This window comes from Coregonus clupeaformis, chromosome 35, assembly GCF_020615455.1.
Source record: "Coregonus clupeaformis isolate EN_2021a chromosome 35, ASM2061545v1, whole genome shotgun sequence".
NCBI lineage: Eukaryota > Metazoa > Chordata > Actinopteri > Salmoniformes > Salmonidae > Coregonus > Coregonus clupeaformis.
This window is the reverse complement of record NC_059226.1, coordinates 32,684,965-32,929,964: the sequence shown is the minus strand read 5'-3', so window position 1 is coordinate 32,929,964 and position 245,000 is coordinate 32,684,965. Positions and strand designations below refer to the sequence as shown.

At 45.6% G+C, this 245,000-nt stretch overlaps 7 protein-coding genes and 1 long non-coding RNA gene across 8 annotated transcripts; 4 read left to right on the top strand and 4 right to left on the bottom strand.

The window, feature by feature from the left end:
• The first annotated feature begins 22,936 nt into the window (after positions 1–22,936).
• LOC121551494 (meteorin-like protein) lies at positions 22,937–38,165 on the top strand. Its single transcript, XM_041864187.2, has 4 exons — positions 22,937–23,303; positions 26,789–27,195; positions 36,739–36,798; positions 37,131–38,165. The coding sequence occupies exons 1-4, from the start codon at positions 23,206–23,208 to the stop codon at positions 37,454–37,456; spliced, it is 891 nt and encodes a 296-aa protein (XP_041720121.2). The 5' UTR covers positions 22,937–23,205; the 3' UTR covers positions 37,457–38,165.
• A 23,469-nt stretch (positions 38,166–61,634) lies between these two features.
• LOC121551492 (tubulin-specific chaperone D) lies at positions 61,635–128,758 on the bottom strand. Its single transcript, XM_041864185.2, has 39 exons — positions 128,658–128,758; positions 128,137–128,329; positions 127,881–127,931; positions 127,675–127,772; positions 125,418–125,519; positions 118,715–118,861; positions 118,543–118,598; positions 118,238–118,370; positions 114,899–114,944; positions 113,246–113,378; positions 112,894–113,036; positions 112,431–112,491; positions 112,062–112,136; positions 110,393–110,487; positions 102,232–102,388; positions 94,988–95,045; positions 94,461–94,490; positions 93,533–93,618; positions 91,690–91,770; positions 91,328–91,401; positions 90,784–90,901; positions 90,420–90,480; positions 88,447–88,469; positions 88,185–88,279; positions 86,956–87,032; positions 84,991–85,072; positions 84,711–84,829; positions 83,569–83,654; positions 80,809–80,949; positions 78,121–78,204; positions 77,303–77,461; positions 76,347–76,485; positions 67,541–67,662; positions 67,162–67,239; positions 66,752–66,841; positions 66,364–66,451; positions 65,987–66,096; positions 62,553–62,637; positions 61,635–62,083 (listed from the first exon to the last, which is right to left on the bottom strand). Exons 3-39 carry the CDS (start codon positions 127,924–127,926, stop codon positions 62,069–62,071), a joined length of 3,393 nt encoding a protein of 1,130 aa, XP_041720119.2. The 5' UTR covers positions 127,927–127,931; positions 128,137–128,329; positions 128,658–128,758; the 3' UTR covers positions 61,635–62,068.
• LOC121551493 (zinc finger protein 750) lies at positions 104,956–110,207 on the top strand. The gene is made up of 3 exons (XM_041864186.2): positions 104,956–105,103; positions 107,491–108,827; positions 109,007–110,207. The coding sequence occupies exons 2-3, from the start codon at positions 107,518–107,520 to the stop codon at positions 109,818–109,820; spliced, it is 2,124 nt and encodes a 707-aa protein (XP_041720120.2). The 5' UTR covers positions 104,956–105,103; positions 107,491–107,517; the 3' UTR covers positions 109,821–110,207.
• A 787-nt stretch (positions 128,759–129,545) lies between the features above and the next one.
• Positions 129,546–145,463, bottom strand: LOC121551490 (ketosamine-3-kinase). Its single transcript, XM_041864182.2, has 6 exons — positions 145,163–145,463; positions 144,476–144,627; positions 144,184–144,275; positions 143,971–144,044; positions 143,537–143,659; positions 129,546–130,388 (listed from the first exon to the last, which is right to left on the bottom strand). Exons 1-6 carry the CDS (start codon positions 145,301–145,303, stop codon positions 130,047–130,049), a joined length of 924 nt encoding a protein of 307 aa, XP_041720116.1. The 5' UTR covers positions 145,304–145,463; the 3' UTR covers positions 129,546–130,046.
• A 93-nt stretch (positions 145,464–145,556) lies between these two features.
• Positions 145,557–148,219, top strand: LOC121551491 (ADP-ribosylation factor-like protein 16). Its single transcript, XM_041864184.2, has 5 exons — positions 145,557–145,752; positions 146,155–146,213; positions 146,326–146,442; positions 147,019–147,134; positions 147,591–148,219. The coding sequence occupies exons 1-5, from the start codon at positions 145,692–145,694 to the stop codon at positions 147,751–147,753; spliced, it is 516 nt and encodes a 171-aa protein (XP_041720118.1). The 5' UTR covers positions 145,557–145,691; the 3' UTR covers positions 147,754–148,219.
• A 3,458-nt stretch (positions 148,220–151,677) lies between these two features.
• On the bottom strand, positions 151,678–185,790 carry LOC121551488 (epsin-3). Its single transcript, XM_045210710.1, has 13 exons — positions 185,619–185,790; positions 185,130–185,288; positions 184,798–184,881; positions 184,208–184,321; positions 181,560–181,737; positions 170,480–170,601; positions 168,072–168,161; positions 163,951–164,037; positions 162,635–162,829; positions 158,039–158,042; positions 157,827–158,000; positions 153,976–154,218; positions 151,678–153,706 (listed from the first exon to the last, which is right to left on the bottom strand). Exons 1-13 carry the CDS (start codon positions 185,685–185,687, stop codon positions 153,417–153,419), a joined length of 1,809 nt encoding a protein of 602 aa, XP_045066645.1. The 5' UTR covers positions 185,688–185,790; the 3' UTR covers positions 151,678–153,416.
• A 30,538-nt stretch (positions 185,791–216,328) lies between these two features.
• Positions 216,329–217,874, top strand: LOC121551398 (dexamethasone-induced Ras-related protein 1-like). The gene is made up of 2 exons (XM_041864028.2): positions 216,329–217,073; positions 217,268–217,874. Exons 1-2 carry the CDS (start codon positions 216,389–216,391, stop codon positions 217,792–217,794), a joined length of 1,212 nt encoding a protein of 403 aa, XP_041719962.2. The 5' UTR covers positions 216,329–216,388; the 3' UTR covers positions 217,795–217,874.
• A 17,957-nt stretch (positions 217,875–235,831) lies between these two features.
• On the bottom strand, positions 235,832–240,769 carry LOC121551484. Its single transcript, XR_005997070.2, has 3 exons — positions 240,371–240,769; positions 236,577–236,710; positions 235,832–235,869 (listed from the first exon to the last, which is right to left on the bottom strand). It is a non-coding gene; the product is annotated as an uncharacterized LOC121551484 (long non-coding RNA).
• Positions 240,770–245,000: the final 4,231 nt, after the last annotated feature.

Sequence of the window (245,000 nt, the reverse complement as noted above, 5' to 3'; positions counted from 1 at the left end):
ATTTTGTGAATTCTTGGTTGGTGAGCGGACCCCAGATCTCACAACCATAAAGGGCAATGGGTTCTATAACTGATTCAAGTATTTTTAGCCAGATCCTAATTGGTATGTCAAATTTTATGTTCCTTTTGATGGCATAGAAAGCCCTTCTTGCCTTGTCTTTCAGATCGTTCACAGCTTTGTGGAAGTTACCTGTGGCGCTGATGTTTAGGCCGAGGTATGTATAGTTTTTTTGTGTGCTCTAGGGCAACAGTGTCTAGATGGAATTTGTATTTGTGGTCCTGGCAACTGGACCTTTTTTGGAACACCATTATTTTTGTCTTACTGAGATTTACTGTCAGGGCCCAGGTCTGACAGAATCTGTGCAGAATATCTAGGTGCTGCTGTAGGCCCTCCTTGGTTGGTGACAGAAGCACCAGATCATCAGCAAACAGTAGCCATTTGACTTCAGATTGTAGTAGGGTGAGGCCGGGTGCTGCAGACTGTTCTAGTGCCCTCGCCAATTCGTTGATATATATATGTTGAAGAGGGTGGGGCTTAAATTGCATCCCTGTCTCACCCCATGGCCCTGTGGAAAGAAATGTGTGTGTTTTTTGCCAATTTTAACCGCACACTTGTTGTTTGTGTACATGGATTTTATAATGTTGTATGTTTTTCCCCCAACCCCACTTTCCATCAATTTTTATAGCAGACCCTCATGCCAAATTGAGTCAAAAGCTTTTTTGAAATCAACAAAGCATGAGAAGACTTTGCCTTTGTCAATTAGGGTGTGCAGGGTGAATAAGTGGTCTGTCGTACGGTAATTTGGTAAAAAGCCAATTTGACATTTGCTCAGTACATAGTTTTCACTGAGGAAATGAACTAGTCTGCTGTTAATGATAATGCAGAGGATTTTCCCAAGGTTGCTGTTGATGCATATCCCACGGTAGTTATTGTGGTCAAATTTGTCTCCACTTTTGTGGATTGGGGTGATCAGTCCTTGGTTCCAAATATTGGGGAAGATGCCAGAGCTAAGGATGATGTTAAAGAGTTTAAGTATAGCTAATTGAAATTTGTGGTCTGTATATTTTATCATTTCATTGAGGATACCATCAACACCACAGGCCTTTTTGGGTTGGAGGGTTTGTATTTTGTATTTTGTCCTGTAGTTCTCTCTCTCTCTCTCTCTCTCTCTCTCTCTCTCTCTCTCTCTCTCTCTCTCTCTGACCTCAGCAGAGATCCAGTAAGTCATAGACCTAACAGGTTATTTGATGATGACCTCAGCAGAGATCCAGTAAGTCACATACCTAACAGGTTATTTGTTTGTCACTTCTAAACCTCAGAAAGTAACTAACGTCACGGATGGTTCAGGTCCTGTCCTGGCACGTTATGTTGTAATTCTGTGGGACAACGGACGGAGGGAAGAGAGAGAGAGAGAGAGAGAGAGAGAGAGAGAGAGAGCGAGAGAGGAGAGAGAGAGAGAGAGAGAGAGAGAGAGAGAGAGAGAGAGGAGAGAGAGAGAGAGAGAGAGAGAGAGAGAGAGAGAGAGAGAGAGAGAGAGAGAGAGAGAGAGAGAGAGAGAGAGAGAGAGAGAGAGAGAGAGAGAGAGAGAGAGAGAGAGAGAGAGAGAGAGAGAGAGAGAGAGAGAATTTATTTTGCAAGGCTTTGGCGCTAAGCGTTGCCAAGCTCTGTAATGTAAGTTGTTGTTGAGACCTCATCAGATAGACAATCCTTTTACAGGATGCCAGGGAACAAAATGATATTGAAATGTGGCCGTTTTCTACCGAGGGCCGACTGTGTGTGTGTGTATGTGTATATGTGTGTGTGTATGTGTATGTGTGTGTGTCCAGCTCTCTGCTCCCTGTTAGAAACATAGCTAAAAGCCCCTAAATCTCAGAGGAATGTTTCCCTTAATATGACTGCTGAGTACGTCTTTCAGAATCTCCCTTTCAGTCCGTTTATTTTAGTGAGCTGCGTTTCCTTAAAACAAACACACACACACATCGGTTTCCTTACAACGTGGCTGCCAGCATCAGTTTTCTATGCTGGTTTGATAGTGTTGAAATAGCTGGAGAAGGAATCACATTTTCAGGAAGTGAGAAAATTGAATCAAGCACTAAGTAAATTAAATAAAGTACTACATTCAAATGTGATACTCTGTTCAGACTGTGGCTGAACTCTGACCGTAATAGAAAAATAGGTTGATTTCATCACTTCTTAACAGTTCTAAACACAGTTAGAGCAGATGGTCAACAGAGGAAGGTGAACTTGAGGGAAATAAGTGAATGCAACTCAATCAAAACAAAAGAAAAGCGTGGTTCTGAATGGAACAGGTATCACACTCACAAATGATCAGAGAGAAGAGCAATACAAAACTGAAAAACAGGAAAATCATTTATTTCAAATCATAATAGTGAAGTGAAAAATGAAGCGAATGTAAGAACATGTTGAAATCATCCTGATTGTGCAACTCTGTTCTGTTCTCAACTAGACTGCTGAGAGACAACATGTCCCTTGACAGAATAAATGGGCACCCTTTAGTGGTGTTATGGTTTGAATTGATTAACTGTGACTAACTGAGATTAACAGTGACTAACTGTGACTGACTGTGATTAACTGTGACTAACTGTGATTAACAGTGACTAACTGTGACTAACTGTGACTAACTGTGATTAACTGTGACTAACTGTGATTGACAGTGACTAACTGTGATTAACTGTGACTAAATGTGATTAACGGTGACTAACTGTGATTAACTGTGACTAACTGTGATTAATTGTGACCAACTGTGATTAATTGTGACTAACTGTGATTAACAGTGACTAACTGTGATTAACGGTGACTAACTGTGATTAAGAGTGACTAACTGTGATTAACGGTGACTAACTGTGATTAACTGTGACTAACTGTGATTAACTGTGACTAACTGTGATTAATTGTGACTAACTGTGATTAATTGTGACTTACTGTGATTAACTGTGACTAACTGTGATTAACTGTGACTAGCTGTGATTAACTGTGACTAACTGTGATTAACTGTGTCTAACTGTGATTAATGGTGACTAACTGTGATTAATGGTGACTAACTGTGATTAACGGTGACTAACTGTGATTAACTGTGACTAACTGTGATTAATTGTGACTAACTGTGAATAATTGTGACTAACTGTGATTAATTGTGACTAACTGTGATTAACTGTGACTAACTGTGATTAAAAGTTTGATGGAATCATTCTCATCATGTAGACTAACTATATGACTTTCCATGTTCTTCTCATCACTCTGTGAGTCTCTAGACACCTGTAGTACAGACGTCTATGACAGTCTCCCCTCACACCCTCTGTGTGTTGACTGACTGCAGTAGGTATCTCTAAACACCTGTAGTATAGAAGTCTATGACTGTCTCCCCTCAGACCATCTGTGTGTTGACTGACTGCTGTAGGTATCTCTAAACACCTGTAGTATAGAAGTATATGACAGACCCTGGTTACTACACCATGTAAAGGCATTAAACCCAGTGAACCATGAGAACCTCCTAATAAACTTGACATCTCCTCCATTGACCCCTATAATTCCCACGACCCCTACCTTTCACATGAACCTGTCACCTCTAGCACCAGGGCTGTCACCACTCACAGCTGTATACACACACACACACACACACACACACACACACACACACACACACACACACACACACACACACACACACACACACAGGTATCACCTTCAGAGTGAATGGATGACACCACCATCGGAACTGTGTGTTTCCGACGGCGAGCTCCCCTTACAGGGAGAATGAGACCTATTGAAAGGGTGCCATGAGATGTTAAAGACCCCTCTGTCTGCATCAGACTGACCGAAGCTCTGACAACCACAGTACTACTCTGGAGTATTTAGATGACAAACAGGAGCTCTAGAGTTTACACCAGGCAGGCTCAGGCTTTAGGATCTAAATTACTTTGCTGGTTGGCTCTCACAGTGAACCCAACGTTCTTATATAAAACTTTAGCAGAATGAGGATGGATTAAGACAATGGACCAACTGTTCTCCTCTCTCTCTATCTCTCTATCTCTCTCTCTCTCTGTCTCTGTCTCTCTCTCTCTCTCTCTCTCTCTCTCTCTCTCTCTCTCTCTCTCTCTCTCTCTCTCTCTCTCTCTCTCTGTCTCTGGCTGTCTCTTTCTCTCTCTCAATATATGAGTCATCTTAGTGTAGTTAAAAGGAAGGTGTTTGGTCTGCTGCTGCGAAATATAAATGCAACATGCAACTATTTCAATGATTTTACTGAGTTACAGTTCATAGAAGGAAATCAGTCAATTGAAATAAATAAATTAGGCCCTAATCTATGGATTTCACATGACTGGGCAGGCCCAGCCAATCAGAATGAGTTTTCCCCCACAAAAGGGCTTTTTTACAGACAGAAATACTTCTCAGTTGGCTGGTCTCAGACGATCCCGCAGGTGAAGAACCTTGATGTGGAGGTCCTGGGCTGGCGTAGTTAAACGTGGTGTGAGGCCGGTTGGATGTACTGCCAAATTCTCTGGCAACAGCTCTGGTGGACATTGCTGCAGTCAGCATGCCAATTGCACACTCCCTCAAAACTTGAGACATCTGCACTTTTAGAGTGGCCTTTTATTGTCCCCAGTACAAGGTGCACCTGTGTAATGGTCATGCTGTTTAATCATCTCAGGTGTCAGGTGGATGGATTATCTTGGCAAAGAATAAATGCTCACTAACAGGGATGTAAACAAATTTGTGTACATAATTCAAGAGAAATAAGCTTTTTGTGCATATGGAACATTTCTGGGATCTTTACGTGTTGCGTTTATGTTTTTGTCCAGTATACATACCGGTGTGTGTGTATATGTACTGTAATTGTTTATTTGTTTATTCTAAACACTGGAAATCTCTCAGGAAATCCAGAACACTGCAGGACTTGTTTGAACAGGTACCTCTTCATATCCTAGATCTCTGAGGTAGGAGAGAAATCTAAGACTTCCAAAGATAGAGAAGAACACAGTGACGTGGTTGTGGTCCATTGATTTATCTAGAAACTTCTGTCAGCGCCGGCATACCTGTATAGTATAACAACGTATGAACCAATCCCTGTCATGTATCTGTACAGTATCACAACGTATGAACCAATCCCTGTCATGTATCTGTACAGTATCACAACGTATGAACCAATCCCTGTCATGTATCTGTACAGTATCACAACGTATGAACCAATCCCTGTCATGTATCTGTACAGTATCACAACGTATGAACCAATCCCTGTCATGTAGATGATGGAATATTACATCCCCCTCAGGGTCTGGCCAGGGCCAGTGTGTGTGTGTGTGTGTGTGTATGTGTGTGTGTGGGTGTGTGTGTATGTGTGTGTGTGTGTGTGTGTGTGTGTGTGTGTATGTGTGTGTGTGTGATGTGTGTGTATGTGTGTGTGTGTGTGTGTATGTGTGTGTGTGTGTGTGTGTGTGTGTGGGTGTGTGTGTATGTGTGTGTGTGTGTGTGTGTGTATGTGTGTGTGTGTGATGTGTGTGTATGTGTGTGTGTGTGTGTATGTGTGTGTGTGTGTATGTGTGTGTGTGTATGTGTGTGTGTGTGTGTGTGTGTGTGTGTGTGTGTGTGTGTGTGTGTGTGTGTGTGTGTGTGTGTGTGTGTGTGTGTGTGTGTGTGTGTGTGTGTGTGTGTGTGTGTGTGTGTGTGTGTGTGTGTGTGTGTGTGTGTGTGTGTGCGTAAGGGTTCCTGAGGACTGGCTGATGAATGCGTCACTGATCGAACACAGACGATGTCCCCTGCAATGTTTACGCTTTATCAAAAAATATGTTTCTCCTTTTCCAGGAACTAAACACTGCAAAAGACTGAACACAGGGTGATGGCACAGTAGTTCAATTGAAATCTAGATGTTGGGGTAGATTGACCGTTGAATGTTTAAATGTTCTCATGGTTGTTTGAATGCGGAGATGATAATATGCCATTTAGCAGACACTTTTATCCAAAGCGACTTACAGTCATGTGCGCATACATTTTTACGTACGAACCCACTACCCTGGCGTTACAAGCGCCATGCTCTACCAATTGCGCTACAGAGGACCACATGAGAGATGAGAGAGAGTTTTAGTCTTGGAGGAACAGAGGAGGCCAGAACCACTGGCAGAAATGACGAGCTGATTCTCCTTCTGAGGGCCAGAGAACCCAGGGCTTGAGACAGAAGACACACTCACTTGAAACTTGTGAGAGACGCCAGCCAGCCAGAGAACCCACGGCTTGAGAGAGAAGGCAGCAAGACTCTTTGCCTCCCCCCTCCCCTCTCCTCCCTCCTCCCCCTTCCTCCCCCCTCCTCCCTCCTCCTCCCCCACCTCCCCTCCAACTCTCTGAGTCAGTCACGGCTGTCAGGCAGCATCAGAGGGTTTAATGGCTGAGGTCCATTGTGCCTAGCAGTCTCCTGGGCTGATCCAGCACATCACAGAATGAGTGTTCCAAACAAGGAAACTCTGATCCCCTAGTCCTGAAAGAAGCAGAGATGGAGGGAGGGAGGGAGGGAGGGAGGGAGGGAAGGAGAGATGGAGGGATAGAAGGAGGGATGCAGGACAGGCTAGTGTCTCCATAGGAAGGCATGGGAATCAGATCAACATGTCTAATCCTGGGAAGAGGAAGTATTCCCATCTAGTGGGTATGTGTGCCATTGGCGTTGAGTATTAGCCTTACTTCCACAACAACAACAACACTACTTGTGGAATTACAAGAGCAACACTGCACTCATTTTAAACGACTGTTATTTGCGCACCACTACTATATCCCAAACTACTTACACATCTATGTAGTACTAATCACTGTAAAACTGCAGTAACTCTCTATGTAGTATTAATCACTGTAAAACTGCAGTAACTCTCTATGTAGTACTAATCACTGTAAAGCTGCAGTAACTCTCTATGTAGTACTAATCACTGTAAAACTGCAGTAACTCTCTATGTAGTACTAATCACTGTAAAGCTGCAGTAACTCTCTATGTAGTACTAATCACTGTAAAACTGCAGTAACTCTCTATGTAGTACTAATCACTGTAAAACTGCAGTAACTCTCTATGTAGTATTAATCACTGTAAAACTGCAGTAACTCTCTATGTAGTACTAATCACTGTAAAGCTGCAGTAACTCTCTATGTAGTATTAATCACTGTAAAACTGCAGTAACTCTCTATGTAGTACTAATCACTGTAAAGCTGCAGTAACTCTCTATGTAGTACTAATCACTGTAAAGCTGCAGTAACTCTCTATGTAGTATTAATCACTGTAAAACTGCAGTAACTCTCTATGTAGTACTAATCACTGTAAAGCTGCAGTAACTATCTATGTAGTACTAATCACTGTAAAGCTGCAGTAACTCTCTATGTAGTACTAATCAATGTAAAGCTGCAGTAACTCTCAATGTAGTACTAATCACTGTAAAGCTGCAGTAACTCTCTATGTAGTACTAATCACTGTAAAGCTGCAGTAACTATCTATGTAGTACTAATCACTGTAAAGCTGCAGTAACTCTCTATGTAGTACTAATCAATGTAAAGCTGCAGTAACTATCTATGTAGTACTAATCACTGTAAAGCTGCAGTAACTCTATGTAGTACTAATCACTGTAAAGCTGCAGTAACTTGTCCATGCACCATGACGGGTGGTTGAATGACTGAACCCTAACTCTGCTAGCCTCAGTCCACCCCCACCTGGTTCTCCAGTCCTAAACCCTCTTATCCTGAAATCTGAAGGCAGATCACAGAGCAGTTGAATTCCCTTTTATTGCTCTGCTTTCTCTACGACCAAGTCCCCACCTGCTAGGGTGAGTGACCTGTCAGAGAGACCCTGGGAGACTTACAGCTATAGATCCTGTGGATATATACGGGCCGCTGGGAGTGTGTGTGAGATCAGGCCCGGTGTGAGGCACGGCAGCAGGAACAGCTTGAAGGCATTAAGGCCTGATGCAGTATGGACGTCTGCTAGTCACTCTTCTAGTGAGGCCTCCGCAACCTCCAACCTCTGACCTCTGACCTGCAACCGACACACACGTACAGTACATACATGATACAGTACATACATCACAAACACACGCACATATACACACACACACTGGCAAACTGACAGCATTTAAACACATTCAGTAAACAGATTTCATCATGGTTGGAACGAGAAGCTTGCTTTGTCTGGTCAGGATTGCATGGACTTCGGGGGAATTTCAGAGGGAGAGTATAACAGTTGCTGCATTCTCCAAATATGTCACTTTCCCCCCACATATCTTCTCACTGCTGGGCTGAGTGGATGCTTTACTACCACAGATAAAAACCATAGAGCACGGCCGATGTAGCCTGAGTACCAGTGTCTTTAGCTAACATTCCACTCCTTGCCACTCCTTGTCATTGACCAGTGTGTGTGTGTGTGTGTGTGTGCTGGAATGTACTGTATGCTAGATGCTAGTTACCGGTAGTTATAATTCCATCTGAGCAATGTCAGAACTATGACATGTTGTCATCACATGATAGGACTGAACAGTACAAGGTGTGAGGAGGGATACAATACCATATCTTCATTAGATAGGAGGGATATAATTCTATACCTTCATTAGAGATGCCTGGCACTTACAGCTTTTAAACATGCTGACCTTAACCATACCTTCATTACATAGGCCTGGCACTTACTCATATACCCTTTTGACATTATCCTGGCGAACTGGGTTTATAAAGCATCTCAGATTAGGAACGCTGATCTGGGATCAGGTCCCCCTAGTCCAGTCATTACAATGGAAAATGATAAACTGATCTAAAAGGCAAAAGATAAAAATACTAATAATAACAATAACAATCATCTAAAAGGCTAATAAAGGTCATCACTCCTACTCAGAGATGCTTGATACAGTAAATATGACCCCTGAACCCTGAACCGTACTGGCCCAGATAATATCTTTCACATTGTCTTTTTCTGCACAGTCCTAGCAACTAGAGTGGATGCATAAGCAGGTCAGCTCAGCTCAGTACTGTGAAAGGGTATTACACTGAACAAAAATATAAACACAAACTTGCAACAATTTCAAAGACTTTACTGTGTTACAGTTTTTTTTTAAGTAGGGGCGTGGATCAGAAAACCAGTCAGTATCTGGTGTGACCACCATTTGCCTCATGCAGCAGCACACATGGAGGTGGCTTATGGTAGAGAAATGAACATTCAATAATCTGGCAAAATCTCTGTTGGACATTCCTGCAGTCAGCATGCCAATTGCACACTCCCTCAAAACTTGAGACATTTGTGCACATTTTAGAGTGGCCTTTTATTGTCCCCAGCACAAGTTGCACCTGTGTAGTGATCATGCTGTTTAATCAGCTTCTTGATATGCCACAACTGTCAGGTGGATGGATTATCTTGGCAAAGGAGAAATGCTCACTAACAGGGATGTACACAAATTTGTGCAAAAAATTTGAGAGAAATACTTTTTTTTGCGTATGAAAAATGTCTGGGATCTTTACGTCAGCTCATGAAACATGGGACCAACACTTATATTTGTGTTCAGTGTAGATAGACAGACTGACAGTGTTCTTGTTTATTTAGAGGAATGTGATAAATGATGGTAGCAGCATTCTGACCAGCTGTTTCTTACAGACAGACTGACAGGCTGTGAGGTCATGGAGGAGAGCTGAGGTTGTTGACAGGTGGCCTGTCTGTCTCCCTGCCTCCCTGCCTCCCTGCCTCCCTCCCTGCCTCTTTCCCTCTCTCCCTCCCTCTCTCCCTCCCTCCCTCCCTGCCTCCCTCCCTCCCTCCCTCCTTCCCTCCCTGTGATATCAGTCTTGCTCTATCTTATGAGTGCATTCCAGAACACACACGCACGCAAGCACGCACGCACACTAACACACACACTATCTTCTATCTTCTGAGTGCATACCACAGAGTTATTGACATGCTTGAGGTTTCCAGTCTATCTATCAGAGATAAGACTTAATGAAACTATGGACTAACTCTGGAGATAGATCAGACTGTTAGGTGTTACAGGGCTTAGCCTCCAGCAATACACCTGTTGTTATTCATCAACATGGGGGGTTAGAGTAGAGTAGAGTAGAGTAGAGTAGAGTAGAGTAGAGTAGAGTAGAGTAGAGTAGAGTAGAGTAGAATAGAATATTGTGTATACAGTGTATCTGTTGTTTGTGGTCCTGGGGTTTTAGAAGAGAGAGACGGTGTAGAAAGTACAGGAAGATTCAACTCATAGATTGACATGTAAAATAATCCTCATCTCACTACTAGTCCTGATCTGGGTATTGCTAAATCAATATTGGCTCTCTGCAGATATACAGTGCCTTTGGAAAGTATTCACACCCCTTGACTTATTCCACATCCTGTTGTGTTACAGCCTGAATTCAAAATTGATTAAATATGTTTTTCTCAACCATCTACACACAATACCCCATAATGACAAAGTGAAAACACGTTTTTAGAAAATGTATACAAAATTAAATACAGAAATATCTCATTTACATACAGTGCCTTCGGAAAGTATTCAGACCTCTTGACTTTTTCCACATTTTCTTATGTTACAGCCTTATTCTAAAATGGATTAAATAAATAAAAATCCTCATCAATCTACACACAATACCCCATAATGACAAAGTGAAAACAAGTTGTTAGAAATGTAGGCACATTTATTACAAATAAAAAACAGAAATACCTTATTTACATAAGTATTCAGACCCTTTGCTTTGAGACTCGAAGTTGAGCTCAGGTGCATCCTGTTTCCATTGATCATACTTGAGATGTTTCTACAACTTGATTGGCGTCTACCTGTGGTAAATTAAATTGATTGGACATGATTTGGAAAGGCACACACCTGTCCATATAAGGTCCAACAGTTGACAGTGCATGTCAGAGCAAAAATCAAGCCATGAGCTCGAAGGAATTGTCCGTAGAGCTCCGAGACATGATTGTGTCGAGGCACAGATCTGGGGAAGGGTACGAAAAAGATTCTGCAGCATTGAAGGTCCCCAAGAACACAGTGGCCTCCATCATTCTTAAATGAAAGAGCTGGCCGCAAGGCCAAACTGAGCAGGTCAGGGAGGTGACCAAGAACCCGATGGTCACTCTGACAGAGCTTTAGAGTTCCTCTGTGGAGATGGGAGAACCTTCCAGAAGGACAACCATCTCTGCAACACTCCAACAAGCAGGCCTTTATGGTAGAGTGGCCAGACAGAAGCCACTCCTTAGTAAAAGGCGCATGACAGCCTGCTTGGAGTTTGCCAAAAGGCACCTGAAGACTCTCAGACCATGAGAAACAAGATTCTCTGGTCTGATGAAACCAAGATTGAACTCTTTGGCCGAACGCTAAGCATCACATCTGGAGAAAACCTGGCACATTCAGTATGGTGAAGCATGGTGGTGGCAGCATCATTTACATTTTAGTCATTTAGCAGACGCTCTTATCCAGAGCGACTTACAGGAAGATTTTTCACCTAGTCGGCTCGGGGATTAGAACCAGCGACCTATCGGTTACTGGCACAACGCTCTTAACCACTAAGCTACCTGCCGCCCCATCATGCTGTGGGGATGTTTTTCAGCGGCACGGACTGGGAGACTAGTCAGGATCGAGGGAAAGATGAACAGAGCAAAGTACAGAGAGATCCTTGATGAAAACCTGCTCCAGAGCGCTCAGGACCTCAGACTGGGGCGAAGGTTTACCTTCCAACAGGACAATGACCCTAAGCACACAGCCAAGACAACACAAGAGTTGCTTCGGGATAAGTCTCTGAATGTCCTTGAGTGGCCCAGCCAGAGCCCGGACTTGAACCCAATCGAACATCTCTGGAGAGACCTGAAAATAGCTGTGCAGCAACGCTCCCCATCCAATCTGACAGAGCTTGAGAGGATCTGCAGAGAAGAATGGGAGAAACTCCCCAAATACAGGTGTGCCAAAATGGTAGCGTCATATCCAAGAAGACTCGATGCTGTAATCACTGCCAAAGGTGCTTCAACAAAGTACTGAGTAAAGGGTCTGAATACTGATGTAAATGTGATATTTCAGGTTTTTATGTTTAATAAATTAGCAAACATTTCAAAAAAACGGTTTTTGCTTTGTCATTATGGGGTATTGTGTGTAGATTGATGAGGGGGGAAACTATTTAATCCATTTTAGAATAAGGCTGTAACCTAACAAAATGTGGAAAAAGTCAAGGGGTCTGAATACTTTCCGAATGCATTCACACCGGAGTCAATACTTTGGAAAACCACCTTTGGCAGCGATTACAGCTGTGAGTCTTTCTGGGTAAGTCTCTAAGCGCTTTCTACACCTGGATTGTGCAATATTTGCACATTATTATTTTCAAAATTCTTCAAGTTCTGTCAAAATGGTTGTTGATCATTGCTAGACAACCATTTTCAGGTCTTGCCATATATTTTCAAGTAGATGCCTGTTCTTAGCTCCATTCCATTTATTTTTTATCCTGAAAAACTCCCCAGTCCCAAGTCCTTAACAAAAACAAGCATACCCATAACATGATGCATCCATCCCTATGCTTGAAAATATGGAGCGTGGTACTCAGTAATGTGTTGTATTGGATTTGCCCCAAACATAACACTATGTATTCGGGACAAAAAGTAAATTGCTTTGCTACATGTTTTGCAGTATTACTTTAGTGCCTTGTTGCAAACAGGATATATTCTGTACAGACGTTCTTCTTTTCACTCTTTTAAAAAGTCACCATTGGCCTCATTGTGAAATCCCTGAGTGGTTTCCATCCTATCTGGCAGGAAGGACGCCTGTATCTTTGTAGTGACTGGGTTTGTTGATACATCCAAAGTGTAATTAATAACTTCACCATGCTCAAAGGGATATTCAATGTCAACTTTTATTTTTATTTTTTACCCATCTACCAATAGGTGCACTTCTTTGCGAGGCATTGGAAAACCTCCCTGGTCTTTGTGGTTGAATCTGTGTTTGAAATTCACTGCTCGACTGAGGGACCTTACAGATAATTGTATGTGTGGTGTACAGAGATTAGGTAGTCATTCAAAAAGCATATGAACCACTATTACTGCACACAGTGACTTATGCAACTAATTATGTGACTTGTTAAGCAAATATTTACTCCTGAACTTATCTAGGCTTGCCATAACAAAGGGTTTGAATAATGAAAGACATTTCAGCTTTTCATTTGTTATTAATTTGTAAAAATGTCTAAATACCTCATTCTATTTTGACATAATGGGGTATTGTGTGTAGGCCAGTGACAAAAAAAAAGCTGGATTTAATCCATTTTAAATTCAGGCTGTAACACAACAAAATGTGGAAAAAGTCAAGGGGTGTGAACACACACACACAGACACACACACACACACACACACAGACACACACACACACACACACACAGACACACACAGACACAGACACACACACACAGACACACAGACACACACAGACACAGACACACAGACACACAGACACACACAGACTCACACACACACACATACACACACACACACACAGACACAGACACAGACACACAGACACACACAGACACAGACACAGACACACACACACAGACACACAGACACACACAGACTCACACACACACACATACACACACACAGACACACACACAGACACACACAGACACACACACAGAGAGAAACACACAGACACACACACAAATGCAGACACACACACAGACACACACACAAACGCCTGTTTTCTAATTTCACAACATACAGTGAACGGTCCGGGAGAAACCAGAAAAGCTACTTCTTCTCATAACTTTGAGGTGTTTGAGGACAGGCGATGACAGAGCACACAACACAACACACAGTCACATCCTGCCAGCAGTGCTTTCTCAGCTTGGGGCTGACTGTGGGCACAGTTACTCCCTCACAGACTCACAGCAGGAGACAGACACATCATTCAGGACAATAACAGCTACTCTGAAATAACAACCTCTACACCTCTCCCCCTCTCTCTCTCTCCCCCTCTTCTCTCTCTCTCTCCCTCTCTCTCGCTTGCTTTATCTACCCCCCTCTCTCTCTCCCTCTCTCTCTCTCCCCCTCTCTCTCGCTCTCTTTATCTACCCCCTCTCTCTCTCTCTGTCCCCCTCTCTCTCTCTGTCCCTCTCGCTCGCTCTCTTTTTCTACCCCCCTCTCTCTCCCCCTCTCTCACCCCCTCTCTCTCTCCCCCCTCTCTTTCTCTTTCCTTCCTCTCTTTCCTCTGTCTCGCTCTCACACCTCCCCCAAACTGATCTGTTCCCCCTCTCCCCTCCCTCCCCCTCCTCACAGCTAGTCAGTACTACATTATCTTCCCCTGTCCTGTCCAGGCTACATCATTTTAATTTTTTAATTTATATATTTTTTTAACCTTTATTTAACTAGGCAAGTCAGTTAAGAACAAATTATTATTTACAATGATGGCCTACACCGGCAAAACCCGGACGACGCTGGGCCAATTGTGCGGGAGAGAGAGGGAAGGAGGGGTAGAGAGGGAAGGAGTGGGGAGAGAGAGGGAAGGAGGGGGAGAGAGAGAAGGAGGGGGAGAGAGGTAAGGAGGGGGAGAGAGAGGGAAGGAGGGGGAGAGAGAGGGAAGGAGGGGAGAGAGGGGGAAGAAGGGGGAGGGAAGGAGGAGAGAGAGGGAAGGAGGAGGAGAGAGGGAAGGAGGGGGAGATAGAGAGAAGGAGTGGGAGAGAGGGGGAAAGAGGGGGAGAGAGAAAGAAGGAGGGGGAGAGAGGGAAGGAGGGGGAGAGAGGGGGAAGGAGGGGGAGAGAGAGGGAAAGAGGGGGAGAGAGGGAAGGAGGGGGGAAGGAAGGAGGAGGAGAATGGGGCAAGAGAGAGTGAAAAACAAAAATCAAGAAGAATATTTACCAAATATGCCTCCCTTCTCATGTATACCTCATCACTACTCAATAGAAAGTCTGTGCTGCTCTGCCAAGTTTCAGTCTACAACCACCAACAGTTTTCTCTTTCTGTGCGTACTTATTCTTCTTGGTTTTTGTTTTTCACTCTCTCTTGCCCCATTCTCCTCCTCCTTCCCTCCCCCTCCTTCCCTCTCTCTCCCCCTCCTTCCCTCTCTCTCTCCCTTCCTTCCCTCTCTCTCCCCCTCATTCCCTCTCTCTCTCCCTTCCTTCCCTCTCTCTCCCTCTCCTTCCCTCTCTCCCCCTCCTTCCCCCTCTCTCCCTGCCTTCCCTCTCTCTCCCCCTCCTTCCCTCTCTCTCCTACTCCTTCCCTCCATCTCCTTCCCTCTCTCTCCCCCTCCTTCCCTCTCTCTCCCCTTCTTACCTCTCCCACTCCTTCTCTCTCTCCCCCTCATTCCCTCTCTCTCCCTCCTTCCCTCTCTCCCCCTCCTTCCCTCTCTCTCCCCCTCCTTCCCTCTCTCTCACTCCTTCCCTTTCTCTCCCCCTCTCCTTACCTCTCTCCCCCATCTCCTTCCCTCTCTCCCCCTCCTTCCCTCTCTCCCCCTCCTTCCCTCTCTCTCCCCTCCTTCCCTCTCCTTCCCTCACTCCCCCTCCTTCCCTCTCTCTCCCTTCCTTCCCTCTCCTTCTCTCTCTCTTCTTCTCCCTGATTGAGATATGTAACAGGTGAGGTTTAGGAGAAAACCTGCTTTCCTTTCAGCTGCAGTCAGTCAGTCAGTCAGTCAGTCAGTCAGTCAGTCAGTCACAGGGAAAAGAAAAAAACAAACACAGTGAACTGACTGGAGATAACACAACTGGAATAACAAGACAAGAGGAGGACGGTCCCACTTTAAACCAACTAACTACGGTCCCACTTTAAACCAACTAACTACTGTCCCACTTTAAACCAACTAACTACTGTCCCACTTTAAACCAACTAACTACTGTCCCACTTTAAACCAACTAACTACGGTCCCACTTTAAACCAACTAACTACTGTCCCACTTTAAACCAACTAACTACTGTCCCACTTTAAACCAACTAACTACTGTCCCACTTTAAACCAACTAACTACTGGCACACTTTAAAACAACTAGCTACTGGCACACTTTAAACCAACTAACTACTATCCCACTTTAAACCAACTAACTACTGTCCCACTTTAAAACAACTAACTACTATCCCACTTTAAACCAACTAACTACTATCCCACTTTAAACCAACTAACTACTGGCACACTTTAAAACAACTAGCTACTATCCCACTTTAAACCAACTAACTACTGTCCCACTTTAAAACAACAAACTACTGGCACACTTTAAAACAACTAACTACTATCCCACTTTAAACCAACTAACTACTATCCCACTTTAAAACAACTAGCTACTATACCACTAAACCAACTAACTACTGTCCCACTTTAAAACAACTAGCTACTATCCCACTTTAAACCAACTAACTACTGTCCCACTTTAAAACAACTAACTACTATCCCACTTTAAAACAACTAACTACTGGCACACTTTAAAACAACTAACTACTGGCACACTTTAAAACAACTAACTACTGGCACACTTTAAAACAACTAACTACTGGCACACTTTAAAACAACTAACTACTGTCCCACTTTAAAACAACTAACTACTATCCCACTTTTAAACAACTAACTACTATCCCACTTTAAAACAACTAACTACTGGCACACTTTAAAACAACTAACTACTGGCACACTTTAAAACAACTAACTACTATCCCACTTTAAACCAACTAACTACTGTCCCACTTTAAAACAACTAACTACTGTCCCACTTTAAAACAACTAACTACTATCCCACTTTAAAACAACTAACTACTGTCCCACTTTAAAACAACTAACTACTATCACACTTTAAACCAACTAACTACTGTCCCACTTTAAAACAACGAACTACTATCCCACTTTAAAACAACTAACTACAGTGGGGGGAAAATGTATTTAGTCAGCCACCAATTGTGCAAGTTCTCCCACTTAAAAAGATGAGAGAGGCCTGTAATTTTCATCATAGGTACACATCAACTATGACAGACAAATCGAGGAAAAAAAATCCAGAAAATCACATTGTATGATTTTTAATGAATTTATTTGCAAATTATGGTGGAAAATAAGTATTTGGTCACCTACAAACAAGCAAGATTTCTGGCTCTCACAGACCTGTAACTTCTTCTTTAAGAGGCTCCTCTGTCCTCCACTCGTTACCTGTATTAATGGCACCTGTTTGAACTTGTTATCAGTATAAAAGACACCTGTCCACAACCTCAAACAGTCACACTCCAAACTCCACTATGGCCAAGACCAAAGAGCTGTCAAAGGACACCAGAAACAAAATTGTAGACCTGCACCAGGCTGGGAAGACTGAATCTGCAATAGGTAAGCAGCTTGGTTTGAAGAAATCAACTGTGGGAGCAATTATTAGGAAATGGAAGACATACAAGACCACTGATAATCTCCCTCGATCTGGGGCTCCACGCAAGATCTCACCCCGTGGGGTCAAAATGATCACAAGAACGGTGAGCAAAAATCCCAGAACCACACGGGGGGACCTAGTGAAAGACCTGCAGAGAGCTGGGACCAAAGTAACAAAGCCTACCATCAGTAACATACTACGCCGCCAGGGACTCAAATCCTGCAGTGCAAGACGTGTCCCCCTGCTTAAGCCAGTACATGTCCAGGCCCGTCTGAAGTTTGCTAGAGTGCATTTGGATGATCCAGAAGAGGATTGGGAGAATGTCATATGGTCAGATGAACCCAAAATAGAACTTTTTGGTAAAAACTCAACTCGTCGTGTTTGGAGGACAAAGAATGCTGAGTTGCATCCAAAGAACACCATACCTACTGTGAAGCATGGGGGGTGGAAACATCATGCTTTGGGGCTGTTTTTCTGAAAAGGGACCAGGACGACTGATCCGTGTAAAGGAAAGAATGAATGGGGCCATGTATCGTGAGATTTTGAGTGAAAACCTCCTTCCATCAGCAAGGGCATTGAAGATGAAACGTGGCTGGGTCTTTCAGCATGACAATGATCCCAAACACACCGCCCGGGCAACGAAGGAGTGGCTTCGTAAGAAGCATTTCAAGGTCCTGGAGTGGCCTAGCCAGTCTCCAGATCTTAACCCCAGAGAAAATCTTTGGAGGGAGTTGAAAGTCCGTGTTGCCCAGCGACCGCCCCAAAACATCACTGCTCTAGAGGAGATCTGCATGGAGGAATGGGCCAAAATACCAGCAACAGTGTGTGAAAACCTTGTGAAGACTTACAGAAAACGTTTGACCTGTGTCATTGCCAACAAAGGGTATATAACAAAGTATTGAGAAACTTTTGTTATTGACCAAATACTTATTTTCCACTATAATTTGCAAATAAATTCATTAAAAATCCTACAATGTGATTTTCTGGAGAAAAAAAATCTCATTTTGTCTGTCATAGTTGACATGTACCTATGATGAAAATTACAGGCCTCTCTCATCTTTTTAAGTGGGAGAACTTGCACAATTGGTGGCTGACTAAATACTTCCCCCCCCCACTGTACTGTCCCACTTTAAAACAACTAACTACTGTCCCACTTTAAAACAACTAACTACTGTCCCACTTTAAAACAACTAAATTCTGTCCCACTTTAAAACAACAACAACTTTAAAAGTGTTTAGGTTGTGAAGCAGTTAGGCCTTATAAAAGATTTAGAGAGGAAGTCACAGGGAAAAATTGGCCACAGTTGTAAAATGTACGGTGGATTGGACAGATAATGGGTTGTAAGGGATTTATCTCTCTCTCTATCTATTTCTCTCTCTCTCCCTCTCCCTCTCTCCCTCCCTCTCTCTCCCTCTCTCTCTCTCTCTCTCTCTCTCTCTCTCTCTCTCTCTCTCTCTCTCTCTCCCTCTCCCTCTCTCCCTTCTCTCTCCCTCCCTCTCTCTCTCCCCCCCCCTCTCTCTCTCTCTCTCTCTCTCCCTCTCTCTCTCTCTCTCTCTCTCTCTCTCTCTCTCTCTCTCTCTCTCTCTCTCTCTCTCTCTCTCTATCTCTCTCTCTCTCCCATCTCTCTCTCTCTCTCTCTCTCTCTCAATTAAATTCAATGGGCTTTATTGGCATGGGAAACATATGTTTACAATGCCAAAGCAAGTGAAATAGATAATAAATAATAAATAAACAAAATAACAGTAAACTTTACACTCACAAAAGTTCCAAAAGAATAAAGACATTTCAAATGTCATATTATATATATATATACAGTGTTGTAACAATGTGCAAATAGTTAAAGTACAAATGGGAAAATAAATAAACATAAATATGGGTTGTGTTTACAATGGTGTTTGTTCTTCACTGGTTGCCCTTTTCTTGTGGCAACAGGTCACAAATATTGCTGCTGTGATGGGCACACTGTGGTATTTCACCCAGTAGATATGGGAATTTATCAAAATTGGGTTTGTTTTCGAATTCTTTGTGGGTCTGTGTAATCTGAGGAAAATATGTGTCTCTAATATGGTCATACATTTGGCAGGAGGTTAGGAAGTGCAGCTCAGTTTCCACCTCAATTTGTGGGCAGTGTGTTCATAGCCTGTCTTCTCTTGAGAGCAAGGTCTGCCTACGGCGGCCTTTCTCAATAGCAAGGCTATGCTCACTGAGTCTGTACATAGTCAAAGCTTTCCTTAAGTTTGGGTCAGTCACAGTGGTCAGGTATTCTGCCACTGTGTACTCTCTGTTTAGGGCCAAATAGCATTCTAGTTTGCTCCGTTTCTTTGTTAATTCTTTCCAATGTGTCAAGTAATTCTCTTTTTGTTTTCTCATGATTTGGTTGGGTCTAATTGTGTTGCTGTCCTGGGGCTCTGTCGGGTCTGTTTGTGTTTGTGAGCAGAGCCCCAGGACCAGCTTGCTTAGGGGACTCTTCTCTAGGTTAATCTCTCTGTAGGTGATGGCTTTGTTATGGAAGGTTTGGGAATCGCTTCCTTTTAGGTGGTTGTAGAACGGCTCTTTTCTGAATTTTGATAATAAGTAGGTATCGGCCTTATTCTGCTCTGCATGCATTATTTGGTGTTTTACATTGTACACAAGGGATGTTTTTGCAGAATTCAACATGCATATTCTCAATTTGGTGTTTGTCCCATTTTGTGAATTATTGGTTGGTGAGTGGACCCCATAACTCACAACCATAAAGGGCAATGGGTTCTATAACTGATTCAAGTATTTTTAGCCAGATCCTAATTGGTTTGTCGAATTGTATGTTCCTTTTGATGGCATCGTTCACAGCTTTGTGGAAGTTACCTGTGGCGCTGATGTTTAGGCCGAGGTATGTATAGTTTTTAGTGTGCTCTAGGGCAACGGTGTCTAGATGGAAATTGTATTTGTGGTCCTAGCAACTGGACCTTTTTTGGAACACCATTATTTTTGTCTTACTGAGATTTAATGTCAGGGCCCAGGTCTGACAGAATCTTTGCAAAAGATCTAGGTGCTGCTGTAGGCCCTCCTTAGTTGGGAACAGAAGCACCAGATCATCAGCAAACAGTAGCCATTTGACTTCAGATTGTAGTAGGGTGAGGCCGGGTGCTGCAGACCGTTCTAGTGCCCTCACCAAGTCGTTGATGTATATATATACAGTAGGGAGAACAAGTATTTGATACACTGCCAATTTTGCAGGTTTTCCTACTTACAAAGCATGTAGAGGTCTGTAATTTTTGTCATAGGTACAATTCAACTGTGAGAGATGGAATCTAAAACAAAAATCCAGAAAATCACATTGTATGATTTTTAAGTAATTAATTTGCATTTTATTGCATGACATAAGTATTTGATCACCTACCAACCAGTAAGAATTCCGGCTCACACAGACCTGTTAGTTTTTATTTAAGAAGCCCTCCTGTTCTCCACTCATTACCTGTATTAACTGCACCTGTTTGAACTCGTTACCTGTATAAAAAACACCTGTCCACACACTCAATCAAACAGACTCCAACCTCTCCACAATGGCCAAGACCAGTGAGCTGTGTAAGGACATCAGGGATAAAATTGTAGACCTGCACAAGGCTGGGATGGGCTACAGGACAATAGGCAAGCAGCTTGGTGAGAAGGCAACAACTGTTGGCGCAATTATTAGAAAATGGAAGAAATTCAAGATGACGGTCAATCACCCTCGGTCTGGGGCTCCATGCAAGATCTCACATTGTGGGGCATCAATGATCATGAGGAAGGTGAGGGATCAGCCCAGAACTACACGGCAGGACCTGGTCAATGACCTGAAGAGAGCTGGGACCACAGTCTCAAAGAAAACCATTAGTAACACACTACGCCGTCATGGATTAAAATCTTGCAGCGCACGCAAGGTCCCCCTGCTCAAGCCAGCGCATGTCCAGGCCCATCTGAAGTTTGCCAATGACCATCTGGATGATCCAGAGGAGGAATGGGAGAAGGTCATGTGGTCTGATGAGACAAAAATAGAGCTTTTTGGTCTAAACTCCACTCGCCGTGTTTGGAGGAAGAAGAAGGATGAGTACAACCCCAAGAACACCATCCCAACCATGAAGCATGGAGGTGGAAACATCATTCTTTGGGGATGCTTTTCTGCAAAGGGGACAGGACGACTGCACCGTATTGAGTTGAGGATGGATGGGGCCATGTATCGCGAGATCTTGGCCAACATCCTCCTTCCCTCAGTAAGAGCATTGAAGATGGGTCGTGGCTGGGTCTTCCAGCATGACAACAACCCGAAACACACAGCCAGGGCAACTAAGGAGTGGCTCCGTAAGTAGCATCTCAAGGTCCTGGAGTGGCCTAGCCAGTCTCCAGACCTGAACCCAATAGAAAATCTTTGGAGGGAGCTGAAAGTCTGTATTGCCCAGCGACAGCCCCGAAACCTGAAGGATCTGGAGAAGGTCTGTATGGAGGAGTGGGCCAAAATCTCTGCTGCAGTGTGTGCAAACATGGTCAAGACCTACAGGAAACGTATGATCTCTGTAATTGCAAACAAAGGTTTCTGTACCAAATATTAAGTTCTGCTTTTCTGATGTATCAAATACTTATGTCATGCAATAAAATGCTAATTAATTACTTAAAAATCATACAATGTGATTTTCTGGATTTTTGTTTTAGATTCCGTCTCTCACAGTTGAAGTGTACCTATGATAAAACATTACAGACCTCTACATGCTTGTAAGTAGGAAAACCTGCAAAATCGGCAGTGTATCAAATACTTGTTCTCCCCACTGTATGTCTGTCTCTCACTCTTTCACACATTCATAATAGTTGTTAAAGCCATACAGGTGTAGCAGTGGCTGTGGAGACAGGTGTCATTGTGGTGGGGTTGACTCTCAGACAGCGTGTCCCAACATGCATCATGGTTACATTACAACAGCTAGGGCCAGGTCAGTATGTCTAGGCAACATGCTAGCCAAGACCAATACAAATACTGTAATAGCATAGAGGACACACACACAGCGCACACACACACACGCACACACACGCACACACACATGTCCAAAGAAATCAGAGATGAAAAGTACTTGTCTCAAACAGTTTAGTTTCCGCTGTCTCAAACAGCTCTAGTTTCCCCTGTCTAACAGGTTTCTGTTTTTGTTTTTTTATATGATTGTGTGTGTGTGCGCGCGGGCGGGTGCGTGTGTGTGTGGGTAGTTCAGTGGAAAAACACACTCCTGTCTTGTTACAAAGAAAAACTTACCCAAGAGGACTATGTTTATGACAGCCTATCTAATGTAACGGACAATATAGTTGTACCCACATATGTCATCATAACAAATGACTGACAACAGATATCAAGGGGAATTGCAATGATGAGGGGGCACTTTTGGAAAGGAAAAGTTTGAGATAATGAACCACAGATCACTCAGTCAACTTACCCAACCTTTCAACTGTGGGTTAGTTAGTTCGACTGTAGACTTTCTAATGTATGATTTATAAGTTCCTAGTAAGTAGATACTAGCCCAGGTGAGATTTTGTAATTGTAGAAACATACTTCCAAGATCTAGCCGATAATGCATTGCGCACGCGTGCTGATCTGCTGGGTGAAGGGGAGTGACGTGGAGAAGAAATCAGAGCAAAGAAATTCACTCACTGAAGTTCCAGTAAAGGAATTCAAGCAGCCGCTGTCCGTTGTAGGCTACGATATAGTGGATGGTTCTAGGTGAAGTAGCGCTTTTTTAGTTGTTCTACTGGCCTTTACCGGAGAAAAAAAACAACACTCGACACTTTAACAAGCGAGCAGAACCGATGGGGACGTTATGTCGTTGGAGTTACGCGGGTGGATTTGGTTGTTTTAGTTGAGAAGAAGGAAAGTGTTGCGCTCGGAGCAACAGCGGTGGGATTAAACATGCTGACACCGATTTTGGCATACTTTCTATCGGTTCTCCTGCTGTGTCGGATAGCGTTCTCTCAATACTCCAGCGATCAGTGTAGTTGGAAGGGCAGGTGAGAGTTCTTCTTTATAACTTTATAACTTTCATTATTTCATGAACTGCTTGTTCATAATGGTCCAATTGAAAAGGAGCTGTGCAGACGCACTATTTGTAGGCTACCATTTAGATTTGAATGCTTAGTTTTTGGAAATTAAAGTTACAGAATGGTGAATGCGTCAGTGTTTTTATCCAAGGCCGACTGGTGAAGAGATTGTTACCATGTAATAAACTAAATAGAGAATGAGTTATCCATTCTCTTCTGAGAGGTGAATTGCAATATTGTTTCCCTCTCACTGAATGATCACCTTGAGTCAGGTCTGTGGAATGCTACTTCTGTCAAGGAAGCCAAGTGCAGAGGTGTATTTATTTTAATTTTATTTTCACAACTTAATGGTTTTGAGATTATTACATATTTTTGCTAATTATATTTTAAAGCATTAATAATCAACTGAAATTGACCCTTTTTGAATCCAAGCGTTCTAATTTGGAACACTTTTAGGAGCACGTTTAATTTCGATATATATTTCGATGTTCAAAATGGTAATGCATACATTGTTTAATGAATAAACACACTGATTAGAGGACATGATGGCCTAGTTAACCTACAGCAGTAAAAGTACAGTTTGAGGTGGCTCCTCACAACGTCAATAACAGGCTACCTTAGTAGTTTTCTACATCCTTTTGGTTCTTACTTCCTTACCTACACCTGTTATAACATGTATAGTCTGACTTTTTAGAAGCAGCACCATGGCTTAAATATTGATATAGTAAGAAGCTTTAGTACTTGACTGACACCTCTTGAAGTTTGACACTTCATTAATGCCTCTAATATGCTCAATGTAGGTATTCAATTACTGCTGATGATATGGTGATGTTACACAGGTAAAAACATTACTTTTCATCATCAATCATCTATTACAGACAATCTAGTGGGTGAAATTGGGTGAGTGTCCAATTGGGTGAGTGTCCAATTGGGTGAGCTGCAGTGCCAGGAAGAGAAAGTGGTAATGTTTCCTCTTCTAAGCCAGCCGAGGAGTAGTCTAACTAAGCAGTTACTCTGAGCCTGTACCAATGAATCTGTTGCTCGTTAGCTCTCCTTTTAGCTAATCTCTTCTAATTGCATGCAGACTAGAGACGGAGAGATGGTGGAGGAGGAGTTGAACTGAGTTAATTAAAGAGAATGTGGTGAGGAGTGGAGAGGCTGGTTGGGTTATGATTGACCAGCATGTGCTCTCCTCTGGTCCTCACATCAATGGGCCTTATTCATATTTCACCATTTCATTTTCATTTTTAAATTGGGTCATTCCTTCCAAAAACATCCTAACCACCAGCATGTTGCTGTTGGCATGGCATCCATATGGTAATAGAAGTCTGCTGCTAGTTTCCAGCCTATAGGCCTCTATAGCTTGGCTTTGCTACGAATGACAGACTTGGGTCCTAGTCTAGGACTTCAGATTATTTGCATTTTACATTTTAGTCATTTTAGCAGACGCTCTTATCCAGAGCGACTTACAGTTAGTGAGTGCATACATTTTTCATACTGGCCCCCCGTGGGAATCGAACCCACAACCCTGGCGTTGCAAGCGCCATGCTCTACCAACTGAGCTACACTGAGATGATGCGTTAAGTTCTGTGGCTGAATCCCAAATGGCACCCTATTCCCTACAGTGCCATTAGACCTCTGGTCAAAAGTAGTGCACTAAATAGGGAATAGGGTGCCATTTGGGACACTCGGCCTGTCAATGTGTGTATGGAGTGAGTGGTTTGGTGGTGCTGTCTGTCTGGCGCCAGGGGGGTCAGTTCTGTCCAGAGTGCTGCCCGGACATGTCTCTTCCAGTCCTTTTGTCCCGGCAGCAAGGGGAGGTTTGGGTGATTGACCTGCATTCTGCTCTTGCATTCAGCAGAGCCTCCTGGCAGCCTGGTTACTGTTGCTGTCGTTGGTTGTCTAAGTCGACTCCACTGTGTGTTCGCGGTGCAGCAGAAGCCTCTGTGAGGCTGTGTCCCAAATGGCATGTTATTCCCTATACAGTAGAATACCTTTGACCAGGGCCTATGGTGCTATATAGGGAATAGGGTGCAATTTGGGATGTAGCCTCTGTGAGTCTGTGTCCCTCTCCTGTTCATTCATCCACTTCTGTCTCTAGACTCTGTCTCCCCCTCCCCCTCTCCGACCCTGCCGCAGCCTGCCAGGCAGTCGGTAATGTGTTGCCAGAGCAGTGAGCCCAGAAGGAACGATGTGCCATAAGACGTGTGTGTTGGGGTTGAGGTCAGTTGAGCCGCGTGGAGGCAGGGCGGCTCGTGACTGGTCATGCTGTCGGCCGTGTGCAGCACGGAGCCGCAGGAGCCTTAACACTTTGTCTAAGGATATTAAACCACCGCCAGGCAACACACAGACACAGCTACACACACACACACACACACACACAGCTACACACACACACACACACACACACACACACACACACACACACACACACACACAGCTACACACACAGCTACACACACACACACACAGCTACACACACACAGCTACACACACACACACACACACACAGCTACACACACACACACACACAACTACACACACACACACAGCTACACACACACACAGCTACACACACACGCACACACAGCTAACACACACACACACACAGCTACACGCACACACACACACACACACACAGCTACACACACACACACACACACACACACACACACACACACACAGCTACACACACACACACACACACACACACAGCTCACACACACACACACACACACACAGCTACACACACACACACACACACACACAGCTACACACACAGACACACAGCTACACACACACACACAGCTACACACACACACACACACAGCTACACACATACACACACACACACACAGCTACACACACACACACACACACACAGCTACACACACACACACACACAGCTACACACACACACTTTGCCTATTTCCAATATAGTGCAGTATTTTTGACCAGACCCTGTATAGGGAATAAGGTTCCATTGAAACAGTCTTCTTCTTGGCACAGAGCTGCAGTCTGTAGTCTGCCTGTTGAGTATGATCAGAGGCAGAACTGACCCTCATGATCACGCGAAGCGCTGATATTTCTCTTTGAAGCGGCACTGTATTTCAGAAAAGGTTACCAGAAGAAAGCTGACATTTTCTGTTCTTGTGCCAAGTTATAGGCCTATTTTTTTGGAGGGGCTTGGTTCTTGGCTGGTGAACCACTGATTAGCTTATTCTCTGTTCATATTCATACAGACACTTTCATACTGTTGGACAGGCAGTCACAGACAATGGTTCATGGTTGGCATTTCTCACCCAAAACACCATGTTTTTCTCCAGACCAAATATATAATTATTTCTAATTCTTTCACACCTATCAAAAGTGTGTTAGGAGTGTGTCCATGACTCTGTCCATGATGTGTTGTTGACCTCCTCCACTTCCACACTGACCTTTCTCCCCCCTCCCAGTGGACTAACCCATGAGGGCCACACACGTGATGTGGAGCAGGTCTACCTGCGTTGTTCCCAGGGTTCCCTCGACTGGCTCTACCCTACAGGGGCCATCATCGTCAACCTGCGGCCCAACACCCAGTCCCCGGCAGCCGCCCGTCTCTCCGTCTGCATCAAGCCCTCCAGGGACTCCCACGGGGCTAACATCTACCTGGACCGGGCCGGGAAGCTGCGTCTGCTGCTGAGGGAGCAGGACCAGGCCCAGGGGAAGGTGACCTGCTTCAGCATCCAGGAAGGGGCTATGTTCATAGAGGCCATACCTCACAGAGACATCAGTAAGAGGATCACCTCGTTTCAGTATGAGCTGGTGACAGAGAGGACCGGAGGTGGAGCCTTGGCTGGGGTGGAGCCACATGCACTGTCCGGTAAGATACACTCCTATTGTTGTTGCTTTGGTCATTAAAGGGGAAGTTCAGCATGGCTAAAGTAAAGACAGTACAGTAAGGCTAAAACTGCTTCTCCAGTAGAAATTCCCGTTCACAATTGTAGGCGATGTCATGGTGACGTTGGCTATCAAAGCTCACGTCTAACGGTCGTTTCGCGCCGAACTGTGCATGTGCAGGCCGTCAAATCAAAGGCACTCTTTCCATATAAAGTTGTTTATGACAAATGAAAAGCGTGTCAGTTTGTCACTTTCACAACGTTAGAGTAATAACATTTACATTTACATCATTTCGCAGACGCTCTTATCCAGAGCAACTTACAAATTGGTGCATTCAACTTATGATAGCCAGTGGGACAACCACTTTATACTATTCCAGGTATTCCTTAAAGAGGAACATGTTCAACTATTTAAGACATTGTCTCGAATCTAGGTTGTGCCTTTTTAGATTTAGAGAAAATAAATAATTCTTCACCTCTCTCTTTGACTTCTCATACCCCAAACCCCGGCCTGGTCTGGTCGGTCTGTTTCACAAGCATGCCCGGAAGTCTTGCGATGTTGCGGCTCTGGGTTTAGAAACTCTGTGGCTAAAGTCAACTGAAGTTTGTAGTGGCTGATGACAGACAACTGAACCATAGATTATAGTTTCTCCTGGTCCATTACACTACATTCAAGGTGAGGAACCTTCTAACATACATTTGTAAAATCCTGAACTTCCCCCTTTTAATGCTAAAGTTAATGGCAGTGGTTAAATAGACTAATCCTAACAGTGGATTACAGACTCTACTGATTGGCCCAGAGACTACATTCAAGGAAAGGAACCATCTAACTAATGATGTCATTTTGGTGACATATCCCTTAAGTTTTGTGTCAGTGTCATGAGGCCTGAACAGTATCCTTACTGTTCCAGTTGAGTTATCCAGACTGAGATAGATCAGAGAAAGTCAACTGGGCATTCAGCTGACAGTTTTTTTTGATTGACTCACTATGAAGTAGTTTCCTTTGTCCTGGTGTCTGTAGTCATGATGTAGCTCTGTACTAAATGCAGCCATCTGCTGGTGAAAACGTCTCCGTTTGCAGATCTGTATTTATAAGAAAAAACTATTCCAAATTATTTTTGATATTCAATCTTCAGTTTATTTATCTTTCTACTGAAGAAAGTCTGAATCTCAGTGTTGTTTTTATAATATTATGTTACACTGACAATTCTATGTTGATATTTCACAGTTACCTTCCCACAAGTTAGTCTTATGAACTGGTGTACCCATGGGACTGAGTTGACTTGGGGAGTGTTTCATAACCAACCACTGCCTTTCCTACGGTACCCTGGTGTGTCTGTATGGAGGGCTACAGTGAAACGGAGAGGGCCTCACTCTAAAAACAGAGCCGTGTTTTCATCATGCTGTGTACCTGCCAAACCTGCATGACTCCTGGCTGTGAAGAGATCCAGACCAGAGACACTGTGTTTTTCTTCCACTAATAGGAGTAATAGGAGTTACATCTGTTTCTACCTCTTTCTGGGGTCACGTGTTCATATCCTGCATAATCAGCTGGCACAATGGTGAGATAGAGAGACTGATAAACAGTCAGGACCTAATGTAGGGGATCTAACATAGGGGTGTAATGGTTGTAGCTAGTGTAGTTAGCTCAGGTTGGGCTTAATGAAGGTGATCTAACATAGTGGTGTAATGGTTGTTTTGGCCAGGTTGTAGCTAGTGTAGTTGGCTCAGGTTGGGCTTAATGAAGGTGATCTAACATAGGGGTGTAATGGTTGTTTTGGCCAGGTTGTAGCTAGTGTAGTTGGCTCAGGTTGGGCTTAATGAAGGGGATCTAACATAGGGGTGTAATGGTTGTTTTGGCCAGGTTGTAGCTAGTGTAGTTGGCTCAGGTTGGGCTTAATGAAGGTGATCTAACATAGTGGTGTAATGGTTGTTTTGGCCAGGTTGTAGCTAGTGTAGTTAGCTCAGGTTGGGCTTAATGAAGGTGATCTAACATAGGGGTGTAATGGTTGTTTTGGCCAGGTTGTAGCTAGTGTAGTTGGCTCAGGTTGTGCTTAATGAAGGTGATCTAACATAGTGGTGTAATGGTTGTTTTGGCCAGGTTGTAGCTAGTGTAGTTGGCTCAGGTTGGGCTTAATGAAGGTGATCTAACATAGGGGTGTAATGGTTGTTTTGGCCAGGTTGTAGCTAGTGTAGTTAGCTCAGGTTGGGCTTAATGAAGGGGATCTAACATAGTGGTGTAATGGTTGTTTTGGCCAGGTTGTAGCTAGTGTAGTTGGCTCAGGTTGGGCTTAATGAAGGGGATCTAACATAGTGGTGTAATGGTTGTTTTGGCCAGGTTGTAGCTAGTGTAGTTGGCTCAGGTTGGGCTTAATGAAGGGGATCTAACATAGTGGTGTAATGGTTGTTTTGGCCAGGTTGTAGCTAGTGTAGTTGGCTCAGGTTGGGCTTAATGTAGTGCTGATGGGTCCAGGTTCTAATGTAGTAGTCTAAGGCTCAGGGTTGTTTTGACCGGCTTGGTTTCCTACGCTCTGTGCTTCTGTGGTATGAGCTTGTGGTGTGATGTGGCGCAGGTCCCTAGCCCAGGGGGAGAGGGGGGGAGGGAGGGGGCCCTGGGTCTTGTGTCGTTGACTCGGCAGCAGGGTCTAGAGGGCTTGGTGATCTGAGTGCACTTGTTTGGCTCTGTTCTCCCTCTCCCCCTCTCCATCTCCCTCTCCCTCTCCATCTCCCTGTCTGTTTTTCTCCACTTCTTTCTAGTTCTCTCTGTCAGACCTGCTGTGCTGGGATTGAGTTGCTCTCTCCTCCATCTCCCTGGAATGTATCTCACACCAGATGTTGAGAGAATACCTTTATTCCTCACTTTCTCTCTCTCTCTCTCTCTCTCTCTCTCTCTCTCTCTCTCTCTCTCTCTCTCTCTCTCTCTCTCTCTCTCTCTCTCTCTCTCTCTCTCTCGCTCTCTCTCGCTCTCTCTCGCTCTCTGTCTCCTCTCTCTCTCTCGCTCTCTGTCTCCTCTCTCTCGCTCTCTCTCTGTCCCCTCTCTCTCGCTCTCTCTCTTTGTCTCCTCTCTATCGCTCCGTCTCTCTCTCTCTCTCTCTCTCTCTCTCTCTCTCTCTCTCTCTCTCTCCTCTCTCTTTTCCTCCTCTCTCTGCCTCCTCTCTCTTTGCCTCCTCTCTCTCTGCCTCCTCTCTCTCTCTCTCTCTGCCTCCTCTCTCTGCCTCCTCTCTCTCTGCCTCTGCTCTCTCTCTCTCTCTCTCCCTGCCTCGCTCTCTCTCTCTCTCTCTGCCTCCGCTCTCTCTCTCTCTCTCTGCCTCTGCTCTCTCTCTCTCTCTTGCCTCCTCTCTCTCTGCCTCCTCTCTCTCTCTGCCTTCTCTCTCTCTCTCTGCCTCCTCTCTCTCTGCCTCCTCTCTCTCTCTCTCTCTCTCTCTCTCTCTCTCTCTCTCTCTCTCTCTCTCTCTCTCTCTCTCTCTCTCTCTTCCTCCTCTCTCTCTTTCCTACATCTATATTCCTCCCTCTGTCAACGCTTCTCTTTCATTCCTCTTCCCTTCATCTATCCGTCCTGTCTTCCCTCTCTTCCTCTGTCCTTCTGAAGTGGTTGTCATCAGAGAAGGGTGGTATTGCTGCGCTGCACTCCATTAGAGGGGAATGCATCTGGGACCAGATGTTGCAGCTGGGGACACCATCTCCCCCTTCTCTGTGGTTGTGATGGGAGCAGTGCAGTGTGTGTTTGGGTAGAGAAAGATGACTCCAACTCAGATCATGCCAGGCCATTCCTGTGGCAACGTTTCATGTCTGACATGTGAGCCCTGACCGGAGAGCGAGACCAGAGAGAGAGAGAGAGCGAGACCAGAGAGAGAGAGAGAGCGAGACCAGAGAGAGAGAGAGAGCGAGACCAGAAAGAGAGAGAGAGCGAGACCAGAGAGAGAGCGAGACCAGAGAGTGAGAGAGACCAGAGAGAGAGAGAGCTGAGACCAGAGAGAGCGAGACCAGAGAGAGCGAGACCAGAGAGAGCGAGACCAGAGAGACCAGAGAGAGAGAGACCAAAGACAGAGAGACCAGAGAGAGAGAGAGAGACCAGAGAGAGAGAGAGAGACCAGAGAGAGAGAGAGAGCGAGACCAGAAAGAGAGAGAGAGAGCGAGACCAGAAAGAGAGAGAGAGAGCGAGACCAGAGAGAGAGAGCGAGACCAGAGAGAGAGAGACCAGAGAGAGAGATAGAGGGAGGAGAGCAGCTAGCTGGAAAAACCGTGGCTGCCTCGCGAATAGCCCCCTATCCCCTATGGACCCTGGTCTAAAGTAGTGCACTATAAAGGGAATAGGGTACTGTTTGGGTTACAGCCTGTAGTACACCATGTCCTAAAGGTTCTCTGAAGCTATGGCGGCAGCCCCAACCCTCTCATCAAAGGCCCTGCTCCCTACTCGTTGCACTGGGGGCGAGGGGGTCGGTCATTCGTTCGGTCGGCTACTCTGATGTCACCCTCCTCTCCAGCTGTTCCTAAGCCCCTGAGCCTGTGGCTGGGTAACCCCTGACCCCTAACCTCTGACCTCTGTTGGTTGTGTGCAGCGCCATGTGTTTACAACACCAGCTGACCTGGGACTTGCACTCATCAACCCCTCCTCACCCTTCCCTCCTCACCCTCCCTTCACCCCTCCCCTCAACCCCTCCTCAACCCCTCCTCACCCTCCCCTCAATCCCTCCTCAACCCCTCCTCAACCCCTCCTCACCCTTCCCTCCTCACCCTCCCTTCACCCCCTCCCCTCAACCCCTCCTCAACCCCCCTCACCCTCCCCTCAATCCCTCCTCTACCCCTCCTCAACCCTCCTCAACCCCTCCTCAACCCCTCCTCACCCTCCCCTCAACCCCCCTCACCTCCCCTCAACCCCTCCTCACCCTCCCCTCAGCCCCCCTCACCCTCCCCTCAACCCCCTCAACCCCTCCTCAACCCCTCCTCAACCCCCCTCACCCTCCCCTCAACCCCTCCTCACCCTCCCCTCAGCCCCCCTCACCCTCCCCTCAACCCCTCCTCACCCCCCTCACTGACCTCACCATCGACTTCAGACAAACCTGTCTAAAAAGAATCCCCCCTGCCTGGAAACATGCCTAAGGGTCATGGTCTCCTCTGTAAGGATCAGCTTTAAAAAGCCGTCAGTTGTCTCTGAACAGGTCAGAGGTGACAGGGCAGGGCTGTAGAGATTGTGCTCTAGTCTCGGTAACACTAAGGTGCACTTTATATAGGGCTTTTAAGTACTTTAGAGACTGCTAATCATTAGTTTATATCTAGTATATAAAGTGCTTAATAAAATGTATAAACCCTTCATGTAAAGTGTTACCATGGTTATATCTGAATCTAACAGACATATCTGGTCATGTGAATCCTTGAATTAGAATGTCCTTAATATTATTTCACTGGACTGTTTGAATAGCCAGTCAGCCAGCCAGTCAGCCAGCCAGCCAGCCAGCCAGCCAGCCAGCCAGCCAGCCAGCCAGCATGCCAGCCAGCCAGCCAGCATGCCAGTCAGCCAGCCAGCCAGCCAGTCAGTATTGAGGATAACCGGACCACTAACCCATCATCTAAACCCTCCCTCTCTCTCTCCTTCTGTCCTCCTTGGTTAGTTATTCTGCTGTTAAAGACAACTACTGTTCAATAAGGTCTAATGAAGACTTTCTCTGTGGGGCTGACCCTCTAGCCACAGTGTTTAATAAGACCTAATGAAGACTTCCCCTGTCACTAGAGACTGCAGACTGGGCTGATTTAGAGACCTTTCCTCTGTCATAAAGACCTCACTAGAGACTGCAGACTGGGCTGATTTAGAGACCTTTCCTCTGTCATAAAGACCTCACTAGAGACTGCAGACTGGGCTGATTTAGAGACCTTTCCTCTGTCATAAAGACCTCACTAGAGACTGCAGACTGGGCTGATTTAGAGACCTTTCCTCTGTCATAAAGACCTCACTAGAGACTGCAGACTGGGCTGATTTAGAGACCTTTCCTCTGTCATAAAGACCTCACTAGAGACTGCAGACTGGGCTGATTTAGAGACCTTTCCTCTGTCATAAAGACCTCACTAGAGACTGCAGACTCCAGGAGGAGGGTAGAGGAGAGTGGCTGGGTGTATGTGACCTGTAGTATAGCCCTAAGACTGGGGGTTTCACTATATGGCCAGGGGCTGGGGGTTTCACTATATGGCCAGGGGCTGGGGGTTTCACTATATGACCAGGGACTGGGGGTTTCACTATATGGCCAGGGACTGGGGGTTTCACTATATGGCCAGGGACTGGGGGTTTCACTATATGGCCAGGGACTGGGGGTTTCACTATATGGCCAGGGACTGGGGGTTTCACTATATGGCCAGGGGCTGGGGGTTTCACTATATGACCAGGGGCTGGGGGTTTCACTATATGGCCAGGGACTGGGGGTTTCACTATATGACCAGGGGCTGGGGGTTTCATAACCATGTCAACATGAGGTCAAAACCAGGCGTATAACCATTTTTACATGAGGTCAAAACCAGGCGTATAACCATATTTACATGAGGTCAAAACCAGGCCTATAACCATGTTTACATGAGGTCAAAACCAGGCCTATAACCATGTTTACATGAGGTCAAAACCAGGCATATAACCATGTTTACATGAAGTCAAAACCAGGCCTATAACCATGTCAACATGAGGTCAAAACCAGGCCTATAACCATGTTTACATGAGGTCAAAACCAGGCGTATAACCATTTTTACATGAGGTCAAAACCAGGCGTATAACCATGTTTACATGAGGTCAAAACCAGGCGTATAACCATGTTTACATGAGGTCAAAACCAGGCGTATAACCATGTTTACATGAGGTCAAAACCAGGCCTATAACCATGTTTACATGAGGTCAAAACCAGGCCTATAACCATGTTTACATGAAGTCAAAACCAGGCCTATAACCATGTTTACATGAGGTCAAAACCTATAACCATGTCAACATGAGGTCAAAACCAGGCCTATAACCATGTTTACATGAGGTCAAAACCAGGCCTATAACCATGTTTACATGAAGTCAAAACCAGGCCTATAACCATGTTTACATGAGGTCAAAACCAGGCCTATAACCATGTCAACATGAGGTCAAAACCAGGCCTATAACCATGTTTACATGAGGTCAAAACCAGGCCTATAACCATGTTTACATGAGGTCAAAAATGGGCGTATAACCATGTTTACATGAGGTCAAAACCAGGCCTATACCCATATTTACATGAGGTCAAAACCAGGCCTATAACCATGTTTACATGAGGTCAAAACCAGGCCTATAACCATGTTTACATGAAGTCAAAACCAGGCCTATAACCATGTTTACATGAGGTCAAAACCAGGCCTATAACCATGTCAACATGAGGTCAAAATCAGGCCTATAACCATGTCAACATGAGGTCAAAACCAGGCCTATAACCATGTCAACATGAGGTCAAAACCAGGCCTATAACCATGTTTACATGAGGTCAAAACCAGGCGTATAACAATGTTTACATGAGGTCAAAACCAGGCCTATACCCATGTTTACATGAGGTCAAAACCAGGCCTATAACCATGTTTACATGAGGTCAAAACCAGGCCTATACCCATGTTTACATGAGGTCAAAACCAGGCCTATAACCATGTTTACATGAGGTCAAAACCAGGCGTATAACCATGTTTACATGAGGTCAAATCCAGGCCTATTTCCATGTTTACATGAGGTCAAAACCAGGCCTATAACCATGTTTACATGAGGTCAAAACCAGGCCTATAACCATGTCAAGATGAGGTCAAAACCAGGCCTATAACCATGTCAACATGAAGTCAAAACCAGGCCTATAACCATGTTTACATGAGGTCAAAACCAGGCCTATAACCATGTCAACATGAGGTAAAAACCAGGCCTATAACCATGTTTACATGAGGTCAAAACCAGGCCTATAACCATGTTTACATGAGGTCAAAGCCAGGCCTATACCCATGTTTACATGAGGTCAAAACCAGGCCTATAACCATGTTTACATGAGGTCAAAACCAGGCCTATAACCATGTTTACATTAGGTCAAAACCAGGCCTATAACCATGTTTACATGAGGTCAAAACCAGGCATATAACCATGTTTACATGAGGTCAAAACCAGGCGTATAACCATGTCAACATGAGGTCAAAACCAGGCCTATAACCATGTTTAAATGAGGTCAAAACCAGGCGTATAACCATTTTTACATGAGGTCAAAACCAGGCCTATAACCATGTTTACATGAGGTCAAAACCAGGCCTATAACCATGTTTACATGAGGTCAAAACCAGGCCTATAACCATGTTTACATGAAGTCAAAACCAGGCCTATAACCATGTTTACATGAGGTCAAAACCAGGCCTATAACCATGTCAACATGAGGTCAAAACCAGGCCTATAACCATGTTTACATGAGGTCAAAACCAGGCCTATAACCATGTTTACATTAAGTCAAAACCAGGCCTATAACCATGTTTACATGAGGTCAAAACCAGGCCTATAACCATGTTTACATGAGGTCAAAACCAGGCCTATAACCATGTTTACATGAAGTCAAAACTAGGCATATAACCATGTTTACATGAAGTCAAAACCAGGCCTATAGCGATGTCAACATGAGGTGAAAACCAGGCCTATAGCCATGTCAACATGAGGTCAAAACCAGGCCTATAGCCATGTGAACACGAGGTCACCATTGCAAACATAGTTACCTCTGTTCCCAGTGGGCCTCGTAGAAAGACACCATGTGCAGCCAGCCCAGGTCAGAGATGTAGCAGCTTTGCCTTGCCTCATCTGGAGTGTCAGGCAGGGTGTGTTGGGGGTGGTCTCTGTAGCCTCTGAGAGGTGCCTCCTGGGGCATCCACCTCCCCCATCCTCACCCTCACACCCCGTCCTCCCCTCACCTCCCCATCCTCTCCCTCACACCCCGTCCTCCCCTCACCTCCCCCATCCTCCACCTCACACCTGTCCTCCCCTCACCTTCCCCATCCTTCCTCTCACACCCCGTCCAACCCCCCGTCCAACCCCCGTCCAACCCCCCCTGCCACCCCATCCTCCCCGCACTTCCCCCACACATCCCCTCCCAGCACCAGGCCTGTTTAATGAGTAGCCCCTGTCCTGTACCTCAGGCCGACAGTCAGTCAGTCAGGACCAGGTCCGCTCTGTTTGGTGTAAAAGTCATAGTCCATGACAGGAGACTCCCGTCCTGCTGCCTGCCTGTTGGCCTGCCTGTTCTGCCTGGGCTGCTGGGTAAATAAGCATCCATCTGGGAGAGCTGAAATTAATTACAGCACATGCATCCCTACGGGCCACAGCCCACTTCCTGTGTGTGTGTGCAGCACGTGTCTTCAATGACCTGCTTTGTGACTGTTCTTTAAACAGTTGAAGTGCTAGAGTTGATAGGGTTGTCTGACCTTAAATAATGAAGGTCTCACTTTGATCCCTGGTAGAACTTTCTGTCTGTCTTTTGTCCAGTAGCTCATCTCTTCTCTCTCTCTCTCTTCTCTCTCCACAGCTCCCTGTCAGCCCTGCAGTGATGCTGAGGTGCTGTTAGCCGTCTGCACCAGCGACTTTGGTAAGAACTATTTAGAAACCCTTTATACATCCTTTTAGGTATAGTTATTAAAGGTACAATATGTCAAAATGTCCTGGTTGCTAACTGATCTACCGCTTATTTCACTTGCTTTCAATGAGAATGACAGATCTATAACTCACATTTATATGTGCATTTGGTTGGGTCGCCCACAAAGTTATACAATGGACCTTTAAATGTGAAGTGTTACTGTTGTGTTTATGGCATTGTTTGTATTTTACTGTTGTAGTATTTGTTCTACATTATACTGTATCAGTATACTGTACTGTAGTACTCTAACATCTATCAACACTCTCCTGTCTTCCTCTCTGTAGTGGGGAGAGGCACCATCCAGGGGGTGGAGGAGGAGGCGGAGCAGTTGTCGGTCACCGTGGCGATAAGCCGCCTGTACAGACAGAAGACTCAGGTGTTTGTGTCAGGGGGGGTGAGAGTGAGGAGGTGGACAGGCAGGGTGAGGATGCCCAGGCAGTGTGGGGTGAGGCCCGGCCCAGGGAAGGGGGATGGAGACTTCCTGTTCACGGGGAGCGTAAGGTTCGGGGAGGCCTGGATGGGGTGTGCCCCGAGATACAAGGACTTCCTCAGACTGTACCAGGAGGCAGAGCAGATTGGGACTAACCCCTGTCATGTGGACACAGACTGAGTGTCAGGGAGCTACCTGGTCTGGAAACACCACCAAACACAGACTGAGGGTCAGAGAGCTACCTGGCCACACCCACAACAACAGGCCTCTTCCTGAATGGACAGCAGACCCAGGTCTGAGCCTAATGTGGACACTAACTGAGAGGGGCGCAGACAGACAGATGGACAGACAGTCTGCCGCAGACACACAGATAACTTCTCCTACTGTCTTCCTGCTCTGGAGCTCCTGAATGTTACCAAGCAGCACTGTGACTGTTGGACCAATTTCTCAACGCCAACGTTGTTGTTGTTGTGGAATGTTCTAAGACTGTTCCATTGATGTTCTAAGACTGTTCCATTGGAATGTTCTAAGACTTCTATTCTCTGAGAAGTACATCAACTGTCAGATGATGTGAGGTTTCTAATGTAGCAGAACCTCTTTGGAACTAATGTGTATAAAATGTTGTGGATAAAATGTGCAAGATGAAGATTTCTGAAACGGAGGATCCAACTGCTTTGTGAAAAGCTTGATGTACAGTTTTGAAGATATTTCTTATGAAAGAAATGTATACATTTAAAGCCTGCTTTTTATTTGTGATTTATTTTGTTTTTTAAATGTAGAAGTGCAATTTACAGCCTTTATTATGTCCTCAGGCTGTTGAATTATAAAACCCTTTTTTTTCTTCTTTTTTTTAAAAATTAAAAGTTGTATTCCTTGGAACATCGCGTTGTGTGTTTGTGTGTGTGCGCACGTTTTGTGTGTGTGAAGTGAATATATATTTAAACAAACCAAATCACCAAGGACAAAACCAACCTAGAACGCCCACAGACAGACTTCAGTGTCCATGGCCATTTCCTATTGAAGACTTTCATTGTTCCTATTAGTAATATTTAGTCTCCTCACCTTGCAGGTTGGTGCAGAGTTCAATTTCTCCTCACAATGAAGGTCAGTGTCTTTTCATGAGGAGAGGTTAGATCACTGAGAAGTAGTAGACCCTGATCACGTTAGCGGCTGGATTCAATCTGTTTCGCTGAAGTTCAGCGTTAGTGTGATAGAAATTTAAACACAATGTTCCCGAGTTAGCGGAGACTGCATTCACGGTAAATGCTGCATATGTCGGCTCAGTAGGAAATTACCTTTAACCCCTAAAAGTCTAAGCCTTTGGGGGGTAGGATCATTTAGCTATTTGATTTTTGAAATGTAAGACCCCTTTAGGTATCCAAAAAATATATAGACAAATTATTTAATTTGGCCTTTACTGCTATAGCCCATAGAAACTAATTGAATAACACGTTCATAAATGGCAAACCAGACAGTCAAAAAATGTATCATGAGGAATACGATTTAAGGGTCTATATTTAAGCTACATCTAGGAAAGCACAGGATTTATTTTTATGTTTATTTCTACACATAGTTAAAGCTGCAATATGTGACCTTTTGGGCGACCTGACCAAATTCACATAAAAATGTAGTTATAGATCTGTCATTGTCATTGAAAGCACGTGTAAGAAGTACAGTGGGGGAAAAAAGCATTTAGTCAGCCACCAATTGTGCAAGTTCTCCCACTTAAAAAGATGAGAGAGGCCTGTAATTTTCATCATAGGTACACGTCAACTATGACAGACAAAATGAGAAAAAAATATCCAGAAAATCACATTGTAGGATTTCTAATGAATTTATTTGCAAATTATGGTGGAAAATAAGTATTTGGTCAATAACAAAAGTTTCTCAATACTTTGTTATATACCCTTTGTTGGCAATGACACAGGTCAAACGTTTTCTGTAAGTCTTCATAAGGTTTTCACACACTGTTGCTGGTATTTTGGCCCATTCCTCCATGCAGATCTCCTCTAGAGCAGTGATGTTTTGGGGCTGTCGCTGGGCAACACAGACTTTCAACTCCCTCCAAAGATTTTCTATGGGGTTGAGATCTGGAGACTGGCTAGGCCACTCCAGGACCTTGAAATGCTTCTTACGAAGCCACTCCTTCGTTGCCCGGGCGGTGTGTTTGGGATCATTGTCATGCTGAAAGACCCAGCCACGTTTCATCTTCAATGCCCTTGCTGATGGAAGGAGGTTTTCACTCAAAATCTCACGATACATGGCCCCAATCATTCTTTCCTTTACACGGATCAGTCGTCCTGGTCCCTTTTCAGAAAAACAGCCCCAAAGCATGATGTTTCCACCCCCATGCTTCACAGTAGGTATGGTGTTCTTTGGATGCAACTCAGCATTCTTTGTCCTCCAAACACGACGAGTTGAGTTTTTACCAAAAAGTTTTATTTTGGTTTCATCTGACCATATGACATTCTCCGAATCCTCTTCTGGATCATCCAAATGCACTCTAGCAAACTTCAGATGGGCCTGGACATGTACTGGCTTAAGCAGGGGGGACACGTCTGGCACTGCAGGATTTGAGTCCCTGGCGGCGTAGTGTGTTACTGATGGTAGGCTTTGTTACTTTGGTCCCAGCTCTCTGCAGGTCATTCACTTGGTCCCCCGTGTGGTTCTGGGATTTTTGCTCACCGTTCTTGTGATCATTTTGACCCCACGGGGTGAGATCTTGCGTGGAGCCCCAGATCGAGGGAGATTATCAGTGGTCTTGTATGTCTTCCATTTCCTAATAATTGCTCCCACAGTTGATTTCTTCAAACCAAGCTGCTTACCTATTGCAGATTTAGTCTTCCCAGCCTGGTGCAGGTCTACAATTTTGTTTCTGGTGTCCTTTGACAGCTCTTTGGTCTTGGCCATAGTGGAGTTTGGAGTGTGACTGTTTGAGGTTGTGGACAGGTGTCTTTTATACTGATAACAAGTTCAAACAGGTGCCATTAATACAGGTAACGAGTGGAGGACAGAGGAGCCTCTTAAAGAAGAAGTTACAGGTCTGTGAGAGCCAGAAATCTTGCTTGTTTGTAGGTGACCAAATACTTATTTTCCACCATAATTTGCAAATAAATTCATAAAAAATCCTACAATGTGATTTTCTGTATATTTTTTTCTCAATTTGTCTGTCATAGTTGACGTGTACCTATGTTGAAAATTACAGGCCTCTCTCATCTTTTTAAGTGGGAGAACTTGCACAATTGGTGGCTGACTAAATACTTTTCCCCCCCACTGTAGATATGTTCTATGTCGCTATTTCTATTTCTATGCTTCCCGTTCTTAAGTTTGTTTTCTGCCTGTTTTACTTTCGGTTTTGTACACCAGCTTCAAACAGCTGAAAATACAATATTTGGGGTTATGGAAATGATATTTCACAGCTGTTTGGATTGGACAATGATTCTCTACACTATACATGCAAGTTTTGTCACAAACTGAAATTAGGCGAACTATTAGAATTTTTGCAAACAGGAATTGACGGAATGATTTCTGTCTGCGTTGTGCGCCTTTAAAAAGGGGTTTAATGTTGGCACAAAACTACTTCCATTCATTTAACCGGTACCGGGTTACCTTCAGACGTAAATTGTTAAAAGTAGTCCTTGTGCATAGAGTTGTATGGTTTGTTGAACATTGAAAACAAAGATTTCTTGTTTGGCATACATTTGAAGTGAAAAATCTGAGTCTCAGCTCAATTCCGTTACCGTGGAATTAACCTTTAGATCAAGTCACTTACTGGCTAAAAGGCTCTTGTTGTGCCCCAAAGGAATGACTGAGGCCCCTTCCTGGACGCAAATGTTGTAAAGCAGCGATACGATATCTGGGAGATGCATTAAATGTCAAGGTGATTTTGTTATTTTTCCAGACTACTTAGTACAACTTTAGCCATGTGAACATGAGGTCACCATTGCAAACATAGTTACCTCTGTTCCCAGTGGGCCTCGTAGAAAGACACCATGTGCAGCCAGCCCAGGTCAGAGATGTAGCAGCTTTGCCTTGCCTCATCTGGAGTGTCAGGCAGGGTGTGTTGGGGGTGGTCTCTGTAGCATCTGAGAGGTGCCTCCTGGGGAAGCCACCTCTCCCATCCTCCCCCTCACACGCCGTCCTCCCCGCACCTCCCCCACACATCCCCTCCCAGCACCAGGCCTGTTTAATGGGTAGCCCCTGTCCTGTACCTCAGGCTGACAGTCAGGCAGTCAGTCAGGACCAGGTCCGCTCTGTTTGGTGTAAAAGTCATAGTCCATGACAGGAGACTCCCGTTCTGCTGCCTGCCTGTTGGCCTGCATGCATGGGCTGACTGTTATACTCCTGTTCTGCCTGCCTGCTGGGGCTGCTGGGTAAATAAACTACCATCTGGGAAACATGAAGTTAATTACAGCACATGCCTCCCTGCGGGCCACAGCCCACTTCCTGTATGTGTGTGTCGACCACGCGCCTGGTGCCTTCAATGACTGGCCTTGTGTGTGTCTGTTACTGAGGTAGTTGAAGCCGTAAAGTGGTAGAGAAAGTGCTAGAGTTGATAGCGAGTCTGTGACAGTAACTGTTGTATGACATAAAAGAGTAAAGGCATCCATTTTCACTCTTACTGGACATGGTATACTATAGCGGTCTGTCTTTCTTTTGGCCTGTGGCTCATCCCTTCTTCTCTCTCCACAGAGGGGTGCAGACAGACAGATGGACAGACAGTCTGCCGCAGACACACAGATAACTTCTCCTCCTACTGTCTTCCTGCTCTGGAGCTCCTGAATGTTGCCAAGCAGCACTGTGACTGTTGGACTAATTTCTCAACACCAACGTTGTTGTGGAATGTTCTAAGACTGTTCCGGAATGTTCTAAGACTGTTCCATTGACGTTCCATTGGAATGTTCTAAGACTGTTCTAGAATGTTATAAGACTGTTCCATTGGTGTTCTAAGACTGTTCCATTGGAATGTTCTTAGACTTCCATTCTCTGAGACGTACATCAACTGTCAGATGATGTGAGGTTTCTAATGTAGAAGACCCTCTTTGGAACTAATGTGTATAAAATGTGCAAGATGAGCATTTCTGAAACGGAGGATCCAACTGCTTTGTGAAATGCTTGATGTACAGTTTTGAAGATAGATGCTTCTTATGAAAGAAATGTATACATTTAAATTCTGCTTTTTTATTTTACTAAAAATATAGAAGTGCAAGGTATTATGTCCTTAGGCTGTTGAATTATAAAAAGGTTATGTATTTATTTTTCTCCAGTGATTAAAAGTTTTTATTCCCTTGGCCACCGTGTTTGTGTTGTGTGAAGTGACTATATTTACACAAACCAAATCACCAAGGACAAAACAAACCTAGAACGCCCACAGACAGACTTCAGTGTTCATGGCCACTTCCTATTGAAGACTTTCATTGTAACGCTTCAGTGGATACGGTTTGAAATGAGCCCCTAGATCTTCTAACTAACTGGTTATTTAGCTCCAGTCTTCTGGTTTGAACAGATGCCCCCCACCCCTCCCATATGAAACATTATCCCTATTTCCAGGTTTCATGTCAGACTGTGGCTGGGAGAGACTGGTCAGTCTGGGGGAGATTAATATCACTGGTTGGAATGAGAGAGAGAGAGAGCGAGAGAGAGAGAGAGAGCGAGAGCGAGAGCGAGAGCGAGAGCGAGAGAGAGAGAGAGAGAGAGAGAGAGAGAGAGAGAGAGAGAGAGAGAGAGAGAGAGAGAGAGAGAGAGAGAGAGAGTTGGGTGTATTATTTTCCTCTCCCCTGGTTCCTGTGGTGTTGGGGGTGGCGGTGTGTCAAGGTCAACGTGAAAGGCCTCTTTGTTTCAGCGAATAGCCCCAGTATGAGGACAGAGCAGTTGAGACTGACTGCACTGAATACACTTCTGTGAATTACTGGTCACTGGACAGGAGCACAGGAATCTGGAAATAGAGTTATAGCTTTGATTGGCATGTAGGGCTCATCCGCTGTTATCCCCAAAATACTCATATTTCCATTTTATTTTCCCCTCAAATTAAATACGAAGAGAGAGTCAAACACTATTTTCCTCTGAATTGTGTTCCACTGCCTACCACAGTAGATGCTGCTGCTAATGCTACCCTGAGAGCTGTGTCTGTTAAGACAACATCCAGAGGCCGCTAACGCTACCCTGCTGCTAACGCTACCATGAGAGCTGTGTCTGTTAAGACAACATCCAGAGGCCGCTAACGCTACCCTGCTGCTAACGCTACCCTGAGAGCTGTGTCTGTTAAGACAACATCCAGAGGCCGCTAACGCTACCCTGCTGCTAACGCTACCCTGAGAGCTGTGTCTGTTAAGACAACATCCAGAGGCCGCTAACGCTACCCTGCTGCTAACGCTATCCTGAGAGCTGTGTCTGTTAAGACAACATCCAGAGGCCGCTAACGCTACCCTGCTGCTAACGCTACCCTGAGAGCTGTGTCTGTTAAGACAACATCCAGAGGCCGCTAACGCTACCCTGCTGCTAACGCTACCCTGAGAGCTGTGTCTGTTAAGACAACATCCAGAGGCCGCTAACGCTACCCTGCTGCTAACGCTACCCTGAGAGCTGTGTCTGTTAAGACAACATCCAGAGGCCGCTAACGCTACCCTGCTGCTAACGCTACCCTGAGAGCTGTGTCTGTTAAGACAACATCCAGAGGCCGCTAACGCTACCCTGCTGCTAACGCTACCCTGAGAGCTGTGTCTGTTAAGACAACAGTCTTTTTGCCTATTTTCTCTCATGAAGGAAATGTACCTCGAATGTCTTTCAATAAGTCGACCCAAATAGACAATTGCTATTCCAGACAGCGCTGTGTGCTCAGTTGAATGTCTGAATTCCAGCTGAACGCCAGAGGCCCCAGAATCACTCACTGGGAAATGCAAACAGAGTTCCTATGGTTACACTGCTGCGCTGCAAACCTCTCTCTCTCTCCCTGCCTCTCTCTCTCTCTTTCCCCCTCTCTCCCCCTCTTACTCTCTCCCTGCCTCTCTCTCTCTCTGTCACTCACTCTCCCCCTCTCTGTCTCTCCTCTCTCAGTGTCTCTCTATTTCTTTGTCTCTCCCTCTCCCTCTCCCTCCCTCCCTCCCTCCCTCTCTCCTTGTGCTCCTGAGAGGGGAGAGCAGGAATAGAGGAAGAGAAGACAGGAGAGCTAACGGTTGGCTCTTCGCCGTTGACAATGTATTCTCCTGCACAGCTGTCTGTCCTGTCAGGCTTCCCAGGCCACCTTTCTCTTTGAGTGAGTGAGTGTGTGTGTGTGTGTGTGTCAAGGTGGGGTGAGCAGAGCAGCTGCTGGGTCCAGACGTATTCAGTCCTCAAGAGTTTTACTGGGCTTCTGAAGAGTGACGTAATTTCCTCCATAATGACCAGCTCACCTCAGCACAATGTTTAAATAGAACTTTGGGGTCTCTCTCTCCTGCAGTTTGTTAAGTAGGCTACTGTACATCTCCTTAATTTGGTGCAGTTTTTTTTACTGTATCTTTTGTACAGTACACTATTTTCCATACATTCTCGTACAACGCTTTGGCTGTCGGCTGAAGAATGAGTCAATAGTATTACAATTCATTGCTGAATAAGTACTGTAGGGTTTACAGTAAGCTTACTTCCTCACTGCAGCTCGACCTCACTGACCCACACAGACCATGATAATAATCATGACCTACAGGACAGACCACAGTGAATGAATACAGAGACTGTCTCTCTTACATAGGCTTCTCTGTGCTGCCCCTCTGATCTGAACCAGCCAGTAGGCGGGGCGGGGCAGGGGAGGGGGAGGGGCAGAGAACTACACAGTCACTTGGCAGCTAGAAGAAGGGCCAACCGAGAGAGAGAAAGAGCGAAAGAGCCAGAGGTCGCCTGGAGAGAGAGAGAGGAGAGGAGAAGAGAGGGAAGAGTTGAAGAGAGAAAACTAGTGAGTGAGTCTTCAGGGAGGTGGAGACATTTCTGCCTCTTTAGGGAAGTAGAGGCATCTGAGGAATGTGTTGACTTCACACATGCGTGCACCGCTTCCCTCCGACCTCCGACCCCTTCAGCCTCCCAGCCCTGATTAGTGTGTATCAATGGAGTTCCGTGTTGTGGCGTCTACTCTGCACGTGGCCCTCCCTGGCCCCAGCACAGAGAGATAGCCACCACACATACTGAACGGAGCCACAGCAGCACGGCCTGCCTACAGCTGCGCAGTAAAACCTTATTCTACTTCGGGACACAACACACTGCTCTCGTCGCCCACCCTCTCACACATCTAAACATTACCTCCGCCACTACTTTTACAGTCAACCCACATCAGTCCCACAGCACAGCCAGTGGTTTCATTTGGATTTAAACCTCTGCTTCAATATTTGATTAGCTTTTCTTTTTCTACACTAAATTAGGAGACATTGGAGATTTTCTCTAATTCCAGCCAACTAGAAATGCAATACTTGACAGCTAATTGTAGGAAATGTACAATTCTGCTACCTCTTGAAATACGTTGGAGGTTCACAGAATAGTTCCGCCTTGATTTGGAAGTACTATTTTCCTGTGTTCTTTTTTTAATATCATGATTTCTTTTGGAATGTGTTATTTGTGTTCACCACTTCGGTAATCAATAGACACTGACGTCCATATTAACAGGATACAGGGGGAGGGAGACCCAGAGAGTAATGGCCTAAACTCACCAAAGGCCAGCGTTGAGGAGGCGAGTGTGATTTATTTTAGAATGCATTGTTTTGTATTGTAATGACCCAACCGAAGCCGGGCGGCCGGGTTGTCTGCTTTGACGCCTCGCTCAGTTAGAACAAGTCTCTATTTTAGCGTGATATCGCTGCCGCTGTAGTCACACAAAACAATACAAATGCCATTATTCACTTTTTTGGGCAGCTCATTTGAATTGGAAGAAGAGGGTTGAGGCTTTACCATACATGCTAAATTAGACCAATTCATCCACTTATGGAAACACAACACCGCTATCAGCAAATATGATTGGAGATATTGACTATCCTGCTAGCAGTCACTGCTCTCTGCCTGTCCCGCCCTTTCCACCCGCCTGCTTCTGGTGAGCTTTTGGCTGTAGAGTAAGAGAGAGAGAGCCAGAGAGAGAGTCAGAGAGAGAGTCAGAGAGAGTCAGAGAGTCAGAGAGAGTCAGAGAGTCAGAGAGAGTCAGAAAGCCAGAGAGAGAGTCAGAGTTAGAGTCAGAGAGTCAGAGAGAGTCAGAAAGCCAGAGAGAGAGTCAGAGAGTCAGAGAGAGTCAGAGAGAGTCAGAAAGCCAGAGAGAGAGAGTCAGAGAGAGAGTCAGAGAGAGTCAGAGTTAGAGAGAGTCAGAGAGCCAAGGCGCCTCTCTAATCCCCAAGGGGACCGTGTGTCTACAGTGATGAAATACCTTGTAGCCTCCTCCTCCGTCACGCCCCACCCACACCTCCGCCCTCACTTCACCCTCCGCTGTAGGGTCACAGAGGTACAAAGGGACTGGGACCCTAGGTGTGTGTGTGTGAGGGAGTGTCACAGGGTCATACACGTACAGGGGGATTAGGGCCCTGTGTGTGTGTGTGTGTGTGTGTGTGTGTGTGTGTGTGTGTGTGTGTGTGTGTGTGTGTGGTAGGTGTCTCCTGCAGAATGTGGTATTGGGGCCATGCCACGGTCCTGTCTAGATACCAACTATCACAGCACTAGTCAGGGGATTGTAACTCCGCTCTACTCCACGTCTCAACTGTGGAACGGGGCGGTGTGTGTGTGTGTGTGTGTGTGTGTGTTGTAGGTGAGAGGCCCCTCTTGATCTGAATAATGGAATCAACCATTATTACTCTGGTTTTACTCTGGCTGACAGGTACTGTGTGTGTGTGTGTGTGTGTGTGTGTGTGTGTGTGTGTGTCAGGTACCGTTGGGGTCACGCTGCAGTCAAAACACTGGAACGGCCAAATTACACTGAACCCAAAGACTTCAAAGGGTGACACACACATTTGCCGGTAATACTTCAAAGAAATTGTCCCAGCCGTTATGCTAAATTATCCCTTTATTCAATCTGTTGACATCCATTGAACGTAACGTTATATTACCATTGAGCTCTGATTGTAGGCTACAGCTACCAGTAATATCTCAATCAATCAACTGTCATCCAGCTGTTGAGGTTGGCTTCCTTTATATTATCAATGGCTCCTGTCCTGTGACTGTCTGTCTATGAAAAGGGATTTGGTCTTGTGGTCTACAAGGTTGGCCCCTTCTCTTGTTTCCTCTTTCTCTCCTTCTCTCTCGCTTCTATCCCTCCCCCGTCTCCCTCCCCGTCTTCCCCCACCCCCTCTCTCTCCCCCTCCCTCTCTCTTCTCTCCCTCCCCCTCCCCCCTCACTCCCCCTTCCTCTCCCCCCCTCTCCCCTCCCCCACCCCCTCTCTTTTCTTATTCAGCCAGTGGGGGAAAAAGTATTTAGTCAGCCACCAATTGTGCAAGTTCTCCCACTTAAAAAGATGAGAGAGGCCTGTAATTTTCATCATAGGTACACGTCAACTATGACAGACAAATTGAGAATTTTTTTCCAGAAAATCACATTGTAGGATTTTTAATGAATTTATTTGCAAATTATGGTGGAAAATAAGTATTTGGTCAATAACAAAAGTTTCTCAATACTTTGTTATATACCCTTTGTTGGCAATGACACAGGTCAAATGTTTTCTGTAAGTCTTCACAAGGTTTTCACACACTGTTGCTGGTATTTTGGCCCATTCCTCCATGCAGATCTCCTCTAGAGCAGTGATGTTTTGGGGCTGTCGCTGGGCAACACGGACTTTCAACTCCCTCCAAAGATTTTCTATGGGGTTGAGATCTGGAGACTGGCTAGGCCACTCCAGGACCTTGAAATGCTTCTTACGAAGCCACTCCTTCGTTGCCCGGGCGGTGTGTTTGGGATCATTGTCATGCTGAAAGACCCAGCCACGTTTCATCTTCAATGCCCTTGCTGATGGAAGGAGGTTTTCACTCAAAATCTCATGATACATGGCCCCATTCATTCTTTCCTTTACACGGATCAGTCGTCCTGGTCCCTTTGAAGAAAAACAGCCCCAAAGCATGATGTTTCCACCCCCATGCTTCACAGTAGGTATGGTGTTCTTTGGATGCAACTCAGCATTCTTTGTCCTCCAAACACGACGAGTTGAGTTTTTACCAAAAAGTTATATTTTGGTTTCATCTGACCATATTACATTCTCCCAATCCTCTTCTGGATCATCCAAATGCACTCTAGCAAACTTCAGACGGGCCTGGACATGTACTGGCTTAAGCAGGGGGACACGTCTGGCACTGCAGGATTTGAGTCCCTGGCGGCGTAGTGTGTTACTGATGGTAGGCTTTGTTACTTTGGTCCCAGCTCTCTGCAGGTCATTCACTAGGTCCCCCCGTGTGGTTCTGGGATTTTTGCTCACCGTTCTTGTGATCATTTTGAAACAGTCACACTCCAAACTCCACTATGGCCAAGACCAAAGAGCTGTCAAAGGACACCAGAAACAAAATTGTAGACCTGCACCAGGCTGGGAAGACTGAATCTGCAATAGGTAAGCAGCTTGGTTTGAAGAAATCAACTGTGGGAGCAATTATTAGGAAATGGAAGACATACAAGACCACTGATAATCTCCCTCGATCTGGGGCTCCACGGAAGATCTCACCCCGTGGGGGTCAAAATGATCACAAGAACGGTGAGCAAAAATCCCAGAACCACACGGGGGGACCAAGTGAATGACCTGCAGAGAGCTGGGACCAAAGTAACAAAGCCTACCATCAGTAACACACTACGCCGCCAGGGACTCAAATCCTGCAGTGCCAGACGTGTCCCCCTGCTTAAGCCAGTACATGTCCAGGCCCATCTGAAGTTTGCTAGAGTGCATTTGGATGATCCAGAAGAGGATTGGGAGAATGTCATATGGTCAGATGAAACCAAAATAAAACTTTTTGGTAAAAACTCAACTCGTCGTGTTTGGAGGACAAAGAATGCTGAGTTGCATCCAAAGAACACCATACCTACTGTGAAGCATGGGGGTGGAAACATCATGCTTTGGGGCTGTTTTTCTGAAAGGGACCAGGACGACTGATCCGTGTAAAGGAAAGAATGAATGGGGCCATGTATCGTGAGATTTTGAGTGAAAACCTCCTTCCATCAGCAAGGGCATTGAAGATGAAACGTGGCTGGGTCTTTCAGCATGACAATGATCCCAAACACACCGCCCGGGCAACGAAGGAGTGGCTTCGTAAGAAGCATTTCAAGGTCCTGGAGCGGCCTAGCCAGTCTCCAGATCTCAACCCCAGAGAAAATCTTTGGAGGGAGTTGAAAGTCCGTGTTGCCCAGCGACAGCCCCAAAACATCACTGCTCTAGAGGAGATCTGTATGGAGGAATGGGCCAAAATACCAGCAACAGTGTGTGAAAACCTTGTGAAGACTTACAGAAAACGTTTGACCTGTGTCATTGCCAACAAAGGGTATATAACAAAGTATTGAGAAACTTTTGTTATTGACCAAATATTTATTTTCCACCATAATTTGCAAATAAATTCATTAAATCCTACAATGTGATTTTCTGGAGAAAAAAATTCTCAATTTGTCTGTCATAGTTGACGTGTACCTATGATGAAAATTACAGGCCTCTCTCATCTTTTTAAGTGGGAGAACTTGCACAATTGGTGGCTGACTAAATAATTTTTTTCCCTACTGTATTTAGTTTAAGACGGGTTATAAGTAGGTCTGTTGTAAAATCATTTGTTGGGTATGGTAGGCACTTGCCTTTGTCGGTAATTGCTGCAATATAGCCTGTTCAAAACTTTTGTGAAAGCTTAAACCAGTTTTGTTTGATTCTGTAGAGCCATTTACGTCTCCTTAAAAACAGCCTATAACAAATTACAAAAACACTTGCTTGTGTTTGATGCATATGCAAAACTTTAAAGCCATTATTTAAATGTTTTTTTTTAGGGTACTTTCCTGAAACAATAATTAACCACCTCATGGTTCAGCTGTCAGAGATTTGAGCACTACATTTGAGACATTTGAAACCCTACCTCTTTAAGGAATACCTGGAATAGTATAAAAGTAATCCTTCTACCCCCCCCTCCCCCCTCCCCTCCCATTAAAAAAAAGTGGTTATCCCACTGGCTATCATAAGTTGAATGCCCCAATTTGTAAGTCGCTCTGGATAAGAGCGTCTGCTAAATGACTAAAATGTAAATGTAAATGCATCAGGGCGTTGCACACAAAGGCTTAGGTGTCTACTGTATGACATTAATATTAAAAATACATAGCCTGTATAAAGGAAGAGAAGCTTAGGCCTAGCCCCAAAGAGAAAGAGAGAGAGAAAGAGATATCTTTATATCACATGGCTACTGCGTCTGCTATACAGATACAGACTTACAGGAGGTGGTTCATTCCTTCATTTTCAATCAGAATATTTTTGTATTAAAAAGGTAAGCATTATATTGTTAGATTATAGGAGTAACTCTGGTAGGCCTGAAACGTTCTTCCTCACCCTGTCGGAGTTAGTTGGAGCGCTGGTGCGTACGTTCATATCAGCCTGCAGTAGCTAAATCTTAATAATAGCCACACCAAACAAAAGTTCCTAAACTTTACTAGGGTAAAATCAAAAGTAAGTCAAGCCATTGTTTATAGTGAAAATATGAGCAGGCTATTATATTGTGGCAAACAAAGCAGCAGAGTTGGATTACAGTTAATTTGGCCAAAGAAAATGGCATCCCCAGTGGACATTGGAGGGGAGGGGGAGGGGCCATTCTTCACACTGACAGAGAAGAGAAGAATCCTGGTCCTTCTATAGCACTGCGTGTGTGTGTGTGTATTTGTGCGTGCGTGCATGGACGTGTTTAACTATTCTTGTGGGGACCAGAAGTCCAGTAGGGGGACCAGAAGTCCCCACAAGAATAGTAAACCAACAAAAATTTGACCAACTGGGGACATTTTGTTGGTACCCACAAGGTCAAATGCTATTTCTAGGGGGTTTAGAATTAGTGTTAGGGTTAGAATTACGTTAAGGGTTAGGGTTAGGAGCTAGGGTTAGGTTTAGGGTTAGGAGCTAGGGTTAGATTTAGGGATAGGGTTAGGTTTTTGGGTTAAGGTTAGGGTAAGAGTAAGGGTTAGGGTTAGGTTTAGGGTTAGGGAAAATAGGATTTGAATGGGACTGAATTGTGTGTCCCCACAAGGTTAGCTGTACAAGACTGTGTGTGTGTGTGTGTGTGTGTGTGTGCACACGTGCGTGCGTGTGTTTGAGAGTGTGTGTGTGTGTGTGTGTGTGTGTGTGTGAGTCTGCTATTGAAGGCTCTGTCTGGGTCCCCTACAGGACTAGTAACAGAGCTGTATGGCTCCAACAAGAGGAAGATGTCAGAATGTCAGGTCTGCAAATGGAACTTTTATTTACTCACCCCTTTCTTCCCCCGCCTTGTCCCCCTCCCCCACCCCTTGTCCCCCACCCCTTGTCCCACTGACATCCTTCATTTACTAGAATCTGCTGCAGTGCCATTTAGGCAGCAGCAGCTCCATGGCAACCGTAGGCCCTGTCAAAAAGGACAACAACTTTCTCATGATGTCACCATGGCTTTGTGATTGGTTGGTCTATTGTTCGTCGTCTGGGTCCTGGGGGACCATCTCAGCAATCTTCAGGTTTGGATGGATGGTGTGTCTGTCTTGAATTTCAGCCCGTACTCATTGCCATTCAGATTGGAGAGGTTCAGTAGAGGTTCAATGGAAGTAAACACAGTTTACCCTCCTTTTGAGGAAAAATGCATTAAAAAGAAGCGTTACTTTTTTCACGGCGACAGGCGATCAGAGTTGACCTATTTTTTTTTACCCCTACATGACTGAAATACACACGTTGAATATTAAAACTACTGGTCTAAAGGGTCTGATACAGAACTGGATCAGCACACTGCCTCTCCCTCCATTCATACCAGAAGCCTCTCTGTGATAGAGTTACAGTCTACAAAAGCGTCAGATTTCATCCAGTGGCCCTGTCATGAACCGTGTAAACCATGCACTCTGAGTTTTGGGCTGTGTATGGGTAGGAGTTTGGTTTCAAATTAATCCCACTCCTTCCAACTAGCCAGCTCAGTCTCCCCTGGCTGTTTTGATCCCTCCCCCACATCTCTCTCTTCCTGTATCTCTGTGTTTTGGTAACTTTCTCATACTCATCCTCAACACATTGACTGAGACAATACATGGTGGAAAAACGGAACTGAAAGTGACCAAATGAAAATGAAAATAACAATAGCTTTATATTATCAAAATGGGGTTTGAATGCTTGTGTTTGTGTGTGAGTTCAATACATCAATACATCCTATCATTCATCACAATCACAACCCTGTTGTTCACTCAGTGTCAGGGTAAGACCCTGGTTCGGGATCTGCTGTTTGCACAGTCCAATGAGCTTTGTGTCACCATGGGACGTCGTCATAGCAACCAGACTGACCCCCGCCGACCCCTGGCCCTATGTCACGACTTTCGGAAGAGAGAGGAGACGCAACCTGGATATAACCATATAAATACAGCCATTAGAGACAGAGGAGACGCAACCTGGATATAACCATATAAATACAGACATTAGAGACAGAGGAGACACAACCTGGATATAACCATATAAATACAGCCATTAGACAGAGGAGACACAACCTGGATATAACCATATAAATACAGCCATTAGACAGAGGAGACACAACCTGGATATAACCATATAAATACAGCCATTAGACAGAGGAGACACAACCTGGATATAACCATATAAATACAGCCATTAGAGACAGAGGAGACGCAACCTGGATATAACCATATAAATACAGCCATTAGACAGAGGAGACACAACCTGGATATAACCATATAAATACAGCCATTAGACAGAGGAGACGCAACCTGGATATAACCATATAAATACAGCCATTAGACAGAGGAGACACAACCTGGATATAACCATATAAATACAGCCATTAGACAGAGGAGACACAACCTGGATATAACCATATAAATACAGCCATTAGACAGAGGAGACACAACCTGGATATAACCATATAAATACAGCCATTAGACAGAGGAGACGCAACCTGGATATAACCATATAAATACAGCCATTAGAGACAGAGGAGACACAACCTGGATATAACCATATAAATACAGCCATTAGACAGAGGAGACACAACCTGGATATAACCATATAAATACAGCCATTAGAGACAGAGGAGACACAACCTGGATATAACCATATAAATACAGCCATTAGACAGAGGAGACGCAACCTGGATATAACCATATAAATACAGCCATTAGACAGAGGAGACACAACCTGGATATAACCATATAAATACAGCCATTAGACAGAGGAGACACAACCTGGATATAACCATATAAATACAGCCATTAGACAGAGGAGACACAACCTGGATATAACCATATAAATACAGCCATTAGACAGAGGAGACGCAACCTGGATATAACCATATAAATACAGCCATTAGACAGAGGAGACACAACCTGGATATAACCATATAAATACAGCCATTAGACAGAGGAGACACAACCTGGATATAACCATATAAATACAGCCATTAGACAGAGGAGACACAACCTGGATATAACCATATAAATACAGCCATTAGACAGAGGAGACACAACCTGGATATAACCATATAAATACAGCCATTAGACAGAGGACACACAACCTGGATATAACCATATAAATACAGCCATTAGAGACAGAGGAGACACAACCTGGATATAACCATATAAATACAGCCATTAGACAGAGGAGACGCAACCTGGATATAACCATATAAATACAGCCATTAGACAGAGGAGACACAACCTGGATATAACCATATAAATACAGCCATTAGACAGAGGAGACACAACCTGGATATAACCATATAAATACAGCCATTAGAGACAGAGGAGACACAACCTGGATATAACCATATAAATACAGCCATTAGACAGAGGAGACACAACCTGGATATAACCATATAAATACAGCCATTAGACAGAGGAGACACAACCTGGATATAACCATATAAATACAGCCATTAGACAGAGGAGACACAACCTGGATATAACCATATAAATACAGCCATTAGACAGAGGAGACACAACCTGGATATAACCATATAAATACAGCCATTAGACAGAGGAGACACAACCTGGATATAACCATATAAATACAGCCATTAGACAGAGGACACACAACCTGGATATAACCATATAAATACAGCCATTAGAGACAGAGGAGACACAACCTGGATATAACCATATAAATACAGCCATTAGACAGAGGAGACGCAACCTGGATATAACCATATAAATACAGCCATTAGACAGAGGAGACACAACCTGGATATAACCATATAAATACAGCCATTAGACAGAGGAGACACAACCTGGATATAACCATATAAATACAGCCATTAGAGACAGAGGAGACACAACCTGGATATAACCATATAAATACAGCCATTAGACAGAGGAGACACAACCTGGATATAACCATATAAATACAGCCATTAGACAGAGGAGACACAACCTGGATATAACCATATAAATACAGCCATTAGAGACAGAGGAGACACAACCTGGATATAACCATATAAATACAGCCATTAGACAGAGGAGACACAACCTGGATATAACCATATAAATACAGCCATTAGACAGAGGAGACACAACCTGGATATAACCATATAAATACAGCCATTAGAGACAGAGGAGACACAACCTGGATATAACCATATAAATACAGCCATTAGACAGAGGAGACACAACCTGGATATAACCATATAAATACAGCCATTAGACAGAGGAGACACAACCTGGATATAACCATATAAATACAGCCATTAGACAGAGGAGACACAACCTGGATATAACCATATAAATACAGCCATTAGACAGAGGAGACACAACCTGGATATAACCATATAAATACAGCCATTAGAGACAGAGGAGACACAACCTGGATATAACCATATAAATACAGCCATTAGACAGAGGAGACGCAACCTGTGAGGGGTGAGAAGGGGGGTGGCGAGGGGTGAGACGGGGGGGATTCTGGGATTTTATTTTATTTATTTTAGTCATTTTAGCAGACGCTCTTTTCCAGAGCGACTTACAGTTAGTGAGTGCATACATTTTTCATACTGGCCCCCCCGTGGGAATCGAACCCACAAACCTGGCGTTGCAAGCGCCATGCTCTACCAACTGAGCTACAGGAGGCCCCTGGGGTGAGAAGGGGGGATTGGGGGGCAGGGGTGAGACAAGGGCGACAAGGACATGCCCTCCTAGCCTTCAGGAGAAACAACACACGTCTCTGGGGCATTATGCTGACAACACACATCTCAAGAGTATTGTGGAACGCGACAATGACCATCAGCCTTGGTAGGATGAGAGAAGAGCGTGATGGATGGTGTGATTGGATGTGTGACGGGCATCTAAATGAAAGGAATAAAGGATGGGGTGATGGACGAGAAGGAAGTAGAGGAGAGAGGAGACTCGGGGTTTCACACGGGAGAGGACGTGACCTGCTAGCTCTGGGACGGGGGTGATAGATCCATTCAGAGGGGGTGCAGGGGTGAGGGAGGTGGAGGGAGGAGGATGTAATCCTCTTTGTTTCTCATTTTCGTGTTGCACTTTTATTAGTTGAACTAATTCTATCAGAGAAATGCTTTCTGCACTATGTAGGGAACACCATGTAGGGAACAGGGTGCCATTTGGGATGCAGACTTAGTATCATTACCTTAGTGAGTGAGAGACAGAAGGCCTGTGGGAGCTGCAGAACATACTGTTTGTCTTAAACACTGTTGCTTTATCTCTAATAGAAACCCCACAACACTACTGCCATCTCTAATAGAAACCCCACAACACTACTGCCATCTCTAATAGAAACCCCACAACACTACTGCCATCTCCAATAGAAACCCCACAACACTACTGCCATCTCTAATAGAAACCCCACAACACTACTGCCATCTCTAATAGAAACCCCACAACACTACTGCCATCTCCAATAGAAACCCCACAACACTACTGCCATCTCTAATAGAAACCCCACAACACTACTGCCATCTCTAATAGAAACCCCCACAACACTACTGCCATCTCTAATAGAAACCCCACAACACTACTGCCATCTCTAATAGAAACCCCACAACACTACTGCCATCTCTAATAGAAACCCCACAACACTACTGCCATCTCTAATAGAAACCCCACAACACTACTGCCATCTCCAATAGAAACCCCACAACACTACTGCCATCTCCAATAGAAACCCCACAACACTACTGCCATCTCTAATAGAAACCCCACAACACTACTGCCATCTCTAATAGAAACCCCACAACACTACTGCCATCTCTAATAGAAACCCCACAACACTACTGCCATCTCTAATAGAAACCCCACAACACTACTGCCATCTAATTCAGAATAAAGTCGGTGGAATTCAGGGGTCTCACACAAACCATCCTGACCCCTCCCTGCATAGTACACACACCCCAATATAAACACACTCACACAGACACCCTCTCACAGTCCACTCACACAGACACACCCTCTCACAGTCCACTCACACAGACACACCCTCTCACAGTCCACTCACACAGACACACCCTCTCACAGTCCACTCACACAGACACACCCTCTCACAGTCCACTCACACAGACACACCCTCTCACAGTCCACTCACACAGACACACCCTCTCACAGTCCACTCACAGACACCCTCTCACAGTCCACTCACACAGACACACCCTCTCACAGTCCACTCACACAGACACACCCTCTCACAGTCCACTCACACAGACACCCTCTCACAGTCCACTCACAGACACACACTCTGACAGTCCACTCACACAGACACCCTCTCACAGTCCACTCACACAGACACCCTCTCACAGTCCACTCACACAGACACCCTCTGACAGTCCACTCACACAGACACCCTCTCACAGTCCACTCACACAGACACCCTCTCACAGTCCACTCACACAGACACCCTCTCACAGTCCACTCACAGACACACACTCTGACAGTCCACTCACACAGACACCCTCTCACAGTCCACTCACACAGACACCCTCTGACAGTCCACTCACACAGACACCCTCTCACAGTCCACTCACACAGACACCCTCTCACAGTCCACTCACACAGACACCCTCTCACAGTCCACTCACAGACACACCCTCTCACAGTCCACTCACACAGACACCCTCTCACAGTCCACTCACACAGACACACCCTCTCACAGTCCACTCACACAGACACACCCTCTCACAGTCCACTCACACAGACACACCCTCTCACAGTCCACTCACACAGACACCCTCTCACAGTCCACTCACACAGACACACCCTCTCACAGTCCACTCACACAGACACACCCTCACAGTCCACTCACACAGACACCCTCTCACAGTCCACTCACACAGACACCCTCTCACAGTCCACTCACACAGACACACTCTGACAGTCCACTCACACAGACACCCTCTCACAGTCCACTCACACAGACACCCTCTGACAGTCCACTCACACAGACACCCTCTCACAGTCCACTCACAGACACCCTCTCACAGTCCACTCACACAGACACCCTCTCACAGTCCACTCACACAGACACACCCTCTCACAGTCCACTCACACAGACACCCTCTCACAGTCCACTCACAGACACCCTCTCACAGTCCACTCACACAGACACCCTCTCACAGTCCACTCACACAGACACACCCTCTCACAGTCCACTCACAGACACCCTCTCACAGTCCACTCACACAGACACCCTCTCACAGTCCACTCACAGACACCCTCTCACAGTCCACTCACACAGACACACCCTCTCACAGTCCACTCACAGACACCCTCTCACAGTCCACTCACACAGACACCCTCTCACAGTCCACTCACACAGACACCCTCTCACAGTCCACTCACACAGACACCCTCTCACAGTCCACTCACACAGACACCCTCTCACAGTCCACTCACACAGACACCCTCTCACAGTCCACTCACACAGACACCCTCTCACAGTCCACTCACAGACACCCTCTCACAGTCCACTCACACAGACACCCTCTCACAGTCCACTCACACAGACACCCTCTCACAGTCCACTCACAGACACCCTCTCACAGTCCACTCACACAGACACACCCTCTCACAGTCCACTCACAGACACCCTCTCACAGTCCACTCACACAGACACCCTCTCACAGTCCACTCACACAGACACCCTCTCACAGTCCACTCACACAGACACCCTCTCACAGTCCACTCACACAGACACCCTCTCACAGTCCACTCACAGACACCCTCTCACAGTCCACTCACACAGACACACCCTCTCACAGTCCACTCACACAGACACACACTCTCACAGTCCACTCACACAGACACCCTCTCACAGTCCACTCACAGACACCCTCTCACAGTCCACTCACACAGACACACCCTCTCACAGTCCACTCACACAGACACACACTCTCACAGTCCACTCACACAGACACCCTCTCACAGTCCACTCACAGACACCCTCTCACAGTCCACTCACACAGACACACCCTCTCACAGTCCACTCACACAGACACCCTCTCACAGTCCACTCACACAGACACCCTCTCACAGTCCACTCACACAGACACACTTGTCCGAGCCTAATTTGAATTCCTAACTGAGATGAAAGATATCAGACTGTCAAATAGCATGTCTTATAATGGTCTGAGTATGTTCATGTATAATGATTAGGGCTTACATAGTGTGTGGTTAGTGGTGGAAATAGTACCCAATTGTCATACTTGAGTAAAAGTAAAGATACCTTAATAGAAAATGACTCAACTAAAAGTGAAAGTCACCCAGTAAAATACAACTTGAGTAAAAGTCTAAAAATATTTGGTTTTAAATATACTTAAGTATGAAAAGTAAATGTAATTGCTATCCATGTATAACCATTAGGGTTTAGGCAGCAGCGTGTGTGTATGTGTGTGTTGTGGAACAGTAGTGTGTGTGTGTGTTGTGGAACAGTAGTGTGTGTGTGTGTGTGTGGTGGAACAGTAGTGTGTGTGTGTTGTGGAACAGTAGTGTGTGTGTGTGTGTGTGTGTGTGTGTGTGTTGTGGAACAGTAGTGTGTGTGTGTGTGTGTGTTGTGGAACAGTAGTGTGTGTGTGTGTGTGTGTGTTGTGGAACAGTAGTGTGTGTGTGTGTGTGTGTGTGTGTGTTGTGACAACAGTTAGTCAGAGGACAAGTGCTAGTGAACAGCTGAACAGTCAGCTGGTGAGAGAAAGGCTGAGCCCAGGGAAAGTAGAGCTGCACAGGAACACACACACACACACACACACACATACACACACACACACACACACACACACACACAGGCATCCATGTACACATGCACAAACACAAAGACCCACACAAATACACACACACACACACAGTGAAGGGGTGGACAACTTGTATAACAGATATGACTTCTAGCTGGGCTGTACCCACAGCTGACCAGGGTCCTTACCACTGGATATATTGTTATACTGAAGGCTTAAGGACGTTGACTTTCTACCAGGCATAGCCCCCGCTTGACACTACTCAGAGGGGCCAGAGGAAGGTCACAGGTCATCCCATCTAACCCCTGACCTCTACAGGCCAAGCAGAGAGGATGTAATTAACCAGGGCAAACAGGCATGGAACCCAAACTGACAATCAAAGACAAATGACTACTGCTTTAGTGGCTATCTGAGGGTAAACAACCCACTGGTTAAATGGTTAATGATTACATGTCATGAAGAGGAATGGAAGCAGGCTGGACAACTCAAATAGATGAGGCTTCAAGTAAATGCTCTACTGGGAGATGTGTTTATGGCTGAAAAGGACAGAGAGTGTTTTTTTGTTGTAACTCGACAAATCATGGCACACACTATAATTTTTAATATAACTTTTTTCCCTAAAACGCAAATACAAGTAATGAAATGAATGAAAATAAGATAAAACAATCACAATTTTCCAACCCTGAACATTCTGTTTATTGTATTATAATGTACAAGGACAGATAGCGTTCAAAGACACAACAACTACCAGCCTGTCACAACAAGTAGCTAAATACTAAACGACAAAACCACAGGCGATACAAGCTATGGACTGAATGAATGAAAGGCCCTTCCTCCCTCTTCTAAATTACTTTCAAACACTAAACAGAGCCTGATTTGTTGATGGAACTTGCATGGATAGATAACCTTGAAAGAAGCAACAAACTACCAGCCCGTCATAACAACTACCAGCCCGTCACAACAAACTACCAGTCTGTCACAACAACTACCAGCCTGTCACAACAACTACCAGCCTGTCACTACAACTACCAGCCTGTCACAACAACTACCAGCCTGTCACAACAACTACCAGCCTGTCACAACAACTACCAGCCTGTCAAAACAACTACCAGCCTGTCACAACAACTACCAGCCTGTCAAAACAACTACCAGCCTGTCACAACAACTACCAGCCTGTCATAACAACTACCAGCCTGTCAAAACAACTACCAGCCTGTCACAACAACTACCAGCCTGTCAAAACAACTACCAGCCTGTCACAACAACTACCAGCCCGTCACAACAACTACCAGCCCGTCACAACAACTACCAGCCCGTCACAACTACCAGCCTGTCACAACAACTACCAGCCTGTCACAACAACTACCAGCCTGTCACAACAACTACCAGCCTGTCACAACAACTACCAGCCCGTCAAAACAAGTAGCTGCTGTTGCGTTTGCTAGTGGGGCACATTACTATAAGCACATAGGGGAAACTCTTACACGTCTACAGCTGGCCATGCTCAAATTTGATGACATAAGGTCTAGATTTAATGGGTATTTAAGGGGTATTATCACTGCTCTACTATGGAATGTGTAGCATGTCAGAGAGAGAAGAGGCCACAGGGTGGGACAGACGGGAGGGGGGAGAAGAGATTCTCACTATCAAATGTGCTGACGGGCAAATTCCCTCTCACCCGGCTATCTCAGAAATGTAACGCTGCTGAAAGACTGTCTGTTTTTATTGGGATCTCCTCTCTCTCCTTCATTCCTCGTCCTATATTCCAGGTCTCCCTCCTCTCTCTCCTTCATTCCTCGTCCCATATTCCAGGTCTCCCTCTTCTCTCTCCTTCATTCCTGGTCCTATATTCGGGGTCACCCACCACCTGCCTTCCTCCCCTTACTAGGAGAAAACTGTTTTAGAAGCACTGAACTCATTATGAAAAGTGTGCAGGGCATTTTTCCTAAACATTGGTGACTATTGAGTTCGTCATGACAGGGTTTCTCAATCTTCTCCTCCCTAAAAAAATAGTAAATAAATTGGAAACGGGAAAATCATGATGGTGTTTGTTTGTTTATTGACAGATAGTGACTTGTTTCGTTTTTGTTCGTTTATAACTTTTTCAGTCCACATTCTCATTCAAAGACGTTCCACAACCAGACAGACAGACAGACAGACAGACAGACAGACAGAGACAGACAGACAGACAGAGAGACAGACAGAGAGACAGACAGACAGAGACAGAGACAGAGAGACAGACAGAGAGGAATGCTGAATCCCAAATCGACCCAGACTACTTTCCATTTTAATGACCATACCAGCATACCAGTTAGAATGTACTGTAGCAAAGTGTGTGGGTCTTGAAACATCACTGAAGACTGTGACCTTTTAGAAGTGCAGCTGTACTTAGTGATGTGTCACACAGAATGCCATCCTGAAGGATCCTGTGCTCCAGTTCTTTAGTTCCTGCTGAGAATAGTTTCCCCCAAGCCTACTGAACAGGACCCTACGGAAGAAAACAGGAAGAGTACAAAAAAGAAAAGCGAGAATAAAATACAATATTGAAGTTAATCAGATGTGTCAAGGAGCTAAAAGTGGATAACATTTGTTTTTTCTTTTCATAGACAGAAAACTAAATCAAGTCATTACTCTGATAAATAGTTGAAGGTCATATCTTTGAAAGGTTTTCTCTTATCGGAGCAGACCTCGTTTCCAGACTAATTACACAGTAAAGTGAATCAAGGTTTGGCAGGCAGAGGAAAGGCAGGCATCTGGGTCTAATAAGGAAAAGTCAACCTTACTAACAAACAGACAAAGCTCTTCAGATTACAACACTGATATGAATGGGCTACTACCCTGCAACAGCACCTGACTTATGGCATTAGACTAATCAAATATTCAATCATTTATTCATTCATCCAGCCACCCATGCAAAACACACCAATACTGTTGATTAGCAGTTTTCAAACGGTTACCTTGGAAACGAGCAGGGGCTTCTGTACTCCTAGCCAATCACAGAGCTGGTTTCTGTGGGTCCTCACCGTGGCAATGTTCTCCTCCCTAAAACCAGAGGACACAGAGAGGACAACATAATGTGAAGACGCCAGACTAACGCTACAGTAAAACTAACCCTACAGTTGGTCTAACCCTACAGGAAGACTAACCCTACAGGAAGACTAACCTTCAGTAAGACTAACCCTATAGGAAGACTAACCCTACAGTTGGTCTAACCCTACAGGAAGACTAACCCTACAGTTGGTCTAACCCTACAGGAAGACTAACCCTACAGGAAGACTAACCCTACAAGACTAACCCTACAGGAAGACTAACCTTCAGTAAGACTAACCCTACAGGAAGACTAACCTTCAGGAAGACTAACCCTACAGGAAGACTAACCCTACAGGAAGACTAACCCTACAGGAAGACTAACCCTACAGGAAAACTAACCTTCAGGAAGACTAACCCTACAGGAAGACTAACCCTACAGGAAGACTAACCCTACAGGAAGACTAACCCTTCAGTAAGACTAACCCTACAGGAAGACTAACCTTCAGTAAGACTAACCCTACAGGAAGACTAACCCTACAGGAAGACTAACCTTCAGTAAGACTAACCCTTCAGGAAGACTAACCCTACAGGAAGACTAACCCTACAGGAAGACTAACCTTCAGTAAGACTAACCCTACAGGAAGACTAACCCTACAGTAAGACTGACCCTACAGGAAGACTGACCCTACAGGAAGACTGACCCTACAGGAAGACTGACCCTACAGGAAGACTGACCCTACAGGAAGACTAACCCTACAGGAAGACTGACCCTACAGGAAGACTAACCCTACAGGAAGACTGACCCTACAGGAAGACTGACCCTACAGGAAGACTAACCCTACAGTAAGACTAACCCTACAGGAAGACTAACCCTACAGGAAGACTAACCCTACAGGAAGACTAACCCTACAGGAAGACTGACCCTACAGGAAGACTGGCCCTACAGTAAGACTAACCCTACAGTAGGACTAACCCTAGAGGAAGACTGACCCTACAGGAAGACTAACCCTACAGGAAGACTGACCCTACAGGAAGACTGACCCTACAGGAAGACTGACCCTACAGTAGGACTAACCCTACAGTGCAATGACTACTATAGAAAACACAGTGTGACCAATGACCAGTTACAGTGAGGGAAAAAAGTATTTGATCCCCTGCTGATTTTGTACGTTTGCCCACTGACAAAGACATGATCAGTCTATAATTTTAATGGTAGGTTTATTTGAACAGTGAGAGACAGAATAACAACAAAAAAATCCAGAAAAATGCATGTCAAAAATGTTATAAATTGATTTGCATTTTAATGAGGGAAATAAGTATTTGACCCCCTCTCAATCAGAAAGATTTCTGGCTCCCAGGTGTCTTTTATACAGTTAACAAGCTGAGATTAGGAGCACACTCTTAAAGGGAGTGCTCCTAATCTCAGTTTGTTACCTGTATAAAAGACACCTGTCCACAGAAGCAATCAATCAATCAGATTCCAAACTCTCCACCATGGCCAAGACCAAAGAGCTCTCCAAGGATGTCAGGTACAAGATTGTAGACCTACACAAGGCAGGAATGGGCTACAAGACCATCGCCAAGCAGCTTGGTGAGAAGGTGACAACAGTTGGTGCGATTATTCGCAAATGGAAGAAACACAAAATAACTGTCAATCTCCCTCGGCCTGGGGCTCCATGCAAGATCTCACCTCGTGGAGTTGCAATGATCATGAGAACGGTGAGGAATCAGCCCAGAACTACACGGGAGGATCTTGTCAATGATCTCAAGGCAGCTGGGTCCATAGTCATCAAGAAAACAATTGGTAACACACTACGCCGTGAAGGACTGAAATCCTGCAGCGCCCGCAAGGTCCACCTGCTCAAGAAAGCACATATACAGGCCCGTCTGAAGTGTGCCAATGAACATCTGAATGATTCAGAGGAGAACTGGGTGAAAGTGTTGTGGTCAGATGAGACCAAAATCGAGCTCTTTGCCATCAACTCAACTCGCCGTGTTTGGAGGAGGAGGAATGCTGCCTATGACCCCAAGAACACCATCCCCACCGTCAAACATGGAGGTGGAAACATTATGCTTTGGGGGTGTTTTTCTGCTAAGGGGACAGGACAACTTCACTGCATCAAAGGGACGATGGACGGGGCCATGTACCGTCAAACCTTGGGTAAGAACCTCCTTCCCTCAGCCAGGGCATTGAAAATGGGTCGTGGATGGGTATTCCAGCATGACAATGACCCAAAACACACGGCCAAGGCAACAAAGGAGTGGCTCAAGAAGAAGCACATTAAGGTCCTGGAGTGGCCTAGCCAGTCTCCAGACCTTAATCCCATAGAAAATCTGTGGAGGGAGCTGAAGGTTCGAGTTGCCAAACGTCAGCCTCGAAACCTTAATGACTTGGAGAAGATCTGCAAAGAGGAGTGGGACAAAATCCCTCCTGAGACGTGTGCAAACCTGGTGGCCAACTACAAGAAATGTCTGACCTCTGTGATTGCCAACAAGGGTTTTGCCACCAAGTACTAAGTCATGTTTTGCAGAGGGGTCAAATACTTATTTCTCTCATTAAAATGCAAATCAATTTATAACATTTTTGACATGCATTTTTCTGGATTTTTTTGTTGTTATCCTGTCTCTCACTGTTCAATACTTTTTTCACTCACTGTAGTAGAAAAGGGAAAAGCCTCATTCTCTAGAAATTGTCTTTAGCAGTTTAATAAATTAGCAGCAGGAGACAAAATAGTCCATCGCTCATTTCTTGTTAAAACCATTTCCAGTAAGTAAGGGGTTTTCCTTTACTAGTTCATGTCCTTAAAACCCCGCACCCAAAGACCTGTTACAAGGTCTGTCCTTAAAACCCTGCACCCAAAGACCTGTTACAAGGTCTGCCTTTAAAACCCTGCACCCAAAGACCTGTTACAAGGTCTGTCCTTAAAACCCTGCACCCAAAGACCTGTTACAAGGTCTGCCCTTAAAACCCTGCACCCAAAGACCTGTAACAGAGGTCTGCCCTTAAAACCCTGCACCCAAATACCTGTTACAAGGTCTGTCCTTAAAACCCTGCACCCAAATACCTGTTACAAGGTCTGCCCTTAAAACCCTGCACCCAAAGACCTGTTACAAGGTCTGCCCTTAAAACCCTGCACACAAAGACCTGTTACAAGGTCTGTCCTTAAAACCCTGCACCCAAATAGCTGTTACAAGGTCTGCCTTTAAAACCCTGCACCCAAAGACCTGTTACAAGGTCTGCCTTTAAAACCCTGCACTGTTAACTTCATGACTGGGAGTGTGCAAATGAAACACCGGGAGAAGGGTGGAAAATCGGAACGCAGCAATGGTCTACGCCAGTTCCTGTCTTGATTCCACTGACCAGTTGGTGTCACTCAGCGAGGTCATGACGTCATCCATCACGTCAGGGTCGATGACATCATCGTAGGTCAGCAGCATCTCGTACACTTGGCTGGCTGTGGTCTTCCTGATCTGTAGAGAGAGAGAGCATGTTACACCTGGTTGGCTGTGGGAGAGAGAGAGAGAGAGAGAGAGAGAGAGAGAGAGAGAGAGAGAGAGAGAGAGAGAGAGAAAGAAAGGAGAGAGAAAGAGAGAAAGAAAGAGAGAGAGAGAGAGAGAGAGAGAGAGAGAGAGAGAGAGAGAGAGAGAGAGAGAAAGAAAGCGAGAGAGGAGAGAGGAGAGAAAGAGAGAAAGAAAGGAGAGAGGAGAGAGAAAGAAAGAGAGAGAGCGCTAACTCACCACAGGGAAGGGGTGACAGAGAAGAAGCAGCAGCTGGAACAGAACCTTCTTACGGACCTCTCCCTGGAAGTGGATCAGACCACATAACCTACAGGAGGGGAGAGAGAGGGTTAGGGTGGGAGATCAAGGGGTAGAGTGTGTATATCAGTTTGTCTGTTATGAGTGAATGCGTTAACACTGTATTACAAGTGAGATGCAGTCCAGATGCATTTGGAGTATGAGTGATTGCTACAGTAATGTTAGAGGATCCTCAGGATCCTGTGTGTGTGTGTGTGTGTGTGTGTGTGTGTGTGTGTGTGTGAGTGAGTGAGTGAGTGAGTGAGTGAGTGAGTGAGTGAGTGAGTGAGTCACTGACGTTCCTGTGTGTGTTAAAATATACCCCACTCACACAGCGATAGCGGAGCGTAGCTTCTGAGTGTCCTTGGACTTTTTAATCTCTTCCTTACAGAGAGCCAACAGGTCCACACAGAACTGATGACTACAGAGAGAGAGAAAGAGAGAGAGAGAGAGAGTAGAGAGAGAAAGAGAGACAGAGAAAGAGAGAGGAGAGAGAGAGCGAGAGAGAGACAGAGAAAGGGAGAGAGAGACAGACAGAGGAAATAACAGATTAGCTTAGCTTCTATTCATTCAATCAGACACTATATGAAATTTCTTCATTTATTCTAGATATACAACACTATACATCTTCTATATATATCCTGTTTCTGCTGTTTCTGTGAGATAATAAAGTAGTATTGAGTCCTACCTAACAGGCATCAATAAAGCAACATTATATAACATGAACACTACTAGACTCACTCCTGGTCAGTAGTGAAGGTGTCAAAGCAGGCTCGAGCCAGCATCTGGTCCAGCATCTTCAGGAAGGGGACCGACACCCTACACAGACACACATTACCTTTAGCTTATCTTTATTTTACCAGGTTAGTTTCATTGAGATTGACACTAGGGAGACCGGGCCCAAAATAGAATAATGTGTAAAAATAATACATCGTTTTTTTTTAACTATCAATTTAAATCTCCTACGTATTGCATAAGTGGACTGTAAGAAATAAATAGATAGAAGAGTGTGTGCATGTGTACAAAGGGTGTGTATGTGTGTGTGTGTGCGTGCGTGCGTGCGCGCTTGTGCGTGCGTGCGTGTGCGTGCGCGTGTGCGTGCGTGTGTGTGCCTACCTACCTGTCATTTCTCAGGTTGTCTCTGAAGACGCGTAGCAGTGTGTCACTAAACTGTCCCAGAGCGGCTGTATCCTGCTGAATCAACATCAGGTGGTCAAACAGAGACTGGGACGAGAAACGAACCTGGAGACGGAGAGATAAGGAGAGAGGGAGAGGGGAGAGGGATGTAGAGAGGGAGGGACGGAAAAGGAGAGAGAGAGAGACAGGGGGAGAGAGAGAGGGGGGGAGATGTAGAGAGGGAAAGAGATTGAGGGAGGGAGGGAAAAGGAGAGAGAGGGAGACAGGGGGAGAGAGGGATGTAGAGAGGGAAAGAGATGGAGGGAGGGAGGGAGGGAGACAGGGGGAGAGAGAGAACCACATAACAATAAAACAATAAAATATTATATTACCGCTCCGTTTAAAATTGCGTAAGTCTAGATTGACAGTGTGAGAAGCCACATTGAGCAACATTAAGTCTAAACAGCTCATCGCTCTGTGTCCCAAATGGCACTGTAGCGCACTACTTTTGGCCAGAGTCCAGAGGGAATAGGGACACATGCTCTGATTTCGTGGTATCACTTCCCCTCACATAGTGATGACGTCATGAAACTGAGTGACAGTGAAGGCTATGAAAGCTGCTCATCGTTCACACAGCTACAACACAGCATCAAGACCCGCTGGAGACAGCAGAAGAAGAGAGGAATTCTGTCTTTCTTTTCTATATCGGCAGTTACAACAAGGTCTGTGGTGATGACATGATCTTTCAGGGGGTATGAGAGAAGAAGGGAGTTGGACTAAGCAGTGGGAGAGGGGGAGGGAGGAAGAGAGGAAGGGTAGTCTCACTAGAGATCGTTTATGTATAATACAGCAACACAAAATGTGAAACGGCAGTAAACAAGACTAGGAGGGTGAGAAAGAGTTTCCAGGGATCCAACAGGATGCTTCATCACTTTGGACTCTGTGTGTGAGAACCAACTCCAAATCAGCCTACGATCACAGTTCTGGCTACCTCAGCCTACGATCACAGTTCTGGCTACCTCAGAAGTGTGTGTGTGTCTCCAGACCAGTCCATCCAGATTATAGCAAGAGTCTACCAAGCCACAGGTCGAGAGAGAGAGAGAGAGAGAGAGAGAGAGAGAGAGAGAGAGAGAGAGAGAGAGAGAGAGAGAGAGAGAGATATAATATTAACAAATGCTATAGATGGAAGGAAAGTAGTGTTGAAACCTACCAAAAAACAATTAGGAAACAACAAATTCAATCCATTCTAGACAACTTCCTGGACAAAACGTTCCACTGTAATAGTGAAGGTGTAAACTTGGCAGTAGAAAACCTAAACAGTATATTTGACCTCTCAGCTTCCCTATCAAATCTAAAAATCTCTAACAGAAAACCAAAGAAAAGTAATAACAGTGATAAATGGTTTGATGAAGAATGCAAAAACCTAAGAAAGAAATTGAGAAACCTATCCAACCAAAAACATAGAGACCCAGAAAACCTGAGCCTTCACTATGGTGAATCACTAAAACAATACAGAAATACACTACGGAAAAAGAAGGAACAGCATGTCAGAAATCAGCTCAATGTAATTGAAGAATCCATAGACTCTAACCACTTCTGGGAAAATTGGAAAACACTAAACAAACAACAACACGAAGAGCTATCTATCCAAAACGGAGATGTATGGGTAAACCACTTCTCCAATCTTTTTGGCCCTATAACAGAGAACAAACAGCAAAAAAATATACATGATCAAATGCAAATCTTAGAATCAACTATTAAAGACTACCAGAACCCACTGGATTCTCCAATTACATTGAATGAACTACAGCATAAAATACAAACCCTCCAACCCAAAAAGTCCTGTGGTGTTGATGGTATCCTCAATGAAATGATAAAATATACAGACCACAAATTTCAATTAGCTATACTTAAACTCTTTAACATCATCCTTAGCTCTGGCATCTTCCCCAACATCTGGAACCAAGGACTGATCACCCCAATCCACAAAAGTGGAGACAAATTTGACACCAATAACTACCGTGGGATATGCGTCAACAGCAACCTTGGGAAAATCCTCTGCATTATCATTAACAGCAGACTAGTTCATTTCCTCAGTGAAAACAATGTACTGAGCAAATGTCAAATTGGCTTTTTACCAAATTACCGTACGACAGACCACGTATTCACCCTGCACACCCTAATTGACAAACAAACAAACCAAAACAAAGGCAAATTCTTCTCATGCTTTGTTGATTTCAAAAAAGCTTTTGACTCAATTTGGCATGAGGGTCTGCTATACAAATTGATGGAAAGTGGGGTTGGGGGAAAAACATACGACATTATAAAATCCATGTACACAAACAACAAGTGTGCGGTTAAAATTGGCAAAAAACACACACATTTCTTTCCACAGGGCCGTGGGGTGAGACAGGGATGCAGTTTAAGCCCCACCCTCTTCAACATATATATCAACGAATTGGCGAGGGCACTAGAACAGTCTGCAGCACCCGGCCTCACCCTACTAGAATCTGAAGTCAAATGTCTTCTGTTTGCTGACGATCTGGTGCTTCTGTCACCAACCAAGGAGGGCCTACAGCAGCACCTAGATCTTCTGCACAGATTCTGTCAGACCTGGGCCCTGACAGTAAATCTCAGTAAGACAAAAATAATGGTGTTCCAAAAAAGGTCCAGTTGCCAGGACCACAAATACAAATTCCATCTAGACACCGTTGCCCTAGAGCACACAAAAAACTATACATACCTCGGCCTAAACATCAGCGCCACAGGTAACTTCCACAAAGCTGTGAACGATCTGAGAGACAAGGCAAGAAGGGCCTTCTATGCCATCAAAAGGAACATAAAATTTGACATACCAATTAGGATTTGGCTAAAAATACTTGAATCAGTTATAGAACCCATTGCCCTTTATGGTTCTGAGGTCTGGGGTCCGCTCACCAACCAAGAATTCACAAAATGGGACAAACACCAAATTGAGACTCTGCATGCAGAATTCTGCAAAAACATCCTCTGTGTACAACGTAAAACACCAAATAATGCATGCAGAGCAGAATTAGGCCAATACCCGCTAATTATCAAAATCCAGAAAAAAAGCCGTTAAATTCTATAACCACTTAAAAGGAAGCGATTCCCAAACCTTCCATAACAAAGCCATCACCTACAGAGAGATGAACTTGGAGAAGAGTCCCCTAAGTAAGCTTGTCCTGGGGCTCTGTTCACAAACACAAACAGACCCCACACAGCCCCAGGACAACAACAACAACAACACAACTAGACCCAACCAAATCATGAGAAAACAAAAAGAGAATTACTTGACACATTGGAAAGAACAAACAAAAAAACAGAGCAAACTAGAATGCTATTTGGCCCTAAACAGAGAGTACACAGTGGCAGAATACTTGACCACTGTGACTGACCCAAACTTAAGGAAAGCTTTGACTATGTACAGACTCAGTGAGCATAGCCTTGCTATTGAGAAAGGCCGCCGTAGGCAGACCTGGCTCTCAAGAGAAGACAGGCTATGTGCACACTGCCCACAAAATGAGGTGGAAACTGAGCTGCACTTCCTAACCTCCTGCCAAATGTATGACCATATTAGAGACACATATTTCCCTCAGATTACAGCGATCCACAAAGAATTCGAAAACAAACCCAATTTTGATAAACTCCTTATCTACTGGGTGAAAAACCACAGTGTGCCATCACAGCTGCAAGATTTGTGACCTGTTGCCACAAGAAAAGGGCAACCAGTGAAGAACAAACACCATTGTAAATACAACCCATATTTATGTTTATTTATTTTCCCATTTGTACTTTAACTATTTGCACATTGTTACAACACTGTATATATACATAATATGACATTTGAAATGTCTTTATTCTTTTGAAACTTCTGAGTGTAATGTTTACTGTTAATATTTATTTCACTTTTGTTTACTATCTACTTCACTTGCTTTGGCAATGTTAACACACGTTTCCCATGCCAATAAAGCCCTTAAATTGAAATTGAATTGAGAGAGAGAGAGAGAGAGAGAGAGAGAGAGAGAGAGAGAGAGAGAGAGAGAGAGAGAGAGAGAGAGAGAGAGAGAGAGAGAGAAGGTGTGTGAGAGAGAGAGAGAGACAGTGAGAGAGAGAGAGAGAAAGAGAGACGGTGTGTGAGAGAGAGAGAGAGAGACGGTGAGAGAGAGAGAGAGAGAGAGAGAGAGAGAGAGAGAGAGAGGGCCAGGCCAGATCACCTCCCAGGGAATAGGTTTACAGGCATTGTTGGCAGATGACCGTAGCTTTACCACCCTCACTACACCTATTAAAACCATCACCTCATTGTTCTACATTACCTCCACAAACTGAGCTGGGTTAAAGATAAACCTAACCACCACAAATCATCGTCAGTGTTGAGCGTGTATCCCCACGGGCATTAGTCACACCAGCGGGGTTGGCTTTCACTAGCTGACTGTGGCTGGGGGGGAGAGAGACCAGGGATGTCCCAAATGGTATCCTGTTCACTTTATAAAGCACTACTTTCCACCCTCTATGGGCCCTGGACAACAATAGTACACTATGTAAGGAATAGGGTGCCATTTGGGATGCAGCCTGGGGCTGAGAGGGGAGAGGAACCAGGGTACTGGGTCTGGGAGGGGAGAGGAACCAGGGTACTGGGTCTGAGAGGGGAGAGGAACCAGGGTACTGGGTCTGAGAGGGGGGGTCTGAGAGGGGAGAGGAACCAGGGTACTGGGTCTGAGAGGGGAGAGGAACCAGGGTACTGGGGCTGAGAGGGGAGAGGAACCAGGGTACTGGGTCTGGGAGGGGAGAGGAACCAGGGTACTGTGTCTGAGAGGGGAGAGGAACCAGGGTACTGGGTCTGAGAGGGGAGAGGAACCAGGGTACTGGGGCTGAGAGGGGAGAGGAACCAGGGTATTGGAGGTTGGACCCCCAGTTTGAGAGCCCCTATCTGGGCCAGGACCATGCAGAGTGATGGGAACGGGCCAGGACCGTCGTGCAGAGTGATGGGAACGGGCCATGACCGTGCAGAGTGATGGGAACGGGCCAGGAGTGGTGGAGTATCAGTAGAGCAAAGCATCAGACACGCTTTATAAAAAACCTTTATTTCATTCATTCATTCATTCATCACACACACACACACACACACACACACACACACACACACACACACACACACACACACACACATTCCACCTTCATTCATCACACAACGCAGAGACGAATGGCTTAAGATGGGAAAGGACGTTTCCTTAAAGAAAAGAAAGACTACACCAGCCCTGCCAATAACACTAAAAACAGTTCCATTTGTTCTGGATGAGCTCCCATCTTTGTTTTGGGTTTTAGGTTCTTGTTTACAGGAACCAGGTGGATGTGGGCCAGAGGAGCGTCAAGCTGATGCCTGGTGCCTGAGAAACAGATCAGAGGAGAGGTACTGGATCCTCAGGGGTCTGATGAGCTCTAGCCCCCTCTGTCGGCCTACAGACACACACTGGAGAGAGGAGTTGTCAAACCACCGTTTCACAAAAGGTTCTTTTCCAGGGACAACATGACTTTCATTTGACTCACAAACATGCAGTCTTTGGACAGTGAGGTCTAGTAGTGTGTGGTAGTGGTACTGGGGCAGACAGTGAGGTCTAGTAGTGTGTGGTAGTGGTACTGGGGCAGACAGTGAGGTCTAGTAGTGTGTGGTAGTGGTACTGGGGCAGACAGTGAGGTCTAGTAGTGTGTGGTAGTGGTACTGGGGCAGACAGTGAGGTCTAGTAGTGTGTGGTAGTGGTACTGGGGTAGACAGTGAGGTCTAGTAGTGTGTGGTAGTGGTACTGGGGCAGACAGTGAGGTCTAGTAGTGTGTGGTAGTGGTACTGGGGCAGACAGTGAGGTCTAGTAGTGTGTGGTAGTGGTACTGGGGCAGACAGTGAGATACAGAGTACAGACGTGGTCCTCTGTAGCTCAGCTGGTAGAGCACGGCGCTTGTAACGCAAAGGTAGTGGGTTCGATCCCCGGGACCACCCATACACAAAAATGTATGCACGCATGACTGTAAGTCGCTTTGGATAAAAGCGTCTGCTAAATGGCATATTATTATTTATTATTATTATAGCTACAGACCAGTTGCGGTCAGTGCCGTTTAAGATGAGGGAGGACGATTTTTTTTTTTTTTTATGAGCATGGCCTTATTTCTATTACAGCATATTGGATGACTGTCATTCATGTTCCATTCACCCAGATAGGTTTAGGCTACTACATGATACTACAATTTTCCCTGTACCCATCATGAGGTTGCTACAACCTAGCCTATGAATGAAAGTTTACAATGTAGGTGCACAGGTCGAGAGAATTTTGAGTAATCAAGGTGGCAGACGGTGACACATTCAATACCACCTTGCACACTCTTGCCTGCATCTAGCTGATCTAGGGTGTAATCATTAGTCCAACAGTTGGAAACAAGAGTTTCTATTGGACAAATTCAGGTATGTTTATCTCCGTTTCGCTCTGTTTACGAAACATTTTAAAACAGAATCGGCGCAATGAACACACCCCTGATCACACGCAAATACAGTTATCTTTCATAGCAGCCACATAGAAACAGCTCCTTGTTTATATAATTCCTTCTCACATATACCTACTCGCTCTCCTCCTCTCCCCTCCTCTCACCTCCTCTCACCTCTCTCCTCCTCTCACCTCTCTCCTCCTCTCACCTCTCTCCTCCTCTCACCTCTCTCCTCATCTAACCTCTCTCCTCCTCTCACCTCTCTCCTCCTCTCACCTCTCTCCTCCTCTCACCTCTCTCCTCCTCTCACCTCTCTCCTCTCACCTCTCTCCTCATCTCACCTCTCTCCTCATCTCACCTCTCTCCTCATCTCACCTCTCTCCTCATCTCACCTCTCTCCTCATCTCACCTCTCTCCTCCTCTCTCACCTCCTCTCACCTCTCCTCCTCTCACCTCTCTCCTCCTCTCTCCCCTCTCACCTCTCTCCTCATCTCACCTCTCTCACCTCTCTCACCTCTCTCCTCCTCTCTCACCTCCTCTCCTCCTCTCACCTCTCTCCTCCTCTCTCCTCATCTCACCTCTCTCCTCCTCTCTCACCTCCTCTCACCTCTCCTCCTCTCACCTCTCTCCTCCTCTCTCCTCCTCTCACCTCTCTCCTCATCTCACCTCTCTCCTCCTCTCTCACCTCCTCTCCTCCTCTCACCTCTCTCCTCCTCTCTCCTCCTCTCACCTCTCTCCTCATCTCACCTCTCTCACCTCTCTCCCTCCTCCTCCTCTCACCTCCTCTCCTCCTCTCACCACCCCTCCTCCTCTCTCACCTCTCTCCTCCTCTCACCTCTCTCCTCCTCTCTCACCTCCTCTCACCTCCTCTCACCTCCCTCCTCCTCTCCCTCTCCCTCCCCCTCCTCATCTCACCTCTCCCTCCCTCACCTCTCTCCTCCTCTCTCCCTCCTCTCACCTCTCTCCTCCCTCTCACCTCTCTCCTCATCTCACCTCCTCCTCCTCTCACCTCCTCTCCCTCCTCTCACCCCTCTCCTCCTCTCTCCTCCTCCTCCCTCTCACCTCTCTCCTCCTCTCACCTCTCTCCTCCTCTCACCTCCTCTCACCTCCTCTCACCCCTCTCTCCTCCTCTCCACCTCTCTCCTCCTCTCACCTCTCTCCTCCTCTCTCTCTCTCCTCCTCTCACCTCTCTCCTCCTCTCACCTCTCACCTCTCACCTCTCCTCCTCTCACCTCTCTCCGCCTCTCACCTCTCTCCTCCTCCCCTTCACTTGTGGACTTCAGTGCACAACACATCAGCTGTCTGTGACCAGGCGAAAAAAACTTTCCAAGCCAAACCTTCATAACATGACCGCTAACCGCACACAGACTACATCGTTGTCACGTCATGGTCAACATAGCTACTAGAACTAACCTGTTAGTAAACCCGCTACAATCATGCAGTACAGTTAGCAGCAAGCACTTACACCGGCGGGCCCCGGTGGCAATAAATTAATAAAACCAAAAGCTTATCTTGACTTGGAAGAGTTCCAGTGTTGGATAGCCATAGCCAGCTAGCTAACATAGCATCCCTCTCTGTTTGAGCCGGGTGTTTGAGTAGGCTAAACTAGCTAGCTGCATTAGCTAGCTAAGTAAGTAAAAGTGAAAAAAATACAAAATATAGCTCTTTCTCTCTCACTCTTGCTTCTCCTACATTTTTTAATAAATAAATTTGTTCAAAACTGTTCAACTATTGTCTTTCTCTCTCTTTGAGTCAACTACTCACCACATTTTATGCACTGTAATGCTAGCTAGCTGTAGCTTATGCTTTCAGTACTAGATTAATTATCTGATCCTTTGATTGGGTGAACAACACGTCAGTTCATGCTGCAATAGCTCTGATAGGTTGGAGGACGTCCTCCGGAAGTTGTCATAATTACTGTGTAAGTATATGGAAGGGGGTGAGGACCATGAGCCTCCTAGGTTTTGTATTGAAGTCAATGTACCCAGAGGAGGACGGAAGCTAGCTGTCCTCCGGCTACACCATGGTGCTACCCTACAGAGTGCTGTTGAGGCTACTGTAGACCTTCTTTGCAAAATAGTGTGTTTTAATCAATTGGTGATTTAGTATAGTTTATCTAAAAAGGATAACTTTTTAAATGTTTCACTATTTTTATGAAATTCACTGAGGAGGTTGGTCCTCCCCTTCCTCCTCTGACGAGCCTCCACTGCTACAGACACATAGCTACAGACACAGCGCTACAGACACAGCGCTACAGACACAGCGGTACAGACACATAGCTACAGACACAGAGCTACAGACACAGCGCTACAGACACGTACCGTAGACTCAGTCAGTCCTCCTACAGACACGGTCAACCCCAGTAGTGTGTGGTACTGGTATTGGGGCAGTCTCAGCAGCTGGGTGATGTGGGGGAAGGCCTGAGACGGAGCATTCCAGTTCAGACTCTCTGCCCTTTCACTGAGAGAGAGAGAGAGAGAGAGAGAGAGAGAGAGAGAGAGAGAGAGAGAGAGAGAGAGAGAGAGAGAGAGAGAGAGAGAGAGAGAGAGAGAGAGAGAGAGAGAGAGAGAGAGAGAGAGAGAGAGAGAGAGAGAGAGAGAGAGAGAGAGAGAGAGAGAGAGAGAGAGAGAGAGAGAGAGACACACAAACACACAGGGTTAGGGTCAATTCAGCTTTTCAATTCAATAAGTGAATTAAAATTCAATTATTTCATTGAAATGTGCCCACTGTCTTGTGTGAGATGACCCTAAGCCATCCATAGATGGAGAACACATATCCAACACGCTTGTCATGAATGGATACATGGAATGGTCAAAGGCACTAACATCCAACACACTTGTCATGAATGGATACATGGAATGGTCAAAGGCACTAACATGGCGTCCAGTTGGACAAACTCTTAACGGCTCGGAGACGACTTATCCAACTCTTTCAGATCACTGAAGTCCCTACGGGAAGTTCAGGCTAGGGGTTGTTTCTGGACAGGGCCTTAGACTCACACAGCGAAGAGTAGAGTTCTCTGATCCCCTTCTAACAGCCTGAGGGGTTAGTTAGTGGTTACTTCTTATTAGCACCGACTGCTGATAGCTGTTTAATTTGCTTGCTGACTATGACTGTGACATGTGGTTGTCTCACCTAGCTATCTGATAACTACTCTATTGAGGGATAATGTGCTGACTGTGACATGTGGTTGTCTCACCTAGCTAGCTTAAGATGTAAGTCACTTTGGATAACAGCGTCTGCTAAATGACTCAAATGTAAATGTATTTAGACTCACGGAGGGAAGATGGCGAGCAGCTCCTCCCGGTGGGGGATGTGAGGTACTGCAGGGTTGTTACTATGGAGGAGCCTGACGAACACTGATCCAGCATGGGCTCTGTAGCGATCTATCTTCTCTGCTGACTGCTGGGCCAAGCTACACATCATACCATTCACCCTGAGGAGGAGAGGAGAGGAGGAGAGGAAAGAGGGAGGAGAGGAGGAGAGGAGATGAGAGGGGGGATGAGATGACAGGAGGAGAGGAGAGATGAGAGGAGAGGAGAGATGAGTAGAGGAGAGGAGAGAGGGATGAGAAGAGAGGAGGAGAGGAGAGAGGAGGAGAGGAGAGAGGGATGGGAAGAGAGGAGGAGAGGAGGAGAGGAGAGAGGAGGAGAGGATGAGAGGAGAAGAGAGGGATGAGAGGAGGAGAGGAGGAGAGGAGAGATGAGAGGGGGGATGAGATGAGAGGAGGAGAGGAGAGATGAGAGGAGAGATGAGTAGAGGAGAGGAGAGGAGAGAGGAGGAGAGGAGAGAGGGATGAGAAGAGAGGAGGAGAGAGGGATGAGAGGAGGAAAAGAAGTGGGAATGAATGAAGAGGGAATTAACGGATGAGAATGTAAAAAAGTGGTCAGGGAGGGAATGAATGAATGAAGAGCTACAGCTAAGACTCTTTAATTCCTACTATATAAAATAACATAAATGTCATAACACCTTTCTTACCTTCTATATAGCACGCTTATGAATGATTTGTGAAGCATCTATGAAGGCCTTATGAAGGTTTTATAAAGTTGTTAGTTTAAAGTGGTACAGCGTGATTGAGGAAGTTATTCTACTCACAGGTCTTGGGAGAGTAGTTGTGGAGCGGTGCCGACCACCAACAGAGTCACCTCCATCAGACTAGTCATGGCTGCCTCTCTCACCCTGGAGAGGAGGAGAAGAGAGATTCATACCTCAAACACACACACACCTGAAATGCCACTTGTCATGCCACCGCCCCCAGGGTCCTAAAAGCTAATATTCAAATCAGTTTGGTCATGTCCCGAGGGCAGCTTTAGTTTGTGTGATGTGGTAATGAAGATATCTACTCTAACGTCACGCCCTGAGAGAGGAGCCACAGTGTCTGTGTGTGCGAAGCGACAGTTCACAGGTGGAGACAGGTGGAGAGAATGCCGTAGAAGCGGTCCAGTTCATCGGACAGACAGACAGACAGACAGACAGACAGATTAGTTCATGTAATATTAAGGCAGGGAGTAAAGGTCATAGATCAGATTCATCATTCCCTTGAGGCAACTAGTTCAAACTAACAGTTACAGTGCCTTGCAAAAGTATTCATCCACCTTGGCGTTTTTCCTATATTGTTGCATTACAACCTGTAATTTAAATTGATTTTTATTTGGATTTCATGTAATGGATATACACAAAATAGTCCAAATTGGTGAAGTGAAATGAAAAAATTCAAAATAATAAATAACGGAAAAGTGGTGCGTGCATATGTATTCACCCCCTTTGCTATGAAGCCCCTAAATAAGATCTGGTGCAACCAATTACCTTCAGAAGTCACATAATTAGTTAAATAAAGTCCACCTGTGTGCAATCTAAGTGTCACAAGATCTGTCACATGTTCTCAGTATATATACACCTGTTCTGAAAGGCCCCAGAGTCTGCAACACCAATAAGCAAGGGGCACCACCAAGCAAGCGGCACCATGAAGACCAAGGAGCTCTCAAAACAGGTCAGGGACAAAGTTCTGGAGAAGTACAGATCAGGGTTGGGTTATAAAAAAATATCCGAAACTTTGAACATCCCACGGAGCACCATTAAATCCATTATTAAAAAATTGAAAGAATATGGCACCACAACAAACCTGCCAAGAGAAAGCCGCCCACCAAAACTCACGGACCAGGCAAGGAGGGCATTAATCAGAGAGGCAACAAAGAGACCAAAGATAACCCTGAAGGAGCTGCAAAGCTCCACAGCGGAGATTGGAGTATCTGTCCATAGGACCACTTTAAGCCGTACACTCCACAGAGCTGGGCTTTACGGAAGAGTGGCCAGAAAAAAGCCATTGCTTAAAGAAAAAAATAAGCAAACACGTTTGGTGTTCGCCAAAAGGCATGTGGGAGACTTCCCAAATATATGGAAGAAGGTACTATGGTCAGAGGAGACTAAAATTTAGCTTTTTGGCCATCAAGGAAAACGCTATGTCTGGCGCAAACCCAACACCTCTCATCACCCCGAGAACACCATCCCCATGGTGGTGGCATCATCCTGCTGTGGGGATGTTTTTCCATCGGCAGGGACTGGGAAACTGGTCAGAATTGAAGGAATGGATGGATGGCGCTAAATACAGGGAAATTCTTGAGGGAAACCTGTTTCAGTCTTCCAGAGATTTGAGACTGGGACGGGGGTTCACCTTCCAGCAGGACAATGACCCTAAGCATACTGCTAAAGCAACACTCGAGTGGTTTAAGGGGAAACATTTAAATGTCTTGGAATGGCCTAGTCAAAGCCCAGACCTCAATCCAATTGAGAATCTGTGGTATGACTTAAAGATTGCTGTACACCAGCGGAACCCATCCAACTTGAAGGAGCTGGAGCAGTTTTGCTTTGAAGAATGGGCAAAAATCCCAGTGGCTAGATGTGCCAAGCTTATAGAGACATACCCCAAGATACTTGCAGCTGTAATTGCTGCAAAAGGTGGCTCTACAAAGTCTAGACTTTGGGGGGGTGAATAGTTACGCACGCTCAAGTTCTGTTTTTTTTTTCTTATTTCTTGTTTGTTTCACAATAAAAAATATTTTGCATCTTCAAAGTGGCAGGCATGTTGTGTAAATCAAATGATACAAACCCCCCAAAAACCCATTTTAATTCCAGGTTGTAAGGCAACAAAATAGGAAAAATGCCAAGAGGGGTGAATACTTTCGCAAGCCACTGTAGTTCACATTGGGTGAGCAGCAGCATTGAAGGCCAGGCAACAGGCCTAACCTGGTTAATTCAAGGTTAAATCAATCAAAAACAGATATCATTGCCACAGGACTGTCCTGTTAGACAAAAATGTGATGATTCAATCTCTCCTTCCTCCCCTCTCTTCTCCACCTCACAGAGGAATGTGTCCCCACTGGAGAAGGGAGAGAGAAACAGAAAGATAGAACGACAGAGAGAAGGACAGCGAGAGAGTGAGAGTGAGACAGACAGAGAGAGAGAGAGACAGAGAGACAGACAGAGAGAGAGAGAGAGAGAGAGAGAGAGAGAGAGAGAGAGAGAGAGAGAGAGAGAGAGAGAGAGAGAGAGAGAGAGAGAGATAGAGAGAGATAGAGATAGAGAGAGAGAGATCAAACAACAAAGAGAAAGAGAGAAAGTCTGTCCCACGGTAGGGTCAGGTGACACGCCAGGTGACATTCCTGTCAGGTAAACTAACTAAGCATTGCCCGGGGCCACCAGGTGTGACACATGCCTGTAGGGCAGGGAGTGGAGTCCTGAAGGGGAGCAGGGGTAAACCAGGGGGAATGTGTATGTGTCACTCACCAGGACCCTACATCTCCTCTGCTGTCCAGTGTGTAGTCAGTCATACAGTCCAGCAGAACTCTGTAGACAGCTGACACGTTCCCCTCACACACCACAGAGTCAGAACTACCCTGGGCTGATACCCCCGCTGTCACACACACCCTGACAGAGACACAGATAGATAGAGGGGGTTAGGAGGGAAGAGAGAGAGAGAGAGAGAGAGAGAGAGAGAGAGAGAGAGAGAGAGAGAGAGAGAGAGAGAGAGAGAGAGAGAGAGAGAGAGAGAGAGAGAGAGAGAGAGAGAGAGAGAGAGAGAGAGAGAGAGAGAGAGAGAGAGAGAGAGAGAGTGAAAGAGCGAGCGAGAGAGAGTGAAAGAGAGAGAGAAAGTCTGAGTTCGATACATAGAAAGAAAAGAACAGTGAGTTAGAGAGGGAAGGGAAGATTCAGGAAAACAGACAGAGTTAGAGAGGGAGGAAGAAAGAGATAAAAGAGTGACACAGAGACACAGAGAGACAGAGAGACACAGAGACACAGAGACACACGGAGACACAGAGACACAGAGAGACACGGAGACACAGAGACACAGAGACACACGGAGACACAGAGACACACGGAGACACAGAGACACAGAGACACAGACTCAAAGAGAAACAGAAACACAGAGACACAGAGACAGAGAGACAGAGAGACACAGAGACATACAGAGACAAAGAGACAGAGACACACAGACACAAAGAGACACACAGAGACAAAGAGACACACAGAGACAAAGAGACAAAGAGACACACAGAGACAAAGAGACAGAGACACACAGACACACAGAGACAAAGAGACACAGAGACAAAGAGACAAAGAGACACACAGAGACAAAGAGACACACAGAGACACAGAAACAAAGAGACACACAGAGACACAGAAACAAAGAGACACACAGAGACAAAGAGACACACAGAGACAAAGAGACAAAGAGACACACAGAGACAAAGAGACACACAGAGACAAAGAGACACACAGAGACACAGAAACAAAGAGACACACAGAGACAAAGAGACACACAGAGACAAAGAGACACACAGAGACAAAGAGACACACAGAGACACAGAGACACACAGAGACACACAGAGACAAAGAGACACACAGAGACAAAGAGACAAAGAGACACACAGAGACAAAGAGACACACAGAGACAAAGAGACACACAGAGACACAGAAACAAAGAGACACACAGAGACAAAGAGACACACAGAGACAAAGAGACACACAGAGACAAAGAGACACACAGAGACACAGAGACAAAGAGACACACAGAGACACAGAGACAAAGAGACACAGAGACACACAGAGACACAGAAACAAAGAGACACACAGAGACACACAGAGACACAGAAACAAAGAGACACACAGAGACACAGAGACACAGAGACACAGAGACACAGAGACACAGAAACAAAGAGACACACAGAGACACAGAGACACAGAGACACACAGAGACACACAGAGACACAGAGACACACAGAGACACAGAGACACACAGAGACACAGAGACACAGAGACACACAGAGACACACAGAGACACACAGAGACACACAGAGACACACAGAGACACAGAGACACACAGACACAAAGAGACACATGATAGACAGGTCCTGCAGGTATGACCAGCTGGTTCTTTACTTCTGGATACAACCCTAATGCTACCGTTGACCTGTTACCCCAGAAGACAATCAACAAGACAGACAGGGAGGGAGTTAGGGAGGGAGACAGGGGGGGAGAAAGCAGGGAGACAGACAGGGAGATAGATGGGAACAGGAGAGGGAACAAGATATGCACTGTGTGTAAGACAGGCTGGAAGATGCCAAGAGATGAAGAGGGAGAGAGGGTCAGAGGGAGAGAGAGAGGGGTGGTGGAGAGAAGAGAGGCTGGGAGAGGTGAAGTGGAGGAGTGGACAGGTGGAGAGGTGAAGGGTAGAGGTGGAAGGGTGGAGGCATGGAGGAGTCAGGAGTGAAGAGGTGGAGTGGAGAAACGGAGAGGTGGAGTGGAGGAGTGGAGAGGTGAAAGAGGGGAGAGAAGAGGTGGAGGAGTACAGAGATGGAGGAGTGAAGAGGAAAGGTGGAGTATAGAGGTGGAGGAGTGGAGAGGAGAGGTGGAGGAGTATAGAGGTGAAGGAGTGGAGAGGTGAAGGAGTGGAGAGGTGAAGGAGTGGAGAGAAGAGGTGGAGGAGTACAGAGGTGGAGGAGTGGAGAGGAGAGGTGGAGGAGTATAGAGGTGGAGGAGTGGAGAGGTGAAGGAGTGGAGAGAAGAGGTGGAGGAGTACAGAGATGGAGGAGTGAAGAGGAAAGGTGGAGTATAGAGGTGGCGGAGTGGAGAGGAGAGGTGGAGGAGTGGAGAGAAGAGGTGGAGGAGTATTGAGGTGGAGGAGTGGAGAGGAGAGGTGGAGGAGTGGAGAGGAGAGGTGGAGGAGTACAGAGGTGGAGGAGTGGAGAGAAGAGGTGGAGGAGTGGAGAGGAGAGGTGGAGGAGTACAGAGGTGGAGGAGTGGAGAGAAGAGGTGGAGGAGTGGAGAGAAGAGGTGGAGGAGTATTGAGGTGGAGGAGTGGAGAAGAGAGGTGGAGGAGTATAGAGGTGGAGGAGATGAGAGGTGGAGGAGTATAGAGGTGGAGGAGTGGAGAGGTGGAGGAGATGAGAGGTGGAGGAGTGGAGAGGAGAGGTGGAGGAGTACAGAGGTGGAGGAGTGGAGTGGAGAGGAGAGGTGGAATGAGAGGAGAGGAGAGGACAGACTCACTGTGCCATGGCCTTGGCAGCATCTCTCCTGGCCTCAGTGAAGCATACCTCCCTCTGACTACAGCTCTGCTGAAGACCTGACAGGATCTGACACACACATGCACACACACACACACACACACACACATGCACACACACAGGTATCAAAGGTAGTCTGACATGAAGTGTGGTGCTGAAACTGACCTGAGGCACTGTGTAGAATGCAACTATAATAGAATATGGTCATAGTGAAAAGAGGCTGCTCACCCCAACATGTCAGCATAATCTATCAGTATAATACTGAATCAGGCTGTTGATGTGTTCCTGGTGTAGTGTTATTAACTAACAGATGTATAGTACCTGGTGTAGTGTTATTAACTAACAGATGTATAGTACCTGGTGTAGTGTTATTAACTAACAGATGTATAGTACCTGGTGTAGTGTTATTAACTAACAGATGTATAGTACCTGGTGTAGTGTTATTAACTCTAACAGATGTATAGTACCTGGTGTAGTGTTATTAACTAACAGATGTATAGTACCTGGTGTAGTGTTATTAACTAACAGATGTATAGTACCTGGTGTAGTGTTATTAACTCTAACAGATGTATAGTACCTGGTGTAGTGTTATTAACTAACAGATGTATAGTACCTGGTGTAGTGTTATTAACTAACAGATGTATAGTACCTGGTGTAGTGTTATTAACTCTAACAGATGTATAGTACCTGGTGTAGTGTTGTTAACTAACAGATGTATAGTACCTGGTGTAGTGTTATTAACTAACAGATGTATAGTACCTGGTGTAGTGTTATTAACTAACAGATGTATAGTACCTGGTGTAGTGTTATTAACTCTAACAGATGTATAGTACCTGGTGTAGTGTTATTAACTAACAGATGTATAGTACCTGGTGTAGTGTTATTAACTAACAGATGTATAGTACCTGGTGTAGTGTTATTAACTCTAACAGATGTATAGTACCTGGTGTAGTGTTATTAACTAACAGATGTATAGTACCTGGTGTAGTGTTATTAACTAACAGATGTATAGTACCTGGTGTAGTGTTATTAACTCTAACAGATGTATAGTACCTGGTGTAGTGTTATTAACTAACAGATGTATAGTACCTGGTGTAGTGTTATTAACTAACAGATGTATAGTACCTGGTGTAGTTTTCCATGGATCATGAACCTTGGTAGAGAACCCAGGGCCAGTGCACTGCCACACCGGGTCAATACCTGCGTACTCTTTAACCCTGCTATATACTGGGACACCAGGACCTCTACACACAGAGAACACACACACACACAGACGGACACACACACACACAGACGGACACACCGATTAGATCACAGGAGTTAGAGGAATCCAGAATGCTGTGTAAGGTATGGCTCATTTTTATGAAGCCTTCTAAATGGTACAGAGACCCCCCATGCTACCCACCCTGCATCTGGGGGTCAGCCATGCCTGGCTGCGGCTGGTAGTACTGCTCACACAGTGCTGCCAGGGCTGACACCGCTGCCTCCTACAGGGGGGGGGACCACATTACACACAAACCATTATACAGTGTGTAGCCTATGCCAACTTAATGTCATGAGAGTCCATAATAAAACGGTTGTATTTGTTGTGTTCGCTATGTACAGGGCCTTCGGAAAGTATTCAGACCCCTTGACTTTTTCCCACATTTTGTTACGTTACAGCCTTATTCTAAAATGGATTAAATAAATAAAAATCCTCAGCAATCTACACACAATACCCCATAATCACAAAGGAAAAACAGGTTTTTAGAATCTTTTGCCAATGTATTAAAACCTAAAAAACAGAAATACCTTATTTACATAAGTATTCAGACCATTTGCTATGAGACTCGAAATTGAGCTCAGGTGCATCCTGTTTCCATCGATCATCCTTGAGATGTTTCTACAACTTGATTGGAGTCCACCTGTGATAAATTCAATTGATTGGACATGATTTGGAAAGGCACACACCTGTCTATATAAGGTCCCGCAGTTGACAGTGCACGACAGAGCAAAAACCAAGCCATGAGGTCAAAGGAATTGTCTGCAGAGTTCCGAGACAGGATTGTGTTGAGGCACAAATCTGGTGAAGGGTACCAAAATAATTCTGCAGCATTGAAGGCCCCCAAGAACACAGTGGCCTCCATCCTTCTTAAATGGAAGAAGTTTGGAACCACCAAGACTCTTCCTAGAGCTGGCCACCCGGCCAAACTGAGCAATCGGGGGAGAAGGGCTTTCGTCAGGGAGGTGACCAAGAACCCGATGGTCACTCTGACAGACCTCCAGAGCTCCTCTGTGGAGATGGGAGAACCTTCCAGAAGGACAACCCTCTCTGCAGCACTCCACCAACCAGGCCTTTATGGTAGAGTGGCCAGACGGAAGCCACTCCTCAGTAAAAGGCACATGACAGCCCGCATGGAGTTTGCCAAAAGGCACCTAAAAGACTCTCAGACCATGAGAAACAAGATTCTCTGGTCTGATGAAACCAAGACTGAACTCTTTGGCCTGAATGCCAAGCGTCACGTCTGGAGGAAACCTGGCACCATCCCTACGGTGAAGCATGGTGGTGGCAGCATCATGCTGTGGGGATGTTTTTCAGTGGCAGGGACTGGGAGACTAGTCAGGATCGAGGGACAGATGAACGGAGCAAAGTACAGAGAGATCCTTGATGAAAACCTGCTCCAGAGCGCTCAGGACCTCAGACAGGGGCGAAGGTTCACCTTCCAACAGGACAACGACCCTAAGCACACAGCCAAGACAACACAGGAGTGGCGTCGGGACAAGTCTCTGAATGTCCTTGAGTGGCCCAGCCAGAGTCCGGACTTGAACCCGATCTAACATCTCTGGAGAGACCTGAAAATAACTGTGCAGCGATGCCCCCCATCCAACCTGACAGAGCTTGAGAGGATCTGCAGAGAAGAATGGGAGAAACTCCCTAAATACAGGTGTGCCAAGCTTGTAGCGTCATACCTAAGAAGATGAGGCTGCAATTGCTGCCAAAGGTGCTTCAACAAAGTATTGAGTAAAGGGTCTGAATACTTACGTAAATGTGATATTTCTGTTTTTTGCAAAGTTTACAAACATTTCTTTAACTGTTTTTGCTTTGTCATTATGGGTTATTGTGTGTAGATTTTAATACATTTTAGAATAAGGCTGTAACGTAACAAAACGTGGAAAATGTCAAGGGGTCTGAATACTTTTCGAAGGCACTGTACAATGTAAATCCCACAATAAAGGGATTTCACAATATGGTGTGTGTCTGTCTGTCTGTCTTAAGGTTTTGGTTTGGTTTAGGGGTTACGGAAAATAGGATTTAGAATGGGAATCAATTGTTTGGTCCTCACAAGAATAGTAAAACAAACGTGTGTGTGTGTAGAATGCTGAACTGTACCTTGATACCGTCCCTAGGTCCAGGTGAGATGAGGTGGAGGCTCTTCAAGGTGTCGTCTATCAGACACTGCCAGCCAGCTGAAACAGACAGGGTTTACTCTGTCATTACGTGTCAGTGGTTTGTACAGTACAGAGACACTGCCAGCCAGCTGAAACAGACAGGGTTTACTCTGTCATTACGTGTCAGTGGTTTGTACGGTACAGAGACACTGCCAGCCAGCTGAAACAGACAGGGTTTACTCTGTCATTACGTGTCAGTGGTTTGTACGGTACAGAGACACTGCCAGCCAGCTGAAACAGACAGGGTTTACTCTGTCATTACGTGTCAGTGGTTTGTACGGTACAGAGACACTGCCAGCCAGCTGAAACAGACAGGGTTTACTCTGTCATTACGTGTCAGTGGTTTGTACGGTACAGTACCTCCTGGCTCTAACGGTGGGGCGTGGCTTGTCCATTATTATACACCATCTGTTAATCATTAACAACCACAGCCCAGGTATAACCATGACAAACGATAAAACAAGTGGTTACTACTGTTAGCCACCTCTCTGTTAGCTATAGCCCAGGTATAACCCTTTTCCTGTTCCAACAAAACCTTCAGGAAGATAATAGCCAGTTTATTGATGCTATACGGTCCCTAATTACATACAACCACTGGTCGAATTCTTCTTGAGCGGATGGTCGGAACATAGTTCCGTGTGTGGTCCTCTGTAGCTCAGCTGGTAGAGCACGGCGCTTGTAACGCTAAGGTAGTGGGTTCGATCCCCGGGACCACCCATACACAAAAAACGAATAATGTATGCACGCATGACTGTAAGTCGCTTTGGATAAAAGCGTCTGCTAAATGGCATATTATTATTATTATTATTATAGTTATAAATAATTTGTACACTGCAAATTGACCGCAAGAATCCCAAATAGATATAGTATTTGACAAAAACAGAATAATTTCAAACCTTGATTACATTGGGATACGATCACATATGCCTCTATTTATGCGTGGGAATACTTGGGAACAGATTTCCCAAAAATGTAAATTACTTTGAGCTGTTTTTCTGGTGATTTTACAGTCTTTTATGTCCAACAACTCAAATGATTTGAAAAAATCTAATAAAATCTCTGAAAACACATAAAATCACCCGCAGGATGTATTTGACCACTATTGAGAAACCCTGCTAGATGGAGGAATCATTCAGATAAGGCCTGAATATCAACGATATGAAAACTCACTGATGACAGGGTCGTCCTTGAAAGGCATCTTGGAGAGGGACATCTTCTCAATGAGAGAACAGGCTGCAGGCCTCATCAGCTCACCACCAAAGCCCCTACACAGACAGGAGACAACAGCACACGTGTACACCCAAAAAAATGTTTTGCAGTTGCACAACATACTGGTCTGAAACCTTTAAAAGGGGCATTACATAATTTTTTTTTTTTTTTTATCAACTCCTGAAACAGTCCAAAACAGAATGAGGAAAATAACAGTGCTTACCTGTACTGCTTTCTGTCAAATAGCTGGAAGACGAAACAAACACATGATGAAAAGACTGGTGATGTACAACTTTAAAGACAACAACATGTACAGTGGGGAAAAAAAATATTTAGTCAGCCACCAATTGTGCAAGTTCTCCCACTTAAAAAGATGAGAGAGGCCTGTAATTTTCATCATAGGTACACGTCAACTATGACAGACAAAATGAGAAAATAAAATCCAGAAAATCACATTGTAGGATTTTTAATGAATTTATTTGCAAATTATGGTGGAAAATAAGTATTTGGTCAATAACAAAAGTTTCTCAATACTTTGTTATATACCCTTTGTTGGCAATGACACAGGTCAAACGTTTTCTGTATGTCTTCACAAGGTTTTCACACACTGTTGCTGGTATTTTGGCCCATTCCTCCATGCAGATCTCCTCTAGAGCAGTGATGTTTTGGGGCTGTCGCTGGGCAACACGGACTTTCAACTCCCTCCAAAGATTTTCTATGGGGTTGAGATCTGGAGACTAGCTAGGCCACTCCTTCTTACGAAGCCACTCCTTCGTTGCCCGGGCGGTGTGTTTGGGATCATTGTCATGCTGAAAGACCCAGCCACGTTTCATCTTCAATGCCCTTGCTGATGGAAGGAGGTTTTCACTCAAAATCTCATGATACATGGCCCCATTCATTCTTTCCTTTACACGGATCAGTCGTCCTGGTCCCTTTGCAGAAAAAACAGCCCCAAAGCATGATGTTTCCACCCCCATGCTTCACAGTAGGTATGGTGTTCTTTGGATGCAACTCAGCATTCTTTGTCCTCCAAACACGACGAGTTGAGTTTTTACCAAAAAGTTCTATTTTGGTTTCATCTGACCATATGACATTCTCCCAATCCTCTTCTGGATCATCCAAATGCACTCTAGCAAACTTCAGACGGGCCTGGACATGTACTGGCTTAAGCAGGGGACACGTCTGGCACTGCAGGATTTGAGTCCCTGGCGGCGTAGTGTGTTACTGATGGTAGGCTTTGTTACTTTGGTCCCAGCTCTCTGCAGGTCATTCACTAGGTCCCCCGTGTGGTTCTGGGATTTTTGCTCACCGTTCTTGTGATCATTTTGACCCCATGGGGTGAGATCTTGCGTGGAGCCCCAGATCGAGGGAGATTATCAGTGGTCTTGTATGTCTTCCATTTCCTAATAATTGCTCCCACAGTTGATTTCTTCAAACCAAGCTGCTTACCTATTGCAGATTCAGTCTTCCCAGCCTGGTGCAGGTCTACAATTTTGTTTCTGGTGTCCTTTGACAGCTCTTTGGTCTTGGCCATAGTGGAGTTTGGAGTGTGACTGTTTGAGGTTGTGGACAGGTGTCTTTTATACTGATAACAAGTTCAAACAGGTGCCATTAATACAGGTAACGAGTGGAGGACAGAGGAGCCTCTTAAAGAAGAAGTTACAGGTCTGTGAGAGCCAGAAATCTTGCTTGTTTGTAGGTGACCAAATACTTATTTTCCACCATCATTTGCAAATAAATTCATTAAAAATCCTACAATGTGATTTTCTGGAGAAAAAAAATCTCATTTTGTCTGTCATAGTTGACGTGTACCTTTGATGAAAATTACAGGCCTCTCTCATCTTTTTAAGTGGGAGAACTTGCACAATTGGTCGCTGACTAAATACTTTTTCCCCCCACTGTACCTATGTTGGTACAACTGACTCAGGTGAATGGTCAACACTTGAGACAACATACATGTGGGTGAAAAGACACCGGAGGAGAGAAAGAGGAAGAGAGTAGCAAGAGGGAGAGAGAAAGGGAGAGGGTAGTGAGAGAGAGAAAGGGAGAGGGTAGTGAGAGAGAGAAAGGGAGAGGGTAGTGAGAGAGAGAAAGGGAGAGGGTAGTGAGAGAGAGAGAGAGAGAGAGAGAGAGAGAGAGAGAGAGAGAGAGAGAGAGAGAGAGAGAGAGAGAGTAGCAAGAGAGAAGTGAACTAACCCTCTGGTGAATGCTCTTGTGTCCATCCACACAGTCTGAAGAGATGAGCTCCGTCACCGGTCTACAATCCAATGCAATTCAATTTTATTGTCCATATGTTCCAGCAAACAACAGAAATGTTAAATCCCCCCAGATAGCACATATCTCACACACAGTTGGGTCTACAATAGATAGAAACAGTCAATGACCTATGACCTTATAGAAGCCAAGGGCTTAAGTCAAATCAGGAAGTCAAATCACGGGTCGATATGCAAAACAAAAGCTGTCTTTGTGGATGGATTTATGACATAACAACGTTCATGTGGTTTTCCTATAAGTACGGCCAATAGTGTAATTGGCTGGTTGAGAGGTGAGGTTCCAGTACCTGTTGTTCTGATTGGCCAGATTGTAGAGGGCGTGGCTGATCTCAGCAGATGCCAGAATGGCGCCATGGCGACTGTGGAGATCAATGCCCAACGCTACGGGCAGCAGCTGAGGCATAACTAAAAATATAATTATCCAAATATAAAACGTAATTCTAACTCAATTATTGTGTGTCTTTTTCATACCTTGCAGGGACACCTGACAGAACATCAACAGGGCAGAGGTGTGGATGTGGTTAATATATTGGAATATAACCTGAATGATTTGTGGCCTGGCTGGTCTACCTGAAATGCCGCAGCCTCCGGCACACGTCTACGATGTCGCCATAGTGTCCAATCTAGCCTACTGCCCTTTGACCTCTCTCTGTGTGTTCCCTATGTGTTCAATCAAATACCATTCTAAATAAAAAATAAAATAAAATAACTTGACAGATGTAAGGACCCAGACACAACAACAGTGATTGCAGCTGAACGTCACCCAGTCCATTCCACAGTAAGACAACGATGTTAGAGCGGGTAGGGAACAGCATGAATGACATAGCTCACCTGTTGCGGCCATATAATCAGGTGCTTGAGGCGTAAGATTATGCAGAGCCTTTGTTGCTAGCTCACGGATCACCCTGCAACACAACAGAGAAACACGCGGAGGAGAATTTCACCTGCTTCAACACTAATAGGCTACATACAGTATGAATGCTTTAAATGGCAGCAGGCTGGCATACGGACATCCGACCTGGGCCAAACACATATGACAAATACTTCCAAATACTAACTTGAGGTGTACTTGATTTAGCTTCTGGGACTATTCCATTGGTTCCATGGTAGCGGGCAAACTAAATCAAGTACAGTATTTGAAAGTATTTGATTAAAGTCTAAAGGACATGGAGGAGGACAGGAAAGGCCCTTACCCGTCCCAGTGGTTGATCTTCATGGCTACCAAGTGGTCTATCATGGGCCTGGTGTATTCTGGGAAACTGGCGATGTATACACTGAAGAGAACGAGACAAGAGGTTATTACTATTTTACTACTACAGGTAATGTTGTTACTACTACTATTACTACTACTACTACTACTACTACTACTACTACTACTACTACTACTACTACTACTACTACAGGTAATGTTATAACATGGTGAACAACAGACGGCTTGTGGGGAAAACCACAATAAAGAGGCATTTGGTGCGACAACATAAATGTGTTCACTAACTAACTACAGTGCTGGACTCAGCTAACTACAGTGCTGGACTCAGCTAACTACAGTGCTGGACACAGCTAACCCTAACTACAGTGCTGGACACAGCTAACCCTAACTACAGTGCTGGACACAGCTAACTACAGTACTGGACACAGCTAACTACAGTGCTGGACACAGCTAACTACAGTACTGGACACAGCTAACTACAGTGCTGGACACAGCTAACTACAGTGCTGGACACAGCTAAACCTAACTACAGTGCTGGACACAGCTAACTACAGTACTGGACACAGCTAACTACAGTGTTGGACACAGCTAACTACAGTGCTGGACACAGCTAACTACAGTACTGGACACAGCTAACTACAGTGTTGGACACAGCTAACTACAGTGCTGGACACAGCTAACTACAGTGCTGGACACAGCTATTTGAAGGCTGCTTTACAACAACATTTAGCGTCACCCTACAGTACATATTCTCAGTTTATTTCCTCAACAACATCTTGGGCCTCAACAGTAATCTGCTGCTACAGTCAGAAGTGTAGTAGGTATACCCCGGGGCTACATTCTTTAACACGGTTTGCTCCGTGACGTGGGAGGAATGTTTACTCTGAAAGTACAGGTGGCGGTAGAAACGTCACTCATAGGGTTAGGATGGCGACGGTCCCATTCCACAGTGAGGCAGGGCTGCGTCTGAAATGGCTCCCTAGTGAACTACTTTTAAGAAGGGAGAATAGGACGCCATTTCAGAAGCAGTCAGTGACGCAGTCTTAGGGTACCTATGGTGACAGTCACATTCTACAGAGAGGCGGGGCTTTCACATTTCAGTGCCTCATTCCTGAGCTGTGCGTGAAGACGTAGTGTACATAGAAATGACTTTAGCGGTTTAAGTTCGCAAGTTAAAATGTGTTTCCATCGCGTTTTTCAACTCTACGGATGGTTTTGTCAACTTTGGTCTTGGCACGTGCGCTCCGGCCAACAGCTTGTAGATACAATGTGGGTAGGCTAGCCTACATTATTATGGATAACACCTAGATTATTATGTTTTGTCAAACGGCAGCCAAGCATTGAAGCATCGATCATGTCACCAGAATAAGACCCTCGATATTTATTGGGAATGAGCATTAAACTCATCACCGTGCACTTTACCCACCCTGTGAAGTTTATCATAACTTATTTTATATGTAGCCTAATAAACGGAATGCTTTTCCGAGTCGCAGTGGGAGGACCACACAGCATATCATCGCGGGACTCAAAGTTTACTTCCATATGATGGTTATTATATCAATATTTGCGCATAAAGGCGTTTCCACCACCATTTCTAACATAATACATTTTTACCAACACAAAAAGATCCCACCATGTTGAAGAAACAAATTGTCTGTCGATAAATATGAAATTGTACCGACGTGTCTCGTTTCCATCAGCCCGGTTGTGACTTTTATCACGCGTCAGGTAATTCATCCTCATGAAATGGTTGGAGGGAAACCTTAGGAGGCCCATTTTGGTTCAGGAGCTCCCCCAGAGGCAAAAGCTGAGTATCTTTAACTCACCTGATGGTCAGGTAGCAATTGTTCAGGTTCCCAACAGCAAAGTAGTCAGCTGCTACTACTATGTCAATACCGTAGGGGAACGTGCCCTGGAGAGAGAGGGATCAGATCTATGGTTTTACTTATGTACCAAGAGAACAGTGTTTCAGTGTGACCGGCTGGGTTCAAACCCAGGTCTCCTGTTAGCCCACTGAGCTAAAGCCTATGCATTAGACCAGGGAGCTAGCACAAATCTCCAGGTCTCAGGCAAAAACACCTCTGTGTCCATCAGTAAACCCATGGTGTACACTATCAGCCACAATGAATGATATGAACAGTTGAATGATATGAACAGTTGAATGATATGAACAGTTAAATGATATGAACAGTTGAACAATATGAAATCCCAATGGTAATCACATTTTGATAATTAGACACTAGATCTGATGCCCAGCTTGGTAAGTGCTGGCAGCACACAAAGCATATTAATCTATGCCTGTGGCCAAGTCAGTGTAGGCATCTCTTGATCAGCACATAATGTTGTTTTTCTGGCAGTTGTTGATCTGTTTAAAGGACTTTGATGACAGTCAGGACACATTACAGTTAGACCTGGATGGCAGGTGATCATTACAACCAGTTGTTGATCTGTTTAAAGGACTTTGGTGACATTCAGGACACGTTACAGTTAGACCTGGATGGTAGGTGATCATTACAACCAGTTGTTGATCTGTTTAAAGGACTTTGGTGACATTCAGGACACGTTACAGTTAGACCTGGATGGTAGGTGATCATTACAACCAGTTGTTGATCTGTTTAAAGAACTTTGGTGACAGTCAGGACATGTTACAGTTAGACCTGGATGGCAGGTGATCATTGCAACTCTAATTTACTGTGTATCATAGCGTTAGTCATGTAATAATAACTTATGGTTTTGGTAACTGGGTTCACAAACCTGTCTTCCCACATTCTCCTGGAAGGCAGCCTGGGAGAGAAGGGAGAACAACAGACAGTTAGAAGTTAGATTATAGTCAGTAGTGAGATCTGACAGAAATGACAGGGTTAGGGTCAATTCAGGCAATCCAGGAAGTTAATTAAAATTCAATTAATTAATAAATACAAAAAAATTGCCCATTATTTTAAATGATGGTTTTTAAATGTATTAATTGAATTTCAATGAATTCCCTGGATTTATTGAATTGAAAACTGAATTTATCTCAACCTTGATGCATGGTTTGAAACATGTACTAAAAAGAGAGAGAGAGAGAAAAAGAGGGAGACAGACAGAGAGAGAGAGAGAGAGAGAGAGAGAGAGACAGAGAGAGAGAGAGAGAGAGGGAGAGAGAGAGGGAGAGAGAGAGGGAGAGAGAGAGAGACAGAGAGAGCGAGAGAGAGCGAGAGAGAGAGAGAGAGTGAGAGAGAGAGAGAGAGAGAGAGAGAGAGAGAGGGAGGGAGAGAGAGAGAGAGAGAGAGGTCACTCACTGACGCAGCTCTACGACAGTTGATGTTTCGGTCAAAAACAGCAGTGATCACCAGAGCACTGAGAAGACAGACAGGGAGGGACACAAACTGATGGACAGGTAAACATCCACTGATACACAGGCAGGGAATGTACAGTTGAAGTCGGAAGTTTACATACACTTAGGTTGGAGTCATTCAAACTCATTTTTCAACCACTCCACAATTTCTTGTTAACAAACTATAGTTTTGGCAAGTCGGTTAGGACATCTACTTTGTGCATGACAAGTAATTTTTCCAACAATTGTTTACAGACAGATTATTTCACGTATAATTCACTGTATCACAATTCCAGGGGGTCAGAAGTTTACATACACTAAGTTGACTGTGCCTTTAAACAGCTTGGAAAATTCCAGAAAATGATTTCATGGCTTTAGAAGCTTCTGATAGGCTAATTGACATAATTTGAGTCAATTGGAGGTGTACCTGTGGATGTATTTCAAGGCCTACCCTCAAACTCAGTGCCTCTTTGCTTGATATCATGGGAAAATCATAAGAAATCAGCCAAGACCTCAGAAAAAAAATTGTAGACCTCCACAAGTCTGGTTCATCCTTGGGAGCAATTTCCAAATGCCTGAAGGGACCTCGTTCATCTGTACAAACAATAGTATGCAAGTATAAACACCATGGGACCACGCAGCTGTCATACCGCTCAGGAAGGAGACGCGTTCTGTCTCCTAGAGATGAACGTACTTTGGTACAAAAATGCAAATCAATCCCAGAACAACAGCAAAGGACCTTGTGAAGATGCTGGAGGAAACAGGTACAAAAGTATCTATATCCACAGTAAATGAGTCCTACATCGACAACACCTGAAAGGCCGCTCAGCAAGGAAGAAGCCACTGCTCCAAAACCGCCATAAAAAAGCCAGACTACGGTTTGCAACACCACATGGGGACGAAGATCGTACTTTTTGGAGAAATGTCCTCTGGTCTGATGAAACAAAAATAAAACTGTTTGGCCATAATGACCATCGATATGTTTGGAGGAAAAAGGGGGCCTTTCAAGCAGAAGTACACCATCCCAACCGTGAAGCACGGGGGTGGAAGCATCATGCTGCAGGAGGGACTGGTGCACTTCACAAAATAGATGGCATCATGAGGAAGGAAAATTATGTGGATATATTGAAGCAACATCTCAAGACATCAGTCAGGAAGTTAAAGCTTGGTCGCAAATGGGTCTCCCAAATGGACAATGACCCCAAGCATACTTCCAAAGTTGTGGCAAAATGGCTTAAGGACAACAAAGTCAAGGTATTGGAGTGGCCATCACAAAGCCCTGACCTCAATCCTATAGAACATTTGTGGGCAGAACTGAAAAAGCATGTGCGAGCAAGGAGGCCTACAAACCTGACTTAGTTACACGAGCTCTGTCAGGAGGAATGGGCCAAAATTCACCCAACTTATTGTGGGAAGCTTGTGGAAGGCTACCCAAAACGTTTGATCCAAGTTAAACAATTTAAAGGCAATGCTACCAAATACTAATTGAGTGTATGTAAACTTCTGACCCACTGGGAATGTGATGAAAGAAATAAAAGCTGAAATAAATCATTCTCTCTACTATTATTCTGTCATTTCACATTCTTAAAATAAAGTGGTGATCCTAACTGACCTAAGACAGGGAATTTTTACTAGGATTAAATGTCAGGAACTGTAGTCACTGACTCTGGGGGACCCTCCTGTAGTCACTGACTCTGGGGGACCCTCCTGTAGTCACTGACTCTGGGGGACCCTCCTGTAGTCACTGACCCTGGGGGACCCTCCTGTAGTCACTGACCCTGGGGGACCCTCCTGTAGTCACTGACCCTGGGGGACCCTCCTGTAGTCACTGACCCTGGGGGACACTCCTGTAGTCACTGACCCTGGGAGACCCTCCTGTAGTCACTGACCCTGGGGGACCCTCCTGTAGTCACTGACCCTGGGGGACCCTCCTGTAGTCACTGACCCTGGGTGACCCTCCTGTAGTCACTGACCCTGGGTTCCCCTCCTGTAGTCACTGACTCTGGGTTCCCCTCCTGTAGTCACTGACTCTGGGTTCCCCTCCTGTAGTCACTGACTCTGGGTTCCCCTCCTGTAGTCACTGACTCTGGGTTCCCCTCCTGTAGTCACTGACTCTGGGTGCCCCTCCTGTAGTCACTGACTCTGGGTGCCCCTCCTGTAGTCACTGACTCTGGGACGCTCCTGTAGTCACTGACTCTGGGTTCCCCTCCTGTAGTCACTGACTCTGGGTTCCCCTCCTGTAGTCACTGACTCTGGGACGCTCCTGTAGTCACTGATAGTGGTCTTTGATCAAACCGTTGACATCTCATCTCTTCTCTCTCTCCTTACAAATCATTCTACTATTTCTTTCCTCCTTCACAATCTCTTTCTGTCCTCCCTCTAAGTGTTATAGGAAGGTGTAGGTGTGTGAACTAGGCTGCTGAGGATAAGCAGTCCCTCTGACAGCCAGCCAGCCAGGCAGCCAACCAGGCAGCCAGCCAGCCAGCCAGCCAGCCAGCCAGGCAGCCAGCCAGGTAGGGAGGGAGAAACTGCCCCAGGCTCTGTTTGCTCTCCCACTGTTCTCTCTGTCCCTGGACACTAACCTGACTAACTCTGTTCTCTCTGTCCCTGGACACTAACCCTAACCTGACTAAGTCTGTTCTCTCTGTCCCTGGACACTAACCCTAACCTGACTACCTCTGTTCTCTCTGTCCCTGGACACTAACCCTAACCTGACTACCTCTGTTCTCTCTGTCCCTGGACACTAACCTGACTAACTCTGTTCTCTCTGTCCCTGGACACTAACCCTAACCTGACTAACTCTGTTCTCTCTGTCCCTGGACACTAACCCTAACCTGACTAACTCTGTTCTCTCTGTCCCTGGACACTAACCCTAACCTGACTAACTCTGTTCTCTCTGTCCCTGGACACTAACCCTAACCTGACTAACTCTGTTCTCTCTGTCCCTGGACACTAACCCTAACCTGACTAACTCTGTTCTCTCTGTCCCTGGACACTAACCTGACTAACTCTGTTCTCTCTGTCCCTGGACACTAACCCTAACCTGACTAACTCTGTTCTCTCTGTCCCTGGACACTAACCTGACTAACTCTGTTCTCTCTGTCCCTGGACACTAACCCTAACCTGACTAACTCTGTTCTCTCTGTCCCTGGACACTAACCTGACTACCTCTGTTCTCTCTGTCCCTGGACACTAACCTGACTAACTCTGTTCTCTCTGTCCCTGGACACTAACCCTAACCTGACTACCTCTGTTCTCTCTGTCCCTGGACACTAACCCTAACCTGACTACCTCTGTTCTCTCTGTCCCTGGACACTAACCTGACTAATTCTGTTCTCTCTGTCCCTGGACACTAACCTGACTAACTCTGTTCTCTCTGTCCCTGGACACTAACCCTAACCTGACTAACTCTGTTCTCTCTGTCCCTGGACACTAACCCTAACCTGACTAACTCTGTTCTCTCTGTCCCTGGACACTAACCTGACTAACTCTGTTCTCTCTGTCCCTGGACACTAACCCTAACCTGACTAACTCTGTTCTCTCTGTCCCTGGACACTAACCTGACTAACTCTGTTCTCTCTGTCCCTGGACACTAACCTGACTAACTCTGTTCTCTCTGTCCCTGGACACTAACCTGACTAACTCTGTTCTCTCTGTCCCTGGACACTAACCTGACTAACTCTGTTCTCTCTGTCCCTGGACACTAACCTGACTAACTCTGTTCTCTCTGTCCCTGGACACTAACCCTAACCTGACTAACTCTGTTCTCTCTGTCCCTGGACACTAACCCTAACCTGACTACCTCTGTTCTCTCTGTCCCTGGACACTAACCTGACTAACTCTGTTCTCTCTGTCCCTGGACACTAACCCTAACCTGACTAACTCTGTTCTCTCTGTCCCTGGACACTAACCCTAACCTGACTAACTCTGTTCTCTCTGTCCCTGGACACTAACCCTAACCTGACTAACTCTGTTCTCTCTGTCCCTGGACACTAACCTGACTAACCACTCTGGTTTCAGTGAGCAACAGTCCACGGACTGGGGGGGGAAAAGAAAGAAAGAGATAGTTATCTGAGGAGGAGAGTTCCCCGAGGACATCCTGCATCTTATCCTGAGTGACAGTGTCTAATAGTGACCAAGCACACCGTCTGTGTGCGTGCGTGCACACCCCTGTGCGTGCGTGACAACAAACAGTTGTGTTGCATGCAAACGGCACACTAAAGGAATAAAAATGTAATGAGGCCTTGATGAAATCAGGAGCAGGACCGAGCATGCCTGAGCCCTGCTACCAAACAGCCACCGAAACCAACCGCGCCAGGCGAAACCTGGCAGGGCTGGCTGCAGGGTTGGGAATGAACAGGAGGCTGGTGTGTGTAGGGGGGGGCGTTCAAACTGACACTGCAGAGCTGGTCTGCACAGTCACAGGGGCCCACAGGCCCACACACGTCCACGGAGGGAGGCAGGGAGGGAAAGAGGGAGGGAGGGAGGGAGGGAGGGAGGGAGGGAGGGAGGGAGGGAGGGGAGGGAGGAGCAGGGCATCTAAATTAATGTGAACTTCTCTGCAGACACAGGTAGGACAGGTGTGGAGTCATGCTAAGAGCTACACCTGAGACCTGAACCTTCACACACACAGAGATACCTGACTGACACCTGAGACCTGAACCTTCACACACAGAGATACCTGACTGACACCTGAGACCTGCACACACACAGAGATACCTGACTGACACCTGAGACCTGCACACACACAGAGATACCTGACTGACACCTGAGACCTGAACCTTCACACACAGAGATACCTGACTGACACCTGAGACCTGCACACACACAGAGATACCTGACTGACACCTGAGACCTGCACACACACAGAGATACCTGACTGACACCTGAGACCTGAACCTTCACACACAGAGATACCTGACTGACACCTGAGACCTGCACACACACAGAGATACCTGACTGACACCTAATATAATAATAATAATATAATAATAATAATATGCCATTTAGCAGACGCTTTTATCCAAAGCGACTTACAGTCATGCGTGCATACATTTTTGTGTATGGGTGGTCCCGGGGATCGAACCCACTACCTTGGCGTTACAAGCGCCGTGCTCTACCAGCTGAGCTACAGAGGACCACGGCACCTGAGACCTGCACACACACAGAGATACCTGACTGACACCTGAGACCTGAACCTTCACACACAGAGATACCTGACTGACACCTGATACCTGAACCTTCACACACAGAGATACCTGACTGACACCTGAGACCTGAACCCACACAGAGATACCTGACTGACACCTGAGACCTGAACCCACACAGAGATACCTGACTGACACCTGAGACCTGAACCCACACAGAGATACCTGACTGACACCTGAGACCTGAACCCACACAGAGATACCTGACTGACACCTGAGACCTGAACCCACACAGAGATACCTGACTGACACCTGAACCTTCACACACAGAGATACCTGACTGACACCTGAGACCTGAACCTGCACACACACAGAGATACCTGACTGACACCTGATACCTGAACCTGCACACACACAGAGATACCTGACTGACACCTGAGACCTGAACCTTCACACACAGAGATACCTGACAGACACCTGAGACCTGCACACACACAGAGATACCTGACTGACACCTGAGACCTGAACCTTCACAGACAGAGATACCTGACTGACACCTGAGACCTGAACCTTCACACAGAGATACCTGACAGACACCTGAGACCTGCACACACACAGAGATACCTGACTGACACCTGAGACCTGAACCTTCACACACAGAGATACCTGACAGACACCTGATACCTGAACCTGCACACACACAGAGATACCTGACTGACACCTGAGACCTGAACCCACACAGAGATACCTGACTGACACCTGAACCTTCACACACATAGATACCTGACTGACAACCAAGGCCCTCCACTCATCACTTCCTCCTCTCCTCTTCTCTCATCACTCTCTCCTCAGCATGGCAAGGAACACCCACTCATCCACAGTAACATTAACACAAGACCTTCAGTCAACTTTAAACCTTTCAGGGACAAAGGAGCGTCTGCCTGCCTGTCTGCCTGCCAGTGAAATACAATACGCCCGGACACCGCTCCAAACCAAACGAGTTAGACACGTAGTATGGCTTAGCAGCCAGAGAGAGATGGTTTCATCATGCTGAGGTGTGGATGAGGAGCAGGCAGAGACAGAGGCTTGTGGTAATGACCACAGTACATAAGATACTGCTGTTACTGGGAACTATGATTACGACCACAGTACATAAGATACTGTTGTTACTGGGAACTATGATAACGACCACAGTACGTAAGATACTGTTGTTACTGGGAACTATGATAACGACCACAGTACATAAGATACTGTTGTTACTGGGAACTATGATAACGACCACAGTACATAAGATACTGTTGTTACTGGGAACTATGATAACGACCACAGTACATAAGATACTGTTGTTACTGGGAACTATGATAACGACCACAGTACATAAGATAATGTTGTTACTGGGAACTATGATAACGACCACAGTACATACGATACTGTTGTTACTGGGAACTATGATAACGACCACAGTACGTAAGATACTGTTGTTACTGGGAACTATGATAACGACCACAGTACATAAGATACTGTTGTTACTGGGAACTATGATAACGACCACAGTACATAAGATACTGTTGTTACTGGGAACTATGATAACGACCACAGTACATAAGATACTGTTGTTACTGGGAACTATGATAACGACCACAGTACATAAGATACTGTTGTTACTGGGAACTGTGATAACGACCACAGTACATAAGATACTGTTGTTACTGGGAACTATGATAACGACCACAGTATATAAGATACTGTTGTTACTGGGAACTATGATAACGACCACATTACATACGACACTGTTGTTACTGGGAACTATGATAACGACCACAGTACACATGTTTATTATATTTGAAACATTCTGTCATCTAAAAGCCCATGTTTAACCTTCTCTACTAGGCCAGAATCCTACCTTGAGATGTGCAAGTTTAAACACAAATCTTCAATTGACATCAATTCATGAACTGAATTTCAATTCACTATCTGAATTGAGCGAATGAAAAAAGGAAATTGACCCTGAATCGGGGTCAGAGAGACAGAGGAGGACGATGAAGAAGTAGAGAAGTGTTACCAGGCGATCTGCGTGACGAAGGGCTTTAGCTCGGTGGGCTCGTAGGCCCTGGCAAACGCCCAGCAGACGTAGCAGGCTGCGTCCCGTACGTTAGAACCAACGCTACACGCTCCTCTCTTTTCATCATAGACCAGGGCCTTCAGGATCAGAGGCACCACTGGAGGGAGAGAGAGAGACAGGTTAGACAGAGAGAGAGAGAGAGCGAGAGAGAGAGAGAGAGAGAGAGAGAGGTTAGACAGAGGGAGAGATGAGAGAGAGAGAGAGAGAGAGAGAGAGACAGAGAGCGAGAGAGAGAGAGCGAGAGAAAGAGAGAGAGAGAGAGAGAGGTTAGACAGAGGGAGAGATGAGCGAGAGAGAGAGAGAGAGAGAGAGAGAGAGAGAGAGAGAGAAAGAGAGAGAGAGAGAGAGAGAGAGAGAGAGAGAGAGAGAGAGAGAGAGAGAGAGAGAGAGAGAGAGAGAGAGAGAGAGAGAGAGAGAGAGAGCGAGAGAGAGAGAGTGAGAGCGAGAGAGACAATGCTAACATTTATAAAGAGTTCAGAAGTAGTGTACAGGCAGTTCATTACAACTTAATATGTAGGTCATTAATAAAGTGATATAGTTGTATTTGTTGTGTTCGCTATGTACAGTGCCTTCGGAAAGTATTCAGACCCCTTGACTTTTTCCACATTTTGTTACGTTACAGCCTTATTCTAAAATGGATTTTTTCAATCTACCCGATAACGACAAAGCAAAAACTTTTAGCAAACGTATAAAAAAAAAAGAACTGAAATATAACATTTACATAAGTATTCAGACCCTTTACTCAGTACTTTGTTGAAGCACCTTTGGCAGCGATTACAGCCTCAAGTCTTCTTGGGTATGAAGCTACAAGCCTGGCACACCTGTATTTGGGGAGTTTGTCCCATTCTTCTCTGCAGATCCTCTCAAGCTCTGTCAGGTTGGATGGGGAGCGTCACTGCACAGCTATTTTCAGGTCTCTCCAGAGATGCTCGATCGGGTTCAAGTCCGGGCTCTGGCTGGGCCACTCAAGGACATTCAGAGACTTGTCCCGAACCCACCCCTGCGTTGTCTTGGCTGTGTGCTTAGGGTTGTTGTCCTGTTGGAAGCTGAACCTTCGCCCCTGTCTGAGGTCCTGAGCGCTCTGGAGCAGGTTTTCATCCAGGATCTCTCTGTACTTTACTCCGTTCATCTTTCCCTCAATCCTGACTAATCTCCTAGTCCCTTTCGCTGAAAAACGTTGGAGCTCTATCAGAGTGACCATCGGGTTCTTGGTCACCTCCCTGACCAAGGCCCTTCTCCCCCGATTGCTCAGTTTGGCCGGATGGCCAGCTCTAGGAAGAGTCTTGGTGGTTCCAAACTTCTTCCATTTAAGAATGATGGAGGTCACTGTGTTCTTGGGGACATTCAATGCTGCAGACATTTTTTGGTACCCTTCCCCAGATCTGTTTCTCAACACAATCCTGTCTCGGAACTCTACAGACAATTCCTTCGACCTCATGGCTTGGTTTTTGCTCTGACATGCACTGTCAACTGTGGGATCTTATATAGACAGGGGTGTACCTTTCCAAATCATGTCCAATCAATTGAATTTACTACAGGTGGACTCCAATCAAGTAGTAGAAACATCTCAAGGATGATCAATGGAAACAGGATGATAATAAGGTATTTCTGTTTTATATTTTTAATAAATTTGCAAAATATTCTAAAAACCTGTTTTTGCTTACGGCGTATTGTGTATAGATTGATGAGGGAAAATGTTAATTTAATCCATTTTAGAATAAGGCTGTAACGTAACAAAATGTGGAAAAAGTCAAGGGGTCTGAATACTTTCTGAATGCACTGTAGGCCTATAAAGAATTTAGCTAGTCTCGTTCTTTCTACAGCAGTATTCTCTCTAGAACGTTCCTTCAGTTTCCCAGTTGCAGCCTGCCTTTGCTATATGCCTGTGCACGAAATCAACAAAAGGTAGGTAGGCATAAAGTTTCAAATATATACTATAGTTACTGGCTGCTAAACTTATCAACACTAAATAGACACTTTTTAACTATGTCAATTCCAGACGTAACACAAGGTCGATTTATCCACTCACTAGCAGCTTCGAGTAGACACGACAAATATAGACATGCTTTCTAATTTGAAGCACACGACGCCGTCGACAGCGTTGACGCTCGCAGCCCGTCATTTCGCTACCGTGCATTTCTAATTCCAGCGTGTTCACGCGCGTTAAAAAAAAAACAACAACACTTTTGTTTGATTTGGGTTGACACTGAACATTATAAAGGCACAGGTAGAGCCAAACACCAGTGCCACTCCCAACAACACCCTTATTTGCCTGGATGCAAATGACCTTTTCATTATTGCCAATGTCTAACAACATCCTCGGAATGTTGTGGGAACTTCTGTTAAAACACTTCTCTCATGATTGCGTATTTAAGAGAAGTATATCTAAGCTTTGCTCTGTTGTGTTTCCCATGAAGAAGAGAGAGAGAGAGAGAGAGAGAGAGAGAGAGAGAGAGAGAGAGAGAGAGAGAGAGAGAGAGAGAGAGAGAGAGAGAGATGTTTTCTCCCATCATATAAATGGTGGCTCAGGGCCTGACTAATATTCAGCTAGGATGGATGTTGCCTGAGGGCCCGACTGTTGCAGTTGGAGGCCACGCCCACTCAGGGCCCTACTGTTACTGTTAGGATAAAGTAGGCTCTGCCCCCTAGGTAGCTAGTCCAAGGTAACAGGACAGGCAAGATCTCACAGACAGGAAGTCAGATCACCACTCACCACAGACCAAGCAGCAGAGAGCACACACACATTTGGGACTCGGGACACTACTGGAGAGATTTTTACAGAACTACTGGCTGGTCCTCACAAACAGAGCAGGTAAGACTACTTTCTCACTACCTAACTACGACGGGTTTAACCGGCCAAGGGAAACGGCAGTTGGTGAATGTGATCGGGCTCTTCAGATCACGACAAGCAGTTTTTTATTCCACATATCCAGCTTGAACGGTACCTTGTAACCTGCCTGTGGTTCAGTGTGTGCGGGTGTACATGTGAAGCTGAATCTACAGGTGTATTTGGGGTGAGGTGAGACTGTGCACCTGTTATGCCACCTGTTACCTGTCTTCTAATAACCTACTGCCTGCATGGTACTGACGGACGGACCCACAAACACGCCTGGCAATTAGCTCAACAGTCAACACTGGCTTGTTATGTCTGAGACAGAGGAAGTGGACTATAGGACGTGGAAATGATTAAAACATGTTGATGGTTTAGATTAACCAGATGTTCACTAAGAAAGAACACCTGGTAAGATATGGATGAGGGGGGGGGTTGAGTTGGGAAAGTTGGAAAACTATAAGAAAATGGAGTTGTTTCTGTGAGGGGCTTTGTATCTGGTAGAATATGAGTGTTGGCCATGTTCCAGATAATGAAAGCAAGATATTACAACTAAAAAGGTTTTCCAACCGATTTCTCTTCTTGAGAAGGGAGTGGCGTTCCGTTCTGCACCACACCTTCGCAGGAACCTGAGAGACGACTTCTTGCGACAGTGTGTGACGGAACAGTTCAGTCTCTTTAGGCGGAGCCCTGAACCGTGTGTGTGTGTGTGTGTGTCCTAAACCTGAAGACATGGCCTTAGGTGACAGCTCTTTCTCAAAGGAAAAAATCGGAATTGTTATTAATCCGTTAAACTGAGATGGTTCTCATTTGAATACCAGTTTCAATTTAGATGTGCATTAAAATGCCCTTTATTCTGGTGCATCTTAGTCAGTTTACTATGTGCAAACACACACACACACACACACACACACACACACACACACACACACACACAGTTTTCCCTGTACGTAAGCCCCTGACTCCTGAGTAACAGTCTCTCCAGGAAGACCATGCTGTCAGAAGGCCAGTCATACTCTCGCTACAAGGTTGATCTGGTGTGATGAGCTCCTCAGATAGCCTAGCTGCCTACCGTAATAGAGCTATGCCTACAGCCCCGTATCGGCTGCATCCTGCTGCACTGCAGGTGTAGTCATGGGAAACAGGTGCCTTTCGGTTCCCACGCCTTCAGGCAGGCAGCGGAGAGTTTAGTGAGAGTGAGAGGAGCATGTCGCTACACGCCCTCCAGGTCTGCTAAGCTTGGTGAGGTCTATGATGCAGGTCTGCTAGGCTGGGTGAGGTCTATGATTTTTTCTAGACTTAACCAGCCACCCACGACAGTGACGGGTCTATGTAGAGAGACTTAACCAGCCACCCATGACAGTGATAGGTCTATGTAGAGAGACGTAACCAGCCACCCACGACAGTGATGGGTCTATGGAAATAACATATAGGTGGTTTGCATACTGTGAAAGTTGGACAGTTGTTCCTTGTTCCAAACATAACATACAGAGCAACGGTTAGTGAAATAGGTTAACCTGAGTGCCTCTATACACACACAGGCATACCCTCACTACTATCTGTCCATCTGTCACAAGTTTGACTCAATTAATACTCCTACATTTCATACTAGGATGCTTGGCTTGATCCGTTTTGGACAGATCCAGGTGTGGATGTATATTTGTGGACTAGACTATATGTATCACGACTTTAGGGAGGCATCTTGTTTCTTTGGCCTGAGCAGATAAAGGACACAGCCAGAGGAGAGGAGAAGTCAGTGTAAACTAGCCTAACTACCCTCCTCCTCTCCTCTCCTCTCCTCTCCTCTCCTCTCCTCTCCTCTCTCTCCTCTCCTCTCCTCCCTCTCCTCTCCTCTCCTCTCCTCTCCCCTCCTCCCCTCCCCCTCCCCCCCCTCCCCCCCTCTCCCCCCCTCCCCTCCCCTCTCCTCCCTCCTCTCCCCCTCCCCTCCCCCCTCCTCCCCCTCCTCTCTCCCTCCCCTCTCCTCTCCTCTCCCTCCCCCCCCCTCTCCTCCCTCCTCTCCCTCTCCCCCCTCCCCCTCCCTCCCCCTCTCCTCCTCTCCTCCCTCCTCCTCCTCTCCTCTAGTTGAACCAGTTAAACTAGACTATTAGCTATGTTAATCCTACTTAGTAAACGCTGTGAGAATGTGGTGTTAACAAACTTCAACAAAAGGATAATTAACAAAAGGTCCTAAAATACTAATATACCCTGACATTTCCTTAAAGATCATTAATGATGTAAAGAAACCAAAGCGTTAAAACACATTTCATTGTACACATAATGACATGATGTAAAGAAAGCATTATAAATGCATGTCAACGTACAGCACAACTAATCCATCAATCTGTTATCTCCTCCTCTTGTCTTTCCAGTGAAACTGCACACACACCAGATCCAAAATGCTCACCGTTCAGGAGCGCAAGCCCAAGAGGCCTCACTACATCCCACGGCCCCCAGGCAAGCCCTACAAGTACCAGTGTTTCCAGTGCCCCTTCACCTGCAACGAGAAGTCTCACCTCTTCAACCACATGAAGTACAACCTGTGTAAGAACTCCATATCACTGGTGTCTCAGAAAGGGGGTCACACAGGGAGGCAGACCAAGACCCCTGGCCCTGCCAAGGACAAACTGTCATCTTTAACCCTGAAAGAGAACTCAGGCCCACTTCCTGTGAAGCGGGTCATGACCCCTGAGGGTCACAGAGGAGGAGTGGAGAACAGGAGAGAAGAGAAGGAGGAGAAAGAGGAGAGAGAGGAGGAGTGTGGGAGTCCAGTCAGAAAGGACATTCAGAGTGTGATCAAATCAGACACAAGGGAACTCAAAGAGGCCAAGACTTTGCCACGCCCGTCAGCCTTCTCCCAAGTCACACCCAATCGGGAGAACCCAGAGGGCGGGCTAATGTCGCCCAACAACCAATCAGAGGAACCGTCTCTGACTCCGCCCATGCCATCATTCCATAACCCCACCTTCCCCTGGGGCCCAATGGCCGCAGCCTCCATGCCGCTGAAGCCCCTCCCACCGCACATAATAACCGAGTACCCTCCCTACCCATTTCCCGATCACCACCCGGCCCTCCACCCCCTCTACCAGCCCTACTTCATCCCAGGGACACATCACCTTTCTGGGCCAAACTCCCAGACCTACCGGCCTACCTTCCTGGAGACCCCACAAAGACCTGTGATACCCCTGAACCCGGACCACTCCCACCCCTCTGACATCCCACCGTACCCCTACAGATACGGTCTCCACCTGCCCTATGGCCTGTACTGCCCCCCAGACCACCACCCCCACCACCCTATCCCAGGCTCCAGGTACCTTCCTCTGGATGTGTACGGCCCAGGACCAGGCCCCGGCCTGGGACCTAGGGACTATGACTTCTACCTCCACCCTAGGCTCCATGGTGAACCTCACAGTAGACCCACTGAGGAAGGGAACAGCCAGGGGGAGCAGAGCGGAGACAAGCCCATCAGACTAAGCCCCATGGAGGGGTGTTCTGCCTTGGGCTCCCCTGACAGACCCAGCCCTCCACACCCCTTCACCCAGAGAGACACTACTGAGGGTTCCGGATACACTGTCCTGGGGGAACCACAGCCTGTCAACCAATCAGGAGGACCAGAGCCAGCCTCTCAACCAATCAGAGTAGACGCGAGCAAAGAGGACGCACCACAGCGCTTGTTGATGCAAGTGGGGACGACGCACATGGAAAGAGGGTAAGCGATGATACAACATGCACAAGCATTCTCCTCACACACTGGTTCATTGTTCATTCAAATTCAAAGCTCTTTACCAGCCAAAACACCTAAAGCTCTAAATAGTCAATTCAACTGTATCATTGGATGTCTAAATCGTATCTGTCTAAGCATATTCCATGTCTTCCTTCCTCATTCAGGTCGGCAGCCGACAGCGCAGAGCCCTCCACCTCTGACGAAAGCAACGACTCCTCATCTGAACGAGATGAGGATGATGAGGCTGAAGATACTGAGGAAGATCTGATCCCCCTGAACCTCTCCAAAAAGGACCAGGAGTCTGACCTCCTCACCAGCAGGAGGAGCTGTCCTGAAACACGGCACACGGAGGAGGACCTGCCATTAAACCTCAGCCTTAGGGCCACACCAGGCAGACCAGATCACTGCTCCAAAATGGCCACCTCAGGAGGTTTTCAACAGGGCTCCAGTCCAGATCACTGCTCCAAAATGGCCGCCTTAATCGCAGTGGGTCTCAGTCAACAGGGCTCCAGCCCAGCTCCCACCCAAACAGACAAGGAGCCCAGTGACCAACAGAGACAGACTGCTGCCCTGGCTCTCTGCCAGCTGGCTAGCTCCTCCTCCTCCTCCTCCTCCTCCTCCTCCAGCCTCCGCTCTACTGCAGCAGACAGCCTGTCAGTACGTCCAACACCAACAGACTCTGGCAGCCATAGCTGCCCCTGTCCCCCAACAACCACAGCCCTCACCAGGGAGGTGAAACACACAACTTCAGGCCTCTCTAAGAAGGTCAAACAGGTACACACAGCCGAGGGCCAGGCTGAACAGTCTAGTGCCAAGGCTAGGGGGGTGAAGAGAGCTGCCAGGGGAGAGAGCCAGCTACCAGCCAGGAAAAACACCAAGCTTACAGCACCTCAGAAACAGAGACCGACTAAGAAGGCCAGGGTGGTGATGGAGACAGGAGAAGGGAGAGCACTGAGGAGGAGACCTCTCTGCTGCTGAACACTAAAGTGCCAGTTGAACCAATCCCCATTCACCTGGCACAGGCAGTCAACAGTGGCCCCCCAGTCTAGGACCAGGACGTAAAGGAGCTGTACAGTTGAACCTCTATGGACTCGTGTTTTAAACCAACATCTTGTGATGGTGTCTGTCGTAGGCTATAGGGACTGGGGAAACCCTGTCAAAAACCTTCTCACCTGCACTGACTTGGCCCAGGGTAGCCTTTTTATATCAACGTTAACCCTTTGCATTTGATCACAGAACGCTGTATATAACAAGGGTGGAACTATTTAAGTGACTATAATATGTTGTATACTACAGGGTGCATGGTGATGGGATAAGGTGTATATATGTAATACTGTCCTAAAAAAAAAGCTTTACTAAAATAAAATCTGTCCATATTTATCCATGGGTTGTTGTTCTGTCTGGCTGTTGTGACTGAGGGTCTATGGAGAAGGGAAGTGCAGTCTAGGGGTTGCTTTGCTGGTACAGAGGACATGTGTAGTAGTAGTTGATATACAAGAAGCTCCCGCACACTGCTCTAGCAAAGTATGTGCAGGGTTGTTGTTACGTACCGTCCGGGAGACGAGCGGGCACCAGCAGGCCTCTTCTCCCCAGCTCTGCCAGGGCCAAGCAGCCTCCATGCCACGCGTTGTCTGTCTCCTGGAAACTACAACAGAAACACACAAAGGATAACATTAGAGCTCCGCAAAACTGACCTGAGCTCCGCAAAACTGACCTGAGCTCCGCAAAACTGACCTTAAAGGTCATGAACAGTCAAAATCATGTTTTTCATGAAATTGGACGATATTTGGATGAAACCAGATCAAAATGTGATGACCAAAGTATGAAAAATGACTGTTGCTTCTACATTGATCAAGTTTTATCATAAAGTTACTGGTCCCCTCCCCCATGTCAAACACTTGGATTCTGGAGGTGGGATTATTAAGGCGATATCATCCCAACTCTCATTTTAATACACCAATGGTAACATGATATTCTCTTACCTAAATTAAATAAGTAGCGCCTTGTAACCAACATCAGAGAAGGCGTGTTTGCAGAGGGGCGTGGTTTATATAGCTAGATAGCTACTCTGCTGGTGCCAAGATGTGACTGTAGGGTGTCAGCAAATATAATTAAAAGGAAAGGTCGTTCAAAACTCTGATGCAGTTGTCATTTCAACACATCCGTCAGTGTTGCTGTGAACCGCATCACAAGAGACATGCCAAAACGAGAAATGTAGATATTTTTTTGTTACATCAGTAGCTAGCTTTCCATCAATTGGCAACAGATTTTCATGTGAATATTCTAGAATCCGCATAAAGAAAATATGTGCATTTTCCCACCAGTGGTATGTTTCCACCAAAAGGTCCTGTTGCGGATAGAAATCAGTGCGTAATGACATAGTGCACACAAAATGTACTTTTTCGCTTACGTTTTCATGTACCGAATAAAAATCAAAAAAAAGTTCATTGTGTTTACATCGCATTTTCAACTCTACCGATAGTTTTGTCTGGTCTTGGCACCTGCGCTCTGGCCAACAGCAAACACAGTGCAGGTAGGTTGGATAAGAGCGAGGAGATGTTTATTTGTCAAACAGCAGCCAAGCATCGATCATCACGTCACCAGAATAAGACCCTCCATATTTATTGGAAAGGAGCATTAAGCTCATCACCTTGTGAAGTTTATCATAACTTATTTCATCTGTAGCCTAATAAACTGCATGCTTTCCCGAGTGGTAGTGGGAGGACCACACACCATATCATATCATTGCGTGACTCCAAATTTACTTCGATATGATGGTTATTTTATCAATATTTGCGCATAAAGGCATTTCCACCGCCATTTCCTGCATAATTAATTTTACAGACAAAAAAAGAACCCACCATGTCGAACGAAGAAATTATCTGTCGCCGTTTAATAAAATGTCACCTAAACCTTTCGGTTTCCATCACAGCTGTCGTGATTTTCTTTTTGCTTGAGATGATTTTACTACAACACTGCATCCAAGTTTCTTGACATAGGCGTTTCAAACACCTGTCAGTCAAGGCAAGCTCATGAATATAAAGCTCCCCGCCCACTCAAAAGGCTATTTTACATGTGAATCAGAACGACTATTTCGGAGCTTTAATACCTTAACATATCTCTGTAAATTGTCTGATAGGATGTTCTCCCCAGTGGCACAGACAAACAGCATAACATAACACAGATGGAATGCAAAGCTGTAAATGCAGCAGTTGTTACCTGAAACACTCCAACACTGATCCAACCACATCGCCAGCCAGCTCCTTGGGGAGTCTCCCCGTCACCCTCCCAATACTGAGAAGACATGTTGGATCTTACCTTAGGTTTGTCTAAACAGGTGCCACATGAATAAGAGTAATTTATTATGTACTTCATCAACATGAGGGAGTGTTTCTGCCTATAGGCAGTTTTCTGGCTTTTAGGCGTTTTGTCTGTTCAGGTGCCACCCACATAAGAGTAATTTATTACGTACATCATCAACATGACAGACATTACTCAGTGCTCCTGCCTATAGGCATCATTCTACCTTCTGAAAGACCGACTATTAGTGTTTATCACTGTTAATAAAATGTGACAACGAGGTTCTACCCCTTAGCTGCAGACCAGCGGACGATGGTCTCCTTGTCTTTCAGCCCACCCAACAGCTGCTCTGTGAAATAAAAAAGACAGAGAGAGAGTCACTACCTGAATAGCTGTGACTGAACAGCATAACAGACCTGACGTGGGTCAAGTTCAGTAGGGCACACCCTAACAAAATGTTTTGCAACAGAACATGTCAATCTGTGTTGTTATTGGTCAAGCAGTTCAGGATGTTGCACTCCCTACTGAACATAAGATCATTAAAACCAATTAGACACAGAGACACAGAGAGAGAGACACAGAGAGAGAGAGAGAGAGAGAGAGAGAGAGAGAGAGAGAGAGAGAGAGAGAGAGAGAGAGAGAGAGAGAGAGAGAGAGAGAGAGAGAGAGAGAGAGAGAGAGAGAGAGAGAGAGAGAGAGAGAGAGAGAGAGAGAGAGAGAGAGAGAGAAAGAGAGAGTAATGCTGACTGACCGATGACGTTCTCCACCTCCTCAGGGATATCATAGTCCTCCTCCTGGCTCTGGGTCTCCATGTCTGGGCTAACAGCCTCTACAGTGGAGCCAGACTGGGACTGGGACAGGTTGGCTGCCAGGGAGCGACTACCTCTCTGGTACCTGAATGAGAAGCAAACACACAAAGTCTCCACACAGTGTTTCCTTTAGGAAATGTTCTACGGCAAAGGCTCCCAAATGAACATTTAGGGAGTGTGTGTGTCTCCTCCACTGCTTGAGGAAGGTGAGACACAGTCTCTGCATCAGCTTGACCCCTACCTCAGTGTGTGTGTGTGTGTGTGTGTGTGTGTGTGTGTGTGTGTGCGTCTCACCTCCACTTGGCCAGTCGCGGCTTGAGGAAGGTGAGACCCAGTCTCTGTATCAGCTTGACCCCCAGCTTCCTCAGCATAGCCTGGCTGCTCTCTGCCACATGACGCTGGTCCAGACACTGCAGCACCACCGGAGCTGGGGAACACACACACACACAGACACACAGACACACACAGACACACAGACACACAGACACACAGACATTAGTATCATGGTAACACTACACTGGTCCAGACACTGCAGCACCACCTGAGCTGGGGAACACACACACACACACACACAGACACACACACACACAGACACACACACACACACACACACAGACACACAGACACACAGACATTAGTATCATGGTAACACTACACTGGTCCAGACACTGCAGCATCACAGGTTAAGCCGGACATTCGATTTAGCTGTCCCAGACAAGTTCTTGAGATGGGAGACAAAGTCCTCATGCCGTTGCCTACTCGGGGCGTGTGGCCGTCACCGACGCTCGTTTAATGTGAGCGGGTCAGAGATGCAATCTGAGGGCTACCCATCTCGTCTTTGAGCCATCACAATATTTTTTTATAAAATCTCAAATGCTCTTGTAGTGTGAGATGTGCAACGACAACTTTTGAGAACGGTGATCAGCAATAGCCAATGAGAGCTGGCCAGAAAAGAAGCCAGTGAGATGACGACGTTGTTTCGCATGACCCAGAATGTGTAGACTCTGGAGCAGGAGCCATGACTACTATTAGCATGTGTTTGTACCTGCCTTTAAACCAAACCGTCAAATCGTTGCAGCTCTGAAGTTTACAAGCAATGTTATTCAATTCAAAAATGTTATTGGCTAGATATTTCAACTCTGTAGTTCAAGTGTGAATGTCTGACTGAAAACATTTATGAGGCTGCTTTGAGCCAGAGCTCCTTGTAGCTACGTTAACAATCACATCATTGTTATGGCGAGACAGCGTGGTATGGAGAATCCTCACGACCAAGTGACTCCCCGTCTGTGTCACATGGTTTAATGTGCTCACCACTACGTTGGCAAGACAAAACACTACAGGAAAGACGGTGGTTTAATGTGCTCACCACTACGTTGGCAAGACAAAACACTACAGGATAGACGGTGGTTTAATGTGCTCACCAATAAGTTGGCAAGACAAAACCCTACAGGAAAGACGGTGGTTTAATGTGCTCACCACTACGTTGGCAAGACAAAACACTACAGGAAAGACGGTGGTTTAATGTGCTCACCACTACGTTGGCAAGACAAAACACTACAGGAAAGACGGTGGTTTAATGTGCTCACCACTACGTTGGCAAGACAAAACCCTACAGGAAAGACGGTGGTTTAATGTGCTCACCACTACGTTGGCAAGACAAAACACTACAGGAAAGACGGTGGTTTAATGTGAGAGGCTCAGCGATTCAGACAGTGGTGAAGTGTACACCCAGCATTAGTATCTCACATCATCACCTACAGCCAGTATCACGACATGGTCACGTCAGTCAACATCAGAAGATCACCTACATTCAAGTTATTTAGCAGATGCTCTTATCCAGAATGGAGGGACAACAGGTACATTCAATTACAGGAGGTAAGACAACTTCTTATCACAATCTAAAGTCAAATTGCTGATCAAAAAGCAACTATTGAAGGACATTCTTACCATACTGGAGAAAGTCATCTCTCTTGCCATGCTTGAATAGCTGGGCCTAGAAGACAGGAGAGAGAGAGGTGAGACAGGAGAGAGAAAAGTGAGACAGGAGAGAGAGGAGAGAGGAGAGTCAGGAGAGAGAGGAGAGACAGGAGAGAGAGGTGAGACAGGAGAGAGAGGAGAGAGGAGAGTCAGGAGAGAGAGGTGAGACAGGAGAGAGAGGAGAGTCAGGAGAGAGAGGAGAGAGGAGAGTCAGGAGAGACAGGAGAGAGGAGAGTCAGGAGAGAGGAGAGTCAGGAGAGACAGGAGAGAGGAGAGACAGGAGAGAGGAGAGTCAGGAGAGAGAGGAGAGACAGGAGAGAGAAAAGTGAGACAGGAGAGAGAGGAGAGACAGGAGAGAGAGGAGAGACAGGAGAGAGAGGCGAGACAGGAGAGAGAGGAGAGACAGGAGAGAGAGAGGAGAGACAGGAGACAGGAGAGAGAGGAGAGACAGAAGAGAGATGAAAGACAGGAGAGACAGGAGAGAGAGGAGAGAGAGGAGAGACAGGAGAGAGAGGAGAGACAGGAGAGAGAGGAGAGTGAGGAGAGTGAGGAGAGACAGGAGAGAGGAGAGACAGGAGAGAGAAAAGTGAGACAGGAGAGAGAGGAGAGAGGAGAGAGATGAGAGACAGGAGAGACAGGAGATACAGGAGAGAGGAGAGACAGGCGAGACAGGAGAGAGGAGAGACAGGCGAGAGAGGAGAGACAGGAGAGAGAGGAGAGACAGGAGAGAGAGAGGAGAGACAGGAGAGACAGGAGAGAGAGGAGAGAGAGGCGAGACAGGAGAGAGGAGAGACAGGCGAGAGAGGAGAGACAGGAGAGAGAGGAGAGAGAGGAGAGACAGGAGAGAGGAGAGACAGGAGAGACAGGAGAGAGAGGAGAGACAGGAGAGAGAGGAGAGACAGGAGAGACAGGAGAGAGAGGAGAGACAGGAGAGAGGAGAGACAGGAGAGAGAGGAGAGACAGGAGAGAGAGGCGAGACAGGAGAGAGAGGAGAGACAGGAGAGAGGAGAGACAGGAGAGAGAGGAGAGACAGGAGAGAGGAGAGAGAGGAGAGACAGAAGAGAGATGAAAGACAGGAGAGACAGGAGAGAGAGGAGAGAGAGGAGAGACAGGAGAGAGAGGAGAGACAGGAGAGAGAGGAGAGTGAGGAGAGTGAGGAGAGACAGGAGAGACAGGAGAGAGAAAAGTGAGACAGGAGAGAGAGGAGAGAGGAGAGAGATGAGAGACAGGAGAGACAGGAGATACAGGAGAGAGGAGAGACAGGCGAGACAGGAGAGAGGAAAGACAGGCGAGAGAGGAGAGACAGGAGAGAGAGGAGAGACAGGAGAGAGGAGAGAGAGGAGAGACAGGAGAGACAGGAGAGAGAGGAGAGAGAGGCGAGACAGGAGAGAGGAGAGACAGGCGAGAGAGGAGAGACAGGAGAGAGAGGAGAGAGAGGAGAGACAGGAGAGACAGGAGAGAGGAGAGAGAGGAGAGACAGGAGAGAGAGGAGAGATAGGAGAGACAGGAGAGAGAGGAGAGACAGGAGAGAGGAGAGACAGGAGAGACAGGAGAGAGAGGAGAGACAGGAGAGAGAGGAGAGACAGGAGAGAGGAGAGAGAGGAGAGACAGGAGAGAGGAGAGACAGGAGAGAGAAAAGTGAGACAGGAGAGAGAGGAGAGAGGAGAGAGATGAGAGACAGGAGAGACAGGAGATACAGGAGAGAGGAGAGACAGGCGAGACAGGAGAGAGGAAAGACAGGCGAGAGAGGAGAGACAGGAGAGAGAGGAGAGACAGGAGAGAGGAGAGAGAGGAGAGACAGGAGAGACAGGAGAGAGAGGAGAGAGAGGCGAGACAGGAGAGAGGAGAGACAGGCGAGAGAGGAGAGACAGGAGAGAGAGGAGAGAGAGGAGAGACAGGAGAGAGGAGAGACAGGAGAGAGAGGAGAGATAGGAGAGACAGGAGAGAGAGGAGAGACAGGAGAGAGGAGAGACAGGAGAGAGAGGAGAGACAGGAGAGAGAGGCGAGACAGGAGAGAGAGGAGAGACAGGAGAGAGGAGAGACAGGAGAGAGAGGAGAGAGAGGAGAGACAGGAGAGACAGGAGAGAGGAGAGACAGGAGAGAGATGAGAGACAGGAGAGAGGAGAGACAGGAGAGAGAGGAGAGACAGGAGAGAGAGGCGAGACAGGAGAGAGATGAGAGACAGGAGAGAGAGATGAGAGAAAGGAGAGACAGGAGAGAGGACAGAGAGGAGAGAGGGAGGAGAGACAGGGCAACAACATCAATATTGTGGAGGATATCAAAATAATACATTTTCCTTTAAAGTTGTGAAATTCCAACACCTGTTTTGTTCATAATGTTGTGCCTCCTGCCCTTTTAAGGGTTCGATCAACATGTTGTTTGGGGTTAAAGCACCACAAACCTCTACCTTCTCCATGTCTTTACATTGTAGCAGCAAGGACTTACATTGGCATTGAAAGTAACCAATAAAAGGTTCATCTTAACCACTCTTCTAATAACACTCTCTGTCTCTTTCTCCATTTCTCAGTGGCTCTTTTGAAGTTTTGCTGCATGGCGAAATTCAAAATGCAACTCTGCAAAACAAAAAGTTTACCAGAGCCAGTTTAAGCCCCTTTGGGCCGTCAGAACACACAGAGAAAGTTTTAAACGCTCTGAGTGCCACATAGAGACAAGCCGGTTTCCCCTCCCAGTCATATTACAGAAGCACAGAGAGAAGGAGAAACGGTTTGAAAACAGGTAGCGCCAGTTTCAACGCCAATAATATGACTTTTACACACTGCTCGCTTGAGGGATGCATTAAATTAGCATTTTAGACTAACTGACACAACACAAGAGTTAACCTGAAAAAATGGACTAATCCACTGTTTAATCAAGGAGGTTGGTGACGGCACAACTACAGGACAGGAAGAGATGAAAGAGAAAGACAAGCTGGAAGAGCGTGAGGGACTGGGGGTTAGTTAGTTAGGCCACAGCACCTCTATAGACTACTACACTGATCCTAGTTCTGTTTGTGCTGTATAGCCAACCCCTAGGGGTCTGGGATACCAGCTCCTAAAACAGGTCTGGGACCAGTCATCAAACACTCACAACAGGTGCAGCACTATACACCTGCCAAACCTGCCAAACCCACAAGAGCTATGATCTCCCACAAACATACATGTATGCTCTTGTAAACTAGGCCTTCACGCTGATCACTGCAATCCACACTCACATGCACTCACGGACAGACGAACTGTGTGTGTGTGTGTGTGTGTGTGTGTGTGTGTGTGTGTTTGTGTGTTTGTGTGTGTGTTTGTGTGTGTGTCGTACCAGAGACTGCAGGGCCCCGTCCAGAATCACAGTACCTCCCATGGTCTGGTCACTGGCCTGAGAGATGGTGGTCAGACTCCAGTCCAGGAAGTCTCCTAGTCGCTTCAGCTTCACATCAGGACGCGTCACAAACCTGCAAACACAGGCAGTTAGATGACAACACGCTAGGACCACTCTGTAAACTGTGTGTGGCCGAGGTATGAACCTAGGCATCTTCAAGTACAAGTACGCCCTCTTCTGGCTAGAACATGAAATGCAACACAAATGTTGCTTTTTGGTTTTAAACAATAAGGTTGAACACTCACTTTGATACCAACACAGAGGCAGCATCCCTGGACTTATCACTGACCATCAGGTAAGACTGGAAATAACAACAGAGAAATGGTTAGCTACAAACTAAATACATCATACATGGACTGGACCTGGGAGAACACGGCAGAACATTGCCCACCGGCAGGAGAGGCTGGAATTAGTTACCTTGGCGACAGCCAGGATGCGGTCCATGATTGGCTCTCTGGCCTGGCCGGGGTCAGAGGTCAGGTGACCGTCAAGACGGGAGAGGTCAAAGGGTATCAGACAGGTCATAGACAGCCACAGCAGCAACATGTAGCGGTTCTCCCAGGTCTAACACAAGGGGCAGAGGAAGGGTTAAAGGTCAAAACGGTATCAGACAGGTCATGGACAGCCACAGCACCAACATGTAATGGTCTCCCAGGTCTGGCAGGAAGGGGCAAGGAGAGAAACATTTGAATTTACTTTATTGAATCCTAGAGGGGAAATTGGCTGTGAGGGTAGGCAACAACACAGCTGCCACGCTGACCCTCAACATAGGGGGCCCCTCAGGGGTGTGTGCTTAGTCCCCTCCTGTGCTCCTTGTTCATCCACAACTGCGTGGCCACGCACGACTCCAACACCATCATTAAGTTTGCCCACGACACAACGGTGGTAGGCCTGATCACCGATGACGATGAAACAGCCTATATGGAAGAGGTCAGAGATCTGGCAGTGTGGTGCCAGAACAACAACCTCTCCCTCAGCAAGACAAAGGAGCTGATTGTGGACTACAGGAAACAGAGGGCCGAGCACAACCCCATTCACATCGACGGGTCTGTAGTGGAGCGTGTCGAGAGCTTCAACTTCCTCGGTGTCCACATCAATAAGGATCTATCGTGGTCCAAACATACCAACACAGTTGTGAAGAGGGCATGACAACGCCTCCTCCCCCTCAGGAGGTTGAAAATATCCTCAAAAAGTCCTACAGCTGCACCATTGAGAGCATCTTGACTGGCTGCATCACCGCCTGTTATGGCAACTGCTCGGCATCAGACCGCAAGGCGCTACAGAGGGTAGTGCGTACGGCCCAGTACATCACTGGGCCGCGGTGTCAGAGGAAGGCCCGAAAAATTGTCAAAGACTCCAGCCACCCAAGTCATAGACTGTTCTCTCTGCTACCGCACGGTAAGCGGTAACAATTCACTAAGTTTGGAACCAATAGGACCCTGAATATTTTCTACCCCCAAGCCATAATACTGCTAAATAGTTAACCAATAGCTACCCGGACTATCTGCATTGACCCTTTTTTGACTTATCACATACGCTGCTGCTACTGTTTATATGTACAGTCGTGGTCAAAAGTTTTGAGAATGACACAAGTATTGGTCTTTACAAAGTTCGCTGCTTTACTGTTATGAGATACTTTTGTCAGATGTTACTATGGTATACTGAAGTATAATCACAAGCATTCCATAAGTGTCAAAGGTTTTTATTGACAATTGCATTAAGTTTATGCAAAGAGTCAATATTTGCAGTGTTGACCCTTCTTTCTCAAGACTTCTGCAATCCGCCCTGGCATGCTGTCAATTAACTTCTAGGCCACATCCTGACTGATGGCAGCCCATTCTTGCATAATCAATGCTTGGAATTTGTCCGAATTTGTGGGTTTTTGTTTGTCCACCCGCCTCTTGAGGATCGACCACAAGTTCTCAATGGGATTAAGGTCTGGGGAGTTTCCTGGCCATGGACCCAACATTTTGATATTCTGTTCCCCGAGCCACTTAGTTATCACTTTTGCCTTATGGCAAGGTGCTCCATCATGCTGAAAAAGGCATTGGTCGTCACCAAACTGTTCTTGAATGGTTGGGAGAAGTTGCTCTCGGAGGATGTGTTGGTACCATTCTTTATTCATGGCTGTGTTTTTAGGCAAAATTGTGAGTGAGCCCAGTCCCTTGGCTGAGAAGCAACCCCACACATGAATGGTCTCAGGATGCTTTACTGTTGGCATGACACAGGACTGATGGTAGCGCTCACCTTGTCTTCTCCGGACAAGGTGTTTTCCGGATGCCCCAAACAATCGGAAAGGGGATTCATCAGAGAAAATGACTTTACCCCAGTCCTCAGCTGTGCAATCCCTGTACCTTTTGCAGAATATCAGTCTGTCCCTGATGTTTTTCCTAGAGAGAAGTGGCTTCTTTGTTGCCCTTCTTGACACCAGGCCATCCTCCAAAAGTCTTCGCCTCACTGTGCGTGCAGATGCACTCACACCTGCCTGCTGCCATTCCTGAGCAAGCTCTGCACTGGTGGTGCCCCGATCCCGCAGCTGAATCAACTTTAGGAGACGGTCCTGGCGCTTGCTGGACTTTCTTGGGCGCCCTGACGCCTTCTTCACAACAATTGAACCTCTCTCCTTGAAGTTCTTGATGATCCGATAAATGGTTGATTTAGGTGCAATCTTACTAGCAGCAATATCCTTCCCTGTGAAGCCCTTTTTGTGCAAAGCAATGATGACGGCACGTGTTTCCTTGCAGGTAACCATGGTTAACAGAGGAAGAACAATGATTTCAAGCACCACCCTCCTTTTAATGCTTCCAGTCTGTTATTCTAACTCAATCAGCATGACAGAGTGATCTCCAGCCTTGTCCTCGTCAACACTCTCACCTGTGTTAACGAGATAATCACTGGCATGATGGCAGCTGGTGCTTTTGTGGCAGGGCTGTAATGCAGTGGAAATGTTTTTTGGGATTATGTTCACTTTCATGGCAAAGAGGGACTTTGCAATTAATTGCAATTCATCTGATCACTCTTAATGACATTCTGGAGTATATGCAAATTGCCATCATCAAAACTGAGGCAGCAGACTTTGTGAAAATTAGTATTTGTGTCATTGTCAAAACTTTTGACCACGACTGTAGATATCTACCTCAACTACCTCATACCCCTGCACATCGACTCAGTACTGGTACCCCGTGTATAAAGCCAAGTTATCGTTTCTCTCTCTGCATTGTTGACCCATCAGTAAGCATTTCACTGTTAGTCTACACCTGTTGTTTACCAAGCATGTGACGAATACTATTTGATTTGTATCCATAACAAGATACAGACAGGGCCAACACAAAGACAAACATTAGCTTCTACACATACGATACATTAAACTTGGAAGTAAACAGTTTCAAGTTAGCTAAATCACTACAGGCCTAATCTAAGCAACAAGAGGGTAAAAGCAATGGATACTCTGCTTATGAATGTGCAATGTAATGATTATAAATGCATACTTTATAAAAAGGTACCCCTTCAAGTAAAGCGAAGTTTTTTAAATTATATGAGAAAAAAAATATTCAATTTCATTTGGAACGGCACGCCAGACAAAATTAAAAGGGCCTATTTATATAATGAATATGAATTCGGAGGACAGAAATTATTAAATATTAAAGCATTAGACCTATCACTAAAAGCTTCAGTCATACAAAAGTTATACTTAAATCCGAACTGGTTCTCAAGCAAATTAGTAAGATTGTCTCACCCAATGTTCAAGAATGGCCTTTATCCCTTTATTCAGATTACAACCTCTCACATTAAGTTATTTGAAAAGGAAATAATCTCCCAAATATCACTATTTCTAAAACAAGCCATAGAAAGTTGGTTGCAATTTCAATTTAATCCTCCAGAAACGACATATGGTTAAATTCAAATATACTAATAGTCAAAAAACCTTTATTTTTTGACAGAATGTTTAAGAAAGGTATAATCTTCGTAAATGATATCATCGGTAGGACTGGTGGAGTTATGTCGCACATGCAGCTAACAAAAACATATGGAAATGTCTGCTCTACCCAAAATTACAACCAAATAATTGCAGCCTTACCGCAAAAGTGGAAGAGGAAAGTGGAAGGGGGAGAAAGTAAGGATCTTGTCTGTCGGCCTTGCATTAAAGAACATAATTAGTTAAGAAAAACTGTGATAAATAAAAAAGTATATCAGTTTCACTTAAGGACCAAAGGATTGACAGCCGTCCCATATAGATTGCAAAATAGTTGGGAAGAGATTTTTGACGTACCGATCCCATGGCATAGTGTTTATGAACTGACACGTAAAACGACACCGGATTCAAAAATTAGAATCTTTCAATTTAAATTATTATATAAAATTCTTGCTACCAATAGAATGTTATTTATATGGGGGATACAATCTTCCCAGCTCTGCAGATTTTGCTGTGAAGAGACAGAATCATTAGATCATTTGTTTTGGTTCTGTCCATTTGTAGCTTGTTTTTGGACACAGGTCCAGGAATGGCTAAAGGATTGCAATATTTACCTGGAGCTAACCTTGCAGATAGCATTACTGGGTGATCTGAAAAGTCATAGTCAATCGATCAATAATATAATAATACTTTTAGCAAAAATGTTTATTTTTAATTCACAATCTGTAGAAGCAATGAGAATAGAAAGGTTCAAAACTTTTGTAAAACATCACAGTACGGTTGAAATATATATGGCAAATAGAAATCCTATATGGATTTTGTTAAGAGATAGATGGGAGGTATTGAATGGAGTTGAAGGATGGGACTAATAACAAATAACAACAAATAATAACAAGATAACTAATAATGTAAGCATACTGTGTCCATAATAATAATAATAATAATATGCCATTTAGCAGACGCTTTTATCCAAAGCGACATACAGTCATGCGTGCATACATTTTTGTGTATGGGTGGTCCCGGGGATCAAACCCACTACCCTGGCGTTACAAGCGCCGTGCTCTACCAGCTGAGCTACAGAGGACCATAATAAGTATATACAGTGGGGGAAAAAAGTATTTAGTCAGCCACCAATTGTGCAAGTTCTCCCACTTAAAAAGATGAGAGAGGCCTGTAATTTTCATCATAGGTACACGTCAACTATGACAGACAAAATGAGAATATTTTTTCAAGAAAATCACATTGTAGGATTTTTAATGAATTTATTTGCAAAAAAAATGGTGGAAAATAAGTATTTGGTCAATAACAAAAGTTTCTCAATACTTTGTTATATACGCTTTGTTGGCAATGACACAGGTCAAACGTTTTCTGTAAGTGTTCACAAGGTTTTCACACACTGTTGCTGGTATTTTGGCCCATTCCTCCATGCAGATCTCCTCTAGAGCAGTGATGTTTTGGGGCTGTCGCTGGGCAACACAGACTTTCAACTCCCTCCAAAGATTTTTTATGGGGTTGAGATCTGGAGACTGGCTAGGCCACTCCAGGACCTTGAAATGCTTCTTACGAAGCCACTCCTTCGTTGCCCGGGCGGTGTGTTTGGGATCATTGTCATGCTGAAAGACCCAGCCACGTTTCATCTTCAATGCCCTTGCTGATGGAAGGAGGTTTTCACTCAAAATCTCACGATACATGGCCCCATTCATTCTTTCCTTTACACGGATCAGTCGTCCTGGTCCCTTTGCAGAAAAACAGCCCCAAAGCATGATGTTTCCACCCCATGCTTACAGTAGGTATGGTGTTCTTTGGATGCAACTCAGCATTCTTTGTCCTCCAAACACAACGAGTTGAGATTTTACCAAAAAGTTCTATTTTGGTTTCATCTGATCATATGACATTCTCCCAATCCTCTTCTGGATCATCCAAATGCACTCTAGCAAACTTCAGACGGGCCTGGAAATGTACTGGCTTAAGCAGGGGGACACGTCTGGCACTGCAGGATTTGAGTCCCTGGCGGCGTAGTGTGTTACTGATGGTAGGCTTTGTTACTTTGGTCCCAGCTCTCTGCAGGTCATTCACTAGGTCCCCCCTGTGTGGTTCTGGGATTTTTGCTCACCGTTCTTGTGATCATTTTGACCCCACGGGGTGAGATCTTGCGTGGAGCCCCAGATCGAGGAGAGATTATCAGTGGTCTTGTATGTCTTCCATTTCCTAATAATTGCTCCCACAGTTGATTTCTTCAAACCAAGCTGCTTACCTATTGCAGATTCAGTCTTCCCAGCCTGGTGCAGGTCTACAATTTTGTTTCTGGTGTCCTTTGACAGCTCTTTGGTCTTGGCCATAGTGGAGTTTGGAGTGTGACTGTTTGAGGTTGTGGACAGGTGTCTTTTATACTGATAACAAGTTCAAACAGGTGCCATTAATACAGGTAACGAGTGGAGGACAGAGGAGCCTCTTAAAGAAGAAGTTACAGGTCTGTGAGAGCCAGAAATCTTGCTTGTTTGTAGGTGACCAAATACTTATTTTCCACCATAATTTGCAAATAAATTCATAAAAAATCCTACAATGTGATTTTCTGGATTTTTTTTCCTCAATTTGTCTGTCATAGTTGACAATCACAGGCCTCTCATCTTTTTAAGTGGGAGAACTTGCACAATTGGTGGTTGACTAAATACTTTTTTTCCCCACTGTAGGTTGTATGTTGGGAGCTTTTGGGAAAGAGCACAGTTAGAAAGATATGGCATGTAGAAGCAAACCGGATGGACATCATGAAAATGATCGGAGAGGTTGAGAGTAGAAGTAGTTCAGGAGCAAAAACATATAAAATATAATTATTGTAAAATTGACTGTGTCCATAAGGTGTAGATAGTAAGTATAGGCTGGAAGTAGAGGCCTGGGCATTGTTGTTCACTAATTTACCCCAAGTAGGGAAAGGATGGCAGGGTTGAAAAGTAATAAAGGGGAGTATATATATAAAAAAACATGGGGGATTGGAAGTGATGCAGACAATTACATTGATGGCAGTTACAATCTATCTGCAATATTAAGCTGATCTACCCACCAAAAAATAAAAAAAGAATTTAAAAAAGGGTTATCCTTCCATTGAGGTCTTGTAACATGAGAAATCAGGGGGTCTACATTAGCTACTGGGCTAGGAAGTGACAGACTCACCTTCCATTGAGGTCTTGTAATTAAGGAATTCAGGCTCACCTCTGGGTCTTTGGGGTCCTGTCGACACAGGAGGTCCAGGACTGGCTGGACATCAGCCACCTCATGGGGGAAGAGCTGCATGAAGATCTTATACCCTCTCACCTGGCCAAGACAAAAACACCAGGGAGTCTGGCTTGTCACAACTGCACAGGCTGAGAAAGCTGAGCTAGCACAATCCTTCTAACGCTAGTCTGAGACTGTAGGGTAAGACGCCACTGAATCAACACACACAACAGAACGCTTGGCTTCGTGAACTGAAATCTTGCTATCTGTGTGACCAACTGGATTCAAACCTGGGTGACACAATAGCGTTAAACCGCTGAGCTAAAGCCAAGACATTAGCTTGAAGAGCTAACGCGAGTCTATAGGTCTCAGTCAAGGTTACTCATCATAGGAGCGTGGTTCATCAAACCACCAACTTTACATCTGTCTGTAGTTACCTTGGAGATGATGTACAGTGCATTCGGAAATTATTCAGACCCCTTCCCTTTTCCCACATTTTATCACGTTACAGCCTTATTCTAAAATTGGTTAAATCAATTATTTTCCTCATCAATCTACACACAATACCACGTAATGACAAAGTGAAAACAGGTTTTTAGAATTTTTTGCAGATGTATTAAAAATAAAAAACAGAAATACCTTATTTACATAAATATTCAGACCCTTTGCTATGAGACTCAAAATTGAGCTCCGGTGCATCCTGTTTCCATTGATCATCCTTGAGATGTTTCTACAACTTGATTGGAGTCCACATGTGGTAAATTCAATTGATTGGAAATGATTTGGAAAGGCACACACCTGTCTATATAATGTCCCACAGTTGACAGTGCATGTCAGAGCAAAAACCAAGCCATGAGGTTGAAGGAATTGTCCGTAGAGCGCCGAGACAGGATTGTGTCGAGGCACAGATCTGGGGAAGGGTACCAAAACATTTCTGCAGCATTGAAGGTCCCCAAGAACACAGTGGCCTCCATCTTTCTTAAATGGAAGAAGTTTGGAATCACCAAGACTCTTCCTAGAGCTGGCCGCCCGGCCAAACTGAGCAATCGGGGGAGAAGGGCCTTGGTCAGGGAGGCGACCAAGAACTCAAATGGTCACTCTGACAGAGATCCAGAGTTCCTCTGTGGAGATGGGAGAACCTTCCAGAAGGACAACCATCTCTGCAACACTCCACCAATCAGGCCTTTATGGTAGAGCGGTCAGACTGAAGCCACTCCTCAGTAAAAGGCACATGACAACCCGTTTGGAGTTTGCCAAAATGCACCTAAAGGACTCTCAGACCATGAGAAATAAGATTCTCTGGTCTGATGAAACCAAGATTGAACTCTTTGGCCTGAATGCCAAGCATCACATTTGGAGGAAACCAGGCACCGCTCATCACCTGGCCAATACTATCCCTATGGTGAAGCATGGTGGTGGCAGCATCATGCTGTGGGGATGTTTTTCAGCGGCAGGGACTGTGAGACTAGTCAGGATCGAGGGAAAGATGAACGGCGCAAAGTACAGAGATCCATGATGAAAACCTGCTCTGACTGGGGCGAAAGTTCACCTTCCAACAGGACAATGACATTAAGCACACAGACAAGACAACACAGGAGTGGCTTCAGGACAAGTCTCTGAATTTCCTTGAGTGGCCCAGCCAGAGCCTGGACTTGAAGCCGATCGAACATCTCTGGAGAGACCTGAAAATAGCTGTGCAGCGACGCTCCCCATCCCACCTGATACAGCTTGAGCGGATCTGCAGAGAAGAATGGGAGAAACTCTCCAAATACAGTTGTGCCAAGCTTGTAGCGTCATACCCAAGAAGACTTGAGGCTGTAATCGCTGCCAAAGTTGCTTCAACAAAGTACTGAGTAAAGGGTCTGAATACTTATGTAAATGTAATATTTCATTATTTTATTTTGTATACATTTGCAAAATGTTCTAAAAACCTGTTTCGATTTAATCAATTTTAGAATAAGGCTGTAACGTAACAAAATGTGGAAAAAGTGAAAGGGTCTGAATACTTTCCGACTGCACTGTAGATGAATACATCTGTCTGTAGTTACCTTGGAGATGATGTAGCTGAATACCTCTGTCTGTAGTTACCCTGGAGATGTCTGTAGTTACCTTGGAGATGATGTAGCTGAAAACATCTGTCTGTAGTTACCTTGGAGATGTCTGTAGTTACCTTGGAGATGTCTGTAGTTACCTTGGAGATGTCTGTAGTTACCTTGGAGATGTCTGTAGTTACCTTGGAGATGTCTGTAGTTACCTTGGAGATTATGAAGAGGAATTTGAAGCCCAGGTGAACCAGTAGAGGAGGAGACTGTTCACTCCTGATGAGGTCCAACAGCAGGTTCAACATCCACTCTGTGATCACAGGAAAGAAACACTGTCATCATCATGCGATCATAACAAACGCACGTTTCACTAATGCAGAAGATCATGTGCTGTGCGTGTGTGTGTGTGTGTTGTTACCCAGATGTGGATCCAGAAGATGGGGCTGCTCTTGATAACGGTCCATTATCACTGTAGAAAAAAACAACTGGTCAACATAAAGTTGTTGACTTTTCTTTGACTGCTTATGATTGTGGTATGTATAGGTTCTGAATGTGTTATTACGACTTATGTCTGTAGTTAGTACAATCATTCAGGCCTAAAGCCCACAGACTGTTCAATGCAAGACTGGATCAAGCCACAACAACAGACTAAACATGTACAGTATGAATCTCACCGAGGAACCTCTCTATGGCTTACTCCAGTGTCACGATGTTCTCGTGAACCTCTGGTAGGTTGGAGATCAGGGATCGAATCTCAGTGCTCTCGGTAAAACCTCCCAAGACACTGGCTTTAGCGATCACCTCGGGCTCCCCGCCGCCGCCTCCATCCTCCCCGGAATCCATGTCGGTCTGGGCCATTGTACTTGCCTAGATTACCGGTATGACAGATTTGATACATTTCATGCACTTGGTTATATGTATGTCTACTGTCTAATGTTTAAACACATGTCTTCATAATAGCTAGCAAGTGTAGCTAGTTTGCCTTGTAGTTTTCATAGCTAGATGAGAACAGTGTGACGCCTAGCGTGGGCGTGTCAATGAATTGGTTCTATCCATGCCGATACTAGCCAATGATGCTAGCTAACTAGCTAGTGCTGTTGGTTGGCAAGTGGCAACATAAATCCAACAGAATTCGAGTGATCAGTGAACACACACAGCTCATACATTTGGTTATCGTAAGCTTATGAATGCATACCTGTAGTTATGAAAATTCTGTCCAGAAAATGAATTATTATAACTTCGGATGATGACGCTCACGCAGTTGCCGATGTCTGTTATCTTGTTGTGAAGTTTGCACGTTGCTCCACCCTACAGTACATTAAGCGAATGGGGACAAAAAGCGTTTCGTTAATGAGTGACGCGCCACACCAAAGAGGTTCATGCATCATGCATGTCTCTTCAATCTCTTGCATCAGACATATTCAGAGGTGGAAATATTATCTCACCTCATGTATATTATGAAAATTAAAATTAAAATACACTGAGTGTACAAAACATTAAGAACACCTGCTCTTTCCATGACATAGACTGACCAGGTGAATCCAGTTGAAAGCTATGATCCCTTATTGATGTCACTTGTTAAATCCACTTCAATCAGTGTAGATGAAGGGGAGTAGACAGGTTAAATAAGGAAGTTTAAGCCTTGAGACAATTGAAACATGGATTGTGTATGTGTGCCATTCAGAGGGTGAATGGGCAAGACAAAATATTTAAGTGCCTTTGAACAGGTTATGGCAATAGGTGCAAGGCACACCGGTTTGTGTGTGTCAAGAACTGCAACGATGCTGGGTTTTTCACACTCAACAGTTTCCCGTGTGTATCAAGCACAGGAGGCTGCTGAGGGGAGCACAGCTCATAATAATGGCTGAAACATCCCCGTGGAACACATTCGACCCCTTGTAGAGTCCATGCCCCGACGAATTGAGGCTGTTCTGAGGGCAAAGGGGGGTGAAACTTAATACTAGGAAGGTGTTCCTAATGTTTTGTACACTGTTGCCCTTTTTTAGGTTACTGTCCTTATTGAGGTATTCAACAACTTAGTTTAGTGTATATTGGCCAGGATACAGGAAGAACCAACACCAAAGAAGCAAGTAATGTACTTTATTTAGCATTGCATTATTAGTATTAACACAGCTTTTAACAAAGCTAATTATTACAACTCAAACAGATCATAACCTTGCTTGCTGCTATGTTTCTTATTTAAGCAAATGGATGTGCAATACTCTATGTTTAGTCTTACACTGTAGCATTAAAATCACACTTATGCTTTCAAACAGCTGTGGAATGTGAACTCAAAAATGATATATTTCTCAAGCATTTCAAGATAAATAGGAATATAGTATCTCTCTTCTATACCATAGCATCATTGTTTTCTTGTTTCTTTCTTTTTGAGTTAAAAGGTTTTCGAAAGAACTAATATTTTCACCCAAAAATGGATTTGTTCCCTTCTGGATGGAAGACTAAGCTGCAGTGTAATACTTTGTAAGGTCCTTCAAGCTGGTCAGTGTCGTTGGTGTGTTTATGTTACAGAGCATTATGGGTAGTGTAGTTGTACATCATGCTACTGTACAGCGATGATCAGTGGTCAGTATTTGACCAGATCCTTCATGATCCTCAGTGAGGACCCTCTGTATCCTCCACCAAAGTGATTCCAGTGGTTCAGATAGTGGAAGAGTTGGTACAGCTGATTCCTCTTATCAAACCCCGGGGCCTTGGGGATCTTGTTGTGGTACCCAGAGTAGAAGGAGTCACTGAAACCTCCGAACATCCCGGCGATGCCCAGCTCGTACTCAGCGTGGCCATAGAAGGAGGCGGGGTCGAAAATGACAGGGCCGTCGGAACACTCTGCCACGTTTCCCCCCCACAGGTCCCCGTGAAGCAGGGCGGGGAACACCTCGATGTCGGTAAATAGCTGAGGGATCTTCAGCTAAGGAGGGGAAAGGAGATATCAGACAGAAGATCAATCACCCATAAAGTTCTCTCAGATCTCAAAAAGTGCATAGGGGTAAGGGGTTGGTTTGGGATTGGGCATAGTAGAGAACCATGTTGAGCTGCTGCTGTAGTCTGTGTTGTTGTTTTAACAGTTACCTGTAGGGGTGATGATATTAATTAACAGTAATTTCGATCCGAATGTGCAAATTATCCAAACAGATACGCAAGGTAGATGGATTATTTTAAATATGTTAATGGGCCATAAACATATATGGCTCATTAACCTTTACGGACCAAATAATGATGATCCACACTTCTTTGCCAATATATATAATAAATTATCAACTCTTCAAAGCAATTCAAGACTCTTATTATGGTGGGAGATTATAATACCGTTTTAAATAGCTCAATGGACCGTAAAGGAAATCACACTACAAACAATCACCCTCATGCTCTTAAGGAAATTGTGAATGTCATGGATACATTAGAACTAGTAGATACAGTGAGCACCATAATTCAGTGACCATCTTTTTGTTATTTTGGTTCTGTACTCTAGCACTTTGAGTTTGAAAGGATACAATGACAATGAGGGTGAAGTGCAGACTGTCAGCTTTAATTTGAGGGTATTTTATACATATCGGATGAACCGTTTAGAAATTATAGAAGCTTTTGTACATGGTCCCCCCCCATTTTCGGGCATCAAAACACATTGGACAGTTTAACATAATGTAGAATAAAGTAATCATTGTTAATATTTGGTCGCATATCCTTTGCATGCAATGACTGCTTGAAGTCTGCGATGCATCGACATCACCAGACGCTGGGTATCTTCCCTGGTGATGCTCTGCCAGGCCTGTACTGCAGCCATCTTCAGTTCCTGCTTGTTTCTGGGACTTATTTCCTTCAGTCTCCTCTTCAGCATGTAAAATGCATGTTAAATTGGATTCAGATCCGGTGATTGACTCGGCCAGTCAAGGATTTTCCACTTTTTGGCCATCAAAAATCCCTTCGTTGCTCTAGCAGAATGTTTAGGGTCATTGTCTTGTTGCATGATGAAGTGCCGTCCAATGAGTGGAGGCATTTGGTTTTATCTGAGCAGATAAAATATTTCTGTAGACTTCAGAATTCATTGTTCTACTTCTGTCTGCAGTCACATCATCGATGAAGACAAGTGAGCCTGTTCCACTGGCAGCCATACAGGCCCAAGCCATAACACCCCCTCCACCATGTTTCACGGATGAGGTGGTATGCTTTGGATCATTGGGCATTTCTTTTTTTTTCTCCACACTTTCCTCTTTCCATCACTCTGGTACGTGTTAATCTTTGTCTCATCTGTCCACAATACTTTTTTCCAGAACTCTTGGGGCTCTTTTGGGTGCTTTTTAGCTTTTCTGTTCTTCAGGCTTATCAGGGGTTTGCATCTTGTAGTGTTACCCTCTGTAGTCCTGCTGGTGTAGTCTTCTACGTATGGTAGACTTTGACACGTCTACACCTGCATCCAGGAGAGTGTTTTGATCTGTTGGGCTGTTGTCAGGAGGGTTTTCTTCACCATAGAGAGTATTCTCCGGTCATCCACTACAGTGGTCTTCCTCGGTCTACCGGGTCTTTTTACATAATTGAGTTCACCGGTTGTTTTTTAAAATGATGAACCAAACTGTTGACTTGGGCATGGCCAGGGTTTCTGCAATGTTCCTGATTGATTGATTTTCATTTCTGAGCCTTATGACGGCCAGCTTCATTTGCATCGACACTGCTGTCTTCCTCATGTTGTCACACCCCAACAACAACCTCCAAAGGCAATAGCAAAGTCTAGAATCAATACTATTCATCAACAGCTCTCCTGCATTCACTAACGGCACAAATGAATACACCTGCATAACGACACACATCTGTGAAGCCAATTTAACAAATACTTGTAGTACCTTAAAATGGGGGGACCATGTACAAAAGGTGCTGTCATTTCTAAACGGTTCATCCGATATGTATGAAAATACCCTCAAATTAAAGCTGACAGTCTGCACTTCACCCTCATTGTCATTGTATCCTTTCAAACTCAAAGTGCTAGAGTACAGAACCAAAATAACAAAAAAATTGTCACTGTCCAATGAATTATGGTGCTCACTGTATATGGAGGCTTAAATATCCTGATCTAGTGAGATATTCATGGCAGAGACTCAATCAAGCTAGTCGTCTTGACTTCTTTCTTATGTCATTTTCGTTGGCACCAAAAGTTTAAAAAGTGTTGTTAGGGGATAGAATGCGGTCGGACCATCATTTAATTGGCATATACATTACTCTTACTGAATTTCCACGTGGGCGAGGATATTGGAAATTTAATCAAAGCCTATTGGATGATAACTTGTTTTTAACTAGGACAGAGGAATGTATAACTGATTTTTGGGACACCTTTGGGACACCTTTAAATGTGCCTTTAGAGGCCATGCAATTCAGTGCTCATCTCGAAAACAAAAGCAATTTAGGTCAAAAGAGTCCACACTAACAAAGGAAATAGAAGGTCTAACAGAACAGATAGATAGCAATAAAAACTGTAACATAGAGGCTCAGAATAAATTAGAGGAAAAACAAAAAGAAATGGAGAAACTTATTCAAGAAAGATCAAGTGTAATATATTATAAAAATAAAGCAAACTGGATAGAATATGGGGAAAAATGCACAAAATTATTTTTTAATCTTCAACATAGGAATGCTACCAAAAATAATTTATTGAAACTGGTTACAAATGACGGAGTCACCCATGATTCACCAAATTATATTTTGGAGGAGGAAGTAAAGTACTTTAAGCATATGTTTTCGTTTCAGTCGCCTCCATCTCCTCTAACTGAAGAAAATTGTAGAGATTTTTTTCCTATTGATAATGTAAAATTAACAGCCATGCAGAAAGACTCATGTGAAGGTGAAATTACAGAGGAGGAACTTCTGGATGCAATTAAAGACTTTAAGTCTGGGAAAACTCCAGGGTTGGATGGCATACCAGTCGAGGTATACCAAACCTTTTTTGATATACTCAGAGGACCGTTATTAGCATGTTTAAACCACTCCTATGTAAATGGTAGATTATCAGACACTCAAGAAGAAGGTCTGATTTCATTATTACTGAAACAGGATACAAGTGGAAAATATAAAGATCCAGTCCATTAAAAAAATTGGAGGCCCCTTACACTTCAGTGTTGTGATGCAAAAATTCTACCAAAATGTATAGCGCATAGAATTAAAAAGGTATTGTTTGACATTATTCATTCTAATCAAACAGGTTTTTTACATGGGCTATACATTGGAGATAATAAGGCAAGTACTGGATACAATAAAACACTATGAAAAAACTGGGAAACCAGGCCTACTATTCATAGCAGACTTCGAAAAGGCATTTGATAAAGTACGACTGGGGTTTATATATAAATGACTGGAGCATTTCAATATTGGACAATCTCTTATAAATTGGGTTAAAATCATGTATAGTAACCCTAGGTGTAAAATAGTAAATAATGGCTATTTCTCAGAAAGTTTTAAACTGTCAAGAGGAGTGAAACAAGGTTGTCCACTATCGGCATATCTATTTATTATTGCCATCGAGATGTTAGCTATTAAAATCAGATCCAACAATAATATCAAGGGATTAGAAATCCAGGCCTTAAAAACAAAGGTGTCATTGTATGCTGATGATTCATGTTTTCTTTTAAATCCACAACTTGAGTCCCTCCACAGCCTCATAGAGGATCTAGATACATTTTCTAACCTCTCTGGATTACAACCAAATTATGACAAATGTACTATATTACGTATTGGATCACTAAAAAATAAATTTTTACATTACCATGTAGTTTACCAATAAAATGGTCTGATGGTGATGTGGATATACTCGGAATACATATCCCAAATGAAATAAATGATCTCACTCCAATAAATGTTAATAGAAAGTTAGCAAAAATAGATAAGATATTGCTACCATGGAAAGGTAAATACCTGTCAATTTGTGGAAAAATCACCCTGATTAACTCTTTAGTATTATCCCAGTTTACCTATTTGCTTATGGTCTTGCCTACGCCTAGCAAACAGTTTTTTAAATTATATGAGAAAAAAATATTCAATTTCATTTGGAACGACAAGCCAGACAAAATTAAACGGGACTATTTATATAATGAATATGAATTCGGAGGACAGAAATGATTAAATATTAAAGCATTAGACCTATCACTAAAAGCTTCAGTCATACAAAAGTTATACTTAAATCCGAACTGGTTCTCTAGCAAATTAGTAAAATTGTCTCACCCAATGTTTAAGTATGGCCTTTTTCCCTTTATTCAGATTACAACCTCTCACATTAAGTTATTTGAAGAGGAAATAATCTCCCAAATATCACTATTTCTAAAACAAGCCATAGAAAGTTGGTTGCAATTTCAATTTAATCCTCCAGAAACGACAGAACAAATAATGCAACAAATATTGTGGTTAAACTCAAATATACTAATTTTTTTTGACAAAATGTTTAACAAAGGTATAATCTTCGTAAATGATATTATTGGTAGGACTGGTGGAGTTATGTCGCACATGCAGCTAACAAAAACATATGGAAATGTCTGCTCTACCCAAAATTACAACCAAATAATTGCAGCCTTCCCGCAAAAATGGAAAAGGAAAGTGGAAGGTGGAAAAAGAAAGGAACTTGTCCGTCGGCCTTGCATTAAAGAATATAATTGATTAAAGAAAATTGTGATAAATAAAAAAGTATACCAGTTTCATTTAAGGACCAAAGGATTGACAGCCGTCCCATATAGTTTACAAAATCTTCCCAGCTCTGCAGATTTTGCTGCGAAGAGACAGAATCATTAGATCATTTGTTTTGGTACTGTCCATTTTAGCTTGTTTTTGGACACAGGTCCAGGAATAGCTAAAGGATTGCAATATTTACCTGGAGCTAACCCTGCAGATAGCACTACTGGGTGATCTGAAAAGTCATAGTCAATCGATCAATAATATAATAATACTATATTCAATTTACGATCTGTAGAAACAATGAGAATAGAAAGGTTCAGAACTTTTGTAAAACATCACAGTTGAAAAATATATGGCAAATAGAAATCCAATATGGATGGTGTTACGTGATAGATGGGAGGTGTTGAATGGAGCTGAAGGATGGGACTAATAACAACAACTAATAACAACAAGACGACTAATGTAAAGCATGCTGTGTCCATAATAAGTATATAGGTTATACAGTGGGGAAAAAAAGTATTTAGTCAGCCACCAATTGTGCAAGTTCTCCCACTTAAAAAGATGAGAGAGGCCTGTAATTTTCATCATAGGTACACGTCAACTATGACAGACAAAATTAGAAAAGAAAATCCAGAAAATCATATTGTAGGATTTTTTATGAATTTATTTGCAAATTATGGTGGAAAATAAGTATTTGGTCAATAACAAAAGTTTCTCAATACTTTGTTATATACCCTTTGTTGGCAATGACACAGGTCAAACGTTTTCTGTAAGTCTTCACAAGGTTTTCACACACTGTTGCTGGTATTTTGGCCCATTCCTCCATGCAGATCTCCTCTAGAGCAGTGATGTTTTGGGGCTGTCGCTGGGCAACACGGACTTTCAACTCCCTCCAAAGATTTTCTATGGGGTTGAGATCTGGAGACTGGCTAGGCCACTCCAGGACCTTGAAATGCTTCTTACGAAGCCACTCCTTCGTTGCCCGGGCGGTGTGTTTGGGATCATTGTCATGCTGAAAGACCCAGCCACGTTTCATCTTCAATGCCCTTGCTGATGGAAGGAGGTTTTCACTCAAAATCTCACGATACATGGCCCCATTCATTCTTTCCTTTACACGGATCAGTCGTCCTGGTCCCTTTGCAGAAAAACAGCCCCAAAGCATGATGTTTCCACCCACATGCTTCACAGTAGGTATGGTGTTCTATGGATGCAACTCAGCATTCTTTGTCCTCCAAACACGACGAGTTGAGATTTTACCAAAAAGTTATATTTTGGTTTCATCTGACCATATGACATTCTCCCAATCCTCTTCTGGATCATCCAAATGCACTCTAGCAAACTTCAGACGGGCCTGGACATGTACTGGCTTAAGCAGGGGACACGTCTGGCACTGCAGGATTTGAGTCCCTGGCGGCGTAGTGTGTTACTGATGGTAGGCTTTGTTACTTTGGTCCCAGCTCTCTGCAGGTCATTCACTAGGTCCCCCGTGTGGTTCTGGGATTTTTGCTCACCGTTCTTGTGATCATTTTGACCCCACGGGGTGAGATCTTGCGTGGAGCCCCAGATCGAGGGAGATTATCAGTGGTCTTGTATGTCTTCCATTTCCTAATAATTCCTCCCACAGTTGATTTCTTCAAACCAAGCTGCTTACCTATTGCAGATTCAGTCTTCCCATCCTGGTGCAGGTCTACAATTTTGTTTCTGGTGTCCTTTGACAGCTCTTTGGTCTTGGCCATAGTGGAGTTTGGAGTGTGACTGTTTGAGGTTGTGGACAGGTGTCTTTTATACTGATAACAAGTTCAAACAGGTGCCATTAATACAGGTAATGAGTGGAGGACAGAGGAGCCTCTTAAAGAAGAAGTTACAGGTTTATGAGAGCCAGAAATCTTGCTTGTTTGTAGGTGACCAAATACTTATTTTCCACCATAATTTGCAAATAAATTCATTAAAAATCCTACAATGTGATTTTCTGGATTTTTTTTCCTCAATTTGTCTGTCATAGTTGACGTGTACCTATGATGAAAATTACAGGCCTCTGTCATCTTTTTAAGTGGGAGAACTTGCACAATTGGTGGCTGACTAAATACTTTTTCCCCCCACTGTAGGTTGAGAGCTTTTGTGAAAGAGCACAGTTAGAAAAATATGGCATATAGAAGCAAACCAGATGGACATCATGAAAATGATCGGAGGAAGTTCAGGAGTAAAAACAAACAAAATATAATTATTGTAGAATTTGACTGTGTCCATAAAATGTATATAGTATGTATGGGCTGGAAGTAGAGGCCTAAGCGTTGTTGTTCACTAGTTTACTCCAATTGGGGAAGGGGTGGTGGGGTTGGAAAGGACTCCTGAGTGGCGCAGTGGTCTAAGGCACTGCATCGCAGTGCTAGCTGTGCCACTAGAGATCCTGGTTCGCCGTGACCGGGAGACCCATGGGGCGGCGCACAATTGGCCCAGCGTCGTCCAGGGTAGGGATGTTGGTAGAGCAGGGTTGTGGGTTTGTTTCCCACGGGGGGCCAGTATGAAAAATATATAAATAATGTATACACTCACTAACTGTAAGTCGCTCTGGATAAGAGCGTCTGCTAAATGACTAAAAAATTTAAATAAAAAATAAAAAAGTAAAGTAATGAAGGGAAATATAATTTAAAAAAGGATGTGTGTGTGTATGGATGTATGTATATATGTATGTATGTATATGTGTGTGTGTGTGTGTGTGTATGTATGTGTATACAGTGAGGGAAAAAAGTATTTGATCCCCTGCTGATTTTGTACGTTTGCCCACTGACAAAGACATGATCAGTCTATGGTTTTAATGGTAGGTTTATTTGAACAGTGAGAGACAGAATAACAACAAAAACATCCAGGAAAAAGCATTTTAAAAATGTTATAAACTGATTTGCATTTTAATGAGGGAAATAAGTATTTGACCCCTCTGCAAAACATGACTTTGTACTTGGTGGCAAAACCCTTGTTGGCAATCACAGAGGTCAGACGTTTCTTGTAGTTGGCCACCAGGTTTGCACACATCTCAGAAGGGATTTTGTCCCACTCCTCTTTGCAGATCTTCTCCAAGTCATTAAAGGTTTCGAGCCTGACGTTTGGCAACTCGAACCTTCAGCTCCCTCCACAGATTTTCTATGGGATTAAGGTCTGGAGACTGGCTAGGCCACTCCAGGACCTTAATGTGCTTCTTCTTGAGCCACTCCTTTGTTGCCTTGGCCGTGTGTTTTGGGTCCTTGTCATGCTGGAATACCCATCCACGACCCATTTTCAATGCCCTGGCTGAGGGAAGAAGGTTTCTCACTCAAGATTTGACGGTACATGGCCCCGTCCATCGTCCCTTTGATGCGGTGAAGTTGTCTTGTCCCCTTAGCAGAAAAACACCCCCAAAGCATAATGTTTCCACCTCCATGTTTGACGGTGGGGATGGTGTTCTTGTGGTCATAGGCAGCATTCCTCCTCCTCCAAACACGGCGAGTTGAGTTGATGCCAAAGAGCTCGATTTTGGTCTCATCTGACCACAACACTTTCACCCAGTTCTCCTCTGAATCATTCAGATGTTCATTGGCAAACTTCAGACGGCCCTGTATATGTGCTTTCTTGAGCAGGGGGACCTTGCGGGCGTTGCAGGATTTCAGTCCTTCACGGCGTAGTGTGTTACCAATTGTTTTCTTGACAAGATCCTCCCGTGTAGTTCTGGGCTGATTCCTCACCGTTCTCATGATCATTGCAACTCCACGAGGGGAGATCTTGCATGGAGCCCCAGGCCGAGGGAGATTGACAGTTATTTTGTGTTTCTTCCATTTGAGAATAATCGCACCAACTGTTGTCACCTTCTCACCAAGCTGATTGGTCTTGTAGCCCATTCCAGCCTTGTGTAGGTCTACAATCTTGTCCCTGACATCCTTGGAGAGCTCTTTGGCCTTGGCCATGGTGGAGAGTTTGGAATCTGATTGATTGTGGACAGGTGTCTTTTATACAGGTAACAAACTGAGATTAGGAGCACTCCCTTTAAGAGTGTGCTCCTAATCTCAGCTCGTTACCTGTATAAAAGATACCTTGGAGCCAGAAATCTTTCTGATTGAGAGGGGGTCAAATATTTATTTCCCTCATTCAAATGTAAATCAATTTATAACAAATTTTGACATGCGTTTTTCTGGATTTTATTGTTGTTATTCTGTCTCCCACCGTTCAAATAAACGTACCATTAAAATTATAGACTGATCATTTCTTTGTCAGTGGGCAAATGTACAAAATCAGCAGGGGATCAAATACTTTTTTCCCTCACTGTATGTGTATGTGTATACAGTGGGGAAAAAAAGTATTTAGTCAGCCACCAATTGTGCAAGTTCTCCCACTTAAAAAGATGAGAGAGGCCTGTAATTTTCATCATAGGTACACGTCAACTATGACAGACAAAATGAGAAGAAAAAAATCCAGAAAATCACATTGTAGGACTTTTAATGAATTTACTTGCAAATTATGGTGGAAAATAAGTATTTGGTCAAAAACAAAAGTTTCTCAATACTTTGTTATATACCCTTTGTTGGCAATGACACAGGTCAAATGTTTTCTGTAAGTCTTCACAAGGTTTTCACACACTGTTGCTGGTATTTTGGCCCATTCCTCCATGCAGATCTCCTCTAGAGCAGTGATGTTTTGGGGCTGTCGCTGGGCAACACAGACTTTCAACTCCCTCCAAAGATGTTCTATGGGGTTGAGATCTGGAGATTGGGTAGGCCACTCCAGGACCTTGAAATGCTTCTTACGAAGCCACTCCTTCGTTGCCCGGGCGGTGTGTTTGGGATCATTGTCATGCTGAAAGACCCAGCCACGTTTCATCTTCAATGCCCTTGCTGATGGAAGGAGGTTATAACTCCAAATCTCTTGATACATGGCCCCATTCATTATTTCCTTTACACGGATCAGTCGTCCTGGTCCCTTTGCAGAAAAACATCCCCAAAGCATGATGTTTCCACCCCCATGCTTCACAGTAGGTATGGTATTCTTTGGATGCAACTCAGCATTCTTTGTCCTCCAAACACGACGAGTTGAGTTTTTACCAAAAAGTTATATTTTGGTTTCATCTGACCATATGACATTCTCCCAATCCTCTTCTGGATCATCCAAATGCACTCTAGCAAACTTCAGATGGGCCTGGACATGTACTGGCTTAAGCAGGGGGACACGTCTGGCACTGCAGGATTTGAGTCCCTGGCGGAGTAGTGTGTTACTGATGGTAGGCTTTGTTACTTTGGTCCCAGCTCTCTGCAGGTCATTCACTAGGTCCCCCTGTGTGGTTCTGGGATTTTTGGTCACCGTTCTTGTGATCATTTTGACCCCACGGGGTGACATCTTGCGTGGAGCCCCAGATCGAGGGAGATTATCAGATGTCTTGTATGTCTTCCATTTCCTAATAATTTCTCCCACAGTTGATTTCTTCAAACCAAGCTGCTTACCTATTACAGATTCAGTCTTCCCAGCCTGGTGCAGGTCTACAATTTTGTTTCTAGTGTCCTTTGACAGCTCTTTGGTCTTGGCCATAGTGGAGTTTGGAGTGTGACTGTTTGAGGTTGTGGACAGGTGTCTTTTTATACTGATAACAAGTTCAAACAGGTGCCATTAATACAGGTAACTAGTGGAGGACAGAGAAGCCTCTTAAAGAAGAAGTTACAGGTCTGTGAGAGCCAGAAATCTTGCTTGTTTGTAGGTGACCAAATACTTATTTTCCACCATAATTTGCAAATAAATTCATTAAAAATCCTACAATGTGATTTTCTGGATTTTCTTTCCTCAATTTGTCTGTCATAGTTGACGTGTACCTATGATGAAAATTACAGGCCTCTCTCATCTTTTTAAGTGGGAGAACTTGCACAATTGGTGGCTGACTAAATACTTTTTTCCCCCACTGTATCTATATATACAGTGGGGAGAACAAGTATCTGATACACTGCCGATTTTGCAGGTTTCCCTACTTACAAAGCATGTAGAGGTCTGTAATTTTTATCATAGGTACACTTCAATTGTGAGAGACGGAATCTAAAACAAAAATCCAGAAAATCACATTGTATGATTTTTAAGTAATTAATTAGCATTTTATTGCATGACATAAGTATTTGATACATCAGAAAAGCAGAACTTAATATTTGGTACAGAAACCTTTGTTTACAATTACAGAGATCATACGTTTCCTGTAGGTCTTGACCAGGTTTGCACACACTGCAGCAGGGATTTTGGCCCACTCCTCCATACAGACCTTCTCCAGATCCTTCAGGTTTCGGGGCTGTCGCTGGGCAATACGGACTTTCAGCTCCCTCCAAAGATTTTCAATTGGGTTCAGGTCTGGAGACTGGCTAGGCCACTCCAGGACCTTGAGATGCTTCTTACGGAGCCACTCCTTAGTTGCCCTGGCTGAGTGTTTCGGGTCGTTGTCATGCTGGAAGACCCAGCCACGACCCATCTTCAATGCTCTTACTGAGGGAAGGAGGTTGTTGGCCAAGATCTCGCGATACATGGCCCCATCCATCCTCCCCTCAATACGGTGCAGTCGTCCTGTCCCCTTTGCAGAAAAGCATCCCCAAAGAATGATGTTTCTACCTCCATGCTTCACGGTTGGGATAGTGTTTTTGGGATTGTACTCATCCTTCTTCTTCCTCCAAACACCAAAAAGACCAAAAAGGTTTAGACCAAAAAGCTCTATTTTTGTCTCATCAGACCACATGACCTTCTCCCATTCCTCCTCTGGATCATCCAGATGGTCATTGGCAAACTTCAGATGGGCCTGGACATGCGCTGGCTTGAGCAGGGGGACCTTGCGTGCGCTGCAGGATTTTAATCCATGACGGCGTAATGTGTTACTAATGGTTTTCTTTGAGACTGTGGTCCCAGCTCTCTTCAGATCATTGACCAGGTCCTGCCGTGTAGTTCTGGGCTGATCCCTTACCTTCCTCATGATCATTGATGCCCCACAAGGTGAGATCTTGCATGGAGCCCCAGACCGAGGGTGATTGACTGTCATCTTGAACTTCTTCCATTTTTAATAATTGCGCCAACAGTTGTTGCCTTCTCACCAAGCTGCTTGCCTATTGTCCTGTAGCCCATCCCAGCCTTGTGCAGGTCTACAATTATATCCCTGATGTCCTTACACAGCTCTCTGGTCTTGGGCATTGTGGAGAGATTGGAGTCTGTTTGATTGAGTGTGTGGACAGGTGTCTTTTATACAGGTAACGAGTTCAAACAGGTGCAGTTAATACAGGTAATGAGTGGAGAACAGGAGGGCTTCTTAAAGAAAAACTAACAGGTCTGTGAGAGCCGGAATTCTTACTGGTTGGTAGGTGATCAAATACTTACAGTGTGAAAAAAGTATTTAGTCAGCCACCAATTGTGCAAGTTCTCCCACTTAAAAAGACGAGAGAGGCCTGTAATTTTCATCATAGGTACACGTCAACTATGACAGACAAATTGAGAAGAAAAAAAATCCAGAAAATCACATTATTATTTTTTTTGAGCAGTGTATATTTGCGAGAGAAAAAAACATATGGGGGATTGGAAGTGATGCAGACAAGTACATTGATGGAAGTTACAATCTATCTGAAATATTAAAGCTGATCTACCCCCTAAAAAAAAAAAAAAAACAGTTACCTGTAGCTGGGACCACTGTTCCCTGTAGTTACCTGGCTATATAGATACCTGTGGCTGGGAACATAGTTCCCTGTAGTTACCTAGTTATACAGTTACCTGTAGCTCGGACCATAGTTCCCTGTAGTTACCTAGTTATACAGTTACCTGTAGCTGGGACCATAGTTCCCTGTAGTTACCTAGTTATACAGTTACCTGTAGCTGGGGCAATGGTTCCCTGTAGTTACCTAGTTATACAGTTACCTTTAGCTGGGACCATAGTTCCCTGTAGTTACCTAGTTATACAGTTACCTGTAGCTGGGACCATAGTTCCCTGTAGTTACCTAGTTATACAGTTACCTGTAGCTGGGACCATAGTTCCCTGTAGTTACCTAGTTATACAGTTACCTGTAGCTGGGACCACTGTTCCCTGTAGTTACCTAGCTATATAGATACCTGTGGCTGGGACCATAGTTCCCTGTTGTTACCTAGTTATACAGTTACCTGTAGCTGGGACCATAGTTCCCTGTAGTTACCTAGTTATACAGTTACCTGTAGCTGGGACCACTGTTCCCTGTAGTTACCTAGCTATATAGATACCTGTGGCTGGGACCATAGTTCCCTGTAGTTACCTAGTTATACAGTTACCTGTAGCTGGGACCATAGTTCCCTGTAGTTACCTAGTTATACAGTTACCTGTAGCTGGGACCATAGTTCCATGTAGTTACCTAGTTATACAGTTACCTGTAGCTGGGACCATAGTTCCCTGTAGTTACCTAGCTATATAGATACCTGTAGCTGGGACCATAGTTCCCTGGCCTCCCTGTCTCCATAAGACGTCTCCACCATGTTGAGTTGGTGCTGTAGTCTGTGCTGGGAGTAGAATGTTACCCAGTCACTCTGCCACTCGTTCTCCTGATGAGAGAGAGACAAAGAGAGGTTAGAAAGTGGAACACAGATAAATGTCATTCAAAAATTGGCAGGTTTTCTCATCCAGTTTGTCTTTTAAATCCCATGTTGAAGGCACAGTGATGCCGAAACGTTGGTGGTTTACCCAATAAATTACTGGGAGCTTGTATATTGAGTGTGCGACTCTGTTTATTTATTTGTACAGCATACAGTTTAAATCCCATGTTACCACATATTCCAGTCTCGTATTCACTTGTGGGAAAGGTGGAAATCTAGTTGTCTCCCAATATCAGACAATCTGTTGCATAATAGCTCACCTGAGGGAGGTATCCACAGCATGTGGGGACATGGAACCCAAACTGGTCAATGACAGGAACATCAGGTCCTTTTCCTGTTTACATTTAATAGAGTGGTGAGTGAAGGCATGGAGTAGTCTGATGTTGTATACGTGAGAAAGCTTGACTTTTAAACTGTACGAATTGTTTTACCCAAAAAAATAGATCAGTCAATCAATGGACTAGGTGAGTTACCAACTGTCTGCTGTTCCTTATTCTGTCTGTCCCTGTGTCTCTGGTTGTGTAGGTGCAGATCAGCCAGAAGCTCTCCCAGCTGCTTAGAGTGCCTGGGGGAATCAATCAGACAATCATTAACACACTCAATCATCACAATAAAGTCTGACATAGCACTAATACTTTACTAATGCATACAGAAGAAGAAGAAGAAGAAGAAGAAGAAGAAGAAGAAGAAGAAGAAGAAGAAGAAGAAGAAGAAGAAGAAAGATCAAAGACGTGTATTATACAGTATATGAGGAGATTCTCTTACCTGCTGAGACCCCTCATGTCAACATGTTCCATGACGAACACAGCCCCTCCTGTATCCAGCTCTATCACCTTGACAGGCTTGGGGACCTTCACTGTGTCTGTCATGACGATGGCTTCCAAGCTAGCCAGCTCCCCATCAAACATACGCTTCGCCTGGGGAACGAGGATAGGAGACGTGAGGATCATCATGAGATTGACCAAGGAATTATACCATACCTTGAGATAGTGGCACAGCCCTTTGTGATGAAATGTATTGTGCAGAAAAAGTGATTATGTATGTTTCTATGTACAATTGATCACTTGTTTACAAAACATGCAAAACTAGCTTCCCACGGAAGTAGTCTAGCAGCCTTCAGAGACGGCAGTTTATGACTTTTCAGAGGTCAGGATTAGGGCTGTCCCATCACATTAAAACATCCAGCTCTGTGCACAACAGTGCCCTGATTTTGCCATCACATGACTGGATGGCTCTATTGTGAATCCTAATCCTTTGCTCTCAGAGTGCTGGCTACTGTAATTCATTTGATACAGTGTGTAGCTAAATAGCTTGCAACAAAATAATGTTTGATATTTCTGACAAATTATCCTTATTAGGCTACTATTTTACAGTGCTAATCTATTTTGAGTGACTTCATATGTCAATGTAAAGGCATGCAGTATGGAATTGGTAATTAAGTAAATGAAGAACCTGACTCTTGTGGTTGATCTTGACAAACACTCTCCCGTGGTCAGTATCAAAGCTCTGTCCCTGGCTGATACAACCACCTCCAGAATGGCCAGTTGACTTCAGCATGGATGCTCCCAGCTCCTTCTTCAGCTGAGCTTCCATGGCTGTTCTCCAAGATGCTCTCCAAACGCTTGAAGAAGAACCTATTGCTGAACTTAGCTGCACACCACCGGGGTGGATTGTTTGACTCCCAAACTTCTTTAGGTTTGACTCCCACTCCCGTAGCTGTCTGTTTATGTTTTGACAACTGGGTGGAAGAAGGCGTGGCTTGTTTTCGAAGGAAAGGAAGTGATAAATGTTTTTGGTTCCGGGTCAGTCAGCAATGAAACGACTAATGAGAAACTGGATTTGTAATGATTGACTTCTTATTTGTGCAATCATAGTTGATCATATGAGCGTCGCCATGGTGTCAAAGGAAGCTGGAGAGGCTTGCTAGCTAACTAGTCTCGACAAGTTTGATACGGATGAAGTCTTTGTTGGATTTTACGAAATGTGTTTGCTGCTCGGTGCGACCGGTGTTGGAAAGACGCTGCTCTTGAAACGTTTACAGAATATCCTTTCAAACTAGCCAGCATTGAGATTGATGTAGCAAGCAAGCAAGATAATAAGCTAGCTAGTTAACGTTAGCAATTATGACCATGGCTGCATCTCAATAATGCTGGCATCCTTTCCTCGTATCCTCTTCTTCCTCTCCTTCATCTGCTTGGAATCTGATGACAGTGTTCCAATACACATCCACCATATTCTTCTTCTCACCTATCCTGTGTTTTAATATCAGTGCAAATGAAGGAGAGGAGACCGGAAGAGGGGGCCACTGTTGACTATTGAGAAGACGCAGCCCATGTCTCACTCCATCATGTATCTTCAGAGGACATTTCCATGCCATCCTGTCTCATAAATTACAACCGCTAACGTCACAGTGTCTATTTAATCACCCTTAACAGACGATTCACAGCTCAATTTGAGAGACGGGACAACTGATTTAGGGGAACCCCCTGTTACTCTACCTACGGTGAGTCCATTCAGTACTCACCACAGTGATTGTTGCGTCAGTCACCATTTGAGGGTGTCTTAAAACAGAAAATGAATATTCTAGACTACTATTATGTCTCCATCTATTACAGGTGGGCACCAACCTGACAGACCTGACTCTGAAGAGGAAGAGGGTGACCGTGAGAGAGCTGGGAGGCTGTATGGGACCTATCTGGCCCAGCTACTATACGGACTGCTCCTCTGTCATCGTGAGTCCAGAACCACATCCATACAGTGTATAAGTCGAGTTAATATATCTACTCTAAAGAAGAAGATGATGACAGGGGGGCAATCTGGTCCAGATACTACCTACACCGAATGCTCCTCTGTTATTGTCCATAGACATTTTATAAATTAAACCTTTTATGGATTCAGGTTTGTCCAATTGAGATCAAATCTCTTCAGCAAGAGAGCCCTGGTCCAAGATAGCAGTAGCATGAGAACCACCTCATGACTCCTATATAGGAAGACATTTCTCTCAATTTGGGAATAATTCATTGTAAGTGCTTGGAATGATCTCAATAATACTTTGTACACATAATACATTGATTGTGAAGTTTAATGCAAAAATAGTAAATATTTCTATATGATTAATAAGCAAAGCTCCTCTGATCAGAAATAGAGATCAACCAGAGGTTTGAATACGCTAATATCACTGCAATACATGGTAGACCATCAGCCCACTGAACTGGGAGATCATCTGTGCATTCTGCATAATTTCAGGCTTGTCGACTGCAGGCATGAATGATTTAAAATAAAATAATTGTTGTTTGTCCTCTATATAGTTCATGGTGGACTCTGCCAACACCACCCAGATCTCGTCCTCCTGTATCCAGCTCCTGTCTGTCCTCTCTGCTGAACCACTCCACACAGCCTCTGTCCTGGTTATCTTCAACAAGAGGTCTTGTAGTAACACAGACACTACACATTCTCTGGACAAGATCAGTGTATTTTATAGGTGAAACATTCAGAAAGTTCCAGATAGAAATGTAATGAATAGATGTGACATGATCCCCTATTTTCTACATGACAGACAATCAGGTTTATTCAGCACAATACAGTTCTATCTGAATGTTTTGCAACATTGCACCTTACTAGACAGACCCCTGGCTACGAAACAGACGTATCTAATTCCTCCCATTATACTCCCACTTTAAATGCTTTTTTCCCAAACAGACAGTTTCTCTCCCTCCCTGCAACGTTCCTGACTGATTCTCCACCCTTCTTCTCAGGATCTCTATTGTACCATGAGTCTAGTAGAGATTAGCTTTATTCACCTCCTTTGCATAAGTGATCAACAGTGCCTCTCCCTCGCTTTGCAAATGTCTAACCCTTTCTCCACCCGCCCTTCCTCCAGGGACCTCCCTTGTACCATGAGTCTCGTAGAGATGATGTCACTGTTCAGGATGGATGACATCATCGCCTCTGCCACCCAGCCAATCACAACCCTGGAACTGAGCGCTCGATCCGGCCAGGGGCTCCAGGAGGTGTTGGCCTGGCTGGACTCCACCCCTAACTGACTGACTGACTGACTGACTGATGTCATAGAAGCATCTTCCTTTCAGGAAGCAGTTCCTCATTACTGGTGCTTTCAAGACAACTGGGAAAAATACGAGGTCATATCATGACGTCAGTGATCTTCAGGTCGGAGCACTAGAAAGAGGCCCAAGTTCCCGAGTTGGAATTCTAAGTTGGATGACCGTTCAAAACGATTTTCTCAGTCGGAGCTCGTCCCCCCCCCAGTTTTCACACCAAGAATGATGCCGTCATTCACATGGCATCACGTCTTCTTGAGGAGGCGGGATATTAATGCTCTTACAGCTGGAACATCATCCCTGTATTTATTGCCAACACTCTGTATAGATACTGTATCTACCAGGAGTTGTTTTTCAAAGGCTGAGGGAGAACACTGTTATATCATTTGGTTCAAGAATTTCCAAACGGGGAAATGCATAATCATGTGTGGAGTAGTGTCCTCGATGTAGCCTAACTATACTGGAGTAGTGTCCTCGATGTAGCCTAACTATACTGGAGTAGTGTCCTCGATGTAGCCTAACTATACTGGAGTAGTGTCCTCGATGTAGCCTAACTATACTGGAGTAGTGTCCCTCGATGTAGCCTAACTATACTGGAGTAGTGTCCTCGATGTAGCCTAACTATACTGGAGTAGTGTCCTCGATGTAGCCTAACTATACTGGAGTAGTGTCCTCGATGTAGCCTAACTATACTGGAGTAGTGTCCTCGATGTAGCCTAACTATACTGGAGTAGTGTCCTCGATGTAGCCTAACTATACTGGAGTAGTGTCCTCGATGTAGCCTAACTATACTGGAGTAGTGTCCTCGATGTAGACTAACTATACTGGAGTAGTGTCCTCGATGTAGCCTAACTATACTGGAGTAGTGTCCTCGATGTAGCCTAACTATACTGGAGTAGTGTCCTCGATGTAGCCTAACTATACTGGAGTAGTGTCCTCGATGTAGCCTAACTATACTGGAGTAGTGTCCTCGATGTAGCCTAACTATACTGGAGTAGTGTCCTCGATGTAGACTAACTATACTGGAGTAGTGTCCTCGATGTAGCCTTACTATACTGGAGTAGTGTCCTCGATGTAGCCTAACTATACTGGAGTAGTGTCCTCGATGTAGACTAACTATACTGGAGTAGTGTCCTCGATGTAGCCTTACTATACTGGAGTAGTGTCCTCGATGTAGCCTAACTATACTGGAGTAGTGTCCTCGATGTAGCCTAACTATACTGGAGTAGTGTCCTCGATGTAGCCTAACTATACTGGAGTAGTGTCCTCGATGTAGACTAACTATACTGGAGTAGTGTCCTCGATGTAGACTAACTATACTGGAGTAGTGTCCTCGATGTAGACTAACTATACTGGAGTAGTGTCCTCGATGTAGCCTAACTATACTGGAGTAGTGTCCTCGATGTAGACTAACTATACTGGAGTAGTGTCCTCGATGTAGACTAACTATACTGGAGTAGTGTCCTCGATGTAGCCTTACTATACTGGAGTAGTGTCCTCGATGTAGCCTAACTATACTGGAGTAGTGTCCTCGATGTAGACTAACTATACTGGAGTAGTGTCCTCGATGTAGCCTTACTATACTGGAGTAGTGTCCTCGATGTAGCCTAACTATACTGGAGTAGTGTCCTCGATGTAGACTAACTATACTGGAGTAGTGTCCTCGATGTAGCCTAACTATACTGGAGTAGTGTCCTCGATGTAGCCTTACTATACTGGAGTAGTGTCCTCGATGTAGCCTAACTATACTGGAGTAGTGTCCTCGATGTAGCCTAACTATACTGGAGTAGTGTCCTCGATGTAGCCTAACTATACTGGAGTAGTGTCCTCGATGTAGCCTAACTATACTGGAGTAGTGTCCTCGATGTAGACTAACTATACTGGAGTAGTGTCCTCGATGTAGCCTAACTATACTGGAGTAGTGTCCTCGATGTAGCCTAACTATACTGGAGTAGTGTCCTCGATGTAGACTAACTATACTGGAGTAGTGTCCTCGATGTAGACTAACTATACTGGAGTAGTGTCCTCGATGTAGCCTTACTATACTGGAGTAGTGTCCTCGATGTAGCCTAACTATACTGGAGTAGTGTCCTCGATGTAGACTAACTATACTGGAGTAGTGTCCTCGATGTAGCCTTACTATACTGGAGTAGTGTCCTCGATGTAGCCTAACTATACTGGAGTAGTGTCCTCGATGTAGCCTAACTATACTGGAGTAGTGTCCTCGATGTAGCCTAACTATACTGGGAGTAGTGTCCTCGATGTAGCCTAACTATACTGGAGTAGTGTCCTCGATGTAGCCTAACTATACTGGAGTAGTGTCCTCGATGTAGCCTAACTATACTGGAGTAGTGTCCTCGATGTAGCCTAACTATACTGGAGTAGTGTCCTCGATGTAGCCTAACTATACTGGAGTAGTGTCCTCGATGTAGACTAACTATACTGGAGTAGTGTCCTCGATGTAGACTAACTATACTGGAGTAGTGTCCTCGATGTAGCCTAACTATACTGGAGTAGTGTCCTCGATGTAGACTAACTATACTGGAGTAGTGTCCTCGATGTAGCCTTACTATACTGGAGTAGTGTCCTCGATGTAGCCTATACTGGAGTAGTGTCCTCGATGTAGACTAACTATACTGGAGTAGTGTCCTCGATGTAGCCTAACTATACTGGAGTAGTGTCCTCGATGTAGACTAACTATACTGGAGTAGTGTCCTCGATGTAGCCTAACTATACTGGAGTAGTGTCCTCGATGTAGCCTAACTATACTGGAGTAGTGTCCTCGATGTAGCCTAACTATACTGGAGTAGTGTCCTCGATGTAGACTAACTATACTGGAGTAGTGTCCTCGATGTAGCCTTACTATACTGGAGTAGTGTCCTCGATGTAGCCTAACTATACTGGAGTAGTGTCCTCGATGTAGCCTAACTATACTGGAGTAGTGTCCTCGATGTAGCCTAACTATACTGGAGTAGTGTCCTCGATGTAGACTAACTATACTGGAGTAGTGTCCTCGATGTAGCCTTACTATACTGGAGTAGTGTCCTCGATGTAGCCTTACTATACTGGAGTAGTGTCCTCGATGTAGCCTTACTATACTGGAGTAGTGTCCTCGATGTAGCCTTACTATACTGGAGTAGTGTCCTCGATGTAGACTAACTATACTGGAGTAGTGTCCTCGATGTAGCCTTACTATACTGGAGTAGTGTCCTCGATGTAGCCTAACTATACTGGAGTAGTGTCCTCGATGTAGCCTTACTATACTGGAGTAGTGTCCTCGATGTAGCCTAACTATACTGGAGTAGTGTCCTCGATGTAGACTTACTATGCTGGAGTAGTGTCCTCGATGTAGCCTAACTATATACTGGAGTAGTGTCCTCGATGTAGGCTTACTATACTGGAGTAGTGTCCTCGTTGTAGCCTAACTATACTGGAGTAGTGTCCTCGATGTAGACTAACTATACTGGAGTAGTGTCCTCGATGTAGACTAACTATACTGGAGTAGTGTCCTCGATGTAGACTAACTATACTGGAGTAGTGTCCTCGATGTAGCCTAACTATACTGGAGTAGTGTCCTCGATGTAGCCTTACTATGCTGGATTCATTGATATGGGGAAATGATGGATGACAGTGGAAATACAGTAACTGTTATACAGATGTTTGGCCTCCAGGGGGCAGACAAACATGGTGTACAAAAGTCAACCCTTCAAAGATTGTGTTTTTCTAAGCATTCAATATGTAGAAACATTACATAATAAAATGTTTGATATTACAATCTAGGGCTAGGCCTATATATGCACAGTCATGTATTAACAGATGTAAACCGGTTGAATGGTATCAAAGCAACAAGTCAAGAAATATAATATTGATCATGAAATACAAGCTATAAAAGATGAATGAATGCCAATCCAAGGTGTTGTTATTAGTTAATTATACCCTTATATTTGATGATGACAATCAGTGTTTCACAAGCAATGAGAAGGAAAAAAAATAATGATTTCAATTCAACATTCTTCTAATATGTTGCCTTGCTCATAGGGTCGAATTCTAACTTCCACTGCAATTGAATTTCCACTTCTCCCATTGACATCAATGCAAAATTCAACTTGAAGCGAGAGCGTTAGGATTTACCCCTGTAGTGAATCCTGCAGTTATTCCGGTCCCTTGAAAAGCAGATTTCATTCAGTTATCCCCCAAAGGAATCCCACTCCAGTCCACTATAATGCAATCAAACTACATTAGAATCTTTCTCACCATCAACACTGTTCCATTCCAACAGAAAACCACCATTACACAATAACTCGCTCTGAGTGGGTCTTACTAGGCCTAATGCAACAAAAAGGAAACTTAAAACTGAGTGGTCATTATATGGATGTGGGTTGTCTGGCGTCTCATCACCGGTGTGGCATGTTCTCTGTCCATTCTCAGAAAGCAAGAGTTGCAGTCTGTGCTGGGAAACATACTGAACGTTTGCAGATAGAAATAGATTGAATAGAGCCGACACACTTCCCCTATTCTATCTGGCAGACAATCATATCTGTTCTATATGATACATTTCTATCTGAGCGTTCTGTAACGTTACATCCTCCTGAAAAGACTTGTCCGAGTTATCCCCTAGGGCATCATGGGAGACATAATAGGAGAGAAAGAGCCGACCAATGAAAGCAATCCAGAGAGCGGACCAACCAATCAGCATAGAGCAGTGCGGCGGAACAGTGGGCGTCCTGTCCCAGTGCATTGTGGTCCGTCGGTCGGAGAGATAAGCAGGCATATCTGGTGTACAATCAGTTCAGTGCTGGATCAGGAGTAACAGTGAGGAGCCAATCAAACTAAAGTATGCAGCAGAGTGGGCGGGGCATGTGACTAGATAGGAAGCAGTTGGAAAAGCAGTTAACTAACCTGGTCCCAGATCTGTTTGTGTTGTATAGCCAATGACCATAGTTGGAAAGAGGGCACGAACAGATCTGAGAATAGGTTAGTGCTTACATACTCACTCTGTAAAGTATTGCTAAGTACTTTAGCATCAATATGTCTTCACCCACTGCGCTTACTATAGCGAAGGATGAGCTTGAACATAGGCCTGTATGTACAGTATCTGTCATGAGTTAGGATCAGGTTACTATAGACCTAAACAAGTTCTGTTCTCTCTCTTTCTACCTCTCCTTCCTCCTCCATCCCTCCCTTCAGCAGAGAGGAACATCAAGACAGGTTGTGGTGAAAGCGTAGAGCAGATCCTAGCAGAGGCAGCAGTCTAAGGGTTACAGTCCTATAAAGCCCGTAGAAAAACAACAACAAAATAACAACTGAAGGGATTTGAGTTCAGTCTGAATTCCAGTTGTTGAGTCTTGAGGTTAGATTGACAGAATATAACCTGATAAGAGTTCTGTCTATCCCCTCTTTTACATCCAGCAGAGTTAGAAGGCAGACAGACCAACATGCATGTCGGCCGTGCGCAGCGGGTGGCGGTCCTATCAAATCTGACCGCAAAACATCCGCCGTCATTTTCCTATTAATTTCTCGACGATTCCCAAGCGTTGAATCGTCACCGCTCGTGGACACCCAAGCAGGTGATCTACTGCGCATGGCAGACATTGGTGTTGGTCCATCTTCCCTGTTACGGGGTTCTGTCCAGTTCAGCTAGACAGGCATCATAGGAAGGGGTTCTGACTGTGCTGGTCTCCCAGAGACGAGACGGAGGAGAGGGGTAGCAGGGGCTGTGGCAGCCCAGGTATGTCCAGGGCTCCCTGGGTGGGCTGGGTGAGGGAAGAGGGAAGGCTGGCCGGCTGGTGGCTGGAGGGCAGGGGCAGAGAAGCACTGTAGGGCAGGGAGGGAGGACCGGAGGGGGGGACGGGGGACGTGGAGCTGGGACGCATCTGATTCAGAGTGAGACGAGGCTGTTCACTCTGGAACGGGTTGAGGGGAGATGGAGCACTCAGACCTGGAGGGGGGGAGGAGATAGGGGAAGAGAGAGAGAGAGAGAGAGATAGAGAAAGTCAGTAGAAGCACTTTTAACCATTACACATTAAATGTTTCAATACTTTACCTGCACTTGATTATTAAGTTTGCCCAGTAAGCTACGATAGGATCAATGGAATAGTCCCAAAACAGCAAACTTCAAGCTGCAATTGCCCCAGATCTGAGTAAGTGACTGAGTAGCACTTTACTTGTAAATTGGATGGGGTACATGGTATGGTTGGCTGTGTTCACCTGAGAGGAAGGGGTTCTTGGTTTTGGCTGGGGGGTTGGCTGGTATCAGGCTGTCCAGATTGACCAGGGAGGCCCCTGTGGGCCCCAGGAAGGATTCAGGGGTCCGGCAGGTCCGAGGGCTGGGGACCCCCAGACTGTCCCCTAAACGAGACAGATCAAACAGCTCCGGGCTGCCCTCACCCTCACCACGACTGTTCAGGCTGAAATGACCTCCGTCCATCGCCTCGTCAAACAGGTCACCATCTAATGGAGAGTACATATATATGTTTAAATGTTCAAATATGTTTAGAAATGTATGCTTCTACCCGTACATACAGTGAGGGGAAAAAGTATTTGATCCCCTGCTGATTTTGTACGTTTGCCCACTGACAAAGACATAATCAGTCTATAATTTTAATGGTAGGTTTATTTGAACAGTGAGAGACAGAATAACAACAAAAAAATCCAGAAAAAACGCATGTCAAAAATATTATAAATTGATTTGCATTTTAATGAGGGAAATAAGTATTGATCCCTCTGCAAAACATGACTTAGTACTTGGTGGCAAAACCCTTGTTGGCAATCACAGAGGTCAGACATTTCTTGTAGCTGGCCACCAGGTTTGCACACATCTCAGGAGGGATTTTGTCCCACTCCTCTTTGCAGAGCTTCTCCAAGTCATTAAGGTTTTGAGGCTGATCCCTCCACAGATTTTCTATGGGATTAAGGTCTGGAGACTGGCTAGGCCACTCCAGGACCTTAATGTGCTTCTTCTTGAGCCACTCCTTTGTTGCCTTGGCCGTGTTTTGGGTCATTGTCATGCTGGAATACTCATCCACGACCCATTTTCAATGCCCTAGCTGAGGGAAGGAGGTTCTCACCCAAGATTTGACGGTACATGGCCCCGTCCATCATCCCTTTGATGCGGTGAAGTTGTCCTGTCCCCTTAGCAGAAAAACACCCCCAAAGCATAATGTTTCCACCTCCATGTTTGTCGGTGGGGATGGTGTTCTTGGTGTCATAGGCAGCATTCCTCCTCCTCCAAACACGGCGAGTTGAGTTGATGCCAAAGAGCTCGATTTTGGTCTCATCTGACCACAACACTTTCACCCAGTTCTCCTCTGAATCATTCAGATGTTAATTGGCAAACTTCAGACGGGCCTGTATATGTGCTTTCTTGAGCAGGGGGACCTTGCGGATTTCAGTCCATCACGGTGTAGTGTGTTACCAATTGTTTTCTTGATGACTATGGTCCCAGCTGCCTTGAGATCATTGACAAGATCCTCCCGTGTAGTTCTGGGCTGTTTCCTCACTGTTCTCATGATCATTGCAACTCCACGTGGTGAGATCTTGCATGGAGCCCCAGGCCGAGGGAGATTGACAGTTATTTTGTGTTTCTTCCATTTGCGAATAATCGCACCAACTGTTGTCACCTTCTCACCAAGCTGCTTGGCGATGGTCTTGTAGCCCATTCCAGCCTTGTGTAGGTCTACAATCTTGTCCCTGACATCCTTGGAGAGCTCTTTGGTCTTGGCCATGGTGGAGAGTTTGTAATCTGATTGATTGATTGCTTCTGTGGACAGGTGTCTTTTATACAGGTAACAAACTGAGATTAGGAGCACTCCCTTTAAGAGTGTGCTCCTAATCTCAGCTCGTTACCTGTATTAAAGACACCTGGGTGCCAGAAATCTTTCTGATTGAGAGGGGGTCAAATACTTATTTCCCTCATTAAAATGCAAATCAATGTATAACATTTTTGACATGCGTTTTTCTGGATTTTGTTGTTGTTATTCTGTCTCTCACTGTTCAAATAAACCTACCATTAAAATTATAGACTGATCATTTCTTTGTCAGTGGGCAAACATACAAAATCAGCAGGGGATCAAATACTTTTCTCCCTCACTGTATGTTACATGTTGTTACATGATACATAGAAATGTGTTAAACAAAAGGTAGCAGGTGTGTGTGTATGTGTCTCTGTGTGTGTGTGTGTGTCTCTGTGCGTGTGTGTGTCTCTGTGTGTGTGTGTGTCTCTGTGTGTGTGTGTCTGTGTGTGTGTGTGTGTGTGTGTGTCTCTGTGTGTGTGTCTCTGTGTGTGTGTCTCTGTGTCTCTGTGTGTTTGTCTCTGTGCGTGTGTCTCTGTGTGTGTGTCTCTGTGTGTGTCTCTGTGTCTCTGTGTGTTTGTCTCTGTGCGTGTGTCTCTGTGTGTGTGTCTCTGTGTGTGTGTCTCTGTGTGTGTCTCTGTGTCTCTGTGTGTTTGTCTCTGTGCGTGTGTCTCTGTGTGTGTGTCTCTGTGTGTGTGTCTCTGTGTGTGTCTCTGTGTCTCTGTGTGTTTGTCTCTGTGCGTGTGTCTCTGTGTGTGTCTCTGTGTGTGTGTCTCTGTGTGTCTCTGTGTCTCTGTGTGTTTGTCTCTGTGCGTGTGTCTCTGTGTGTGTCTCTGTGTCTCTGTGTGTTTGTCTCTGTGCGTGTGTCTCTGTGTGTGTGTCTCTGTGCGTGTGTCTCTGTGTGTGTGTCTCTGTGTGTGTCTCTGTGTCTCTGTGTGTTTGTCTCTGTGCGTGTGTCTCTGTGTGTGTGTCTCTGTGTGTGTGTCTCTGTGTGTGTGTCTCTGTGTGTGTCTCTGTGTCTCTGTGTCTCTGTCTCTGTGCGTGTGTCTCTGTGTGTGTGTCTCTGTGCGTGTGTCTCTGTGTGTGTGTCTCTGTGTGTGTCTCTGTGTCTCTGTGTGTTTGTCTCTGTGCGTGTGTCTCTGTGTGTGTGTCTCTGTGTGTTTGTCTCTGTGTGTGTGTCTCTGTGTGTGTGTCTCTGTGTGTGTGTCTCTGTGTGTGTGTCTCTGTGTGTTTGTCTCTGTGTGTGTCTCTGTGTGTGTGTCTCTGTGTGTGTGTCTCTGTGTGTTTGTCTCTGTGTGTGTCTCTGTGTGTGTGTCTCTGTGTGTGTGTCTCTGTGTGTGTGTCTCTGTGTGTGTGTCTCGTGTGTGTCTCTGTGTGTGTGTCTGTGTGTGTGTCTCTGTGTGTGTGTCTCTGTGTGTGTGTCTCTGTGTGTGTGTCTCTGTGTGTCTCTGTGCGTGTGTCTCTGTGCGTGTGTCTCTGTGCGTGTGTCTCTGTGTGTGTGTCTCTGTGTGTGTGTCTCTGTGTGTGTGTCTCTGTGTGTGTCTCTGTGTGTGTGTCTCTGTGTGTGTCTCTGTGTGTGTGTCTCTGTGTGTGTGTCTCTGTGTGTGTGTCTCTGTGTGTGTGTCTCTGTGTGTGTCTCTGTGTCTCTGTGTGTGTCTCTGTGTGTGTCTCTGTGTGTGTGTCTCTGTGTGTGTGTCTCTGTGTGTGTGTCTCTGTGTGTGTCTCTGTGTCTCTGTGTGTGTGTCTCTGTGTGTGTGTCTCTGTGTGTGTGTCTCTGTGCGTGTGTCTCTGTGTGTGTGTCTCTGTGTGTGTGTGTCTCTGTGCGTGTGTCTCTGTGCGTGTGTCTCTGTGTGTGTGTCTCTGTGTGTGTGTCTCTGTGTGTGTGTCTCTGTGTGTGTGTCTCTGTGTGTTTGTCTCTGTGTGTGTGTCTCTGTGTGTGTGTCTCTGTGTGTGTGTCTCTGTGTGTGTGTCTCTGTGTGTGTCTCTGTGTGTGTGTCTCTGTGTGTGTGTCTCTGTGTGTGTGTCTCTGTGTGTGTCTCTGTGTGTGTGTCTCTGTGTGTGTCTCTGTGCGTGTGTCTCTGTGTGTGTGTCTCTGTGTGTGTGTCTCTGTGTGTGTGTCTCTGTGTGTGTGTCTCTGTGTGTGTGTCTCTGTGTGTGTGTCTCTGTGTGTTTGTCTCTGTGTGTGTGTCTCTGTGTGTGTGTCTCTGTGTGTGTCTCTGTGTGTGTGTGTGCGTGTTTAGCCATAGGGAGCCACAGATAGCCAGTCACCTGTAGGGCTGCCAGTTCGAAGAGCAGCTGGGACAGAGAATGGGTCTGCTACCCCCGGGTTCTCCCAGGGGTCCGGAGGGGACCGGCTACGCTCCCAAAGAGGGGCGGAGCTACTGGAGGTGGGAGGAACCATCCAGGTAGACTCTATCACAGGGGGAGTGGAGCGAGCCTCCACTGCAGTAACAGGACAGGGTAAGGATTTACATTATTACACGTCTATAAGCAGATCATAAACATTCCATTAGAGTTACACAAAGCTTTATTAACATTGTTATTATTTGCAAACTGTTTCACAGTTTTCTTTTATATGAGGGTGTGTATTGGTAAGAGAATAACTACCAGAGCCTGGAACACATTATGTAATCAATTGATTTGGGCTATTGGCCTACAGTACAGTATGAGTGGTGAGCAGAGAGAGAGATAATGTTATTGGCCTACAGTACCGTATGAGTGGTGAGCAGAGAGAGAGATAATGTTATTGGCCTACAGTACCGTATGAGTGGTGAGCAGAGAGAGAGATAATGTTATTGGCCTACAGTACAGTATGAGTGGTGAGCAGAGAGAGAGATAATGTTATTGGCCTACAGTACCGTATGAGTGGTGAGCAGAGAGAGAGATAATGTTATTGGCCTACAGTACAGTATGAGTGGTGAGCAGAGAGAGATATAATGTTATTGGCCTACAGTACAGTATGAGTGGTGAGCAAAGAGAGAGATAATGTTATTGGCCTACAGTACAGTATGAGTGGTGAGCAGAGAGAGAGATAATGTTATTGGCCTACAGTACAGTATGAGTGGTGAGCAGAGAGAGAGATAATGTTATTGGCCTACAGTACAGTATGAGTGGTGAGCAGAGAGAGAGATAATGTTATTGGCCTACAGTACAGTATGAGTGGTGAGCAGAGAGAGAGATAATGTTATTGGCCTACAGTACAGTATGAGTGGTGAGCAGAGAGAGAGATAATGTTATTGACCTACAGTACAGTATGAGTGGTGAGCAGAGAGAGAGATAATGTTATTGGCCGACAGTACAGTATGAGAGGTGAGCAGAGAGAGAGATAATGTTATTGGCCTACAGTACAGTATGAGTGGTGAGCAGAGAGAGATATAATGTTATTGGCCTACAGTACAGTATGAGTGGTGAGCAGAGAGAGAGATAATGTTATTGGCCTACAGTACAGTATGAGTGGTGAGCAGAGAGAGAGATAATGTTATTGGCCTACAGTACAGTATGAGTGGTGAGCAGAGAGAGATATAATGTTATTGGCCTACAGTACAGTATGAGTGGTGAGCAGAGAGAGAGATAATGTTATTGGCCTACAGTACAGTATGAGTGGTGAGCAGAGAGAGAGATAATGTTATTGGCCTACAGTACAGTATGAGTGGTGAGCAGAGAGAGATATAATGTTATTGGCCTACAGTACAGTATGAGTGGTGAGCAGAGAGAGAGATAATGTTATTGGCCTACAGTACAGTATGAGTGGTGAGCAGAGAGAGAGATAATGTTATTGGCCTACAGTACAGTATGAGTGGTGAGCAGAGAGAGAGATAATGCTATTGGCCTACAGTACAGTATGAGTGGTGAGCAGAGAGAGAGATAATGTTATTGGCCTACAGTACAGTATGAGTGGTGAGCAGAGAGAGAGATAATGTTATTGGCCTACAGTACAGTATGAGTGGTGAGCAGAGAGAGAGATAATGTTATTGGCCTACAGTACAGTATGAGTGGTGAGCAGAGAGAGAGATAATGTTATTGGCCTACAGTACAGTATGAGTGGTGAGCAGAGAGAGAGATAATGCTGGAAGGCAGACAGTACAGTATGAGTGGTGAGCAGAGAGAGAGATAATGCTGGAAGGCAGACAGTACAGTATGAGTGGTGAGCAGAGAGAGAGATAATGCTGGAAGGCAGACAGTACAGTATGAGTGGTGAGCAGAGAGATAGCGAGAGAGAGATAATGCTGGGATAATGCTGGAGGGCAGACAGTAGACTGTAACTGTATTAATGAGTCAGTGCTGACTGAGGGCAGACAGTAGACTGTAACTGTATTAATGGGTCAGTGCTGACTGAGGACAGACAGTAGACTGTAACTGTATTAATGAGTCAGTGCTGACTGAGGACAGACAGTAGACTGTAACTGTATTAATGAGTCAGTGCTGACTGAGGACAGACAGTAGACTGTAACTGTATTAATGAGTCAGTGCTGACTGAGGACAGACAGTAGACTGTAACTGTATTAATGAGTCAGTGCTGACTGAGGGCAGACAGTAGACTGTAACTGTATTAATGAGTCAGTGCTGACTGAGGGCAGACAGTAGACTGTAACTGTATTAATGAGTCAGTGCTGACTGAGGGCATACAGTAGTCTGTAACTGTATTAATGAGTCAGTGCTGACTGAGGACAGACAGTAGACTGTAACTGTATTAATGAGTCAGTGCTGACTGAGGACAGACAGTAGACTGTAACTGTATTAATGAGTCAGTGCTGACTGAGGGCAGACAGTAGACTGTAACTGTATTAATGAGTCAGTGCTGACTGAGGGCAGACAGTAGACTGTAACTGTATTAATGAGTCAGTGCTGACTGAGGGCAGACAGTAGACTGTAACTGTATTAATGAGTCAGTGCTGACTGAGGGCAGACAGTAGACTGTAACTGTATTAATGAGTCAGTGCTGACTGAGGACAGACAGTAGACTGTAACTGTATTAATGAGTCAGTGCTGACTGAGGGCAGACAGTAGACTGTAACTGTATTAATGAGTCAGTGCTGACTGAGGACAGACAGTAGACTGTAACTGTATTAATGAGTCAGTGCTGACTGAGGACAGACAGTAGACTGTAACTGTATTAATGAGTCAGTGCTGACTGAGGGCAGACAGTAGACTGTAACTGTATTAATGAGTCAGTGCTGACTGAGGACAGACAGTAGACTGTAACTGTATTAATGAGTCAGTGCTGACTGAGGGCATACAGTAGTCTGTAACTGTATTAATGAGTCAGTGCTGACTGAGGGCAGACAGTAGACTGTAACTGTATTAATGAGTCAGTGCTGACTGAGGGCAGACAGTAGACTGTAACTGTATTAATGAGTCAGTGCTGACTGAGGGCATACAGTAGTCTGTAACTGTATTAATGAGTCAGTGCTGACTGAGGACAGACAGTAGACTGTAACTGTATTAATGAGTCAGTGCTGACTGAGGACAGACAGTAGACTGTAACTGTATTAATGAGTCAGTGCTGACTGAGGGCAGACAGTAGACTGTAACTGTATTAATGAGTCAGTGCTGACTGAGGACAGACAGTAGACTGTAACTGTATTAATGAGTCAGTGCTGACTGAGGACAGACAGTAGACTGTAACTGTATTAATGAGTCAGTGCTGACTGAGGGCAGACAGTAGATGTAACTGTATTAATGAGTCAGTGCTGACTGAGGGCAGACAGTAGACTGTAACTGTATTAATGAGTCAGTGCTGACTGAGGGCAGACAGTAGACTGTAACTGTATTAATGAGTCAGTGCTGACTGAGGACATAAAGTAGACTGTAACTGTATTAATGAGTCAGTGCTGACTGAGGGCAGACAGTAGACTGTAACTGTATTAATGAGTCAGTGCTGACTGAGGACAGACAGTAGACTGTAACTGTATTAATGAGTCAGTGCTGACTGAGGACAGACAGTAGACTGTAACTGTATTAATGAGTCAGTGCTGACTGAGGGCAGACAGTAGACTGTAACTGTATTAATGAGTCAGTGCTGACTGAGGACAGACAGTAGAATTGTAACTGTATTAATGAGTCAGTGCTGACTGAGGACAGACAGTAGAATTGTAACTGTATTAATGAGTCAGTGCTGACTGAGGACAGACAGTAGACTGTAACTGTATTAATGAGTCAGTGCTGACTGAGGACAGACAGTAGACTGTAACTGTATTAATGAGTCAGTGCTGACTGAGGGCAGACAGTAGACTGTAACTGTATTAATGAGTCAGTGCTGACTGAGGGCAGACAGTAGACTGTAACTGTATTAATGAGTCAGTGCTGACTGAGGACAGACAGTAGACTGTAACTGTATTAATGAGTCAGTGCTGACTGAGGACAGGAAGTGCAGTATAATGAGGATACAGTCCCAATTCACTCTATCCCTTCCCCCTGACCCTATCCCTTCTCCCTGGCCCTATCCCTTCCCCCTGGCCCTATCCCTTCCCCCTGGCCCTATCCCTTCCCCCTGGCCCTATCCCTTCCCCCTGGTCCTATCCTTTCCCCCTGGTCCTATCCCTTCCCCCTGGTCCTATCCCTTCCCCCTGACCCTATCCCTTCCCCCTGACCCTATCCCTTCCCCCTGGTCCTATCCCTTCCCCCTGGCCCTATCCCTTCCCCCTGGCCCTATCCCTTCCCCCTGGCCCTATCCCTTCCCCCTGGCCCTATCCCTTCCCCCTGGTCCTATCCTTTCCCCCTGGTCCTATCCCTTCCCCCTGGCCCTATCCCTTCCCCCTGACCCTATCCCTTCCCTCCCCTGGTCCTATCCTTTCCCCCCTGGTCCTATCCCTTACCCCCTGGTCCTATCCCTTCCCCCTGACCCTATCCCTTCCCCCTGGTCCTATCCTTTCCCCCTGGTCCTATCCCTTACCACTGGTCCTGTCCCTTCCCCTGGTCCTAACTACACTGTGTATACATATCCAGACCAATACATGTCTATGATCCAGACCCTTCAGATCGGAGGAAGGGGTAGGGCCAAGGTTGAAGGGTTAGGGAGTGAATTGGGACCGGCTGTTAAGAGTTAGAGCTCTTTAGAGGCTTGGAGCAGCTCTTACCCAGTGAGTCCCAGGGGTCGGAGGCTGCCCCAGCCCCAGGCAGGTGACCAGCCCCAGCAGCAGCCTGGGCCTGGGGGAGGGGGTGGTGGAGAGGGGTGCGGATGTTCCCCCTGGCAGGTCCCAGGGGTTGGCGCTAGAACTAGGAGGCACCTCAGACGACACAGCAAACACCTCCACCAGGTCCATCATGGCAGACTATCCACAGAGAAAGAAGAAACAGGTTCTAATCATTAAATAGGTAAGTCTTGTCGGAGTCAGAGCGGCCCATAGAGCAGGAGCCTGTGTCCTGTTTCTGTAGCGTGAGGCAGCGTGATGTACAAATACACCCCCTGGACAGGACGCTAGTCTGTTGCAGGGCCTTATAGTTATAGTCATAGGAGTTATAGGATAGGTGGATAGTCATAGGAGTTATAGGATAGGTGGATAGTCATAGGAGTTATAAGATAGTCATATGAGTTAGGATAGTCATAGGAGTTATAGGATAGGAGGATAGTCATATGAGTTATAGGATAGTCATAGGAGTTATAGGATAGTCGTAGGAGTTATAGGATAGGTGGATAGTTAGAGGATAGGTGGATAGTCATATGAGTTATAGGATAGTCATAGGAGAATAGTCAGGAGTTATAGGATAGTCATATGAGTTAGGATAGGTGGATAGTCATAGGAGTTATAGGATAGTCATAGGAGTTAGGATAGTCATAGGAGTTATAGGATAGTAGGATAGTCATGAGTTATAGGATAGTCATAGGAGTTATAGGATAGTCGTAGGAGTTATAGGATAGGAGGATAGTCATATGAGTTATAGGATAGTCATAGGAGTTATAGGATAGTCGTAGGAGTTATAGGATAGGTGGATAGTTAGAGGATAGGTGGATAGTCATATGAGTTATAGGATAGTCATAGGAGAATAGTCAGGAGTTATAGGATAGTCATATGAGTTAGGATAGGTGGATAGTCATAGGAGTTATAGGATAGTCATAGGCATTATAGGATAGGTGGATAGTCATAGGCGTTATAGGATAGGTGGATAGTCATAGGAGTTATAGGATAGTCATAGAAGTTATAGGATAGGTGGATAGTCATAGGCGTTATAGGATAGTCATAGCCGTTATAGGATAGGTGGATAGTCATAGGCGTTATAGGATAGGTGGATAGTCATAGGAGTTATAGGATAGTCATAGGAGTTATAGGATAGGTGGATAGTCATAGGCGTTATAGGATAGTCATAGGAGTTATAGGATAGTCATAGGCGTTATAGGATATACATTATATACTCTAGGTTACATAGAGTAGTACGGTGTGTTAACTGTTCCTACCCCAATTCCACCAGAGGCCGCCTCCCGTTTGCTCTCCTCCAGAGCTTTCTGGAGCAACGACTCGTCTCCTTGGCGACTCCGTTGCTCCTGGCAACACACACAGACGCTGTTAGGGCATGAAAGGGCTCGGAGACAAGCTCACTGATTCTAACACACACACCCACACTGGCTGGCTGGCTCCCAACTGGCACTCTATTTTGATATATACTGCACTATGGGACCAGGACCCATAGGGCACTACATAAGGAACAAATGTAGTGCTTTGACTCTGGTGAAAAGTAGTGCACTATATAGGGAATAGGCCTCTGGTCTAAAGTAGTGCACTATATAGGGTGCCATTTGGGACGTAGACAGTCTTTACACACAGTCACAGTACTAACTCAGAGAAACTGTCACAGTACTAACTCAGAGAAACAGTCACAGTACTAACTCAGAGAAACAGTCACAGTACTAACTCAGAGAAACAGTCACAGTACTAACTCAGAGAAACAGTCACAATAACAGAAATGCATGGTTAGACAACACAGACTACTGAACCACAGCAACAACACGTCTACAAACTGGACATGACATGCGAGTAGGAACGGCATCACTGATTCTCACATACTGACTCCATGTACTGACTCCATGCACTGACTTCATATACTGACTCACACATAGTCAGACATACACACAACACATGCATGGTCACACAACAACAACACATGTCTAGAAGCTGGACAATACATGTGAGAAGGAAAAGGCATCAGAGAGACAGACGGAGACAGAGAGTCTACTCCGGTCAGAGAGGAGAGCAGTCAAGCATGTCACTCAGTGAGTAACTGCTTCCATTGTGCCACCCTGGCAGAGAGAGAGAGAGAGAGAGAGAGAGAGAGAGAGAGAGAGAGAGAGAGAGAGAGAGAGAGAGAGAGAGAGAGAGAGAGAGAGAGAGAGAGAGAGAGAGAGAGAGAGAGAGAGAGAGAGAGAGAGAGAGAGAGAGAGAGAGAGAGAGAGAGAGAGAGAGAGAGAGAGAGAGAGAGAGAGAGAGAGAGAGAGAGAGAGAGAGAGAGAGAGAGAAAGCCAGTGGAGCAAGAGAAGCAGAGTGAGTTCCCAGTCTAGAGAAGCAGAGTGAGTTCCCAGTCTAGAGAAGCAGAGTGAGTTCCCAGTCTAGAGAAGCAGAGTGAGTTCCAAGTCTAGAGAAGCAGAGTGAGTTCCAAGTCTAGAGAAGCAGAGTGAGTTCCAAGTCTAGAGAAGCAGAGTGAGTTCCCAGTCTATTGAAGCAGAGTGAGTTCCCAGTCTATTGAAGCAGAGTGAGTTCCCAGTCTAGAGAAGCAGAGTGAGTTCCCAGTCTATTGAAGCAGAGTGAGTTCCCAGTCTAGAGAAGCAGAGTGAGTTCCCAGTCTATTGAAGCAGAGTGAGTTCCCAGTCTAGAGAAGCAGAGTGAGTTCCCAGTCTAGAGAAGCAGAGTGAGTTCCCAGTCTAGAGAAGCAGAGTGAGTTCCAAGTCTAGAGAAGCAGAGTGAGTTCCAAGTCTAGAGAAGCAGAGTGAGTTCCCAGTCTATTGAAGCAGAGTGAGTTCCCAGTCTAGAGAAGCAGAGTGAGTTCCCAGTCTAGAGAAGCAGAGTGAGTTCCCAGTCTAGAGAAGCAGAGTGAGTTCCCAGTCTAGAGAAGCAGAGTGAGTTCCCAGTCTATTGAAGCAGAGTGAGTTCCCAGTCTATTGAAGCAGAGTGAGTTCCCAGTCTAGAGAAGCAGAGTGAGTTCCCAGTCTATTGAAGCAGAGTGAGTTCCCAGTCTAGAGAAGCAGAGTGAGTTCCCAGTCTAGAGAAGCAGAGTGAGTTCCAAGTCTAGAGAAGCAGAGTGAGTTCCAAGTCTAGAGAAGCAGAGTGAGTTCCCAGTCTATTGAAGCAGAGTGAGTTCCCAGTCTAGAGAAGCAGAGTGAGTTCCCAGTCTAGAGAAGCAGAGTGAGTTCCCAGTCTATTGAAGCAGAGTGAGTTCCCAGTCTAGAGAAGCAGAGTGAGTTCCCAGTCTAGAGAAGCAGAGTGAGTTCCCAGTCTAGAGAAGCAGAGTGAGTTCCCAGTCTAGAGAAGCAGAGTGAGTTCCCAGTCTATTGAAGCAGAGTGAGTTCGCAGTCTAGAGAAGCAGAGTGAGTTCCAAGTCTAGAGAAGCAGAGTGAGTTCCAAGTCTAGAGAAGCAGAGTGAGTTCCAAGTCTAGAGAAGCAGAGTGAGTTCCCAGTCTATTGAAGCAGAGTGAGTTCCCAGTCTAGAGAAGCAGAGTTTGTTCCCAGTCTAGAGAAGCAGAGTGAGTTCCCAGTCTATTGAAGCAGAGTGAGTTCCCAGTCTAGAGAAGCAGAGTGAGTTCCCAGTCTAGAGAAGCAGAGTGAGTTCCCAGTCTAGAGAAGCAGAGTGAGTTCCCAGTCTAGAGAAGCAGAGTGAGTTCCCAGTCTAGAGAAGCAGAGTGAGTTCCAAGTCTAGAGAAGCAGAGTGAGTTCCAAGTCTAGAGAAGCAGAGTGAGTTCCCAGTCTATTGAAGCAGAGTGAGTTCCCAGTCTATTGAAGCAGAGTGAGTTCCCAGTCTAGAGAAGCAGAGTGAGTTCCCCAGTCTATTGAAGCAGAGTGAGTTCCCAGTCTAGAGAAGCAGAGTGAGTTCCCAGTCTATTGAAGCAGAGTGAGTTCCCAGTCTAGAGAAGCAGAGTGAGTTCCCAGTCTAGAGAAGCAGAGTGAGTTCCCAGTCTAGAGAAGCAGAGTGAGTTCCAAGTCTAGAGAAGCAGAGTGAGTTCCAAGTCTAGAGAAGCAGAGTGAGTTCCCAGTCTATTGAAGCAGAGTGAGTTCCCAGTCTAGAGAAGCAGAGTGAGTTCCCAGTCTAGAGAAGCAGAGTGAGTTCCCAGTCTAGAGAAGCAGAGTGAGTTCCCAGTCTAGAGAAGCAGAGTGAGTTCCCAGTCTATTGAAGCAGAGTGAGTTCCCAGTCTATTGAAGCAGAGTGAGTTCCCAGTCTAGAGAAGCAGAGTGAGTTCCCAGTCTATTGAAGCAGAGTGAGTTCCCAGTCTAGAGAAGCAGAGTGAGTTCCAAGTCTAGAGAAGCAGAGTGAGTTCCAAGTCTAGAGAAGCAGAGTGAGTTCCAAGTCTAGAGAAGCAGAGTGAGTTCCCAGTCTATTGAAGCAGAGTGAGTTCCCAGTCTAGAGAAGCAGAGTGAGTTCCCAGTCTAGAGAAGCAGAGTGAGTTCCCAGTCTATTGAAGCAGAGTGAGTTCCCAGTCTAGAGAAGCAGAGTGAGTTCCCAGTCTAGAGAAGCAGAGTGAGTTCCCAGTCTAGAGAAGCAGAGTGAGTTCCCAGTCTAGAGAAGCAGAGTGAGTTCCCAGTCTATTGAAGCAGAGTGAGTTCGCAGTCTAGAGAAGCAGAGTGAGTTCCAAGTCTAGAGAAGCAGAGTGAGTTCCAAGTCTAGAGAAGCAGAGTGAGTTCCAAGTCTAGAGAAGCAGAGTGAGTTCCCAGTCTATTGAAGCAGAGTGAGTTCCCAGTCTAGAGAAGCAGAGTTTGTTCCCAGTCTAGAGAAGCAGAGTGAGTTCCCAGTCTATTGAAGCAGAGTGAGTTCCCAGTCTAGAGAAGCAGAGTGAGTTCCCAGTCTAGAGAAGCAGAGTGAGTTCCCAGTCTAGAGAAGCAGAGTGAGTTCCCAGTCTAGAGAAGCAGAGTGAGTTCCCAGTCTAGAGAAGCAGAGTGAGTTCCCAGTCTAGAGAGTAAAACATTGAGGATGGGGGGATGAGCAGCCAGACAGGAGGAAGGAAGGAAAGAAAGAGAGGTGTTGAGCAGTGCTGAGCTGAAGGACCAGAAGGGGTTAGACACAAGACACAAAACACAGGGGCTTAGGGGGAGAGAACATGCTCCCCCATTCCCCTCTCAGTGGGCCAAACCTCATCCCTGTGTAGTGCACTACTTTGGACCTGAAACCTTTGTGGCTGGCCTGGTCAAGCAGTCTGACCGCTGCACTCACTCACTCACGTTTCTGTTTCACTACACCAGAATGTGAGCTGGCAGGGGGATCAGGCTGGTTCCACCAGGCCACTATCACGCAGTGCACTATCACGCAGTGCACTAGGTAGTGTGTAGGGTGCCATGTGGGTCTTGGCCAGTGACACCCAGGGCCAGGGGGCGCTACCTGCTGGTGCTCCTCTTTGCTCAGGCTCAGGGCGATCCGGAGCTGTGTCTCTTCATCCATATCCAAGGCAACCGGAGGAGGCGGGGCCGGCTAGAAGGGAGCCAAATGGGTATGTGGAGGAGGAGGGAAATACAGATCAGTCGTTGGTGGACAAATAAAAAAAACACACTTCCTAACAATGCCATGATATTCACATTGGTGCATTTCAAGGTTGTCTTTTAGGTTTTTTTTACAGACGCACCACGAATCTCAGAACAACGCTGTATCACACCATGTGGTTGCTGAGACCACCGTTGTTGATAAAAGACGACCTGGAACGCCACCGTTGTTGATAAAAGACTACCTGGAACGCCACCGTTGTTGATAAAAGACTACCTGGAACGCCACCGTTGTTGATAAAAGGCTACCTGGAACGCCACCATTGTTGATAAAAGACGGCCTGGAACGCCACCATTGTTGATAAAAGACTACCTGGAATGCCACCGTTGTTGATAAAAGACTACCTGGAACGCCACCGTTGTTGATAAAAGGCTACCTGGAACGCCACCATTGTTGATAAAAGACGGCCTGGAACGCCACCATTGTTGATAAAAGACGACCTGGAACGCCACCGTTGTTGATAAAAGACTACCTGGAACGCCACCGTTGTTGATAAAAGACGGCCTGGAACGCCACCATTGTTGATACATTGCACGGAAGGCAAGCCACTCTAGGACCTATAGAATTATGAGTGTTCACAGACAACCAATCAGGACAAAGGATGAAGTCTCTTTGCCCCTCCCCAAGATAGGGATTGGCGTGTACACCAGAAGGGGTCAGAGGGCGGGATCTCATACCATTGGTCTAAAGAGAGAGGGAGATGGTGCTATTGGTTAGTGGAAACAGAAGGATGAGCCTTATCCAATCTGTGACGAGGGAAAAGGTGCAGCACAACAAGCTGCTTGGCTGTTCAGGAACCAGGGTCAAAGTTCATTTACCCACAGGTCTAAGAGAGAGAGCGAGAGAGAGAGTGAGAGCTTGCTTCAGTATAGCAGCAGGAGGTAAAATGGTTTGGTTAGGTTTAGCATTGCAAAATTCAGGTAACTTTCCTGAAATTCCCTAGTTTCCTAGAAATCCCAGTTGAAGGATTCCCAGAATCAGGAGGGAATATAGAGGGAGAGAAACCTGGGAATTTTGGGAATGTTTCTGGATTTTTGCAATCCTAGTTAGGGTTGAGGATGCAGAGGCTAGAGGGAATGACTCCCTACATCTCAGCAGTACCTTCTGAGCTTCCTCCTCGCTGAGGCTCATAGCGATCTGGAGCTGGGTCTGTTCATCAATGTCCACCGGGGGAGCAGGCTGGAGTGTTAAAGGGGGGCATGTTATTAGTAGGACTAACTGCAGTCAAAACACTTCTGGTTTTTATTCTTTCTAACCAGGGATCAGGGACACCCGGTGAGTGGACTCTGGTCAATAAATGACATGAATTGATGAATTAACAGGTAGAAAAGAGAACCTGAAATAATTTGTCTCTCGACGGCCAGTAGTTGAACAGCGCTGTGTTAGGAGTTGGACTAACAACTGGAAATTCAGCTTTATAATGTTAGTCAATGATTAGTTAGTGTGTGTTTTACAAAAGGAGCTAAGAGTTTGTGTGTTTTATAAAAGGATCTAAGAGTTTTTGTGTGCGTTTTAGTCCCAGGCCTCAGTACAGTATGCAGTATGCACCATCTAACAATACAGTAATACAGAGACACAAAGGCCATTCAGTGCCATCAATACCAGGCTAGCTAACAGTGGATCAATACCAGGCTAGCTAACAGTGGATCAATACCAGGCTAGCTAACAGTGGACGAATGGCTCCATCTTGTCCAGTCAAGTCACTCATTCACTCAGCACAGCTGCCGGCGGATCATTCTCTGCAGCATCGCTCTCTGTAATTGGCCAGATCGGCGGCCAACTCTGAGTATCAGTGTCTTTGATTGGCCAGATCTGTGTTATAGATCGCATCACAAGGAGAGAGGGATGATATTGGTTTCTATTAAAGGCTCAGTGAAATGGATGACACTTAGAGGACAGAGAGAGAGGGAGAGAGAGACGGGGGGACGGGGGGGGAGCTCTGCAGGAGAGTGCGTATGAGTGGGAGGGAGGGGTTGAGCTCTGCAGGAGAGTGCGTATGAGTGGGAGGGAGGCAGCCACATTCACAACATTCTCACACTGCATTTAGTCAGAGTATCAGTGCCTCTTGTTCAGTGTGTGTGTGTGCGCGCGTACTGTGCAAGCGTGTGTGTGTGTATGCATACCCATGAGCGTGTGTGTGTGTGTGTGTGTGTGTGTGTGTGTGCATACCCATGAGGTGTGTGTGTGTGTGTGTGTGTGTGTGTGTGTGTGTGCATATGCATACCCATGAGCGTATGTGTGTGTATCACCTTTTCACTTTCCTCTCGGCTCATGGCCAGAGCCAGCTGCAGTTGTAGCTCCTCCTCCCCGCTGGTCTGGGGGCGGGCCTGCTCCATGTCTGATGCGGCACGGCGAGGGGAGGAAGAGGTGGCTGGGAGGAGGAAGAGGAGGACAGAGGGAGGGAGGAGAGAGAGAGAGAAAGCAGTCATTTTAGTCTGTGATTTTAAGAGCAGAGTTTTAGTAGAGGGAGCTGGCACTGGGTTTGCATGTTAAGTCAACCAGTGTGTGTTGTGTTATTCCAGCAGGGCTGTGCTGTGTTGGCATGGCATGCTCTGCCTTGGTCTGCAAGGCCGCGCCCCAAATGGCAACCTATTCTCTATATAGGGCTCTGGTCTAAAGTAGTGCACTATATAGGAAATAGGGTGCCATTTGGGACAAGCATAACTGCTGCTCTCTGCCTGCCTGCACTAGGAACAATGGTGGCTTGTGTGGAGCAGTGGAGGAGGTAGGGGAGAGGGGGAGAGGGGGAGGGGAGGTAGATGGGAGGAGGTAGAGGGGGAGGTAGAGGTAGAGGGGGAGGTAGAGGGGGTAAAGGAGGAGGTAGAGGAAGTAGAGGAGGAGGTAGAGGTAGAGGGGGTAGAGGAGGTTGAGGGAGTCTGTAGTGTGCCATTTCCCCAAATCCTCTGGGTCGGTTCCTAGACATGCCAGCAGGTTTAGGGGAGAGGAGGGCACACATACAAAGGTTTGGGGTGGGCGATAACTTGACTAAATTATCACGATAACGATAAATTGAAAGATACATTTATTAATGTGCACCACAGTTATTTTTTTAAAATATTACCCTTAAAACTAATACTACTACTTTAAATGTTGTAGCTATCAATTGTCCCATCAACAATCACGCATATTAGCAAACTTATTTAATTTTTAACTTTACCTTTCTCTAGGCTGTAAGGGAAGGGAAGGGGAGTGGGGGGGGCTGTGTAGGGAGACTTTACATTTACATTTTAGTCAGTTAGCAGATGCTCTTATCCAGAGCGACATACAGTTAGTGAGTGCATTATTTATTTTTTTCTTCCATACAGTACTCTATATACGTCCCAAATGGCACCCTATTCCCTACGTAGTGCACTACTTTTCACCAGAGCCCATATAAAGGCAATATGGTGTGATTTGGGACGTAGTCTCTCTCTGCTGAACCCCAATCACTTCCAGTACGCTGCCTCTCAATGTAGCCCGCCTGGGCTGGAATGTACTCTGGCTGGGCCGGCTGGGACCAGACCTGGGTTCAAATACTATTTCAAATCTTCTCAAATACTTTTAAGTGTTCGCTTTAGCCTGCCTGGGGTGCCAGATGGGTAGAGTCTGCACGGTTATTCTATGGTTCCATTAAGACAGACAAGCTCAATCAAGCACAGCCAAAGTATTTTTGAAATGATTTCAAATCGTATTTGAACCCAGGTCTGTCTGGGAAGGGACAGGAATGCCACAGTGCCAGGCCAACCCTCTGACCCCCACCAAACCACCCAGCCCCAGCACATCCATCAGGTCCGTCTAAACCCTCAACGACAGACAAGACAGGACAAGACAGGACAGGACAAGACAGGACAAGACAGGACAGACAGGACAGACAGACAGACTCAAAGATCATCAAGCCAGGACACACAGTATGTCCTCCGACCTCAACTGTCCTTCTGTAACGGTGTTGAAATGGGGCAGAAAACAGGCCAGAGTGTCAATCTGGATGTAGTCTGAATCATTTCACAGTAATTACAAGAAGCATTCTCCAAAGTATGAAGAATTATCAACCCTAGTAATTGTTTCACAGTGAGAAAATTGAATTGTATGATATTGTTTGTACTGTAATTGTATTTAAACAATATGAAATATTTGATCTAATTCCTGTCCGCTGTGGACTACTTTCCCCTGTCCCTGTTGTAACAACCATTCACCTGGACCGCTGGGACTGGTTCTGATCCATACAGTACTGTATGTGAGGAAAGGAGGAAACCTGGCACCATCCCTAAGGTGTCAAAGCTGTCATCAAGGCAAAGGGTGGCTATTTGAAGAATCACTTTTTTGGTTACTACATGATTCCATATGTGTTATTTTATAGTTTTGATGTCTTCACTATTATTCTACAATGTAGAAAATAGTAAAAATAAAGAAACATCCTTGAATGAGTAGGTGTGTCCAAACTTTTGACTATTTTGTTTAAACATAATTTTCAGGATGTAAAAAACTAAAGACTAAAACCAGATCTAAAATATGTAGAAAAGATAATGGACATATCATTTTTAAATAACAATCACCAAAAGAACAACTAGAAAGTCAGGGAGAATAACACATTTTACAAATGATGCATTCAGGAGTATATTTGTGATGGCATGGGGCCCCCAATGATTTTGTTATAATGTTTGAGTCACTCAGATAGCATAAGCCCCCACCACGCCCATGGCCACGTCTCCACCACGCCCATGGCCACGCCCCCACCACGCCCGTGGCCACGCCCCCACCACGCCCATGGCCAAGCTCCCACCACGTCCATGGCCACGCCCCAACCACACCCATGGCCAAGCCCCCACCACGCCCATGGCCACGCCCCAACCACGCCCATGGCCAAGCTCCCACCACGCCCATGGCCAAGCTCCCCACCACGCCCATGGCCACGCCCCCACAGCCACGCTCCCACCACGCCCATGGCCAAGCCCCCACCACGCCCATGGCCACGCCCCCACGGCCACGCTCCCACCACGCCCATGGCCAAGCCCCCACCACGCCCATGGCCACGCCCCCACCACGCCCATGGCCAAGCTCCCACCACGCCCATGGCCACGCCCCCACCACGCCCATGGCCACGCCCCCCACCACGCCCATGGCCAAGCTCCCACCACGCCCATGGCCACGCCCCCACCACGCCCATGGCCAAGCTCCCACCACGCCCATGGCCACGCTCCCACCACGCCCATGGCCAAGCTCCCACCACGCCCATGGCCACGCTCCCACCACGCCCATGGCCAAGCCCCCACCACGCCCATGGCCAAGCCCCCACCACGCCCATGGCCACGCCCCCACCACGCCCATGGCCAAGCTCCCACCACGCCCATGGCCAAGCTCCCACCACGCCCATGGCCAAGCTCCCACCACGCCCATGGCCAAGCTCCCACCACGCCCATGGCCAAGCCCCCACCACGCCCATGGCCAAGCTCCCACCACGCCCATGGCCAAGCTCCCACCACGCCCATGGCCACGCCCCCACAGCCACGCTCCCACCACGCCCATCACCTAAGCCCCATTTTGACACAGAAAAAACTCTGGTGTGTGTTCGTGCGTGTGTGTGTGTCTGTGGGAAAATCAAACATGCACAGACACCAGAAGTATAACGTTAACACAGTGTGACTAACTGAAACTATGCTCATGCTACATAGCTTCCCACACACCCTACACACACTATAGATACCAGATCACACACACCCTACACACACTATAGATACCAGATCACACACACCCTACACACACTATAGATACCAGATCACACACCCTACACACACTATAGATACCAGATCAAACACCCTACACACACTATAGATACCAGATCACACACCCTACACACACTATAGATACCAGATCACACACACCCTACACACACTATAGATACCAGATCACACACCCTACACACACTATATATACCAGATCACACACACCCTACACACACTATAGATACCAGATCACACACCCTACACACACTATAGATACCAGATCACACACCCTACACACACTATAGATACCAGATCACACACCCTACACACACTATAGATACCAGATCCACACACCCTACACACACTATAGATACCAGATCACACACCCTACACACACTATAGATACCAGATCACACACCCTACACTCACTATAGATACCAGATCACACACCCTACACACACTATAGATACCAGACCACACACACCCTACACACACTATAGATACCAGATCACACACCCTACACACACTATAGATACCAGATCACACACACCCTACACACACTATAGATACCAGATCACACACCCTACACACACTATAGATACCAGATCACACACCCTACACACACTATAGATACCAGATCACACACCCTACACACACTATAGATACCAGATCACACACCCTACACACACTATAGATACCAGATCACACACCCTACACACACTATAGATACCAGATCACACACACCCTACACACACTATAGATACCAGATCACACACCCTACACACACTATAGATACCAGACCACACACCCTACACACACTATAGATACCAGATCACACACATAACACACAGGCAACTGGCTGTGGTCTCAGTACAATACTACTGTCCTATCTAACAACTCCACCACATCCTACTGTATCAGAATCCTACTGTACTATCTAACAACTCCACCACATCCTACTGTATCATAATACTACTGTATTAACAACTCCACCACATCCTACTGTATCATAATACTACTGTATTAACAACTCCACCACATCCTACTGTATCATAATACTACTGTATTAACAACTGTATCATCCACCACATTCTACTGTATCATAATACTGCATCCTTCTATCTTACTACTGTGTCATGTTCCAATCGTAGTATTACTACAACACACTATCACATCGTATTACTACACACACCCTATTGTACCTTAACATATACAGTACCAGTCAAAAGTTTGGACACACCTACTCATTCCAGGGTTTTTATTTTTTTTGTCATATTTTCTACATTGTAGAAAACAATGAAATAACACATATGGAATCATGTAGTAACCAAAAAAGTGTTAAACAAATCAAAATATATTTTATATTTGAAATTCTTCAAATAGCCACCCTTTGCCTTGATGACAGCTTTGCACACTCTTGGCATTGTCTCAACCGGCTTCAACTGGAATGCTTTTCCAACAGTCTTGAAGGAGTTCCCACATATGCTAAGCACTTATTGGCTGCTTTTCCTTCACTCTGCGGTCCGACTCATCCCAGATCATCCATTCACCCACACCGCATCTTACAAAGACACGGCGGTTGGAACCAAAAATCTCCAATTTTGACTCCAGACCAAAGGACACATTTCCACCAGCCTAATGTCCATTGCTCGTGTTTCTTGGCCCAAGCAGGTCTCTTCTTCTTATTGGTGTCCTTTAGTAGTGGTTTCTTTGCAGCAATTCAAACATGAAGGCCTGATTCACACAGTCTCCTCTAAACAGTTGATGTTGAGATGTGTCTGTTACTTGAACTCTGTGAAGCATTTATTTGGGCTGAAATTTCTGAGGCTGGTAACACTAATTAACTTATCCTCTGCAGCAGAGGTAACTCTGGGTCTTCCATTCCTGTGGCGGTCCTCATGAGAGCCAGTTTCATCATAGCGCTTGATGGTTTTTGCAACTGCACTTTAAGAAACTTTAGAAGTTCTTGAAATGTTCCGTATTGACTGACCTTCATGTCTTAAAGTAATGATGGACTGTCATTTCTCTTTGCTTATTTGAGCCTATCTTGCCATAAAAGAAATTCCACAAATTAACTTTTAAGAAGGCACACCTGTTAATTGAAATGCATTCCAGGTGACTACCTCATGAAGCTGGTTGAGAGAATGACAAGAGTGTGCAAAGCTGTCATCAAGGTAAAGGGTGGCTATTTGAAGAATCTGAAATATAAAATATATTTTCATTTGTTTAACACTTTTTTGGTTACTACATGATTCCATACGTGTTATTCCATAGTTTCAATGTCTTCACTATTATTCTACAATGTAGAAAATAAAGTAAAACCCTTGAATGAGTAGGTGTGTCCAAACCTTTGACTGGTAGTGTACAATGTGTTCAACTCAAATACAATGTGGTCAACTCAAATTCAATGTGGTCAACTCAAATACAATGTGGTCAACTCAAATACAATGTGGTCAACTCAAATACAATGTGGTCAACCCAAATACAATGTGGTCAACCCAAATACAATGTGGTCAACTCAAATACAATGTGGTCAACTCAAATACAATGTGGTCAACTCAAATACAATGTGGTCAACTCAAATCGGTGGCCTTAGTCAAATTTTGATGGCTATAATATAATAAATGTAAAATCTAGAATGTGCTTGACACAAACCGTTCAAAAGGCACTTAAATATTTTGTCTTGCCCGTTCACCCTCTGAATGGCACACATACACAATCCATGTCTCAAGGCTTAAAAATCCTTCTTCAACCTGTCTCCTCCCCTTCATCTACACTGATTGGATTTAACAAGTTATATCAATAAGGGATCATAGCTTTCACCTGGATTCACCTGGTCAGTTTATGTCATTGAAATAGCAGGTGTCCTTAATGTTTTGTACACTCAGTGTATGTTTATTCTAATAATATGTTTTGTACTAATTTAATGAACAGGCAAACACAGCCACCATGCAGTGGTACTAAAACCCCCCGGGCCAGAGGTAGTGAGAGTCAGAGAGATGACCCACAGCTACCATGCAGTGATACTAAAACCCCCCGGGCCAGAGGTAGTGAGAGTCAGAGAGATGACCCACAGCCACCATGCAGTGATACTAAAACCCCCCAGGCCAGAGGTAGTGAGAGTCAGAGAGATGACCCACAGCCACCATGCAGTGATACTAAAACCCCCCAGGCCAGAGGTAGTGAGAGTCAGAGAGATGACCCACAGCTACCATGCAGTGGTACTAAAACCCCCCAGGCCAGAGGTAGTGAGAGTCAGAGAGAGGACCCACAGCTACCATGCAGTGGTACTAAAACCCCCCAGGCCAGAGGTAGTGAGAGTCAGAGAGATGACCCACAGCTACCATGCAGTGATACTAAAACCCCCCGGGCCAGAGGTAGTGAGAGTCAGAGAGATGACCCACAGCTACCATGCAGTGATACTAAAACCCCCCGGGCCAGAGGTAGTGAGAGTCAGAGAGATGACCCACAGCTACCATGCAGTGATACTAAAACCCCCCAGGCCAGAGGTAGTGAGAGTCAGAGAGATGACCCACAGCCACCATGCAGTGGTACTAAAACCCCCCGGGCCAGAGGTAGTGAGAGTCAGAGAGAGGGCCCCTGGGCTTTGTCGCATGTCTGCTGCCATCACCCTAGAACTGGAACAATTGCTGCTGACGCATAATACATGATCCCCAGTCCCAGCTAGCTAAACATGGCTACCACAGCACAACCATGTATACACAGAACCATGATGAGACAGGGGGAAAAGGTAGAGAGAGTGAGTGAGTGAGTGAGTGTGTGCGCGTCCCATTCTTTGTGGTTGCTGTTCAGCTGGAGTGAAAGAGAACAGGTGAATGGTAGGAATGCAGATATAGAGAGCATCTCACACACTTGGATAGCGTAACCAAAACTAACAAACACTTTATGTAGGAATGGGTTAATAACCAGGATGAGACAATAGACGGAGACATTGGTTGTTTCCCAAATGGTACTCTATTCCCTATACAGTGCACTACTTTTGACCAGAGCCCTATGGGAACAGAGTACCGTTTGGGACGTAGTCATTCATTGGGACCTGTCCAGGTCCTTATGTCCAGCTGCCTGTTTCATGGACCAACAGGACAATAGCCCCTAATTGAATAGGGCCTATGAGGGACAATGACCCAACGGTATACAACCATAGAAACAGAATCTCTTATGCCGTCATTGACATGAATGGAGAGGCCCGTTCTATAGATTATATTTCTATGAACACAACCAGCCATCTCTACAATGAATCTAGATACCGCTGACGTGACGTGCTATCTGTATCTCTGGAGCCCCGAGTAACTGAACGTTTAGTCCCTTTTTTCTGATGACACACACAGACACAGACACTGACTGACACGTTGATAAGATAAGAACAGGGAGTTCTTACTGAGCGTACGAATACGCCATCTATGTGTTCCAGAATCATCTACTATATGTCATGGTCACAAGATAAGAACAGGAGGAGCCAAAACATTCCACCCCAAATCCCCATGAGTAAGAAGGAAGAGGTTAGGGGTTGCTGCACGACAGGGGAGGTAGAGACAGAGATGCACTTTTTCCTCTACTGTGAGAAATACTCCCAAATAAGATCATCTTTTTTTTCCAAGAAAATATCTCAATCAATTCCCAACTTCTGTGCATTTACTAATCACATAAAGCTGGGAATTATTCTGGGTGAGGGAGAAACCACAAATATTACTGCCAGATATGTATATGATTGCCATAGCCTGAGGGACATCCCATGACCATTAATTCCCTATAGTATTGACATTGTATATAACTGACAGTAATACATAATGGAACCATCATCATGTACATGTTGTTATTTATTTATTAGACATTCTTTCTTTGTCTTTTTATAATCTTATTTTCATTTAATTACATTTATCAACCGAAGATTCCCCAATACAACAGCAGTAGTGTTGTACCTGTAAACATGATTATTATTATTACTGGAAATTAACTGGATTTCAATATCCTCATAGCATTGTATTTACTGAAAGGCTGTACCACTATAGCACTTTGGCAATATCTACAAATTGTATTTCGTGCCAATAAAGCAATCTGAATTTGGTTGGGCTTTAAACACACTAGGTTGTTTCCTGTCGGATAATACTAACATGGAGAATTTGATAGCAAACTCACTACGTACTGACTAGCTGTACCTTCGCAGCCAGTGCAGACCTGAGCAGAGCCAGACCACATCTCTCAACATGGATGCTCTGTGAAGAATGGAATGGAATGGCTAATCTTATCAAGGTTTTAGGCATTCAAGCCTTCATTACATTCTGGCTCCATTATGTATTCCAGTGCCTCTTCAATGCTTCAGGAACATGTTTGGCCTTTTAAAATGTGTCCCTGCTATCAATCAAACTGTAATATACTGTCACTGGTCGGCTACCACCCGGTATCTTAGTAACTGCTGCCCTATGTACATAGTAATTGAACACTGGCCACTTAAATAATGTATATTATTTCCCGAATGCACTGTGTATACAGTACCAGTCAAAAGTTTGGACACACCTACTCATTCAAGGGTTTTTCTTTATTTTGACAATTTTTTACATTGTAGAATAATAGTGAAGACATCGAAACTATGAAATAACACATATGCAATTCCTAACCAATCAGAGCGCTTAGAAATGCGCATCTGGACACTGCACCCGCCCACTCAGGTCAGAGTGTTATCGTTGTCGAAGGGAGAAGACACATGTTTCTGAGGACTTTTTATTGTCGACAGTAACACGAATGTCTGAATGTTGTGCGTGCATTGAAATGTAAGTTGCAGGGGATTTTACATGCTGTGTAACAATAGGTAATTAATTACCACTAATTACTTCATGTTACTTTGATAAATCTCAGCCATATGTCATAATATTCTTTAATGTTAGAGTTGCCAATACTGCTTTGCGTATTGTTTATCATATGTAGTATTATTCCGTACTGCCATACGTGTTATTGCATTGGTTGCACAAGTACTTTTGTAGAAGTGGTTTAATTGTTTTATTGATAAACATAGTATTTTGCATGCACACGCTATCACAGCGTTTTCCATAGTGGCCTTTATTAAGGTATTTTATTAGTGTATTGGAAACACACACTGTTCTGCGGGCAGGCCTGCTGGTTTTGACTAGAGTACAGCAGAAGTGACTTTTCGTAGCAGGTTAGGAGTACTTAGGCAGCAGGTTAGAAAAATTAACGTTGCAGTTTAGGAGAATTAATGCAGCAGGTTAAGAGAATGAATGTAGCAGGTTAGGAGAATTAACATAGCAGGTTAGGAGAATTAATGTAGCAGGTTAGGAGAATTAACGTAGCAGGTTAGGAGAATCAACGTAGCAGGTTAGGAGAATCAACATAGCAGGTTAGGAGAATTAATGCAGCAGGTTAGGAGAATTAACGTAGCGGGTTAGGAAAACTAATGTAGCAGGTTAGGAGAATTAACGTAGCAGGTTAGGAGAATTAAGGCAGCAGGTTAGGAAAATTAACTGAGCAGGTTAGGATAATTAACGTAGCAGGTTAGGAGAATCAATGTAGCAGGTTAGGAGAATTAACGTAGCAGGATAGGATAATTAACGTAGCAGGTTAGGAGAATTAACGTAGCAGGTTAAGGTTACTACAAGCTTCACTCCGTTGATCTACGTGTGTGCGCATGGGTGGAGTTGAATTTTTGGAGCAGCGGACACGTTTTGGTAACATGATATCCTCACTATTCACACGGGGGCAATAGCAAAGTGTTTTTATTTTTGTAATTTAATTTGTGAAAGCAAGGAAGAGTCGCCTTACATGCTAGTTGTAGCTAGCTGGCAGCTTGGCTAGCTGGCTTTAGCCTGGCTAAAAATATAGCAAGCTAGCTAGCCTTTTTAGCTTCCCACTTCTCCATGTGAAATAATCCGATTTATAATGACAAAATATGCCCAGGTAAATATTTGTATACTTGCCAGTGTAATCTAAAACATTATCCCAGTTTGATATGCCACTTGTGTATTAATTCCCATATCAGCTAAAAATAGAATGTCATCATGTTTTGGTCACAGAGAAAAAAGCACGTTTCTAGTTAGCTGGCTACAGCAGGTTCTACCATTTCACAATAGCCTGGAATCACTAGTTATTACTTCTAAACCAAATACCTTTTTGGGGTGGATTCATGTTGTTTGGTTTACTGTTTGAACAGTTGCTGACATTATATTTGGTTATCAATGAAAAATAGGCTACTTTGATGAATAGCCTATATATCCTATAGATCAGATCAAGGAACCAAGCGACAACACTGCCCCCACGGCTGCGGAAGGAATGATACGGCGAGTCTCAATTTTAAGGAAGTTAAAAACGTATGTCGAATGCCAGAGCGTATTACAAGGAGCTGCCCCTTTTGTGACGAAAAACGACGTTGCAACTCTGCATCTTGTGTCTCCGTAGACTGCGTAGTAAAGCTTTATGAGAATCAGGTTAAGGTTAGGAAAAGGGTTAGGGTTAGCTAAAATGCGAAAATCATCCTTGATGCGACTCGAACGTATCTATCCGCAATCAGGCCTGACCCTCAGAACAGCCTTCGTTTCCAATAACGCGATTCTGCGTGCGTGTGCGCGACAGCATATCCCAGTTGCGTGGTACTACTCACAATTGAAAGAGGAATTGGACTCCCTGGACCGGCTGAAGTCATCCCCGTAGAGAGCAGTCATGCTGGGCTGGCTGGTGCGGCGGCCTGGGTACGGTGGAGGCAGAGAGCCAGAGCCCATCCCTGACCCTGCGGCTGCTCCAGCCATCCTCTCCTTGGTCTTCTGGGCCAGGGTCCTCTCCTAGAGAAATAGATAGCTAGGTATTTAGATAGGTATTTTATTAATCACTGATGGGGACATTAGGGGCCGGTTTCCTGGACACAGATTAAGCCTAGTCCGGGACAAAAAAAAACAGATCAATGGAGAATCTCCATTTGTTTAAGTATAGGACTAGGCTTAATCTGTGTCTGGGAAGCCACCCCTTCATGTCAAACAGAAGTCTAGGACTAGGCTTAATCTGTGTCTGGGAAGCCACCCCTTCATGTCAAACAGAAGTCCAGGACTAGGCTTAATCTGTGTCTGGGAAGCCACCCCTTCATGTCAAACAGAAGTCTAGGACTAGGCTTAATCTGTGTCTGGGAAACCACCCCTTCATGTCAAACAGAAGTCCAGGACTAGGCTTAATCTGTGTCTGGGAAACCACCCCTTCATGTCAAACAGAAGTCCAGGACTAGGCTTAATCTGTGTCTGGGAAACCACCCCTTCATGTCAAACAGAAGTCCAGGACTAGGCTTAATCTGTGTCTGGGAAACCACCCCCTCATGTCAAACAGAAGTCCAGGACTAGGCTTAATCTGTGTCTGGGAAGCCACCCCTTCATGTCAAACAGAAGTCCAGGACTAGGCTTAATCTGTGTCTGGGAAACCACCCCTTCATGTCAAACAGAAGTCTAGGACTAGGCTTAATCTGTGTCTGGGAAACCACCCCTTCATGTCAAACAGAAGTCTAGGACTAGGCTTAATCTGTGTCTGGGAAACCACCCCCTCATGTCAAACAGAAGTCCAGGACTAGGCTTAATCTGTGTCTGGGAAGCCACCCCTTCATGTCAAACAGAAGCAGACATACAGTGGGGAGAACAAGTATTTGATACACTGCTGATTTTGCAGGTTTTCCTACTTACAAAGCATGTAGAGGTCTGTAATTTTTATCATAAGTACACTTCAACTGTGAGAGACGGAATCTAAAAATCCAGAAAATCACATTGTATGATTTTTAAGTTATTAATTTGCATTTTATTGCATGACATAAGTATTTGATACATCAGAAAAGCAGAACTTAATATTTGGTACAGAAACCTTTGTTTGCAATTACAGAGATCATACGTTTCCTGTAGGTCTTGACCAGATTTGCACACACTGCAGCAGGGATTTTGGCCCACTCCTCCATAAAGACCTTCTCCAGATCCTTCAGGTTTCGGGGCTGTCGCTGGGCAATACGGACTTTCAGCTCCCTCCAAAGATTTTCTATTGGGTTCAGGTCTGGAGACTGGCTAGGCCACTCCAGGACCTTGAGATGCTTCTTACGGAGCCACTCCTTAGTTGCCCTGGCTGTGTGTTTCGGGTCGTTGTCATGCTGGAAGACCCAGCCATGACCCATCTTCAATGCTCTTACTGAGGGAAGGAGGTTGTTGGCCAAGATCTCGCAATACATGGCCCCATCCATCCTCCCCTCAATACGGTGCAGTCGTCCTGTCCCCTTTGCAGAAAAGCATCCCGAAAGAATGATGTTTCCACCTCCATGCTTCACGGTTGGGATGGTGTTCTTGGGGTTGTACTCATCCTCCTTCTTCCTCCAAACACCGCGAGTGGTTTAGACCAAAAAGCTCAATTTTTGTCTCATCAGACCACATGACCTTCTCCCATTCCTCCTCTGGATCATCCAGATGGTCATTGGCAAACTTCAGACGGGCCTGGACATGCGCTGGCTTGAGCAGGGGGACCTTGCGTGCGCTGCAGGATTTTAATCCATGACGGCGTAGTGTGTTACTAATGGTTTTCTTTGAGACTGTGGTCCCAGCTCTCTTCAGGTCATTGACCAGGTCCTGCCGTGTAGTTCTGGGCTGATCCCTCACTTTCCTCATGATCATTGATGCCCCACGAGGTGAGATCTTGCATGGAGCCCCAGACCGAGGGTGATTGACCGTCATCTTGAACTTCCATTTTCTAATAATTGCGCCAACAGTTGTTGCCTTCTCACCAAGCTGCTTGCCTATTGTCCTGTAGCCCATCCCAGCCTTGTGCAGGTCTACAATTGTATCCCTGATGTCCTTACACAGCTCTCTGGTCTTGGCCATTGTGGAGAGGTTGGAGTCTGTTTGATTGAGTGTGTGGACAGGTGTCTTTTATACAGGTAATGAGTTTAAACAGGTGCACGTAATACAGGTAATGAGTGGAGAACAGGAGGGCTTCTTAAAGAAAAACTAACAGGTCTGTGAGAGCCGGAATTCTTACTGGTTGGTAGGTGATCAAATACTTATGTCATGCAATAAAATGCAAATGAATTACTTAAAAATCATACAATGTGATTTTCTGGATTTTTGTTTTAGATTCCGTCTCTCACAGTTGAAGTGTACCTATGATAAAAAATTACAGACCTCTACATGCTTTGTAAGTAGGAAAACCTGCAAAATCGGCAGTGTATCAAATACTTGTTCTCCCCACTGTACACACTGTACGAAACCAAACAAACAGAATACTGGTGCCATGTCATACCTGCTTCAGCCTCTCCTCATCCCTCATCAGGGCCACCATCTGCTTGGCCTTCTCCCTAACGTTGACCCCCTGATCCCTGCCATCTCGGTCTGTGAACTGGAAGTCCCGTAGGGTCTAGAGGAGGAAGAGGAGGAAGAGGAAGAGGAGGAAGAGGAAGAGGAGGAAGAAGATACTAACTCCTGAGTGGCGCAGTGGTCTAAGGCACTGCATCGCAGTGCTAACTGTGCCACTAGAGATCCTGGTTCGAATCCAGGCTCTGTCGCAGCCGGCCGCGACCGGGAGACTCATGGGCGGCGCACAATTGGCCCAGCGTCGTCCAGGGTAGGGGAGGGAATGGCCGGCAGGGATGTAGCTCAGTTGATAGAGCATGGCATTTGCAACGCCAGGGTTGTGGGTTCGATTCCCACGGGGGGCCAGTATAAAAAAATATGTATTCACTAACTGTAAGTCGCTCTGGATAAGAGCGTCTGCTAAATGACTAAAATGTAAAATGTAAAATATCATTTATTATACTTTTTTTGCAGATTGTTTTTTTGGTTTCAACCCAACCCCCTGAGAAACTGACTTGGGATTCGAACCGTCGATCTAACCTGTATGGTGTAGACGTTCTCCCTGCACTGCTGCGCCACGCGTTCCGAGCCCGTTTTGATCAGGTAGTCGAGTAGCGTCAGGGCCTAGTAATAAAATAATAATACACTTCACTTATACACATTTCAAACAGACACCGTTCAAATCTAACAGTAGATAAAAAGACAAAGCAAAGCGTTAAACAATAAAACCAGAATATGATGATTAAAATGTTTTACGAAATACACAGGAACAGGATATTTAAAGAATGAAGGAACACTAACAATTGTATGTAGTAAATATCATTGAGAAAACAGTTAGTTTCCGAAGCCAGGAAGAACAGGTGAATGTTGACCTTGTAGACGTGTCTCCAGTTCTTCCCGCTGTCATTGAGGCGTTTCCAGATCATGCCCATGACTTCAGTGAACGCAACCACGTTGAAGGTCAGGTCAGCGATCTCTGACATCAGAGAGGAGGGGGGACCCCACGGGTCGTTGGAGGTCGCCTCGCGGACCTTAAAATAATATTATTAATACATATTTAGTTTGATAAAATATCATTCAGGCTGATCTCATTTTGTCAGCTATGCGCCATTTAAAAAGTAATTTCCGAATGAGCCCGCCATATGCAGCGTTCACTGTGAATGCAGTCTCCGCAAACATTGCTTTTAAAAGCACCAACAAAAGCACGATGGATTTGAATCCCGGCCTAAGATCAAATATAAAGTAGAATATATAAGAATGATATATGATGGCGCGTTTCTCAGACCCAAAGAAGCTTTACAATATATACAGGTAACCATAAACATGTTAAACAGCAAAAAACAATGAGCACAACAACAAACCTTGATCTCTGCCTCTGAGTATTGGTTGACCATGTTCTTCACCTGGCGGCGGAGCGATGACGTCTGCATGGTGATTGGTCGGTGTTTCACAGGTGTTAAGTAGTGGGTAACGGAATCAAACAGTGGGCCCGCCCACTAGCGTTCTTCTCACAGGTAGAGTTAAGGAGGGATGGGGGGGTCAGTAGAGTTAAGGAGAGATGCAGGATGGAGGTGGGGGGGGAGGAGGAGGAGGTCTGTAGAGTTAAGGAGGGATGCAGGAGGGAGGTGGGGGGAGGTCAGTAGAGTTAAGGTGGGGATGAGATGAGATGTGAACCTCTATGCCCAGGGGGTGTGTTCCTAGTGAGGAAGAGAACATCACAGTTAGACTGACATACAGATGCACACTGTAATATCAGTGACCAGTAGACCAGGACTGTATCCCAAATGGCACCCTATTCCCTATATAGTGCACTACTTTAGACCAGGGCCTATAGGGTAGTAGTGGTGTACTCAGTAGTGCACTAGGGAATAGGGTGCGTTTTGGGACGTAGCCCAGTGAAACCAATAAACCAGCTGAAACGACAAGTTAATTCAGTTCATAACAAGAACTGATCAGTGATGACGCCAACTGAATTAACTTTTCATAAGGCAGGTACAGTGAGGGTGTAATGAATACTCGGACAGAGTGGTAAGATCCAATCGCAGAATAGCGATGCTTTATTAGAGTACAGACAAGGGAATAGCTAAATCGTGGTCGGGCGGGCTGTGGTCAAAACCGGGCCAGGCATAGACAGGCAGAGGTACCAATGGAGCGGGCTTAGTCGTAGTCGAGGGCACAGGCACAGGATCAGAGGACGGTAATCACTGGGGTAGATAAGCAGAGGATTAAGCAATTCGGGGAGTCAAACAACAAGGCACAGGTCGGATACACGGGTAATCAAAAACAACAAACTCTCTCTCTCTCTCTCTCTCTCTCTCTCTCTCGGAACAAAACGCTTAGCAAGTCACAATGGAACAATACCTCGCACCGACTGAACTTCTGAGCACACCTTATATCCTGCCCTAATTACGGACAGGTGTGCTCAGAACTCAGGTGAACCAGATCGAGTCTGATGACTCCCCCTCTCTGTAGATCGGGGAAGTGTCAGACTCTGTCTAGACCCAGCCAACCCCCGATCCCTTACAGAGGGAAAAAAGTATTTGATCCCCTGCTGATTTTGTACGTTTGCCCACTGACAAAGACATGATCAGTCTATAATTTTAATGGTAGGTTTATTTGAACAGTGAGAGACAGAATAACAACAAAAAAATCCAGAAAAACGCATGTCAAAAATGTTATTAATTGATTTGCATTTTAATGAGGGAAATAAGTATTTGACCCCTCTGCAAAACATGACTTAGTACTTGGTGGCAAAACCCTTGTTGGCAATCACAGAGGTCAGACATTTCTTGTAGTTGGTCACCAGGTTGGCACACATCTCAGGAGGGATTTTGTCCCACTCCTCTTTGCAGATCTTCTCCAAGTCATTAAGGTTTCGAGCCTGACGTTTGGCAACTCGAACCTTCAGCTCCCTCCACAGATTTTCTATGGGATTAAGGTCTGGAGACTGGCTAGGCCACTCCAGGACCTTAATGTGCTTCTTCTTGAGCCACTCCTTTGTTGCCTTGGCCGTGTGTTTTGGGTCATTGTCATGCTGGACCCATTTTCAATGCCCTGGCTGAGGGAAGGAGGTTCTCACCCAAGATTTGACGGTACATGGCCCCGTCCATCATCCCTTTGATGTGGAGAAGTCCCCTTAGCAGAAAACCACCCCCCCAAAGCATAATGTTTCCACCTCCATGTTTGACGCTGGGGATGGTGTTCTTGGGGTCATAGGCAGCATTCCTCCTCCTCCAAACATGGTGAGTTGAGTTGATGCCAAAGAGCTCGATTTTGGTCTCATCTGACCACAACACTTTCACCCAGTTCTCCTCTGAATCATTCAGATGTTCATTGGCAAACTTCAGACGGCCCTGTATATGTGCTTTCTTGAGCAGGGGGGCTTGCGGGCGTTGCAGGATTTCAGTCCTTCACGGCGTAGTGTGTTACCAATTGTTTTCTTGACAAGATCCTCCCGTGTAGTTCTGGGCTGATTCCTCACCGTTCTCATGATCATTGCAACTCCACGAGGGGAGATCTTGCATGGAGCCCCAGGCCGAGGGAGATTGACAGTTATTTTGTGTTTCTTCCATTTGCGAATAATCGCACCAACTGTTGTCACCTTCTCACCAAGCTGCTTGGCGATGGTCTTGTAGCCCATTCCAGCCTTGTGTAGGTCTACAATCTTGTCCCTGACATCCTTGGAGAGCTCTTTGGTCTTGGCCATGGTGGAGAGTTTGGAATCTGATTGATTGATTGCTTCTGTGGACAGGTGTCTTTTATACAGGTAACAAACTGAGATTAGGAGCACTCCCTTTTAGAGTGTGCTCCTAATCTCAGCTCGTTACCTGTATAAAAAACACCTGGGAGTCAGAAATCTTTCTGATTGAGAGGGGGTCAAATAATTATTTCCCTCATTAAAATGCAAATCAATTAATAACATTTTTGACATGCGTTTTTCTGGATTTGTTTGTTGTTATTCTGTCTCTCACTGTTCAAATAAACCTACCATTAAAATTATAGACTGATCATTTCTTTGTCAGTGGGCAAACGTACAAAATCAGCAGGGGATCAAATACTTTTTTCCCTCACTGTATACAAATAACCATGACCTTTGACTCACTCTGATAAACAACAGAGCACCATATACTGATACCTCTGGGTTAACAGAGCACCATATACTGATACCTCTGGGTTAACAGAGCACCATATACTGATACCTCTGGGTTAACAGAGCACCATATACTGATACATCTGGGTTAACAGAGCACCATATACTGTAGATAGTACTTATCTCTAAATCACCTAAACATGTCTATCTTAATCCACGTCTCTTTAAAAAAAAAAAACACGACCCCTCACCCCATTCATGTTATTACAGTAGGAGGAAACACCCCATTCATGTTATTACAGTAGCAGGAAAGCAGAACAACTGATCCCAGACCTGTATAGTGAAACACAACACCTGGGCTCAGTTTTCTCTGAAAAGAGAGAGCGAGAGAAGAGAGAGAGAGAGAGAGAGAGAGACATGGTGGCACCTGACCACACACAGAGAGCTGACTATAGACGCTCTTCCCTCCCGCTCTGTCCAGTCAGCCATTTCAGATTCATGAAGGACAAAAGGACGTTTATTTTTTTTACAGGAATAGAAAATATTAGTTTTGAGGAGGGGGACTAAACCGCAAGGACATAGCCCTTTATAGTGCACTACCTTTGACCAAAGCCTATAAGGGGATATATAGGGGATAGGGTGCAATTTGGGACGCATACCTAGAAAATAAAATCCTGTACACTGCCATTGCCAGTATCACTTGTTTATTAAGCTTACGGCCTTTGTTAAAGCTTTTGCTTTCATTTTGAGGGTGTAAAAAGAATCAGTTAGGGTCCAATCCCAAATTGCACCCTATTCCCTATATAGTGCACTACTTTTGACCAGAGCCCTATGGGCCAATGGCACCATATTCCCCATATAGTGCACTACTTTTGACCAGAAGGAAACAGGGTGCCATTTGGGATGAATCATAGGCACTTTCTCCTTTGAAAGTTGTGTTGTCACAACAGACAGGGAGGAGCCCACCCCCTGCTTGTTTTTCTGACAGGATTCCATCATCACCCTGAGGTGAGAGTTACCAAACAGCTATGGACAAACCTGTTACACTACTGTAATAGGAAAGCATAGGGCTCACCTGTATGCACACTCCAACACATCCCTGTCCCAGACCTGACGAAGATCCTTATCGGATAGAAACATTGTGAACTTATAAACATACATGTTGGAGCAATTCATTTTGCGGGAGCTACTTTACTAGTACAAGATTGTTTCAGCCCAGCAGCAGCCCATGAACAGTGATGTGACTTAAACTACATACACTCTGGTAAAAAATTATGCACTCTCTTCTGTGTCCAGTCTTTTAGAAGAAACAATGGGTATAGAAAAATATAACAACAAAACAGCCCTGGTATGGACTACAACAACCTACTTAATAATGTTACCACCATGCTGCAGGGCCCCGAGTCAGCCCAGACACCACTACAACAACCTACTTAATGTAACCACCATGCTGCAGGGCCCCGAGTCAGCCCAGACACCACTACAACAACCTACTTAATGTAACCACCATGCTGCAGGGCCCCGAGTCAGCCCAGACACCACTACAACAACCTACTTAATGTAACCACCATGCTGCAGGGCCCCGAGTCAGCCCAGACACCACTACAACAACCTACTTAATGTAACCACCATCCTGCAGGGCCCCGAGTCAGCCCAGACACCACTACAACAACCTACTTAATGTAACCACCATGCTGCAGGGTGCCGAGTCAGCCCAGACACCACTACAACAACCTACTTAATGTAACCACCATGCTGCAGGGCCCCGAGTCAGCCCAGACACCACTACAACAACCTACTTAATGTAACCACCATGCTGCAGGGCCCCGAGTCAGCCCAGACACCCCTACAACAACCTACTTAATGTAACCACCATGCTGCAGGGCCCTGAGTCAGCCCAGACACCACTACAACAACCTACTTAATAATGTAACCACCATGCTGCAGGGCCCCGAGTCAGCCCAGACACCACTACAACAACCTACTTAATGTAACCACCATGCTGCAGGGCCCCGAGTCAGCCCAGACACCACTACACCAAACTACTTAATGTTACCACCATGCTGCCAGGGCCCTGAGTCAGCCCAGATACCACTATACCAAACTACTTAATGTTACCACCATGCTGCCAGGGCCCTGAGTCAGCCCAGAAACCACTACACCAAACTACTTAATGTTACCACCATGCTGCCAGGGCCCTGAGTCAGCCCAGAAAACACTACACCAAACTACTTAATGTTACCACCATGCTGCCAGGGCCCTGAGTCAGCCCAGACACCACTACACCAAACTACTTAATGTAACCACCATGCTGCCAGGGCCCCGAGTCAGCCCAGACACCACTACACCAAACTACTTAATGTTACCACCATGCTGCCAGGGCCCCGAGTCAGCCCAGACACCACTACAACAACCTACTTAATGTAACCACCATGCTGCAGGGTCCCGAGTCAGCCCAGACACCACTACACCAAACTACTTAATGTTACCACCATGCTGCCAGGGCCCCGAGTCAGCCCAGACACCACTACAACAACCTACTTAATGTAACCACCATGCTGCAGGGCCCCGAGTCAGCCCAGACACCACTACACCAAACTACTTAACGTTACCACCATGCTGCCAGGGCCCTGAGTCAGTCCAGACACCACTACACCAAACTACTTAATGTTACCACCATGCTGCCAGGGCCCTGAGTCAGTCCAGACACCACTACACCAAACTACTTAATTTTACCACCATGCTGCCAGGGCCCTGAGTCAGCCCAGACACCACTACACCAAACTACTTAATGTTACCACCATGCTGCCAGGGCCCTGAGTCAGCCCAGAAAACACTACACCAAACTACTTAATGTTACCACCATGCTGCCAGTGTCCTGAGTCAGCCAAACTACTTAATGTTACCCCCATGCTGCCAGGGCCCTGAGTCAGCCCAGACACCACTACACCAAACTACTTAATGTTACCACCATGCTGCCAGGGCCCCGAGTCAGCCCAGACACCACTACACCAAACTACTTAATGTTACCACCATGCTGCCAGGGCCCTGAGTCAGCCCAGACACCACTACACCAAACGACTTAATGTTACCACCATGCTGCCAGGGCCCCGAGTCAGCCCAGACACCACTACAACAACCTACTTAATGTAACCACCATGCTGCAGGGCCCCGAGTCAGCCCAGACACCACTACACCAAACTACTTAATGTTACCACCATGCTGCCAGGGCCCCGAGTCAGCCCAGACACCACTACAACAACCTACTTAATGTAACCACCATGCTGCAGAGCCCCGAGTCAGCCCAGACACCACTACAACAACCTACTTAATGTAACCACCATGCTGCAGGGCCCCGAGTCAGCCCAGACACCACTACACCAAACTACTTAATGTTACCACCATGCTGCCAGGGCCCTGAGTCAGCCCAGACACCACTACACCAAGCTACTTAATGTTACCACCATGCTGCCAGGGCCCCGAGTCAGCCCAGACACCACTACACCAAACTACTTAATGTTACCACCATGCTGCCAGGGCCCGAGTCAGCCCAGACACCACTACACCAAAATACTTAATGTTACCACCATGCTGCCAGGGCCCTGAGTCAGCCCAGACACCACTACACCAAACTACTTAATGTTACCACCATGCTGCCAGGGCCCGAGTCAGCCCAGACACCACTACACCAAACTACTTAATGTTACCACCATGCTGCCAGGGCCCGAGTCAGCCCAGACACCACTATACCAAACTACTTAATGTTACCACCATGCTGCAAGGGCCCTGAGTCAGCCCAGACACCACTACACCAAGCTACTTAATGTTACCACCATGCTGCCAGGGCCCCGAGTCAGCCCAGACACCACTACACCAAACTACTTAATGTTACCACCATGCTGCCAGGGCCCCGAGTCAGCCCAGACACCACTACACCAAAATACTTAATGTTACCACCATGCTGCCAGGGCCCCAGTCAGCCCAGACACCACTACACCAAACTACTTAATGTTACCACCATGCTGCCAGGGCCCCGAGTCAGCCCAGACACCACTACACCAAACTACTTAATGTTACCACCATGCTGCCAGGGCCCCGAGTCAACCCAGACACCACTACACCAAACTACTTAATGTTACCACCATGCTGCCAGGGCCCGGAGTCAGCCAAAACACCACTACACCAAACTACTTAATGTTACCACCATGCTGCCAGGGCCTTGAGTCAGCCAAACTACTTAATGTTACCACCATGCTGCCAGGGCCCTGAGTCAGCCAAAACACCACTACACCAAACGACTTAATGTTACCACCATGCTGCCAGGGCCCTGAGTCAGCCAAAACACCACTACACCAAACTACTTAATGTTACCACCATGCTGCAGGGCCCTGAGTCAGCCCAGACACCACTACACCAAGCTACTTAATGTTACCACCATGCTGCCAGGGCCCCGAGTCAGCCCAGACACCACTACACCAAACTACTTAATGTTACCACCATGCTGCCAGGGCCCCGAGTCAGCCCAGACACCACTACACCAAAATACTTAATGTTACCACCATGCTGCCAGGGCCCTGAGTCAGCCCAGACACCACTACACCAAACTACTTAATGTTACCACCATGCTGCCAGGGCCCGAGTCAGCCCAGACACCACTACACCAAACTACTTAATGTTACCACCATGCTGCCAGGGCCCGAGTCAGCCCAGACACCACTATACCAAACTACTTAATGTTACCACCATGCTGCAAGGGCCCTGAGTCAGCCCAGACACCACTACACCAAGCTACTTAATGTTACCACCATGCTGCCAGGGCCCCGAGTCAGCCCAGACACCACTACACCAAACTACTTAATGTTACCACCATGCTGCCAGGGCCCCGAGTCAGCCCAGACACCACTACACCAAAATACTTAATGTTACCACCATGCTGCCAGGGCCCCGAGTCAGCCCAGACACCACTACACCAAACTACTTAATGTTACCACCATGCTGCCAGGGCCCCGAGTCAACCCAGACACCACTACACCAAACTACTTAATGTTACCACCATGCTGCCAGGGCCCTGAGTCAACCCAGACACCACTACACCAAAATACTTAATGTTACCACCATGCTGCCAGGGCCCGGAGTCAGCCAAAACACCACTACACCAAACTACTTAATGTTACCACCATGCTGCCAGGGCCTTGAGTCAGCCAAACTACTTAATGTTACCACCATGCTGCCAGGGCCCTGAGTCAGCCAAAACACCACTACACCAAACGACTTAATGTTACCACCATGCTGCCAGGGCCCTGAGTCAGCCAAAACACCACTACACCAAACTACTTAATGTTACCACCATGCTGCAGGGCCCTGAGTCAGCCCAGACACCACTACACCAAGCTACTTAATGTTACCACCATGCTGCCAGGGCCCCGAGTCAGCCCAGACACCACTACACCAAACTACTTAATGTTACCACCATGCTGCCAGGGCCCCGAGTCAGCCCAGACACCACTACACCAAAATACTTAATGTTACCACCATGCTGCCAGGGCCCCGAGTCAGCCCAGACACCACTACACCAAAATACTTAATGTTACCACCATGCTGCCAGGGCCCCGAGTCAGCCCAGACACCACTACACCAAACTACTTAATGTTACCACCATGCTGCCAGGGCCCCGAGTCAGCCCAGACACCACTACACCAAAATACTTAATGTTACCACCATGCTGCCAGGGCCCCGAGTCAGTCCAGACACCACTACACCAAACTACTTAATGTTACCACCATGCTGCCAGGGCCCCGAGTCAGCCCAGACACCACTACACCAAACTACTTAATGTTACCACCATGCTGGCAGGGCCCTGAGTCAGCCCAGACACCACTACACCAAACTACTTAATGTTACCCCCATGCTGCCAGGGCCCTGAGTCAGCCAAAACACCACTACACCAAACGACTTAATGTTACCACCATGCTGCCAGGGCCCTGAGTCTTCCCAGACACCACTACACCAAACTACTTAATGTTACCACCATGCTGCCAGGGCCCTGAGTCATCCCAGACACCACTCCACCAAACTACTTAATGTTACCACCATGCTGCCAGGGCCCCGAGTCAGTCCAGACACCACTACACCAAACTACTTAATGTTACCACCATGCTGCCAGGGCCCCGAGTCAGCCAAAACATCACCATCACGCCAGTAACTTTCCTCTCATAATTCAGCCGTACCTATTAAACAAAGCGTTGTGGAGCAAACACACTGAGGATCAAGCCTCTAACTCAGGATCAAGCCTCTAACTCAGGATCAAGCCTCTAACTCAGGATCAAGCCTCTAACTCAGGATCAAGCCTCTAACTCAGGATCAAGCCTCTAACCTAGTCAGAAGTTGGCCTGGTTGTAGGTCTCCATGTCTGAAACTTCTAGAGGCTTTAGGATTGAAGGCTGGTGGATGGTGAATGGTACACTATATATACAAAAGTATGTGGACACCCGTTGCTGACAGGTGTATAAAATCGAGCCCACCGCCATGCATTCTCCATAGACAAACATTGGCAGTAGAATGACTTTCAACATGACACCGTCATAGGATGCCACCTTTCCAACAAGTCAGTTTGTCAAATTTCTGCCCTGCTAGAGCTGCCCCGGTCAATTCTAAGTGCTGTTATTGTGAAGTGGAAACGTCTAGGAGCAAAACACAGCTCAGCTGCGAAGTGGTAGGCCACACAAGCTCACAGAACGGGACCGCCGAGTGCTGAAGCACATAGCGCATAAAAAATGTCTGTCCTCGGTTGCAACACTCACTACCGAGTTCCAAACTGCCTCCGGAAGCAACGTCAGCACAATAACTGTTTATCGGGAGCTTCATGAAATGGGTTTCCATGGCCGAGCAGCCGCACACAAGCCTAAGGTCACCATGCGCAATGCCAAGCGTCGGCTATGGTGGTGTAAAGCCCGCCGCCATTGGACTCTGTAGCAGTGGAAACGCGTTCTCTGGAATTATGAATCACGCTTCACCATCTGGCAGTCCGACGGACGAATCTGGTTTTGGCGGATGCCAGGAGAACACTACCTGCCCCAATGCATAGTGCCAACTGTAAGAAGGAATAATGGTCTGGGGCTGTTTTTCATGGTTCGGGCTAGGCCCCTTTAGTTCCAGTGAAGGGAAATCTTCTACAGCATACAATGACATTCTAGATGATTCTGTGCTTCCAACTTTGTGGCAACAGTTTGGGGAAGGCCCTTTCCTGTTTCAGCATGACAATGCCCCCGTGCACAAAGCGAGGTCCATGCTGAAAAGGTTTGTTGAGATCGATGTGGAAGAACTTGACTGGGCTGCACAGAGCCCTGACCTCAACCCCATCAAAAACCTTTGGGATGAATTGGAACGCCGACTGCGAGCCAGACCTAATCGCCCAACATCAGTGCCCGACCTCACTAATGCTCGTGGCTGAATGGAAGCAAGTCCCCGCAGCAATATTCCAACATCTAGTGGAAAGCCTTCCCAGAAGAGTGGAGGCTGTTATAGCAGCAAAGAGGGGACCAACTCCATGATTGTGGAATGAGATGACCAACATACTTTTGGTCATGTAGTGTAGATGGTGTCTTTTAGAATTGGTGCTATTGACTTGTATTGATCCAGCTGAAGCCCTCTTGAATGTATTGATCCAGCTGAAGCCCTCTTGAATGTATTGATCCAGTTGAAGCCCTCTTGAATGTATTGATCCTGCTGAAGCCCTCTCAAATGTATTGCTAATGTGATTTAAAAATCTGGTACCATTACCAAAGTACCAGGGAAAAGTAGTGCTTCACTGCAAGACCTGGTTTGACAAGACTGGTATATAGATTATAGATATGTTCTACTAATAAACCCCTTATAAACCCCTTATAAAGTACACTTCCATGTAAAAATCTTGTAACCCAGAACCAAATTCTCATATGAACGCTGGCCTCCGGCCTGCTAACTTTACGAATGTTGGGAGAGTTCACAGGTAACTAACTAAAATAAGAACGTGACTCAGTAGGTCTACCTAGCCTCCATTGCTGTGGTATAGGGCCATATGGCTGTAACAGTAACATCAGTGTCATAGTCCTGGATGGAAATAGACTGGTGACTGATGAAAACAGCCAGCCATGGATGCTTCCTGTAGGGTCAGATGACCACTACCACTATCTCCAATGGTCCTTTCACATACAGTCCAGAAACAATCTCTAGAACCTACCTCTTGGCTTATATAAGAGGCCAAAGGTGTTTGATGGGGTTGAGGTCAGGGCTCTGTGCAGCCCAGTCAAGTTCTTCCACACCAATCTCTACAATCTACCTCTTGGCCTCTTATATAAGCTAGGTGGAACCTTCGCCATAGGATTTACACAGAAATAAGACAAAAAGCTGCAACACTCAGGCTAGGTCCTAGCTGCAGCACTCAGGCTAGCTAGGCCTCTGTTTTCTATCTAAATTAGGAATGGGTTGTATTTCCTTTCGCTTTCCTCACTCCATCCATAATGCAGGCTTGAGGATTGAACTACGCTTCTGTCTACCCTATATCCACCTTGTCATGCCTACAGGGTACCATCGCCTTCTCTCATTCAGTCAATGGGTCAATGAGAAGCAGTGGGCAGTAGACAGCTCACATCACACACACACACACACACACACACTTCATTCATACTCACAGACAAACAGGGCTGGTCTGACAAACCAACAACTGCAGATTGCCCATTTAACAGCTATCTTCTAAGAGGACCTAATGATTCCCTCATACAACTGAGAGACCATGACCTAGCCCTTGATGAAACATAACTCCAACCCTGCATGAGCACAAGTAGAATAAAAGTTATAAACGATGTATGACTAAGCATGAAAACGTGTTACATGCCTATTCTTTGATGTAGGATCAAAAACCTGCAAGTATATACAGCACTGGTGGGTCGGGACCTGTAAATCCATGGGTGTGACACAGGTAGGCCTACATTTGTTTATGTAATGCAGGTGGGATCATGGTTTCATTTGAATGTTAAAAACCGTAGAAAGAGGCCCACAAATAATTTCTGACAATAGTCCATCTCTGGATTGATTTCAGAATTGGCTCCATTGTAAAGAATGTTCAGACACCTTGCTGTAGTTTGTTACATTGTAACGAATGAGTAGGTCTATCGGCCATATGCCAAAGTAACCGCCTACAATAGCCTTCATGACTTAACATCATAGGTGTGTCAGATTTAAGCAATTGGGGATAGTTTTCTTGTTCATTTCCTGGTATCCTTACTGTTGACAAGTGTCTGCCCAACCTAGCACCTGGGTCTACCGTTTTAACAAGCTTCTAACTATATCCTAGATGCTTCGCAAGCTATTTATTTTTTTATTAATGGCCCTTGTCCAAGGTATCAGTTTCGCCCTCCGAGTTTAGGTATAAACTGGGGCGAATGAACCCACATCATGCAGCACATTGCGTCAGATGGGACAGAGTAGGGCCCGGTTTCCCAAAACAGCAGAACAGAGCAGCGAGCCCAGCCAGGCAGGCACAGAGCATAACAGTGACTCAGCTATTGGTGCTAACAGTTAAAGATTAAACCGACCCAACAAACTGCTGAAACAAACCGAAAATCACGTCTACTAAACAACCGGACAGTTTCCCGAAACCCCTTTCCTACTTACCTCTTGCATCGCGCGTCATTGGCTTCCCAACTTCGGGACCCTTTCAAAAGAAATACCTCCTCTCTTTAACATGTTTCCGAGCTCCTGTTTCGAATGAAAAATAAACTCGTTTAAAAGGGTACTAAAAGCCACAAACGAAAAAGGATCTCCAGAGCAGTTCACGATTATGTCCGGAAGGAATGTTCCGAATATTATTGTTTTCGGTGCAGGTGTCTTTGAAATTCTATCTGGTGTCCGGTAGAAAAGTTTATTGTGTGTGCATGAGACTGAACACACAAACACACGAGCGCCGTGCTCGAAGATGGCAAAGAAACCCCCCTGAGCACACACGGTAAAATTGCACGACCGAGGGAGAGAGAGAGAGGGAGAGGTGGGGGGGGCCATGGGTAGGGGAGGGAATGGCCGGCAGGGATGTAGCTCAGTTGGTAGAGCATGGCGTTTGCAACGCCAGGGTTGTGGGTTCGATTCCCACGGGGGGCCAGAATGAAAAATAAAAATGTATGCACTCACTTAACTTTAAGTCGCTCTGGATAAGAGCGTCTGTTAAATGACAAAAATGTAACGTAATAAAACATTTACAGTAAAGTTACACACAGTAAAGTTCCAAAAGAATAAAGACATTTCAAATGTCATATTATGTCTATATACAGTGTTGGAATGATGTGCAAATAGTTAAAGTACAAAAGGGAAAATAAATAAACATAAATATAAGTTGTATTTACAATGGTGTTCTTCACTGTGTCTCTAACATGGTCATACATTTGGCAGGAGGTTAGGAAGTGCAGCTCAGTTTCCACCTCATTTTGTGGGCATTGTGCACATAGCCCGTCTTCTCTTGAGAGCCAGGTCTGCCTTCGGCGGCCTTTCTCAATAGCAAGGCTATGCTCACTGAGTCTTTACATAGTCCACGTCTAGACTTTGGGGGGGTGAATAGTTATGCACGCTCAAGTTTTCTGATTTTTTTGTCTTATTTCTTGTTTGTTTCACAATAAAACACATTTTGAATCTTCAAAGTGGTAGGCATGTTGTGTAAATCAAATGATACAAACCCCCCAAAAATCAATTTTAATTCCAGGTTGTAAGGCAACAAAATAGGAAAAATGCCAAGGGGGGTGAATACTTTCGCAAGCCACTGTATGTATATGTTTTTGCTGTTTTGGTCTTTGTTATAGAGCCAAAAAGATTGGAGGAGTGGTTCATCCATTCATCTCCATTTTGGATAGATCATTCTTCATTTTGTTGTTTGTTTTCCAGTTTTCCCAGATGTGGTTAGAGTCTATGGATTCTTCAATTAAATTGAGCTGAATTCTGACGTGCTGTTCCTTCTTTTTCCGTAGGATATTTCTGTATTGTTTTAGTGATTCACCATAGTGAAGGCGTAGGCTCAGGTTTTCTGGGTCTCTATGTTTTTGGTTGGATAGGTTTCTCAATTTCTTTCTTAGGTTATTGCATTCTTCATCAAACCATTTGTCATTGTTGTTACTTTTCTTCGGTTTTTCTTTTTGATTTGATAGGGAAGCTGAGAGGTCAAATATACTGTTTAGGTTTTCTACTGCCAAGTTTACACCTTCACTATTACAGTGATACATTTTGTCCAGGAAATTGTCTAGAAGGGATTGAATTTGTTGTTGCCTAATAGTTTTTTGGTAGATTTCCACACTACTTTCCTTCCATCTATAGCGTCTCTTAATATTATTCAGCTCCTTTGGCTTTAATGCCTCATGATTGAGCATAGCTCTGTTCAAGTAGAGTGTGATTTTGCTGTGATCTGATAGGGGTGTCAGTGGACTGGCTGTGAACGCTCTAAGAGACTCTGGTTTGAGGTCAGTGATAAAGTAGTCTACAGTACTACTGCCAAGAGATGAGCTATAGGTGTATCTACGGTAGGAGTCCCCTGGAAGCCTACCATTGACTATGTACATACCCAGCATCCGACAGAGCTGCAGGAGTTGTGAACCGTTTTTGTTGGTTATGTTGTCTAGGGGGGCATATAAAGGGGACAACAGATACAACTCCTGGTCTGTTTGATGAGTACTTTAACAAATGGTCCCTCCTTTCTCATCACACAGATATACTGGTATGTTACTGCATTGTTTATTGTTGGATGAGATTTATATGGAGAGTCAGTGTCTATGACAAATTATAGAGAGATAGATGGAGAGTCAGTGTCTATGACAGATTATAGAGAGATAGACGGAGAGTCAATATCTATGACAGATTATAGAGAAATAGATGGAGAGTCAGTATCTATGACAGATTATAGAGAGATAGATGGAGAGTCAGTGTCTATGACAGATTATAGAGAGATAGATGGAGATTCAGTGTCTATGACAGATTATAGAGAGATACATTTTTCATTTACATTTTAGTCATTTAGCAGACGCTCTTATCCAGAGCGACTTACAGGAGCAATTAGGGTTAAGTGCCTTGCTTAAGGGCACAGCGACAGATTTTTCACCTAGTCGGCTCGGGGATTAGAACCAGCAACCTTTCGGTTACTGGCACAACGCTCTTACCCACTAAGCTACCTGCCGCCCCGGATGGAGAGTCAGTGTCTATGACAGATTATAGAGAGATAATAATAATAATATGCCATTTAGCAGACGCTTTTATCCAAAGCGACTTACAGTCATGCGTGCATACATTTTTGTGTATGGGTGGTCCCGGGGATCGAACCCACTACCTTGGCGTTACAAGCGCCGTGCTCTACCAGCTGAGCTACAGAGGACCACAGATAGATGGAGAGTCAGTATCTATGACAGATTATAGAGAGATAGATGGAGATTTAGTGTCTATGACAGATTATAGAGAGATAGATGGAGAGTCAGTATCTATGACAGATTATAGAGAGATAGATGGAGATTTAGTGTCTATGACAGATTATAGAGAGATAGATGGAGATTTAGTGTCTATGACAGATTATAGAGAGATAGATGGAGAGTCAGTGTCTATGACAGATTATAGAGAGATTTTTCTTGGTTTACTATTCTTGTGGGGACTTCTGGTCCCCACGAGTATAGTTAAACACGTCCACACAGACACACAGACACACACACACACACACACAGACACACAGACTAACACACTCCTCTCTCTTGACTTGTCTCCACTAATGGGATGTTGTGTGATGTCACTTCCTTATGCATAATACAATGCAAGCCTCTCCTCTGAATCTGTTTCTCTCTCAGAGGAAATAAGTAAACATTCTCTTCTGTTTGTGTGTGTGTGTGTGTGTGTGTGTGTACTTTTGTGTGAGAGTAGGTTACACATATGTTTGTAACGCACACACACACACAGACACACACACAACAACAACATCAACAACAACTACCCCCACACACACACACACATCATAATAATAATGCAGAGATGAACCTGTACCCAACAGTAACCAATCAAAGTGAAAGAGCATTCCTGCACAGGTCGACTTAGAAAGCTGCTGATCATGTGACTGACTCCATGGTTACAGACAGGAATCAGGATATTCAGGAAATACCTGCTCCCTCCGCCTTTTTTAAGGACAAACATTCCACTCACAGAGACCGTGTCCCGTAGGAATAGTATTAGAGAGGTGGTGAAGGTGTGTGTTGTGAGCAGTCTAGGGTGGTTGGACAGCGTCCGCTTCACTTCAGTGAATGTCAGTTCCTCTCTATGTGTAATGGATCCTTCTTTTCAGGGGGCGTAGAGCACTTGTTGGTTCTGCAATTTCACACTGTTTTTTAATTTACATTTACATTTTAGTCATTTAGCAGACGCTATTATCCAGAGCGACTTACAGTTAGTGAATACACATATATATTTCTTTTATACTGGCCCCCCGTGGGAATCGAACCCACAACCCTGGCGTTGCAAACACCATGCTCCATCAACTGAGCTACATCCCTGCCGGCCATTCCCTCCCCTACCCTGGACGACGCTGGGCCAATTGTGCGCCGCCCATGAGTCTCCCGGTCGCGGCCGGCTGCGACAGAGCCTGGATTCGAACCAGGTTCTCTAGTGGCACAGTTAGCACTGCGATGCAGTGCCTTAGACCACTGCGCCACTCAGGAGTACCCTTAATTCACATCACAGTCAGTCATCTACTAAAAGGTTGATGAGCAGTACCCTTCACTGTGTCTCAAATGGCACCCTATTCCCTATATAGTACACTACTTTTGACCAGAGCCCTATGGGCCAATGGCACCCTATTCCCTATATAGTGCACTACTTTTGACCAGAGCCCTATGGGCCAATGGCACCCTATTCCCTATATAGTGCACTACTTTTGACCAGAGCCCTATGGGCCAATGGCACCTATTCCCTATATAGTGCACTACTTTTGACCAGAGCCCTATGGGCCAATGGCACCCTATTCCCTATATAGTGCACTACTTTTGACCAGAGCCCTATGGGCCAATGGCACCCTATTCCCTATATGGCTGCCTACTTTTGACCGAGCCCTATGGGCCAATGGCCCTACTCCTATATGGCCTGCACTACTCTTTTGACCCGATCCCTATGGGCCAATGGCCTCTATTCCCCTATATGGCTGCACTACTCTTTGACTCGATCCCTATCAGCCATGGCCCCCTATTCCCTCTATGTGTGGCCTCCTTTTGCCGAGCCTTATAAGAATAGAGTGCCATTTGGGGACACAGTATCCCCTGTCTCATGTGTTCTCTCTAGGCCTCCATCCCTCTCTGTCTGGCCTCCATCCCTCTCTGTCTGGCCTCCATCCCTCTCTGTCTGGCCTCCATCCCTCTCTGTCTGGCCTCCATCCCTCTCTGTCTGGCCTCCATCCCTCTCTGTCTGGCCTCCATCCCTCTCTGTCTGGCCTCCATCCCTCTCTGTCTGGCCTCCATCCCTCTCTGTCTGGCCTCCATCCCTCTCTGTCTGGCCTCCATCCCTCTCTGTCTGGCCTCCATCCCTCTCTGTCTGGCCTCCATCCCTCTCTGTCTGGCCTCCATCCCTCTCTGTCTGGCCTCCATCCCTCTCTGTCTGGCCTCCATCCCTCTCTGTCTGGCCTCCATCCCTCTCTGTCTGGCCTCCATCCCTCTCTGTCTGGCCTCCATCCCTCTCTGTCTGGCCTCCATCCCTCTCTGTCTGGCCTCCATCCCTCTCTGTCTGGCCTCCATCCCTCTCTGTCTGGCCTCCATCCCTCTCTGTCTGGCCTCCATCCCTCTCTGTCTGGCCTCCATCCCTCTCTGTCTGGCCTCCATCCCTCTCTGTCTGGCCTCCATCCCTCTCTGTCTGGCCGCCAACAAGGCCTGTCTTTATACCTCCTGAAAACAGACTCCTGTCTTTATACCTCCTGAAAACAGACTCCTGTCTTTATACCTCCTGAAAACAGACTCCTGTCTTTATTCCTCCTGAAAACAGACTCCTGTCTTTATACCTCCTGAAAACAGACTCCTGTCTTTATACCTCCTGAAAACAGACTCCTGTCTTTATACCTCCTGAAAACAGACTCCTGTCTTTATTCCTCCTGAAAACAGACTCCTGTCTTTATTCCTCCTGAAAACAGACTCCTGTCTTTATACCTCCTGAAAACAGACTCCTGTCTTTATTCCCCCTTAAAGACAGACTCCTGTCTTTATTCCCCCTTGAAGACAGACTCCTGTCTTTATTCCCCCTTGAAGACAGACTCCTGTCTTTATTCCCCCTTGAAGACAGACTCCTGTCTTTATTCCCCCTTGAAGACAGACTCCTGTCTTTATTCCCCCTTAAAGACAGACTCCTGTCTTTATTCCCCCTTGAAGACAGACTCCTGTCTTTATTCCCCCTTGAAGACAGACTCCTGTCTTTATTCCCCCTTGAAGACAGACTCCTGTCTTTATTCCCCCTTGAAGACAGACTCCCTAGCAGTCTTTGTGCCCAAACAAAGAAAGGCCTGCTGATGTCACTGCAGAGGGGGGCGGAGATGGAGTGGAGGGGGGGACAGCAGAGTTTGAGAGAAAAGTGGGGGTGGGACAGCAGCAGAGGGGGGGGCGGGGGAGGACAAGAGGAGGACAGCAGAGGGGGTGGGGTGGGGCGGGGGAGGACAAGAGGAGGACAGCAGAGGGGGTGGGGTGGGGCGGGGGAGGACAAGAGGAGGACAGCAGAGGGGGTGGGGCGGGGGCGGGGAGGACAAGAGGAGGACAGCAGAGGGGGTGGGGTGGGGCGGGGAGGACAAGAGGAGACAGAAGGGGTGGGGTGGGGCGGGGGGAGGACAAGAGGAGGACAGCAGGCTAGTGACGCCACAAGGGAATGACGGGAACTTGTGAAGTCAGATTCAACAACTACCATGGTCTCTATACAAAGCCCTTAGTCGACTAACAACTACCATGGTCTCTATACAAAGCCCTTAGTCTACTAACAACTACCATGGTCTCTATACAAAGCCCTTAGTCTGTCAACAACTACCATGGTCTCTATACAAAGCCCTTAGTCTGTCAACAACTACCATGGTCTCTATACAAAGCCCTTAGTCTGTCAACAACTACCATGGTCTCTATACAAAGCCCTTAGTCTGTCAACAACTACCATGGTCTCTATACAAAGCCCTTAGTCTGTCAACAACTACCATGGTCTCTATACAAAGCCCTTAGTCTGTCAACAACTACCATGGTCTCTCTACAAAGCCCTTAGTCTGTCAACAACTACCATGGTCTCTATACAAAGCCCTTAGTCTACTAACAACTACCGGGGTCTCTATACAAAGCCCTTAGTCTGATTCAACAACTACCATGGTCTCTATACAAAGCCCTTAGTCTACTAACAACTACCATGGTCTCTATACAAAACCCTTAGTCTACTAACAACTACCATGGTCTCTATACAAAGCCCTTAGTCTGTCAACAACTACCATGATCTCTATACAAAGCCCTTAGTCTACTAACAACTACCGTGGTCTCTATACAAAGCCCTTAGTCTGTCAACAACTACCATGGTCTCTATACAAAGCCCTTAGTCTGTCAACAACTACCATGGTCTCTATACAAAGCCCTTAGTCTGTCAACAACTACCATGGTCTATCTACAAAGCCCTTAGTCTACTAACAACTACCATGGTCTATCTACAAAGCCCTTAGTCTGTCAACAACTACCATGGTCTCTATACAAAGCCCTTAGTCTGTCAACAACTACCATGGTCTCTATACAAAGCCCTTAGTCTGTCAACAACTACCATGGTCTCTATACAAAGCCCTTAGTCTGTCAACAACTACCATGGTCTATCTACAAAGCCCTTAGTCTGTCAACAACTACCATGGTCTCTATACAAAGCCCTTAGTCTACTAACAACTACCGTGGTCTCTATACAAAGCCCTTAGTCTGTCAACAACTACCATGGTCTCTATACAAAGCCCTTAGTCTGTCAACAACTACCATGGTCTCTATACAAAGCCCTTAGTCTGTCAACAACTACCATGGTCTATCTACAAAGCCCTTAGTCTACTAACAACTACCATGGTCTCTATACAAAGCCCTTAGTCTACTAACAACTACCATGGTCTCTATACAAAGCCCTTAGTCTACTAACAACTACCATGGTCTATCTACAAAGCCCTTAGTCTACTAACAACTACCATGGTCTCTATACAAAGCCCTTAGTCTGTCAACAACTACCATGGTCTATCTACAAAGCCCGTAGTCTACTAACAACTACCATGGTCTCTATACAAAGCCCTTAGTCTGTCAACAACTACCATGGTCTCTATACAAAGCCCTTAGTCTACTAACAACTACCATGGTCTCTATACAAAGCCCCTAGTCTGTCTACAACTACCATGGTCTCTCTACAAAGCCTTTAGTCTATTAACAACTACCATGGTCTCTATACAAAGCCCTTAGTCTACTGACAACTACCATGGTCTCTATACAAAGCCCTTAGTCTACTAACAACTACCATGGTCTCTATACAAAGCCCTTAGTCTGTCAACAACTACCATGTTCTTTATACAAAACCTTTAGTCTACTAACAACTACCATGATCTCTATACAAAGCCCTTAGTCTACTAACAACTACCATGGTCTCTCTACAAAGCCCTTAGTCTGTCAACAACTACCATGGTCTCTATACAAAGCCCCTAGTCTGTCTACAACTACCATGGTCTCTCTACAAAGCCTTTAGTCTATTAACAACTACCATGGTCTCTATACAAAGCCCTTAGTCTACTGACAACTACCATGGTCTCTATACAAAGCCCTTAGTCTACTAACAACTACCATGGTCTCTATACAAAGCCCTTAGTCTGTCAACAACTACCATGTTCTTTATACAAAACCTTTAGTCTACTAACAACTACCATGATCTCTATACAAAGCCCTTAGTCTACTAACAACTACCATGGTCTCTCTACAAAGCCCTTAGTCTGTCAACAACTACCATGGTCTCTATACAAAGCCCTTAGTCTGTCAACAACTACCATGGTCTCTATACAAAGCCCTTAGTCTGTCAACAACTACCATGGTCTCTATACAAAGCCCTTAGTCTACTAACAACTACCATGGTCTCTATACAAAGCCCTTAGTCTGTCAACAACTACCATGGTCTCTATACAAAACCTTTAGTCTACTAACAACTACCATGGTCTCTATACAAAACCCTTAGTCTACTAACAACTACCATGGTCTCTATACAAAGCCCTTAGTCTGTCAACAACTACCATGGTCTCTATACAAAGCCCTTAGTCTACTAACAACTACCGTGGTCTCTATACAAAACCCTTAGTCTGTCAACAACTACCATGGTCTCTATACAAAGCCCTTAGTCTGTCAACAACTACCATGGTCTCTATACAAAGCCCTTAGTCTGTCAACAACTACCATGGTCTATCTACAAAGCCCTTAGTCTACTAACAACTACCATGGTCTCTATACAAAGCCCTTAGTCTACTAACAACTACCATGGTCTCTATACAAAGCCCTTAGTCTGTCAACAACTACCATGGTCTCTATACAAAGCCCTTAGTCTACTAACAACTACCGTGGTCTCTATACAAAGCCCTTAGTCTGTCAACAACTACCATGGTCTCTATACAAAGCCCTTAGTCTGTCAACAACTACCATGGTCTCTATACAAAGCCCTTAGTCTGTCAACAACTACCATGGTCTATCTACAAAGCCCTTAGTCTACTAACAACTACCATGGTCTCTATACAAAGCCCTTAGTCTACTAACAACTACCATGGTCTCTATATAAAGCCCTTAGTCTACTAACAACTACCATGGTCTATCTACAAAGCCCTTAGTCTACTAACAACTACCATGGTCTCTATACAAAGCCCTTAGTCTGTCAACAACTACCATGGTCTATCTACAAAGCCCGTAGTCTACTAACAACTACCATGGTCTCTATACAAAGCCCTTAGTCTGTCAACAACTACCATGGTCTCTATACAAAGCCCTTAGTCTACTAACAACTACCATGGTCTCTATACAAAGCCCCTAGTCTGTCTACAACTACCGTGGTCTCTATACAAAGCCCTTAGTCTACTAACAACTACCATGGTCTCTATACAAAGCCCTTAGTCTGTCAACAACTACCATGTTCTCTATACAAAACCTTTAGTCTACTAACAACTACCATGATCTCTATACAAAGCCCTTAGTCTACTAACAACTACCATGGTCTCTCTACAAAGCCTTTAGTCTATTAACAACTACCATGGTCTCTATACAAAGTCCTTAGTCTACTAACAACTACCGTGGTCTATCTACAAAGCCCTTAGTCTGTCAACAACTACCATGTTCTCTATACAAAACCTTTAGTCTACTAACAACTACCATGATCTCTATACAAAGCCCTTAGTCTACTAACAACTACCATGGTCTCTATACAAAGCCCTTAGTCTGTCAACAACTACCATGGTCTCTATACAAAGCCCTTAGTCTACTAACAACTACCATGGTCTCTATACAAAGCCCTAAGTCTACTAACAACTACCATGGTCTCTATACAAAGCCCTTAGTCTGTCAACAACTACCATGTTCTCTATAAAAAACCTTTAGTCTACTAACAACTACCATGATCTCTATACAAAGCCCTTAGTCTACTAACAACTACCATGGTCTCTCTACAAAGCCCTTAGTCTGTCAACAACTACCATGGTCTCTATACAAAGCCCTTAGTCTGTCAACAACTACCATGGTCTCTATACAAAGCCCTTAGTCTGTCAACAACTACCATGGTCTCTATACAAAGCCCTTAGTCTACTAACAACTACCATGGTCTCTATACAAAGCCCTTAGTCTGTCAACAACTACCATGGTCTCTATACAAAGCCCTTAGTCTACTAACAACTACCGTGGTCTCTATACAAAACCCTTAGTCTGTCAACAACTACCATGGTCTCTATACAAAGCCCTTAGTCTGTCAACAACTACCATGGTCTCTATACAAAGCCCTTAGTCTGTCAACAACTACCATGGTCTATCTACAAAGCCCTTAGTCTACTAACAACTACCGTGGTTTCTATACAAAGCCCTTAGTCTACTAACAACTACCATGGTCTCTATACAAAACCCTTAGTCTACTAACAACTACCATGGTCTCTCTACAAAGCCCTTAGTCTACTAACAACTACCATGGTCTCTATACAAAGCCCTTAGTCTACTAACAACTACCATGGTCTCTATACAAAGCCCTTAGTCTGTCAACAACTACCATGGTCTATCTACAAAGCCCGTAGTCTACTAACAACTACCATGGTCTCTATACAAAGCCCTTAGTCTGTCAACAACTACCATGGTCTATCTACAAAGCCCTTAGTCTGTCAACAACTACCATGGTCTCTATACAAAGCCCTTAGTCTGTCAACAACTACCATGGTCTCTATACAAAGCCCTTAGTCTGTCAACAACTACCATGGTCTCTATACAAAGCCCTTAGTCTGTCAACAACTACCATGGTCTATCTACAAAGCCCTTAGTCTACTAACAACTACCATGGTCTCTATACAAAGCCCTTAGTCTACTAACAACTATACATGTTGACTCCAATGCTTCCCACAGTTGTGTCAAGTTGGCTGGATGTCCTTTGGGTGGTGGACCATTCTTGAAACACACTGGAAACTGTTGAGCGTGAAAAATCCAGCAGCGTTGAAGTTCTTGACACAAACCGGTGCGCCTGGCACCTACTACCATACCCCGTTCAAAGGCACTTACATTTATTGTATTGCCCATTCACCCTCTGAATGGCACACACACACAATCCATGTCTCAATTGTCTCCAGGCTTAAACATCATTCTTTAACCTGTCCCGTCCCCTTCATCTACACTTATTGAAGTGGATTTAACAAGTGACATCAATAAGGGATCATAGCTTTCACCTGGATTTATCTGGTCAGTCTATGTCATGGAAAGAGCGGGTTTCTTAATATTTTGTATACTCAGTGTAAGGGTGAAATCGACGATGTCGTCATCTCTGCTGCCCTCATGTGGTTGTGCTTCAACAGTGTCTCTGCTCTTTTCTAAGGTAGTTTCATCAGAATGTCTTATCAAGTAGGGACTGCAAACAGGAAAAAGTATACATCACAAATGACGCAGGTTGGCCTATATTCTATATTGTCATGAATCTTGCCCTGGAGGCAGCTCTGCAGAGTGGTCCCTAGCTGGCACAGCCACAAACTCATAAAATCTGATTTTGTACCTAACCTTAACCACACTGCTAACCCTAATGTCTGACCCTAACCTTAAATTAAGACCAAAAACCTCATGAGTTTTCATGAATTTTTACGATATAGACAATTTTGACTTTGCAGCTGGCCTTTCTTGTGGAAATTTGCTCAGTTCTGCCTCCAGGGAAATATTCATGACAATAAACGTCAACATGCACAAATGACACCCTATTCCCTACGTAGTGCACTACTTTTGATCTGGGCCCATAGTGCTCTGGTCAAAAGTAGTGCACTATATAGGAAATATTGTGCCATTTGGGACACATATCAAATCTCTTGACCAGACTATCCTACTGTCTGATTCCTCTCTTTACACCACAGACCATGTGCCTCAGTGAGTTTGAAATGTCACAGAATATCTACTGAATGTATTTTAAACTGTTTCCCCCCCAAAATTGTAAAGTGGTTTTCCCACTGGCTATAGGGTGAACGCACCAATTGGTGAGTCGCTCTGGATAAGAGCGTCTGCTAAATGACGTAAATGTGCCCTTGAGCAAGGCACTTAACCCTAATTGCTCCTGTAAGTCGCTCTGGATAAGAGCGTCTGCTAAATGACTAAAATGTAAATGTAAAATGTATGTTTCCATAGGCCTGTGTGTGTGGCAAATACCTCAAGGTAATGGATTTTATGCACAAGTATACCCTGTATATCTGTAAAAAAAAAAAAAATAAAAAAATAATAGCCGTTATCTACTTAACGTTTTAAAAACAGTTTATTACAGATTTCACTTTTAGGAGAAGGGTTCTGGGCTTTTGTCAAGCCCTTTAGACTCTTCAGTAGGCGACAGAACGTTGAAGTGGTGATAGAATGCAGCCTTGAGTTCCGAGATGTAGCAACCAGAGAGCTGTTTCCATGGCAACGCGGATCTACCTTCGCTTTCCTCCATCAGGAGCACACTCAGTCCCATCACTCTGTTGTGTGTGCACGTCCCAAATGGTACTCCATTCCCTATACAGTCCACTACTTTTGAGCAGAGCCCTATAGGGCCTTGGCCAAAATAAGTGCACTACATAGGGAAAAAGGGTGCCATTTCGGACGTATCCAGTGTAGCTGTGTGGAGAAAATAAATCTTATGTGCTGTGTACTTGTTCAAGACCGTGGCCTTGATTAGAATAAAAGAGATGAGGTGGAAAGATGGAGAAATGGAGAGATGGGGCGATGGGGAGATGGTGTTAGGAGTGGGTAGTTATTTTTTTATGTGTTGTTGCGTCTGTTCTGTTAATGAGTGTCACTCTGTCTCCACTCCAATATCTGGTTTTCACTTCATGTGAAACTGCAAGGCACTCTCTGTACCTCACGATCTGTAATCCAGAAAACTTCAACAGTCAATCCTACTCCATAGGGCTGGTTTCACCATACCCAGACTCTCCATTGATATAAAGCCTATTCCTGAACTAAAATAAACTTTTCAATAGAGAGTCTCAGTTGGTTTTTCATTGATATGTCAAAGTGTTTGATAGTGTAAGAGTAAGGTCCAGCACACTGGCCCAGAATGCTCTCTGTTTTAACCTAGGTCCAGTATTTCACATCTTCTGGTATCAGACAGTATGGTATCTGGCCCAGAATGCTCTCTGTTTTAACCTAGGTCCAGTATTTCACATCTTCTGGTATCAGACAGTATGGGATCTGGCCCAGAATGTTCTCTGCTTTAACCTAGGTCCAGTATTTCACATCTTCTGGTATCAGACAGTATAGTATCTGGAACATATTCTGAACAGACTCAGTACCCAACAAGTAACAATACTGATATTCTGTTCCTGTAGGCCTGTTTGTCCATTTGGAGGAGTAATATCATGTGATGTCGTGTGGAGGAGTAATATCATGTGATGTCGTGTGGAGGAGTAATATCATGTGATGTCGTGTGGAGGAGTAATATCATGTGATGTCGTGTGGAGGAGTAATATCATGTGATGTCGTGTGGAGGAGTAATATCATGTGATGTCATGTGGAGGAGTAATATCATGAGATGTCGTGTGGAGGAGTAATATCATGTGATGTCGTGTGGAGGAGTAATATCATGTGATGTCGTGTGGAGGAGTAATATCATGTGATGTCGTGTGGAGGAGTAATATCATGTGATGTCGTGTGGAGGAGTAATATCATGTGATGTCGTGTGGAGGAGTAATGTCGTGTGGAGGAGTAATATCATGTGATGTCGTGTGGAGGAGTAATATCATGTGATGTCGTGTGGAGGAGTAATATCATGTGATGTCGTGTGGAGGAGTAATATCATGTGATGTCGTGTGGAGGAGTAATATCATGTGATGTCATGTGGAGGAGTAATATCATGTGATGTCATGTGGAGGAGTAATATCATGTGATGTCGTGTGGAGGAGTAATATCATGTGATGTCGTGTGGAGGAGTAATATCATGTGATGTCGTGTGGAGGAGTAATATCATGTGATGTCGTGTGGAGGAGTAATATCATGTGATGTCGTGTGGAGGAGTAATATCATGTGATGTCGTGTGTCCTCTCTGCTTTACATGTGATGATGATGATGGTGATGATGGTGATGATGATGATGATGGTGATGATGATGGTGATGATGACGGTGATGATGATGGTGATGATGATGGTGATGATGGTGATGATGATGATGACGGTGATGATGACGGTGTTGATGATGGTGATGATGATGGTGATGATGGTGATGATGATGGTGATGATGATGGTGATGATGATGATGACGGTAGTGATGACGGTGATGATGATGGTGATGATGATGGTGATGGTGATGGTGATGATGATGATGATGATGGTGATGATGATGATGACGGTGATGATGACGTGATGATGATGGTGATGATGATGGTGATGATGCATCCTTCTCTGTCATATGTTGATTTTCCCACAGATGACAGGCACAGCAGGTGCCACGGTCAAAGTGTTTCCCCCTGGACATACAGGCACAGCAGGTGCCACGGTCAAAGTGTTTCCCCCTGGACATACAGGCGCAACAGGTGTCACGATCAAAGTGTTCCCACTAGACCCACTGTCACAATGATGTAGACAGAGAGAGAGAGAGAGAGAGAGAGAAAGCATTTCTGACAAATAAAAACAGATTGATGGATAGGACAGGGACAGCAAATTAAATGATAGATCTGTTGTTGTGCGTTCTGTTTTTCTCAGGGCATTGTAGGTCACTGCGAAATCACATTACTGTTTTTCATTTACGATTACTAGTTTGATGATTCATCGCTGGTGGTATTGCCTTAAACTACCTTGCAAGTGTAGGCATATCTTTCAAATTCAACCCACTGGCTGGTTCTGAACCATCATCATTAAATATGAAGTAAGAACAGGATGTGCCCGTTCTTCTTCTCTCTGAAAGTGAGATGGTATCAGCGTCCCAAATGGCACCCTATTCCCTATGTAGTGCACTACCACTGGTCAAGAGTAGTGCACGGAGTAGGACACAGGGTTCCATTTGGGATGCAAGCCAGTATGACACAATCAAATATGATCCAGTTTATTACCTCAGTTCTAAAGAGAGGGACTGCATCAGTATTTTTTTGTGATTCAAAGCAGCACTTGAGGGTGCTAATGAATATTTAAAGTTGTGTTCCAAATAGAACCCTATTCCCAGCCCTATAGGCCCTGGTCAAAAGTAGAGCACTATATAGGAAATAGGGTGGCATTTGGGACGCAACGGAAGTCTATCCACAGGAGGGATGAGGTAAGTAGCCTTAGAGGCAACAAAAAAAAACGGAACGTGTCATGCTGCAGAAAGCAGTAAAACTGTTGAGCCGAAAGGTAAATAACATCAGCCACAGGAAATAGACCAACCTGTTGTTTTCCTGCTGCGTGGGACACTGATCCTGGCACTACACAGGAAATCATTTTTAGATCATTATTTCACGTTGCAAACAGTGTGATGCTTTTGAATTTCACGCTTCAATTTCGCTCCCATTATTATCCACACTAACCCTAACCCGTTGCATCATGGAAATGCTGTGATGCTTTTGAAAAGTCTAGTTTGATTAAATTTTTTATAACACATCATCGGGGAAAAAAAACGTAATCTCTTTTTATAGCACACAAATTAGCCAACCTGGTCACAAAGAGGAACCATTAGGAAACCAATTAGTGACCACAAACAGATAACAATTATCTCAATTACTGCAGTGCACCATACAGGATAAACATTATGTCTGTTACTGCACGTCACCATACAGGATAAACACTATGTCTGTTACTGCACGTCACCATACAGGATAAACACTATGTCTGTTACTGCACGTCACCATACAGGAGAAACACTATGTCTGTTACTGCACGTCACCATAAAGGAGAAACACTATGTCTGTTACTGCACGTCACCATAAAGGAGAAACACTATGTCTGTTACTGCACGTCACCATACAGGAGAAACACTATGTCTGTTACTGCACGTCACCATAAAGGAGAAACACTATGCCTGTTACTGCACGTCACCATACAGGAGAAACACTATGTCTGTTACTGCAGGTCACCATACAGGAGAAACACTATGTCTGTTACTGCACGTCACCATACAGGAGAAACACTATGTCTGTTACTGCAGGTCACCATACAGGAGAAACACTATGTCTGTTACTGCACGTCACCATACAGGATAAACACTATGTCTGTTACTGCACGTAACCATACAGGATAAACAATATGTCTGTTAATGCAGGTCACCATACAGGATAAACACTATGTCTGTTACTGCAGGTCACCATACAGGAGAAACACTATGTATGTTACTGCAGGTCACCATACAGGATAAACACTATGTCTGTTACTGCACGTCACCATACAGGAGAAACACTATGTCTGTTACTGCACGTCACCATACAGGATAAACACTATGTCTGTTACTGCAGGTCACCATACAGGAGAAACACTATGTCTGTTAATGCAGGTCACCATACAGGATAAACACTATGTCTGTTACTGCAGGTCACCATACAGGAGAAACACTATGTCTGTTACTGCAGGTCACCATACAGGAGAAACACTATGTCTGTTACTGCAGGTCACCATACAGGATAAACACTATGTCTGTTACTGCAGGTCACCATACAGGAGAAACACTATGTCTGTTACTGCACGTCACCATACAGGATAAACACTATGTCTGTTACTGCAGGTCACCATACAGGAGAAACACTATGTCTGTTAATGCAGGTCACCATACAGGATAAACACTATGTCTGTTACTGCAGGTCACCATACAGGAGAAACACTATGTCTGTTACTGCACGTCACCATACAGGAGAAACACTATGTCTGTTACTGCACGTCACCATACAGGATAAACACTATGTCTGTTACTGCACGTAACCATACAGGAGAAACACTATGTCTGTTACTGCAGGTCACCATACAGGAGAAACACTATGTCTGTTACTGCACGTCACCATACAGGAGAAACACTATGTCTGTTACTGCACGTCACCATACAGGATAAACACTATGTCTGTTACTGCAGGTCACCATACAGGAGAAACACTATGTCTGTTACTGCAGGTCACCATACAGGAGAAACACTATGTCTGTTACTGCAGGTCACCATACAGGAGAAACACTATGCCTGTTACTGCACGTCACCATACAGGATAAACACTATGTCTGTTACTGCACGTAACCATACAGGAGAAACACTATGTCTGTTACTGCAGGTCACCATACAGGATAAACACTATGTCTGTTACTGCACGTCACCATACAGGATAAACACTATGTCTGTTACTGCACGTCACCATACAGGAGAAACACTATGTCTGTTACTGCACGTCACCATACAGGAGAAACACTATGTCTGTTACTGCACGTCACCATACAGGAGAAACACTATGTCTGTTACTGCAGGTCACCATACAGGAGAAACACTATGTCTGTTACTGCAGGTCACCATACAGGAGAAACACTATGTCTGTTACTGCAGGTCACCATACAGGAGAAACACTATGTCTGTTACTGCAGGTCACCATACAGGATAAACACTATGTCTGTTACTGCAGGTCACCATACAGGAGAAACACTATGTCTGTTACTGCAGGTCACCATACAGGGAGAAACACTATGTCTGTTACTGCAGGTCACCATACAGGAGAAACACTATGTCTGTTACTGCAGGTCACCATACAGGAGAAACACTATGTCTGTTACTGCAGGTCACCATACAGGAGAAACACTATGCCTGTTACTGCACGTCACCATACAGGAGAAACACTATGTCTGTTACTGCAGGTCACCATACAGGAGAAACACTATGTCTGTTACTGCAGGTCACCATACAGGATAAACACTATGTATGTTACTGCAGGTCACCATACAGGAGAAACACTATGTCTGTTACTGCACGTCACCATACAGGAGAAACACTATGTCTGTTACTGCAGGTCACCATACAGGAGAAACACTATGTCTGTTACTGCAGGTCACCATACAGGAGAAACACTATGCCTGTTACTGCACGTCACCATACAGGATAAACACTATGTCTGTTACTGCACGTCACCATACAGGATAAACACTATGCCTGTTACTGCAGGTCACCATACAGGAGAAACACTATGTCAGTTATTTCTATGGTACCACTATACAAGGAGCGGAGTGTTGATGCGGTGTGAGGATTCTATCTAATGACGTAGCAACCAATCTGTCCGTCCAGACACTATAAATACCCGCGCCGACGCTCCTCTCTGCACACTCCAACGCTCCACTGCAACACAACACATGGTGAAGCAACAAGTGTAACAGAACTGTAACAACAGACATTCCGGATGATCCCCGTGCCTGGAAGGAACATGGAGGTGAACACAACAGAGAAAGTAGTCTACCTTTCCGTTGATGGCACCGCCGACACGTTCAGCTCTTGTGCCACTGCCGGGCATCCACAGACCCAGCTCAACATGGACGATAATGTTGAACAACAAACGATTTCCAACCAGCTTCCCAATGTTAAAGTCACAGGTGTCAACTGTCCATCACCTACAATCATGCAATACAAAAAGGTCTCAAACATGACCAAGGCGAGTAAAGGGATATTTAAAACGGTCACTGAGCACTGGAGACACACGGACAAGAAGACGAGGGTGGTCCGGTCTTCCAGCACGGGGACCACTCGCGCTACATCCTCGGAAAGGTTCCCCAAAAGAAGATCCTTCGACCCGCTAGCGACGTTGAAGCTCCCGGACCAGACTCCATGCACCGCGCCACTGGAGGAGATGCGCCTCACCAAGCCCCGTAACTGCCGGCGTGTTGTAGTACTCGGCGCGCCCAGAGTGGGCAAGACGAACATTCTCAGGCGGTTCCTGCGCGACGGGTTCGAGGAACAGTACGAGCCGACGGCAGAAGACTTCCACAGGAAGTTGTACCAGATCCGAGGAGAAACCTATCAGATTGATATCCTGGACGCAGCGAAGGAGAGAGACTTCCCCGCTAGACGGAGGCTGTCCATACTGACAGGTGTGTAGGTGATGAGTGTATAGGCTATTGACTTTGTATAGATCTAATGCATTGAGTTGGACAATGAAAAGTGTTTTGTGTACATTGCATTTTCCTTTGCATAGCCTTGATCTAATACATTGAGTTGGAAAATTGATGTGGGTGTTTTTTTGCATTTAATCTAATCACTAAATCTGTACTCTTCCCTCCAACAGGTGACATATTTCTCCTGGTGTTCAGTGTGGGTGACAGAGACTCCTTCAAAGAGGTGTACACACTGCGCAAAGAGATAATAGCAGCCAAGACCAAGCTGATGAAGCTCAAAGAGAATGCCCGGGTTCCCATAGTGATATGCGGCAACAAAGTGGATTTAGAGGCGGAGAGGGTCATCGGCCGTCCGGAGATGTTCCAAGCTCTAGGAGAGGACACGGCGCTCTTCGAGACATCAGCCAAAGACAGTACCAGTCTAGAAGAGATGTTCGAAGCCCTCGTCAAGCTAGGCGGTCTCCCTACCGAGACGCGTCCGTCGCAGCACTGCGAGATCTCCATCCGTACCTACCAGGCGCTGAGCACCAGCAGAAGCCGTTGCGGCAGACGTGGCCGTGCGTTGGTTCCAAACGCGCCATGCGGTGCGGTGTACCCACTGGCCCGCCGCCCCAGCTTTAACAGCGACCTACAGCGGGTAATGGGCCCCAGCCCCACTAAACGGAGCAAACCCATAGAGAAGTGTCAAATTCAATGAATTGAGGGACTTCTCAGTACAAGAAACATATTGTAGTATTACAATATATAATCATTATGTCAAGAGTTATACTCTGCTTTAGGCAACTGGCTGGACCAGTTGAGCCAACTATGTAAATGTTGATTTTCTTTGTGTACTGTGAAATAAAACATATATATATGATCATATTGATATGAGTTGTGTTGTGATATTTTAGTTAGCCTATCATTTTACACTTTAGTCTATTTGCAGACGCCCAGAGCGACATTCAACTGAGTTAGCAGGAAAAAACAACTATCAAAGACAATTTTACACAAGTAATTGATATCAAACAATTTACTCTGTAAAGGAATTGGTTAAATATATTCCATTTAGCAGACGCTTTTATCCAAAGCGACTTATAGTCATGCGTGCATACATTTAACTTATCGAACCCACTACCCTGGCGTTGCAAGCGCCATGCTCTATCAACTGAGCTACAAAGCTTCATATCAAATACGTAGGATTACCATTTCTGGCCAGATTCAGAGGGAAAGTATGTGGGTGGTAAAAGCCTGCCGGGTGCTATGTTCTATAACATCTCTCCGGTGGACACGTCAGTTCTCTACTTTCTGTTAGAAGCTCAAGGCAATGCTTTGAGTGTGGAGCATTTCCGAGTGAATGCAATGCGCGCCGCCCACCCACACAATCCAGAGCTTTCTATTGCAATGAAAGGCTCTTAATGACGTCAATGAATCGTGCTCAATTAACCATAGAATTTACAGAATTACGCATAGCCATAGTATCAGCACGGAAGTGGGAGTTCTTTTATAGGTCGGCTTAATTATAAATGCCAGGGTTATTAAGTTGATTACCAAATATTGAAATCAACAGGCCTACAGTATTTCCATGGGGAAATGTGAATGTGATATTATCCATCCTCTCCGTTTCAGCACCATGGACAGGACGTAGCAACACGTGAGTTCATAAATGAGTAGTTCCAAGGGAAACATGAAATATCAACCGTCACGAAACACTCATTAAATACTTGTGAGTACTGCAGTTCCAATGTAGAGACGAAAGTATCCCTTGTGACAGACAAACTGCATATAATTCCTTTTGGGGAAAGTACACAAAACCATTAATTCTGAGAGACAGAGACAGAGACAGAGAGAGAGAGAGAGAGAACAACAACAACGCCCTGCAGACATAGGCTACATCCATGGCAAGACATATTTCAGAAGACATATTATTCTAAAACAGGATTCTATTAATTTATTTTATTTTATGATAGAGCTTACAGTCCTGCCCTTGTCTAAAGCAAAGGTTCACCACATTGAATTTCCTTTAATTATAAAAAACGAATAAAAATAGACTGTTTATCAAAAGATCAATTGTAGTCATTGAGCAGATGCTCTTATCCAGAGCAGCTCACAGTAAGTGCATTATATTTTAAAATATGGTGAGACAACCACATATCACAGTCAAATATACAGGATAGGAACATAACATTCCAGCTAAACAATGGATATACTGTATAGTGTTTAGCATAAAACACTTTTTAATATACATCTAAAATCTATGAATAAAAAAAAATCTGAGAACAATAATATTTTACACACATGAAGGTACCCACCCATAAGCAATAATTTCTGATGAAAAAACACAAACGGCTATAGTGTTTTGGAAATTAACTCTTCAATTATCTAGGCAATTAAAAGGCTGTGGTTCAATACTATTCTTCATATAGAATGTATCATTCTATGAGTCTGCTTGGTACATCGGGTCATAGATCCACGTCAATGAACCACTCACTTGTATTCATTGGGTCCTTGTCAACAGCCTCCAGATTTGACTGCACGTGCAGATGTTCCACATTGTTGAAATGCAAAAACTCAGCAGCACCTTGTAGGAGTGGTGAACATTACCCAGCACTGTCAGTGCTGGTAAACATCCACTCACATTACTGCTAATCATTCATACAAATATCTCTGAAGAACAGAGCAGCAAAACAGCACTAATATAGGCCTTTAACGATACCAAGGAGGGCTCCTAAATGGCACCCTATTCCCTACATAGTGCACTACTTTAAACCAGATCCCTATGGGCCCTGGTCAAAAGTAGTGCACTATAATAATAATAATAATAATATGCCATTTAGCAGACGCTTTTATCCAAAGCGACTTACAGTCATGCGTGCATACATTTTTTTTTTGTGTATGGGTGGTCCCGGGGATCGAACCCACTACCTTGGCGTTACAAGCGCCGTGCTCTACCAGCTGAGCTACAGAGGACCACCCATACAGGACCAATAGGGTGCCATATGTGACTGACTTACACTGCACTATACAGCACGTGATCTGGCTTCACATGAAGAGCTGAAAAGACCCTGGACTCGATGAATTTCACAAAGGACTCTTTTTATAATGGCCGCCTTCTCTCCGTCTCTATACAGGTAAACACAGGGCCTTCTCTATACAGGTAAAACACAGGGCCTTCTCTATACAGGTAAATACAGGGCCTTCTCTATACAGGTAAACACAGGGCCTTCTCTATACAGGTAAACACAGGGCCTTCTCTATACAGGTAAACACAGGGCCTTCTCTATACAGGTAAACAAAGGGCCTTCTCTATACAGGTAAACAAAGGGCCTTGAAATCTTCAGAGAAACACAAAAGTGGAAAACATGAGTTTGGAGTACTAGGCAGAGAAGCAGAGAGATCTAATTCCCACATGCTCCATTTAAAATAATAGCTACATCAAATTACATGAATGTCCTTACATGGAGAGATGGAGAGACGGAGACATGGAGACACGGAGAGACAGAGACATGGAGAGACAGAGACATGGAGAGACAGAGACATGGAGAGACAGAGACATGGAGACATGGAGAGACAGAGACATGGAGAGACGGAGACATGGAGAGACAGAGACATGGAAAGACGGAGACATGGAGAGACGGAGACATGGAGAGACAGAGACATGGAGAGACGGAGACATGGAGAGACAGAGACATGGAGAGACGGAGACATGGAGACATGGCGAGACAGAGACATGGAGAGACGGAGACATGGAGAGACAGAGACATGGAGAGACAGAGACATGGAGAGACAGAGACATGGAGAGACAGAGACATGGAGAGACATGGAGAGACAGAGACATGGAGACATGGAGAGACAGAGACATGGAGAGACAGAGACATGGAGAGACAGAGACATGGAGAGACAGAGACATGGAGAGACAGAGACATGGAGAGACAGAGACATGGAGACATGGAGAGACAGAGACATGGAGAGATGGAGACATGGAGAGACAGAGACATGGAGAGACGGAGACATGGAGAGATGGAGACATGGAGAGACAGAGACATGGAGACATGGAGAGACAGAGACATGGCGAGACGGAGACATGGAGAGACAGAGACATGGAGACATGGAGAGACAGAGACATGGAGAGACGGAGACATGGAGACATGGAGAGACAGAGACATGGAGAGACAGAGACACGGAGACATGGAGAGACAGAGACATGGAGAGACAGAGACATGGAGAGACAGAGACATGGAGAGATGGAGACATGGAGACATGGAGAGACAGAGACATGGAGAGACGGAGACATGGAGAGACAGAGACATGGAGAGACAGAGACATGGAGACATGGAGACATGGAGAGACGGAGACATGGAGAGACGGAGACATGGAGAGACGGAGACATGGAGAGACGGAGACATGGAGAGACAGAGACATGGAGAGACGGAGACATGGAGAGACGGAGACATGGAGAGACAGAGACATGGAGAGACGGAGACATGGAGAGACGGAGACATGGAGACATGGAGAGACAGAGACATGGAGAGACAGAGACATGGAGAGACGGAGACATGGAGAGACGGAGACATGGAGAGACGGAGACATGGAGAGACAGAGACATGGAGAGACGGAGACATGGAGAGACGGAGACATGGAGAGACGGAGACATGGAGAGACGGAGACATGGAGAGACGGAGACATGGAGAGACGGAGACTTCAGTCAACATGCAGACAGTGTTGTGGTGCTGTCTTCAGGCTTCAAAAACGCTCCAGTCTACAGTGTTGTGGTGCTGTCTCCAGGCTTCAACAATACGCTCCAGTCTACAGTGTTGTGGTGCTGTCTCCAGGCTTCAACAATACGCTCCAGATTCCTCTTGGTGAATGACATGTTGTGTACCTGTTAGACCAGGGGTGTCAAACGTCCAGCCCGCGGGCCGGATCAGGCCCGCAAACGGGTTTAATCCGGCCCGCGAGATGATTTTGTAAAGTATAAAAATGAGCTGCAATTTTTCAATAAAATAAACTGCTGTTCCAATTGTGTCCACTGGATGGCGCAATAGCAATTGTGTTAAGCAAGCAAACTGTTAATACCGGGGCAGAGCAAATAGGTCAAGCAAGTGCAGCCAGTCCGGATGAGCTACTTTGTTTTGCCCGCGATATTTATTACGGCTTCTACTTTTAACATTATGTGCTTTGGCACCCTCATTGCCCCAATATGTCTCTGTCAAAAAAGAGAAAAGTGGACGCAGAGTGCAGAGTGTTCCAAGAAAAATTGTCATCCTTCTATTTATTCACGGAATTGAATGGGAAAGCTGTATGTTTGGTGCGTTCACAGCATGTTGCAGTGCTGAAAGAATATAACCTTTGTCGCCACTATGTGAGTCTTCATGCCGACAAATATGACAACTTTCAAGGACAGCGGAGAAGAGAGAAGGTGAATGAACTGTTGGTGGGTCTGAAGAAACAGCAGTCTGTGTTTACTCACAGCCGAGACATCAGTGACGCTGCAGTGAAAGCTAGCTACCTCATTGCTAATGAAATCGCAGTGGCTTCAAAACCATTTAGTGAGGGTGAATTTGTAAAAAAATGCATGATGAAGGCAGCAGAGATTGTGTGCCCTGAAAAGCACCAGGCTTTTGCAAATATCAGCCTGACAAGAAACACAGTTGCAGACAGGATTTCCGATCTTTCAGTGGATTTGGACAGCCAGTTCAAGCAAAAAGTAAAGTCATTTATTGCATTTTCGGTTGCAATTGATGAAAGCACGGACATTACAGATGTTGCACAACTGGCCATTTTCATCCGCGGAGTTGATGACACATTGACCGTCACCGAGGAGTTCGTGGAGTTGGTGCCGATGACAGATACAACGACAGCAGCTGATATTTTCACTGCACTCGTCGGGCGCGCTGGACAGGGTCGGAGTGGACTGGTCCCGCGCTGTCAGCCTGGCTACAGATGGTGCGCCCTCAATGATCGGGGAAAAAAAGCAGGCGTTGTGACAAAGTTCAGAGAGAAAGTGCAATCTGCAAATGGAGGACGTGATTTTTGGACTTTTCACTGTATTTTGCACCAGGAGGCTTTGTGTTGCAAGTCATTAAAGATGGATAACGTCATGAAGGTGGTCATCCAAACTGTTAATTTCATCCGATCCAGAAGCCTGAATCACCGTCAGTTTGACAGCCTTCTCAGAGAGAAAGACCACATCTATGGCCTGCCATACCACACTGAGGTAAGATGGTTAAGCCGAGGTGCTGTGCTGAGGCGTTTCTTTGATTTACGAGAAGAAATTGAACAGTTCATGGAAGAAAAGGGCAAACCAGTGTTAGAATTTCATTCCGCAGAATGGATGCAGGACCTTGCATTTATGGTGGATGTTACAGAGCACCTGAATAACTTGAACAAACAGCTGCAAGGGCGCAACAAAGTTGCCACGCAGTATTATGACAGCATACGTTCTTTCAAGTTGAAGCTGTCATTGTGGGAGACGCAACTCGCCGGTGGTGATGCAGCTCACTTCCCCTGTCTGAAAAATGTGTGCGCGACCCAACATGTGGCAGACATGAAGCGGTTCAAAGATAAAATAACGGGACTGTTAAGGGAGTTTGAGCAACGCTTTCAGATTTTTGGTGAACTGGAGAAAGACTTCAAAGTTTTTTGTTCGCCATTCACCGTGAATCCCTCTGATCTGCCCGTCAGCATCCAACTTGAAATAATAGACTTGCAGTGTGACTCGGATTTGAAGGGCAAATTTGCCGCAGCTGGCTTGGACACATTTTATCAGAATCTCTTGCCAGGTTACCCCAACTTGACAGCCCTCGCTGCAAAACTGTTGTGCATGTTTGGAACCACATATCTTTGTGAGCAAGTTCTCTGTAATGAGCATAAATAAAACAAAGCTGCGCTCAAGGCTCACGCACAAGCACTTGAATCACATCCTGAAGTTGGCTGCCACTCAGGATGTGACGCCTGATATTGATGCGCTGGTGAAAGCTAAAAGATGCCAGGTATCAGGAGTCAAATAAACTATGCAACCCCACTTAAAGTGCTGCATGAGACACCCTGATATAGTTCTGTGATCTGTGATATACTTCTGTGAATCACTGAGGCATTGTGTGTTTGTGCTCAAAATTTCAAATAACTTGAGGTGTTTTATGATTAATAGTGATGTTGTGCTTTTGGACACACTGTCCTCAGGCTCCAGCTTTATGTTTATATGTTTTTATGTTGATGTGCTATTGTTTTTAATTGATTTTATTTTATTTGTATATTTAACCTATTCTTGACTCTGTGGTTCTTGCACTTGTTTGGGGAACAGGATTTCATTATTTGCATCTACATTTCTGCCTGAGAAATGACACCCTGATATAGTTCTGTTCTGTGATCTGTGAAACAGTTCTGTGAATCACTGAGGCATTGTGTGTTTGTGTGTTCTTTTTCTTTAGAATTTTCAAATAAACTTGAGGTGTTTTATGATTAATAGTGATGTTGTGCTTGTACTATTTTGGACACACTGTCTTTAGGCTCCAGTTTTATGTTTTATGTTGATCGTATTAAAACAAAGAAAACAATCTGAAGTTGTTGTTTTTAAGTTATATATACCATGATTTTACCGGTCCGGCCCACTTGGGAATAGATTTTCCTCCATGTGGCCCCTGAGCTAAAATGAGTTTGACACCCCTGTGTTAGACCAAGCCTTTCATCACAGCTGATGGACAACAGAAGGTTTAAACCTGTCTGTCTAATCTGGGGATCTGGTCTGCTCTGCACCTGGGCCAGATACAGGGACCATGACCACGTCACTCTCCCCCACGTCACACACACACACACACACACACTCTCTGCCAGGTGATCCAGCCCCCTCTCACGCTACATCTTCTCACGCTATGATGGGGAGGCAGAGCTCCATTAGAGGGAGCTTGACAATAACAGTGGTTCATTACAGCTCTGATGACAGATGACTAGATAAGCGTGGAGGAACTGGAGTCCGTGGCACGCTAACCTTCATAAACAACCTATTTAACTACTGCTTTTGGTAACTGCTTGTAGGGTGTGTGTGTGTGTGTGTGTGTGTGATTACCTCTGTTTACTACACTTAAGGGGTATAGAATGATGTGTTCATAGAGAGCAACATGACAAGGCGGAGGACCTTTCCTGAGTCCCGACAGCATCCTGTTCAACTGTAAACATCTCATCTAGAGCTTTATCAGCCTATCAGGAAGATCTAACCTGTCACTAATCAGAACACGGTGACTACAGTTTAGTGCCAACTGCAGTTTATTCTCATCTTACTGCAGCTAATCTACTTCATCAGTGTACCGTAGATGGTAGATTTGGCCAGCGTCTACAGTTCATAGTGGCTTCCAGGTAACTCTCCAGGATCTCTCTCTCTCCCCTCTCTGTCAGCCAGGCTTGGAGACCCTCCGTCCTCCACCTCTCTGGTCTCCCACGCTGGACACCCTGGCCTGCTGCTGGAGCCCCTGGGTGATGTGGGTCCCCAGACACCCTGGCCTGCTGCTGGAGCCCCTGGGTGATGTAGGTCCCCAGACACCCTTGCCTGCTGCTGGACACCCTGGCCTGCTGCTGGAGCCCCTGGGTGATGTGGGTCCCCAGACACCCTGGCCTGCTGCTGGAGCCCCTGGGTGATGTGGGTCCCCAGACACCCTGGCCTGCTGCTGGAGCCCCTGGGTGATGTGGGTCTCCCAGACACCCTGGCCTGCTGCTGGAGCCCCTGGGTGATGTGGGTCTCCAGACACCCTGGCCTGCTGCTGGAGCCCCTGGGTGATGTGGGTCTCCAGACACCCTGGCCTGCTGCTGGAGCCCCTGGGTGATGTGGGTCCCCAGCTCCAGTAGCAGGGTGGGTAACATGCTGTCCATTGAGGCCAGACCCTGCCACGAGCACCGCAGATCCCTACACAGAAGACAAAAGGGGTTGTCAGTGTTTCCCAAACTCTGTCCTGGGGACCCCAAGGGGAGCACGTTTTGGTTTGTGCCCTAGCACTACACAGCTGATTCAAATAATCAAAGCTTGATGATGAGTTGATTATTTGAATCAGCTGTATAGTGGGGGGGACCCTGTGTTACTTAGAGACTCAAACAGACATGGAGATACAACTACTGGGTCCCACTTTAAACAGACCACAAGTTATCATTCTTAATGAAGCCCTCATAAACTCTTTGTGAATGCTCTATAAAGGCTTTATGAATTGTAGTTTGTTTAAAGTGGGACCAACTATTGTATACTTCCCAATAAACTGAAGAGAGACTTTTCTGAGCTCCATTAATAATATAATACAGTATATATATGACAGAACAGGGCAAACAGGTTACCATGGGTTACCTGTCATCCAGGATTAGAAGATTAGAAGGCCTGTCTGTTGAAGGTCTGGGTTACCTGTCATCCAGGATTAGAAGGCCTGTCTGTTGAAGGTCTGGGTTACCTGTCATCCAGGATTAGAAGGCCTGTCTGTTGAAGGTCTGGGTTACCTGTCATCCAGGATTAGAAGGCCTGTCTGTTGAAGGTCTGGGTTACCTGTCATCCAGGATTAGAAGGCCTGTCTGTTGAAGGTCTGGGTTACCTGTCATCCAGGATTAGAAGGCCTGTCTGTTGAAGATATTGTACTTCAGAAGATGAGCTGAGAATCTGGTGTAGATCTGCCCTGGGACTGAACAACTGCCAATGCTGCCGCAGAATTACCATGAATCAGAAACATAAACCCAGATGTAGACAGAAAGAAAGTTGAATCAGAACAGCGGTGTGCAACATACTGAACACAATGTACGGTTAGAAAATGTTTTTATCCATTGATGATGGACCCTATTGACACAAACAATGAATCTAGAAACAATTGAAACATCCTCTTGTTATAGCATCTACTGTGTGTATATACTGTTTAGTATGTGTCAATGTTCTGGGTTAACCAAGATTACCTGGTGAGTGATGCCGTCAATGTTCTGGGTTAACCAAGATTACCTGGTGAGTGATGCCGTCAATGTTCTGGGTTAACCAAGATTACCTGGTGAGTGATGCCGTCAATGTTCTGGGTTAACCAAGATTACCTGGTGAGTGATGCCGTCAATGTTCTGGGTTAACCAAGATTACCTGGTGAGTGATGCCGTCAATGTTCTGGGTTAACCAAGATTACCTGGTGAGTGATGCCGTCAATGTTCTGGGTTAACCAAGATTACCTGGTGAGTGATGCCGTCAATGTTCTGGGTTAACCAAGATTACCTGGTGAGTGATGCCGTCAATGTTCTGGGTTAACCAAGATTACCTGGTGAGTGATGCCGTCAATGTTCTGGGTTAACCAAGATTACCTGGTGAGTGATGCCGTCAATGTTCTGGGTTAACCAAGATTACCTGGGGAGTGATGCCGTCAATGTTCTGGGTTAACCAAGATTACCTGGGGAGTGATGCCGTCAATGTTCTGGGTTAACCAAGATTACCTGGTGAGTGATGCCGTCAATGTTCTGGGTTAACCAAGATTACCTGGTGAGTGATGCCGTCAATGTTCTGGGTTAACCAAGATTACCTGGTGAGTGATGCCGTCAATGTTCTGGGTTAACCAAGATTACCTGGTGAGTGATGCCGTCAATGTTCTGGGTTAACCAAGATTACCTGGTGAGTGATGCCGTCAATGTTCTGGGTTAACCAAGATTACCTGGTGAGTGATGCCGTCAATGTTCTGGGTTAACCAAGATTACCTGGTGAGTGATGCCGTCAATGTTCTGGGTTAACCAAGATTACCTGGTGAGTGATGCCGTCAATGTTCTGGGTTAACCAAGATTACCTGGTGAGTGATGCCGTCAATGTTCTGGGTTAACCAAGATTACCTGGTGAGTGATGCCGTCAATGTTCTGGGTTAACCAAGATTACCTGGTGAGTGATGCCGTCAATGTTCTGGGTTAACCAAGATTACCTGGTGAGTGATGCCGTCAATGTTCTGGGTTAACCAAGATTACCTGGTGAGTGATGCCGTCAATGTTCTGGGTTAACCAAGATTACCTGGTGAGTGATGCCGTCAATGTTCTGGGTTAACCAAGATTACCTGGTGAGTGATGCCGTCAATGTTCTGGGTTAACCAAGATTACCTGGTGAGTGATGCCGTCAATGTTCTGGGTTAACCAAGATTACCTGGGGAGTGATGCCGTCAATGTTCTGGGTTAACCAAGATTACCTGGGGAGTGATGCCGTCAATGTTCTGGGTTAACCAAGATTACCTGGGGAGTGATGCCGTCAATGTTCTGGGTTAACCAAGATTACCTGGTGAGTGATGCCGTCAATGTTCTGGGTTAACCAAGATTACCTGGTGAGTGATGCCGTCAATGTTCTGGGTTAACCAAGATTACCTGGTGAGTGATGCCGTCAATGTTCTGGGTTAACCAAGATTACCTGGTGAGTGATGCCGTCAATGTTCTGGGTTAACCAAGATTACCTGGTGAGTGATGCCGTCAATGTTCTGGGTTAACCAAGATTACCTGGGGAGTGATGCCGTCAATGTTCTGGGTTAACCAAGATTACCTGGTGAGTGATGCCGTCAATGTTCTGGGTTAACCAAGATTACCTGGTGAGTGATGCCGTCAATGTTCTGGGTTAACCAAGATTACCTGGTGAGTGATGCCGTCAATGTTCTGGGTTAACCAAGATTACCTGGTGAGTGATGCCGTCAATGTTCTGGGTTAACCAAGATTACCTGGTGAGTGATGCCGTCAATGTTCTGGGTTAACCAAGATTACCTGGTGAGTGATGCCGTCAATGTTCTGGGTTAACCAAGATTACCTGGTGAGTGATGCCGTCAATGTTCTGGGTTAACCAAGATTACCTGGTGAGTGATGCCGTCAATGTTCTGGGTTAACCAAGATTACCTGGTGAGTGATGCCGTCAATGTTCTGGGTTAACCAAGATTACCTGGTGAGTGATGCCGTCAATGTTCTGGGTTAACCAAGATTACCTGGTGAGTGATGCCGTCAATGTTCTGGGTTAACCAAGATTACCTGGTGAGTGATGCCGTCAATGTTCTGGGTTAACCAAGATTACCTGGTGAGTGATGCCGTCAATGTTCTGGGTTAACCAAGATTACCTGGTGAGTGATGCCGTCAATGTTCTGGGTTAACCAAGATTACCTGGTGAGTGATGCCGTCAATGTTCTGGGTTAACCAAGATTACCTGGTGAGTGATGCCGTCAATGTTCTGGGTTAACCAAGATTACCTGGTGAGTGATGCCGTCAATGTTCTGGGTTAACCAAGATTACCTGGTGAGTGATGCCGTCAATGTTCTGGGTTAACCAAGATTACCTGGTGAGTGATGCCGTCAATGTTCTGGGTTAACCAAGATTACCTGGTGAGTGATGCCGTCAATGTTCTGGGTTAACCAAGATTACCTGGTGAGTGATGCCGTCAATGTTCTGGGTTAACCAAGATTACCTGGTGAGTGATGCCGTCAATGTTCTGGGTTAACCAAGATTACCTGGTGAGTGATGCCGTCAATCAAACACAGTCCCATGACCAACACTTCCTCCAATCTGCAATCAGAAGAATAAAGTGAACAAGTTGCTACAGTATATCTGCCATGCTGTGAGTAAGGAAGCCTTGTCCAAGCCAGAATGGCCCATAGGGCAGGATTTCCTGTTTCTGTAGCGTGAGCGCTTGATGTACAAATACAAACCCTGAATAGAACCCCATGCTATGAGTGAGTCTGGAGTATTGTTGGAAGTATGCTATTAACGTGCAGCACCGTATGAACTCTGCAGGTGAACAGTATTATTACATTTACATTTACGTCATTTAGCACTTATCCAGAGCGACTTACAAATTGGTGCATTCACCTTATAGCCAGTGGGATAACCACTTTACAAGGGGGGTGGGGTTGGTTGGGGAAGGGGGGGTAGAAGGATTACTTTATCCTATCCGAGGTATTCCTTAAAGAGGTGGGGTTTCAAATGTCTCCGGAAGGTGGTGAGTGACTCTGCTGTCCTGGCGTCGTGAGGAAGCTTGTTCCACCATTGGGGTGCCAGAGCAGCGAACAATTTTGACTGAGCTGAGCGGGAACTATGCTTCCGCAGAGGTAGGGGAGCCAGCAGGCCAGAGGTGGATGAACGCAATGCCCTCGTTTGGGTGTAGGGACTGATCAGAGCCTGAAGGTACGGAGGTGCCGTTCCCCTCACAGCTCCGTAGGCAAGCACCATGGTCTTGTAGCAGATGCGAGCTTCAACTGGAAGCCAGTGGAGTGTGCGAAGGAGCGGGGTGACGTGAGAGAACTTGGGAAGGTTGAACACCAGACGGGCTGCAGCATTCTGGATGAGTTGTAGGGGTTTAATGGCACAGGCAGGGAGCCCAGCCAACAGCGAGTTGCAGTAATCCAGACGGGAGATGACAAGTGCCTGGATTAGGACCGGTGCCGCTTCCTGTGTAAGGCAGGGTCGTACTCTCCGAATGTTGTAGAGCATGAACCTACAGGATCGGGTCACCGCCTTGATGTTAGCGGAGAACGACAGGGTGTTGTCCAGGGTCACGCCAAGGCTCTTCGCACTTTGGGAGGAGGACACAACGGAGTTGTCAACCGTGATGGCGAGATCATGGAACAGGCAGTCCTTCCCCGGGAGGAAGAGCAGCTCCGTCTTGCCGAGGTTCAGCTTGAGGTGGTGATCCGTCATCCACACTGATATGTCTGCCAGACATGCAGAGATGTGATTCGCCACCTGGTTATCAGAAGGGGGAAAGGAGAAGATTAGTTGTGTGTCGTCTGCGTAGCAATGATAGGAGAGACCATGTGAGGATATGACAGAGCCAAGTGACTTGGTGTACAGCGAGAATAGGAGAGGGCCTAGAACTGAGCCCTGGGGGACACCAGTGGTGAGAGCACGTGGTACGGAGACAGCTTCTCGCCACGCCACTTGGTAGGAGCGACCGGTCAGGTAGGACGCAATCCAAGAGTGAGCCGCGCCGGAGATGCCCAGCTCGGAGAGGGTGGAGAGGAGGATCTGATGGTTCACAGTATCAAAGGCAGCAGACAGGTCTAGAAGGACAAGAGCAGAGGAGAGATAGTTAGCTTTAGCAGTGCGGAGAGCCTCCGTGACACAGAGAAGAGCAGTCTCAGTTGAATGACCAGTCTTGAAACCTGACTGGTTTGGATCAAGAAGGTCATTCTGAGAGAGATAGCAAGAGAGTTGGCTAAAGACGGCACGCTTATTGAAAGTAGACCATTAACGTGCAGCACCGTATGAACTCTGCAGGTGAACAGTATTATTGAAAGTAGACCATTAACGTGCAGCACCGTATGAACTCTGCAGGTGAACAGTATTATTGAAAGTAGACCATTAACGTGCAGCACCGTATGAACTCTGCAGGTGAACAGTATTATTGAAAGTAGACCATTAACGTGCAGCACCGTATGAACTCTGCAGGTGAACAGTATTATTGAAAGTAGACCATTAGCGTGCAGCACCGTATGAACTCTGCAGGTGAACAGTATTATTGAAAGTAGACCATTAACGTGCAGCACCGTATGAACTCTGCAGGTGAACAGTATTATTGAAAGTAGACCATTAACGTGCAGCACCGTATGAACTCTGCAGGTGAACAGTATTATTGAAAGTAGACCATTAACGTGCAGCACCGTATGAACTCTGCAGGTGAACAGTATTATTGAAAGTAGACCATTAACGTGCAGCACCGTATGAACTCTGCAGGTGAACAGTATTATTGAAAGTAGACCATTAACGTGCAGCACCGTATGAACTCTGCAGGTGAACAGTATTATTGAAAGTAGACCATTAACGTGCAGCACCGTATGAACTCTGCAGGTGAACAGTATTATTGAAAGTAGACCATTAACGTGCAGCACCGTATGAACTCTGCAGGTGAACAGTATTATTGAAAGTAGACCATTAACGTGCAGCACCGTATGAACTCTGCAGGTGAACAGTATTATTGAAAGTAGACCATTAACGTGCAGCACCGTATGAACTCTGCAGGTGAACAGTATTATTGAAAGTAGACCATTAACGTGCAGCACCGTATGAACTCTGCAGGTGAACAGTATTATTGAAAGTAGACCATTAACGTGCAGCACCGTATGAACTCTGCAGGTGAACAGTATTATTGAAAGTAGACCATTAACGTGCAGCACCGTATGAACTCTGCAGGTGAACAGTATTATTGAAAGTAGACCATTAACGTGCAGCACCGTATGAACTCTGCAGGTGAACAGTATTATTGAAAGTAGACCATTAACGTGCAGCACCGTATGAACTCTGCAGGTGAACAGTATTATTGAAAGTAGACCATTAACGTGCAGCACCGTATGAACTCTGCAGGTGAACAGTATTATTGAAAGTAGACCATTAACGTGCAGCACCGTATGAACTCTGCAGGTGAACAGTATTATTGAAAGTAGACCATTAACGTGCAGCACCGTATGAACTCTGCAGGTGAACAGTATTATTGAAAGTAGACCATTAACGTGCAGCACCGTATGAACTCTGCAGGTGAACAGTATTATTGAAAGTAGACCATTAACGTGCAGCACCGTATGAACTCTGCAGGTGAACAGTATTATTGAAAGTAGACCATTAACGTGCAGCACCGTATGAACTCTGCAGGTGAACAGTCCTGAAGCAGACATTAGATCAGCTGACTCACCAGTCAACCAGTATGTTCATACCGTCTATTGGCTGATATGGGACTTACAGCGATATGAAACGGGATAGTTTGTTATTCCTTATCTCCTGGGACGAGAACCTTATCGCAATTACGTGGCACAACACCATTTTCTGATTGTACAGACGGACCACTTAGAAGTCAAATCAAAGGTGAAAATAGTTATTTTACCCACTCATAGAACATAGATTATTACCAAAACAGGAGTTTCATTCTGGAGTGGATTATCCCTTTAACGAGCAGCACGGTGTGAACTCTGCAGGTGAACAGCCTGAAGCGGAAAGTAGTGGGTGAGGGGTATCCTGCGTCGAGTCCCGTGACCCCTCTGCTGCACCTCTCTCACCCAGACATCAGGCTCCAGAGTCTGGGTACGGGCCTCTCGACATACACCCCCCTCTCCATGGGGGACGAAGTGACCATGGGCTCCTGGCAGACAGAAGAGTCCCACTTCAAATAAACAACCACTTATAAAGGCTTTATAGAGCATTCATAAAGGTGTTATACAGCATTCATAAAGTTGTTATAGAGCATTCATACAGGTCTTATAGAGCATTCATAAAGGTGTCATAAAGCATTCAAAATGGTGTTATACAGCATTCATAAAGATGTTATAGAGCATTCATAAAGCATTCATAAAGCACTATTAACTCACCAGGGCCCACTCCAAGGTACTGACTGGCCTTCCAGTAGCTCATATTGTGTTGGCTGATGGCACCCTTCAAAACAAACATAAAATACACAAGGTATATTACAGATGTGTCCCAACTGTAGCAGGTAATATTAATATTCAATAGTTATGACAACCAATACAGCACAGAGAATAGCCTGGTGTTTCTACTGCAGGGGTTTGTACTAAAGGGGTTTCTACTGCAGGGGTTTGTACTAAAGGGGGTTTCTCTTTATTTATTTATTCATTTAGCAGACACTCTTATCCAGAGCGACTTACAGTTAGTGCACACATTATTTTTCATACTGGCCCCCGTGGGAATCGAACCCACAACGCTGGCGTTGCAAACACCATGCTCTACATCCCTGCTGGCCATTCCCTCCCCTTCCCTGGATGACGCTGGGCCAAATGTGCGCCACACCATGGGTCTCCCGGTCACGAGCCTGGATTTGAACCAGGATCTCTAGTGGCACAGCTGGCACTGCGATGCAGTGCCTTAGACCACTGCGCCACTCGGGAGTTTCTACTGCAGGGGTTTGTACTAAAGGGGTTTCTACTGCAGGGGTTTGTCCTAAAGGGGTTTCTACTGCAGGGGTTTGTACTAAAGGGTTTTCTACTGCAGGGTTTTCTGTTAAAGGTATTTCTACTATGGCACAGTAGTAGGACAGACACAAGGACTCACACACACAGAGAGAGAGAGAGAGTAGAACTTACATTTCTTGCAAAGTTGGACACCTCATACTGCAGATAGCCTCTATTCTGAAGAATCCTCCTGGCAGATTCATACATGACAGCTGTGATGTCATCACTGGGCACGCTCAGTTGGCCTTTCTGAACCTGGCTGAAGAGCTGTGTGCCTGCAGTTGACATGTTTACATTGGAGTCATTTAGCAGCAGAAGCTCTTATCCAGAGTGACTTACAGTCAGTGCATATATTCATGTGGATACCTATTAGCTGTTACAATCACAACAGCTACTAATTCAACTACGGTAAGTAAAAACAACCACATATCACAGCAAGTAAAAACCTTCTTCAGAATATCTGCAGGTTCAGTCTGCTGGGGCGGCAGGTAGCTTAGTGGTTAAGAGCGTTGTGCCAGTAACCGAAAGGTCGCTGGTTCTAATCCCCAAGCCGACTAGGTGAAAAATCTGTCGATGTGCCCTTGAGCAAGGCACTTAACCCTAATTGCTCCTGTAAGTCGCTCTGGATAAGAGCGTCTGCTAAATGACTAAAATGTAAAATGTAGTGGTAGAGTTCCTGCTACTTCCTCTCATGTATCCTCTCCTCCATCTCCCCATCTCATGTTCTGATCTGTACATGTCAATTAAACTTCTAAATACTCACGCACAAAAAAAACTATCAGTGTTTGTAAGAATAGACATGCCTCTCTCCAGGGTCAGCTGGTACAGGGAGACGTGGTCGTCACACACCGACAGCAGCTCATCCAATTCCAACTCCCAGGATGCAACCCTCTGACCATGACGTCGACCGACACCCTACCCGGGCAGAGCCTCCGAGCCTCCGCTACGGTCTGTAAAGCATGCTGAGTGTAATGGCCTCTCCCCAGAACCTTCAGGTTGTCATCCCGGAGAGACTGTTGGTTGAAAAGAAGCAGACATATGAGAGACATGTTAGAACAGTGTTTCCCAAAGCTCTCCTTCAGCTCCCCAGTTCCACATATGAAAAGGACACTTGGTTCTCAGAACAAAGCTAGTGATCAGTAACTGACTGTTCAGAACAAAGCTAGTGATCAGTGACTGACTGTGTTGCTTCATTCTAAAGGCTGCATCACACTCTTGTTCTCCTCCTCCTCTCTTCTCCTTCTCTCTCCTTCTCCTCTTTCCACCATTAACAATGTTTTCTATTCTTTCAGTTTCCGTAGCAGAAAAGGTTTTATGAGATAGGGTTGCTAGCCTCCGCCTGACCATTCCCATGATATACAGTAGCAGGATGTAATTCAACACTTCTGAGTATGCTTTCAGGGAATCTACTATGTGCAACTGATTGAATACCGGCCTTAATCGCACCTGCACTCCGATGGAAAAACGGTTGACGCCTGCATGGAGGAAGTTCTCCAACTTAGAGCTTCCTATGGGGGTGGGGTTGACCTCCAGAGTGACCTCCGCCTCCTCTGATAGGCCAGCGTGCCTGGCAACCATCTCCAGGACCGCAGCAATGGTGGAGGGGCGGGCCAGGCTGGGAGTCCCGCCTCCAAAAAACACAGAGGTGATACTGAAGACGAGAGAGAGAAGAGAGGGAGAGAGAGAGAGAGAGAGAGAGAGAGAGAGAGAGAGAGAGAGAGAGAGAGAGAGAGAGAGAGAGAGAGAGAGAGAGAGAGAGAGACAGGGAGGGAGAGAGAGAGAGAGAGAAGAGAGGGAGAGAGAGAGAGAGAAAGGGGAGAGAGAGGAGAGAGAGACAGGGAGGGAGGGAGAGAGAGACAGGGAGGGAGGGGGAGAGAGACTGGGAGGGAGGGGGAGAGAGACTGGGAGAGAGAGAGAGAGAGAGACAGGGAGGGAGAGAGAGAGAGAGAGAGAAAGGGGAGAGAGAGGAGAGAGAGAGAGAGGCAATGTTAACACACGTTTCCCATGCCAATAAAGCCCTTAAATTGAAATTGAAATTGAATTGAGAGACAGGGAGGGAGGGAGAGAGAGACAGGGAGGGGGAGAGAGAGACAGGGAGGGAGGGGGAGAGAGACAGGGAGGGGGGAGAGAGACAGGGAGGGAGAGAGACAGGGAGGGAGGGGGAGAGACAGGGAGGGAGGGATGGAGGGTGAGAGAGACAGGGAGGGAGGGTGAGAGAGAGAGAGAGAGAGAGAGAGAGAGAGAGAGAGAGAGGACAGGGAGAGGGGGACAGGGAGAGAGAGAGGGACAGAGAGAGAGAGAGAGAGAGAGAGAGAGAGAGAGAGGACAGGGAGAGAGAGAGGACAGAGAGAGAGAGAGAGCGAGAGAGAGATGTTAAAATAGAAGGAAGAAAAATGCTAAGACTCTTGACTTGGAGTTGAATTGCAGGAGGTGGAGGAGCAGCCTGAGTGAGTCTGAAATGGCACCCTTTTCCCTATATCGTCAGCCTCAGGCACTCTGGAAATAGTGCACTGTATAGGGAATAGAGTGCCATTTCAGATGCACCCTTGGAGACACTAAAGCTAAAGGCGATGGCACACAGAGGGTTGAATTTAGACGGTAAACCTACCGGGACACCTGGCTGAGCTTTAGTAAGGTCTCGGTCTCCCGCTGGAGACACTCCAACATGACGTCCTGGTTGTCAGAGCGAGGGATGTACTTGTTGAAGTTACAGTAGGAACATCTCTTCAGACAGTAGGGCCACTATGAACAGGAGAGGGTCAGGATCAGGGTTAGGGTCAGGGTTAGGGACAGGATCAGGGTTAGGGTCAGGGTTAGGGACAGGATCAGGGGTCAGGGTCAGGGACAGGATCAGGGTTAGGGTCAGGGACAGGATCAGGGTCAGGTTTAAGGACAGGATCAGGGTTAGGGTCAGGGTCAGGATTAGGATCAGGGTTAGGGTTAGGGTCAGGGTCAGGGTTAGGGTTAGGGTCAGGGACAGGGTTAGGGACAGGATCAGGGTTAGGGTCAGGGTCAGGGATAGGGTCAGGGTTAGGATCAGGGACAGGATCAGGGTTAGGATCAGGATCAGGGTTAGGGACAGGGTCAGGGTTAGGGACAGGATCAGGGTTAGGGTCAGGGACAGGGTTAGGGTCAGGGTCAGGGTTAGGATCAGGATCAGGATCAGGGTTAGGGTTAGGGACAGGATCAGGGTTAGGGTTAGGGACAGGATCAGGGTCAGGGTTAGGGTTAGGGACAGGATCAGGGTTAGGAACAGGATCAGGGTCAGGGTTAGGGACAGGATCAGGGTTAGGGTCAGGGTCAGGATCAGGGTTAGGGTCAGGGTTAGGGACAGGATCAGGGTTAGGGTCAGGGATAGGGTCAGGGTTAGGATCAGGGACAGGATCAGGGTTAGGGTCAGGGACAGGGACAGGGACAGGATCAGGGTTAGGGTCAGGGTCAGGGTCAGGGTCAGGGTTAGGATCAGGATCAGGGTCAAGGTCAGGGTCAGGATCAGGATCAGGGTCAAGGTCAAGGTCAGGGTCAGGATCAGGGTTAGGGTCAGGGTTAGGATCAGGGTCAGGATCAGGGTTAGGGTCAGGGACAGGGACAGGGACAGGATCAGGGTTAGGGTCAGGGTCAGGGTTAGGATCAGGATCAGGGTCAAGGTCAGGGTCAGGATCAGGGTTAGGGTTAGGGTCAGGGTCAGGATCAAGGTCAGGGTCAGGGTCAGGATCAGGGTCAAGGTCAGGGTCAGGATCAGGGTTAGGGTTAGGGTTAGGGTCAGGATCAGGGTTAGGGTTAGGGTTAGGATCAGGATCAGGGTCAAGGTCAGGGACAGGATCAGGGTTAGGGTCAGGGTCAGGATCAGGATCAGGGTCAAGGTCAGGGTCAGGATCAGGGTTAGGGTCAGGGTCAGGGTTAGGGTCAGGATCAGGGTCAAGGTCAGGGTCAGGATCAGGGTTAGGGTCAGGGTCAGGGTTAGGATCAGGATCAGGGTCAGGGTCAGGGTCAGGATCAGGGTCAGGGTCAGGGTCAGGGTCAGGATCAGGATCAGGGTCAGGGTCAGGATCAGGGTCAGGGTCAGGGTCAGGGTCAGGATCAGGATCAGGATCAGGATCAGGGTCAGGGTTAGGGTCAGGGTCAGGGTTAGGATCAGGATCAGGGTCAGGGTCAGGGTCAGGATCAGGATCAGGGTCAGGGTCAGGATCAGGGTCAGGGTCAGGGTCAGGGTTAGGATCAGGATCAGGGTCAGGGTCAGGGTCAGGGTTAGGATCAGGATCAGGGTCAGGGTCAGGATCAGGATCAGGGTCAGGGTCAGGGTCAGGGTCAGGATCAGGATCAGGGTCAGGGTCAGGGTCAGGGTTAGGGTCAGGATCAGGATCAGGGTTAGGGTTAGGGTTAGGGTCAGGATCAGGATCAGGGTCAGGGACAGGATCAGGGTTAGGGTCAGGGTCAGGATCAGGATCAGGGTCAAGGTCAGGGTCAGGATCAGGGTTAGGGTCAGGGTCAGGGTTAGGATCAGGATCAGGGTCAAGGTCAGGGTCAGGATCAGGGTTAGGGTCAGGGTCAGGGTTAGGATCAGGATCAGGGTCAGGGTCAGGGTCAGGATCAGGGTCAGGGTCAGGGTCAGGATCAGGATCAGGATCAGGGTCAGGGTCAGGGTCAGGATCAGGGTCAGGGTCAGGGTCAGGGTCAGGATCAGGATCAGGATCAGGGTTAGGGTCAGGGTCAGGGTCAGGGTTAGGATCAGGATCAGGGTCAGGGTCAGGATCAGGATCAGGGTCAGGGTCAGGATCAGGGTCAGGGTCAGGGTCAGGGTTAGGATCAGGATCAGGGTCAGGGTCAGGGTCAGGGTTAGGATCAGGATCAGGGTCAGGGTCAGGGTCAGGATCAGGATCAGGGTCAGGGTCAGGGTCAGGATCAGGATCAGGGTCAGGGTCAGGGTTAGGGTTAGGGTCAGGATCAGGATCAGGGTTAGGGTTAGGGTCAGGATCAGGATCAGGGTCAGGATCAGGGTTAGGGTTAGGGTTAGGGTCAGGATCAGGGTCAGGGTCAGGGTCAGGGTCAGGATCAGGGTTAGGGTCAGGGTCAGGGTCAGGATCAGGGTCAGGGTCAGGGTCAGGGTCAGGATCAGGGTTAGGGTCAGGGTCAGGGTCAGGGTCAGGATCAGGGTCAGGGTCAGGATCAGGGTTAGGATCAGGGTCAGGGTCAGGGTCAGGGTTAGGATCAGGGTCAGGGTCAGGGTCAGGATCAGGGTCAGGATCAGGGTTAGGGTCAGGATCAGGGTTAGGGTTAGGATCAGGGTCAGGGTCAGGGTCAGGGTTAGGATCAGGGTCAGGGTCAGGGTCAGGATCAGGGTCAGGATCAGGGTTAGGGTCAGGATCAGGGTCAGGGTCAGGGTCAGGATCAGGATCAGGGTCAGGGTCAGGATCAGGATCAGGGTCAGGGTCAGGATCAGGGTTAGGATCAGGGACAGGGTTAGGATCAGGATCAGGGTCAGGGTCAGGATCAGGGTTAGGATCAGGGACAGGGTTAGGATCAGGGTCAGGGTCAGGGTCAGGATCAGGGTCAGGATCAGGGCTAGGGTCAGGATCAGGGTCAGGGTCAGGGTCAGGATCAGGGTCAGGGTCAGGGTCAGGATCAGGGTCAGGATCAGGGTCAGGATCAGGGTTAGGATCAGGGACAGGGTTAGGATCAGGGTCAGGATCAGGGTCAGGATCAGGGTCAGGATCAGGGTCAGGGTCAGGGTCAGGGTCAGGGTCAGGGTCAGGGTCAGGATCAGGGTCAGGGTTAGGATCAGGGTTAGGATCAGGGTCAGGGTCAGGGTCAGGGTTAGGGTTAGGATCAGGGTCAGGGTCAGGGTCAGGATCAGGGTCAGGATCAGGGTTAGGATCAGGGTCAGGATCAGGGTCAGGGTCAGGGTCAGGATCAGGGTCAGGATCAGGGTCAGGATCAGGGTCAGGGTTAGGATCAGGGTCAGGGTTAGGATCAGGGTCAGGGTCAGGATCAGGGTCAGGATCAGGGTCAGGGTCGCAATTGTTGAAGTTACAGTAGACAGAGGAGGCTGGGGGAGGAGCTATAGGAGGACAGGCTCATTGTAATGGCTGGAATGGAATCAATGGAACTGCGTCAAACATGTTGTTCCCATGTGTTTGATACCATTCCATTGATTCCATTCCAGCCATTATAATGAGCCCGTCCTCCTATAGCACCTCCCACCAGCCTCCTCTGCAGTAGGCGCATCTCCCCAGACAGTATGGCCACTGTGGGGGGGGGGGGATGGTGGGGTGGATGACACAAATGAGTTTGACTGACAAAGTGTTGGTTGAAATCGGCTCTCATTCATTCATTGCCTTTTGAGAGAAGGAAAGATACCAGAAAGAGAGATAGATGCTCATTGAGTAGTCTACCAATACTCACGTGCACATAGAGTGAAGCCTCCGTTGAGAATGGTGGAGAGGAGAACCCGGCTAACTTGGAAACTGCACCACTCACTTCACTACTGAAACACCGACCCAAGCAGACCGTAGGCCTACTGTTAGAAATGCTTTCAGCATGCTTTCACTCAATATGTGAGCGAATGTCAGACAATCATTTCAAGTTGTTGCACTACAGCGTAATACAGTAGTACAGCGTAAATTGGTTGCCCTTGAACTGTAACACTAACCGGTTATTTTGGTAACACCATATCGAGTTATTTATCCGTGTTTTACCGCGGGCATAATCATGACATGACACAATGTAGCTAAAACGTTACTGTCCATAGACCGTGTAGTAGCAGAAGCAATAGCATGCGATCAACTTACTACCGCAACACACATCTAGAAACAGGAAGACAACAAACCGATTTCCGTTATGTGTAATACCTACTACGACCAGACGGCGGTGCTGTTTTGTTTGATTTAAATTAGCCACTGAGCCGTACAGGCAGAATGATGGGTCAGCCTGCCGTTAGTGTAACTGTATATAGAGACACGTGACCACTGAGCGCCATAATACAGCAGACTAATCTCATCTCTAACCAAATGGTGGATCGGGAGATGTCAGATGTCTCCAGGCAATAGGTTTGAAATGTAAGCGAAATAGAGCTGTAGCAGAAGTTGTTACTATTGAGACGATGTGGACGTCTTCACATGGACCATGACGTTTGGAATCAAAGAAGACAAGTGCTACATGGCAGTAGACAACCGGAAATGGAAACATCTGTTTCTATGGAAACAAATGGAAACATCTATTTCTATGGAAACAAATGGAAACATCTATTTCAATGGAAACAAATGGAAACATCTATTTCTATGGAAACAAAGGGAAACATCTGTTTCTATTTCACCTACTTTTAGAACACTAAAGGCACTGTTCCACATTGTGGATAGGATCAGATAGGTCTGTCTATCAAATCAAATCAAATCAAATTGTATTGGCCACATGCGCCGAATACAACAGGTGTAGACATTACAGTGAAATGTTTACTTACAGCCCTTAACCAACAATGCATTTATTTTTTTATAAAAAAGTAAAATAAAACAACAACAAAAAAGTGTTGAGAAGAAAAAGAGCAGAAGTCAAATAAAATAACAGTAGGGAGGCTATATATACAGGGGGGTACCGGTGCAGAGTCAATGTGCGGGGGCACCGGCTAGTTGAGGTAGTTGAGGTAATAGAGATTGACCTATCATTTATTACCCTGTTGTTCTCACAGGATCAAACATAGCTCTGCATCCCAAAAGACACCCTATTCCCAATCAAGTGTACTACTTTTGATCAGGGCCCATTGGGTGCCATTTAGGTCAATGGACCCTGGTCAAAAGTAGTGCACTATATAGGGAATAGGGTGCTTTGTGGGACTTTGCAATGGGCTACAGCTACAGTACATAATGAGCTATTGATCTGTTGCTCCTGATGTACAACTGTCTGCTGTTCTGTTCACTGACCTGTTCTGTTGGTCTGGATAACCTGCCTAAATGACTACCGCCCCGTAGCACTCACATCAGTAGCCATGAAGTGGAAGGCTGGTCATGGCTCACATCGACACCATCATCCTGGAAACCTTAGACCCACTCCAATTTGCATACCGCCCCAACAGATCCACAGATGACGTAATCTTAATCGCACTCCACACTGCCCTTTCCCACCTGGACAAAAGGAACACCTATGTGAGAATGCTGTTCATTGACTACAGCTCAGTGTTCAACACCATAGTGCCCTCTAAGCTCATCACTTAGCTAAGGACCCTGGGACTAAACACCTCCCTCTGCAACTGGATCCTGGACTTCCTGACGGGCCACCCCAGGTGGTGAGGGTAGGCAACAACACATCCTCAACACGGGGGCCCCTCAGGGGTGCGTGCTTAGTCCCCTCCTGTACTCCCTGTTCACCCACGACTGCGTGGCCAAGCATGACTCCAACACCATCATTAAGTTTGCTGACAACACGACGTTGGTAGGCCTGATCCCCGACAATGATGAGACAGCCTATAGGGAGGAGGTCAGATACCTGGCAGTGTGGTGCCAGGACAACAACCTCTCCCTCAATGTGAGCAAGACAAAGGAGATGATCGTGGACTACAGGAAAAGGAGGGCCGAACACGCCCCCATTCACATCGACGGGGCTGTAGTGGAGCGGGTCAAGAGTTTCAAGTTCCTTGGTGTCCACATCACCAACAAACTATCATGGTCCAAACACAATAATGAAAGTTGTGAAAAGGGCACGACAAAGCCTATTCCCCCTCAGGAGACTGAAAAGATTTGTCATGGGTCCCCAGATCCTCAAAAAGTTCTACAGCTGCACCATTGAGAGCATCCTGACTGGTTGCATCACCGCCTGGTATGGCAACTGCTCGGCATCTGACCGTAAGGCGCTACAGAGGGTAATGCGTACAGCCCAGTACATCACTGGGACCAAGCTTCCTGTCATCCAGGAAGACCCAAAAAATTGTCAAAGACTCCAGTCACCCAAGTCATAGACTGTTCTCTCTGCTACCGCACGGCAAGTGGTACCGGAGCGCCAAGTCTAGGTCCAAAAGGCTCCTTAACAGCTTCGACCCCCAAGACAGAAGACTGCTGAACAATTAATAAAATGGCCACCCGGACTATTTGCATTGACCCCCCCCGTTCAACTGAATGACCTCTAGAGGAGTTTAATGATCTAAGCTTGCATTACTTGCTCTTTGGGAGTTTAGGCTGGGTATCTGTATGACAACTGCTGATGTAAAAAGGCTATATAAAATACATTTCATTGATTGATTGAGCACTACATTTACATTTTAGTCATTTAGCAGACGCTCTTATCCAGAGCGACTTACAGTTAGTGCATACATTATTATTTTTCATACCCCCTGTGGGAATCGAACCCACAACCCTGGCGTTGCAAACGCCATGTTCTATCAACTGAGCTACATCCCCTGCCGGCCATTCCCTCTCCTACCCTGGACCAATTGGGCGCCGCCCCATGGGGTCTCCCAGTCACGGCCGGCTACGACAGAGCCTGGATTCAAACCAGGATCTCTAGTGGCACAGCTAGCACTGCGATGCAGTGCCTTAGACCACTGCGCCACTCGGGAGACTATGTTCTTATAAGCCCAGTCATTGTACAACAATAAAAATTTTAAAAAACGTTTTAATGGCCCAGCTTTATATTGATTAACATATATTCATCCATTTACCTTGCAATTGGAGGCAGTATGCATTTTTTTGAAAACATAACACTTCATTGTTTGAAACCTGGATGTTTTACTTCATACTATGAGGCGTGTCTTACCTTGCTTCAAAGTAGCCTATAGCCAAAATCCAACCATAGAAACGTGGAGGCACTTATTTTATAAAGACTTCCTCATTTGGCATTGAAAACAGCATTCCTCTCCTGTTCTATTGGTTTTCAAATAAACGTTTTGTTTCGTTGTCCAGAAGCCAAAGGCACAATCATAATCGTATTAGCAACCCCATCCTAGTTGCTGCATCTTTACATTCCCCCTCTTTCTAAGATTCTAACAAGAGATGTTTATCTCTGTCACATTTGGAACCGCTCGCATCAGGCGCGCTGTTTAGAACAGTGTGTTCCCACGAATTGCATTTTGGTAAATGTCTGAAATTATGTTTAACAGGGGCTATTTCTTTACAGTGGTTGTATGTTCAATAATACTGTAGCCTTTCAGCTGTGAGACGATTGGCTTGCGCTGTTGCCCTTTTCAATTAAGCTCTAAAAATGAACAAACTTGACCGTTTGTTAACCGGTTAATGAGGGTCAATTAGTCGGCAGCAAAATTGACCGAAATTTGCATCCCTAGTTAAAGGTCAGGAGTTAGAGTTAGTGATTAGAGGTCAGGGGTTAAAGGTTACCTCTAGTATGACGACGTCATCATCATCATCATCATCCGGCTGGTCAGGCACCAGGACAGGGTCAGAGGTTAGAGTTAGGGGTTAAAGGTTACCGCTAATATGCTGACGTCATCATCGTCCGGCCGGTCAGGCACCAGAGGTTAGAGTTAGTGTTAGGGGTTAAAGGTTACCGCTAGTATGACGACGTCATCATCATCATCATCATCCGGCTGGTCAGGCATCAGGACAGGGTCAGAGGTTAGAGTTAGAGGTTAAAGGTTACCGCTAGTATGCTGACGTCATCATCGTCCGGCCGGTCAGGCACCAGGGGTTAGAGTTAGGGGTTAGAGGTTAAAGGGTACTACATAGATTTGTAAGCAAAGTCACACTACGTAAAGGGTGATCAAACCATACCACTACTATGTAAAGGGTCATAAAATCATACTACATAAAGAGTGATCAAATCATACTACATAAAGAGTGATCAAATCATTCTACTACTACTACTGTACGTGAAGAGTGATAAACGCTTACATCAGGTGTGCCGAATTAATGTTTGCTTTAAAGTAGGACAATTACATATAACATTTCATAAGCCAGACATAATCAGGCCATCATTCTCCATTACCCTATTTATTTGTTTGACTCTACCATCGTTTTATCGGTTGATATGGCAACATGCATATGTGTCACAGGTGAATTCAGTCATGCGAACCAAACGCTCTCCTGACATAACA

Excerpts from the sequence above, each read along its gene's own strand:
- LOC121551494 (XM_041864187.2), top strand. The coding sequence starts at position 23,206 with ATGCTGACACCGATTTTGGCATACTTTCTATCGGTTCTCCTGCTGTGT. Across the intron at positions 23,304-26,788 it reads CAGTGTAGTTGGAAGGGCAG|TGGACTAACCCATGAGGGCC; the intron begins GTGAGAGTTCTT and ends CCCCCCTCCCAG. Across the intron at positions 36,799-37,130 it reads CGTCTGCACCAGCGACTTTG|TGGGGAGAGGCACCATCCAG; the intron begins GTAAGAACTATT and ends TCCTCTCTGTAG.
- LOC121551493 (XM_041864186.2), top strand. The coding sequence starts at position 107,518 with ATGCTCACCGTTCAGGAGCGCAAGCCCAAGAGGCCTCACTACATCCCA. Across the intron at positions 108,828-109,006 it reads ACGACGCACATGGAAAGAGG|GTCGGCAGCCGACAGCGCAG; the intron begins GTAAGCGATGAT and ends TTCCTCATTCAG.
- LOC121551492 (XM_041864185.2), bottom strand. The coding sequence starts at position 127,926 with ATGGACCGTTATCAAGAGCAGCCCCATCTTCTGGATCCACATCTGG. Across the intron at positions 113,379-114,898 it reads AGATGACTTTCTCCAGTATG|CTCCGGTGGTGCTGCAGTGT; the intron begins GTAAGAATGTCC and ends TGTGTTCCCCAG. Across the intron at positions 102,389-110,392 it reads GCCCGCTCGTCTCCCGGACG|TGGTGCCTCTGATCCTGAAG; the intron begins GTACGTAACAAC and ends CTCTCCCTCCAG.
- LOC121551490 (XM_041864182.2), bottom strand. The coding sequence starts at position 145,303 with ATGGAAGCTCAGCTGAAGAAGGAGCTGGGAGCATCCATGCTGAAGTCA. Across the intron at positions 144,045-144,183 it reads TAAGGAACAGCAGACAGTTG|GAAAAGGACCTGATGTTCCT; the intron begins GTAACTCACCTA and ends AAATGTAAACAG. Across the intron at positions 143,660-143,970 it reads GCTGTGGATACCTCCCTCAG|GAGAACGAGTGGCAGAGTGA; the intron begins GTGAGCTATTAT and ends CTCTCTCATCAG.
- LOC121551491 (XM_041864184.2), top strand. The coding sequence starts at position 145,692 with ATGTGTTTGCTGCTCGGTGCGACCGGTGTTGGAAAGACGCTGCTCTTG. Across the intron at positions 145,753-146,154 it reads GCTCTTGAAACGTTTACAGA|AGCTCAATTTGAGAGACGGG; the intron begins ATATCCTTTCAA and ends CAGACGATTCAC. Across the intron at positions 146,443-147,018 it reads CGGACTGCTCCTCTGTCATC|TTCATGGTGGACTCTGCCAA; the intron begins GTGAGTCCAGAA and ends TCCTCTATATAG.
- LOC121551488 (XM_045210710.1), bottom strand. The coding sequence starts at position 185,687 with ATGCAGACGTCATCGCTCCGCCGCCAGGTGAAGAACATGGTCAACCAA. Across the intron at positions 185,289-185,618 it reads ACTCAGAGGCAGAGATCAAG|GTCCGCGAGGCGACCTCCAA; the intron begins GTTTGTTGTTGT and ends TATTATTTTAAG. Across the intron at positions 168,162-170,479 it reads GCCGAGAGGAAAGTGAAAAG|CCGGCCCCGCCTCCTCCGGT; the intron begins GTGATACACACA and ends GCTCCCTTCTAG.
- LOC121551398 (XM_041864028.2), top strand. The coding sequence starts at position 216,389 with ATGATCCCCGTGCCTGGAAGGAACATGGAGGTGAACACAACAGAGAAA. Across the intron at positions 217,074-217,267 it reads GAGGCTGTCCATACTGACAG|GTGACATATTTCTCCTGGTG; the intron begins GTGTGTAGGTGA and ends TCCCTCCAACAG.